Raw genomic sequence first — 288358 nt, 5'->3', positions numbered from 1 at the left:
TTCAAAATATATTCCATTCCTGCAAAAGAGAAAGATGAAAGTTAGTGTAAAAATACCCAAGTATAACTTCAATTTGTCAGCATCCGTCTGTCTCTGTTGTTTCAATTTGACTTGAAAACGCTACATCTCAAGGACTGCGCTATTTCAATTCAAAAAACAAATCAACAAAGCTACAAAATCCTGCTATTTCATAGCTTTATATAACAACAAAGACATTACATTTATATAAATGCAGTGTCTTATAATATCTTTTTGGTGCACAAAACTAACAATCTCCATCTTGCTAATTATAATAGCAGGTTAAGAAACCTAAGCATACACTTAAGATGTATTCTAAACCGATCAACATGCCCTTTATATACATCTGTTATGAAGTATAAAACACATAATAAAAAGGGTAATATTCAGGAAGTCTGGTTTACCTTTAGTGTGATAAATTACAGCAGCTTTTAGATCAAACGTCCCCCAGCTAGACCTCCTGTCAAAGCCCTTAGTAAGAACCTGGTCCTTGGCCAAAGCCACCTTAGGTGCAGCCGGTGAGGTGGGAGGCAGCTCGGCACAAACGTCCTTAGAGGAAGAACAAAACACTATTGCACCATGAACCCCCGTCTCATCTTTCAGGGCTTCCAGGTCGAGGACAGAGGTCTCGGGTACGGACCCGCTCGCCACAGCGGCACCTCTGCTCAGATTCTGAGCGTTAGTCCGTTTTTCCGGCTCGTGAGCCTTGGAGAAGGGCGGTTGATCCAGTCTCTGAGAGGTACCGGAGGTCTGAGCGGCCACGGCAGCTGGACAGTCTCCCTGAAAGCTCACCTCCACCATCACGTCCTTTCCGTTTGAACGACAAGCCACGGTCTCTGGACCAGCACTAGGCTCGTTGATAAAGGACAAGCCCCACTGATTCTGAAAAATGTCCCCCAGAGACTTCTGATTTGTCGGAGCAGCAGGGGGGTCGGCTTGGCGGCCGCTAGGGAGCGAAAGTTGCATATTGGGGTAAACAAACAGACTGGCCTTCCTGGGCTCAGTCAAAGAGGTGGTGGAACTTCCAACGGCGGTACTAGCACAGCCAGGGGGAGATGCTACATTCTCAGCGGGAACAGCTGGGGACACCAGAGGACCAGTGCTTGCCGTTGAGCTGAAATGGGGTCCGGGTAAGGGACAGCCATTCCCTTCCCCTGGCAGGGGACCGTTGGTAAAGCTAGCTGAAGTGATGGTTTTCACCGCAGACATGGGGACCTGTGGCGGTCTCCCAGGCACCTGGGGAGCAGGAGTGAGAGCCTCCCCCCCAGTTTGGGCAGTCTTGTTGAGGTTCTCCTTCACTTTGCTTGCATAACTGATCTTAGGCACAATCTTAGCGCTACTATTATCCACAGGAAAAACAGGCGGAGGCTTGAACAAGGTCCACGAGTCCTCTTTGGTGGACGTGGCCACCTTAGCTTTGCTGGACCGTTCTTCAAACTTCTTGCCAGTGGCTTTGCTGTCTGAGTTCTTGCGTTGAAGTTCGGCCGCTGGTGGAGGAGGTGGGGTGGCGGGTTGTTCCTTGGCTTTTACGTAGCAACCTTCTGCTTTTGAACCGGCTCTGCCGCTCTCCACCTGAGAGGCTCTGTCGGCTGACTCTGGTGCCGCAGACCCATGGTCTTGTTTGCTGCCCTGCTGCATGGCTTTTCCCTGGGTAGAAGCAGTCACATTGTCCCCAGCTTTGCCATTCCTTTGGGCCCGACGCTTTTTGGGAGTCGTGTATCCACTCTCTGAGCCACTTCCATCATTGTCAGCTCCAGGTTTGCCGGGGTAACCGTTGGTAAGTGGTACAGAGTTAAGCGACACCACACCGTTCAGCGAAGCCAAAACCTCTTTTTTGCCCTCGATTGTTTTTAGCTCTGAGGACTTGTCATTTTTGAAGTCCATACTGTTTCTGCAAGCGTTTCTACCTTTTCTGTCCCCTGTCGAGTAGCTGAGGAAGACCCGTCGAGTGGGCTTGGGTTTCACGTTGAATTCTAGCAGGTGTCTGTCGCCATTGCTGTTTGCAGGGAGCGGGGAGCTGTCTGGGTTAAAGGATGTGGGAGTCACCTCTCCCTCCTTCAGAGTTCCATTTATTTTGCCATTTTCTGCACATGGAAGAGAAAAAAAAGCAATAATTAAATGTAAAATCTGAATCAAGTGATCTGGTGGACCTACTTTTTTGGCGAATGTCCGAATCAAATCTCAAGTTCTAGGAAGGCAACAGTCAAGTCTAGTCGATGTTTGTACACGATCAACGAATATTTAGAATAAGTATGCTTACCGGAACCAAGCCAGGGTCATGTAGACGACTGGCTAACTCATGGAAGTTACAGTGAGAAACCATGTGGGGTATTCAGTGTACTTTTAATTAGAAGCAGTTTAAATAACTCAAGTGATGGAATGTCTGCTATTTGATAGCCACAGCCTTCCTGCATCTGAACAGAATTAGTCAAATAATGCCAATAGTCGTTATCTGAAATAAAGATGTTGAATTACATCCTACATTATCACTTAAATAGAAGAGTTAAAGATTATATTTAGAGCCAGTATTTTGCCATGTTATTCTTCTTTGTCACTTATGAAAGTATTAATAGCAGCTCAATAAAAATCCCCAATGTGAAATAAAACGTATTTTACACGGGTCTACACGACCTCTGTGCTTTAAAGCTGTAAATATGAGGCGTGAAAACCATCCTATGCAAGTGTGCTTTTATCGGCCACCGGCTCGAGTCTGACATCGCCCTATTTTTTACCGGAGGTATGACGTGTCAAAATGGAGCACTCAGTCATATTTGGGTAGTTCCCCGGCATTGGTGGAACCCATTTAAAATAGATGAAATGTATCAAAAGTCGCTTTTAGTTTAATGAATCGGTATACTTGAAAGCCCTTTAGCATTTCGTGCGTTGCATTTAGCTTTCGTTTGTGTGGAAATGTGAACTAGACATCTAGACCTAGCTGAACTCCGTAACAACAAGACGACAGCGGTTTAACATCTACGATTCATAAAATACTTGATTAACCTGATTATCAAATATAACTTACATGTCTAAATAAAACAAAGCGTACGTGTGTTTTATTCCGTCAACAAACCGGCCAAGTCATCAGCTAGCTAGCATGCTAAGCGAGTAACGTTAGCCTGCATGATTAGCCGCAGGCAGACGTGATTGTTTATACATTACAACTATTTTAACGTGGCGATGCAAAAGCATATTTCAAGACAGGACTGTAAAACGCGTTAGCAAGTCTATATGCATCGAAAGTGAACCGTTTTACGGTTGCAACCGCGTATTATTTAGGGGGTGATTGTCCATGTTACAATAGCTGCGGTAACGTTACCGCTGACACAACTCGGCACTAAATGGCCTCATACCTAAAGTTTACCCAGACTGAACTTGGGGTGCTTTCCAACATGACTCAAATGTATGGGTTAAAATACACATCAAACTGTTTATAATGACACTAACGTATAATTAGAATCTAACAGGAGTTTCACGAGTTGGCAGAAGCGCCTTGAGGAGTAAGTTATTAAAGCATGGGCGATTACTAAAAAAAGATGTGGTCAACAATATACTATTATTCAACCAAGCGTTACTATTTTGTCAACTGCTTCAATCGATTTACATTGGTGCTATGTGCATTTTGATAGCTAAAGACTTTTCCAGAGTTCCCATTCGTACACTTATAGAATTTTCCAACGCTTTCTATTCAGGCCACTTCAGTGTGCTGATAGTGAAACGGCGGTAAGCGCGAGCCCAGTCCCTGCCAGGCCCACTCACATGACTGTCAGATAGTGACACGAGAGCATTAGGCCCCGTTTCGAGCTAAACTGGCACACAGACACTCCTCAGAGTAACAACACCATTAACGTTAGCGACTTTGACAACAACGCTAACACATCCGACTGTTTAAGCCCCGCTTGGCAGAGCTATGCTACGAAGTTATTCTGTTAGTGAGACAAAACGGACTGCGGTGAAGTTTGTGAGCTTTGGCCGTCCATCATGGCGGACAGGAAATAACAGAACAAGCTTAAGCTACGAGCAGGAACATTCCACAGGAGCCGGGTCGTGTTGCTGTGGCAGCGACGGGGCAAAGCTAACAGGCTATTCTAGACCCCCACTGAACACAATCCTACTCTTAAAAGGGCATCAAACTAAAAGTTGCGTTTGCCGAAGAATTAAAAGTCAGGTAAATATGTGGTCGGCAAACTAGTCTGATGAGAGACCGGTGCACAAGGTCAATGTCCCTACACGCTAGCTAGCTTCGCGGCTAATACTTAAACTAACTATATAAAACACTAGACTCGATCAAACACGTTCGGCATTTGATGTGACTTGAGCTGCTTTCGCGTTAATAAACATACGGCGACGAGTATTTGCGGCTTGAACGAGCTTAGAGGAGAACGATAAAATATGCTTGTTACCAACCTGTTTTCTTCGTCTGCGTTTTCTCGTTCTGGAGCTGACAGTGGTTCTGATCATTGTTTATCGATATGTTCGATCGATCCGGTGCGTTTTCTGCTCCATGACTTATATATACTCCTGTTGCCCCTTCACAGGGACGTTCCTCCATTTAACAGTAACGCAAGTGACAGTATGTGCTCAACCGGTGCTCGGTGGACGAGGGGAGTTGATACATTTGCTCTGCCCAATCACCGCCTGCGTTTGGGGGTGCCAGCGAGAGGCGGGCGGTGTTTCGTGCGTCGCGACACAAGGCGTGGATGCTTCCCAGTCAAAGCCACAGGAAGCAGTCACGCAAACTCATGAAATCACCGCCATAGTTTGTTGTGAAGGTAGAGACGCTCTCCATCTGTGTTTTTACATTTTTGCCTTTAAATGAATATCAAAAGCAATTTTACTTGGATGTGCAGAGGCACCCCTCCATGTTCCACACCAATATTTAAAGCTTGCCCACTCATAATTTCCACCCAATAAAATATGGTCGATATTGGCATATATTGTTTTAGCGTATTTTAATGCTTGTTTTGCCTTACTGTAAATCATGTTTAGTCATCTTGAGGCCCCCTTGGAAGTTTGTTGAGGCCTGCTAGTGGGCCCCGGCCCCCCGGTAGAGGAACACTGCCGCAGGTGACCATGGTTATCCATCAAAGTTTGCACTTTGAACCACACTAAAGTGGGAGTGGATTATAGATCTGGGTCAGGTTCTGTTACAATCTCCCTAGTTATGCTGACAGTGGTAATAGAAATGAGGACATGATCAACTTCAAACAGTTTCCTTTTCTGACAGTGTCTGCATACACTCTTAAAAATGAAGGTGCTTCACGATACCATAGAAGAGCCTCTTTTTTGTCTAAACGATTCTTTGTGGCGAAAAATTCTATAATTCTTTAGAATATGAAAAGGTAAGAAAGAGATGGTTCTTTAGAGAACCTTTGATTGAATGGTTGTTTGTGGAACCAAAAATGGTTCATAAGGCATAGCTGCGAAGAACCTTTTAAAGGAGTAGTTCACCTTCAAAATGAAAATTCTGTCATCATTTACTCACCCACTTGTCATTTCAAACCTGTATGACTTTCTTTCTTCCACAGAACGCAAAAGGAGATTTGTTGAAAAATGTTTTTAGCAGCCCCCCATTCACTTGCATTGGTTACAATATATTCTAATTGAATACATTTTGTTATACCAACATTTTTCCAAATATCTTCTTTTGTGTTCTGCAGAAGAAAGAAAGTCATACAGGTTTGAAATGACAAGAGGGAGAGTAAATGATGACAGAACTTTCATTTTGAAAGTGAACTCCTTTAAGCACCCTTATATTTTTAGAGTGTAGATGTGGAAAGAGCTTGAAATTAAGTGTTTGAGTTTGCTTATACTTTAAATTCTACCATGCTGACATATTTAGCTAGTTTTGGTAGTTTAAATTCAATGCATTCACTCAAATTAACCAGAGGGGGGCAGACAAGTACTATCCATATCTTTAGTTTTGTCTTAAATCACAGATCAGGGCCAAATTCACCATAAGCAGATAAGTGATCAATAAAGGTGTGATTTCCAACATTTTGTCAGGTCAAGATTGTTTAATCAAATTAAAATGATCTTTATGTGAATACGTGTTATGGTATAGGATTATTTTTATTGGTAATAATTCTGGCAAACAGATTCCAGTCATTATTACAGAAAGGGAAAACTTATTTTCCCATTAGAATGTCCATCCTCAAACCTTTGAAAGGGGTCAGATTTCTCAGGATAGAGTGACATGGACAATAAACCCCTGTGAACTCCTGTGTGAACTCTTGAACTCCCACCCTGTGTGTTACTTCTTGTTGAAAGCAAAGGTTACTCAGTAAGTTCCTCATTTAGGTGGAACAAATCACACTGCCATTCAGAAGACACTTCAAAATCTCTGAAAACTGAATTCATAAGCGTTTGTAGATTATAATTTTCATCTTCAAAGCGTCCTTGGGTTCTTGAAAGGCACTATATAAATAAAATATATTATTATTATCTTGCGCTTCCGTGATTCGTGCAAAACCAGCATTGTGGAACAAACACTTAAAAGCATATAGCTAATGTTTGATCATAGTGTTTACCAGACTCATTGGTTTATTCAAAGTTTAATTTGAATCTTGCATCTTGTAAATGCTAGAATTATAGCCTTTTATGGCCCGTCCCTCAGCCCCTCAATGCGGTGAAGTCATCCTGTATACCCGTAGCAGAGAAAAAGCCTTAAAGCAGAATGTTTCCAACACTGTGCTTCTCTGTAGGGATGGTGTTCTTGGGCTCTCCCTCCAAAAACAGGAGTCAATTTTGGTCTCACAGCACTTTCTCCAAAGCCTTTCTGAATCATTTTGATGTTCATTGTCAAACTTCAGATGAGCCAGGCGGGCCTTCTTGTGCAGGAGGACGTTGCTTCAGGATTTCAATCTATTGTGGCATAGCATGTTACCAATGGTTTGCTTGCTAACTGTGGTCCCAACTGTCTTGAAATCATTAGCAAACTTCTTCCGTGTAGTTCTGGGCTGATCTTTAACCTTTCTCATGATCATCTTTACCCCATTGCGGAAATCTTGCAGGGAGCTCCAGACCAAGGGCATTTGATAGTTATTTAGTATTTCTTCTATTTACAAATAATCACGCCAACAGTTGTCTCCTCCTCACCAAGCTTCTGTCTGTAGCCTATTCAAGGTTTGTGCAGGTCTCCAATCTTGTCCCTAACATCCTTTGAAACCTATTTGTGACCCTGGATCACAAAACCAGTCTTAAGTAGCACGGGAACATTTTTAGTAAAAGACAAAAATACATTGTATGGGTCAAAATTATAGATTTTTCTTTTATGCCAAAAATCATTAGGATATTAAGTAAAGATCATGTTCCATGAAGATATTTTGTAAATTTCCTACCTTAAATATATAAAAACTTTATTTTTGTGAGTGGATGGTCTGCCACAGTGCCCCTGATTAACAACTTCAAAGGCAATTTTCTCAATATTTTGATTTTTTGTGCTCTCAGATTCCTGAGTTTTAAACGGTTGTATCTCAGCCAGATATTGTCCTATTGTCTAACAACTCATATATCTATAGACAGTTTATTTATTCAGCTTTCAGATTATGTAAAAATCTCAATTTCGAAAAATTGCCCCATAAGACTGGTTTTGTTGTCCAGGGTCACATTGTCTTGACAGGGCGCGTCGCACCCGTGGGGGATGTGGGTGTTTTAACACCCACACTTTTCCCGGTGAGAGGGTTCAACACCCACACTTTTTCTGCAGTTTTTCCGCAGTTTTGCACAAACGCCTTACAGCCGTCGCTCCTCCGTTTCTCTGGCCGCTCTGTGTCTGAGCTGGCTGCGACTGCCTGCTCTCCCCTCCCTCTCAAACATGACACTGGCTTTGAATGTGACCGGCTGATGATTGGCTGTTCTGCCTTAAGTCCCGCCTCTCTTGGTGTGTTAGATTTATCGGTCAGCTCGTGCTGAGGAGGCGGGAACTTATGGTTATCGTTATTTACATCTCCCTTTTCCAGGTACTTTGAATGAGTGTTTATGCTTTTGAGGTTTTTAAATAAGCTTGATATGTGTTTGGGAAGATGTTCTGTTTATGTTTTGTTGACATGTCGAGTGTTTTCTGTATTATATTTCGTTTTTTAGACTAATGCTAATTGCTAATTGGGATATTGTTCAGCAGCTAGCTAAATTCGGTTATGTATGTGGCATGCAATGTATAAAGTAACTGTGATGAAGAAGGCAGGGAATTGACGAGGAGGAGGGACAAATTGTCATTGTTAAGCAGTGTATTTATGGGTTTATTGCCAGTGCAATTGATTTTGATATTTTGAGCATTGTTTGTTGATTAGCTGAATACTTTTGTGGATACTTACCTGTTGTGTTTGATTGTACCTGTTGAGGAGAAAAAAGTGAGAAATGATGTCATTGTTTGCATACCTGTTGAAGAACAATGAAAGAAAAGTGTATATTATTTTAATGTTTAAAAACAGTAAATTGTTACATTACTTATACCACCACAGAAAAAGCTTTGTGTGGGCGTTTTTTTTTTTGTTTTTAGTGCTGTCAATCGATTAAAAAAATTAATCGGATTAATCACACATTTTTTCTGTGATTAATCAAGATTAATCGCACATAACTATTATATTTTAAAATATACTTTTGCATTTTAATAATTTCACATTTAATCTTCAAATTGATGTAGAAACAACATATTTCTTTAACAGCATCATTTTATGAAAGCTAGCATTTTGATATTAGTACTGTAACTGATGTCTCTATTAAATTGATTATTTTAACATGAATTGTAGCCATTCAACAGTATAATTGAGAGCTCATGTAGGAAACATACAGGAATTGAAGGACACTTTACAGTCTTTATTAATGCTAAATTATAAATTAAATGCAGAAGAATTCTCATTAAAGCTACAAAATCACATTGATTTCTTCTTTTATTTTGTTCTTTGATTAACATTAGTGACAGGAGTCAGAGCAGCACGTTTAAGAGCGCGGCCCCTTTAAGAGCTGTCTCAGTACGCAGATCTGACCGTCACCGCACTCCCATTTTCACAACACTTTGCATTCATTTAAGGTTTTATTTTACACTTTGAAGTCTGTGCTTAAGAAAATGCTAGACAAAACGGGCTTTCTGACATAATCTTGTGTGGTTTTATCCATTCAAGCACGAAAGAGAACTTAACACGGATGCTCTGTCTGACAGAGATTCACCGACGCAGCCTTCAGCCCGTGACTGTTTACACCAGACTGGACCTCGCGTTGCGTTTTGCCGCGTCCCACAGTTTAGAAGCTGTCTATCTCCATTGAACGCGTCAAAGCAACTGTTTCAAATCGCGCTTAAGTGGTTTAAAAGCCTGTACACGAATAAGAGCGTGATTACATAATGTAACGCTAGACAAAGGATGACACAACAAACGGATGCTGCGTTAATTGCGATAAATATTTTCTCACGCGTTCATTTGAAAAAGTTAATCGCATGCGTTAACGCGTTAACGTTGACAGCCCTAGTTTTTTTATATCTCCCCTTTTCAAGGTGCAAGTAAGCCAAATTTAGCAATCTCAGTCACTGTCCTCAGACCCATGTCACTATCAAGCCTACCACCGAGTGTGTTTTTATACTTTTCTAGTATCACTCATTTAAATGGGAAGCTTTTTATATCTTGTATGTTATACCTTTTGTATCCTTCTGTCATTGTATGTCATCGTTTTTTGTTGTTAACAAACAAACCACATCCATCCCCCGCACATTTGAAAAGCTTGCTACGCCCCTGGTCTGGACCATGGTGGTGGAGAGGTTGAAATGGAAGATACAGATTCTGTTGGCAGGCATCTTTTATATACATAACAAGCTGACTTAGGAGTACTTTCTTAAAGAGACAGGACTCATCTGTGGTCCATATAGGCACATAACCAATCTGTGGAGCCAGAATTCCTGCTGGTTGCTAGGGGATCAAATACTTATTTCATTGACTGAAATGCAAATCAATTTTTTAACCTTTATATACATTTTTCCCTGATTTTTTGGTTGATATTCGGTTTCTATCAGTTAAAATAAACCTACCATAAAAATGATAGACCCTTCATTTCTTTGTAAGCAGGCAAACGTACAAAATCTGCAGGGGATCAAATAATTATTTGCCTCACTGTAACTTTAAGGCTATACCTCAGGGCAGTCTGAACTATGTAAGGCCGGCTCCAAAAAAGAGGGTAGCTTACATTCCTAGGACATAACAAGTATTACCTACAGGCCATGTCATAGCATCTACAGTAATGTTCTGTCAAACACAGACTCCAGCCAAAGCATAAATCACATAACTGGGCTCTAGTAATGTAATAGTGAGTGAAAGACTGGCTCTTTTAATTGCAGAGAGCTGGCTGAAATAATGCTAGTCCTCCGTCTCTGTAATGCTGCTGTACAGGTAGTGGTCGGTCGACTAGCCTTGAGCCTTGAAAGGCCAGAAGTGATTTCATATCCCCTGTGTCTTGTCAACACGCTTTCGTCTGAACTCCAGCTTGTATCTTTAACAGCTCGTATTTCACTCTTCTGGAATGTTCTGTTAACGTCTCACAAACAAATGTTAATATTAACAGTAGCCGAAGGCCTTGATTATAAATCCATTCAAACGTGATTGTAATGTCTGTGGCATTTTATGTGACTTTTTGTGATCTAGTTTTTGTAATTGTGGTATTTGAACAACGGATACATTAGGGTTGTTTACTTGTTGTCAGACATGGAAAAAACGCGGTGCAGGCTGTAAAAAGTCAGTTTGACTCTGTCACCATGGAGACAAGACGATCACAAATATAGCAGTACGTCCCATAGTGAGACAACTTTCATCTTAATCCAGTGGTATTGTCTTCATGCATTCTCATCTTGATAAACAAAAGCAAAGCGTAAACTGTTGTCTGTCATAACCAATAATACAGTATATTGTTTTGTAATTGAATTGATCGAAGTCAATAAATTCTCTGCATTTTACAGATTTTACACAAACACAAATCAATTATTTCAATGTCTTCATTCACTTTGCATGAATGAAAGACACACATTGTTTCTTTAGCTCTGAGTGGCTCCCTTTTTAAACTCTGTCTTGGAATGACTCATTTTCTGGGACGCCTCTTTTCTCCACAGACAGAGCACAAGCAGCCAGAGAGGTGGATAGTGAGTCAGGGAATAAAAGTAGATCAGTCCCACCTCCCCTGACAAGAGATGACACCTACCTTTAACATAACATCATCAAACCTCAGCCAGGGGACCGGTGCACTCATGCCAACTAGCAAGGGCAACAGAGTGCAGATCACAGAGGCGTGTGTCAACAATACTGTTGTACTCTTTTACAAGGGCTTGAATGGGCAGAGGAGGTCCCAGACATTTCCATTACGCTGTTAAATGCGCCCAAAGCGATCATAGAGTAGTTTGGGAACCCCCTAGATGAACACACTAGAATATCTAAACAAAATGTACGGAACAGAATGATAGTGAAGTTTATGTATGCATTGAATGTAATGAGGTAAATGTTTTGTGTTTAAGGCACTCTAGAAATGTGGGGTTGTTCAATTCGTGGTTGAGTAAAATGTACACAAACCGTTGGGTTAAATAAACCTAGAAAATGTCCCTCTTTGACCCAACCATATGTTAATGTAAACCCAACGGTTGGGTTTGTCCATATTTTACTCAACCATGTGTTGAAAGAAACAACAAAGTATATTTCCACAAAAAAGAAATGAAAAATGATCCGATAGCAAGTGACCAAAAAAGAGAGCAAATAGCATACATACTAATGCATTAAGATTCCGTTAGTGGCGGTAACCTACAATAACACAAAAGGTGACTTTTTTCTAAGGAATGTTGTAACAAACCACTTAAAATTGTATTTTCCAAATGGACCTTTAATTTCCCTGCATACTTCTCAAGCCTCGCCACCCCTTTAAAAGCATGTATCTCAATAATTGTATCACTGTCTTCTAATAGCTGCCAAAAAACAGCTTCTCATTATCTAACCGTAGACTCAAGATTTACAAATCTCAGTTATGGCCAGCCCAGGCTATCTCTAGTTCTCCCAGCCGCTGCACGGCTATCTAAAAGGACCTTGATTTATACATGGCGACTGATAATTACTAGTGTCTTCCCATTCGTCAAAAAAGGCTGGGGTGGGTTTTAAGAACGTACTTGAAGTTCTCAGTACAAGACAATTAATCTGCCAACCCCTCTTGTAAATCATCAATGTTTATGTGTTGGTCTACAACTCTGGGTGGGACAGTTAGTGATTCAAACATGCAAATGTTTCCATTGCAGAATAATCACGCATTGCTGGTTGTGGGGTGCACGGACAGGGGTGTGAGGTGGAACAATTGAGGTAATACAAAATTAAAGGTAGGAGGAAAAAACATCTTTCAAAATTATGGCTAGCGAACTAGTGTAAGGAGTGCTTTGCTAACAATGCCATGGCAATTCATTCCTATGGGCTATTCAGGTTAAGTGTCCAGCTCAAGGGTGCTCCTTAACCTTTGACCAAGCCATTAACGGTTCAAAGACTTGACCATTATGAACCACTTTTGGCTGACAGTTTAGATATTAGGTGAAAAATTGGAGAGAAACACTTTATAGTGTAACCAAACTGAAAATACATGCTGAAAAAGTTTTAGATTCCAGTTGAAAGACCTTTTTTATTTCATTATTGAGTCTTCTTGTTGTTTTCAACCTGTAGAAGAAAAAAAATTCAATTATTACAAAGCACGTTAGGTTTCCAAACCTCTCCAACAAAACCCTCAATTACCAAGTACACCAGTCTCCACTTTCTGTGTTCATGACCCCTAATCTTTGCTCTCATGACCACTGAGAAAAAGCAGCAAAAAACAATTACGCTGACGTTCCCACGGTCTCGTCTGTCTGGCTGCGGTAGTTTTTGAGAAACACCGTCCATTACCTGCCCAGTGGTGCATTACCAACATATCAATAACATCTAGGGATTATTTTCTATATTAAGATGTGCCACTGCCAAAATGTCATGGATTTTATTCAAGTCTGAGTTTACCTGTGCAAAGGTTGTGGCGTTTTACAACTAATTTCAAATTATAGAGCAAACGCAGTATGACACAATCCACAGCCCTGTGTTTAAACAGACCTGCATTTTTGATTATAATTGCAGAACGAGAAAAGGAACAGGATGTTGTAATTCCTACTTAAGCAACTATTTTTTCCGCTAACAAAAACTAATTTGCCTTTCACTGCAGAACTGGAAAACACCCCGTGCCTATGAGCGACATGAAGTCAACACATCTATCGGTCAAAACAAGTTACAGTAAATGGCTTGCAGCTAAATGGCTTGACTAACCACTCTTAGCAAAAGTCATTCAATTGTGAACATGTACAAATATAGTCTATATTTTTAAATACTTTTATACGGTATGGTAATTAAGTACGTACTGAATATTGTTAAATAGGCCTAATCAATTGCGTATGTTCTGGCAGCTTAACTGGTATAGAGCATTATGTTAGTATCACAAATGTTGTGAGTTTGATTCCCAGGGAACACACATGATAAAAATATATACTCTGATTGTAACCAAACAATGGCGGTACCCATCAATTCAACTGTATAGACACAAAACCAATGCATGTCAATGGGTACTGCCGTTGTTCGTTACCAACATTCTTCAAAATATCTTTTGTGTTCTCCAGAAGAAAGAAAGTCATACAGATTTGAAATGACAAGAGGGTGAATAAATGATGACAGAATTCTCATTTTTGTGCAAACTAACCCATTTAGTACAACATTTGGGTCTTATACAGTATGTCCATCCATAATTGACTGCAGGGATGCTTGCAATGGCTGACACAGTATAAAATGACACTTAAGACACCTTAACATAGATGGTTGGAGTCATAAGTAGGCCCTTTCTGTTGAGCAGTTAAAAGTGGACAGGAAGGAAGCAATGTCTGAAATGGCTTCTCATTCCTTGTTTAAAGGTTATTGCACCACCACCCATTGCTGATATGATCTGAGCTGTTAGAAGCTGAGCTCTTGGGCCGCTGATTTGGCTGGAGGCTTCAGTGCTGTTTGTAAAATAGACACAAGTTAAGAAAAAGAAGTAAAACATTTGTCATTAAGAGCCCATAACAGGTCTAACCAGTGGTTTCCTCTAGAAACTGGAAGGATTGATTAGTACAGCGTTCTCCGGTGAGTGAGACTATGAATGAGGGTTCATTTGGTAGGGAGAATGGAGTAAATTGTGTCACTTTTATTGAAGTTGTCCTCTAGCCACAGAGATATTACTATACAACGAATGCTCTAATGATTTTATTTTCATAGACCATTGACTATTAAGATAAAGAATAGAACAACTATTTTATTATGTGTACTGAACAAAATAATGCATTATGAGAAGAGGATATTTTGAGAAATGCCTCAGTGGTTTTGTGTCCACACTGGAAGTCAACGGGCGCAATGTTGTTTGCTTACCAACGTTCTTCAAAATATCTTCTGTTGTGTTCTGCAGAATAAACGAAAGTCATACAGGTTTGGAATCAATTAAATGTTGTTTTCCACACTTTTGTGAGTCGCTTTGGATAAAAGCATCTGCTGAATGGCTCAATGTAAATGGTTTTTTTTTCATGGAAAGTTACTAGGAATATTAAGCCAATATACACTAACAAGCCACCGAGACGCATGATATATAATTGTAAACCTGCTTCAACATAAAGGTAACACACCACGTGTACAGTGTCCAAGATTAAAGGAAGGAAGTCATACAATTTGATGGTGAGTAAATGATGACAGAATATTCATTTTTGAGTGAACTATCACTTTGAGCTTACATCTAAGGGAATGTCTCTCAACCCTTACAGTGAAACTTTGATGGTTTGGGGGGTGGATACAAAAATAATTTTTATACAGCACGTATGATAGATAGATAGATAGATAGATAGATAGATAGATAGATAGATAGATAGATAGATAGATAGATAGATAGATAGATAGATAGATAGATAGATAGATAGATAGATAGATAGATAGATAGATAGATAGATAGACGTTCTCTGAGAGACTAACAATTCAACCAATGCAGAATAGAATAGAATATAGAATAATTCACAACGATCACAATAAACCTGACAGTTCAAATACACAGGGATGCAGAAGCTGCTTGCCAGGATAAAAAGCCAAAAGCACCTTAATTCACATCACAGGTAATAATTGTAAAATATCTGTTTTCCTTTTCCCCCACTTTGAAGTGAAGTGGCTACTGCCTGTTCTTGCCCCGTAGGAAACGCACATTAGATTTATGACTTTACAGACAACCAAATTACACTGTCCCTCGCTGCAGCCCAGGAAGGCCAGTAATCGCTTAATACACAACAGCTAATTGTGACCATACAGAGATCCAGAGTTTATGTGACACATGATAAGTGTTTTTCCATCCCTCTGGCACAGAAAAGGTGTAAAGGCAAATTGGTAAAAGAGGCTTATCTGATGAAGCCATAATTTGTCATGAATGTTCTCATTTTTCTCTCAACAACAGGGACAAGGCAAGACAATCCATCTGGATCAAGGTGGGGAAAAAACTTGGGAATGAAATATTTTTACACTGATGTAAATGTTGCGCATTATAGATGACCAATGGTTTATGGTTTTTAATTGAGATTTCGGCTTCTCAACACCTTCATAGCATGGAGGACGTTTCATTGTGTTTTGACTAGCAAAGCATGTTTAATTTAAAGGGATAGTTCACCCCAAAATGAATATTCTCTCATTATTTGTTCATCCTCTTGTCATTTCAAACCTGAGTGACATTCTTTGTTCTGGTAACCAAACAACTTCGGCCCCCATTGACTTGCATTGGTTTTGTGGCCATACAATAGAAGTGAACGGTGACCACCGTTGTTCGGTTAACAACATTCTTCAAAATATCTTCTTTTGTGTTCTTCTGCGGAAGAAAGAAAGTCATACAGGTTTGAAAAGACAAGAGGATGAACAAATAATGACATTTCTGGGTGAACTATCACTTTAAGTACAATTGCACAATGGTTCCAGTGTGTAAGTTTTGGATATGAAAGATCTGTGTGAATTCATTTTGATTCTGGCTTTATTCTCCATAAAATCATTTTATTTATTTGGAATAAAGATAAATAACCGTTAAAGTGTCAAAAACAAACATGCAGGCATTTTCACACACCTTGAAGTTACACACGCCTGTCAGCCTTGCAAATTCCATTCCTCATTTTCAGCACCGTACAGTTGGAAAGAGCAGATCCTGTGTGTTGAGGAGGTGTGTCAGAGTCTGTTGATTGATGTCTACGTTTGCCTGGAGGGCACTTGTAAACACAGAATACACCTTTGCTTATAGCAGCTGGCCCACGTGACACGTCAGGTTGTCTTTAAAAGCCCCGCTCACCTTTGCTGAAACTGTCAGATCTCATCTGGTAAGAACAGAGATTTTCAACATGTGGATGTTTTGCAAAGCTGTCTGTAGTTTGTAAAGAATCAAGCTTGCCACGCTACTTATATTAAAGCTAAAAGTTATATTTTAAAGCAGGACAAAGGTCATATCATCAGCGATGAGTTTGGGCGGCACCAGTACGGAATCTGAAGTTTCAGAGGATGAGTTGGAGGACTGTCCTGTTGGTCAGGATGATGACTGTCGAAATGAAGACCCCAAAGAACCTTCCGTCTCACCCTGTCCCAGTGACCCGGAGGACATTAAGGTGGTCAAGAGGCGTAACCGTCCCGTACGGTCCAAAGCACGAAGAGTCACCGCCAACATCAGGGAACGAAAGCGTATCCTGGACTACAATCAGGCCTTCAACGCTTTACGCACCATTCTCAAGCACGACCTCAGTGGGAAGCGCCTCTCCAAGATCTCAACCCTACGCCGTGCCATACACCATATTTCAGCACTGTCCTCGTACCTGCGGACGCATTCAACAACAGAACCCGATTCACCTCCCTGCACCCATATAGAGTGCTACAGGCAACCAGAAGTGAACACAGCAACTTTCCGGGAGCCCGTTGAGAACTATCTTCACCATCAGAGAGACATCTATGGGATGCATGACCAGACGGTCTCCCCAGAGATACCTTTGTATCAGGAAACATCAAACTCAGCACACCTCTGTTCACCATCTCCACATTACAGCCATTACAGTCCCAACAGCCAGATTCACATGAGCCATGGACGCTATGGTCACCAATGGGATGACCAAAGCAGTTATTACTACAACGGGGGTCCTGGATATCAACATGGAATGAGGGTGACCTGTCATCAGAACCACATGGAGACCTACTGTATGCAGAGTCTGCTAACTCAACATTGACTTGGCAAATGGGTTCCCTTCAATATCATGGATATCAACAATCACTAAGTATGCACTGAATAGCGTTTATCATTGTAAGCTTTAGCAGTTCATGAACATTGCAACATAAAATCCTGTGCATTGCATTTGTAGACACACGTGATTGGAGACTGTTATGGATGTGTGCTGATACTGTATATTTGTCTTTTTTAGGAGGATGGTTAATTTTTCAGGCTGGAAAATATACTGTATATTACAACAAATGTCTTGTAATGATGCCTAAATTATTGTGTCTGGACTGGTGTACCTACATAGTAAATATTGTAAGATATTTTTGACTATGCAGAAGTTGTCTGAAGATGAGCTTTTTCAAGATACGTTTGTCAAATGCACAAACCCCACATGAAGCAACTTGTGATAAAAATGTATACTCTTTTAAACCACCTTAGCTGTATTTAAATGAATACATCCATTCAATTTGATTACATTTACAGTACAGGTCAAACGTTTTAGGACACTTACTTACTTATTCATGTTTTTTCCACATTTTAGAAAAAATATTAAGCTCATCAAAAGCTGTGGAATAACAAAAAAGGGAACTATATGAGAATTATGTTGTGACAAAAAAAAAACACTTGGGCAAAATTATTAGAAAACAATTTTCACCAGTTCTTGGGGTCTCACCCTAAGGTGCTTTTTAAACAATATTGAAGGGGTTCCCATCTATTCTGTGCTCTTCCTGAGTGCTCTTTTTTATTATTCAAGGACATTTTATTGAGTAAAAGTTTAGTTTGTAAAAAAGGGTTAGTTTGAAATTTTATTTGGTAAAAAGGGTATATATTAGCACAATTTTATTTTTGTCTACAAAACTAATTTTAAACTTCTAAGCATACACCTTCAGATCAAAACCTTTTTAAGATAATGTGAAACATTTCACTTAAGTGTTCTAAAATGTTTGACTGGTACTGTATTTAATAACAAAAAGGTAAATAATCTGCCTGCATCTTTATAATACATATTGCCCATCAAACACCATCTCATTCTAACAAGATGTATTATTAGATTGAAGAATCTGCTGTTCAAATAATATACTATGATATTTTAATGTTTTACATTACACTCTAAAAAAAATGGTGCTATATAGCACTAAAAGTGGTTCTTTGCTCGAAGTCATATAGGGGAACCACACTGTAAAACTTTGATGTAGTTTTGCAGCAGGTTTGCCAGTAACTTACTGTAGATTTAATTACTTTCCTTTTAGTAGTGTTTTCAATTTGAGTTAAACTTTACTTTAACCAAAATTAAAACTCTTTGACTTTTGAGATGCAAAATGAACAAGAAGAGACTGGCATTAGCACAGCAACGCTGCAAAAAATGACATTCTACCTAAGCATTTTTGTCTTGTTTTTTAGTAAAAATAGTTGTAACTTCTTAAATTACGATACATTTACATAACAAGAAAACTGACCTAAGATATTAAGTCTCGTTTCATGAAAGAACATATAAGAAATAGGTAAGTTTATGTTTAAAACAAAATTGTAAATTAAATCTACAGTAAGTTATTGGCAAACCTGCTGCAAAACTACAGCAAAGCTTTACAGTGCACTTTTAGTGCTATACAGCGCCATATCTTGAGGCTTCGGTGGTTCTTTGGGGTGACCGAGGTGCTATATAGCACCGTTTCCGTATAAAGAACCTGCAACCCCTGTATGGTTCTTCAGCGGTTCTATATAGCTCAGTCATTCCAAAGAACCGCTGAAGAACCACCGAAGCACCAAAATATGGTTCTATATACAGTATCACTAAAAGTGGTTCCCATATGATTACGAGCCAAGAACCACTTTTAGTGCTATATAACACTAGTTTTTTTTTAGAATGTATGTATTACATATTCGTGTAGAATGTGTTGGCAGAAGGGGGCAGTGACGGACTTTTACTGAAGATCTCCCCCCCTCCCAGGATTGATAAAGGGAGGTGATTCCAGTAAGGTGGATAAAAGAGGCACAGGAAGGAACTGCTTTGAGTTCTCAACCCTCCCTCTCTCCCTCAAGGCAGCAATATGACTCAGTTTTGTCTCTTGATCAGGTGCAGTCTGAGACTAGAGAACAGATTCTGTTCCTCTTCACCCCCTCTGAACAGTAGGATGACATCACTTGTTATTGACCAGACTGAAAAACAAATATCTATTTACTAATTGCAAGGTAAATTCGTGGAGAAATAAGTATAAATTGTAAACTGTAGAACTTTAATGTCCATGTGTGGTAATGTCCAAGGTGACTATGTACAATACACAAGTGGGCCACTTGAGGGCAGCAACTGCATACAAGATTTGTTCACTATACACTCAGTCATAACTAATAACGTTTAACAGATGGGTTCAAACCTGCTAAAGACAAGAAGCTTGTGGTCTTGCAGTTGTGGAACACGACGTAACATGTAATATTAGAAATTGGTTTATAGATAGATTGTTCCTTTAGCTCAAGGTGTAGAGCATTGCAGAAGTCATGGGTTTGATCCCAAGGGAACACGTACTGAAAATGTATTTATTAAATGCACTTCAAATTGCATTCAAACCAAAATTCGAACAAAATCTGCAACCTTTAGATAAGCACTCAAGATCAGTCAGCAATTGTATGGGAATCTATACAGGGAGTTCAGGCCTATGTATGCAATTATATACTGTATATTCCTACCAAAATATACTCTGTTAACCACACTGTAAAATGGAAGTATTTTACACTCAAATCCTGTGAAACCATAAGCACAAAGTTCATGTTCATCTTTATTTATAAGTCAGACTGCCCACACTTCTCAGGCTAATTACCATTTCATGAAATGCCAGGGTGAGAAAAATGTCTCATCTGTGAATCCTTTTAAGGTCAGTTCTGTTTTATCCACTCACCACCTTTTAGACGTTTACACAACTAAAACAGCACGTCAATGTGAGCATAAACACAGTTTAAGGCTAGCAAAAGCCAGCTACACCATTGAAGACAGATGATTATAATGCCACATAAACAACCCTGGGTCTTCAGAGTCCGTTTGACATGATGAAACTGAACACGATGCCTGATGGATTGAGTAAAAATCTGTTAGCCAGATGAAAACATACTGTACATTGACAGTGGAGATTAATCTGAATCATTGCCTTGGACAGTGTAGATTGTTTCATGCCAGTTTATTTTAATGGGACAGTGATCATATTATAATGAGAGACCTGTGGCACATTTTAGCTTAAAAGGATAGTTCACCTTTAAAATGAAAATTCTACTCATCATTTACTCACCCTCATATAATTTCAAACCTGTCTGATTTTCTTTCATCTGCAGAACACGAAAGAAGATATTTTGAAAATGTTGCAGAAAACCGTTGGTCCCCTTTGACTTGCACTGGTTTTGTGTCCATACAATAGAAGTCAATAGGGACCAAAAATCCTGGGTCGTCATGTTCTGTCTTTCACACAGTTTATACTAAAGTAGATTTTTTTTATATTTTAAAACCCTGTGTTAGATCTAGTGACATCTTTTTGAATAGAGAACAAAGATCCGAATGCCTCGAACCAACATAAGCACCATTCTGATATATCTGGGTATCAGAATAGTTTTTAAACATGTCTCCGGCATTAATCTAATTCCTTTATGATTTCCTCTTGGTAAATGTCTGATTTCTACCTCAACCTTTTAAATGGATGAAAGATAAAGATAAATTACAAACATAATGGAAAATCAATTGGGAGATGAGGTCACCTAAAAAAAATCAAACGGTATTTTGAAGCCACTGCGGTTCAGACAGAAGATTGATTTAAACTTCATTTGCAATTTGCTCCCAAAATAATCCACGGATGAATACAGAGAGAAAACAAAACATGCGGCTCGTCCACAGAGAAATACAAGCCATCTTCATTTCTGTGTCTCAGCAACTGAACACTTTTGTTGTTATTTGACCATACATTTTGGAAACACCCATTATGCCCAGAATGTGAAAATGTGAAGCACATGGGAGAATTGGACAGCATAAATTGACTTTAAAGGGGTCACATGGTGCGAATACGTTTTTTTCTGTGTCTTTGGTGTGTTATAAGTTGCCCATGCATGTATTAGGCACGTAAAATTGCAAAAATGAAAGTGTCGGAACAAAATATGTATTCTATCTAAAAGCGAATGCTCACCCAGACCTGCCTGAAACGCCTCGTGTAACCACACCCCCACAAATCTACGTCAGTTCGTGGTATGATTTGACTAAGACCGCCCAAATGTATACGCAAGTAAGGTGGGCTTACCTGTCAGTACAACTGCTTTGGAACCTGATGTTCCAAATATGGTAAGAGGTGTTACATTTCCGTCACACGCTTGTAGTATTCGACCAATCACTACGCACTGGTGAACTCCTCGCTTTTCAGAGCGATGAGCTTTGTCAAAAATCATCGCGTTTCAGAGAGGCGGGGCAAAGAGGAGATACAAACATGCATGGTGTGTGGAAAATACAGCATTTTTTGAAACCTTAAATGGTGTATACACATTGCATTACATCTAAAACAAACGATAATATTCGTTTTAGCCGTGTCATATCACCCCTTTAAAAGCTGTTTTTGGCTTGTCAAAGTAAAATGTTTGCATATCAGCTGTAATGGCTGGTACATCAAAGCAAATGTATCCAGGTCTAAAAATATTTATGATGCATGTTGGTGATTTACCAACATATAAAACCATGCAAATAATTTGGTTAAATAGTAGCCTGAATGTGTAATCTAGATAGTTTTTTCCAAAGTGGCAGCTATGGGGCAAAGTGAGCCACATGCTGTGGGTTAAATTGAGCCAGTGTCGACACTTAAGTTAACTTCAATTTCTAATTTTTAAACCTGTATAATTTCAATGAAATATCACATAACTTTCTAGTTTATCATGTTTACTTTAGTATAGGCTACTGAGTTTATGGACAGTGTACACCAAAGTACACTTAATATTCTCTGAGTAAGAAAAGCATTTTACACCTGATTTTACTCATACAGTATATCTTCACTAATGGCCTAACTAACATGTTTGGCATTAAAAAGCACTGTATAATGCCAAGAATCTACAAAAACAGACATAGTGAGAGCAGAAATTCATTTATTTTTAATCAACAAACTCTCTGTTTAGTCAGTTTTTGGAAGGTTACACTTTGGTGTTTCACAAGACAAGCGAAACCGAAAGATATTGCAAATTAAAGGTATTGAAATGTAACGTTTATTTGGTTATTTTTTGTTTAAGTTAACTTACCCCTATCATGGGGCAAACTGAGCCACAGGAGCGCTTTTAAGTCATATTTTTAAAACCACATGTCATAGATGTGTTGTAATAATTTAGATTGATATGAAACACCCTGAAATTAGATTAAATACTTTTATTGCACTTATGCCTCATTTTGTTTCATCTTGAGGACTACATAAGTAAAAAATGCTTGATTTGAGATGCTTACCAGTTTTGCAATAATAAACACTGTAAAACAATTTTCTGTCAAGGCAATCACTACATTTTATTTGTTAGCCAAAAATGAGTAAAAAAATAAAACAACAACATGAGCAGATGAATGAGTGGGACATTTCTCAACCATTTTGTATGTATGCATTTATTTGGCAAGACTGATTTTGTTAAAAACGCATTTTTTTCTCACAGTCACGTGAAACACCGCGCACTGGCGACATCTACTGGTTAAACTGGTGTAAATGCAACGTTTTGCAAACTACAATGTAATTGGATAACATTTAAATAAAGTGTCTGTTTAACATACTTGATTCATTTGTAACGTTTGATTTTGTGGCATCTGAAACACTGACTATGGATCAGTGCAAACCAGTGAATCGCTTTATGCATCAACCTAAATTCAAGATCATTTACATGCATGAAAATTCTCTTTTCATTTAGCCTACTCACCCTCCAAACCCATATGACTTACTTTCTTGTGCGAAACATTATGTGCAACCTGCACCAATGAAAGTGAATGGTAACTCTGTTTTTTTACTTTTACAGTACAGTCATTATTTGAACTGAGCATGCTTAGCCCAACATAACAGGATTAGCCTGTAATAGGGTGTAACCGCAACATCCTTTATCTCTCTGATGGCTCGCTGAGAATTAAGTGAGCCTGTCAGCACGACAAAGCACGGTTTCTCTCCCATCACAATAAAGACAGTGTTTGTTAATCATTAAATAACAGTGGCATAAAACACATGGCTGATCCAGATAGATGCATGTGTCAGATCCGGACTGACAGACAGTATGAATTAGTTATGCTCTGTACTGGACAGCATGTTATTTCAGCATGACATGTTGTCCTGTGAGATTTAGAATGGGATTGTGGCACTGGCAGGAATATAGGAGGAGCATCTCCTAAAGTCTTTATTTATACATCAGTTAATACTTTCATAATTCACATGATCATTAATGATGCATTAACATTCCCGTGTTAGAAACACACTGTCTGGCTAATTCTTATTTTAAAGCGTTTCTGTACCTCTAGCATAACCAAATGGAATCTTTCCTCTAAACAATGATTTAAAAAATCATGACAAACAGTAAAGGTCAAAATATTGTGCTGTTCATAAGGAAAAACATCTTTGGCTCCTGCTGATGCAAAAACTCACACCATTGGTTGAGGCAGTGTTACCATGTTGGGTTGGCTGGGATGCCCAAATAAACAAGGCGATGTTTTGAAAGCTTCACAGTGTTTACACTTTTTGGGGAAATCAACCTAAGAAAGGCTTAGCTGTCTGTGCATACTCTGCATGCTTCCGAGATATTTCCAAAAATATTTGAAAAAGTCTTTAGAAAACACGGCACACATTTTGAAAGTAAATGGGCTGAAGGGACCTTGTGGTGTTAGCCTTGACTCAGTCACACAGGCGATCAGTGTCCTGCGGTCACACAGTGTCTGTTCTGAGCGGCACGGCATGACACCTGATCTAATATCAACCTGCCACCCCCTCACTTTCTTTTATCAGCTGCTTTCCTCTATTGTCTTTTATCTTTCTATAAGAGCATTAGTACGTTTTCATCAATCCCAAAAATAAACGCTCCCATCCATCTCACTTCTTCTTTCTCTCTTTTTAGACTTTTTTCTGATCTATTTTTGTGCTTTCCAGCCACACAGGCAGCATGAAAATATCATCTGCCACTCAGGTTGTGTGGTGCTCGGAGGAAGCAGGTGTAAAGGTGTCGAGCCCGGTGCTCCCGGGCTCTGCGTGTTGCCTCCTGCTGCCTCTCTTCAAGCCTTAATTTTTTCCCCTTTGTCTCCCCACGGGGGACATCCAGCTTTGTCTATCTGCCTGGCAGGCAACACCAAGGGGATGAACCCAGCTGCTTGGTGTTATTTGTTACTGCGATATGCCGAATGGGGCAGCATTTATAAACAGTGTGCAGCCTGCAGTCAAAGTACCCAGACTAAAAACAATATTGCAGAACTTTCAGTTGGTTCCATGTTATTGTGGTGCTTTTATAGAAAGCAATGTATGATGCATTCATTTTTTATTATCTGCATTCCCTGTTATTCAAATCATGACCTTGGTGTTGCTAGCGCTGTTGTTTTTTTAAATTGAGCTACAGAAAATACTATATTTCTTTTCTCGCCCTTACATGGTTATAAACCTTTCTTAGTTTTCTTTACAAAGAACACAATAGGAGCGGAGATGTTAGTTAGAACGACAGTCTCAGTCCTTAATCATTCACTCTTATTTTACAGAAAAAAATGTTAATGCCACTATTCTTTAAAATTCTCCTCGTGTCTGGCATGGAGGGGAAACAATCATTCCAGACATGAGAGTAAAAGATGACAAAAGGTTAATTTTGTGGGTGAATTAACACCTGGTCATGATGTATTTCAATAAAATTTTATTTTATCCACTGGAGCAGTTTTTGATATTCTTTTGCAAATCTATCATTCATTTATTTACTTGCATAAACAAAATATTTAATTTCAAATAAATCTATTTACACACGCACAAGCATGCTTTCTCCGTTTTGTGATTTCCTGATTCACATCCAGCTTTATAATATTTCAAATCCTTACGATAAAACGAAACAATTGGAGCTGTTTTCCTTACACACATGCATTAATATGCCTTCTGCTCTTTCTCTCTTCTAAACAATAGCAAAATGGTCCAAAATAAAAGTATGCAAATCCTTCTTCTACTGATGATCAGATCCATTTCAAGCAAAGAGACTTTTTGACAGTTTCGCTTCTTTAAAATCAAGTGACTCACTTTTCGAGTCGAAAAAACAAGACCCTGCGGTCTCTTCTCAATACCTGTTTACCACAGAGCTGCCAGTGGCCAGACACGCACCGATAACCTTCAAAGCTCCCCAATCCAATTTCCTGCAGTCTCTCATTTGCATGTGCTGTGCTCGGTCTGATATGTTACAGCACACATATATCCACTTGACTTTTATTGCATCCTTATGGAGTAAAGCACAACGCTCGGAAAGGGCTGGCTCATGCCTCATCTCTCCGTGAAATGACGCTGTTCTCCAGTGTTAGCATCTATCTACCGTGTGATATGTCTCTGTTAATTAAAAGCCAAGAGGCAAATACAACTTGTTAACACCCCCGGGGCAAGTGGAGGGGTTGTGGTCGTGGGCTTGACATCATGTGTAATTGTCGGCAAGGTTGAACCTTGAGATGCAGTCATGTAGAATTTATTTAATTGACCGTAAGCGGTGCAGACACGGTGTGGTTATTTTTATGTTCTCAGCTCCATTAATACACAACAGGAGCCCAGTAAATTGATCTGCAATCTGCTAGAACAAACAAGAATACAAACGGTACTCCAGAGACAAAACAGAGCTATATTAGCATCATTTCTAAAACAATAAATCTTATTCTTTGGACTCAAAGCAGCGCTACTAATAATCTATTCTCTAACAGGTAACAACACAATATACAGAGACTGCATTGCATTTGTGAAAGGAATACAAGCGAGACTATTTGGCTTTACTAGATTGGCCTGTTAAATTTAAAGCAGAAGGACTAGGGAGGCACAGAGGGAAAGACTCATACTGTAGATGGAGAAAGCATGCAGTGTATCTGTGATAAATGAGGGATTTTTTTAATACTTGACCCACCGTTCCGTTCGGATGCAAGAACCTATTTCCTAGAGTGTGCTTCTCATTAGGGAAAGCAATCAGGTCCTTCATTAGCCCACGGCCCAAGATGGAGGGTCTCGATCTACAGGGGAAAACGGCAGCAGAGATGCATTCTCGCCAAGCCTGTGACCCGTGCAGTTTGCTCGATCTGCACAGCTCCATTTATAATTAATTGCATTCGCATTTCCTTCTCCTTTCGCCATCCCACCTCGCTGTTCTCTATAAACTGTGAACTGTGAAGTCAGCCTCAGGCAAAACTATTGATTAGAAAGTAGGACTCTGGGGGGGAGCTCTCAATGTTTCAATTAAACACTCATATTGCATCTGTGAGGGGAAAGTTTCCCATGCAAGGAAATAATTTCCTGGTATTTTTATTACATCCCCCATTCACACGTTTCAATGTGATGTAAAAAACCTTCCAGCTCCCTGCGCTATTCTCACGTAGATTGTGTTCTTATTTGCCTCCCCCTGTGCTGCTTTGTACTGACGAACACAGAAAAAGATATTTAGAAGAATGCTTGTAACCCAACAGTTCTTGGCCACCATTGACTACCATAGTAGGAACATTTTCTTTTTAAATGTATTTGTTCTGTTGAACACAAAAGAAGATATTTTCAAGAATGTAGGACAGCAAACAGTTCTGGGGCACTTTTGACTACCATTGTCATTTTTCCTACTATGGTAGTCAATGGTGGCCCAGAACTCTTTGGTTACAAGCATTCTTCCAAATATCTTTCTCTGTGTTCATAAGAACAAAGACATTTATACAGATTTGGAATAACTCCAGGGTGAGTAAATGATAACAGGATTTTCAATTTTGGGTGAACTGTCCCTTTAAGGATACACTCTAAAAAACGTTGGGTTATTTTTTCTAACTCAATAGTTGGGTTAGAGATATTGGGTCAATTTGTTTATTTCTGACGTTTATTATTTATTCCCGTCTGATTGATGGCCATCAGCGGTGGAGTTGAAGACAACAGATCCCATCATTCCACGCTCCTTCACAGCGTCATCAAGCTACGGCATTGTTGTTGTTTTTGATCGATTTTTACAAACTGCACCTTTAAGCTGCGCGAGCGGTTATTTTAAATTTCAACGGTCGACCGTCGCCACTGTTGACATTCGAGAGGTAAGTTAAAGGAGTCATATGACACGGCTAAAACGAATACATGTTGTTTTAGATGTAATGCAATGTGTATACATGATTTAAGGTTTAAAACACTGTATTTTCCACATACCGTACATGTTTGTATCTCCTCTTTGCCCCGCCTCTCTGAAAGGCACGGATTTTTAACATCAACAAATCTCATCGCTCTGAAAAGCGAGGTGTGCTGTGATTGGCTAGTTAACCAGTGTGTAGTGATTGGTCGAATACTGCAAGCGTGTGACAGAAATGTAACGCCTCTTACCATATTTGGAACATCAGGTTCCAAAGCAATTGTACTGACAGGTACGCCCACCTTACTTGCGTATTCCTTTGGGCGGTGTTAGTCAAATCACACCCCGAACTGACTTAGATTTGTGGGGGTGTGGTTACACGAGGCGTCTCAGGCAGGTCTGGGTGAGCATTCGCTTTTAGATAGAATGCATCTCTTTTTCCGAAAATTTATTTTTTGCAATTTTAGGTGTCTAATACATTCATGGGCAACTTATAACACACCAAAGACACAGAAAAACACGCGTTCGTGCCATATGACCCCTTTAATATTAATAATACTTATTAAATGTGCGTGTGTGTACATATACATGTTTGTATGCTGTGTTTTTTCATAGACACAAGTGAACATCTCTGTCGATTTTTTTTCTAATCTGCATGACTGTCAACGCCAACACTTGCTTTTTATAACCAACCTATTTCAAACGTAGATAAAATAATTGTTTGGGACCTCCTCTCGCTTTGCTTTTCTTTGTCCGAAATTTTTAGTTAAGTCATAAACTTTAGTGGAAATCATATTTTAGTTATTTGGAGGAAAATTCGGGTTTTAGGACCCAGCGGAAGCGTCAGGTCTTCCAACCGCTTCAGCGTCACAAAAGCACCGGAATTCAAATGACGAGTGTGTTAATTTTATTTCGTTACATTTATTACTTTTATCATATTTTTAAAGCAAATAGCAGCAAATATATTTTTTTGGCGTTCATTGACAACAAATCACGAGGGGGCTTGCCTCAGACGCAAGATTTCGTTTTCTGGTATCAGACTTGCAGCAATGACCTTCATTGACAAGCTTTCAATATATTTATCTATCTTTTAGAGAGATTATATGCGAAGGAAATCTTAAGAAGTGGGAGCCTGAAGCCTTACCTGACAAATTAGCAGGTAAGAGATTAATGTCTGAAAACGTCCTGTTAGTACAGTCATGGGAAAAAGGACCTAAATTGTTTCATTTTTGACATTTAAACAAATATGTAATGAAACGTGTACATAATAATAAATTAATATAATCTATCATATGACACATGAAATTAACATTGTGTACTAATTTTCACAAAGTCAATAGGAAAAGTGTGACCCCTACAGGTCATCAGGGTAAGATGTAAAGACCTATGAATTCTTCATCACATTGAAGTGGGAAATAAAGAATTATAAAGGTATTTCTATGTTGTGCATTAATTGTTTACACAGCAATAAAATAATAATAAATAGGATGGCTAAAAATAATAAACAACAAACTATAACAATAATAATAAATAATATGTTGGCAAAAATAACCCCCCAAAAATAGTGATTTCATAACCCAACAGTTGGGTTAAACTTGTAACCCAATTTATTAGTTTAAAATAACCCAAAAATGGGTCGGTGCCATAGTAACCCAGCATTCGGTTATTTGTTGGGTCAATTTTAACCCAACTGTTCTAAGTGAGAACACTTGAAAAATGTTGGGTTATTTTCAACCCAGCGCCAGGTCAGAACATTTTTATATTTAAAAAAAGAAAAAAGCAACAGAAGCATAATTTAACGCTTCACTTTTTACATAAGAATACATTTCAAAATGACTATTAAGTGAATATAATTAAATTATCATTTTTGTGTGAACTGTTAAACTGTTGCTGGTAGTAGTTTGTCAGCTCTGGCTGCAGTTAGGATGGAGTTTTTGCTTTCTATTGATTTGTTATTAAAATGTGGTGCCCTCGGGCCTGTCAGATACTGACGGTGTGAAAATGAAAACCGTCATCACCTACTGATTTCACCACCGGTGCAGAGGCAGCGGGGGAGGAGGAGAGCGAGCCATCCTCTTCACTTCTAGTCTTCTTGACGAGAGGCTCTGTAAGACAACAAACATAAAAACAACACTGAAGCAAAAACATACTACATCAGAGATTTAGAAAACTTTAAGCTCAGCACGCCTAAGCATCCTGTGGTTTGTGAAAAAATATTAAAAAGTAGACATCTTTACAAAATGTAAAATTATATAATTTAATTACTATAAATGATTAAGAAAAAAGAAAAATTGTAAATATTTAGTGTTAACATGGTGCGACGCGTGTCAACAAATAAAAAAACCTACAGAAAGCATCAGCAAAATAAATGCTAACAAACACAAATTGGATGTTTATCAACTTGAATCAAAATGTTCTTTGTTATCTTGACCACAAGTTATAACGCATCGAGGTACAACTGCCAGTACAGAAATCTACGCCATACAGTTACATGAGAATTTGGTGTAACAAACCAGACTTGTTATAGAGATACAGCCACTTTCAGTCTGATATTGCTGTGTCCCTAATTGGTCTCTATAGAAACCTTTGTGGCTGTTTGGGCCACTGTCTTTTCTCTGGGGATCTCATTGTGAATACGCTTCTGTCCAGGCTGTACGCTGCCCAGGCTGTTTTCTCCACAAGGAGTCTTGGGTCTCCTCATTACCTAAGGAGACGCCATTCCTGATTGATTTGTCTCATTTGCTCGGTTTCAGTATAAACTAACCTGCAGTTCTGAGTTTGAGTTGTTGCATTGCGGATTAAAGGAGAGGTTGCAAGTATTGCATGTCATCCCAGAAGACTCTGTGACAAACAGTACCAGTCGCTCATAGTTTAGCTGGAAAACAACAAGAGCCAAACGGATTGGAAAGTGTTCCGTTTAGTTTCGCAAAGCTGTGATTTCAGCACTGCGGACAGCTCCTGCCCGGCGAGCGTTCACCGACAGGTGAAATGGAAGAAGAGGCAACTTCGCAGTAAATTGCAAAGAGTGCACAAAACTCAATAAGCTGTGAACTGAAGCTTTCGATCAGGGTTTGCATTTACAATAGGCTGAGAGCGCAAAAAAGATGGTCGATGCATTTATCTTCCTTCCTGCGTGTGCAAGCATGCACGTCTCTTCCAAAGTGTGTTCTTTTTTTAGCTAAACTTTAGAAAAAGCGATTCAAGCTGATTAGGGATGTTCCTGAAAGTCCTCGCATGACACTCCATAAAAGCCTGACCGGCTGCCTTGGCAAAGACCATGGGACATGGTACCACCAGGTGCCCTCATCCTCCAAAACCTTCTGAAAAAAAAACCTTGTAAGAGATGAGAGGATAAAACATCACAGCAGGAGAAGACCAAACCTGGCAGGGGAGAGCGAGGAAGGCGTAGGAATCGCTGCGGCGATGCTGCATGCTCGCCTCTGCAGTCTGAGTGATGAAGCTGGTAATTATTACTGACAAAGATGGATGGCCAACTTAAAGCAAGTTTTCTGGGAGCAAATTGATGACTTGTGTATCAATCCATCTGAGAAGAGGTTAATAAGGCTGGTACTCAGGAGCGATTATAGTTTATGCCCTCTATCAAACAAGAGCCAGATTAGAGCAGTACCCAGGGTTATTATACTTTAGAAATTTTCATTTAGTTCTTATTTCTTTTTTATCCTCAATTTGTTCTTTCAATTTAGTTTAGTTTTCATTAGTTCTTTTACTCTACACTCTATAATAAAGGTGATGGGTGGATACCTTGTTGCTTCACAGGTCTTTTTGTACAGTTTATGACAGGTTCAGTTAACTTTTCAGTATATTTAATATTAATTTATTTAAAACTTAAGAAGTTAACTTGTTGGCTGAAACAATTTAAATATGTTCAACTGTGTTAAATTTCTCAAATGTTGTAATGTCCAGTTTTAATCAATTTAAAGGCGTTTTTAGGTTTTCTGTTAGTTTCTTTTAGTTAAAGCTGCAATGCATTACTTTCCCTTTACATCATCATATTGGCTCGTAATTGCTGATCTTTACATGGTTTGAAATAAAATAACATTTATCAAGACATCGTACCCAATTGCTCAATTTATACTTAAATAAAATCATAATTATCAAGATAAGATTTTTGTTTAACATCTTTAATAAAAACAATGATGTTTTTCATATTTAAGCAAAGATCATGTTCATAATTTTGCTTTTCATTTGTATGCGCAATAACTAATGAATAATTATGTTTTCACATTTAATAAAAATGATGTTCATGTTTTATATTTGAATTTTTATGCTCAGTAGCTCAAGTTACAGAATGCAGCTTAAATAAAAACAATGATTTTTCATATTTAATAAAAATTATGTTCACATTTTGATGTTTTAATTTTTAAGCTAAATAACTAATTATTAATTATGTTTTCATATTTAATATAAATAATTTTAATATTTTCCTGTTATTATTTTAATGCTTAAAAACTATTTTTTATTTTTAAAAACTTACAGAATGCAGCTTTAATAAAAATACTTATATGTTTACATTTTCATGCTTAATAACTCGTGAATAATTCTGTTTTCATATTTAATACATTTCTAAAAATATTTTTATGTGTTCATTAATTACCTTTAGCACCAATTTAACGTCCACACCATGACACACAACATGAAGGAAAATACTGAAATACATGCAGTAGTTAATTATGTGGTTAAGATCTAGAGGAACATGTTTAATTTGTAAGCTTGGAGCTATTTGAAAGTCTCATTGCCCTACTCTTTTCTAACTCCAGTTCACTTCAACCGATCAGTGTTGCACTTGAAGCTAATCACATCGTTTATGAATTATGCACTGAAGCTCAAGGCTGGTACATGGACTTAGGGAGAGAGCAGCCTGACTCAGAGGCAATTCATCTGGCATGAATCAACAGACAAGCATCAGGAGAAGAAGAGACAAGGAACGGTGAATTTGACCAAGGCTTCTCAACCTATTCCATTACTTTAATGTCTTCTATGGCATATATACCACATGTGTGCTTGTCTTCTCATCTGCTTAGCCATCAGGACTGAGATAAAGGGTTATTTCAGTTCCCGGATAGCACCTGCCGCCATCACCCATCCTGTCTGACATCAATTTATTTCAGCCGAGAAGATATTCAAACAGCTGTAATAAAAATGTGCCCTGCGTAGGCAGCTGCTCCCTTAGCTTTGCTCGTTGATGCGGGCTACGTGATCTCGCAACGGAGAAACAGTCAGGCTTATAAAGGTTGATGACCTCTCTATGTGGTGTAAAAAATATCCCCTCTTAAAATGACAGCCATGAAATTTCAGGCCAAACAGCAGGGTTTAAGAAATCCCTGGTTGAACTTAATCAGACTGAGGTCATGGGGTCTGCATCCTTGTCATGGATCTAACTGACAGTGTGGCTCTTATGGAAGTCATTTTTGCTCTATAAGGGTCCTTCTAAGCCATTTGTAGTATACTGTACATATGTGCAAAAATGTCATCATTTATTCACCCTCATGTCATTCTCACCCTGTATGACTGTCTTTCTTCTGTAGAAAAATATTTTGAAGAATGTTGGTATCCAAACAACATTGGCGCCCATTGACTTCTGTTGTATGGACACAAAAAGAACTAAATATCTTTTCATAAGTTTTAAATGACATGATGGTGAATAAATAATGACAGAATTTTAATTTTGGGGGGAACTATGGAGCGATTTTAGTCTCATTAATTATTCACACATAAAACACGATGTACACTTGCGTAGCCAGTTTCACATGCATAAAACCTAATTCACGTGCACAAATTATTTATGTACATTCACAAAAAACAATTCACGTGCGTAAAGTAAAATTATATTCTCATAAAATATGTTTCACAAATGCTTAATACAATTCACAGAAGTACAACTGTGCACACATATTTCGAAAGTTTAAAATGTACACGTTTATCGTGTTATGTGAATGTGCAAATCGTCACTCACGTGTGAATCACCTTGGATGTGTGTGTGTGTTTTTTGAGACTCTCCTGGCAGCGCAACCCCTCCCACGTGGGTTGTCATCCTGTTTAGCCAATCAGATTCAACGATTTTAAACTTTTGAAATATTTGTGCATAGTCGTATGTTTGCGAAACGTACTCTATGAGAAAATAGTTTTGTTTTACGCACATGAATTGCTTTTTGTAAATGTATATTTATACTTTGTGCACGTAAATTAGTTTTTAGTCATGTGAAATTGTTTACATGTGTGTATCTTGTTTTACGCGTGAATAATTAATGAGACTAAAATATCTCCATAGGGAACTGTCCCTTTAAGAAAGCACGATGCAATTTAATAAAACGTCATTCATCTCATTTTAAAAGTATAACAATAACATTATAAAAACCACATCAAACCAAAAAAACACCTGTTTTATAGAACCATTAAATTTATGCATTTGGCAGAAAATACTCATAATCCCCTTTGACCTGTCAGGTTTTTACATGGCAATGTTTACGTTTGTGCTTATGACAAATCACAGCAGCACACGGAGAGAAACAGCTGAACACATTCATCAAGCCTTCCTTCTGCGTCTGTGACATAACTTTCACAATTTCCCCAGTGCTAAAAATAGGCATGACACACAAGCATATCACCATCAGTAAAATGGCAAAAAAAAGACCTCTACACGCAGACCACCATTACAGGAATAGGAAAGTGTATCTTTATCACTGTCTCGGCTTGTTGTGCCTGCCGGGTGCGAGCAGGTTTAGTTGTCACTCTGATGAGCTGTCTGAGTAATGTGTTGATCAAAAGAAATGGGACCGCACTGTCAGGCGCTGCTCCCCGTTTCCTTCATCCAACGGCTCTTTCTGATGGGTTCTGTGAAATGTGACTGTGTTTGGGTGGCAGTGAGGAGCTACTGGGCCAGGTTTATTTCCCGACTGGCATTCAGTGATGATAGGGGACCGTGCATTAGGATTATTAGGAGATGTCAAAAATGTTAGTAACATGCAGAGAGCAATGGTGAAAATGCTTCTATTTTGCATTTGTTTTATACACAATGTTACATTATGAATTTCAGATTAACAGTGTAACTATTTTTAGAAAAAAAAATCTTATATTTATTACATCTTTGCTTTAAAGGTCCAGTGTATAAAAATTTAGCGGCATCTAGTGGTGAGGTTGCATATTGCAACCAAAGGCTTACTCCACAGTTCACCCCTCCCTTTTGAAGCACTACGGTGGCTGACACAGGACTAAGATGTTGTCACATTTCGCTTCATCGCCGAAGGAGATAACGTATTTATGAAACGCTCTGTAGAGCAGTTTGTCCGTTTAGGGCTACTGTAGAAACAACATGGCGAATTCCATGCAAGGGGACCCGCGGTGTATGTTTATAGAAATAGCTCATACTAAGATAATCAAAACATAACGCTTCATTATGTAAGGTCTTTATACACCTCTGAAGACATTATTATTATGTATATTACATAGCATTTCTGTCAATAGATCGTTCTAAGTATCACACACAGCACCTTTAAAGGCCTTTATATTATTCTATTAAACTAATAGAGTTGTGTTAAATGACATTAAACTAAAATAAACAAATTTAAAATCACTACCCTTATAAACAGTTAATGAGGCATATACAGCGATGCCATAGAAAAACCATTTTTGGTTCCACAAGGAACCATTCAGCCAAGGGTTCTTTAAAGAACCACCTCTGTCTTATTTTTTTATAATCTAAAGAACTCTTTTTCACCACAAAGGTTCTTCAGATGTTAAAGGTTCTTTATGGAACCAAAAGGTTCTTCTATGGCATCGAAGAACCTTTTGAAGCACTTTTTTTTGAAGAGTGTATATAATACACCAATGTACTACCATAGTTTTACCATTGTATGTTTTGCCACTTTGTTGTGTAAACGCATACTGTATGGACCGGCACAGATAATGAAACTAAATCAATGAACCAAATATGCATGATTCAGATTCACTGCACCTCCACCTTCTGCTCCCCTTCAAAACACACCGCAATGCAGAGTCATCTCTGGCCTGGCACTGAAGAGTCACAGCCTCATCTAATGTACAAACCTTCCCAACTCTTAAGTTTGTTGTTTTGCTGAACAAGTCAAGCCCTTGGGGCTGGAGATCAATGGAGATGTAAAATACTGTATTTAAAAGCATTATTGGGCTCAAATACTGTTACTGTGGCTGACAGAAAATCCATGCATTAATTAATATCTGAAGCAAAGAGCATCAGCATGCCGCTCAGGTCCTGTCCTATCAAACACACAATCAAAGCCATCGATCAGACAGTTACATTTTAATTATTCTGTAAACAGATTCATTTATTTTGGGGGCATGCAGGTCTCGCACGGTCGCAGGTGTGGCTTCTGGCGGATTCGCTGCAAAAGCCATCTTAAAATGCGACGTGTTTGATGAAGCGCTGCCGGTTAAATCTTGTGTTAAAAAGAAGCACCTTGCAGTGGAAGAGGTCTTTTTTTTCCCTGTGTTTTATTTTTCCCAGGGGCCCTTAAGGTATCAAACTGCGTTTCATTTATGCAGTTCACTAAATATTGCAGAGTTTATGATGTGCCTCTATGGCAAACGATAAAAATCTGACAAAAACAGAGATGGATATCAAAGTCAAATGCTTGTATGCTCCAGAGATACATCAGTCCTGGAATATGCTAGAACAGAACATGATTTCAGTGCTGATTTTAAATAACATCTTACAACAGATATAGACTTGGGACTGGAAAGAGATGTTAAAGCTATTTTATACCGTGCTGTTGCTCATTTGTTTATCAGCTTCAAGGGAAGCTTTAAAGGGATAGTTGACCCAAAAATGAAAATTGTGTCACCATCTACTCACCATCTTGTAATTTCAAACCTAGGACTTTCTATCTTCTACAGAATTAAAAAAAGATTCAATTCAATTTGGATTTATTTATATAGTGCTTTTCACAATGTTTCATTGTTGCGAAGCAGCTTTACAGGAAGAAAGACAAAAATGAAACTGAAATTCAAATAACATTTATTTTCAAAATATTAACAATTTCAGTAATTTATTTTGTTGCACATTAACTGAGTTTAGAATTAAGATCAGTGTCAATTTTGACAGCAAATTTTGATTTAGTTTTAGTCGTAGTCTTTTGACTAAAATGCAATTTAGTTTTAGTCATCCCAATTTATAATAGTTTTAGTCTATTTTTAGTCGACGAAATCTACATTATACTGTATTAGTCTACTAAAATCTATCTGGATTAACTCATTTAATTGGTGTAATTAAATGTTCCATACAAAGATTTAACTGTTTCGACATAATTTACTTTACCTTGGAATTAAATTAAACCAGGTCATTACCTTTATTTTTCAGAAAAGTTGAGTAACTACTGGATATGCATTGTTGTAACACGTAGCACATGTTACACATGTAGCAGTTCATTCAGTCTCATTTTGACTCAATTGACTCGTTCGTTCAGCGAAGGGCGTGTTCATTCAGTACATTCAACCAATGAAACGCTCTGACAGAGCTCACACTCAAGCGCTATTGGCTCGTGTCTCTTTGAAGCTGCGCTGTCTTTGCTTAGAGAGTAATGAATGAGAAAAATCTTTCAAAAAGACATATTACATAAACTGTATTACATTTCTTCAATCATGCAGATCACATACTTGTTTTTTAGCATGTCATTCGATCTTTTAATATACAGTACGACTCACTTCATCGCTTCTCTGATCGGAACAGCGCTGGTTTCTTTTGCCTTGCATATCGTGTTATGCAGCAGCTCACGTTAGCGGATAAATGAACATTGGCATTTAAAAATGTCTCTGCTGCCTTTGTAATGAGTTTCGGGGTGACTCGCCTGCAGTCACGCTTCAAGTTTGCTGTGTTTTGACGGCGATTGTGAAGGAAAATATGACGCTTTGTAAACCCCTTGGAGACACAGATTGTGTCTTGTGCTTCTCTCTCTACCGCATGTGTGAGATAAGCACACGTGACGCGCTGGCGCAGAGTAGGTAGCGTCTTGACCGCTGAACAAATAGAATTAAACATATCGTAAAATATCCCCATCTCTCTACGATGCGCATCGTAACATTTTTGCATTGCGAAATATCGTAATACGAAGTATCGTTACACCCCTTCTTTACAGTCTATACGATACTTAATGGGTAGCCAGTGTAGGGATGATAAACTTGGTGTTATATCAAATTTTCTAGACCTTATAAGAACTCTAGCAGCTGCATTTTTAACTAACTGTAATTTTTTTAATGATGATGCAGGACAACCACTAAGTAGTGCATTACAATAATCAATTCTTTCATAACTAGTTTTACCTGCATCAGAAATACATAGAATATTCCTCAGTTTGGCAATGTTTCTAAGATGGAAGAAGGCTGTTTTGTGACGTTTGAGATGTGGTTTACAGAAGACAGGTTGCTGTCCAAGTTAACGCCAAGGTCTTTAATTATATTTGCTGAGGTAACAGTGCATCCTTCTATTTGCAAGTTGTAATCTGTAATATTCTGCTTACAGGTATTTGGTCTGATTAGTGATGTCTTATCTGAATTTAGCAGAAGAAAATTACTAGTCATCTGTTTTATGTCCTGAAATGTTTTATGTCCTGAATGTTTTATGTCCAGTTTTGTTAATTTTGAGGTTTCGTCCGGTCTAGATGATATGTATCTAGCAGTATGGCATGATCTATGGTATCGAATGCGGCACTAAGGTCAAGTAAAACTAGTAGTGAAAAACAGCCTTGGTCTGATGCTGGAGTAGGTCATTTGTCATTTTAACAAGTGTGATTTTCGTGCTATGATGTGGCCTAAAGCCCGACTGAAATTTTTTGTGTACTGTAGGTCATTTTTTGTAGGAAAGAGCACAAGTGCACAGATACTACTTTTTCCATTATTTTAGACAGATATGGAAGATTTGATATCGGCCTATAGTTTCCTAGTTCATTTGGGTCTAAGTGGGATTTCTTAATAAGAGGCTTAATAACGGCTAGCTTAAAGAGTTTTGGAACATGACCTAGAGTGAGTGAGGAGTTAATAATATTAAGAATGAGCTCTACTGCAACCGTTTATAACTCATTTAATAGTTTAGTGGGTATGGGGTCTAATAAACATGTTGTCGAATTAGATGCTGTGATAAGTTTGTTTAACTCTTCTACATAGATATTTTGAAGAATGTTGATAACCAATTTTTATAAAGGCTCACTCCACCCCTCCTTTTCGAAGCACTATGGTGGCTGACACAGGATTAAGATATTGTCACATTTTCGCTTCTTTGCCGAAGGAGATAACATATTTACGAAACATGCTCTGTAGAGCAGTTTGTCCATTCAATAGATCCTCCTAAAAATTACACATTTGGACCTTTAAATAGCTTTGGACGATGTGGAATATATGCACATAGTACCTTCTTCTGATTAATAATCAACCTTCAGACAAATCAGAAATCAATTTTAATGAATCTAATGTGTGTCTATTGAAGATCACTAATCAACTGTACCATTGTACATAATGAAGAAATCAATTATAACACTGCAATCAGAATGAAGAATCAACTCCATTTATCTGCAACCTGAAGATCACCAGATATTCATCAACGCTGTGCCTGGACTATGTGATGTGTTATTTTGGCAAACAAGCATAAAAGCTGTTCATTTTGGCTGGTATTGTGTGGTTAACAGATAACTGTAAAGGGGTAAACAACAGTCTTTCAAAACAATCGTTAAATCGCTCCTGTCAGGAGAACGGAAATGTTATACCTCACACAAATAACAAATGACTCTTGATAGATGAATTTTGTAATTGCATGGGTATTTGAGCAGCTAAATCTTAATCGTCTCGCAGGCACAAACAATAGCTACACGTGCTGTCGAGCTTTGTGATCTAAAGGATACTGAGTGTAACATGCATAAAAATATAATTTAAATGCATAACCACAAAGCACATCGCAGCCGAAGTTATAAGGAATATTTTTTAAACCTGAGTCTCACAGCAGCTGATGAAATATCTGTACAATCAAGCAACACCGAAGCAATAGCAAAAATCGAAACACAGAGAGAGAGAGAGACTAATGCTTTCATTCTGTGTAATTCATATGTTTAGAGGTGGGTGTGTTATGTTCTTCCAATGCAAGTTGCAGAGATGGATTGGCAGGGTGCTTGATTAAACCCATTTACTTTGCAGCAAGATAACGCCCGGTTTCTAAGAAGCAACAATTACACCCATCAAAGGGAGGGTGTAATTTCTTACAGTGTAAAATCTAAAGCCATTGTGCAGGGGGTCATCAAGATCTCATCAGCAATCTTTTAACCACTTTTGTGTCTGTCTGTCTGTGTCATTTCCAGAATGCATCCTCTGTGTTTAAGGGATAGTTCACCCAAAAATGAAAATTCTGTCATCATTGATTCACCCTCATGTTTTCCAAAATCTGTATGTGACTCTTTCTTCTGCGGATCACAAAAGAAGCTGTTTTGAGAAATGTCTTTTTGTGTATACCATGGAAGTCAATGGGGTGTGTTATTTGGTTACCAACATTCTTCAAAACACCTTGTATTTAGAAAGAAATGCTGATGAATTTGGAGGACCTTCATTTAATATTTTTACTTCTATTAAGACAAAGGACTATGTCTACAAAGGACAGATTGGAACACTAACTTTCTAACTGCAGAACACAAACAGCAATACTTGTTTAAATTCCTATATAAATAAAGGAGTGAAAGGCCACAAAGTAAGGCAATCTTGATTATTTCATAAAGAGATTATGGACACAGTCTTGCCAGCCTCTCATATTTTCATAGAGTTTAGTAATTAATTAGTCTACACTGCCATCAAATCCTGGGCTTTGAACAGCACCTGTCAATGAATGGATGAGATCATTGGCAAGCTGCTAACAGCTCAGCGGGCATCACGACAGACATTGTCTGAGCAAAGGAGGAATTCCCAATAAACCCTTATCATAATCTTTACATTGACTTTCTTATTCACTTGCGCATGGACAAAACTTCAAAAACTAGTAGATAAAAATGGTTCAAAAACAACCCAGCAACGTCCCATTAAACTCAGTCAAACCTTTCATGGGTGAAATAGTTTCACAGTAATAGCTGTGAAGTCACAGAGTGCCATTCTTCCCAAGATTCTTTGATCTGGGCATCTTATCAAAAACATCAAAGTTACTTAAACTGACACTAAAGGTGAGCAGCTCGATAAGTATTATACTGCAAATCAATATACAGGATTTTATAGAATGTGAGGAGTACAATGTCAAATTGTATTGTTAAGACTGCAAAAATAGCGAAGGATGATTTAAGAATAATTGCTTGTTCATTGCTCAGATTAACCAAATTCTCAAAAATGGTTCATATAAAGTTTCTTATTAAATTCATGAAACAAAATGAGATAATTCTTGTCATACAATATAACACAGGCAAGACATTTTTTTCATATTGATAAATCTTACTTTTGATTGTTGAGATCTATAATGAACCTGAAATTTGGACCTTAACCAACAGCCCTACCGTTGACGTCCATTATATGGAAAAGAACCCAGAAAAGCTTTCCACATAATCCTCAATTTGTTTTCGACAGAAGCAATACTAAACACACGGGCATCTTGTATGACATGTAAACGCTACTGTTTTCATGGGATTTATACAGGTATTAAGAATACTAATCTTAAAAGCTTTCTTGGAAGCGATCGCTCACATTGCACTGTTGTTTTGTATAGGCAGTGATATATTTGTCATGCAGAGATTCTGGAAGGTGGGAAAAGTGCTATCTGACACCCCAAGCATTTTTATCTACTTTGAGACATGGTTTATTCTGCAAAGGCTATTAGTTCAGTAGGAGTTGAGGGTTAGTGTTGTTGGTAATAAATCATTTCAGTGGAGGCGGTGGAGGATGGCTACACTTTAATCTGGCGCCCCCCTGAGTTTTCATTAATGCCCTCCCCAGGGGGCCGAGGGACAACACGACCCGATTGTCCCAGACAGAGCGGTGTGGAACTGGCAAACTGCTTGAAATTTTGCCAAAAAAAGTGATGACAAACAGCCTGGCCTCTTTCCTGATAGCCGGCAGAGAGCTGTGACTCATAATGACTAGAGGATAAATGCAGTGGGATGGCTGACACCCAAATATTTTAGCAAGCATTCCATCCGGCTCATCATTACTTCAGCCATAGCATTAAAAAACAATGAGCCATGACAAAATAAAGGTGACATGTTTTGGATCTGTCATCGTTGCTGGCCATAACAATATTTATTCACTGCTTACAAATCTTTTGACTTTCAACAACACACATTGAAACTGTATACCCTGATGCAAAAACAAACAGGTGTTGGTCTACAGTAAGCTGGCTTAAAGAGAAATTCTTTCATTATTTACTCACTCCCTTATCATTTCAAACCTATATGACTTTCTTTCTTCTGCCGAACACAAAGAAGATATTTTGAAGAACGTTGGCAACCAAACAACACTGGAGCCCATTGACTTCCATTGTATGGACACAAAACCAAAATTTCTCAAATATCTTCTTTTGTGTTCCACAGATAAAAGAGTCATGTTTGGAATGATATGAGGGTGAATAAATGATGATGCTGAGAAAAGTACTTTCTTCTAAACTTCCTGGTTTGGAAATAACAGGACGGGTGAAAATAACATTAAGGTTATATACAGAAAACATCACCTAAAGCGCTTCTAAAATCAGCAAAAAGAAAATAAATTAGTAGAGCGTCTTCCCACTGGGATACACATCATTATGATAAAGTAGATGCACAGCAGGGACGGCGTTGTTCTTGTGATAATCAGATCAGTACGGGCACACAACGCCTACTTCATCACACCCTTATACAGATACAGCAGGACATCGAAATGATCAGGAAAAAACGTCTTGTCCTCAGGCCTGAACTCTTACCGCATTTCCTCATGTGATACCCAAACGTGATTGACAAAGCCATCAGTCAGACAGATGATGGAGTTCATACATGCATAAATGTCCACTCATTTTCACAGAGACATCACTATTCCTAAGAGGTCTTCACTCAGACTCATAAATCTAGTGTCTTGTTTACATCAGCGATGAGGGTAGTTATTCTCGGTCCTACGGTAATGACAGCAGGCTCGTGTCCTCGCTCTCCAGACATTTATGACGATATGTACACACACGTCGCTTCCAGTTAAGAGCATATTATGTGAGTAATAGTTTGATAAATTGCTCGTCGCGCTCGCGCCGCGTCACGGGAACGCTGCTCGGTAGATTCTGGAGCTACATCAATTGTTAGGACCCCTGAGGAATATGGGAAATGATTCACAAGCCAAGACAAATTCTCCCTACAAAAGAAGATAATGGGATTAAATTTTAAATGTTACATAACTGTTTACAAGAGACAACTCAATATGAAATTAATCATATGAATATGGGAGGGAATTGTGAAAAACTGCCTCGCACCTTTTTGGTTTAGAGTAGATTGAGTGTTTTTACTGTGGTGCTGCACTATGGCTTTAGAGTAAGCATGTTAGACAGAGCTTGTCCACAGAATTGACCACAAACCTGTGAGGAAATGCCTTCTCATATTTGGAAGAAAAATGATCAAAGGAAGGGAGGAAATAACAGAAGGCAGGAGATTTGCAGGATGATTACTGTCTGCTCTGTGTTTTTGTACTACATAGACTTTCTTCTGGTTCATCTTTACTATTATTTGCAATAACTGGGGAAAATATTTTTAATGCAATTTAATCACTAAATGTTTTCCGGTCTGTAGTTATGTTAGCATATGCTACTATAAGCCATATACTGGATTAGTTCTCTAAACAATGTTTGATTGATTATTATTAAAGTGAATGTTCTGTCATCATTTACTCGCCCAAACCTGTGACTTTCTTTCTTCTGCAGAACACAAAAGAAGATCATTTAAATGTTGGTAACCAAACCATGGCGGTACCCGCTGACTTCAGTTTTGACTCCCACAATAGAAGTAAATGGGTCCCGCCATTGTTCGGCTGCATCTAAATTGGTTTGGGTTCATCTTTAGTGTACTTACCACTGATTGTTTAGCAATTTTTGTAATTTCGGGTAAACTATGATCACAGAATAATCTTCATATGACCACTTCCTCATTCTAAGAACAGCTGCAAAGCTTCATCTCATAATCTCTGCATTGTATGTTTCAGATCTTGGCAAGAAATGAAAGTTATTTCAGAGATGTTTATGGAAACGCAGCAGCTCAGAAACATACATTTTCAATGCAAATGAGCTGCTCCAGTATGAGCGTTGCGTAACTGCTTGATGGAAGATGCATAGATATGTTAAATGCATAGTAATGTTAAACAAACAAAAATCAAAATGCTTCCTTTAAAAGTTTAAATTTCAATGTCATGTTTCCATCTGGATAACAAAACAATTTCCTTTACTTTGTAAGCACATGAAAAATAAACTACTACAGAGCTTTTTTTAAATGAATAAGAGCATTGTATTTGATTTTGGTACATTTTAGTGATGTTCATTTAATTGGAGAAAATCTTTTAAAACATTGCTTTAAAAAATCTGCAACATAAAGGGTAAAAATATATGACAACATACTGTCATCACACTGTAACTGGACTTGAGGTGCAGCAACATTTAGACAGCTTTCATAGTGTCATGGCCACGGGGAGGTCAGAGAACCCAGACAGCAGGTAAAGGGTTAACAGAGGCTTTATTTAAACAAACAAAAACCCACAATGGGGAAATGCGATTAACAAAACAGAACCCAAACTAAACTTCCCACAAGGGGGCAAAAACAAACAAGGTCCAAAAATGGTAAATAATAAGTCCAAGACATGACTGGGCACATAAACCAGGAACAAGGTAATCCAAAAACATCGAGGAGGGTAACGCAGGGTACAACAATGAACAATGAGAACTGGGGCTACAAATAGGGAACACTAATGAGGGAAGTTAACAAGGGGCAGGTGAGAAGAATCAACAATAACGGGAAGACTGCATGGGGCAGGTGAGGGGAATGAAACACTAATGGGACAATGACGGGGAAACAAGGGGGCGGGGCCAAAGCACGAGACAAGACACCTGGCGCAATGTCATAACAAACAGCCACATGTCTCCACACAAGACATAACACACACACACACACACACACAAGACATGGTACTGTCATGACCCTGTCCACAAAACTAGGAAACTCTGGACAAGAGGGACAAGATCATGACACATAGCATCGCGGACATCAAGGGGCTTTTCTCTCCTAACAACTCAAGGACACACAGAAGTGCTTATTCCAGACGTGCCGTCACTTCAGTCAGACTGAGGCTCTCATCTTTCCGGTTGAAAGCAGCTGTAGCAGGAGATGTGAGGACAGGAACGCTTCTCTGTGTCGTCATCTTCACCGCGAGCCTCGGCAACATCCTCTTTACTATTTCACACACTCACCAATCCTCCTGTGGAGATCTACTCCTTCAAACTGACTTTATCCTTTACTAAAATGTTTTCCCTGCTTTTCTTGACATGCAGAAGAGTGCTCCTTTGAAGAGTGCAATTTGGTCATTTTATATGGTCATTTTTACATTTAGATGCATCATTCTTAAGTATCATGACCATCATGCTCATATGTTATTATTGTATATACAGACATGAATGAGAATTAATGAGTTATGTACTGTTCAAATGTACTAAAATGCAGCAAAAAAAAAGACAAAAAAGCATGTTTTAGTATTTCCCGAAAGCACAGCAGGAAAAACTGTCTGGACTGTTGGAAGCATCACACCCTTGAGCAAACGTAGATCATGGAGCTCATATCACAAAATTACATTCTATTCACAACACAAATCCCTGCCAATATCATGTTTTTCATGGTTTCTTTTATTTTTAGCCTTCATAGCCATGGTAACAAACTCTGTGCTTGTGCACATTTGAAATGTGAAAATGTTTGATATTCTTTCTTTCTTTCTTTCTTTCTTTCTTTCTTTCTTTCTTTCTTTCTCTCTTTCTCTCTCTCTCTCTCTCTCTCTCTCTCTCTCTCTCTCTCTCTCTCTCTCTCTCTCTCTCTCTCTCTCTCTCTCTCTCTCTCTCTCTTTCAAAGAAATGTACATAGATTTGGAACAACTTGGGGGTGAGTACATGAAGACAGACATTTCATTTTGGGGTGAAAAATTGTGACGGGTTCAAATAGAAAGATTTTTCACTGTATTAAAACTCCCTCATTTCAATCTCTCACCCACACCATCTTTCTCTCTCCTTTCTTCTTCTTTCTCTCCATCAACCTGTCTATGCCTTTATCTATATTTCTTCCTCTCAATCTCTTTCTCTTTGCTTGGCTATAAGGTGGTCCCAAGGCATGATGGATCCCCACTCGGCGGATCAATAAACGCCCGGGCATCAGACGGCTAAGAAGATAAGCCTCAGAGATGAGGTTACAGCACCCTGGCCAACTTTATCTTGCTTGTCTCCATCAGCAAACAGGCAGGTCAATGCTCACCGCTGGGCAGCTTTTACCTCACTACCCGCAATGGCCCTCAATTTTGTGCAAATTTCAAACATCACACACTGTGTGCCGCTATTGATCGGTGTGTGTATTCTAGCGACACGACAGATGCGAAATCGACAGTGGGATACGCCGCATCTGGTCCACACATGCGCTGTGTGTTCAATAGTCCCAATGAAGCGTAAAATGTAAAACTGACTAATTAGAAACATTAGCCCTCACAAGGGAAGCGATAATTACAGATATAGAGTTAAGTCTTTAAAGTAGACCGATTTCCACACCTCGCCAGTGCTACAGGCTACAAATGATTCACTCGAGTACGCTGGTAATTCTTTAAGTGTTGTGCTGCTATTTAGTTCGCCTCCTATGGACCCCAGAGTGTATGTTAACAATAGTGAGTACAACCTCACAGCTTCATATGAGAATATCACATCTCACAGTGTGTTCATCATTAAGTACATGGAAATAGTTGATGTATTGGATTTGAAAGTCTATAGTATGTATTACAGTAGATTTAATCAGTGGGTGGGTAACTAACACAAGACCCCTAAGTGTTAAAGGGAGAGTTCATCAAAAATTTGAAATTCTGTCATCATTTACAAACCCTCATGGTATTTCAACCTGTATGACTGACGTTCTTATGCAGACCAGAAAGAAGATATTTTGAAGAATGTTGGTAACCAAACAACACTGGACCCCATTGACTTTCATTGTATAGACACAAAACCACCAAGACATTTCTCAAAAAAAATCTTCTTTTGTGTTCCTCAGATGAAAGAGTCATGTATAGGTTTTGAATGACATGAGGGTGAATAAATGATGATAGAAGTTTTATTTTTGGCGCTACTGTCGGTGGGTAACCAATACAACATCACCAAGTGTTAAAACAGTCACACCTTACAAATACATTAAAGGTCCAATATGTAATTTTTGGGAGGATAACTGACATAAATGCAATATAATATACATAACTTTCTTCAGAGGTGTATAAGGACCTTACATAATGAAGTGTTATGTTTTTATTACCTTAGAATGAGCTATTTCTATCTACATACACTTACATGGAATTCTCTGTGTTGTTTCTAGAGTAGCCCTAAATGGACAAACTGCTCTACAGAACGTGTTTCGTAAATACGTTATGTCCTTCGGCAAAGAAGCGAAAACATCGACAACGACATCTTAGTTCTGTGTCAGCCACCATAGTGCTTCGAAAGGGAGGGGTGGAGTGAGCCGTTGGTTGCAATTCGCAACCTCACCGCTAGATGCCACTAAATTTATAACTGTATATTTTATAAAGTTATGCACTGCTATTTAGTTCGACTCCCACAGACCAGAGAGAGCACGCTAACGCTAACAATAATACGTACACTAACACTTCATACAAGAAAATCACCTCTCAGAGCATATTCATTATACTTGGAAATAGCTGATGTATTATATTGGAAAGTGTTGTTCAACTCAATTATATGCCAGACTGCCTTAGTATCGTAGAATCATTCGGGCATGCAAAATTGCTCTCTCGTTGTAATAATTTAATCGGTGGGTGGGTAACAAACACAATACAGCGAAGTGTTAAAACAGTCATGGCTTACCAATACAATAAGTTATACTTTATATAATTGCCTGACTGCGGCCCAACAGCCTGCAGAAGGACGACGAGAATGTGTAATTAAATTCTCTCCACAACATCATCAGTTTTTTGCGAATAATTACAGCACGGAGGAAGGGAATACATAGTAAAACGTGTCATCTCAGGACACAGGAGTTGTAAAACATTAATACTGGCAATTAAGTTGGATCTCTGTGGCATGCTAATCATCTGCGACTACACCCAGATTCAGAACACCACAGAGTATAACATCCAGCGCAAAACAAAATATGTCGTCAGCCAAGATGAATATTACAGCTCGGTTTGGATAGAATGTGGAACTCAATTACAATGCTGGACATCTCATCTGAATGCATATGGGGCTTTGGGGCTGTGCTTGAAATGTTAATGCGGTAGTTACGTGCAAAAAAGTGACCTCCTTTCATTCCCTCATCCATGACTTGTCAACTGTTCCAGAATCAGCTCTGATGTCTGCTACAGCACGTCCATATAAAGCCCCTTTCTCTCTCTATCACCTGTCTGTCTGGTACTGTTAAAAGGAACCTGTCTCACATTAATGAGAAGAGTTGAAATGATATATGTGTATCACTCAACCATCATTGTGGAGTTAATCGTGCCAGACGTTGAGTGTCTGTGAGAGAAACAAAAGGAGGTTGTTGAAGTGTTACTAGAATATCTATGAAGATTCACATGAAGGTAAATGACTTATGAGCATGCTGTGGTGGGGTCACAATCTGAGTGATTGCAGTAGACATTGGGCACTTTGCTTGATTTCTTTCAGCTCTGATTATTTGCAGAAACTGTCTAGAGTCTTGTGTCTAGAGTCAGCTAAACGCTGCTTCACATCAGTCTCATCATCTGCTCACCTGTCCTTCAGAGGTCGAACGGCTCTTGAGAAAAGCACACCCTGGCCTGCACCAGACATCAGAACAGGGAATGAAGATGACGGTCTAATCAATACTGATGTAGTTTCAAACCAAGTAATTCTATGATACCATGGTATTCCCCTACAAAAAATAAGTATACTGTAAGCTCATTTTATTTAGTATACTTAAGTTCAAGACAAGTATATTTCTATGTATACTTTATGTGGTAAGTATACTGATATCAACATACTTGTGTGTATACAGTAGCGGTGTTCACCACTACGCAGCCACGCAAATGCATAGGTCGGCAAGCTTGGGGGTCCCCTAGTGGCCACAAGCGGTTAAATCATTTGATGATTGCTTTTGACGCTTTTTTATAAGTGGAATATGAGTTCACCATAGTCTAGAAAGCAAGCACTGAAATCTTGAGGGTTCTTTAATCAAATTATTATTATTGATTTGTGTTCATGCTATTTAGTTTAAATAATTATTGATAACTAAAATCATATTTCATTTTAAATGATCAAAATTTGCCCCACATTTTTTCGGGTAGTGGTGCCGCCCCTGGCACAGATACACAGTAATGAAGCGCGCATATCAAATATTTGATTCCAAAACAAAGAATGTTTATTCTTATACCAAACTGTCAACAATTTTGTGTGCTTTCATGCGGTTCAAAGTAAAATAAATCCAGGTTATATATATCTCACTAATTACATGTACTCAATATTACTGTTGTGCAATTCAAAGAAAAAAATGTTAGTATGCATGTGTGGGGGGCCCCGGGTCTTGACTTTGCTTAGGGCCCCCAAAATGATAAACACACCCCTGTGTGTATACTATTTAGTATAAGTGTACTATTTCGATATTACTTGGGACTAAAATGGTTTTTTAATTGTGCATTAACTGTAACAGTAGTAAACTGAGTACACAACTAGTTTACAGCTACGTTTTTGTTTGTAATGCAACTATACTACAAGTGAACTTATAGGTATACAGTCTGAGAGTTGACTAGTTCAATAGTTTTAGCAAATCTTTTACTTAATGAAAGTACACTTTGAAGTATACTCTCAGTTAACTACTAGTGAAAGAAGAGAAAAGGTGTTTAATAGGCTGAATCGAAAGATTAGCCAAGTACAATTAATATTTCAATCGAAATATAGTTAAATGTATGATTGAGTATAAGTATATACTTATCTGTCATGATAAAACAAGTAAACTTAAGTGTATTTTAAGCATATTTCCAAGAAGTACATAAAGTATATTTTTGAGAAGTACATAAAAAGTAGATTGAAAGTATACTTTTAAAATTTCATGTTTAAAAGTAGTGTACTAAAAGCACACTTTAATAAAGAAAAATCATTGAACTGAAATTACAGATTTAATTAAAATCTGATTCTTAATCCCTAACATTTTGCCACAAATGCAGCGTACATGTATATGTATGGTCTCAAGCCCCGTAACATAGACTGTTCTGAGCTATACTGTATGAAATCACACACACACAAAAATAATGCCTGTTTGACAGCCTTCAAAGGAAATGGGGACTATAATATCTACAGTATTACAATGAATGCAAAAAAATCTATTTTGTCAGAATTCAGGGCTGTTTTCAATTGTCTATCCAAATCCAGCTAATTGGACCATGCTAACCAGCCAAACCTTGAGTCCCTGGTTTCAATTAAATTCACAGGTCGCCTGTGTTCAGTAGTTTATAATTCACATTTCCCACTTTCTGTCTTCTTTCATGTCAATAAGGAAATTTGGCAGTGAGCCATGCACCGTTGCAGGACTCCGAGCAGGTGCAGAATCACATTCATTTTTTTCAATCTCATTTATTTCTTTAGTGGTTCATTATTGGAGAGAGTTTGACAGCCTCTCGGCTCACATTATTGAGGCCAAAAAACGGCGGCCTTCAGCCAAAAAGGAAAATCTTGCCTGTCCCACAGAGAATGTCAAAATACTCTGTGGGTGGTTCGTACAGTAACTGTATATTAATGAGTACAGCTTTCATAACCCATAGAAATGCAGAACGTAATCTTTTCCTGCCTGCTTGAACTTGTACCTGTGAATAGAATTTTTATTATGACACAAAAACAAAAGAGACTTTTACGATTCTAGAAAAATGAAAATAATAATTCATTTTTAAAGGTGTACAATGTTGTGGGTTGACATCTCTGAGCTGGAACTCATGCTGTTAGGCATAAAGATAGCACATATGATATCACCACTAGGCTCATGACCAAGGCACCAAACTTCATATTGTGTAGCATTTCTAAACACAGATGAAGCGTCGTCTTGTTCTGTCTATGGAATATATTTGTCGTCATTATTAATCTGTGTCTGATCTATAAAATTAATGGTCAAATATTACTATCAGCATTAGTAGTTTTCTTATTCTCAAACAGCAAACAAAGTAAAAGTATACACCGAAACAAAACTTCTTAACATCACATATTTATCTTAGCAATGTGAAAAAAATCTAAACAGCAAATATAGATGAATTACGGATTCCTCTCCTCTGACATTTACATTCATGAATGAATCGGCCCCCTTACGGCAAGCATAAGCGATCCTGTATGCTAATGATAACTTTGAGGACATGATTTACAAAGATGCTGTTATAATTACAGCTGTTCCGTTGTTTTCTCAGTCTAGCTGCGTTAATTCATTACAATCCACATTTGCATTTATGCCTCATAAAAGATGCAAATGACAAATAATTCAAAACGCGATTCTTCATCCCTGCCTTCAAACAGATCTGCTGAGTTTTTGTCGTTGCTAGATCATTTTTATGTCTCATTATGAAGCAAGACACATTTTCGTCATTAAACTATAGCAGGAGTGAATCTCAATGGCACCTCACAATGGCAGACAAGCACGCTGCAGCGAACCTCAGAGGAACACTGTCTTAATGAGGCCTGTAATTAGCGCAAGTCATAATATGCAAATTGGCAGGCACGCAAAGCACACAGTGGTAAGGAAGGAGGCTGGAAGTTTGATGGAGTTGGATTTGCAAGAATCTGAATTGCTCACGCACCTCCTGTCATATATATGATATTTGCCTCATGCCTTTTCAAGCATTTATCAAAGTGTTGTATGGAGGTTGCTCTTTAATATCTTTAGGAGAGCTAAAAAAGACCCAAAAACATAAAAGACGTGAAATAAAAAAATGCATAACACAGATTTTTTTGTTTTTATTTTGGAATTCATATTGAAACAGAGTTTTGATGGCATACCTGTGCGAGCAAATCTGAGCAAAGTCTGAGACATTTTGAACCCTTTACATGAGCCGCATGAGATTACTAGGGTCTGTTCCTCAGGAAAAATTAGGAGAAGCAGGAGAATTCAGCAAAAGTATATTTTGCACATTCTGATATCACTGTGGTCTACGATAAACTATTTGTAATGCTAATATTTTACGTAAAATGTTATTTGAAACAACAGTGCAAACATTGAGCTGTGAGGAAACTAACTCTTATGTAACTTTATTAGGCTACATACTAAAAATAAACCTGCCATGAGGTGATGTTAATGAACGAATTCAATATAACTCTTACTACCCTGAGGATCTGCTTACACAAGTTGTGTTTGTGTGTGGGGGTGTATTGAAGAGGCATTCTACTTTTTGGTGAACATCAAAACAAACGTGCACATTGTGGGCAGATTCTTCTGTTGTATAATGTCCCCAAAATATCTGGATGCTGTTGCGCTTATCTCATTTAATAAAGCATTTAAAATGGGGTAGAAGATAAATTTTATTTTTTGGTTTGTTAATAATGCAGAAAATTCTACAATTAAAAAAAAAGGCAGCGGCTATTTGCACTAAGTGTAAATATAGCAATTGTTGCTATTTACACTATAGTTTAAATAGTAGTAAGTTCTGTTTACACTAAGTGAAAATAGCAGCATTTCTTAGCGATATGCTATTTACACTAACCATAGGGCCATTTTCTTTGGATTAAGTAGTCGTTAGATGCTTTATACTATATTATTATAAATAGTGGCAGATAACGTTACTATTTGTACCTCAGTATTGTTGTACATTAAACATTATGCAATAATAACAGACAGTAAATCATTATATTTATAAAAATGATTAAACTTATTGAGATATTAAAGCCCTATACTACCCCTAACCTTACCCTAAACCTAGTTTATGAAAAAAAGTGAAGTCTTTCAATTTTATTGAAAACAAATGCCTTTATGATCTGTAAAGTAATAAAAAAGATTAAAGAAGGTTTTCAGCAGGATTAGAACCCCGGTCTCCCATGCCGCGCTATACAGACTTTACACTAAATGTTCCTCCATTCATATTGTTATATAAATAGAACAGTTCTAATGTTGTTTCCTCTGATGTCAGATAGATCTCCATGACAACAGCAAGCTATAATAAAGCAGGTGTGATTAATTTTTTTCTAAGCAGAGGATGAATAATACAGCATAACAGTGTTATGTGCGCTAAATGCACTCAACGAATTGCGCGTTATTATGTGTGTATGGCTTGTAGGTTCTGTGTATGTTTCAGATTCCATTGGATTGGCAGCCTGTCACTCTCCACCCAAGTTGACGCCTCTGGTTCATTTTGCCCAATCATCTTCTGCTATCATCCAGTTCATGTTGTCCAATCACTTTCTATCATCTTCTTTAAATGCCCGTATTTTCCCCGTGCCGGGAGCTTTTTCGCTTATTCTGCTTTCTTTTGATTTACGTTGTTACTGAACCTTAGCAGGTAAGGAAGTCGCGCGACATACATTTTTGCACCACGTAGGAATGTTTAATGTATATGTAACGGAGGCCAGCTAGTGAAGAGCTGTGCAGTGTGTAAACCTCACTCCCCGACCAACAGAGACGCTCTAGCGACAGACGCTAGAGACGCCCGTCTCCCATTCGGACCGTCGCCGGTTCGAGGCCCGCGCAGAGCGGGGCGAGTAAGACCGGTTACATATACACTAGTTTAGGAGAGAGCGCTACCCCTTGTATGTTTTGTCAGCTCTTTGGATTAGGATAGTTAGGGCGCTACGGCACCTAAGACGGTTTATTTCTACCTCTTATTTTTGGTAGTAAGCTTAGAGGGATAAATAATAAGTTAGCCAAGTCTTGTTGTGTTTATTTCTTTGCTTTGGCCTCTCTCATCGCTCGGCTTCCTATCTTTTGTACGTGTGTTTTTTTTTCTGTTGACTGTAAATATTGTAGATATTAATTCTATTAACTTTTTACACATTGGCCACCTTGTGCACAGTGCAATAAATATTTCAAGTTGAGTTAATGCGTTTCCAATTCCCCTACTTTATTTCCCACATTCACTGTTTGAAAATACAGACGCTTCAAATGTTATCTGCCCTCGTACCCCCTAAACACCAGTTTACACCTGACGTAACAACAGCTTATATGTTAGCCTACAAGGTAGTAATGCATTAGCTAACATGATCTAACAATGAACAATACTTTTAAAGCATTTATTATTCTTAGTTCATGTGAATATCAGCATTATACATTTTTATACTTCAAAAGCTGTATTGTTAACATTACTCAGTGCACAGTGAACATGAACAAATGTATTGACATTAACAACATTACCAAAGGTTAATAAAAACTGAAAAACGATATTGCTCATTGATAGTTAATACATTTACTCAACTCAACTTTATTTATATAGCGCTTTTTACAATTTTCATTGTTACAATTGTTACAATGCATTTACTAATTTAAACTAAAAAAGTTAATTATATTCATATATTAAAATATATTTATATAAATGACCTCAGTAACATTGAAATAAAGTATTAGGTAAATTGAAATATTGCATGTTAAATGCAATTAAAAAGCCTTTTGGCCCTTGATGCTGATTGGTCAATACCTGTGGTGTAACTATACAATATGCTATACTAATATAAAACTTGTCCAAATGATTTTTCTGAGAGCATTTTAAGAGAAACAAAGAATATTTAAGGCATTGTACACACATGGAGCATGTGGCAACCAGCGGCGTTAGGCTACCTTGATGTTGAACTGGCAGCACATTTTTGTTTGGCAACTGCCCTCGGTGCTTAATAAAACTCCATTGCAAGTTCATTAATGCTGGTACATGTTTTGAGGGATGCGTCAAATTATTTTCTGAGCAGTTAATAGCATATCATAGATGCTGTCAAAACAACCCAGTTATATTTTACCCAGAATATTCCTTTAATTTCTCGCTAAAAAGAGATGGCCGTGTGCTTACAATTTTGCCAGAAACTGAATCACATCTATTCAACACCATGTTTGTGCAAGTTATGAAATCTGAACAATATTATTAATGACAAACATACTGAAGTTCTTTCTTTCTGATTTGAATCTAGGATTCAACAAGGGAAACAGAAATTCCTTCTGGCATGCCGATTTCTATATAAGAATTTGCCTTAAAATTCTTTATGTTAAAGAGTAAATATTTTGTGATTTTTAAGGTCCTACTTTGGTTTACGGAGTGTCTAACAACATGTTTATGTACATACACGGTGTAAAACACTTTCATTTTATAATATTAGAAAGTTATTGTTACCTCACTTCTTGACTGACTCGCAAATGATTCGTTCGATAATTCATCTGTCTAATCCCCTCCTTTCTGTCAGCCCACTCTGATCTGATTGGTCAGATGGTCTCGTCTGCTGTGATTGGTCTACCGCGTGCAGTGTCGCAAATGGAACGTAGGCGGGCATTACACGGAGTGACGCAAATCTGACCCGGAACTGAAATTAGAACGACAGATGCGTGATTCAGAGTCGACTCCTTTTTTCCAAGCCAATAACTTTGTTATTCGTTCACTTTCGCCTTTACAGCTTGGCAGACTGCTTACGTTCACACACAGCAACATTACACAGCGCATGAAATGTAATTTTAAGGACATTGTAATAGTTACTCTTTAATGTCAGACTGGGGGCTTAATGTGGTCAACCTGTCATTGTTACACTGTATATAATCTCATATTGAACATAGCAAATGTTTATATTAGGTTATGTGTATTAAAATACAAAATGCCATTTATTTGTACATAATACTACATAATTCATTGATCAAAAATATCCATAGGACAAGCATGTCATTGACTTGTTTTGAGCTACTTCATGGCATCACCATTTCATTACCTCTTTATCCTTCTGGAGTGGAGCTATTCTCTGTAATTCCGTCCTCAGTGGAGAGGTTTATCATCCTGAAATATGCACAGCCATATGGCTCCACATCTCTGCAAGTCTCTGCTTTTCTTCCCCTCTTTCCTCTTTTTCAGGCTTTCCCGCAGGACTGTCCAAATTCTTGACAACTGTTGACTGGGTTATTAATGGAGCTTGCGCTGTCCATAATGTGAAGGATTTGTTCTCAAGCAGAGAGGAGGGTATGTCACATCTTCTGCCTCCACACTGCAATTTTTCACTTTAATTACTCGGAGCATCCTACGTGACTCAAGGATACAGCATGCAAATTAACCAGTGCCCTTGTGACTGTATGCGAAAGAACAGAACGGTTTGGTACGGGCTTGGATGAGTTTGTTGATCGGAGATTTAACCAGAAGTCTCTAGTGAGAACTTAATAACAATTTTTCAATTTTAGGCAAACTAATATTTAACATTAAAATATCACGCAAAATACTTTCACAACAATTAAGCACTGCTTCCTTGAGGAAAACGGTCAAATGTCATACATTTTCACCTTTACATTGTTAGTGTCACACTAAGCCAAAACCTCTTAAAGGACTCAGTACTTCAAGAGCAGTGTTCACATTTGATGATCCCTTATTAGCATTCACTCTCTTCACCTCAAACCAGAGCACCAGCGTTCACAGGAAGGTGGTGACAGCAGAGAAGGAGAGGTTTCATTTTCTGCCTAGTGATCTGAGAAGAACATATCTGTGGCTCAGGAGAAAGTGTTGCATGTATGTATTATTCAGACGTTGTTCTCGTGGCCCGCTCAGAGAGAAAGGGCAGAGCTGAAAAGACGCCTCCGTGAATAACACGGAGAGCTGAGAGTGATGTCGTCTGTAATGGTACATTGTGGATCTCCACGGATACGGAACGAGGAAGCAGAGAAGACCGCGCTGCCCATTGTGCGGTCTTTGGCATATATGAGTCTAACGTAATTTATATTCCACTTTTTAAAAAGGAAAAGGAGAATACTGTTGGATCGACACAGCAAGAAGAATTTGTTGTGAGAGACAAAAGTGAAATCCAAAACTACAATGGTGCCAAAAAGTATTTTGAGGCTTAAGCTGCTTTTAAAATCATACAAAACAAAGACAAAATAATAGTGGCATCTAAAATCAAATGATGACAGCTGGAAAACCGTTTCTCTGCATTTTTTTTTAATCAAATGGACCCAAGGTCGTTTTTAGTGGAACTATGAAGTCAGTTTCTGTCACGTTTTTACAGGTGTCCTAGCAGAATAATAACAGGTGTCTAGTATATCATAATTTTATCTTAATTTTAACAGTATGTCTTAATTTCAAACAGTACATCTATTCAATTATGAGTTTTATTTAAATGATTTGCTTAAAGAGTGTGCTATTTAAAAAAATAAATGGCAATTGATTTTTTTTACTGTCTAATGCAATGACATTTACACAAGAGATGCTTAGTTGTCAAAATACCTTTTAAACGCACACACACACACACACACACACACGCACACACACACACACACACACACGCACACACACATATTCCATCTACAGCTTTTTTGAAATATATCAATAGAAATGTGTTAAAAAAAATATATTTGTTATGTTGCATAGTTACTTGGACTGTGAACTGAAGCTCAGCTTTAAGATGAACATAAGGAGAATAACATTTCTGTGTATTTTTATATTTATCTATTTTCAATTTTTTGTATATTTGAATCTTAATTCCTATTACCTGATATACTATAGCTTGCAATTTTGTCCAAAAGATATCTAAAAATTTTAGTGTTTTTTGTTTATTTTGTCCCATACAACTCATTTTTTGATGGTTTAATCCAACCTGAGGGACCACTAAAGGCAAATATTTTACAAACATGTCCTCCAGACATCACTGTTGGCCACTACTGTATACATAGTATACATATAGTACACCATATTCCTCCAAATGGACGCACTGTAGACATACAATGTATGTATGAAGGCAGCTGTGTAAATAGATACAAATCTAGGACAACAGAGACATGCCCTGAAGCCATCACAGAGATGAACACACACACTATAAACAGAGATGCAGATGCAATACTAAATGCATTTTGCTAGGGCAGTGCAGGGAGGAGAATTCAGTAATAAGCATTACAAATGATACCCTGAGGTGTGTGCTCAAGCTCGCATGCTGTAGCACAACCTTACTGCGAAGCTGTTGGCCATCCCTAACAAACAATAAAAGCATTTTAGTATGGTTCGTTGAAAAGTATCCGAATTGTGTAGATAGTGCTCTTGGTAGTCATTTTTAGTAGCTCGCCAAAGCAGAGAAATTCAAAATGTCTGAAACGTCTAAGCATATTGTGTTTGAGAGACATGTACGGCTCATTCAAAAGTGTTCTGCTGAAAATAGCCAGAATCTTTTTAAGTTGCTTCCTCGCTAAACTGAGCCGTTATGGGAATACGGAACATGAAAGACTTACTACAACTTCCACAAGTCTGGACTGAAAAAGTGGGCCAAGATGCGGAAAAATAGCTCCATATTGAAATCATATTGCACCTTCATGATTTATAAATGAAGGAGCTGCAGAATTGAGAGATCATTAAACAGTCGCTATTATGCAGACTGTGGACATATTAGATGAGCATTCAAAGCAATAAGAGCTTTAAATGCCATTTACCGCCCCTTTTGGAGAAATAGCATAACTGAGGAGGACACTGCGATATTTAATGGAAGGAGTCTTCAGATCACTATATGGTAATAAATGTAAAGCCCGGTTTACTATGGATTATGACTAAGAACAACAGAAGCAGATAATGGAACAGCTCTCGTAACAATGTCACGCTAATCCGTGTGTGACTGCTGCCAGTCTAAACACAATAGGTTTATGGATTAAATTAGTCAGCCCTTGACATGTTGTGCTGCTGGCAAGCTTTGGCTTTTTTGGGCTTGGATGCAGTTGTTGAAGGAGACGATTGCTGAGGGTATAATATTCTGCCGGATTTCTATGTGCTCTGAAGGAAATGTGTGTGGTGCTTGCCACCATGCTTGGTTGTTTTTTGGTGTCCAAGGTGTTTCTAAGTGGTTGCCATGGTGTTCTCAGTGGTTTCTGTCATTGTAAGTCTATGATTTTTTTATTTATTTTATTGTCCACAAATCAATTTCTGATGCTTAAAAAAGAATCCTCAAGAGCCTCAACAAGCCACAGTATTAGAGGTCAGGGTTGCCAGGTCCACGGTTTTCCTGTGCAATTTTTAACTCTTACCTCGGGTTCAAGTAAGATGAATGTGTGTTTATGATTACTACTACACAATGATTTTCTACTATACAGGAATTGTGTTTAATGCACAACAGTGACAGTAAAATATGTACTTTCAGGTATGGAAGTAAAATATTTTTGGTTTTGGTATTTGAGATGGAGCATTGGACTAGTTTTGATATGCCATTGGGCTGGTTTTGCTATGCAGATCTGGCATCCCTGTTTGAGGCGCCATTCATGCGATTTCTGTGCCACTGGCATTATACAAATGGATTGCTTTGGTCTCTCCAAAGTCGAGTCTGAAGAATGTATTTTAGCATATGAAAAATGTGCTTTAGAATTGTATTACAAAATACAATTTAAGAAAGACATTTCAGAACACATGAAAGATGTAGATGATACAGGTGTTTTGATATTTATCTGGTCCCAGATAAGCAGCGTTCATTTAAAAATATCAATTAAAAAGTTTGTTTCCTTCCACAACCAGTCTACAGTACATCTAAAATCTGTAAATTATAGTACCTACAGTGCATTAAAGATGCCGAGTTATTCCATCAGCAGGTCACAGATCTTTCAGATTGGAAGCACTGGGAGGAAACAGTTCTGTGAAAACGGTAGTTTGATGGGTGAGAAATCCTTCCTCTGAAATGGGATTACAGTGGAACCATGACATCTGCAGTACGAGGAGCGGGATGGTGCGACTACAATCTTGGTACATTGATCACAGATGGAAAACAAAGGCGCCAGCTTCACGGTCGCCTCCCCTTTATATCTCCCCTCTGCTTTATCTGCATGAAGAAAAACAGGAGGAACAGACACTCATCAATTGCATGACACATTATTGACCAACCCACAAATCTTATTTAAGTTGTTTTCTTTCTACTCCTGATGTTCTACTTCAGTGAGAAAAACATGACTACACTACTTTTAGTCATAAAATCCACTTGTATTAAAGATAATGCGTGTCATTTTTAGGAGGATCTATTGACAGAAAATGCAATATAATATACATATCTATTGTCTTCAAAGGTGTATGAAGACCTTACATAATGAAGCGTTATGTTTTGATTAACTTAGAATGAGCTATTTCTATCTACATACACCACCGATCCCCTTTCATGGAATTCGCCATGTTGTTTCTACAGTAGCCCTAAACGGACAAACTGCTCTACAGAACGTGTTTCGGTAATACGTTATCTCTTTCGTCAAAGAAGCGAAACATGATGACATCTTAGTCCTGTGTTAGCCACCGTAGTTCTTCGAAAGGTAGGGGTGGAGTTCGCAACCTCACCACTAGATGCAGCTAAATTTCATAAACCTGACCTTTAAAGTGGAGGTAACATGCTATGTCATGCATTCTGACTTATTTACACTGTTGAACGTGCTGGCTTCTCATGCGTAACATGGTCAACTTGTTAAAAAACGAGTTGGACGTATGACGTAGTATTTCTGCACTCCAACTTGTTTCGGAAAGTTTTGTTTTAAAAAGTCTATTTCTTTTATTGGGCAATTCTCCCAGAAAAGCATGGCAAGGTGATTGTCATTTATAATATCTCAACAATATATTTGCTTTTTCGCAACAGTTTTTAGACATGTTACCTGCAACAATTATATCAGGAATAAGTGGGTCTCCAAAATATTTGTATCTTTTTATTTGTGTGGGTACATATACTGTATATAATTGCTAAACAGAAATCATAATAGTTTTTGTTGTACTGCAAATAATTCACAACTCCATTTCTGAATGTTTTGCTCTGCAATATAACTCAAACAGGAATAGATTTATCTCTTGAATTCATTCTTAGCCAAGACGCATCATTGTGAAAGATGAGATTTCTTTCTTTTCCCAAATCTAAATAAACGTATCTAGACCTCTTTGGTAAACACAAAAATACAATTTGCAGTCCCTCGTATTACAATCAAAGATCTTGCTAGGTCTGTAAGGGAAAGCCCTTTCGACAGGATTCCAGTCCTTCACCGGATGCTCTTTCAAACACAAACTTCATTAACATTGCTAATGCAGCTTTTCATCCTCCCTAATTAAAGGCTCTGTGAAGTGTCTTGCTTTTTAGACGAGAGGAAAAATGAGACTGGCACCGGGGTCCCTGCTCTTGATCTCCTTTGCTGTGCGAGGCTCAGTATACCAATTAAAGCGACACCGTCAACTTGAATGACATTGAAGCGCCAATGTGCGCCATCTCTAGGGGTTCTGTTGCCTCAAATGAAGAGCAAGTTACTAGCAGAGCATGGTCAGATTTACACTGGTGGCGGAACGCAGCATGCACAGGAGTTTGTGTGTATTAATTTAACCTTGTTTAACAGTCACGGCCAAAATACAAAGTGGCCAATGCGACAATAGTGCGAGGGATTTTTAAGAGGGCAAACAAATTGGTGGGTGTCTTGCACTGAAAACCAACACAGCTGTTATATAGACGAATATTAAACGTGGTTTCAATGTGTGAATGAGAGTGGGAGTGAGAATGAGAATGGGAGTGAATGGGGGGCAATTTTTGAAGTTCCAAAAAGTGCATCCATCGATCAAAGAACGGCTCGACACAGCTCCGTGATCTTAACAAAGGTCTTCTGAAGCGAATCGATGCATTTCTTTAAGTAAAATATCTATATTGACAACGCTATTAACGATAATGTCTAACATCGTGATTCGTTCAGTCGCGCATGTGCATTGCGCAACATTCTATGGGTCCTGTACTGGAATTAGTAAATTAACTAATTTCTCTGTCCAAAGCTGTTACGTCACGTGACAAAAGAACGAACGACTCAAACCCGAAAACTCGGTAGGTGAACTAATCAATTCTCTTTCCGGCTCTGACTGCATTGGTTTAGTTTACGACGCTGTCACGTGATGAACGAAGGAGTCAAACCCGAAGACTCGAGAGGTGAACTAATCAATTCTCTTTCCGGCTCTGACTGCATTGGTTTAGTTTACGAAGCTGTCACGTGATGAACGAACGAGTCAAACCCGAAGACTTGTCAGATAAGAGGTGTGGTGAGCTAATCATAGACTAAAGACCCAGGTAAACAATGAATTAATCTTTTCTGTTTCTTAAAGCATTATAGTTTTGTATTGTTTGTAATGTGATCAACGTTTGCATAAGTAGTAGATGTGTTTGGAAATTAACGTAACATTTTAATTATATTTTGCTAAAATGAACGAAATGAACGAAATGAACGATATGACTCGAAAAAAGATTCGTTCATTTTGCTGAACGAGACTCAAAGGTCCGAGTCAGTAAAATGATCCGAACCTCCCATCACTAGTCGAAAGCTCCTGCCCAGAGGAGGTGGTGTTTCCTGTTGGCTGAAAATGAAAAATGCTAGTTCGTCACAGGAATTTACGACACATCTGCGTCATTTGCTGGAAAAACAAGCCTCTCGTTTGCCTGCAGTGGATTAATAGTAGCGGTTTTAGGACTAATAGCGGTTAATAGTGTTGTCAATATGGATATTTATCCTTTGTTAAGACCACAGAGCCGTGTCGAGTCATTCTTTGATCGATGGATGCACTTTTTGGAACTTCAAAAAAATTTCCCCCCATTCTACAGCTTGGAAGTAAAAGGATACGTGGGATTATAACTCCGACTGCATTATTCTTCAAGAAGAAAGTCACAATCACTTAGGATGCATTGAGGGTGAGTAAAACATGGTGAAATTCTGATTCAAGCCTGAAGTACCGCTTTAAGTGAACCATAAAGTCTGTTTTTATGCTTGAATTACACTAAAAATACGAGTCGCTCCCCATTTCATAGTAACAGAATTATGGAATCTTGATAATATCTTTGCTATGTTTGTTTATACTAAAAAAAGAACACAGAGAGTCAATTTTTAAATGTTTAATGAGTGTTTTCATTTTCTTGCAACAATTAAACCATGCAAATTACAGCTAAAATGGTTTATATTTGCCAGGCTATCAAAGCATTCCTTTAACGTATACATCCAGTTTGCATTGTTTTGAGTGCTCTCTCTGAACCTGTTCTTTAAAGCCATGCCAAAAGTTGTTGTTGTTGTTGTGTTTATCTTTCCACAGTATCTCTGTCTGACACGGTTTTCACTAGATCCGACATCCTCTGGACTGCGGGTTACCTTCCTGAATCACATTCCCTCCTCAAAAACTGAGGCTGAGGTCCATAGCAGCTGTATAACCCATAGCAGTCTCTCAGTCCAGCGTTGCATGTTTTATTCATCAAGAAGAGAATTCTGTTAAAGTGTTGTCTGTGTCGATTATAGGCAGTGCGCTGTCACAGTCAAAACACATGAATTATTCAGAACTTTTGGTACTCCTCTTAACAAATCTAAATGATGGCTAGAAACAGCATTTAGGTTTTATTTAAACCATTTTAGGACTTCTCACAGTTTCGGTGCTTAGATGTTCACAGACGGTGTAAAAAGTTGAAATAGTGAAACTACTTAAGTGGATCAAAAATTATATTGGATGAAGCTTTTGAAGAAAACCATAAAGATGACAATTCATTTGCTTGTCTATATGCTACTATTATACACTATTTATTACAAGCTATTTATGGTCTAGAACATCACATCAAAACTTTTCCATCCATCCATCCCCCTCTGTCCATCTGTTTATTAATATAATTTGCGTCTTGGTACTAAAAGAATGATGTAACATACCTGCAACACTGATGATACTTTGTTTACTTTGGCTCTCAAAGCAACCACTTTGAGAGGACACCCTGTAAAACAGAACCACCCTCAAGGAATTATAAGCCAAAGAAATTCTGTTTATACTGTATATATAATTCCTTGAGTTATCTGCTACCTGTCTGATGTATGAATAAAGGACGGTCTAAATAAACAGAAGACAAAATCCCACAATCCCCTAAAATCAACACCTGTCAGGGCGTTGTCAGGTGGGACTGCAATGGTTTTGTCACATGTGAAGGATGTGTTTGAAGTTACGGTAACTGCGGGTCAGCTGTACGAGGCAATTCCATGTGGCTCTTTTACTCATCTGGTCGCCCTGGGATGTTTTGAAGGAAATCTAGGCCATGTCATTCGTGAACACATATTCCCTGGCGCACTGCTTGATGATTGCCAAGTCAAATACACAACTGCATTGGCGTACAAACGCGTGCTGAATGTGCTCAAACACACAAAGGAGTGACAAAACATTGAGCAGATGTATTCGCCTCTTATTTGTCATCTGTATTTCATCATTGTTTCTTGGGTATTTCTTGACACGCAAGAGCGGCATCTGAAGCGCTCTAGACAAACATCAAAGATTAGTGAATGGATGACGATTCTTACACATTAAGACAATACATTTAGTATGCGAAAAGTCAAGATGGGGATAAATAATGACTAAGGACAAAACAACGAGTGAAACTATGCATTTAAATATGTATCTCTCTTTCCCCTGGGAAAACAGACAAAATTTATTGAAGATATTGCACTACAATTTTTTGTCCAATCAAATGCTCTCTAGAATAAGAACTGCTGTGACCAAACTAAAGCCTATTGGCTTATTAAAATGAAGTATTAAAATTGAAGTACCATATGGCCCGCCAAAACGTCCTGTATCAATAGAAATAACTCAATACAGAAATTTCATCCAGGCAGAAACTCACTTTTAACCTCACAGAGCGATATAAGCGATGACGCAATGAACTGACACCCAGAAAAATAAAGCTTGTAACTGAAATAGCAGGTGAATCAGAGATAATGCATAACACCGACAGTATATCGTTTCATGATGTCAGTAATGAAAGCAGCTTTACGGGTGAGCAGTGAGGGAGTGACGCAGTCTTTTCAAGAATCCACGGCTGCTGATGGATAGCTAAGAAAAAGCTTGTCGATACTTTGAGCACAAAGGCGCCTGCCACCATCTGAGCTCATTCAGCCTGTGTAGGTGTGCTCTTGAGCTGTGGGGTTTGTGGATAAAGGACATTAAGCAAGCGGGCTCTGACTTAGTCACTAAGTTATTGTTAATGCTCATTAAGAGACGCATCAATCAGCCCCGGGGTGCAGAAGCAGGCCGTGATCCTGAGCATTGGTTCGGGAGATCTGTAATCCACCTCATTCTGGATATACAGTATAATACCATAACCAAACAAATATGCCTTGTCTTTTACGTCCAAGCGTTTACAAGAAAACTAAATGCATTACAGTAAAATTAACTGATACATTTTACAGTAATAGAGTTTGACGAACATATGGAAGATGTTTAGTAATTCATTTTATGTGGATCTCTAATGCGCCTGTTCTCACTTACAGAAGCTGAACTGCACTTCCATGAATGCAAAACCCAGATAAATATAATTTCATCCAATTAACACATAATAAACTTTAATGCTTAGCCCACACAAAGAGGTTTCATGGCAACAGGGTTTTTCAATGTTATCTTTGAAAAAACATTATAGTATATAGAATAATACTAGTAAATAAAAGTATATTAGTAGTACCCTTTGTTAGTGACAGAAGTCCTTTTTAGGTTGGGGCTACATCTGTTTTTCTTACAGTACATTTTGTTTGGCCTGTTACTAGAAAATGAATTTGTATTGGTTACCCCATAAAGACTTGACAATAAACCACAGTTGTTGAAGGTTACAAGTAGTCAACAATACAGGAAAAACGTCCAGTCATGAAATGCTTGTCCTTTAAAACAAGAGAGCCAGTGGACCCACAGGTGCCGTTTCAACTTTATGAGAAAAATAGTGTCTATATCAAACCAAAATGTCGAGCAACAGCCACCACGCTCACAAACATGTTCAGCCTTTAGCTATAATCCAGCTCTGAAAACCGATTAACGCAAATTATTTTCCTGACATGGTCAGCAGCTCTTCAAAGTGTCTTTTTACTATTATCTGTATTACTGCAGTGTTTTTGGTTCTCGGGTGAGTTGTGCATATGGGATATCATTACTGATGATGTCATCATTACTGTCTGGAATTGGGTCGCACCTCTCATCACCCAATGTCCAATCTCATGCATATGCACGAGGCCTATTTTCCCATAGTCAAGACTGTTGGACTTGTACCATCATCAGCAGCACTCATCACCACCTTCAAGGGTCAATGGATGTCCTTACTTCACTCACATAACAAATAGGGCTGATGTTTATAAGTAATAAGAGAAAAGAAAATATGAGTGTAAAAACGGAGTAATCACATATGATATTGCAGCATGATATGGAGTAGAGAATAATAATCAAATGATATAGTAAATCATATATTTTTGTTTCTATTTATTTAAACAAATAAAGAAAAGAAAATAGTACAACATGACATTTTACAGAGTGCACTTGAGTTGTTTACTACAACATTGATATTTATTCATTTAGTAGACACTTCAATTTTAAGTGACTTACAAATAACCCTTACCAAAAAAGATGCTTATTCAAATATGCTATTAGTGCACTTTTAAACTAAAAATAAGAAAGGATGCTTTCAGTCTACTTTTCATGTGATTCTCAGAAACGTTTTACATACTGTTACACTTACTTGAATGTACAATTTATAAACTAAAAAGTGGGCCAATGTAGTCCCAAGTATATCACTATACGTACAATATAAAGCACACTTATATACTTGCACTTTTCTTAAGTATACTTGTATAATTACCAGTGATGTTAGGATTGACCAGTTGAATATCAACAGGTTTTATGAACCACTTTTACATCAGGACAGTTCCAGATCGGGGCGCCAGCTCCCTGTTTCAGTAAAAAGGACATAAATATCTCAGCGTAACAGCACTATTTTTAGTTACGTCCTACAAGATGTTCATGCATCTAGTCCACTAAGACAGGCTCAAGGTTTATTTTCACATTTAAAACTACCACACGCTTTGGCATGAGCTTATTAGCATCTCTTGAGGAGGTGGTTTCCATAACAACACCGCGACCCGCTATTCAAAGAAAGTCATTAATTTCTCGAGCAGAGTATGGATTCCTTGTCTCGTAAAACATTCTATCTGCAGACACTAACAAGGATAATGCTGGCAGTCTCAGCGGTGCTTTCATTCTTGCCTTGTTGGCACTCGTTTAAAATAACTCAAAAAGTATAAAGCGCTCTTTATATTTAAGGTCTTGTTTTATGTAAGCTGCGTCGGGCTATACAGAGCTTGATCAAGTATTGGCAAGTAACTTTATATTAACTTGAAAAAATAATCGATTGAGATTTTTGATGAAGTAATCTCTCCTGACTACAAACACACTTATTATTGCATTTATGTTGTCTTTCCATGTTTCTCTCGGGCCCTCTCAGGCAAACCAGCAGCTCTTTGGAAAATTACACAGTCAATATGCAGTTGATTCCCCATTCCCGGAGTCTGTGTGGCCATTTTACCTCCGTGTTCCAATTATTCCATCCAGGCATGGGGACGCAGGGGAGCGCTCCTTATCAGCAGAGCCTGTGGGGGCGCTGGGCAGCGAAATAATGAGGCGCAGTGGAAGTCAATCTTCCAACGCCTGCCCATGACCGAGCAATGCTCACAGTGTCGTTTTTGTTCCACCTGACTGGACTAATATGCTCTGACGTATACCCGAGGCAGAGGTGGTGCAAAGGCCAGAACTCTAATGGGAGAATAAGACATGATGGAATACTATTTGTGTAAGCTGTTTGTGTTGCTTTTTAAAGCACTCTAGACTAAAAAAAAGTGCATCAGAACTTCTACACACCAAAATGGCACGCAGAGAGTAGTTCAAGTTCTACTCTGTAGTTCACTTTTCATCATATACTGTATATGAGCACGTGTCTGTAAATAGCACCGATATTTCATCAGCGGTAGGTAGAGAGTCGAGTAAGAGCTGTCCATGATTGAGGGGATGGGAACCTACAGCTTACGGATGCTGAGAGAAACAGGATCTCAAGGAAAGTAATATTGATTTTCTCAGCCTGCGAGACTCCCACTGGTCGGATTTTCACACTTCATCGTCCATCTTCAGCCTCACGTATGCTCATCAGCAGATCTCCGTCTGCTCGGCTGAAATAGAGAAGAAATCAACACCCCCTGTTGACCCTCAAAGCAAACAGATATGCGGTGTGGTGAGCTCATTTCCGGTTAGTTAGCATGAAAATACATGAAAGTTACATTCAAATACATTCAGAACCTCAGCGAGAAGCAGGGGCGGACTGACCAGTAGGACATTCTGTCAAAGTCCAGAACGGCCATCCCACCGACGGCCTACGGCCGTGACCAGGGGCGGATCGGCCATCTGGAGTATCGGAACTTTTCCTGGTGGGCCGCTAATGTATGGGGCCTGAAGGGACGCTTGGGCAGGACAGACGGACGTTATTAACGTGAATGCACGCAAAGCGAAGGCATTAGCGAGACGGACACGTATGCATGTAACGCAAAGACACGTTACATACAACCCCTATTTTAACTTTAAATGTCGGGTAACATGCTATTTCATGCAGTCTTTACACTGTCAAATGTGCTGGCTTCTCATGCTTAACATGGTCAACTTGTAAAAAAATGAGTTTGATGTATGACGTTGATACACTCAAGGACAGAAATGTCTTTGATACACTCAAGCACTCCAACTTGTTTCGTAAAGGTTTTTAAAAGTCTGGATCCCTGTTTCATAACAGGGATCCTATTCCTTTTAATTGGCAATTCTCCCGGAAAAGCACACCCACGGCAAGGCGAAAGAAATAGCCCGCTTAGGCGCCAACCAACGAGCGATAGGAAGACCCGCTTATCGAGATTGGCTGCACTGCGTCAAGATTGGCTGCGCTGTGGGCCTGCAGCTGCAGCTCGTTACTCTTGCCATAGTGAGAGAAGATGTGTGTTTGTTTGTTCACGGCATTTCAGTGATGGATGTTATATAAACGGTGGATATAACGCTGGATTTGGAGATCGTTTGAAACTGATAGATGGCGCGGTCCCAGTGCTAAAAGATGCCAGACATGATCTGCACGCGGTAAGTCAAACTAAGTCATATGTCTGTGTTTTGTTGGCAATCGGCGTGTACGTGCATAATGTAAATAACACGAAGGGATTATTGCGATGATGCATTGTGTTCCATCCCCCTGCCCGCCTCCAGCAGCTCGTCTTTTTCCGGAAATAATGGTACGCTGTATCTCTCTTTTATAAATTTGTTTAAACTAAGGTACGCTGTATCTCTCTTTCATAAATTTGTTTAAACTAAGGCAGCGGCTATTTGGTATATAGCAATTGATGCTATTTACACTAAGTGAAAATAGTGACAGATGCTATTTACACTAAGTTTAAATAGTAGTAAGTTCTGTTTACACTAAGTGAAAATAGCAGTATTTCTTAACGATATGCTATTTACACTAACCAAAATAGCTGTAGGGCCTATTTTCTTTGGATTAAATAAAAATAGTAGTTAGATGCTTTTTACTTATAAATAGTGGCAGATAACGTTACTTTTTGCACCTCAGTATTGTTGTGCATTAAACATTATGCAATAATAACAGACAGTAAGTCATTATATTTATAAAAATTATTAAAATGATGTCAATTTAGTGAGATATTAAAGCCCTATACCTACCCCTAACCTTACCCTAAACCTAAAGTTTATGAATAAAAAAATAATTTTAAGTCTTAAATCAATTTTATTGAAACTATGCCTTTATGATCTGTAAAGTAATAAAAAAGGTTAAAGAAGGTTTTCTGCAGGATTAGAACCCCAGTCTCCTTTGCCGCGCTATACAGACTTCACACTCTATGCCACTCGAGTTGCTGTTTGAAATGACGTCAATCTTACACTTTCTCTATTCCAATCACATATTGGTGGGCGGAGCTTGTGTAAATAGTCTCTGCCAACAAGGCGGGCTATTTGTACTCAGTGTAAATAGACGCTACGTTAAATACTCTTCGAAGACACAACGTATGCAATACCACTGTATAGGTACTCAAGATTAATATGACATTGGCAGAAACTGCGTGTGTTATCCGATCTTTAACTAAAAAATAAGAAGCATTATTAAAGAAGAACAACAAAAAAAGTTTAAAATGAAACGCTATAATTTAACCTTAAAAAATTAAATGATTGTTTTTTCTGTCCGAAGGGACAGAAAAGTTCTCCCAAACTCAATAATCACCCATTTGTAAATGCAGACAGGCTTACAGCCCATCACTTAGAGTTCATTTAAAAGCAATTGCAGATTGCAATAAAATTCCAGCAATGCAATTTAATTTCCAGACAGGTAAATTTGATTTGCCGACCTGCTATTATATGAGCTTCATATTCACCAAATGTTATGGCCATTTGAGAAACTGGGTAATTCTGAGGGTGGACTAAAATAGACTGCTTTGACAGACCTATTTCACATGACAGAAGCATCTGTTCATGCAATGTAAGAAAAGTCCATTAAAAAAAGCCAAAAAAAATGCTACAGTAAAAAACAAGGTGCCAATAGGTATTTTATTATTATTATTTATTTATTATTTATAACCAATAGGATTTAATTTAACAGTGATCCTGATGCTGTATATCCCGTTAACCGAGAGTTTTCAATGACTGTTGTTCACAGCAGCATGCGTCACTCACACTTTCAGTCAACAGAGAAAGAAAGAACAGGTGTCAAAGTATCAAGATGGTAGAATACTGAGAATAATTACGTAAAGATGGCTCTTGATTCACTTCATATCTCTCTTTTGAATTCTTCTGAGATTTCTGAAAAGGTTTCTGTGTGGGTAGGGTTACAGGATAGATATTTTCAGCATAAAAAAACAGAAATTCACTCTAAGAAAAAAGATTCTGCAAAAACAACTCTGCTCGAGATCATAGTACACATTGCACGAAAACAAGGACAAACAAATACACACTTGAGAACCTCAAACCACTATGCACACATTATAATGAATTAAACAACCTGAATGAGCTTCAAACGTCCACTTCTGTTTTTTTAAACCACTTGTAGAAAACAGTCCTACTCAAAACAACAATGCAGTAACATCATCTTTGATGATATATTATGTAAGGGACAATGTCCAGTCAGACAGACACTCATTGCCACAAAATAAACCCCAAAAGCATATCAGAATCAAGAAATGAAGTAAATCAGAATAAATGTTTTTTATTGACATAAAAGAGTGCATCAAAACCTATGTTTACACAGACCTATACTGTCTACATTCTATATCATTTATATGATATTATAAAAAGAGAGTTTTTTATAATATGTAAATATATAATTCAGTCTTTTTCCAACTCGTTATTATTGATACAGTGTTTTATACCGACTGTAATTACATTTTGGAGTGGTTTCTGTGTTTTTCACCTACCCATGTGATAGATGGGAGTGGAGCACACATCCACACTTTTTCACAAGCTTATTCACACACGCAAGGAAGAGACTTGGACGTGGATACAGAAATCGGTATTTCATCCAGAAAAGCGCAAATGGTCTCATCTCCAGCCATGCTCACCCTCACACTCTCAGATTCGTGTTGTCTGCAGTAATCAAAGAGAGACAGAGTTCACAGCAGCCCAAAACAACAGGCTCTAAACATCCTCCTCACTGGACACTATTCATCCTCCATAGAAACTAGCTCCACAAAAAGAAAAACGTTTTATAAGATGCACTGGGTCCAGTCATGTAAAATGCATACTGAGTGCACCACCGCATAGTCAGCTCTAAGAGTTTTGAACCCTGATTTACTGAATTAATACTGAAGTTTGATAGCCAAAGTAGATGCAGAAAGCATGTGCCAATGTTTTTTATGGGTGGAGATTAAAAAGTGGGAGGGGTCTTAAGCCATAAACAGCAGACTCGGTTGATTCTTTGCATAGAGTTTATCCTTCCTTTCCCACAAATCTTGTAGTGTTTTAAAATACTTCTATTTCAAGCTTTACGTATGTCACTATACTGTAGTTATAGCATTTGCTGGTTGGCTTCCTAAATACTCTTTCTATCTGAAGACCCAAAGGAAAAGAGACATGGCAGCTGCTACATTCCTCCGTTATCCTTTATCATTTGACTAAACCCAGCTTGAGACAATAAAACTGACCACATTAACCCCCACTTTACTGAAAGATTTGCATTATACAACACATTATACACAAAAATTGCTTTATCATCCCAACTAACCCAACACAGCAGTGAGAAGGGCAGACCTCAAAGTTCGAAACCTTGACCTTAGATTATAGCCTTTCCAGAAGACATCTCACTAGCCTCAGTGTTCCTCACGGACACCATCAACCTCATGACCTTCTTCAGTCTACACAGGTCAAAAATATACCTGCAACATGAGCCGCTGAGCTCTTCATAAGCAATGAAGGTCATACAAACACAACTGAAATATTTATCACTGTAGTAAGCAGAGTGCAGACAGAAAAAAATAAAATCTTTTCATTCTCAATGACATTGCAAGATCTCAGCAAACTGCAACTTCTATGTCAAGTTTTGGCAAGCAAATAGTGCTGAGTTTTGTGAATAAGAAGCAATCTACACCAAGTAATTAGGAATCACATTTGCCTGAAAAGAATGACAGCGACACAGCACAGTTTAAAGTACGTTTCGTATTGAAAAACACATTAAAGTTTAGTAGCCTAAATGCAAAGCACACGACATCAGCTGTTATGAGGCAAAAAAGAGCTCATTTCCATCCTCTCAGCGGCTCTGTTCAAGGTGGCAATTTCATACAGAGGGTCCTGCAATGTGACATTTACAAATCTTTTCCAAAAAGGTCACCTTCTTATTAGAGACTTCTATTAACACTGGAGAAGAATGGCACAGGAAATGTCACACCTTTTATCTGTAATTTTATCTTATTCAAAGCCGCTTTTTGCTTCTAGCACTCAAACTGGATCAAAGGGTTGTGTATGTGGACAAAGTTTGAGGACAAGTCTGCCATTAAAAGCCAAATCTGGAACATTCTTATAAAAACTGCAAGTTTTCTATTAAAACAACAATAAAATTATGTCTTTGTACATATCACGATCCTAAAGTCTTGTAAAAGCCATTAATAGAAAACTTTATTAACATTACTTTTTTTTAAATGATGTCTATGCTGTGTTCATTTTAATAGCAATGCATGTATGTTGTAAAAAAACATATTTCTATTTCTTTAATAATAGCTTTGACAAGATTTTAGGACTGTGATCTGAACACTGTAAAAAACAGTAATTTTACAGAATTTTACTGTTGTTTTTACATATTTTTTTACATATTTTTGAAATACGGTCGAATTAAACAAAAAGATTAAAAAAATATTTTGCTCACCCTCAGCTGCCGGAAAATGTATGGGATTTTTTTTGCAGTGAAGCACATGTGTGAACTTTGTGACAAAACAGCAATCAAACCACATACAGATTGTCATCTCCAGACTTATAAAAAGCACTGACACACCCAATAATGCCCTTAATTGCATGCTGTCAATGTCATCGGGTGTTGGGAAATGTGTTGGGAGGGCAGTTTTAAACAAAGCTCTCCACCACCACATCTCAACATGCGCCTCTCCCATTAACATTTCATCTACATGCATTAAGCAATCAGTTACAGGTCCCCTGCCATGACTGTCAACCTCATTACGTCGGAATTTTCCAGAGGAGTTCTTCATCCCCGCTCCCAAGAGAGCCTCCGACATTGGCACGGTAATAGTGATTAAACTGCCATCAAATGCATGGCTGGACTCTCAAGCCCTACACCAGTAAAGCTCAAGTGTGTCAGGTGTACTCGTGGAAACAAGGAGAGCGTGAGCGGTTGGGAAAGATGAATTTAATTTATGTTTCTGTAATAAATGGGTATTTTATGGTTCAAGGAAGGCTTGCTAATGCTGAGACGGGTCTACGTGAAGGGTGACGTTATTTTAATTGCAGAAAAAATTTGCTCCGTGACGCGTTCGAGTGTGCAATGTAAGACAGGGAATGATACAAACACGGAGGTGAGTAAAGAGGCCAGTTGTGTTCGGTAATGAACGTTTTATGCAGAATTACTTTACAAAATATTTTATTGTGAGAAATATTTGTCCGTTGAGTTTGAAAGCGTAATCCTTGGCTTGTAAGATACTGGTAACTATACCAAGGATAAAAGACAATTAATTATTTTCAGCCCTGACAGAGAATACTGTACATCTTATCTTATATTTACAATTGAAATATACTCTTTGTTGACAAGAGCTTGAGGACAGCACTCTGTTCATTGATAAAAGGTCAAATTCACTGTATTTTCTTATGTATTATTAAGTAAAGATATCTAATATGACGAATGCGATATGGTGAGAAAGTAATAACTGCTGTTTTCTCAAATGTCTGCCTGCTTTATCTCTTGCTGCCAAGCCCTTGGCATAATCCCGTTTATCCAGCACACCAGAAATATTGGAATTGTTTTCCAACACCGGACATGGACATCAGTCATGCTGGAGAGATTGTTTGTGTAAGGGTTTGAGCAACTCCTTGTTATGATTGCCTCTGGGCCGACACAAGGTCCAGATCCCGGCACCTGTCATAGTGTGTCTCAGCAGAGCCAGCTGTTTGGAGGAAGTGGCCCGTCAACAATCTAAGATGAAACTAGACTGCAAAGCTCTACGAATTGCTCTTCTGTCAACATTATTGCGTTCATGGACACAGATTTGACTTTACACAGTGTAGAGCTCAAAGTTAAGAATGACTATGTAAATGTTCACTTGCCAGCAATAAAATGTGTGGTTAGGATAATATTTAAATAATATTTCATTCAAAGTCTATAAAAGTACAAGTTGTGAATGATTAAAGTTGCCTGCCAAGATTGATATTGGATGTTAGCCGCTTATTCGAATGTACACCACAAGGAAAAGCAATGTGTCATGATCCTGTGCTCCTTGTCAGGTGTTTTCTAGTTTTGTGGACAGGCTTGTGACAGTACCATGTCTTTTGTGCTTGTTGTGTTCTGTGTGGAAGCACATGGCCATTGGTTTGTTGCTTGGTTCCATGTGCTCTCCTGTCCATCTCTTGGCCCCGCTCCCTCGTTTCCCTGTCTATCTTCCCTTTAGTGTTTCATTCCCCACACCTGCCCATTATCATTATCCCTGGTTGGTTTTCCCTATTTAATGCCCTTGTGTTCGCTGTCCTGTGCTGGTTCGTTCTAGTTGTTACTCTGCGTCTAGTTTGTCCTGTTCCTGCCTTGCCAGTTTGTATAAGTGTACGTTTTTTCAAGTTGTTTTGTTTTTTTAAGTTTTGGGAAGTCTTTGTTTTGAGTTGTTCTGTTGGTTATTTGCTGTTTGCCCCCATCGTGGGTTTTTGTTTAATAAAGTATTTTATTTCAACTGCGGTCTGCATCTGGGTTCTCTGTCAGTTTCATGACAAAGCTGAAGTGTGTAATTCTGTTTAATATTAATATTCGTCACTTTAAAAAAAGTTCCCTGCATTTTACAGAAAATTACCCTTAAGAAACATTGCTTTTGTTGAAGCAGCCAAAATTACCAACATTTACTCACTATGACACGAGTTTAAAGTAAGAAAATCTGTTTGTCTGACCAATGATGGATAGAGGAAATATACACTTTATTTGATTATTCAATTTTATTGTAAAAATTGAATAAAATGGAAAAAATGAAAACAACTAGCTAGGTTAGCCGAGTACGTCAAAAATCTATAGATATCGCTGATATTTCATACTGCAATTATCACTTTCTCCGCACAAGTGGACGTAGCGAGACCTGTTTTCTGATTTAGTCTTCTGACATAAAGCCTATTTCCAGAAGATGATTAGAAAAAAGTTCTTGTTTGTTTCATTTTTGCCCGTTCTCTATAAACGAAAGACAGGAAACATCTGTGGCTGCCCAGAGGAAGATGGAACGAGTGTCTCTTAGCATTTATTAGCCAGTGATTTGACAGTAATTGGTCTAGAGTTTTGTCATACTTTCATCGTACAGGCCCAGCGTCATCAACCCATCACAAGGGCTGTTCTCAGCTCTCTGGTCCATAGACAGCTGATGAACGTGGCTGACCTGCTTCTCTCTGTAGTCTGTAAAATTACTAGATATTTCGGTTTTACAGCACAGGGAACCAATCTCCATGGGCAACAAGGTCCTAATCAGGCATAAATCTGTATCGCAGAGCTAGCTGGATAATTAGACTGTATATATTTAACTGCATGGGTTGTTAGCTGACAACAAGATGTATGATAGTATGCTGACATTACAAATGTATTGAAAATGAAATGTATAAAGGTTTGTATGGCTTTGTTTACAGGGCAAACAAAAATTTCCCTCACAATTTATGCGATGAAAAGTATGTGAGGAACCAATAAAATTTGAAATTGTACAGTAAATGTGCCACCATAAATGTATTTTGTGCTTGTATATGCTTTTTTACATTTCAGTTTTGCTAAAAACCTCAAAATACTATTTTTTCTCTCACAAATATGCCTATAATTTTGCTTCAGGAGACATTACTCACTGGAGTCATTTGAATTGGCATGACATATTTATTATGGAATATACGAAGACTACATGATGCATTATAATATATAAAATGATTTCTTTTGTGTTCAACTAAAGATAGAAACGTCGTATACAGTACATCTGGGATGGCAAGAGGAGGTGTAAATTATGAGAGAATTTTTTGGGGGGGGTAATTTACCCTTTAATGCCTAAAACTTACACATTCCATAAGCGCCATATGACCATTAAACTCAATGATGAACAGCACGACAGTGCACGTCTTGAATTGTAACACCGTGGTACAATCATTCCCATTTGACTGCTCGGAAACGGACGCCCCTGAAACTCACTAGTCAGTCATCAGCTTAATGATAGTAATGATGCTGTAAAAAGATGCTGAGACAGGCTTTGTTTTATTGTTCTTTGAGGCCTTCCACCCGATCCACTATTGTCAGTTTCCGGCCCACCTCTCTCTTATCCTATATCTGCTGACGTGTGTTTGATGTTCGTGTGTAGGAGTGGGTGTGTTTCTCTGACTTTATTGTTGCAGAAAACGTAGCTCTTTGTACATCAAAAGCCCTGTTCCACTGTTAGCCCACAATCCACAGACACTGAAGAGCACACAGGAGGAGATGAGAGGAAGAGGAGGAGAGGGGGGAGGGCAAGGAGATGTGAGGAGCGGAAGAAAAACAGCCGTCAGAACGGATGCGAGGAGCGGGAGCCGAGACGCACCTGAGGGAGGGCACGTGGCGAGCACATCATTTCAACTATTTACACTCAGCATCTGATTCAAAAGACAGACTTAAGTAAGGCGTGTTAAACCCGATATATTCTATAATGCAACGTGAATTGAGCTGGAATTTGGATCGGAAGTATAAAACAACATGATTGTTACTATAAAATGCACGGGTAATTTTTCAAGTTTGATGTATGTAAACTAGTTTGATATTAGAGTGAGGTTTCATACTGTACCACAAATTAAACTGGAAGTGGATTTGGATGGGACAAATGAGGATATGATGCCATGATATGAGTCTATGTATAACATCCACTCCTTTGAATCTGAATTTAAAGTGGCGCACATAAAATATTCCAGAATCTAAAATGTATTTTATTATAGAGAAAAAAATGCATGGGCATAAATAATATATGTAAGCCTAACTGTCATACACTGTAAAAAGTCAAACTGTGCTTTTTATCTTTATCTTCAGATTTTTTAATACTGATTCAGAGATCAGAGATCAAATAGCTGTGGAATAAATTAAGAGACCACTTCAAAATTATTATTTATAATAATTACGATTTATGATCATTATTGTTTAATTCTGTGAACTACTAACAATATTTCTCCTAAATGTCTAATAAAAATATTGTTTCTATTTGCATTTATTTGCAGAAAATAAAAACTGGAGAAACAGGTCAAAATAAAATCTCTGTATTTTTTCAGATCTCAAATCCTGCAAAGACAACAACTTTTAAGCAATACAACAGTAATATTTGTACATGTATTAGGAAAAGTTAAAAAAACGATTTTTTATGTTTAACCTCGATTTTTATCAGTTTGCATGTGTCTTGTCAGTCTTTCACATTGCTGTTGGATGACTTTATGTCACTGAAATTCAACAGACACTGGGGACTGGAATGACCACAAAACATCTTGAAATGTTGATTAAATAAAAAATTTGGTCTCTTTATTTTTTCCTCAGGTAGGTGTGCACCAGACATTAGCGTCACCAGCAGCATCTATTCTTTGTTGGTTTGAGCCACTGCCAAAGTAAATGATTGATGGAGAATTGACAACAGAAAATCCTAAAATACAATGATGACTTCCAAAATAGGACATTTACATTTACGCATTTGGCAGTTGCTTTTATCCAAAGCGACTTTCATTGCATTGTATTATACAGTTTTGTTTCTGACCATGTGCAATCCCCTGGGACCGAACCTATGACCTTGGCATTGCTAGTGCCATGCTCTAACCACTGAGCCACAAGAAAGCAATGGGGGAGTAATGCACGTTCTGCATGTTATTACGGTTGCTATGCCAATGCAAGTCCCCAAATCAATAACACAGACTACTGCCACTCCTCTCTCCTGTCACACTGCTGTCAGCCCCTGCGTGCATAATCTATCAAGCAAAAGCTATTAAAACACAACATAGTTCCTCTCAAAGCCAAAGGCTGGGAATTTCAGTTATGATGGGGTCTTGACTTATAAAGAGAGATGGGGATTTGACTCCGTGCTTTGTTCCACCTAATCCCAGATTAATTGCACTCCAACAATGTAAGAGATTTCGATGAATACATATATCATATCCATGGCAGCTTGGTTTGCTCTCCCTCGTGAGCGTTTCTTGCGGAGTAAAGCCTAGCGATTCACTGAAATGGCTTTGCTGAAATTGTGCCTGGTGGGACCGAGGTATTTCTGAAAAGGTTTGGGTCTGTTGTTTGGACCATGCTCTTTCTTTGCCTCCCAGGTCTATTGTGATTGGAAGGTGTTGAAGGGAGATAGGGGTCCATTGACAAATGGAACCTCGGTACCAAAAACCGGCCAAGCGGATATACAGCAAACCCAGGTGGAATTGAAGCAGCGCCGCTCCCTTTCAGTCATACATCACACAAGTCCATCAAAAGTCTATTTCTCTCAGTTCAGAACAAACATGCTGCCCACAGTACAATACTCAGTCCTTCAGAAATAAAGTGAATGATCTTTTAGTCTCTACCTGAATTCTTTCTTTGGGTGCCAATTTAGTAAACGCTCGTGTTTGTCATACTTGAGGAAAGGACAAACGACATACACAGTCGTATGGAATGGAGGACAGGTTAATTTAGGTGCACAAATTTTTTTTGCATATCATTTTGACCTACAATGCCTTACATGCGAAGCATATTATTCACAATTAGTGCTTAAAATAACGGCTTTATTTTCATGGCTGTCTGCAATTAACCTGTAAACCGAAAGGGAGGAATTAAACATTCATTTATGTCACCGCATTTGAAGATTGTACCTCCACAAATAGTGACATGAGGTGCAGGCCACTGGGAAATTTTCGAACAAATCCCTCGGTGGCAGAAGTGTGTGTTTGACAAGAATGTTATGAAGATGAAACTCTCTGTACCCAGGGGACGGTTTTTGTGCCAGTAATCACGTTTCACTCTGCTTTCACTTCAACACTGGGACTGAAGAACTGGCAGAACTAAATGGATTTGCGGAGACATTGATATTCAGAGGCCGCGTTAATGTTTGGCTTAGATTTGCCCGTGGACAATAACCTCATTGTTGAGATAGGAACTAAGATTCTGGAGTTCAATGCAAGAACAATACGGAAAGTTTGTGTCCTTGAAACATTCCAAACAGGCACTTTTACAAAAGTGGTTAACACAACGTCAGTCAGTGTCGATATCTTGGTCTCCTGTGCGAGTTGCCATTATGTCCAAATTGCTCCTTTTGATGAAAATATCAAAATTCATGTTATCTTTCAATGTTTTGAGTGATCTCCTCTGGGGGTTAGCGATCTAATTAATAAAAAATGTACCACCCATTGAGATCTCATCCTCTAATGCTAGTCTATTTAATTACGACCGCCCCAAACAAAAAAATGCATCCCCTGAGCGTGGTGTTTTACAAAGCTAATGAACAATAGCTCCTTTACAATGCGATGTTGTGCTAAACAAAAGCATTGAGAGAGGCATTATGGGTATGAAGAGATTTACGCCGATGTTTATCTTAACTTTAACGAAATTGTAAATGATAACTCAAGTAGGCGTCTGAATGCTAATATTCTTATTGTACAGTGTAAAACGGACTTCTGTATATAAGGTACAGCTCATTCGTCATAAACAGAGGGGAAAAAGGCTTAAATCCTCCACTAACCTCACTTTTCTATCCAATTACCTCGCAAGCATAATAAGATAATTGAAGTCTTGTTGTTGTACATTTGTCATGTTTATGTGAAATTTACATGAGGGAGTCTATGGATGATGGCAGAAGTAGTGACTTCAGGGACATTGTTCCACCGTAATGTGCGCTTTTACAAGCCTATTTAGCAAACAGGAGAACACAACACACTTCACATATACGGTGATGTTAGAAAAAAGTATGTGTATAGCTCAGTGAATTGGCAACCTGTCTCCACCTTTCATGCATTAGACTGCATTCATCAGCATCACAATCAATTTGCATACAATTTATCTTCCTACATCAAAGTCAAGTGCTGCCAGAACCAAATGGACGTGCGAGTAGGATCCAATGCAGCACTTTGGTTCTCATCCTCTCTCTTTCAGTGGACTTTAATTCAGGCCTCTAAATTGCTTTGCATGTGTGCTGGGGCCCTTGAAAGAGGCTGCCAGTGTAAACTAGTCATCTAGCCAGTCATCTGATCTCTTTTTCCATCTAAAATGTTGCCGGGGGAGCTTTCAGCATAAATGGCAGTCCCTCCGCTGCTGTCTCCAGACCTGGAGAAAATGGCGCCGATTCATTTTGTGCCTTGCATCTAAACATGGTCATTAAGCTACAACAACAGGGCGTATGTTTCATGCACATACATTTACATTTATGCATTTAGCAGATGCTTTTATCCACAGCAACTTGCAGTGCCCTTAAGGCATGCTGTATGTTTTACGTAACATACGGCGAGTTCCCTGGGAATGTTACCTATAGCGTTGTAAGCACTTTACCGTGCTCCCATTCGGCTTGTGCATGTGTGTGAGGCATTGCTCATAAACACACACACACGATTTTCATGATCATTAATTCAACATCAGATTCATGTCTATTCTTGCTTCTCTCAGCCACTGTTTCTTTATTAATTCATAAATTATTTATTTTGCGTCTGTGTGGGTTTAGGTGTGTGCGTGCATGCGAGTTACAAAGACTACACAGGCAGTAGGGTGTTTTTAGAGCTGATAAATATGTTGGTACATATATGGTACATATAGACATTGTTGACTGTGAATGTGACCAAACAGGTGAACTGGTTTTCTGCGCACACACACACACACAAACGAATACACATTTCCACTAAAAATATTATAATCTTTGAATAGCCCTGGTTCTCCCAATAATATCGTCAGATATTGATGAGCAGTTATGCTCGATTTATTCTCAGAAACACAGAAAAGTCATTTGTAAGTCACAGGTCAAAGACAACGTTATAGAAATTAGTAGTTTCTCTTTTTAAACCTTAAAGTGATAGTTCACCCCAAAATGAAAATTCTGTCATCATTTACTCTTGTCATTTCAAACTTGTATGAGTTTCTTTCTTCCACAGGACACAAAAGAATACATTTTGAAAAATGTTGTTGACCGAACAGCGATGGCAGCCATTCACTTGCATCGGTTTTGTGTCCATAAAGTCAATGGCTGCCACCGCTGTTCGGTTATCCACATTCTTCAAAATATCTTATTTTGTGTTCTGCAGAAGAAAGAAAGCCATACAAGTTTGAAATGACAAGAGGGCTGAGTAAATGATGACAGAATTTTCTTTTTTTGGGTGAACTATACCTTTAAGAGTTGAATGCAGAGTGCTCATGTAAGCAACAGTTTTCTCTCAAGTGATACGGATGATCTGATCGCAACTCTCTTCCCCTGGTGCGGTCTGGTCCCTTTGACTTCGGCGCATGCGCAGTGAAGCGGCACTGTCCGACTTAAAAACAGCTGGGCTCTTACGTGCGTTCACAGAGAAACGTGGGACCGCAACGCAAAGGGGATACGGCAAGGATTTAGATAAGGATTATCGCTGTTATAGCGGTTTCACGGCTATGCAAAATAAGAAAACGCAAGAGGATTAGTGACACACATGAAGTGGAGCAAAACACCGAAACAGAGTGAGAAAGCGAGATGCGGCTCGCCTCGGATGAAAGAGATGCTTGTTGCGACTGCTCATGCTCGTGAAGAATGTGTTAAAACACAAGATATCTGAAGCTTCGCGATACACGCGCATCGTTGGTTTAACAGGCTGTAATATTCCGTATTCGTCATTGCCGGGGGTTTAAGAAGGTAAGATAAATATTTTCTAATAGGCTAGCATTTTTTTTTCAAATGTTGTTTTAGTGTTTACTGAAAGAATTAACATGTTTTATAGCCTTAGATTTATTGGAAAGTTTGTATGCGTTATAGAAAACGTCATTCTTATGCACTGACAATGCCTAATATATATCGTGGGGAGTTTTGTTCAAATTAACGCAAGTATTTATAACGCGCAAGTTATTTATTTACTTTCTTTTTTGCAATGTTCAATTTTCTTGGCGCTGAAAAATGTTTAATTACATTACAATGTTATAGAATAGGACTATATATAAGTAGAAAAATGAACAATAGAAGCATGAACAGGAAAACATGTTTCAAATTTGATAGAATAACTACGAGATACTAAAGTGAATAACGTAAAGAAGAAAAGCACATTTTTATATTTAAATCAGATCTTTAAATAAACTTAAAGCATCAAAACCAAGCTAGTTTTTATCATTATTGTGTACAAACAAGAAATGAAATGACATATTTGAAGACAAGATTTTGACCATTTTTCATGCATGTTACTTAAATCAACATCAATCAAAGACATGGCTGTACTTTAAAGCAATAGGCTATACAATAATGTTCCTTACACTTGGAGTGGTAGATCCGAGCTGCTGTGTTGTAATACCTGTACATGGTCCCACCTGGAGTTATTTTTTAAAATGGTGTAATTTTCATAAGAGTAAATAAGACGATCTAATCTTACCAAGTGCACTACAGAGGGCATAGATTTCATTAAGACTTCCTCTCACATCCTACATCATTATGGTTCTTTGTTTCTCATAGCCACGGAAGTCAAATATATCCCAACTGACTCTTAATGATTGAGACTTGAGCATTCATGCCTCACATGGTTAATCTAGATCATTTTGTCACGGTTGACCTTTCAGCAGCATACATTTGCAGCCTATGTGGAAACCCACCTCACCTCCAGAGGCATGTATGGTAGTTGAATGAATGCATAATCCTTCATGATTGCATCGCATGAGGGGGTCTTTGTGTCACAGAACTCATTTTGAGCTATTTTTTCTCCCTGCTCTGCAAAAAAATAAGCTTTCTCTTAAAGGTGTACTTTTATCCAATGTTCATGCCTCCAGGCCGAATTTTTCTGGATATGTTTTTAAAATGCCGGCAAACCTTTAGTTTTAACAGAACAACCTCAAAGGTTTTCAGCATGTGATTAAATCTCTGGCAACAAGGTCAAGTCTCTGAACAGTAATTACAGCGAGACATATTTTAAGTTGAGGCTCAGCTAGCTAAAGCAGTGAGGGAACGTGATTTCTTCAGAATGATCTCACGGGAATTCGTAACTTTTTTTTAATGAGGTGGCGAATTCGTATCAGTTTGTACAATGTGAATCATACAAAAATGCGTGATTGTTTGAAAAACACTATACTGAAGCCCCTAAACCTAATGTCACTGGCAAAAGAACGCAAATCGTACTAAAATGTACGAATTCGTACAAATTAGCCACCTCGTAAAATAGTACATATTACTCTGAAATTAAGTTGGATTTTTTTCAGGCTTGAATCAGGTCCTAATGGATGTAAATGTGTTTTTGTCAGGATTATGATTAGCGCAGGCTGGCTTTTTTCCTTCCTTTAAATTTCCATGGTTTGACCAATCACAGGAGACTACAACAAGAGTCCCGCTAAAGCCTATTGTGAATAATGAATGTGTAGAGGGTGGTTGATTGTGGAAATTCTCTATGGAATTTACTGCACAGTTTGCCAGGGTCTTATATCCCCCGTGTTTCCCATGGTTCCACAAAAACGGCCACAGCATTCTGAATAGACTAGACTAGGGTTTTTTTTGCCAGAATAATATTTTTTCTTATTTTTATTTCTGCATGCTTTGGACAACAATTCAGGCATCAACTAAACAGAGAAATTTTATTTAGATTGTTACACTGAGTCTGCATAGATTCACAGAAAAATAAAGACATCATACTCTGGACTGCATTTCTTCGAACACAATGCCATTCACTAATGTTCAGCTAATGCAGCTGCATTCTTTGACAAAATGCAAGAAAACCGTGCTATAGTCTATAGTTTGTTCCACTGAGGCCTACATGTGTTGCGGTTTGCCAAGACTTGCTCAGATCCCTCCAAAGCGCCGCAGAACGATCACACTTCCTTGTCTGTGGTCTGTGGGTGTTAAAGTGCTCTGGTGTCGCTCAGTACCCCAGCTACACAGTTTCGTGCACATATCCGTTGTAGTTTAGTGGTCAATAAACAGTGTCCGGGGGCCAGCATTCGCCATCTTTTCAGCCAGCATTTATTGAGCGAATTTTAGTTATAGTGCCTTGTTTACAGCCAGGCTGTAAATCTGCAGATGTAAATGTGCCTCAAGCAACACAAAGCATAAATAATCAAAGACAGGCTATTCCTAACAAAATTTTAATGCACCGCCTAATTTATCTTCTTTCCTCTCTTGCTGCTGTAAGTGTTCAGTAAATACTGGACATGACCCAGCCAAAGTAGACTTGATTCACAATACTCTAGCAGTGTCTCTCACCTGGCAACTACGTATACTCAACAATCTTTACTGTACGTTACAACCAAGAGCTCAATCGTACAAAATCACCCGAATTAAGAACAAATAAACATTTGCAATTTATACGGAGCTCTTTGACACTGCAGTGAAATCAATCCCTGCAGTGGGCGATCAATAGGTTGAGAAGGCTGTAAGTAAAGTGATTGGCAATCACCTGCGGCTCAGCTCACAGCTAGAGATCCTTCATTCAGAGGATTTGGATTAGGCATTAAGAATGATTCCTAAATAATTGAAGTGTTGCAAATCAGGTAGACATGTTTCTTGTAGGAATATTGGCAGACTTATAATTTGGTTTGACAAAAGCTACTGAATAAGATGTTGCCTGTCATTTTTCTCTATAAATTGACGTAAAACTTAAAACTATTTAAAGATTTTACATCTTGAATAAATATGTCACCTAAAAACCATGTAATCACGTACAATATGCGTATGAAACACAAAAGTTGATTTTTTGCTTTTTAAACAGCTTTTGCTATTCCGTGACAGTATACACAGTCAGTTCCAACAAAATAAATCAAAACAATCAAATAAATCATCTTTAAAGTAGGATGTAAGTAAGTAGGAGTAAAAAAATTCTCACATGACTTTCATGACACATTTGTTATGTTCGTTGTGCCCGTGTATCTGTCCTTGACCAAAGCTGTGTAACAATTCTTCAGAAATGTCATCTTTTGTGTTCCAAGAAAAATATTACAGCCCACGGCTTTGGAAAGACACAGGGGCAAGTCAATGACACAAGTTCCATTTTTTTACTATTCCTTTAATCTGTCACGACCTCACTTGGAAAGCCTCTATGCACTATTTTACATTTACTGACAGACTCCCAATCTGAAACAACTCCCTATATATTTTCGATTATCTGTCTGCAGCCTGTGATTCAGACTAAGATTATTACCTAGAACATAATATATGAAACATACCAGTATAAACATTTTTGAGACTCTATTAGCACTGACATAAATATCTGGAGTGGTTAAAGTAAAAATAAATATAGACTTCTTGACTGCTTGTGGTTGAAATTCGTTTCAGTCCGATTGTGACAGATAGCATCACCTAAACTGTTTTTTCATTATTTTCTTGGACTTGGCCTTGAAAAATATTAAAGGAGAACAGATTGGGTTCACTGCAGGCCAAGGGAACAGCAGGCGATCTGTAAAATGTCTGCTGTCCTACTGTGACAATCTTCAGAATCAAGATTATTAAATTCAAACCCTTAAATACCTTCTTTGCTTTTTTAACTGCTCACGAAGCAACAAGAAACATTGTGTTCGGAAGTATAAAAAGTAACAGAGGACCTGTTAACAGCCAGATGGTCAGAGATGGTGGCGAGATGCTTAGACGAGAGAAAAGAGAGCTTTCGAGCATCTGAGCTCCAGGGTCAGTCCTATCAGCCTCTGAGATGGAAGTGTGGTTGCCCTGGTGTAAGTGAGATAATAACATGCTGGGAAAGCAGATGAAGACAAATGAGTGCACCAGTCTGGAGTGGACCCACAGCACCCGCTTGCTACTGTCCACTGATAGCCATGAAAACTCAACGGGATGAGGAATTTTGCATTGTATGCCATATTAACGGCAAAATAAATAATACAACATGATAACATTTGATTTACAACATTTGATTTACAACCAAATGCCCTCTGAAATGCACCGTGAAGCTAAGACAAGCCTGAAGGGAAATGGCACCTGTCCAAATGGAAATAACGATGGCTCTGTTACTATTTATAAATGAATTTGTTTCTGTGTGAAATGTAAAATCATTTACAGACAGACACACAATTGAGTTAGAGAAGGATGTTCAAATAGGTGCTCCACACATTTCATTGCAAAAGCATTTATTATCAAACTTTGTAATGCATCCTGTAATACCTCACCTCATATTAGTTAAATGACAGTGAATATTATAATAATATTACAAAAAAAATTCAGCCTCATGTCAGGCATATTTTCTGGTTAATCAAAACTAGATTTTCAGCTAAATACATCTATAATTCTAGCCGGTAAAGGCAAAGATGTATGTTAGAGCTTAGTACCCTAACACAAAACCACATAATGGCCCGGTTTCATAGACAAGGCTTAGCCTAAGCTAGGACTATGCCTTAGTTAATTTAGGCTAAGTCGCTTTTATTAAAAGGCCTTATAAGAAACCATTACTGATGTGAATCTTGAGACAAAATATTACAAAATATTATATTACTCTATTTTAGTAGCTTGATGTGAATCTGGCTTTTAGAAAAGTGACTAGCTATTTGATTGCTGTTTATTTAAGAAGAACAGAAATAACGATTCATGACACCATGCATCGACTTTTGCATTAAATCATGCTGTATACTGGTCATCTGGTCAGTTTTAAAAGGTAGCACTGAATGAGACGTACCCTTTACTGCCTACGATAACCCGGCCCTTGCATCTAGTGCGCCAGGTGGAAATGATAAAAACAGCTGATTTAAAGAATTAAAAGAATCAATAAATGCAAAAAAATATTTGTCTCGTCAAGGTAACTGTTATGACTCAATTACTACCCAGAAACTGTTGTCACCAAACATTTATGTCCTTTTGTCTCAAGCCACTTGAATAAAAGTACGATTGGAATCCAGCTTCCTTTCCTTTAACCTTCACACAACGCACCCTATGAAGTGATTGGCTTGAGAGTGAAGCAGCAACACACCTGCGGGTTCTGATGTTCCTCGCAGTGCTTCTTTCCTGTTTATTAGATATTTTCTTTGCACTGCTGCCTGTCATTTTGTAAACACACACATCTTAATCCACATGCACCGTTACGCGGTGTTAAGTTAAACACCGCCAGGCATAACGATAACGCCGCGGGCCGCCATGCGCTAACACCAAACGCAAAAGGTGTATTCAACTTCGTGGTTCGTGAGGCGCTGCGCAGACAAATCGGCAAATTACATTAAAGTCCCAGTGAAATTAAAAATGACAATGCCTATTTTTTCATGAAATATTGCAGCGTTTATTGTAAATAGTTTATCAATGTGGGTCATTCTCTTTTTAAAATGTTGTGTGCCCTCATATTCTTTAGTTAAAATCTGAAAATGCACTTCCTTCCTCTAATGACTATCCATCTTAAATGACGTATGTTAGACGGCTTGGGTGGAGCATCCGTTAACTCCCCTTCAACTGTCAGTCTGCTGCCAGTTCCATTTCAAAATGCAATGGCTGTTTTTACACATCCAATCAAATCGCAGAGAAAGACGAAAGCCACGCCCACTATTTTTCTCATTAGAAATTCCATTTCACTCGGAAATGCGTCAAAATACAGAAGTAAAACGATCGCAACTTCCGGTTCACGGGGACTTTAAAGCGATATTTCTGAGGCAAAACAAAGAAAGAGCCTTTCTTCTTTTAGAATAATGCAGTCGGAGTTATAATACCACGTATTATTTTTCTTTCAAGCGGTAGAATGAAAGTCAATGGTGGGCAATTTTTTGAAGCTCCAAAAAGTGCATCCATCGATCAAAGAACGGCTCGACACGGCTCCATGGTCTTAACAAAGGTCTTCTGAAGCGAATCGACGCGTTGGTTTAAGAGAAATATCCATATTGAAAGCGCTATTAACGTATATGTCTAGCTTCCGTTATCCATCTGCTACGTGTGAACCAGAGGCTTGTTTTTCTGGCAATTAGGGCTGTCACGATTATGAAATTTGATTGACGATTAATTGTCTAATAAATCATTGCGATTATGGTGATTAATTGTCTATTTTAGGGCTTTGGCGATTATGACGATTAATTGTCTGTTTTTGAGCTTTGACATTTAATTCTCATTCATTTTTGATTCAGCGATTGAAATGACCATATTGCTCTGAATACAAGACTATGTTTTTTTCTTGGAAATACATCAGAAAAAATTGGGTCATCATATATTTAAGGTTTAGGCTTTTACCTGTCAATAAGACAACTGCCAAATACTTGTAAATGAAGTAAATTGATCAGGTGTGAATTGAAGCCACCATTAAAATACTATCAGTCATAGAAAAGCTTCTAGTCTGTTTTTTTCTCACTTACAAGACTACAGTAAAATTTTACTTGTGTGTTAATGAAATTTTGGTAGACTGGTTTTCACACTGAGATTTGCTTAAATAATATTAAATTGTTTTTTTTTAAGTGATTGTGTTGTGGTGGTACATTTTACAATTATTACCATGCTTTAGTAACAATATATACACTAAAATATGCAATATGCAGATGCACTACAGCTCCCCCTAGTGTCTTCTATAGAGATGTGCGATAATTGCGATGATCCGAAATCATCGCGATGAGGTCAAACAATCGCGATGAGACGATTACTTAATAATCGTGACAGCCCTACTGGCAATTGATGGTGACGAAAGCTCCCGCACAGAGGAGGCGGTATCCTATTGGAACAAAACGAAAAATGCTGCGTTCGTCACCGGAACTTACTACACGCCTTTGTCATTTGCCGTAAAACACTGGACCACATAAACAAACCTTCATCCATGAATTTCAGTATCATGTAACGTTAAGGATGTATTATTCAAAAACACTGTGGAACCATGATGCAGCCTGTTACGAATAGTTCTATTCTGACCGTATATTGATCGATGCTGTATATTTCCATGCTTGTTTTTAATATCAATCTATTTGTGACAGTTGTAACGTTAGTAGGTTTTCTTTTTGTACAACTTGCAGTGCCTTGTGATTATGCAGAAGCACATTTCTACAACTGATTACATTTTGTATGGTGAAAACTTAAGTGTATGTCAGGTAGAGTTTGTTCTTTTGATCTCTGCCAACTATGCATGCCGTTGCTTAGGTTTGTTAGAAGTTTCTTCGTGTACAGGCAGCGTGAGAGAGAGAAATCTAGCAGACGGCAGTCACTCACTGTTCATAACTCGAAGAATAATGAGCCCTCAGGCTGATTGACATTCTCAGCCCACTCATAGTTATGATTTCGCCTAGTGTTGGCAGGAATATCCGCCTCTGAATCTCAAGTCTTTATGCAAATCTGGGCCTTTTGCCAGCTCTAGGCCTAAAAGGAAGGGGTAAGGGGTACGCTGACAAAAAACAAGGTTCATTTAGCAGAGCTGGCTGTCTTTGTGCAGAGAGCTGCAAAGGGCCCAGTTATCTGTAATAAAATAACTTTGTCTTAAAATAAGATTTTCTACCTCAACATATAAAGCAGCGAATTTATAGTGAAACGAATGAGTGAAAATAGAAATACTACAACCAGCATGAAGAATATGGCTATTCAAGCATTTCTCTTTGTCTGGCCTCACACATTAAACCACATCCACAGTTATATTCATATAGTTTAGTGGTTATATTTAATGTCTAATCAGTGTGTGCCTCAGACTGTGTTTTCTTTTGTGGGCCCAGCAGACATATTTTAGATGAAAAAGAATGGTAGAATATGTGGGGCACATAGCGGGTTCTGTCGACATTGGCAAGAATGAATGGAACCGAGGGACAGCCCACCCCTGAGTTTAGTTAGACTTGTAACAAGGCTTGTTTTTCAAGTTTTTGCCACACAAAAGGATTCTCAGTAGAGCTGAAATAATGAGCTGTAAGTTTCAAGAATCTCTAAATCAGTGGAAAGGAAAAAGTGCTTCAGGTTGCACAAAGCATTTAATTCAGCTAAAGAAATACGTTATTTACACGAAACAGCGTTTGAGAATAAACCTGTTTCAGACTCTGAATCCAATGAACCAAACTTGGAGATTCTTCTGGACCTGATCTTTTTCTTTATGGCTTGTAATTAGTGTCTTATCTGGAAATACCTAAACATATCTTTAGAGGGGATTTTAAATTGTTCTTGAAGCTGTGAAAATGATTTTAATTCTTTTCCATTAAATAACTGGTTTATTATTCTGAGACCTTTGTCGACCCAGGTTCTAAAGCCACTGTCCAACATAGATGGAGGAAACTCAGGATTACCTACTATGGGCATGGCCCTAGAAATAGATTTTGGTCCTCCAAACATTTTTAAAGTGTGTTTTGTCCATTCATTATCAAGTTCAATTTTGGAACTCGGTTCTATATTTATAAAAGGTAGAATGGACAAAGTTGTCCCTTTGATTGCACTTTGTTCTATTTTAACCCAACCTGATTCACTATCACTTTAACATACAGTATGCAGAAAGACGTGACAGTTGTATCCTGTGGAGTCGGTTTTGAAAAGATGTCGGTTTGCTCATTCAAATTGAGAAACGAAAATGCAGACTTCTCTGTACCCCCGTAACATACTTCACATTTGTTGTTGTGTACTCGTAATGAAAGACTAGAAGCACAAACTGGAAGTGCTTCTTCAGTCAGCGAGGTCTCTTCTTGTCTTAATGGAGATATACTACCAGAATAACTGCCACACACACGCTCTGTATTTCTTTCTTGTCCCCAACGCGCCGCTCTATACCCGAGAATAAAAAAGTGAAAGATGTGCTCTGACTTGAGTCTAACTGCTTTCTATTTTCCCATCAGGTTCCCTGAAGTCTTTGTGCCATAAGAGCTCAGAGTACATCCTAGCACAAGTGCTTCTGTCATCAAGGGATGTAGCACCACAGTCGAGTTTTCGCTTAATCCTCTCACAGGTAAACAGCAGGACGTTTTGCCGGAGGAATTTCGTGCTCAAAGAGTTTTTAAACAGAATGTGAATAAGAAATCAGCAGCAGAGCTTTCCAGAGAATAAAGCTCCAGGAGTTGGTCCTCGCCGTTCTAACTCTTGTGGAACAACGACAGCATGATACCATAAAACCGAGGCTTTGCTTTTATTAACCGTCCTGCGAGGAAGGCAACATGGCAAAACCCTTCTACAGGCTTCAGCGCTTCCTACAACGGACTCAACTGCTCTTCTTGTTCCTCGGTGTAGCCTACATCATGGCAGGAAGCGTCCTCCTCCTCCAGAGACATGGCTTGGTGGTGTCACAACGTGGGACGAGCAGTTACTTTCCATCGCCGTCTTTGCCGTCTCCTCCCAGGTCCCTAGAAGCCCCTGCCCTTCGAACGGGTTATGGAATAATGGGCAACCGGCTTACCGTGAAGAGGATGGGCTACCAAGGTGGTCTTTCGACAGACAACGCTGGACCACATTGGCTGATCTCACGAAACCAGGAGATCCGGCACTTGAGGCGCCGCAGGTTCCACAGCCTAATGTCTGAACAGGACATGTCCAGAGTGGAAAAAGTAACCCCAAAGAGAAAACTCAGACACAAAGGTGAGGTATTAAATGAGCTTAGTGCTTTTCAGGATGACTAATTGGTTGTTTATGATAATCCGTTTTATTCTCTCAATTATTCTGATTAGAAGCTGTGCTGCGGAATCTCACCATCTGTTTGCAAAGATAAAGGTCACGTTATTTCTTATGAGAGTTTTACTCTTTACTCAGGCACGTATATCGGCTGCTTTCTGGATGATGCTAAGGACCGGGCCCTCAGAGGAATGGTGTTCTATGACTTCAGGAAGATGACAAGCACCTTGTGTCAGGACACCTGCACAGAAAGGTATACGATTAGGATCCAACAATCTTAAAGGGATAGTTCCCCCAAAAATGAAAATTCTGTCATGAATTACTCAACCTCAAGTTCTTTCAAACCTGTATAGAACACAAAGAAAGATATTTGGAAAAATGTTAGCAACTGATATTTCTAGGACAACATTGACCACCATAGTAGGAACATTTTAAATGGTAGTCAAAGGTGCCCTAGAGCTGTTTGCTTATCTAAATTCTTCAAAATGTCTCATTTTGAAAAAAGATCCTACTGTGGAAGTCAATGGTGCCATAGAAATCTCAGTTGCTAACATTCTTCCAAATATATTTCTTTGTGTTCAACCAAACAAAGACATTTATACAGGTTTGGAACAACTAGAGGGTGAGTAATTCATGAGAGAATTTTCATTTTTTTTCAACTATCCCTTTAAAGTCCCCCGTGGTGAAAATCAAAATGGTAATGTTTTTTTTAGTGCTCATTGTTAGTTTGTTGTTAATGCATTCAGTAATGTTAACAAATACAATCAAATTCTAAAGTGTTACCATTTACATCATTGAGCCACGGAGACATGTTCTGCTCATCTTAAATCAAGACATAATAAAACAGTGGTTAGGGAAAAGAAAATACATACAGCGAGCATCCCTGTGGCAGCTGGTGGAGCTCATGCTGAGAACCGGATCAGTTCAAATTAATGTAACGCAGCTCTGAACCTTTGCCATGCAGATCTGGTTTCTGGTGGAGAAAGGTCTATCTTCAGTGACGGAGTGCACACTTTCTGTAGTTCCAAGACCGGTAGATAATTGACCACTAGAGAACAAGCGTGAGACAGGTTGACCTCATGTAATTACACCCAGCGTTTCAGAGCTTATTTAATTACTCGGATGACATTTGCGATGTTCAGGGGTAATCGACATAGTCTATTAGCAAACGTGAACTCTGTAGATGATCTTATTAGTTCATGCTGACATCAAGACTTCCTAGCAAAGATGTGATGTAATTAACAGTGTTGACAGCTTCCTGATGGTTTTAAATTATATTACATTTATGTTTACATCACAACATCGCTCCCCGACATTATGTTCTGGAATTGAGGCTGGACATGCAAATTTTTGCAGTTTCCCTTTAGTTTGACTGGGAGAGCATGGCGCTTGCAACAACTCCAGTGTCATGGGTTTGATCGCCAGGAAACAAACATGATAAAATGACACACCTGCCAAATGCATGAACGTAATGGTTGCTCGGGCGGACGTGTGTCCGAGATCTCATATCTCATTACAGTTCATCGAGAGGCAGCGGGGAGAAAATCTCCTTGTCTGTTTCTGCAGGTGTACGTCTGCTCAGACCGAGCGAATAATTCCGACCGCAGATTAGCGGGCGGGAACGTCCCTGGCTGGGTTGCCATGGCGCTGCCAATGCCACGTTTCAAGCAGAGGATCATGGAAACAATTTGCAGAGGAGCTCAGGCTAATACCTGTTGAGCCCTACACCAACACGTCTGAATAGAATCGTGCTGTGCCTTTTTGCAACCTCCACAAAAGTCAAGAGGGCCAGAGGACAAAAGCTTTGAGATAGAGGAAGATCTTTTGCCAACTTGTTGTTGAAATTGTAGAATGATGAATCAGTGCCTAACATGCCCAAAGCGAAATGGTTTGTGGTTAACAGAAGGTCTTGGTATTTTGGAAATTAGATGCTTGTAACGCACCTGTCTTTTAAGGGATAGTTCACCCCAAAACGTGTTAGGGTTGGCATCGGACGATGGCTACAGTGAAACATCGCGATGGACAATGACATCGCCCTGCAGCTTTATAAAGTAAGGCATGCCTGGCACGAGCTGCGAGTCTGTTTATGCTTATACAAAGAAACCATTACATTAGGGATGCACCGATACCGATACCGATACCAAGCTCATGTACTCATACGCGTAATGACACACCGATACCAAAGACCAATACATCATGTGACATACATAGCCCTACGATTTCCGCAATGCGGAAAACGCAGACGGAATCGAGGAATCCAGGCATAAAACAGAATTTGCTGTATAACACGGAATGGCACAGAATCTGGCAAATGTATTATTTCCTAACAAGAAATTAGCACTGAACAGCTAACGTTAAACGTAACATCTTACGAAATATTCAGATACTGTTTAAATATGTATTCTGGTTTTTTTGCATGTCTGTGTGTGAAAGAGTGGCGCGGTTGTGTGAACTGATCGCGTGGAGCTTTCAGCGCCAGCGTTTCACTGCACGAGGACACGAACACTTTAACAAACACCATTTGCGGCGATCCGTCAAAATAAAAGTCCGGTTAACTTTAACAAGTTATAACACACTCAGATTTTACCACACCACCCCCCTTGAATTTGTTATAATTCGACCACAGAGTATATTGTTTACTTTAGTAAACTGAAGTAAATGTGCTAGTAAAATTGTGCTACTACTATCATTAAAAAATAAAGAAATAGTATTAAATTTAAGTAGACCTAAAAACAAAAGAAAAAAAGAAAATGTACCAGTAAGATACTGAATTATTAACATAATTGTACTTTATACAGGCGTCGGTACAGGTATCAGTATCAGCGAGTACAAAAAAAATATCGGTACTCGTACTCGGTGTTTAAAAATGTGTTAACTTTTCCTGGATGACATACGTTTTCCCTTGTCATGTATTCATAAGAATAAGTTTACACACAATAATTGATGTTGTTTATCTGCGGTGACTGTCTTTTTTATGGAGTTTAATTAGTTTTCTAATATTTTGTTTTACACAGCGGGTACCAGTTTGCCGGCCTTGAATATGGGTCCGAGTGTTACTGTGGCAACCGCATCACAAGTGCTCGGATGAAAGAGGAGGAGTGTAATTTGGACTGCAAAGGCGAGAAGGGCTCCATCTGTGGAGGCGTGTCTCGTCTGACTGTTTACAAGGTGGAGGAGGTTCTTCCCGGCCAGAGGAGATGTGAGTGCCTGAAATAAGTTTACCTCACCGCAGGGCAGAACTTCCCTTCCCACTTCCAAGCGTCAGATGTCAATTATCTGCTTGTCAGATGTCAATTACCATGAATGTCACATAGATACTGGGACATATGTCTGAAGTGAAAGCTTTAGCAGCACATTGGAAAGTATACAAAATCGCTCATACGGTTCAGGAAGGGGAGACAGTTCTTAGACTCGACACAGATTGACACACACATATGTCAGTCTTAAAAAGTAATATGCTTGTGTCTGGCACAGATAAGTCAGCTTTGCAGTAGTGCTTGGCTGTGTATCCGATATTCACAATATACAGTATACGAGATAATTTGCTGGTGATTTTAAATGAAGCAATATCACAGTGACCTTAATAGTCTTTTATGTGATGAGTACACTTCCAGAAGGCCGCATCTGTAGACTACTTTTGTGATTGTGTTCATTCTTTGGACTTGCAGGCATAAGAACATTAAGACATAAGAGATGCTTTAAGGGATGTTTTAACAGCGTATATGATTTAAACCACATTAGTATTTTGATGCTAAACTGATTTCCACAAACCAGTTTAATATGTTCTTTCCAATCATTCGAGACATTTCATAACTCAGATTCAATGATTGTTGTGTCATCATTAAAGGAACAGTTCACCCAAAAATGAAAATTCTGTCATCATTTACTCACCCTCAAGTTGTTCCAAAGCTGTATAAGATATACAGACATATAGAAAGATATTTGGAAGAATGCTTGTTACAAAACAGTTCTGTGCCATCATTGACTACCATAGTAGGAAAATTGCTTTATAAAGTTCTTTGTTCTGTTTAACACAAAAGAAGATATTTTGTAGGAAATGTAGGAATGTAGGAAAGCAAACAGTTCTGGGGCATTTTTAATGACCATTTTTATTTATCCTACTATGCTAGTCAATGGTGGCTTGGTTACAAGCATTCTTCCAAATATCTTTCTCTGTGTTCATCAAAACAAAGAAATTTATTTAGATTTGGAAAAACTTGAGGGTGAGTAAATTATGACAGAATTTTCATTTTTGGTTGAACTGAACTGTGCCTTTAAAGCATGCGCATTAAAATCTTGGCATGACATATAAAATGTTTTAGTAAAAAATTAGCAGGCAAACGTGTTATGAACATGATTATTTTTCAGATTCATTTATTAAAAACAGTTATTACAAAACAGAATGAACATCTTTCAAGAACTAAAAGTAGAAATTAGAAATTATGATCCCTTTGATTATGAACTAAAATGAGATTTCAAAGTCGTTTCAGAGCAAATACAAAAATACTGAGCAAATATCAAGATATTATTTATATTGCCTTGCTGTAGCCTGCAGTCAAATATCATTCCAAATGTGTCGATCTGAAATATAAGAACACGCACACACATGAATGCACACACCTGCTACTTCTGCAGGTGATTCACAGTCTGGCAGTGACGCTTTGATGTGGCCATATGTTTGAAACTAGTTCATTCATCAATCGCCTCCACATGCTGTTGGATCTCGAAGTTCTGATTCAATGTCCCGCTGCAGTTTTAGGCCAACTGGAGTCCGCCCAGCTCAACACTCACAAACAGCTATTAAACCTTGACCATATGTTTTGTGGCCCAAATTGGAAATGCTATTCATTCTACTAGATAATAATGTCTTGTTAGAAGGGATTTGTGTATTGTTCGGGCTGTGGGTTTTAGGATCTTAACGCAATGTAATTAGACGCCCTAAAGATATCTCTAAAGAATCATTCGTTATGCTTATAAACATACACTTGTAAGAATTGTAAATGTGTACATTTATGAGCCGTTTGGATGCACAGTACATCATTAAATAATATAATTTAATGTCGATTTTTTTATATATAAATGCATGCAGTATATAGTTGCGTTACAGACAGTTTTAATATAGATTTGTTTAATGTTTTTATGCAGCTGTGTCTCATTTACGGCCTTTTCACCATATCATGTGGTCCCAACAAAAGCAAACAGCGTTCTGCATGGCCTCTTCATTTATTTGGAGATGAAAACAAAAGCCCTGGGGTTTCACAGAGTGCTGGTTTACTCTACAGAGGTGATGAAGGGCTTCATTGTGTGTCACGGACGCACACGTGAGCTAATGCAGCTGCAGCTGCTTTAATCACAGTGTCTATCTGATATGTTGATGAATCTGAGGTGAAGATGGTTTTTTTACTGTAGGTTGTGTATTTGCATCAGTTATATTAAGGTATACTGCAGGCCGTGTAATAGCTTGTGACATTTACACAGTTATATACCAACAAACATTTATTATGATTACAATTATGCAGACGTATATTGTGTGGGTTGCATGTACAGCGCTATAATGTTGAAAAATCAAATCAGTCAAAAAAATAGCATGAATTGTCGGGAAATTCAACTTGCTGAACTAAACGTGCAGCTGTGTTTAAAAGGGGTTTGGAAAAATGAAGCAACTACAGTAAATAAAAAAAATGACGATTTTATTCATACCTTTCCTATTCCTGCGGCTGCTTTACTTTTCGCTCATTATCCATATATGGCCCCAGAACTGAAGTTTCTTTGAAGGTCTGTAAGGTTTTTCACATCTTGTACCTATACTGATTCACTCCAGCATTTCCAACCTTAGAGCGATGAATTAAGCCCTGGCACGGAATCTGGTGTGTGTCTCTAACGTTCTTAAATTTCTCTGTGTGCCTATAGACAGAAACGTGCGCTATCGGGGGTGCTTCAGAAAACCTGATGAGGCGGGAGAGGCTTCTCTGGTCCATGTGGTTCAACTCAACCTCACCTCCCAGTGGTGCATTGAAACCTGCATGGATCAGGTCTGTCATGACTTTTGACCGTATCAGTGCCAGATAGATGTGGATTGGACATGGTTTTTTAGTTTGCTTTAGTTATTGCTCTGCTAGGTGGACATGCCATAATCGATAATTGAGGTTACGCAAAAACTTCAATTTGAAAAATTGACTCTGTAAACAATCTTCCTTGCTGCTCCAGTGCTTTGGTTGTGGATTTTGAGGCCTGATCGTTTGATCGTGCCGTTTTGCAACCTGTTTTTTTCTCGTCCTTAGCTGAGAAATGAATTGTGTTTTGCCTAAAACACTTTCGAGTAACGGGAAATCAAAATTGCTGTGATTTGAAGTGTGGAGGGAAATGGGAGATTAGTTTAGTGTGTTTAAAGACAAAACTTGCCGAAAAACAACATATGATTTTCTAAATTATTTTTATTCGTGTCTGCCACAATAATGTAACCTTTGAAAATATCAACATATAGGGCTTAACAAATATATTAGACCACCTTGTCATAATAAAGAGAAAACACAAATAGTTTAGGAATCTGTCAAAAACTTTTGTATTGTCATTTATTATAGGCAAACAACAAACTGAAAGAACTAAATGAAGAGTTTTTCTTGTTGCAAAAAAAGATAGCCTAACTAATGTTTTCATGTTATCATGTTTTTATTGTGTTATATTGTGTTACTTAGCTGTTTTTTTAGTTATTATTACTTAATCAAAACAACCCAACTGCAGTTTGATTGATATTATTTGGAATGCACCAGGGGTGCCTCGCACGTCCTGAAAAGTGAAGCTACAGGCTCTTTGATCGCCCCCTGGTGGCTGACTGCAGTACAGGTCATAAACCCCGCCCTCTCCATGTAAACAAATGAGACAGGAGCCAAACTGTCCAATTACACTTCAAATATTTTTTCCTAAGATGTTTTCTGTTATTTTAGTCAGTTTTTATCACGTTGATTTATGTCCAAGTATGTATGTCTTCGTTTACGATTAAGTCATAAGGGAATATGGGCAGGACCTTGATACCGCGCTCACTACTTCACAGACTCTTGCGCCACTGACGATTCCTTCTGCGCTTGCCCAGGCTCCAAACTGACATTTTTGCGAACCATGTCATGGATGTTTTACGATCAATTCATTATTACAATGGAAGGAAGCGGCGTCACGCTGTCCATCTTTTATACAGTCTAAATGCACAATTTAAAAAAACATGATTTTTGGAAATTAAAAAACTGAGTTATCTTTTTTTGCAAATAAACTCTTCAAATAATCTTTATTCACATTTTATACCCAAATTGAGACTAAAGAACTGTGACTAAAAAGCAAATACATACTGCTGGATTAACCATTACAGAAACATAAAAATGATTTTTTTAATCACCAATACTGTAAGTGGCACAAGCCTTACATTGGATGGTGGTGTAATAAATTTGTTAAGCACTGTATGTGTTTAAACTCCAGTATATGGACAAAAGCGGTCAATTTTCTTCGATTCTCCCTCATCAGGAGTTTCCTCTGGCTATGGTCAGTAAGCCAGACTGTTACTGCGGCTACACCACCCCTCGCTTCACCCTCCACGAGCCGGTGAGAGAGGAGCTCTGTGCCTCTGATAACAGCAGTACATCCACCCAGAGTTCCCATCAGCTCTTTCTCCAGGTCTATCAGACACCCGTTCAAGGTAAAGACATCAACTGTGCAGAAAACCGTCTCACTGGTCTTAATTATTGCCTCAGTGCTCACATTTCCCCACTCAGACAGCTCCTTCTTCTCATGTACAGCTTAGCCTTGAGGCGTAAATCGTTTATATGCCATTGTTTTAAACAGGCATTCTTTTGTTGTAGCGTTTTATAAATCTTATACCTTTGTCTTCATGAACAAATGTATGAAAGATGCTTGACTTGTTTGGCAACAATGACCTTTTCAACAATACACAGACGCTGAAGGGCACAAGTCTGTAAATGTCTTTTGAAACTGATACAGGCTTGAAAAGTTATCACAAATATTCTGAACATGCTGTTGGTGGATTAAAGAATATCTTGAATGGGCTTCTGTCATTGTTGGTGATTTGGTATCCGATTTATTAGTCAAAATCCTTCTGATACACGATAACTTGTTAAACAATGTAATATATAATTTGCAATGGGATAATGCTTTAATTTTATAACGCTTTAAATCAATTAATATTTATTCTATGATTTCTTCTGATATTTCTTCTTAATCTTAAAGGCGCAGTTTTTGATTAACTGCGACTAGCGTTATATTATAGATTTGCCACGAATCGCTCAGTCCAAACACGACGGTGGCCACCACAGTACAAAAAGATGTCGTTCTCATGTTGACGCATGGAAGAGATCATGCGGGCATTAGAAAGACTGTAGAAAGAGCGATGTCTTATGTATTACATAAAATAAAAGGTCTGTGGGTTTTAAGTTTAAAAAGAAGGATAAAAGTCAGGCAGGAGCTAGGACGTGCATTAATATTTTAAAGACTTTACAGAAGAGATGCGTTAGGACCCACGCTACTAAGGCTTTTAGCAGCGATACTCATAGATATCCATTCAATTAAATTTCAATTCAATTTTATTTATATAGCGCTTTTCACAATGTGCATTGTTCCAAAGCAGCTTTACAGGAGCAAATAAGAAAAACACAGAAAGGTAAAACACAGCACAGTGCATGGTGTTTATAGACCAAGCAAGATCATTATAATAAATAATATCTAATAAATAAATGAATAAATAAATGCAGTCTCCCGGTGAGCAAGCCAACACTGCACTGCTCTGCTGTGGCGAGGAACCCAAACTCCAATGCTGAATAATGGAGAAAAAAAAACCTCGGGAGAAACCAGGCTCAGCCGGGAGGGCCAGATCTCCTCTGACGTGTCATAGCTGCACTCAGTGACCCCGACCAAAGCCACCGAGCAACGTCCACGAAGAACAGGGAGAGCCCACGAGCCGCGACCCAGGAAGCCCCACCCGCCGAAACCGTGCAGGTCCAACCCGGTCCCATTCCGTGATCAACAACAGACAACAGAGGGACAACCAGGGAAAAGTAGTAATGGCATAATTAACTTTATTCCTCCGTTGTCCGACATCGACCACAAAACAAGACCAACCAGACCAGACCCACACAGTCCCAACAAATGAAACGCCCCGAACCACAACCAACAAGCCCCCCCACTCCCTACAACACCCACCCTGCTACCTCCAAAGTCACTGAGTGCAGCCATAACTTCAAACTGCTGTCGTGTGATGTAAGTTTAGCATTAAATACCAAGTATTGTAAATTTAGCATTTATGTGACAGGTAGTCCGTCTTTGCTCTCGGTTGGGGATGGAATTGTCTGAGCTATCTATGGAGATACTTTCCAGCAGAGACGTTGGAGAGAAAGATCGTCTAAAAATCACCCCCGAGGAGGTTACTTTGATTCGGATCAGTATGTGAGTAACATACTAACATACCAAGATATGTTGTTGTTGTAATGTTAGCTGTGTGACAGAGCAGTTTTGAGCGTCATTGTTTATCTGGAACCGCTTTAATATTGTACTCGTCCAGATACTTGAGAGAGAGAGAGAGAGAGAGTGCGCTGGAGCTGAAACTGGAGAGCGAGCGAGAGCGCATATTAATTAATCAATTAATCCGCGGGTCACATGCGTTCCGAACTGGAGAGCACGATCCGTACGGATCATGGATCATCCTGCGATCCGTTTTACCACGATACCACAGCGGAGAGGAAGAGGAAACGCGCGTTGTAGAGTTGTTTGTCCGTTTAGGGTTGCTGTACAAAACATGGCGGCGAATTCAATGTATGTAGGGCCGCTCTGTATGTAGATATAAACAGCTTATTCTAAGGTATTACAAACATAATGGTTCATTACGTAAGATCTTTATACACCTCTGAAGAAATAGTTTTGTATATTATATTGCATTTCCGTCAATAGATCCTCCTAAAAACCCTGTATTGTTCCTTTAAAAATGGACAAAAATAATATACAACAGGTTACAAATTCTACAGACTTTTGATGAAGTGAATAGCTATGTTTTACAGTTGCAGTACACAAAAACAAATCTGACATACATTTAGATATTTTAGACATAATATATTGTGCAACGCTACTAAACCCTACTGTGCACTACTTCATAAAGAATGAATTGGTACTCATACATTTTATGTATTAAAGGGTCAAATCATACATTATTATAATGCTTTAATGTGTTTTTGATATGCAGTGTCCCATTTTCTTAAGATTCTAGATGCACGGACAAGAAGTTTCTGCCGGAGAAGTCAAGCACGCTGGTGGCTTTATCCAGTTTTCCCGGGGCTGGGAATACCTGGGTCAGGCACCTGATCGAGCTCGCCACAGGCTACTATACAGGCAGTTACTACTTTGATGGCACCTTGTACAACAGAGGTAAAGTTACTGCCGTCTTGTCTGTGATCGTAAATCTTTTTAGAAGCTCGCTGATCTCTGCCACTCAGAAATATGTTAATGGATGAACGTGTTTATGATGGGACGTGTTTATCATCAAGGCTATCTGTTTGAGCTCTTCAGCTGTGACACACACCACACTATTCTCTGCCCTTCTGTATTTTTCAAATGACATGTAGGTGTTTATAAAAATGTTTAATGTGCCACCACAGTGTATGGTGGTATTTGTATTGCTAGGTAAAAAATCTATCCTGGATTTGGCTCAAGGTTGTGAGTTTGGGGCGGGGCTATCTGTTTACCGACCAATGGCGGATGCAGAAAGTGTTCGGGAAAACTGTTTAAAAACACAATATTTTTGTATTTGCATTTTGTGGTGCTTGCCCAGAATCGACACTCTCCAGCTTTCAGAGTTCTCGGGAAATGACTCTCATTTTTCATCCTTTCAAATCTGTAAACTTGCATGTCATTTATTTCTCTTGAGCTTTCACAATGGAGCTATTTGAGACTGCTCTGTGTGCGTTTAGTGGGCACGGCTGACCTTCTGTTCTCTTTCAAATGCCAAACTTTATTGAGCGTATTTTTCAATCATCAAGAACTCGACCTGCCTCAAAAGTCGCAGCGCCTTTTCAATCCATAGCAGAGCCCACGGGCGATCTCTGTCCCCGCGCCAGTCTCAGCACCATTTTTGATGCACGTGTTTGGATTTAGAGGCGACACGGAGCGACGCCGCATGCACTTGGCTGTATATTCTAATCCTTTTCTTCTTCCAACTGTGCAGGCTTCAAAGGTGAGAAAGATTACTGGAAGAGCGGACGTACCATCTGCGTGAAGACACACGAGAGCGGCCAGCGGGACGTGGAAATGTATGACTCAGCAATCGTGTTGATAAGAAACCCCTACCGCTCCCTCATGGCCGAGTTCAACCGCAAGTGTGCCGGGCATCTCGGTTACGCTTCTGATCAACACTGGAAGAGCAAAGGTATGATGAGCATATTTAAAGTTCAGTTCTGCTGCGTCAGTGACTCACGACTCACAAATACTCTGTATAAGCGCTGTTACAAACAGTTTTTTAAACAGAAATGCTTCAACAGAACTAACTAATGTAGTTTCAAAGACATACAAACCAAAACATTTCATAAGAAAGTTTTTTTGGTTTTGAATAATAAACAATACTTCTAAAGTAATGCGTGTAATACAAATTCTGTATGTAATTTTTCTCTTTCTAGAGTGGCCAGAATTCGTTGGTAGTTATGCGTCCTGGTGGGCGTCTCACGTTTTGGACTGGCTACATTATGGAAACAAACTTCTTGTGGTGCATTATGAGGACCTGCAGGAGTCATTGGTGCCCACGTTACGAACCATCACTTCATTTCTCAACATCAGCGTCAGTGACGAACGTCTACTTTGCGCTGAATGCAACAAGGACGGGCACTTTAAACGCTCGGGTGCGCGGCGACCCACTTTTGACCCCTTCACCCGGGATATGAAACGGTTGATTGATGGTTATATCACAGCTGTGGACCAGGCCCTCAGAGCCAGCAACTATACTGGATTACCACAAGAATACCTGCCAAGATGATTAAACTAGAACATAAACAATTTCACATTCAAGGCCTGACACTGATGTCTAGGAAAACATTTGGAGATATTTTACATCTTCAAATTGATTTCCTCCTAAATAATGCATCTGATGCTGTTCTTCAGTTTGTAAAGGTGCATAGGTTGGAAGTTTAATGATTATGAAAATTAGATCTAACAATGAAACGCTTTAACTTCAAGGCAGTAAGAAGTATTGCCTATAAACTAAAAAGACATTTATCCACAATAACAAAAAAATTATATTTGAACACAATAACACCATTACCATTTCACTACTGTAAACAGCGTCTAATATGTAGAAGCAGACTTTAACTCTATTATTGAATTCAAATCTAATCCGTTATTTCCAATGGTGATATAAACACCAAGATGTTGCAATTTAAAAACTTAGTGGATGACAAGGATGTCGGCACATATTGAGAATCGGTGTCGAATGTAATGATTTAAGAATCAATCACTGAAAAGCTATACCGTGGGACATGTCTCACCCAACGTGTAAGCTCCTAAAGGATGATAAACATTACACTCAGTATTAGAAAATGTCACAATGACTAAAACACATTTTATTTGCTAGTTTTCACCGAAGACCTATGAAGGGTAACGTAGTAAATGAACTTAGCATACATCAAAGTCAAACGGGTGGCAATCCCCCATCCTGCTTCCTTAAAACATGAAATAAAAGCTTTTAGTTGGACTAAACAAGACTTGCCTAGCGAAATGATGCTAGCCTGATGCTAATCCTGGCAGAGCTGATTAGCACGCCACCAGCCTGCTCCAGATGTGTCTGGATTAAGTGCTGGTATAATACCCAGTCACGCACTGCCAAACTGGGATGAGCTGTAAATTCAGACAATGTCGCTGTGGTGCTGGTGGCAGGGGCCCTACAGGGTTCTGCTTCTGCGGAGTGATTCAAGCAGACGCTAAAGATCTATCAGCTAACATCATATGATGTAAAGGTTACGAAATTCCACACGACTGTTGTTATTTAGAGCTCGAGCCACGGTCTAATACTATACCAGTCATGTTTACTTTCACGTTCTATTTTTTGCTTACTAAATAGCGTAAACTCACGTTCACACAAAGTTATCATTCTTGGTACAGTGTAATGGTAAAGGGCCAGTTCCCCCCAAAATAAAAAATGTCGTTATTTATTTACCGTCATGTCATTTTGTCATCTGTATGACTTTTTTTGTGGAACACAAAAGATGATGATATGAGAAATGTCTTTGTGGTTTTGTGTCCATACAATGCATTAATGGGGATCAGTTTGTTTGCTTACCAACCTTTTTCAAAATAACTTGATTTCTGCAGAAGAAAGAAAGTCATACAGGTTTTAAATGACATGAGGGATGAAAATGTTAGGGTGAACGATCCCTTTAATACATTTATTACATTTGTTTAAATCCAAAAGATCCCAAAAAGATGTTATATATACATATAAATTTGTGTATGTATATACAGCCGCAAAAAAAAATTAAGAGACCATTTCAAAGACCATTTTCAGTTTTTCTGAATTAACTATTCATAGGTATGCGTTTAGGTAAAATGATTATTTTTGTTTTATTCCGTGAACTACTGTAACCGGCACTGTTCCGTAGTATCCTGTGACCACTACGAACGATTTTTCTCCCTAATATCAAATAAAAATATAGTTTCTATATGCATTTAGAATTGGAGAAACAGGTCAAAATAACAGAAAAGATGCTCTGTATTTTTTAAGACCTCAAAGAAAATAAGTTCATACTGACATACTGACTATTTTTTATAAATGTAAATATATTTTTCTGGCTTTTTGCCTTTATTTAGACAGTACACTGAAGAAATGACAGGAAGTGAAGTGACTTCGGGAAATTACCACAAGCCGGGATTCGATTCGATCTCGGGTCGCCCTGAAACACAACCGAGCCATATGTCGGAACACTGCCCACTAGGCCATCGGACATTCATAGTGACTCTTAAGCAATACAACAGTAATATTTGTACATGTAGGAAAAGTTCAAAAATATTTCATGTTTTAACCTCGATTTTATCAGTTTTCATGTGTCTTGTCACGCTGTCAGTCTTTCACATTGCTGTTGGATGACCTTGTCACTCCTGAGGTTTGATTTTGTTGAAATTCAACGGACACTGGACTGGAATGACTCACAATACATCTAGAAATGCTGATTAAATGAAAATTTGGAATGGTTTCCGCTGCTGTATGTATATTAATCTAGGAAAGGACAGAAAATTGAGCATTTCAGCTGTAATTAAACATAACAGGTTTTGGGTTGATCTCGAGACAGTTTTTTCTTTTTGAATCATGAAAATGGGATGTTCTGTAAGCCTCGGCCATGAAGAACAGAATGATGTGAGCCCAGTATGAATTATAAATGAATTCTATTGTGCCCTCACTGTGATTTCCTGCAGGCTCGGTGCTGAGGTCATTGTGTCCCGCCTGGAGAACTGTGACAGATTAATGGCTAAATGAAAAGGATTTCGATTTCCACGCTCTTGTTGTAGTTCGCTGCAGTATACGGCACACGTATGAACTACATGAGTATGTGTAGGATACCGTGCAATTACCTGTGTCTTGTATGTGTGTGTGTTTGCACACACTTGTGTTTTGTTCTAGTGCCTCATTCTGTGGAGAAAAATGTATGAATTATGTTTGCTGATCTTTCCACAAGAGAAAATTGCTTCCTTTCTGCTGTTATATAGCAAAGGAATAAGAACAAGAGGAATGATGAGCTTTTTCATAACTCTGTCTGCAAGACTTGGCGAGTAATGTTCATTTGTGCGGAGCTCTTAAGAGGGGCCGGCCCCCAAGGTTTAACTGATGTTGTAAAGACACACTCAATAAAATTCAAGATGCAAGCGAGCGTCTACTTTTTTTGTTGGACACCATAAATGTTTTGGGTATTAAATGACTACACACGGAAAAATAAATGAGACACGGCTAGCTGACAAAAAATTCTACAAAATTCTTCTGTCGGTACTAATCTCAACACGGTGTTGTTGTCATTGACTTTCTTTGGCTGAACATAACACGAGTTATTTACAGCTAAACGTCCAAACTGTTCTGTTCCCAACAATTGATGTGAAGGTGAGATGTTCAGCATGCAGTGGCGTAGCTTTGTTTTGAAAAGTGATGGGGACAAAAACTATTAATTCTTTAATAAATAGTTTCTGTAATAACTCGTTGGGAATATTTATCATATATTGGGTGGTCCGTCCATTGCCTACTCCACTTTTTGACTCCAGCTTTCACAGTATGTGGTTCCCAACGTGTCATTTGGGGAAGGTCACTTGGCTGTTGCGGTGCATTGCACTTAAAAACAGTTTATTCCTATGACTAAAAATGTCACTTGTTCATTGGTTTATGCGTTTTGGTGCTTGGACACTGGATGCACAAGTAAGCGTGCGAACATGTTAATAGCCCCTACCTTCCGCAAGCATTTCTTCATTTTTGTCCAAAAAACAGTGGGGACACCTATCCCACCCGCAAATTACGCCTATGCCAGCATGCATTCCTCACGTAAAGCTTTGGATTCAGAAGACTTGAAACATAGCCCCCAAGTTTTATGGTCCTATGATGCTTTTAACTGATTATGTTTTTAGACCTTGGCAACCATCCACTTGTATTTCGCAGAAGAGTTCAACATGGACCTTTTTACAAAAATGGTCAATAAAATCAGAACATTTATCTATTGTGTTATACAGAAAAAAAGCCAAAAATGGTTTAATGATGACTTATAAGAACAAAATATAAAACTCAAGATTTTGAACACCGTTCACACAGTTCAGTTTCAACACTATGATCTAGTGCTTTTCATAGAACTCAGGTTGCCTGCATCTTTCTTGCATCAGAGCTTAATCATATCTTAATCATATGTTATTGCTTTGAGCCTCCTCTGAGCACAGCGTACAGTAAAATGCCTTGCTTTTCATTCCCTTGAGTCATCAGAAGCTGCTGGCAATCTGTCTTTTAAAAACGGCTACGTGCCTCTCTCATGGTATCTGAGGTTCAACCTAGCTGACGCCTGCCCTCGAAAGTGTCTGTGCATTTCAAACATGCTTGAGATGCAAAGAACTGTGAACTTACAGTAGAAAAGATGAATAATACAAAGATTTGTCTGAATTCTGAAGGCTGGTAGTGTTTGTACAACTACAAAGATCTCAAAATGTACTGCAACACATCCCATGTCCTATGTTTTTAATAACTCGGGTCATGATATCTACCCTCATGACCTCGCAGATCTTATCGTCCCAGGTCATACTCACCCAGACGACGTCACGTTACGTAAACTAATAGCTGCGGTTGAACAGATGGACCCGGCCTTGACATAAACACTTTCACCATTTCAACGAGGCCGGGACTGAGATGCATATTGATGGAGCCATACAGATGGCATTTTACCCCCAGTACCAGACTTTATGTCACATTACCATTATAATGGCTTTCATTTCCAAATCTTAAAAACATCAGGCTCAAATGCACATACACGCACTCAATTCGTATGCCTTTCTTTCATTACGTTAATGGAATATTCAAACCTCTCACCCTTAGCCGGCACATCTGTTTTTAATAACATCTACAGCAGATTTTATGAACGAGCACAAGGACATTTTCACAAAGGAAAATCATCTCTGGAGTGGAAGAAGAGTCTTAGGAAAAAACATTTTTTACTACAGTACATGCCCTTGGTGGTGTAACAGTGGGCTGTGAGTCGTGACTAACTCGTAATCTTCTCGGAGTGGTAATGGTCACAAAGCATCAATCACAGTTCAGCCGAAACCCACAGTCATGCAGACGTAGCCTTGAAATGATTTCACAATGAATTGATATTTTTACATTTCGGCTGTGATAAAGGGCATGGAGGGACAAAAAGTATATCCCAGTAAAACGCCTCGCAAAAAGAGCTCATTTCGGCTACACGCAAAGCGAGCTGTGATACACGTAATTACTGATGTCTCATGCCCCAGTGCATGCTGGGAAGAGGGCAAATTGCGTTGAACCACAAAATCAGACAGAACCCATGTCATCATCTCTATGCTAATGGGGTTTATTCCGTTATAATGTTCAACCACAAATTGTTCAGGCAAGCCTAGTGTACTAGACTACTAAACAAAAGCCTACACATGTTAAAGCAAATCTCAATGAATGACTTGATCTGATAATCAAGATGAATTCAGTACTCCGATGGTTTTATCAGGACAAGAAAATCTTTTTTTCGTTATGATCATTCCGTATAAAACAGAAACAACTATATCCTCTAAAACAAAATGTTTACTTGTGCGACTCTGTTTTGTTGTGACTTCAAATGGCAAAGACAAAATAACAGAGCGAGTCACAGATGGTCAAGAACCATGTCCCAGAGTTTATGATGTAATTATTGTTTTGTTAGGCAATCCTTCAATGTCATATGTGAACAAAACACTCTCCGAATAATGCACATGCATCTAAGTCTGACAGCGGTAAACAAAGCAGTTGATTTCTCAGAAGGAATATTTTGTTTTACCGAAAGCACCGCACAATCATCTCGCATCGTTGAAAGTGTTCCGACACGCCTAACCACAACACTGTGCACCGATTGCAAACTCACGACCACGATTTGTGAAATAACCCCAGCGCTGCATTCTCCCTTAACTTTATGCACATTTAAAAAGGTGTTTAAATGTCCTGCAGTCCAATGAATAATAATTGGCCGGAACTTCATTTAAATTCACAGAGCGGCTGAGCTGTGGTAACGTAACGTTAAACATAAGATAGGTTTGAATTGATAACCTCATGAAGATTTGCCCTTCAATTTTATTACAAGTTTCAAGGAATCCGAGAGAAGCGGTGGAACAAAGTGCAGTCATAAGTTCTCACTAAACCACTAAAAATCAAGCAGGCCAGCCCAAAGGCGCTGAAAAGCGTACAATCGCAATCGTCCCGTGGAAGGAAAAGCGAACGAGCGCCACGTGTTTCAGCTTCACAGTCGAGTCGATAACAGACGAAACTCGATTGGGACTGTTTTTGTATGCGGTGTTTGTGTGCTGGGTTGTTTACGCTTAAGGGGTCAAAGCCATCGTGGGTGATCGTGCAGATGGGAATCAAACCAAGATTACTGGATGACGTTACATTTCGAAAAAAATAATATAGCGGTTATGATGAAAACATGTGAATTAAAATTCAGTACACACCCATGCACATGTACAGCCACCGCAAGCATGCCTCAATAACACAGTGCTATTTTATAAAGGGTATATGGAGCGTTGCTGAGCTGAGATAATAAGAGACAGTGTGAGAGAGAGAGACTCAGAGTGCAGAAGCATCATTTAGCTTTGTCAGAGAAAACCATTAAATCTCCTGGGGACAAAGAAATTATCCCATTTTGTTCACACAAAAAGCACCATTTTTCAGAGGGTGGACACAACCAAGGACACAACTTTGAAAGAAAGGAAATGGCTGTGCAAAGGCTGATGGATGTGCAGAAAATATCTCTACTTACAGAGTACTCTATGGGTAGTGGTGTGGGGTAAATTGTGCCACCTTTTATTTACAGTGTCCTCTAGGCAAGGAGAAACGAGATGGACGTAAAACTAATAGGTCTTTTATTTTTCCGGATGAAAGTGTCTATAAATTGCACCACGGAAAAAGTGGACTAGTGACACAACTTGCACCGCATTAGGGGTCATGTCAGGGGGGTTTCATATTTGGGAAATAGATGAATGATTTAATTCTGAAATACAAATAAGACAATAAATGAGAAGCCTTGAATACAATATTAACATTTTTATTAACTTAAAGGAACAATACAGCGTTTTTAGGAGGATCTATTGACGAAAATGCAATATAATATACAAAACTATTTCTTCAGAGGTGTATAAAGAACTTACGTAATGAACCATTATGTTTGTAATACCTTAGAATAAGCTGTTTATATCTACATACAGAGCGGCCCTACATACATTGAATTCGCAGCCATGTTTTGTACAGCAGCCCTAAACGGACAAACAACTCTACAACGCGCTGCGGTATCGTGGTGAAACGGATCGAAGGATGATCCGTATGGATCGTGCTCTCGGGTTCAGAACGCATGTGACCCGCAGATTAACTGAAAGTTTATTCATCATTGAGTAAAAGAGTAATACGCGCTCTCGCTCGCTCTCCAGTTTCAGCTGCGCTCTCTCTCTCTCAAGTATCTGGACGAGTACAATATTAAAGCGGACAGTTCACCCAAAAATAAAAATTCTCTCATCAGTTACTCACCCAACCGAGTTGTTCCTAATCTGTAAATTTCTTAGTTCCGATGAACACAGAGAAAGATATTTGTAAGAATGCTTGTAACCAAACAGTTCTTGGCCACCATTGACTACCATAGTAGGAAAAATGACAATGGTAGTCAAAAGTGCCCCAGAACTGTTTGCTTTCCTACATTCTTCAAAATATCTTCTTTTGTGTTCAACAGAGCAAAGAAATTTATAAAGGAATTTTTCCTAGTCAGTGGTTACAAGCATTCTTCCACTTTCTCTCCCTATAATATTCTCGATCCGTATGAAATTGGCTAAGGATGAATGGATAAAATGGACAAACAGCTCTTAAATTCAAACAAGGTTAGCACATTCAGGTTGAATGCCAAGATTAACAGTCTAAGGCAGTTGTTATTATCGGGTCCCATATCCTTCTTACACAGAGGGCACCTGCTGTTACTCATTACAGACACTGCATTTGATTAACTTCACTTGGCTCTCTTAAAAGCTCTCTGCGGCACAAGAGCCATTTACAGGAGGACGTTTTATAAACAAATATTGCAAGCTCAGTATATGACAAGTATAGCCTATACCAAACTAACACCATATGTCATTATGGATACGTATTAATTATAGGCTTTTAAATTTACGCTTTATAGACGGTTTCAAAGCAACAACATAAACAAACGTTACAGTGCATGCGCGCGCTCGTGGACTGCCCTTAACTTCCGGTACACATACGCAAATAATACAGTGCCTGTAGATTATTTCTGATAACAAGCCAAAGAAACCGAGAAGAACCGTTACTTGGCTAAACTTGCCCCTACAATATTTTAAATGTAGATGTCAATGTCCCATACGGTTTCTTTAAATGCGACAAAACTATAGGATCCATTCAACAAATTGTTTATTTAATACAATCATTATAAAATTAAAATAATAATATACATTTATATTAACATAAATTAAATTAAATATAAATAGTTGTATATTATTATGTATATTATTAGACATTAGCCAGACCGGCAGTTAACTGCAGTCCAGGCGCACGCATCTGATGAAACGATCTATAGGTTGTGGGGGTTTAATAAAATCTATTTCCCACTTTATACAATAATATTGGAAGCTGGTTTATATGTTGCTTGCAAAAAAGGAAAAGAACCTGAAGAATTGAGCCATGTATAAAGAGCCGACATCAATGGAGAAAAATGCTTTTTGCAGCAGGGGCGAACTGTGCTGTACTAACCAGCCAAACCTTGACCCCTTTGGAACAGTCAGAGGACCACTTCAAAACATTTCTGAGAAGAGCTAGTGGGCAAGAAGTGCTGTGATGAGCACGTACAGCACTCAGAGGACCTCAGAGGAGAGCAGTACACTGAAAACTATGTTATTCTAAGGTCACACTGTTCCATTTTCGCTTTAGTCAACACACTTCACAAACACATGTTCGGTTCTTCTGCACAATAAAGAAGAATCATAGACGCGCTGTAACAGAGGAAACTTTTAAACACCTCGACAGTAGAAATCTACTGATATGATTCTGAGAAGTGTTTGGAAATGACTTGTCATTTTAGCACACATCTGAACTGCTCAGTAAATCCGACAGGTAATTTGCCTCACCATCTGTATATTGTGAGGTCTGTGATACTTAAGTTTATCATTGAATAAATAAGCATGCTTTTATTCATTCAGTCCAATCTGTGTAGTTGTTGGTTTTATAAGGAGCAAAGCTATTGTCTGAATGACTCTCTCCAACAAGATTTCAAGTTTTATCATTTCAGAATCACTGCAGCGCGACCCAATTAAACTGATCATTACTTGTTCATTGTCAAATTGTGTTTTTAATTGGAAAGATCTGGGTAGCCTTCATTTAAAACACAGCTGGTCCTGTCAGCAATGTAGTGAAAGAATTACATTTCTGTCACTTTTTAAGGTTTTGTTTATTACACGATTATCTCAAAGTCACCTAAGTGACGCTGCGAGGGACAAGGTACAAAGTTTCCAACGTTATTCACAGCCAGAACTCAGGTTGTAGGAATATTACATGCAATTTTCTATTCTGTCAGAGGCACTCAGAGCCTGCATGCTGAGCCCCCTTTTCTTTTCATCTGCTGGATTTCCAGAATGCAGTCCATTTTTTAACCTTGGGTTGCTCTATTCCCTCTGCCAGCTTAAAGGGGTTGTCAGGTGGTGCACTGATGCAGGTGGGGTGTAATTATGCCAGACATTTCTCTGTGAAGGGGGTCATTCTTTTTGAGTAGGTCAGGTAATCTTGACAATTTTCAGAACATTTCAGTTACCATTCATGAACATTATGAACATTCATCAGTATTAGGATGAAATTTGATATATAGCAGGCCAACTAAAGCTGTAACATTTTTATATAAACAAATTTAGAAACATACAAAAATCAGAGCAAGTACAAGTTCAAAATTGTCAACCTAACTTAAGGGATAGTTCACGTAAGAATACAAATTGGGCCATCATTTACTCACCCTCTTTTACTCCTCTTTTCACAATGGTAAACTTATAGTAATGATTCGAGTTGTTGATGTACAATCTTAGAAAATGACAGTTTAACTTAATTTGACATGAATCCACATAAAGATGAGCGATAGAGAGGCAAAAGTTATGAATTACAGTTTTAAATTGGCAATTAAATAAATGTTGCAATATAAGAAATTATATAATGAATAATATGTAATGAAAAAGACGTTTAAAAGTTAGTAAGACTTTTAAGAGAAGATTATTGTTAAAATGATAGTTCATAAAAACAAATCTGTTATTATTTACTCACCCTCTTGTCATTTCAAACCTGTATGACTTTCTTTCTTCTGCAGAACACAAAAGAGGATATTTTGAAGAATGCTGATAACCGAGTACTCATTCACTCCAATTGTATGTCCACAAAACCAATGCAAGTCAATAGGTATCACACTGTTCATTTACCAGCATTCTTACGATTCATACAGGTTTGAAATGACAAGAGGGTGAGTAAATGTTGACAGAATTTTCATTTTTGGGTGAACTATCCCTTTATTGACCTAATGATAGATTAATACATATTCAAAGATATGTGAGTTTTTTCTGAAGTGTGTAAACGGTCAATGCTTTACGTTTTTTTTACATTTAATTTAGGCCCTTTTATTTTTGCACAGTTTAGTGGTATAGAGGACAGGAAGCGAACTGGGAGAGAGAAGGGGGTTGGACCAGGAAAGGAAATCGAGCTGGGACTTGAACTCGGGTAGCCCGAAGCGATGTTGCGCTACATGTCATGGTGCACTGTCCACATGGCCACAGGCTCCGACTAATGCTTTAAGTATAAGTTTTATGTTGCACACTTAATGTACACTGAATGTATGGGATATTTGTTTAAAAATGTACATTTTAGCAAGGCTAGGGACTATATCATAATTACCTGCATGAAATATCAACAGACAGCTCCCACATGAGAGAAACAGCTGCCAAAATGTGCTGCAAACTGTTGACAGCTCTTTTGCACTCCTGACAGATTCAGACTGAAGACAGCCATGTGGGACTTACTGCCCGAGCTGTCTCTCACCTGAGAAACACTTAAGCATAACCAACTGGCAACGACCCAGAAAAAGGTTCTTCTATAATTCAAGTTGTTATTTTAAAATAGATCATGTCCTATCTATATACTCTACACTCTAAAAAAAATCGTAAATATGGGGCACAATATACTGTATTAATATGAAGGAATTTCCCGTATTCATTTTTACAGTCGTTTTACCTGTATTTTACATTTTGCACTGCATTAAATTGCATTTTAGCATTAACGGAAATGTCCGTAAAATAAAGGAAAATGTACTGGTAATTTTCTGCCAGTACTTTATCCGTTTTTTTACGGATTTTTTTTACAGCGCACATGTACACTAAACTGAATGTTGAATGATATATACAAACCTTGTTTTGTAACACTACAAAGCTTTTGGTCAAACATGTGTTTTTATTTTAGAGTGCAGATATTTACTTTTTTCTTTTTATAACCATTGAGTTAGAAATGGCAGTAAATTACTTTGATATATTACAGATAGCATCAACTATAGAAAGCGTAGCACAATCTCTACTGATATGATACATGAATATTTCATACATTAACCAGTCTGGCTTTATCCTGACATTGTCCAACAGGGTACATCCAGTTCTTAGTCAGCTATAAAAGAGTGTCTACACCCAGAGGAGCAGTCAATCACTCTCAGAACAAGCCTACTGACATCAGAGCCCCCATAACTCTCTTCAGAACAAGAGGCATTTGCTTCGGTCCCACGGTCACGCTTATCCAGGACTCGACTGAGTTTCAGAGCATGTTCTGCTTCTCGCCACACACACGCATGCACGCACACACCGATCACTCTCTTGGCTAATGAGTCGCGGCGATTGAAGACCCCAGCTATACCTCCATTCCGGTGCCACTCCGTAATGTCGACCTCTCCCATCTCCTGGTCTGAAAGACAGCCAAAGCTTTTCATTACAAAAAGTGGTTTGTGTCTCTGCTCTTAGACCAACTCGCTCACTCATTTCTGTCCGCGGCCGAGCCATTAACATGATTTGAGGTTAATTGTGTAAATATTTCAGGTGGCCTGGCGTAACGCATGTTGTTCCAGCACAAAAATAAAAATTCCACCACAGTGCTCGGTTTTTATTTCAGCAAAACAGAAGCTCATTGTCTGCGCATTAGTCTGAATTTTGCTTTGTTTCGACACACACCCCGCGTTTTCTGTATTTGTAAATGTCACGCGAAATGTATGTGCAACGCAAGCCGAATGCCGCGAACTGAATCATTTTCCAAGCTTGCAATATGTTGTTACTCGCTGGGACCAATTCCAGCCCGGGCTTCATCAGTGGAGCCGATTTATCACATTTCTGCTGTTCTCTTCAACAGAAACATAGATTACAACATACAGCCTGCATGTAAAGGAACCAGGTCAAGGACAAATGTTGACAGATGCGGTACATTTAAAACATAGTTTACAGCCTCCCACTTCCAAGCTTTTTCAATGACAAACAAATCTTGAAGTCCCCTGGCAAATATTCACTGGTGTTTAGTTGATTAGCTGTTTCTCTCACCCGAACACAGGGAGGCTAAATTAAAGAGCGCTTGTGTTTTCCTAAGTGACATCGTCGATTTGTCAGTGAGAGGTTATTGCCTTCTCTCTCTCTCTCTCTCTCTCTCTCTCCGCTTGTGACCTGCCAAATCTAACTTCTAATAATTCCTCTTTGGCAGATTTAAGCAGGATCAGTGGCTGAGGTGTGCGTGTGGGGCCGGCTGGGCGAGGCAACTCATTCAGATTCCGACCACATGCTGTTTTTACCTGCCCCTGAGCAAAGACGCAGATAACCGGAGCTTGTTTTTGCTGTCTGGCTAAATGGCAGAAAAGCATCTCCTGTCACATGCTTTTGGGAAATATAAATTCACATTTCAGGTATATGTTTGAACACTTTTATTGATGTCTATTTGTTACTGAACTTGGCTGGGGGTGAATTATAAGGATTGTTGCAATTTTGAAAGAATGTGGGCCAAGAAATTTGACCCGATTTACCTAATAATTAGATAGCTAGTTAAAATTATGGGAAATCTCTATGATTTTCTTTAGTGCTGTCAAATCGATTAATCGCGATTCATTTATTGTAAAATAAATGTTTGTGTTTATAAAATATATGTGTGTGGCATGTTTATTTATATGTATAAATACACAAACATACATGTATTTTTATGGAATATGAGTAATATTTTTATTTATACATACAGTAATATGTATACATTTTATACAAATATATACAGTATATACCTATCGTACTATATTATATACATATAATACATATACATATTTATTGTGTGTGTGTGTGTGTGTGTGTGTGTGTGTGTGTGTGTGTGTGTGTGTGTGTGTGTGCGCGTGTGCGCGTGTGTGCGGGAAGAGTAAACCCTACGGTATGGGGACAAAATGTCCCCACAAAGATGGCAATATCCAAAATCCTTGTCCTTGAGGGGACATTTTTTGGTCCCCATGAGGAAACAAGCTTATAAATCATACAGAATTAACTTTTTTGAAAATCTAAAAGAGCAGACAGTTGTGTGTGATTGTTAGGGAATATGATATACAGTTTGTACAGTATAAAAACCATTGCGTCTATGGAACGTCCCCATAAAACATGGAAACCCAACGTGTGTGTGTGTGCGTGTTTCTATCTACATATAAATATACACACACAAGTAGGGGTGTAACGATTCACCGTGAGCCAGTTGAAAATCGGTTATAATGAGTGACGATTCAAATCGGTTGAGGTGTGAACTGAATCGTAATACATTTTTTGAACAGCAGGGGCCGCTATTTTCACTGCAAATCTAAACGTGGACATGCTGATATTTCTTAAATGCAAAAAAATCCAAGAAAAGCTCAGACAGTATTAGTTTGTTTATATTAAAGAGACTTTTTCTATTATTAATTTGTTATAAAATTGCAGTTTAGTTTTGTTATTTCAAATAAAACATTTTATTATACAAAGAAACGTGAAGCATTTAAGAAATCATGCAAGGGAAGTTGTTCATTTCTAATTTGTTTCAACTCATTTTGTAAAAATAAATGGTGAATAAATCGCATCGTGAGATCAGAATCGTGACTCACATCGCATCGTGAGCTGAGTGAATTGTTACATCCCTACACACAAGACAAATATTATACAAAGAAACGTTTAATCGCGATTAATAAATTTGACAGCATGAATCATGTTACCTAAATCCCCATTTTTATAAGAATATATTGTATTTCAACATTATGCATTTAAATCTATTTTTTATTTTGTTTTTATTCAGATTTACCATGCAGTTTGTTTACTGTAATAACCAAATAAGAATTGACTGACTTAACTGATGAAAATGTAATTATATTACATAAGATATTTACACTTCACCAGTGCCCAATGTTTTTTAAGGGCTCTGAGAAGTGTGAAATAGGCTTATGTTCTATTTCTGCTGCAAAGAAGTGTAACAGTGTCATCGGTCACATGACACTCATGGCTCAGGTCATTAGCTCAAAAAAATGATCTTTGACTGAATGCTGTAAGGCAAATATGACAGTATACTTATGGGAGCTGCTTGCACCAGCAAAGCAATCTGTTGCCAACTAATTTACAAACAACAATACACATATGTATATGTAATATAACATTTACATTGAAATAAAAATATCATCATTTACTCATTTTCTTTTATACAGGTTTGGAATGAAATGAATGTAAGATATTTTGAAGAATGTTGGAATCCAAACAATGACCCACAATTTACTTCTATTGAACGGTTGCAAAATTACTGACATTTCATATGAAGTCATAAATAGGTTTAAAATGAGGGTGAATTAATGATGACCAAATTATGATTTTAGGTGATCGGTCCCTTTTAGAATTATCAGTGGAATTATAATTACCGTCTCTGGTGATGATCATGGCATACAATTCTGATAATAACATGGGCAGGTAGTGAAAAATTGGCCTAAAAATCTGATTAAAGCTAAATTTCATGATTCTAATAACATTGAACTTTGATTTCTGCTTGCATGCTGTTTTTATTGTCATCATCATAGTGGGGGACATTTAGCATGCAGCGCATGGCTAATCTTCTCTTATAAGATTTTTGCTAATCTGTTTTGATAGAAAAAACTGAAATAACCAGCATGTCTCAGTAAGGGGACACAGCTCAGATAGCAGAAGTGATGCACTGTAATGTTGCGGTTCTATATTCTCATTTATCCTTGTCAACAGAGATGTTTGCATTGATCCATCAATGGGAGCTATTTCACGTGCTTCATCTATCTTCTGACTGTCACACACAAACACATACACACACTTGTTTCATTATATAAGGACATCGCAATGTTCATACCAAGCTAATGATATTTTTATGATATCACTCAGTCCTATACAAACTAACACTCATGCACCTGATGACATTATTACATTTGAATAAAACATGACATACAACATCAGTCAGCCTCAATAAAATAATATGAAATCTTGACACTTGATATTTTGCATATATGAAAGAAACGTATGGTTTAAAAAACCTTTTTGATATTACATTTTTACACACGCCAAGTTCAACTACACATTTTCCTTTCCATTAGCTTGTGGACCAAAAAGTAGATTCCAGAGCTGCTGTTGTTGTTTCAGTGGTGTCGGCCTCAATCCTTATTCAATGGACTGCACTCATTGTGATTAAAACTAATTGACTTCAGTGCTTTAAGTGGAGCGTGAAAAAGAATTTGGAGGGAGAGGCATTCATCAGAAAACACTTATATGGGTTTTCTTCTCCTAAATGGCGGTTTTGTACTGACTTTATTAGACCATTAGCTCCATTGCAGCGTTTTAATTCCTTTCTCCTAGACTGTGGGGTGGTGACCATAACTTTGACCTACTTTACATGAATAACAGTCGTACAGGTGTATAAATAAGTTAACTAAACAGCCATTTCAACCCCTTGCATAATTACTTGCCTAAAATTGCTTTAGCATCTGAAGTCTTTAATATGAAAAGCTCCTATAATTGGCTTTCGCTTTCAGAATAAAGCGGTCTCAAAAAGTGTGCGATTCTGCTCCCAAAGGCAAAATTAGCCATTTCGGTTCATTTGAGATCTCATTTTCACTTTCTAGTGCTCAACGGAGTGCGCACTTAACACGAGGCTGGATACATTTTTCAGTGATGTGGGGTGTAAGCACCAGAAATCTCCTGTTATATTTGAATTAGCCTACGTTAATTATCACTGAATCACTGATGCCATATCTGGGATTATTAAAGAATTATTGCGTCTAGACTAAATCTGTGCTGATGTATCAACTCTTGAAGCCTAATTCAGAGATGAACATCTGAACAGTTTAGCTGCAGGAGAAGCTGTTGTTCAATACAAAATGGAGCCTCATTTGAAATACAGAACAGACAGCTTGATGCCACCCGGGTCCTGCGGTGTCACGGTGAGCAACAACAGCCATTTATTTAAAGGCTTATGGTGCTCGATCCTGCCTCCCAACTGCATTGATTCTAATATTATGTCAGAGAAATGGATGGGTTTGGAGGAATACATTTAAATGTAAATCTGATGTGGCCTTAGTCAGAGCGAGAGGTGTGGAATTTCCATCAAAGAATATACCTTCATAGATAAAATCAGAGATTTGCCAAAACAATAGTTTGTATTCTTGTTGTGATTTTGGATTCATCTACAACCTAATCTTTTGAAATAAAGTTTTGCATCTCCTCTATTTTTCTTATTTAAAGGCAGGGTGGGTGATCCTGTCCAGAAACATTTTTGTCATGTTGGTTGGAAATCTCTTTACATTCTGATAGCAATCAAGAAGTACAGTGGTCAAATAGTATTTGTATAATTATATATCGTCTGTGAAAGGCGTAGGACCAGAAAACATTCGCCCAATCAAAACGTTCTGGCCGAACGCTGTGACTGGTCATGTGTACATTTTCAGCCAACGTATTTTGCATACCACTGTGCACCCTGTTCACGCAGACATCATACGTCATCAGCGCGCTCACATCCGCTGTGTCAATGTAGGGAGAATGGCGGACAATCAGCAACAATCAAACTTTCCTGCGGAATCGACAACAAGTAAATCTACAAAACAAAAGTCAGTTTTTGAAAAAGCAGTGACTAAAAAACGCCTGGAACATGAAAGAGGAAAAACTTGAATTATCATCGGTTCAGCTTTTACAGGATGGAGACAGCTCCGGCAGGCAAAGGGTCTGAAAGACGATACCATGGTTGCTCTCTTTCTTTTGGACAGGTATGTACATGCTTCGAGAGGAATTTAATGGATTTAGTATGTAATTTGTTATGTGGATTTACGAAATACATTCATGTGTTTGGAGGAGGCGTGGCTTTGGACGGCGAATCGCATAGAGGGTGGGATTATAATTTCAGTGCTAGCACCTTTCCAAATCAACCACCCCACCTTTAACTCAAGACAAGTCACATGAGCAAGCACATCTTAAAGGTCCAGTGTATGATATTTAGCGGCATCTAGTGGTGAGGTCGCAAATTGCAACCAATGGCTCACTCCACTCCTCCCCCCTCCTTTTCGAAGCACTACGGAGGCTGACACAGAACTAAGATATTGTCACGTTTTCACTTCTTTGCCGAAAGAGATAACGGATTTACGAAACACGCACCGTAGAGGAGTTTGTCCGTTTGGGGCTACTGTAGAAACAACATGGCGAATTCCATGCAAGGGGACCCGCGGTGTATGTAGATAGAAATAGCTCATTCAATGCTTCATTATGTATTGTCTTTATACACCTCTGAAGACATATTTATGTATATTTCTGTCAATAGATCCTCCAAAAAATTTCCGGCTGGACCTTTAAGATATAGCGATCCATATTCTTTTACCTTTAATCTATTATGCAATAATTCTAGAAGGTTAAACTCATTTAAGACAAGAAAAAATGTGTATACTATACTGAACTGAACTCGAATAAGGTATATAACACAGCATTACAGTAAACACTGCAAAACAAAATATGATAATGTATATAGAACTATGTGTAACAATATATACAGACACAGAAAAAATTAACATACACAGTCTCCAAACACTCACATCTCAGAATACACGCGGTACAATCGCTCAGCAAGACATTGCAGTGCCATCAGCGCTTGTACAGCAATGAATGAAGCTCTTTTGTGGCTCTTGTGAAGTTTTTATGCTTTGAACAATTTCATGACTTCTACTGAGCGAAATGCATGGAGCCACTGCGTGAAGCTTTTCATGATAGAATCTGTCAGTTTCTTTCTTACTAACACTGGGAAAAGAAAATAATAATATAACAAAAAGAGATATTTAAAAAATAGTTTTACTTCATACTTTGACAGATCATAGTGACTGTTATGCTACAAAATAATAAAATAAATACAACCTGTCTTTTGCAGCCATACTATAGTCAGTCTCAAATCAGATAATTCACACAATTCCTATTGATCTATGAGTGAATAATGACATCAATTTTGGTCACATATAGCAATTGTATGGCTTAGAAAAGACAAAGAATATGGCGCAGAAATCATATGGACTTATTTTGTGGTGGATTTATGACGTTTTGAGAGACTGCTTATATACTGCCATCATATGGTGAATAAAGTTATTAAATGTAACAAATGTATTTCTGTGTCTTGGAATACATAAGGCTTGAATTTTTTATGTATATTGTGCATGCAATGCAGGCGTATCAGTCATTGTACTACAGTGTGGCACAATACGTTAATGCAAGGTTTTGGAATTTAAAATTTTCTCAAAGATGAAATTAAACAGTAAAGGAAAACATGTCTATTATTTCTAGCAATATATCTATTACTTGATATTTTATTTATGTAATTATTATTTTATTCCACTTTAAAATAACTATACCTTACCATAGAGTAGTTTCTTAAAAATGCAACTCAATAAGTGTTATTCTATTGGGGGAACCCTATATCAGTATATATCAATATTTCACAGCCACTCGATATATCAGCTTCACTTGCTTGTAGACAGTCGATTGTTGGCTACCCTCTGCATTCCCATCATTGCCCCCAGCTTTTCAACATTATGAATAATTCACAAATCATAGAAGTAAACAAAATGATAAAACAAGGGGAAAGGACCCTGGCTAGTGGCAGATGCATGGCGGGTTCAGTCTGTCTGCTGGCGGCTCTGTGTTATTTAAACATGCAAGCAAAAATATGCACTCATGAATATTAAACCACATGAATATGTCTCCCAGAGATAGGAAGTAATATCATCTTATTTTAGCGCTGCACTTTCCAACTTCAGTTTGTGGGGTATTGTTGTTTGCTTTCTGTAAGCAATGATGGGTAAATGATTGTAGAGCTAGATCTTCATTAGAAAAATGTAATGTGGGTATGGGTCTAAGATTTGTGTACCACATGGAATACCAAGGAGGAGGTTCCGTCCTTTTTATCATGCAAATATTGTAATGCAGCTCGAATATTGTAATGCAGTTCCATTTTTCACAAAAGACAATACAATATGCAACTTCTAGTAAAAAAAACGATCATATGCCAGTGAACAAAAACATATTTTCAAGCATGTTTTATATTTAATTTCAAGCAACTGAGCAAAATGTATCGCAATATTTATTTGTCAAATTATTCTTCCATACCGCTTGCTACACAGGTGTATTTTATATATTAAAAATAATTTATTTTCAAAGTTTTGTCATAATGCCTAAAATCTTATAGCATTCAGCAATTATTTCAGAACAAAAGGAAATTTACGAAATATATTACTTTTTTAGGGGGGTGAACTATTCCATCAATGACCATATTACAATGCCATTGCAAGAAATATTACTGTTGTATTGCTTAAAAGTGAAAATTAACTTGTTTTCTTGGCGTTTTTTGAGGTCTGAAAAAATACAGAACATCTTATTCCGTTATTTTGACCCGTTTCTCTAGTTTTCATTTTCTGCAAATAAATGCTAATAGAAACAATATTTTCATATGAAATTTGGAAGAAATATATAAAAATGTCATCACTGCAAGGCACTTGAAAGTGTTATAAAAGTTCAAATGCCTTTATTAACACATGGCTTTATCTAAAAACACATCACAGACGTGCACCAACGCATTGCGGCTTACAAGCCTTCATCAGGGTGTCAAACTACAAACACATGCCAAGTCCCTTAGTTTAAACGATCATCTAGTCACATGACATAGTCACCTGATCAAGTATCGAAGCAACTCAAAACAAATGATTTTTCATAAATATAATAACTAACATAATTTTAATTACAAACAATATAGATCAAGGAGAGACATTTTTTACAAAAAAGGTAAAAAATCTAATTCTCCATGTAAACCTGGAAATGTAATTGCTTTCAATGTATAGATCCAAAAGGACTCTCTGTTTTAACCCTTTTATCCTATATCCTCTTATCTCTAAACATGCTCTATACCAACAATTTTCAATGTACTAGCATAACACTTTCGAGTGCCTTGGAGAGATGTTTTTTTCTTTTAAGAAATCCTGTATCCAAAGAGCACCGATACATGCACTATACCCCAGGAGCATTCATAGGCATTTCTTTAAGTATTGGAAGAAATATTGTTAGTAGCTCACAGAATAAAACACAAATGATCATTTTACCTAAACACATACCTATAAATAGTACATTTTAAAATCAGAAAAACTGATTTTAAAATGGTCTCTTAATTTTTTCCGTGGCTGTAATATACTTAATTATGTAAAATGCCATAGATCATAATGTAAGGTATAGCAAATAAAATATGAAAAGCTGCGCTATAGTCATTGTTCTCGGCAGGATTGTCTGATACAGAATGAAAAGGTCACAGAGGTATTGTAAGCCCCGTGTATGCACATTACACAGTCGGTAGCAAATTCTCAGTTCTAATTCAAGATGTACTCTAAAAGGCGATTTCTTGACGGAAGCAGCCTTACAATCTTTATTCCCATTAATTGACCCACTTAAAAGCAGGCAAATTATTTTCATTTGGAAATTTCCACTTCAGGAGTTCTATAATTAACATTCCTTATAGGCCTAATAAAAAAATGTAAGTGCTAATTGCACTCCCGACTCTTGCAGTTCAACTCAAGATACCCCCTCTGGCACGAACACATTTGTAAAGAAATCCAAAAATGATGCCTAAAACAGCCTTTAAGTTGTAAAAAGCCTTTTCGTCAGTCACTTAAATCAAATTCTGCTCAAAGAGTCCCATTATAGTACAGTATATCAAGGATTTGACTCAAAATCCAGGACTGTTTGGTATCAAAAACAACAAAGAGCGCATTACGATCAATTATATTGATTGGTTTGGGCCTAGTTTATTCGCTATAAATAGCTATTTGTCTGGTACTGAATGGAATTGTGATCAATGCTCCACCTCAGACGTTCATAATAGGATTATCCTAACATTAGTTTTATAGTAGCATCAACCACAGTTGAGTTCTGAACTAGGGCATTTCATAAGAGACCGTTTGATTGCCATGCCATTCGAATGCTAAAACTCTTATAGCGGCTTAGTTTTATTTCCTCCCCCACTATATCAGAGAAATCCATTTTTTAATCTTCTGAAGGGTCCAGTGCTTTGACAAATTCTAGGCTTTTTTACTCAAAGAACTAAAAAGGCCAGTGTGTGCTAATCTATACGTTTTCAGGATAAAGGCACTTTCGAGTGCGCTATTCTTAGACGCATCTTTCTGAATGACCTCTTCATCACGAAATGCATAAACAGCTTGACAGTTTCAGAGAGGTTGCGTGAATACTTTCATTTTAAAAGTACTTTAGCATTGCTTCATATCCAAAGGTCATATTTTAATCATTCGTTTTTAGATGTCCTACATTCAAATACCTGTATACATTATTCCACAAACATGAATCACATTTTAAGTGCCTTCATCCTGCTGTAAATACGGGTAAACTTAAGTGCGGTGATTGCACTACTGTGTGTGTCCGAGTCATTTATAACAGCAGCGTTTATTGAGGCAATTCAAATCAAGTGCTGCACGCGAACGTTGTCATTTCATTTTTCATTTCAATTTACCTTTACATTTATTTATTTAGCAGGTGCTTTTATTCGAAGTGACCTGAAAATGATGAAACATCACGAGCAATTTGTCAGCCAACAATAACCATGGTACACAATGATAAATTTAGAGTACTGTATGTGTGAGATTAATACACAGAAGTCATCACGCATCAAGTGCTCTAAAATGCTTTTGATGAGGATGGTATTGGTCAGGCATCACTAAATGCAACATTACCACTCAAAAGGAACCATCAGTGTAATTTCACCCTAAAGTGTGACCAGCTCCGGTGACAAAGAAAGTAATTGGTATGCTAATAGCACCAAAATAATGTCCTCTCTTTCCTGATCATTGCCTCAGAAGTACACTATCCATTAGGGGTGTTGGGTAAAATCGATTCGCCTAACTATCGCAATTCTTTTTAAAACGATTTAAAAATCGATTGGTTTATCTCAGAATCGATGTATTTTTTTATTTTACTTTTCCTAAGAGGTGGTGGAGTTACCACTTTTATTCCTGTATTCTGTATTCGATGACGTCGTATCCATTTTAAAATGGCGCGAGGACGCAAAAATCATGGCCGAGTCAGCGGATCAAAGCTCAAAAATTAATTCGGCACATTCACGTTTCAAATCCCAAGTGTGGAAACACTTTGGATTTTACACTTTACCGGGAAAAGCAAAACGGTATGCAAACTCTGCCATACACTGAGTTCAGGGTTTTGGTCCTTGAAAGTTTAATGGTTCAAGGTACTTTAAAATATACACTGTGAATGTGTATGCTCCTGAAATAAAAGTTCAGAAAGATGCGATGCATTGTTTTTGTTATTATGACTCATAATATACTCTTCAATGGTATGATCAAGTATTTTCCTAGTTTTTAATAAGCAAGCAAAAATCTAAATAAATTGTAATATCGACTCGCAATAGTTATATAATCACAATCCTCAATAATCGCAATATATATTGAATCGGCACACAAGTATCGGGATAGTATTGAATCGGCAAATTAGTGTATCGTTACACCCCTACTATCCATGGCAGCGTAGTAAAGCAGCTCGGCATACCTAACCACAACACCGGAAAGGATGCAACGTGTGCTTGTAACGTTTGATTGGTTGCGTGAACAAGTCTATGACTATATGTTATTTAATTGTCTATTGACAATCTCAGATATGATCTGTCATGGATATGGTTTTACTGTGCATAAAACCTTGAATCAGACCATTGTCCTGACACTTTAAACCCAGGATACCTTCTAGTCTGATAACAAGTGAGACTTCAATCAACAGTATGAAATAACAGTAAATGACACAGTAAATGGGTTTCCATGACTTTGACTGGCAGTGTTGCCAATCCTGAGGCTCCTGAGAGGTGCTTTGTGCTATTTTCACCTAAAGCCCAGTAGATACGCATGTCGACATCGTCCTCCTGTTTTCTGTCAAGTAAGCAAGACTACTGCTATCGAGATGTTTTTAATGATATGGCTTCCAGCCCTCAGCCCTCTCTTCAATAGGCAGTCTAGATACAATTTAGCCAATTTTCACTGGAATTTGGGCAAACTTTGTCAAATTAGTCCTCCTTAAACATTTAGTTGTTTCTTGACTATACCATTACTATGCTACAGGTCATATAAAAGACACATCCAAGTCAACAAGGAATATATAGATACATGAATTTCACTATCTTGTAAAACCGAATATAAAGTGGTAATTTGACATGATCAAGTATCAATCATGCAGTTTTAATAAATGAATATCTTAAGGTATGACATACAACATCGCATAGCAAACATGACCAATATTGCTTATCTATAGAGATAGTGTTAAGTAAGGCTTTTTTGTATATAGACGTCATTATTTTGTAGTGTCAGGGAATTGAAAAACAAAACTCACAATTCAAAAAGCAATAACACTGAGAATCTCCTCTGGGCAACGTCAATTATTTACACTGTTCCCTGTCACTGTTGGGTGACAACACTAGCCAAGGCTTGAGGGGCACGAGGTAGATATTATGTCTTTAAACTGGCGCACAAAAAACATTTGATCTGTCTGCACTCCGGGGTAGATGGACGATTCAATGATAGTTTTTTTTAATGGTACAGTACATTGTGCCAAGTACCCGTTTGTTCATAAGCACTGTAGGATAAAAAAGGAAAAAAATTAATAAAAGATTTTGAAAAATGAATGGGGTTTTAGCAGTCTTCTGAGAGCCTATGATGACTTCCATATAACTGAGTATTGTTTATCCGTAAAGGGATAGTTCACCCAAAAAAATAATAATTATTCAGTTATTTCATCATTAACTCTCCGTCATGTCATTCCAAACCTGTATGACTTTCTTTATTCTGCAGAACACAGAAGCAGATAATTTGAAGAATGCTGGTAACCAAACAACATTGGCTCCCGTTGACTTCTATTGTATGGACACAAAACCACTGAGACATTTCACAAAATATCTTATTTTGTTCCTCAGAAGAAAGTCATTAAAAGTGTTGATACGAGCGATTAATATATAATGACATAAAGGCTCAATTCTTAATTCTAAGATATCACTCTTGTCGCTGTGAGAGCTTTGAGGCACGTACTGTCTGCCGTACACTATACATATATATAGGAAGGAGGAAGAAGAGAGCTCGGTACGCCATCTATCAACCCACAAATGGCTTAGCAAAAGTCTTCCCTAATTATTAGACTGAAAATACAAAAAAGGATATCTTAAAATATGCCTGCATCCATTGTCTGTACCCAGTATACCTACTGAGGTCACAGCGAGTTATCTAAAGCTACTCTAGACAGGTGGTCAGTCCATATCAGGGCTAACACAGAGAGACACAAGCATTCACACTCACATCTACCATTTTAAAATATATGTTAAATGTATTTATAAATATAATAAAATTGAATAAAAACCTCCAACACTACTAACAAGATTTTGAACCAGGATTTCAAACAAGAATGGTCTTTGAGATGAGACAAAAAAAGATTTGCTCGGAAGAAAAAAAAGCGAGGCTTTGAAGCATCAAAAACGAGGAACATCAAACACTGAAAAAGCTCTACAATAAGTCTGAAGTGGTGGCATACATGCCCAGTAAAGGCGTAAAGTGCTCAGCGTTCACCTGAGAAACTGCCACAATAGCATGCAAGTTATTTATAATACAAGGCTGTGGAGTGGGTAGACCTCTATGCCCGAATAACTACCAGAAGAATAACCAGGTAAAGCTTAAAAAGCCATTACTCTTCACAGTTTGCATTATTTTTTGTGAACAGGCTGGGGCGGTTGCTTTTGTCAGAGGCACACAGATGCAGACAGATAGAGATGGACAGATAGGAAAAGATACGGAGAGAAAGAAGGATATCACATTCAACATCACATAGATGGCAGTGGGGGAATAAAAGAGGCTGAAATCTACAAATGATCAGCTATCTACTGGTTTAAAATGAAGAGTAGCACTCGATGTGGTCAATATGGAAAAAAAACAAATGAAGAAAACATGTATGCACACAACCGGACAGCTGAAAGTGAAGACGGCTGGTCTCTTGTCAGTCACAGCACTATTCTGTTGGAGTGGCTCTATTCCCAAGAGTAAAAATGCTTTTGTATCAGCAGCTCTGTTTCTCCTGGTTCACTATGATTTTGGGGAAAAAAACGTAGCAATCTGTATGGTAGGAGCAGTATGTGCAGTTTTACTCCGAGGCTCTCTATTTGTAGCTGTACTTTGATCAAATCTGAAGGAGAGCAGAATATCGTGAGGTGTTTAAGGCGAAATTCTGAAGGGGTTTGACAGCACTGTGCCACAGTGTTACCCTGAATATTATTATAACACAGTTCAGCCTTACAGGAACATGGAGGTGTCAGTGTACAGACGCTATTTTACAGTGTTGCAGTAGATATATTACATCTTACATAAGGCAAAGAGGAAAGATTCAGAGTTCATTATACTAAAGCATGATATGCTTTTGTTAGATCACATGCTCAAAGTATTTTTGGTATCAAGTTGTTTTGCTTCCGTTGTCATTTGCCTCTATTAAAATAGAAGACTCCAGATATGCAAATTAGGATGAAGAAAAGTTATTGTGATTATCTTGCCAATGCTTTTGTAATGTAGGCCTAATTATAATTATTATTTAAGTTTATTTGAAAGGGACCATGTACAATTATAACATTAATGTTCCCATATCATGCATTGTACCGAATTTAGCCAACAGGCTCATTTCCATCCGCAGTCCCTTGGCAGGTAAACATCGATTTAAAACACACATATACATATACAAAACACTAGAGCGATATAATATAGTGACTTATACACATCGGGTCAGAGCAAGAGAGAAATAGATGTACACACCCTGGTTTCTCCAGGTAAAATATTCAAATTGGTAAGAGCTTTCGCAGAGAAAGAAGATAATCCGAAAGCAGAGCTACGAAGTGGAATCACACAGTCACTAGTAGAAGATGATCTGGTGTGTCTAACAGAGATTGTAGAACGAAGGTGGACAAAGTTGCGAAATATTGGGGGGACCAGACCATTTAAGCTTTTATAAACCATACACAGGTTTGAAAAAAGTTTAAAATTGTCAAAAGTTAATAGATTTGTGCCTGCACCACTGGACGGCATTTTGTACCAGTTTCTATTCCCGCCAAATACACAGCATTTACACGTACCTCCATTTGGACTTGAATCTTTGCGCAGAGATTAACGTTCGATGAAAACAAACATCAGGGTGCTTGTTGAAAGGGAGTACTAGCGCCATTGTTGCGTATTTCAAGCATACACTGCCCTCATGCGGGCAGCACAAAAACACCCCCCCCTCTCTCTCTCTCTCTCTCTCTCTCTCTCTCTCTCTCTCTCTCTCTCTCTCTCTATTTAAGTGTGCTTTATTGGCATAACAAAATGTACATTCGTGTTGCCAAAGCATTTGCAGCTGGGCTGCGTACAAATAGTGCAAGTATGNTGGTGGTTTGGGAAGGAAATCTGTCACATGATTCATCTTGATTGACTCTCTCTCTCTCTCTCTCTCTCTCTCTCTCTCTCTCTCTCTCTCTCCTCTGACCCCTGCTAATAGTTTAATATGCCAGCATTTATATATATATATTGCATTGAATATATATTGTATAAATTACTGTTTTGTTGTCATAAAACGTTAACGTCTGTCTGTCATTACTTCTCGCGATGTCAATCGCACCAGCAGCTCCGCCTCTTTACATAACGCGAAATATTAATTATCCATACAAGCAGCCATACAGAATCTCTCAAGAGGGAAGGTGAGCACCTATTAACACTTACTTGAAGGGTCTTCTGTAACACAACGTGACTATTTCCACTGGCAAAACGCAGGTGGGCCTATTAGAGAACATTGGTATTTACTAATTTAGATTTAGAATTAGGAATAATATTTAAGGTTTGTAAGCATTTGAACATATTAAAAATCATGGCTCATGCCGTAGCCTAAATTAACTATAGTGCGAGGTAATATAAGCCTTAAAGCATTGACAAACTTCACAAAACTGAACTGTTTTGAATAGGCTACATTTAACTGGATTTAACCTACCCTATAGTCACTATAAATATGTAGATCCTAAATATTATTCTAGTGCATCTCAGTTCTTTAAAAAGTTTAACAATCCTTAGATAGGGAGATGAAAGCCCAGTTCTGGAAGCCCAGCTATTTGGCTATTATATTCAAACAGCTTTCGTGAAGTGACCAAAAAAGCTTAAAGTTCAGTTTCACAAGTCACTTTGTATAGGCCAATCTATATTTAAGGGTATTTCTATATACATTTTGTTTAAAAGTTTTATAAAATGTCTCTTACCAGACAGAATTCATGTAATTCATGGTTTATATCACTAGATGGCAGACTTTATCTAGATATCTCTTAAAACTGAACATAGAATAGAATACTTTTCACTTGATATATTTAAATTTTGTGCATGGTCTATTTTAAAATCTATCGTATAGGAAAATATGACCTTTTTTTAAGTGCAGTGTGGTTCTATAGGCTAAAATAGCTGCTAGAGTCCTTGAACTGGTTTAACTTTATTTACCCACCTGTTTTGTACTGGTCGTTCATTACAGCGCCATCCTCAGGACTCATTCTGCCAGGAGTGAACTGGAGCTGCATAATCGTGAAAATAGTAACTAGGTGAGTAGTAGCCTAACCTTAGAACATCAGTTTATACCAGAATAAAAAGTAATAAGACCTAAGACACATGTTATGTGAATGACATATATTTAACATTTTGAGCAAGACTTTACAGCAATCATAAAGGTATATTGCCTTAATGCAGATTTTTTTCTTAAAAGCGTAGGCTGTTAGTAGTAGTACATCCAGAAATTAACACTAACTACCATTAATTCATTTTAGTTGGTCTTTCCTACCGTGTTAACTAATGTTAATGTATATCACCTTATTGTAAAGTGTTACCCGTTTTCAAAGACAAAAGAGGCAGGTAATTCATTTCAGACAGCTGTTATTTCTTCACAGAATCTCTCATGGTTTATTTGACATGCATACGCCTGCTCCTCCAAGGCTCTAAAAATAAATAGATGTGAACTTCAGAACATGTGTAAACACTTGAGCAATGAACAAAAACAACCTTGCATCAGCACTTACATTTCCTGTTGTATTTACACCAGAAACGCGTAAAATACTGAATGCTGGCAGGCAGCACCGGGCACATCATCAGCGCTTTTGGATGAAAGGTAGGAATGTTTGCAAATTGTTTGCTTTGCGTCCTACAAAGCCAAATGCTCTTATGGACCAGGTAAAGGGTTTGGACCTCTGCTTTGGGGTTTTGGCAAGTCACTTACAGCACTCAAAGGTGCTCATGCTCTGTGGTTTAAAATACATTATGATCACAGATACATATCATATAAGTGGTACTGTATATCATTTTCCTCTTATTTGGATCTTTCTGGGCTGACTTACAGTTGGATAAACATATGATTTTGTGCATGTAGGGAACAGGTCATATGAGTGGAGATCTCTCACTGGAATGTATAATTAGACAGGGGCCTGGTGAAGGGAGAGAGGTACAGTATGTCATCTCTCCACCCCTTTAAAACAGAACAGCTTCAAAACATGACTCCCTCCAATATGTATTAGCTACATTCTGCTTTGAAACGTACGTTTCAATTATTTGAAAAATAAGTGTCCTTACTGTTTTATGTTTCTTTAAAACAAGCACATTATATGGGGTTCATAATTTTCTCATGAGGTAGTAAGTAGCATAAATTGCAGTATCAATGTAATGTTGTTAAATGCATTTGTCAGAGTTTCCGTGAACATTTCTGATGCTTTGCAGAGTACAAAGACTTATGTTTATGTGGTAGATTGCTTAATATCTCTGTGTAACACTCAACTTCAAAGAATGTTTGACTTGGCTGTCTCAGGGCATTACATGCGTATAGGCTTAGGTCTCACAGTTGTGGGGTTTGTGCCTGACGCAAATCTGACGCATACAGAGCCGGCAGAAAAAAACTGGAGTGACTAATGAATTCACAATCGAGGCTCATGATAATATGTGTTGCAGGCCCGTGGCTGTGTCTGAGCCCGTCTGCCAAATATATACCATAAGAGAAACGCTGCTTTTTTTATAGTCTGCCTCATTAATGTTCAGTGGACATCATAATAAAGCTTTAACACTCGGGAAAACATCAAAAGAGCTATTCTTCGTGTGCCCCTGACAAGCAAACAATAGGGATTGTGCAGCAGGTATTTTCTGTGTCAGGTAAGCACGGGGCTTCTACGCCATTCCGAACTCCATGACCCGCCGTCCCTCTAATTCGTCCTTTTAGGATTCCGATCTCATTCTCTGCCTTTAGCTGGAAGAAACACGTTTCTGCATCCACGATCCAAAACAGATCAAGCGTACAATGTGTACTTTGTACATCTTCGACATTGTCATTCTTACAAAAGCAAGGGCCACTTTGACTACAAATATTCATTGCAGTGGATAAGTTTCAAATCAGCAGTACTTCAAAAAAGAAAAACAGAACAAGTTGATTGCTTTGTATACTTTATTTGACAAAAAAAGACATTTTGGATAGTAATGAAAGAATTTGTTTTACATTTGGATCATGCAATAGTGAGTGTGTGAGAAGGGAGAAACGGCGAGAGAGTTTCAACAGTTTTATTATGCATCTAATAGAGTGTGTCTGGCTGTACTTGGCAGTCGCTGTGGCAGCGAGGAACTCACTGACCTTTCAGCTCTTCTATGTCTGAGGAGCTTCGCTCAAACGCCGCAGGCTGCCTGCAAATGAAACACAGCACCGTTTCAGCTACAATCGCACATATACTGTACATCACAAAATGGCACTCAGTCTGCGTTCTTTCGGTTAGAGCTCAAACCGCACATTTACCATCTTATGACAGGTTTTAGAGTTTGGCTCTTGACTCATCTGTGGTAAACCAACGTTTTGTCCGTAACTGACTGCTCTGTTTCCATATAAGGTCCAAATAAATGCAGTTACTTAAAGCTTGGGGTGAGTGTATATGAGATATGCTGTGAGATTTTCCTTACACTTATCTAAGGATTATTTTGCCAGCTTTAAAGAAAACGTCAGCAAAATGTGTATAACCTCAAGATTAAATACACACATTTAAATCAGTATTGTCTGTGTACGTTGTGTCTGTTCAGTAGTTTATGCGAGAGAGTGACCTTGTGGTGCCGATACAATTAATGCCACAGAGTACACCTCACTGTCGCTTGCAAACTGAAATACATGTGCGCAGGGACCGGGTTGTCATGGCAACGCCTACAAAGCAGTGCGGTAGAGGGCGCCAGAGAGGTGCAATCGAGTGACAATGCGAGATTTGGACGCAGAATATCATTTGCATCCGTTGTGGTCAACAGTACATCCACATAGTGACCCTGAGGTAAATCTCACAGGGACTGATGGTTATTTAAACAGTATGTGTTCAAAATGTAAAATAAATGTCATGAAATATTCCTCTTTACAGGAAATATTTTGTGTAGGGTGTATGGAAATGAGAAATGAAAGGATAATTGGATATAAACACAACATGTTAATATCCAAAGAGTAAAAGTTCTGACGAACATGAACCCATGGATGGATTGTCTGGTTGCCTACTGCAGTGTCTGGAAAACCAGACATCAACTCTGATTACCCCCCCCCAACTGTGTGCCTGCAAATATGTGTGTGTGTGTGTCTGACAGAATAGAGATCTGCGACTAGAGAACAGTCGCGTCCTTATTTCACTGCACTCACAATTAATAAATGGAGACAATAGCTTTACCTTCACACTTCTCGCTTGTAATATCTGTCAAGATATTCTGTCACCGAGAGACCCACCTTGACATCCCCTTGATATGAGTGCGTATTTAATGCATCACTTAAATTGGGTAAAGATTGTGCCAGCTCTGCACTACAGAAATTACCCACAATTCCTGGTTCCTACTCTTGGGCTGCTGGTGGTGACAGTAATTGATAGTTATTTGCGTAAGAAGTTTCAACATTGTCTTTTGCTTAAACTTTAAAATGTTATATCGAATAGCTTAATTCGGATCACGATATGCTGTTGCAACGAGCATCACACTAAACTTCTTTCTTTCTCAGTAGCCCATCTATTGTGCATTCTGTGCAGTAAATGATAAAGAAAGCCCACCACTGATAAATAAATCACTATTACATTACTAGTATGTAATGTCGATGTCCTCATTGAACTCCTAACCACAAGTGGACAAGAAAGACAAAAGGACACAACTTTAAAGTAAAGGCCTCTGTCTGATGTCTGCTGATTTGGCCAGCAGACAGACACACTGTGGCTAGTTTTCAATGGGCATGCGCATTAAACGGAGTCTAGTGGCTTCAGGCGTACTGTGTCATGCCTGACTGTTTTGTATTCATGGTGGAGGACTATCTCGCTACTGTTGCTGGGGGCTCTGTGGTGCAACCACCTATTAGCTGGAAAACTGCCACAGCTCAGAATGAAGTTTAATAAATATATAAAGCCACACAATACTAATTGGACGGTTAACGTCAGAGGAAAATCAATTTTGTTGAGGCAGCATTTTAGATGTCCTTTTTTCTCATACTGTAGCGAGTCAGGAATTTAAAATAAGTAAATATGTAAATAATGAAATGAAATTGCTCAGTATATGGGTAGTTGATTAATAAATTGTACATGTGTCCTATAGTGTGACATAGCAAAATTGTTAATATTACATTGTTTTATATCATTATCAAATAAAATAGCACAAGAAAGATTTATCTCCACTGATAGTTTTTTTTCTAAATTTTTGCTGTCACACCATAGGACAAATTAGCATATTAGTCTTTCAACTATATATGTATATTATATATACAGCCACAGAAAAAAATTAGGAGACTTTTTCTCAATTATTATGTTTAGTTTTTCTGAATTTACTAGTTATAGGTATGTGGTTAGGTAAAATGATCATTTTTGTTTCATTTTGTGAACTACTTACAATATTTCTCCCAAATTTCAAATAAAAATATTGTTTCTATTTTCATTTATTTGCTGAAAATGAAAACTGGAGAAATTGGTCAAAGTAACAGAAATATACAGTAATATTTGTTTGTATTTATTGAATGTAAGAAAAGAAAAGAAAAAATGTGATAAGATGAATTGTTAGCATGTGTCTTGTCATGCTGCCTGTCAGTCTTTTACGATGCTGTTGGATGACTTTGTCACTCCTGAGGTTTGATTTTGTTGAAATCCAACAGACACTGCACTGTAATGGCCACAATACATCTAGAAATGTTGATTAAATTCATATTTGGAATGGTCTCTTAATTTTAAAAACCAGAATACACTGAATTATGCTATTAAACTGTGTCCAAATTCAGAAAACATGGCAAAAAAGGTTTTAATATACAAACCACTGTTGCGCCATGTTAAGACCTATAAGAACTATAATAATAAGAACTTTGTCATGTGTTGCGGCGTCACATCTAGTGACTATCTAGTTAACTATAAGGATGAAAATTATTTGGGACAATAAAGTTTTTAGTGCGGCATACAACAATTCTAGTTGATAAAAATACACAGTTGGTCCTCATTGTTCCCATGAACATCACATGGACAGTTGTAATGGAATATAGTGACCTTTTCCACCTTTTATTTCCACTGCACGTCTTGCCTCCACAATAATTCCATAATAAAGGAGCCGATCTGCTTTTAATTAATCTGCCAAAGAATGTCTTCAAAATATTAATGAAAACAACATTTAGCCTCCCTACACTCTCTACAAACCCTGCCTCTGCCAATATACTGTAATAGTAACCATATGCCCAGCAGGAAGCAAACCAAAGGCATTACTTTCATATTAAATTCCCAGCAAATTCTTCTTTTGATATACCTTTAAATGCATTAGCTGTGCTTGTCGAAGATCCACAAAATACATCTTGATTTACGGAAACTACATGTAAAGAACATGTCTAATTGATTGCATTTAAATAGAATTTTTACTGTATTATCTAAATAAATGTATGTATGTATGTAAGCCTGTATCTCTTTAAATTTACAAACCAGTTGTGCCTTAAAGTGATGTCAATGTGTTAAGCGTTTCAGGTTACGGCTGATTTCAACTCAGCACGTCTCGATATTTATAATACTGTCAAAGTTCTCGTTTCAAGATTTTGTTCAGAGGTGCTGAAGCCCTCCACCTGTCTCCCAAGGTCCTGACCCGTGATTTTAAAAGAACTCACGAGTTAGGGTCTCAGGGAACAGGAGGAGGGCAGCCATAACCAGCTGAGCCTATCGCTTTTCCCCAACCCGGCAGCTCCTACATTGTTCTGCCTCTGAGCTAAGCACATCTGCCCGGACCAAAGTTAGAGTCCGCGTCTGGCTGCACAGGTCATGAGCTGTCTGTCTTTGTGTCCTGCAGCGCCACTCGTCCTGTGTAAAGAGAAAAGATGGTCGGAGAGAAATCCTCTATCAAGATGAATCACTTTGCGTACACGTAAGCAATGCAGTGACATTTAAAAGTATGCATTTGTCGCAGATTAGTTACTAACAATCACTGATAATTGTTACACACACAAAACAGAAGACGAAATAAAGACTTGAACAACAGAAAACTGGAATAAGACATATTTCCTCTTTTTTGCCGATTGAACTTGGATAGACAAATGTCCTCTGCTCTGCAGTCTTTGTGTAAGCAGAGGAAACCCCCCCAGCCCTGAGCCAGACGGTCAGTCCTTCCTCTTTGTTGTCCTCAGTGATCCACAAGTCTTGACAGCACATCTCTCACCTTGCAATCCTGATGACACCCAACAGAGTCTCAAGGTGCCGCCCCGTGTCTGCACCCCTTTCACAGGTAGGACGAAGCGACCTTGCGCCACGCGAGACAATGGTACGGCAACAGACAAGAATCCTCAGCCGAAGTCTGACACTTTCAAACAGGCTGCATCAGACTATAAACCCCTCAGCCCAGACACCCACTTTTCTGGCATGCACCAAACAATCTCAAGACACTCAAGACAAGTCACTTTGCCATTCGTAGGTGTGATCAACATTCAACTACATACAGATGTGCCAAGCAGCCGTGCACCAAACCCCCCCTCCCCCTGTCGCCACCATTCGGTTAGCCTGATGAAATCTCTCCCATCTGTGGCGGCGACTCGCCCCAGCCAAAACACGAGTGATGTTATTCTCATCACCTTCACCGGCTCCTCCCCCACCTCCCGCCCCCACCGCGGTCACACGGCCCCTGTCCTCCCCCAAGGCGGACGGCAAAAAACTGACCGAGGTGATGCTCCCGGGAATGAGCAGATTATTATCGTTCCCAATTTACCTCTGGCTCTCCGAACAAACGAGTCGCCATCGCCGCCAGCCACCATCCATCCATCTTTGAGGTGGAAAAAAATCAGATTGGAGGTGAAGAGAGGAGCTGGGTGCTGAATCAGACGCAGACTGGTCTGAGGAGGGGGGCGGAGGCGAGTGGAAGGCGCAGGTTATTCCCGCCCCTGCGTTGGCTGCCATTGGCTCGTAGGAGACATCCGTCAAACTGTCCCGCAGTGGCAGGAGGGTGCGGCGCATTAGTTTCATGCGAATTGTGCGGTGTGTGCGAGTATCTCGTGCATCTTTTGCTTGGTGCGGTCCACCCGGACTCGATGTCTTTCTCCGTCTTGACAGCCGACCTCATCAACCCCGACTGGGCTCCGGGGACGCTAACCTTAATTGAGTGAGGAGAGCAATAAACCTTTAGCACGGGCTGTTCTGAGGTTGATCTAGGTCAAGCGCTGACATATTCTTTGAGAAATTAACCACCGAGCAATCATTTACACCTCAGCTGATTGCATGTTGTGAAAAAGTCTGTGTCTAATGACCAATTCATCACCAAGAATGTCTAACGTTATAGCGCAAGCATTGAGAAAGAGAAAGCGAGCGCACGTAATGATATAATGACTTGCAGAACGGCTTATCCCGTGGTTCAGTCCATTCCCCGTTTCATTAACACTCCTGCCCTATGCAGGCATCCTCGGCGGAGCACAGCACTCTAAATGTCAGTATATAATCTCCACTGCACCACAAGGAACACGCCGATTTCTACAGCAACGCATAATTCAAGTCCAAGTCCGTTTGGCCTCCAGACTGCAGACGCTGGAGACTACAGAACCAAGGGACCTTTAAAGCAAATGAAATCAATGCAGGCCCCAAACTCATGCCTGTAATCAATCAACTCTATTACAGCCTCTGCCTCTGTGTCTGGCCATCGCTGACCTCCACTCTCACCTTTGGACATTAAATATGCAACCGATATATTTCCAGCTTTACAGAGCTTGTTAGTTCTTGCGTTTGCGAGCGATTCCACAGCGGTCTCTTGGGGGCAAATACAAAAACGTTAATTGAACGTTTTCTCTTAAATGTATTTATATAAACAGTGTGCTATTATCTCAACTCAGCTCAAATCTATAACAAAATACAGACTTTTTTTAAGCTGAGATTGACTACACAGGGCGACGGTGCAAAGTGTGCAAACATTAACAACCATCATGTCTTGTCACATTAAATGACAGCCCACTCTATCGACGCTGCCCATGCCCCTCACGCTCAGTTCTATTGATTTCTCACAGGGGTCAAAGGGCAAGCCGCCATTGATCCCAGAGACGCTCTGACAGCAGCGAAAAGACCAGGTCCAGACAAATCGATGACACCTCGGTGCCCCACGTATACATTATGGTTATTTACTGGACATGAAGCAAAAGTAAGCTTTATCACTTGTCTGTCAGGTACGGCAGAGCAAAGCGAAAATTCATATGAGACCTTCAGAGAAAAATCAACTCGACACGTTATTTTGATAGATATTTTACAAATTATAAGTATTTTTACAACTTAATTGTCAAAGTGAACAGTCACCCAAAAATGAACATTCTCTCATCATTTACTCGCCCTCTTGTCATTTCAAACCTGTGTGACTTTCTTTCTTCTGCAGCACACAAAAGAAGATGTTGTGAAGAAAGTTGGTAACCGAACAGCAATGTCACCCATTGACTTGGATTTGTGTCCATACAATAGAAGCGAATGGGTGCCGCCGCTGTTCTGTTACCAACTTTCTTCAAAATATCTTCTTTTGTGTTCTGCTGTAGAAAGAAAGTCATACCGGTTTGAAATGACAAGAGGGTGAGTAACTGACGACAGAATTTTCATTTTTGGGTCAACCATCACTTCAACTACCACTCAGTAGAGTATTAGTAGACTTCCTCGCTAATCATCTTTACTATCTTTAGCTGACATGCAGTTGCAAAGTTACTTATAGTCAGTATAATGTCTAAAGTGGACTATCAAAATAAAGTGTAACCGTGCTCAATCGCTCGCTGGTGGTTTAGAAGACAAATGGACTGAGAAGTATCCAAATACAGATTCAACTCTGTTCACGCTGTAGTTGAAACATGAGCTTCATTTTAGTGCCACATTACTGATCTACAGTATACGCTTATTCTGAATGAATATTATGTTAGTTCATTTGCATTAAGATACTTCCAAAAGCAGAATAAAAGTGTTACTCTACATGTTCATTTTGGCATACTGTATGCTGTTCGATGACTTGTGAGCTCCAAGGAAAGCTAGAAGGTTGTACAGTTAACTCCCAGTACAAAATTCTAAACCATACAACCTACTACCTCAACCTGGATGCACACACTTTCAGATGTTGTCACCCCTGTTTATCTTCACTTTCGAAGTTTACAAAAATGTCAGGCGATAATAAATTACACCGTAAGACAAGACCTGGTGAGTAAGGAAACACATGCAATGTCATGTGCAAAAATGAGCTAAACTCTCAAGGCACGCTGGGATTACATGCTGGACGATTTTCCACCACAGAGACAGAGACCCATAGAAACGAGCTTGTGCCATTAAACTAATCACAAGATCGGATCTACGGGTTAATGACAAGTGGCTGCTCACTGATGAGATACTTGAAAAGTAAAACAACTGCAGTGATTGTGAACTATTTAGAGAGGTAATGAGGTTAATATATGTCGTGTAGGAATGTGGAACAAATATCTGGATTTTAAATGTAATTTTTAATTTGCCATCATGCAATTCAATGCACAGTAATATGCAAACTTTTCTTTTGGGATGTATTTAATTATCATCTAACCATGCAATGAGACTAGAAATGAAGTAGGCAGTATGCCTTTGAGAACATTCCGGATATAAGTTTTATCACCTGTATACCAAGAATTTTTACTGACACAATCACTTTACTACACAGGTTGCTGAAGTTTGCACTTTTTGCAGATAACGTGGGTTGGTTTGATTAGTAACAGAAAAATCAACACAAATTCTACTGCTAACTTTCTGTAACTGTTAAACAGCTACAATAGTCAGGGGAGGTCTTTGTGCAAAGCCTTCACCTCAACTCACAGAAAGGCTTCTTGGGAAAAAATAGCAGGTAGCTAAGAGATCGTGTTCCTCATTAAAATCTTTGACAAGTTCTCTGATTGATAGCTCACAACCTTTGCCTAGTCCAAAACCTCAACAGCTATTCCCACTTCAGTGCTTACGAGTCATTGAGGTAATCTTGCTTTTTCAAAAACCGTGCCAGACATTCAAACACCACCACGCCCTGGGCTGTCAACATGAGTTCTGTGAGGTAAAGAGCGAATTTGTGTGCTAGCATTACTAAATGGATGATAATAATACTGATATTTTAGGCTTTTTAGACACAGACAACATCTCATTATTAGTATTCTGTAGTAGGAGCGGGTCACAATGGTTGACTTGCTATCCAACAACAGAAAAGTCTATTAAAGCATTAGGGTTGATTTGTTTTTCAGATAGCTTGTTTAGCAATTCTTGTTTTTTACATTTACATTTTCATTTATGCATTTGGCAGACGCTTTTCGACTTACATTGCATTGTACTATACATTTGTTTCTGACCATGTGCAATCCCCTGGGATCGAACCCATGACCTTGGGGTTGCTAGCACCATGCTCTAACCACTGTGCCACAAGACAGCTTTTTATACTTGTTTATTATATAATATAAAGTATTACAGTTATAAATTACAAAGTATAACGTACTAAAAAAGTATTTTAAAGGATAACGCATTAATGGGTGTACTTTAGCTGATACACAGTTTGTGCATAAAATTCCCTTGAATTTTTCTATGTTGAATTAATGTTATGTTAAAACATTTTAAACTGTGAGACATTTGCATTCTGTTTGACTTTGTTTAGCTGTTTTTTAACACATGTCCTGAAAACCTATAAGAAACATGCATCAGACTTCAGACTACTTTTATGGCTTCATTAAGACCAATTTGTAACTCGTAGATGCCCACAAACTAGTCCATTTTCTAAAATATGTAGTTATCACATCATATTTTACAGATTTATTGCCTTCATTGCTATTACAAAACATAAAAGAATTAAAAGATTAAAATTACTCCAACACAACATTCAAGTTGGTTTTACGTGTTGTTGCTTATATCGTTTCTTTCAGATGTCAAACTAAGGACAGTCGGTTTTAGGCTTGCTGCTCTAACCCCTCTACCTCATTTAATGTATGTGATAAATGGCAATGTAAGGACAGTCTGAAGACTTGCTAAGTACAATATCAGTTTCATTACCTCTTGACCGCTATCTTTATTGACAGTTTTTGTAGTGCTGCAAAAATAGTTTGTAGTTTGAAAATGCTGCATGGCCTCTAAATGGATGTTTTACAACCACCATCTGAGAACTTTACTGTCGTCCATAAGACATATGAACCGAACATCCTTCTCCAAAACGGCCATGTAAGGTCAAACTCGGTTCTTTGATTTTCCAGTCACCTTCCAAGTTTAACTTCAGCCCATAAACTGGTTCACATTACCAGTGAATTTCAATGGAGCACAGTGAATAGGATCCAAGCTATGCTGCTTTGCAAATAAAGAATGTGGACATGTCAAATTATACCAGTCATGAAATAGCATTTCATGCATCTCCCCACACCAAAGTCAAATTCAAGCATCATTAACAGTCCACAGTACATGTGTAGAGCTCCAAGCAAAGATCGTTTTGCCCTTAAAAGTGAGCGTGCTTTGATAATAGTAAGGATTGAATACACTGTTTCAACCCATGGTTAGGGAAAAATGTTGACAAAGCAAGCCACTAAATTGGAATATGTCCAGTCTGATCTCACAAGAATTTGTAACTATTTTACAAGGTGGCTAATTCGTTTAACGTACGATTACTAGGAAAAAAGCATTACTGAAGCCCCACCCCTAACTCCTTCCCTAATCCTAACGTCATGGTGCGAAATCAAATCATACTAAAATGTACGAATGAGATTGTACGAATTCATACGAATTTGCCAAAATTATCCACCTCATAGAACCGTTACGGTTTTGCTGTGAGATATTTAAAGGAATAGTTTACTCCAAAAATGAAACCATTATTTACTCCTTATGGCATCTCATGTATCAACCCAGTATCACACCAAAGCGTGTAACAGACATGCCAGTCCACTCGAAAATGCGTGTCAGTGTCACATTTTGACTCCTCTAGGCGTGAACATGACACGCTCAGTTCTTTGCACTTGGAAAACTTAAACGATTTTAAAAATACGTATTAATTGTACTTTTATATAAAATAATAGATATTTTAGAGCACTTAACCCCACTCCTACCCTAAACCTACCCACCTCCCGACGATTAAAAAACACGCAACAAGCAAATAGATATGGGAGGCAAATCCTGCCAAATTTAAATAAATTAATTAAACGATGAAAATGAAAACCAGATTAGCAATTTCATTATACACAACTGCGAGCACAATATGTGCCAAAATGAAAAATAAAATGAAATTATTTTATTTTCATTTTCATTTTTACACTGACAATGCGTTGTCCCTGTCAAATTGAAAAAGAAAATGCAATTGGTGATTTGAAATTTCATTTTCACTAAAATCTCGAGGCAAGACTGCCAATATGAAAATGAAAAGGCAAATGTGAAAAAGAAATTGTAAAAACATTTTTTACAAAGGTTTTATTAATGTTCACGCAATAATACTGACACAATTCAAATTAAAATGTAAACTTTGATTTTCATTTTATTTTATTTCATTTTTGTTTTCATTTTCGTTTTCATTTTCTTTTTCTTGTTCACGGTCATGCAAATTACATGTTAATTAGTGGGTGTGGACGAGCGTCTGCATTACTGGGAACGCCCACAAAAACGTCATATCCGTTTATTCGAACGAACGTGTGTAGACCTTGTCAGGCGCTTGGCCTTAGCGTTTTGTAATGATGACGATGACTGTGCCTGGTGCAATACCGAAAAGTGTGGTGTGGTGTTCTGTATCTCTGATAAGTTAACAGACGAACAAACTAAAGCATTGGAGAGCCTGTATCTCTAGCGTGCCCTGAAACATGCCGGAGCGCGATTGTCCCCACTCCGCCGCTGACCTGCTCTTACACTGTACATTACCATCCGCACCCGAGCACGCTATCATCATTACACTGTGACTGATTTTAAGAAAACATAAACAAAGCGATCTTTCTCAGCACAATAGAATCCATGGTAATGTTCGGTTTGAGGTTGATAAGGTGTGTTTAACCTCACGCGCGCTGTGCGCAGACCAATTCGCTTATGGTATCACGAGAGCGGCTCATATGTGTTTAAATCAGCCCAGCGTACTTCATTCATTATGATTATGAGCCAATCGTTATACGAAGTGCTGCACTATGTTATGAATGCATGTTTTAAATGATGCGCCTGTTTAAATTCCTTGAAGTTCAGCTGTCATACCAAAAAACATCTTGCATGCAGAAAAGTGCCTAAATGTTATTATTGTTGTCATTGTTACTTTGACTATATACAGTGTGTTGTGAAATAAATGACCATGGAACATTAATTTGAGCTGAACTTGTTTTATTAGCTTATTAGTTTACTTCTAGAGAAAACAGTAATACATGACAGTGAAAAATGTGCCACTGTGCAGAACACCACACTTTTCGGTATTGCACCAGGCACAGTCATTGTGATCATTACAAAGCGCTAAGGCCAAGCGCCTGACAAGGTCTACACACGTTCGTTCAAATAAACAGATATGACGTTTTTGTGGGCGTTCCCAGTAATGCAGACGCTCGTCCACACCCACTAATTAACATGTAATTTGCATGACCGTGAACAAGAAAAATAAAATGAAATAAAAGAGAAGAGAAAATAAAATAAAATGAAAATCAAAGTTTACATTTTAATTTGAATTGTGTCAGTATTATTGCGTGAACATTAATAAAACCTTTGTAAAAAATGTTTTTACAATTTCTTTTTCACATTTGCCTTTTCATTTTCATATTGGCAGTCTTGCCTCGAGATTTTAGTGAAAATGAAATGTCAAATCACCAATTGTATTTTCTTTTTCAATTTGACAGGGACAACGCATTGTCAGTGTAAAAATGAAAATGAAATAAAATAATTTCATTTTATTTTTTTCATTTTGGCACATATTGTGCACGCAGTTGTGTATAATGAAATTGCTAATCTGGTTTTCATTTTCATCGTTTAATTTATTTATTTAAATTTGGCAGGATTTGCCTCCCATAAATAGAAATCAGCCACGGCATTTATTAAAACAAGCAGCAAAAAAAGTATAAAAACATTACGATCAGATCGCATTGCATTCCGAGTGTTTTGTAGCCATATGATTGTGTGAGCACAGCAGGTTTTAATCACCAACGACCGCGCTCCAGGAAGGAACGCATGCAGTGACGTATAGCTCAAGTTTAGCGTGTGACGTAATCGGAGCCGGACAGCCAATGGCGTTTCACAACGTAAGCGAACGTAATGACACAACCAGTCACGAGACACACGAGAGCCAATGCCATTTCACAATCGAAGCTGACGTTCCCTGGCGGAAATTTTTTAAATTGTACGACGCTTGGAATAATTGCAGTTTTTGAATAAATAGCATCTGTGGCCGTGTCTGACTGTTATGTGTTTATATTATAATATACAAACTGTTAGGTTTAGGTGTTGGGGTGGGGTCGGGTCACGTGCTAAAATGCATCTAAAGTGTGCGCACAAAGTAATAAATACCATGTACAACCAGTACACGTCATGAATGACAAAAACGTTAGAAAATTGCCCTGTTCTGCTAACGTTACTCCACCTGCGTGTCATGTTCACGCCTAGGAGTCAAAGCGTGATACTGACACACATTTTCGAGTGGACAGGCGTGTCTGTTACACGCTTTGGCGTGCAACTGGGTTGCATGTGTATGACACAATTTGAGTAATTGTATTTATATAAAGTATTGAAACTTTTCGTTTAACTCAACCATGAATTTTAACAACCCAGCATTTTGGATTGGAACAACCCAGCATAGACCTAATGGTTGGGTTTGTCCATTTACCCACCCATGGGTTAAAAAACAGTATAGTACAATTTTACCAAATAACAATATAAACATAAGTAAAAATAATAATATCTAGAGTCAAGCCTCTATGTGAAATAAAATCCTTAAGAAGCAAGTTACGGAAGTTCTTCAACCGTGGCCCTCATACCTAATTTCCTAAATAATGAAGTCTGTGCCTTTCCAAATATAGGTAAAAGTTTTTAGCCATAGAAGTTTATTTACAATAAATATTTCCTTCTAGCACAAGTTGATTCGTAAACCTTCACATGCCTGCTGTTCCACGTGATAATGAAAACCTAGAGAGATCGATTAGTCCAAAGCCAAGCATGAAGAAAAGTAATACAAGCAAGGAAAGATAGGGATTGCTTGGAACGGTTTATCTGGAAAAGCGAGATATTTTTGTCCGCAGGCAGACTGTTTGCACACACGTGAAGTGAACTCAATGGTGCCATAAGTATTAAACAAGCAAATGCAGGCAGCTTCTGAGTGGGCCCCTCACGTGCCATTTGGCTACAAGACAGTGTTACATGCATCGAAGAGTCATTCGGTTCATAGCAATTACTCAAACATATGACAGGACCCATGACTCACACCGCACTGTATTCTGCTGAGTGAAAACAAGACTACAGTCTGAATCTTATTAAAGTCAAAGAGAAAACTCGGATGCATAACACTCTTAAAAGCAGACCTGCACTCTTCAGCGTTCAGAGTGATCTTTAAGAGTTCGTAGAGGGGAATCGTTGCCAGAATTTGATTTCATCCAAAAATAAATGTGAAATGAAAACAGTCCGTTATTTCATTAATGCTTCATCACATTAATAGAGGTTATTAATGATCTGTGTGGTCAATATCTAGTTTGTATTTCACAAAGTGCTTTTAGTCTTCGCCTGTCACATCACAAGTTTTTATTGAATGCTCCTCGCTTTTATGCCAGCTTGTATTTCATCTAAAGACCGTAAAGATCAATTAATGAAATGAAATTTAAGACTGACAAAGTATAGCACAGATCCTAGTTTGAGATTTAGCCAACCACATAGTCAACCCACACTAACTGAAAAACAAATTGCAATACCGTCCTGGGCCCCTCCGCAATAACTCATAGGCAATTTTAACAGTGTTACTGTATGCACCTGCGTGTGCCCGTCCCGGAGAATGTTGTGGTGTTACACAGCACGCAAAGACCACCGAACCTGGAACACTTTTCCAGATGTACGGTAGTGTTGTAAGAAGGTAATTCTTCTTATGCTTGATGAATAGCCCAAAATGTACCCAACAGGGAGGTATTCATGAGGTCTATGAGGTGCTTATGTTCCATACTTCATCATTTAAAGCAATAGCTGTAAATTCTACCCTTCACTCATTTTCAGCCATTTGCGTCAGCTTTAAGCAATTATTATTTTGATGGATGGTGGGATGGGCAAAGGCTAAAAGGTGCAAGGAAACCTCTTTTGTCAGCCCGTGTGGAAAGGGACCTGATGGTTAGTTTATTGCAAGGAGAGCGTTGCTGGGAGAAGTGCCAAGAAAATGACTTTGTTTGACCCAGCTGCCAATCAAACTCCTCGATCAGTGCCAGAATAAACACGGTCAGTTTTAAGCAGGACGTGTTAGTCAATTGCCGGTTCCAAAGCTGCAGGCAGAACGACTGAGGGGAAAAGTGAGGGGTCCTTTTGGGGGAGCAACGGGGAACACGCTCAATACATTTGTTTCCGCAATAGAAGAAAGTCTCCAATAGTTGTATTTGGCCTGAGATGTATAAAAATGCTTTAATATCATCGCTGTCCTTCCGAATCCTCGGATGTCCAAATTTGCTGTTTTTCAGGAAATGGAAAAAACTGTACTTTTTAAAAGGATTAAATACTGTGTTGTCAAAGTTGACAAGCACTTTTTAATACTTTTTATTTGTTAGAAACCCAGTGACAAACATAAAGGATAAAAATCACAAAATATGGAGATACAGGGTTTCAGAAGGACACCAGCGATATCTTGTTTTGTCTGCGTATTACCATGTATAAAGTCTATAAATTGTACATTCTGACAATTAAACTCTATTACTCATTTAGCAGAATTGGTGATAACACAAAATTACTACAATAAACACCAAAAGGCCAAGTAGTTAATTTGTTATGGTATGTAACAAAGTGTTTTCATTTTTGAGCAAGATTAGTGATGTCTCAGATTGAATTTTTATGATAAATTAGATCTTGTAAAAGCTATTCTGAGTCCAGGAGAAATATGGATAGGAGAGTACAAATACTGTTCATGGATAATTTTTCGCTATATGAATCACTGCTCCCAAGTGCTACATATAGAGATGAAAAACATCCAATACTTTATGAATATCAAATGATCTTGACCTGAAAATAAACATTACCATCAATGTGTCTAAATAAAGCATTATTTCAGGATCAGTGCCATACACCATTTCTAAAGCTTGTGATAGCATTCATTAGAGTACCCTTACAAAAGATCAATGGCATTTCGGTTTAATTACTGTCTTTGTTAATTAATCTCCTCGTCTGTGGCTTAACTACGCTTAATGTTAATTGCTTACCAGTATGCCATCCATTAGAGTTTGAATCCTAGTTCAACAATGCAAATGAAAGGAACGTTTTTCATACCAGCTGCAATCCGCACTAACAATGTGGTTTAATCTCTCTTAATGTTTTGCAGATAATGACTCAGTTCTGGTCCTGATTTAATAATAGAAATTTCATATAGAAATTTCGCCTTGATTTGTACTTGTCTTAAAAAATAGCAAACGTCTGGAAGTTCCATCTGAGGTTGATTAGACTGTTGAACGATGCTTACAAATCAGTTTCAACAGTTGGCATGTCAGAATAACAATTCTCTTGGTTTCATTCTCTTTGGTTTCAATCCAAATACTGAGAGCTAAACTGTGTTGTGATCTAGACTAAAAATCAGAGAAGTCAGACAGCAATAGCCTTACTAGTCCTTTGTCGTTTAGATATTAGTTTTCTAATAAAGAAATAACATCAAAAACTATGCTGGTTTAAACTCAAAATGCTAGGTTGTTTCAACCCATGGTGAGGTTACAACAACCTAGCATTGGTGACTATAGATGGTTTTAGCGGCAGTAGCATTTGCCAACATTATGTGGCCCAAACTTAACTTCCTGACTGTAGACCTCCGCAAAGAATGAATAACCGTTGAGTAGTTTTATTTAATTTAATACTATTAATATACAATACAATATTTATATCAAATAAATTGTTATATTATAACACAGACTGGAAGTTAACTTTGGGCCAGCAACTTTGGTTTTGTCCAGATCTTATTCAACCATTGGTTAAAACCCTGTATCTTATTGGAGTGCGTGCATAATGGATCCTATGTATTTTCAAGTTTCCAATTCTTGTATGATTCACATGAACAACTACGCCCAGGCCTTTAGACTCATTCCAGATCACAGCAAAGGAAGACTACTGATACCGCTGCAGGCTGTAGTCGCACCTTAGTGTGAGACTGCAATAACGAAAAACCACCACATTACCAAATGTGCTGGTGGCACCATAGTAATAGCCCCAGAAATAAAATGTTGAACCCCATTTTCAAGAATTTCAAAACGTGAGTTCGGAAGAAAGTTACAATGAACACACACACACACACACACACAATCATATTTTAAACTTGCTTGGACCACAAACATCATATCCTGAAGTCTGCACAATAGCACTCAATTCTCTCACATCTCTGAAGAAATGTGGGTTGTGGAACAAATAAATAAAATCATTTACCACGGTACCACAAACAATGAGACAATAATGACTTGTGGCATCATGTAAATGCTAGTCAGAAGGTCATGGGAATTCAAAATTGAGTGGGTCTACACTGACTGCTTTCATAACTACCATTGTGAAACTGAGAATCTAAACCAACGAAGCATGTAGAAGACAGACTGACAGATCTCATGTGTTTCAGTCATCTTTTCACAGCATGAGCTGATTGTTTAATATTAAAGCATTCATGGCTGTCGGACTAATCCTAAACAGTTTTCTCATTTATAATATTAATTTTTCCTCCTTTCTGAAATCCATTTTCCTGGAATATACAAAATATAAAGTTGTTAATAAAATGCATTCTTATATTTAATATTTATGCGTATATTTCCTTTTAAAATTCAGTTGTCAAAAACAAAGCATTTTCATATTAAGGTCTATTTTTCTATTTTCCTGTCAGTATGGTGTAATTTAAAAACGTTTCCTATCACAAATCTAATCCAAATGCATGCAAATGACATTGTGGGCCGAATAAATTGCCTTTCGTGGAATGTATTGTATTGCAAATTACACTATATCCCTCATAATTTTGGTATCCAAACATCGTTGCTTTATCATTTATAAGCAAATTTATAGCTGAATTGCTTAGAATGTGGAATCTGTGCACACCGCAGTCTCTGTGGCAGGCTAAGGAAATGCAAAGTGGTCTCCCTCAACAGTACAGCTAATGGAAACAGAGTGGAAATGGATCACAATGAAAGCTGGGGTCAGATGAGGCGAACGATTCCTCAGGGGTGAAATCAAAGCAAGGAGCCGCATGAAATCGAGACTCGGATTTCACTGCTGCACGATTCGATTGTGTGATACCACTCAGTGCTACTATAATATTCATAATTACGGTAACATGCTGAGAAAAGATCACGTTTTTTCGGATGATATAATGTGAGCCCTTGTTACACACTAAGATTTTAAAATTACAATGCACTTGGCATGAACTACATGGGGAAGATCTCCTGCCAGGGCACCAAAATGCACTGTGTGGTCCAATACATGCATGTCTTACATTTGCTTTTAACATTAACATTTGAACCTTCTTTTGCACTAAAATCTTGATTTTTGCAGTTGATGCAAAACCTAAAATGAATAAATATAAATTTTTGGGGGTGGACATTTAATGTGTTAGTCTACTGCACAGACATTGGTATAAATATGCTCTTTTTATAAACTAATTCCAACAGTGACAAACATTTTAAAATGATGTCACTCCTCTACTTGAGCTTCATTTCTCCTGAATCAGACTCCAGGACTCAAATCACTTCAGGGAGAAAGGGAATACATGCTTATAATCTAGTTTTATTGAAAGCAAACCAAAGAAATTCACAATCAAAATCTGAGCCAGCAGAACAAAGAGCATGACTGCAATAATAAATATTTGGCATAACCTAACCAGGGTATGCAGTCATGTAAACTTTGTTTAAATCAACTACTCGAGCACTGTGAATCCTCAAAACAGTAAGGGCTTTTTTGTATAACTAAACAAATCATTTTTTAGCATTACCCACAAAGCCAAACTTGCAGCGTCCACATTTTGTGGGATAAAGAACCCCAAAAACGTATGGAAAATATGCAAAAGCCAAAGTTAAATGAAGGCCAACTGTTAGGGAAGTGAAGCATGTAGATTCCTGGTGTTTCCAATGTTCTACCCCTGCTGTGTTACATGGCCTCAACCCCTTTTGTGTAGGGTTAACCCATTAAATCCCACCAAAGTGGCTATTCAGTGGAGTGCCATCCACCCCAGGGGTATTGTGACTGCCCTTTGTTAAGAACAATAGACTTAAAGAGGATAAGATACCAATAGCACGTCCTAACTTCCCCTAACGCCGTCTCACGTTCTTCACCCTGGTGGGCAAAGTGCCCACAGTCATTGATCCCCCCCTTCTTGTATACTCAGATTTGACGTTTGTTTGAACCCAATTGACTTTATAGAAAAATGTCAAACAAAAATGATAGTCATTTAACAAATTAAAATAATAACTGCTTTTAGTCTGTGGATGAACCCAGGGATCAATGTTTTGCCTTTTCCTGGTCTGAGTTTATGATTGTAGTCAAAAATGCACAAAAAGGAGAAAAAGAAAAATGCCATATCTAATATATAACGGCAGAAACAAGTTTGATCGTAACAAATGCATGAAACCAGAGGAAGCTACAAACAACCACCGACAAAACTCACCCCAGAGTACAAATTCTGACAAATGATCATAAATCATGTAACCGTTTTATGTATTAATATGATTGCACATTTTTATTTTAATCGCAAATATTAAAATGCCGAGTAAAATCTGTATAAAATTGCAGAGTTCTGTACTCCAAAAAAATGTCCTTATCATGAAATCACAGATTACCAAATACGTTCACTGCTTTGAATTATACGACAATTTTAGCATTCCCGTTTCATGGGTCACTGGTTAGCAAACACACTCTCGCTCTTGCCTCCCTCGAAGCAGGTGAACCGAGCGCAAGACTTTCCCACGATCCCTCAGTAAATCTCTCAGTGCTCTGCCTCTTTCCTGCTTCAACCATCTGTCTAGTTTTCAGAGGGCTTCTAGTGAAACAAGTGTCAGCTGCTGGGACGGGTCCAGCATTCCCAAATAGATTTCAGCCAAATATTTGGCCAGCATTACAAATGTTTTGATAAAAAAAATGATGTCGAATTTCTATTGCTGAAAATGTACCACCAAATGATGCGTCACGCTTTAGGTCTGTGTGTCTTTGTTCATCATTCTCTTTTTAAAAAAAACAGCAAGGTTTTCTAAAAGACTACAATTGAATTGTACAAAAGTAAGCTTGAATTTCACCACAGCCTCTGGGTTTCTTTATAAAGCCTTTCAACATCTAGAATATTAATATCATAACAGGTGTTTAAAAAATGGTCAACTAAATAACTACATGGCAAATTAAAGTGACATAATTATACATTTGGGAACACAATCCAACACTGATAGCACCCTACCTGAACAAAAAGGACCAAATAAAATTAATAGGCGACAATATTTCTTTATCGGAAGCGAGCATCGTCGCGAAAATTCACAACACAATAACTGTCACGTATCTGTGTTTGACCTTCACGCTCCTCTTTTTGTTTCCGAGAACAATGGACGCTTTTCCAAATAAAATAACGCCCGCCGAAGCGACAGAAAAAATAACGTCCGGATTTCGAAAAAAAATGAAATAAATAATAACAGAGCCATGTTACGCAGTCATGTGACACAGAGTCGTCCTTCTATCCACCATTTATTCTCACTCTTGTGAGCAGCCCACGCATCATTTGAGTATTAAAAGAAGCGCGTCTGGTGCCGTGGCTCTCCTCCCTTCTAAATGTGTGACATTGGCTGGCCGAGAGCATGAGAACGGAGCCTATTCAATAGCAGAATCCTCATACTTGGCTAGTAACCATGGAAGCAGATGCCTACTCCTCTGCCCTTCTTACCTCCCTGCTCCCTCATTGAAAAGAGGGCTCGCCTCGCTTTCTTCTTCCTGACCGAACTTGCTTGGCCCTCAAAGGGAGCGATTCAGCAGGTCACTGGTCTAGACTTGTTTGCACGGTCCACGGATCAGCCTTGAGGTAACCCTTGGTCCGCCTGCGTAGCACCGCCGCAGTCTGCAGGGGGGGACATCGAAGATGTGAATTTGAAAAGGAGCTCCGTCCGATTTTGCCTTTGTGCCTTTTCCCCCATCGATCGGCTGAATATCGAACCCTCGTTCTGTGCATGTGTGAAACGGATAGCTTAGTAAGCATTTTTTCTAATCAAGCTTGCGTTGTGGGCCAACTCTCTCGTACTCTCTCTCTCTCTCTCTCTCTCTCATACTTAGCCACCACTTTCACTCTGTCTTTAACCCTCTCTCTCTTTCCCTCACATTGTCTTTGCTTTCTCTCTCGCTCTTCTCTTCATTCTGCTTGTTTTGATCATCTGGGACATCGGAATAAGCATGTTGTGATACGTCAGATCAGTGCAATTTTTAGCTGTTATTGATCCAGTTGTGAGTTCAGCAGCGTGGATTTTGCGTGCTGCATCGACGCCGTGCTTTTTTAACACTGACCAAAGAGGGACTTTTAAGATCACCAACTATCAAATGTGTTGCTGTTATTAGCTATGTTTTGATTCCACTTGTGAACGGTATCTGTATGATAATTGGAGCAATAGAAATAAAAAATAAGGCTTCATATAACAATTTTAGGGCGCCTGTTTTATGAAATACTGATCTCTCATAAGGTGAGTGTAATTGTGTTCTGACATCTTGAATTTTAACTGCATGCAGCTATTTTCATCAAAAAACATTAAATGTATTTTTTCCTGCTGTTTCATGTGTGCACTAAAACATTTATGTTGATATGGCTGGTATTAAATCTGTGTGTCTGAAAGCTTTATGACGTGTTGTAATTATTGTAGGTTTAGGGATTTATTATGTACACAATGAAATGACATTTCCAGAGAGCTGTATTCACACTGGTGTTTAGACATCATAGAATTTATGTAAGAAATGATGTATGCTTGATATGGGGACAGAAAAGGTTTTACACAAAACAATTTTGTTCATGCATTCATCATTCTTAATTTAAAATTCATTCTTCCATTGAAATGATTTACATCTTGAATGCATATTGTATGCAAAACTATACAGTAGCCTACCTGTGTATACAGTATCTGTACCACTTCAACATTTTATCATATTTCTACAAAAAAATTATGTTTCAAATATTAAAACCATCTCAACTAAAAATTTTGTTTCCTTGTATTACATTTCTTGACAGCTATCGCTTACCAAGAATTGTTAAATACAACAAATAGTAAAAATATGAAAAAGTTTGATTAATATGTTTTATTGAATTGTGTTATCATGAAAATGTAAAATGTTATTTAAACATTAATAAAACTAAAACTAAAAAGCCATTTTAATCAAAAGGTCTTAATTGTGAAATTTCTGATATATATCATTAGTGATATTATATTTTTGAAACACCTCATTTATTTACTCATATAATTTAGATAAGGGTTGTGTATGTTAATTTGTTGTAATAATTCAGATAGAAAATGAACAGCTCATCGCTCACCTTTGGACCACTAAAAAGAAATTAATATTCACAATAGATAACATGAGCTCTGGTTTCAAATAGAGAATGCCCCGATCTGGGTGGTTAAGGGGGCTGAAGAGGTGTGTCAGTGGAATTCGATTGGATGAAGCCCCTCACAATGTTCCACACACGCCATGTCAGTAGATGGTGGTGAGGTCACAGAAAATGGAAGTTCATTTTGGAAATTACTATCTAAATATTAAATATTAAAAAATATATGCCTATTTGTCCTTAAAAAAAAATAAAACGTAAATTGGTAAATAATTTACAGTGTTTGGAACAGTTGAAAGGCAAATTTTTAACACATGTTTTCATTATATAACTTTTTATAAATGTGAACATATTTATATTCATAAATGTCATGTTTTCTCTATTATTTTCTTGTTTTTACATAATATTTATACTATATACTATTATTTAGCTAGAAGAATTGTAGGAACATTAATGTACATAAGCCACATTCATAGGTGCTTCCTTTTATTTTTGCAGTAAAGATTTGCATAATATTTATTAGAAAATAAGATTATTAAGCGAAAAGAAAAAATAATACTATTACTTTTTAGTATTTATCCCTGTGCATTCTTAAAGCAATCTTAGGAAAAGGTCCAAACAGCATGAGATAAAACCTTACAATTTGAACAAATATTTACAGTATATAAATGTATATATTTTATATGTATATCAAATTATTTACAAATGTTATTAACTTTGTGTGTAGACAGGCTATATCACAACACCAAAATGCAGATGACACTAACTGATCAATTTCCCCCCAACAGACATTAAGAACCAGTCGATGATGTTCAACATGCAGTTATATTATAGTATGTGTGGTGTGCGTCAAACAGCCACGTCCAAAATTGTCATTTGTGATGCACGTCTTGTGTTTTGACTTTGAGACAGCAGCTCAATATGTTCTCCTTGCTCGAACGTGAGACTCACAATGTAGACAATGATGCCAAGACCAGCTGTGAGTTTCTCTTCAGCTCACTCTATGCATTATTTATAGTCACATCAGTAGATTAGGGTTAAAAGCTTGACCCTGCTGCATGACATTGTCTCCGGACCCTTGGCGTCCTGGTCACCGCAAACAAATGATAACCTGCTCTATCTGCCACCAAATCGTCTGCCTTGCTACCCTTATAATGAATTATTATAGAGGTGTTATTTTAGACTGCCTCTTTATTTGCTATTGCTCAGGCATACACACAGAATTTGCTTTTGCTATTATAGATACTTAGAAAATGTAACAAAATAAACAAGACATTTACACATGGTTCGATACGTTGGTTTTTCATGGTTTTACCTCAAGTGCCATTCTTAAAAAAATCAAACAGACAGTTCCCCCCAGTACACAAAAGACATCCCCCTATGCATTACCCAGGCTAACAAAACACCATTATCTGTTTAATTGCCTGAAAACTGTTAAATAGCCTCTATTTACATGACAAGATGCAGCTTGTTGTGAAGTGTGGCACAAACGAGTCATCACAAAAGATGTTGACGGACACAAACGCCCCCCCCCCCCCAAACGCAGGACACTCGCTCATGAATGACAGCAACCTAGCCATACACAAACACACACACACACCTAATTGGTTTTTAAACAGGTTAACACAGATTTAGAAAGAAACCCAGCACTTAAAAATACAGATAGGCTTCACTGTACAGATGTTTAATAAATATTTTTTGTAAGTAAATCTATATTATATATATATATATACTGTATATAATATGCATACAGTACTATGTGGTCCAAAAGTCTGAGACTGTCAGTAAAAAAAACCTTTTGTGCTACATTCTGTTTTAACAAATTATAAATATTTCATTACAAATCAGCACAACAACTTTTTCTACTGAAAATGTGAATTGAAAAATGTACACGTTTTTGTGTTCGGCATGACTTGTTTTGCATTCGCTCAAATTGGCTTGGATTTGATCATTTTTGTGCAAAAGCTGATGATCCATGTTAATCCTGTATGATTTGAGGTTGTTCCAAAGAACATTTCGCATGCTTTAATAGAGGCTAGCAAACCTTACCTGTGGTATAAATGAGTTTTAACATGCTTCAAATCACAGAATATTACAAACGAAAAGTGCAGAATATTAAATACGGCTTTCTCATTTTTTCATTTTTAAATCTTAAAATTGTATTCTATTTCCAGGTATAAATCCGATTTTCAGACTTTGAGACCAATCTGTATGATTATTGATCTTGGATGGATATGAAAAAGGAGCGAGAGTCTGAGCAGAGGAGCGATGACCTGAAGGCACGATGACTGGGAGAAAAGCTTGATATCACACTGGGAGAAAGACGAGAGAGAGGGAGAGAGAGAGATGGGGTTCCTTCTGTCTTCTCTCTCTCTCTCATTCTCCTGCTGCCTTTGTGTGCCCAGGAATGTGCTTGCTTTTCATTTCTCTTTGTGTCTGCCTCACGGGTTTTAGGAGGCAGTGTCTTATGCCACAGCGGGGTCAGAGAAAACACAGAGACACATTCATGGCCACATCAAGTTTATGTGAGAATCTGGTCCTTCCTTGACCCTAATTTCCATATGAATTGTTAATAAAATAGCAGTCCACTGAGGGGGGATCAGTCTAACAGGGGAAGTCAAGCAAAGCAACCTTGGTTTTAAAATGGCCCCGTCGCTTGTTGCCTAGGTGCTGAAGCGCTCGAGTTAAAGCCACCGCCAGCATGTCATTATTGTCAGCGATGTTTACTTTAACTGTGAACAAATCGAGAGCATATACAGTATTTAGAGGCTTTAGGAATGAATAAATCATGACAAATGCTTTTTACAATTTAGCAAAACGTAAAATTTTGGTACAGACTCATGTAAGCAATACTCTTTCACATATGCATGAAGTGTATCAAAATGGCAACCAGTATAATTGACTAAAGGGAAAAAAAGATCAACGTGTTTAGTTTTTGGACTGTTTAAGATCACTCAAGCCAATCACAGTTTGGGATTCTGGACATGGAGCAGGATACAGCTTGAGGGGCTGGCCAGCAGATTGACTTTTCTTTGGGTACAACACACGTGTCCAGTGACCCCGCCACACTTTCCCATGCCCCCGATTCCCCATCTATTCTAACAGGCATCCCCATAGACAGATCGGATTTGACAACGGCAATGTTTAAGACTTCCCTCTGTGATGTCATAGAGGTGTGACGTAAAATAACAAGACAACAAGGGTGGAAAAATAATTTGATGATTGGACAAAATAGAGGTCATTGAATCACCTGTCTCTATCTTTTAACACATCTTCATTTTTTTAATGTTTCAGAATTTTTTATTATTACATGTTATAATAGTATATCGAAATATTAATTAATATAAAAGATGAATGCAAATAATATACGTATTAATATAAAATATGAATACATTTATACCATTTACAAATATTAAATACAATACTAAAAAGAACAATATTTAATTACATTTTTAAATACTAAATATTTGCACATTTAAATAGTTCCAATAGTAAAATCTCTAATTGTTATTTTTTTAAATAAAAAACTTTTTAAGCAGTTACACTTCTTAAACATTATAAACGATGATTAATATTACCATCAAAATAAATAACTTTTTTTTTATAGATTTACAAATTGTTGCCAACAATTTATCTCTATACTTCAGATTACAAATTATAAAAAAGCATCCTTCTGACATGATATATCTCTAGTTCACAGGATCTCAAATCTCTTAATCTCCCTCATAATAACTCATATTATCATGTTCTATCTGAAGAGCTTTTTTTCTTCTCAGTCCTGCTTTGTGGCTGTACACATCTGTTATTCATACAGAGCTTTTCTTCTGATTAAGTTGTCTCTTTGCGGACATGGATGTCCTCACTCTTCAGAATTTTTGGACTTGTGGACAGATCTCGCTGTGAAGCGAGAGTATTTCTGCCAGCTTGACACATACAGAAGAGGAGCATGACATCAGGGCTTTGTCATTTGGAAGATCTTTTCAAGGATTACAGTGGGGAATAAGACCTTGCCTGGGGATGGCTTATTTAACTGAAACTCTAGCTGTTTTCACTACCATTTTTCTCTAAGTTCTGTAAATGTGTTGCTTAGGGGAGCGTAGTTGGCATTACATATACCTCCTGATTCATTATTGTGACATTTAAGCCTTGGGTGCTAATTTTGAATACAAAAGAAGCTGTGTGACCACATGACAATATCACATGACATCCCCACCCAAAGACTACACTGACAGAACTCAGAAAATTACATAATTAATTTTATGGTATGTCAAAACCTTTTTCAAAATATTGCTATTTTTTATTATCTTGGTATGAATTGTGGTTTGAAAGTTATTGCCTGTTATCAATGAAACACATTTTACAATTGTTTTAAAAACAATGAACTGTCTGTGGTATGTTCATAAGATTTTGTCCAATAGTCTAAATAATAGCTAATGACTATTTAATCCATACAAGTAAAATATTAAAACACACAACAGGCACATTACATAGCAATCTTTAAAGCAATGCTTTAATTTTTACCTAAGATTTTGTCTAAACAGTTGCATTTAAATTAATTTAACCTTTGTGTTTTACAATGTCCAAACAAATGAGATGTTTCTGAGATTACATGAAAGCCAGTTATTTTCCTCAAATATTTACAGTGAATCAGCTTGTTTTGACTGTTGAAATAAGTGTTTATTTTTGTTATCAGACAATCGCACATCAAATAATTGTTTAACTATTTAAAAAGGTTGTTTTCCTTTGCTAAAAAACATTTTGGCATGACACTACTTGTTATTTCTGTGTTCAACTGTACCTCCAACAATCTCTCAGAAACACAACAGAACATTTCCTGGGGATATCAGTGAGCCATTACACATAGTGCTTCTTTTGTCTTGTCATTTCCCTCAAACAAGAGTTCTGTGACATTGGAAAAATATTTTGGAAATGTTTTGCTTTCTTTATATCGAGCACAGGTGTTGAGATTAGAACTTGTTCTGACAATGCTGCCATATCACAAGTCAGAGTTGAATTTCATTGGGATATCAGCCAGCAGGATGTACATAAAATAATTTTTACAGATCTGATCTTACTCAGATCTTCAAATATTTATGGAGTGTTGAAACCTTTTTTTCTCTATCATGCAATGAATAACGGATTACTAATGTAGGGGCTTTTTAAAATAAGGAAAAGTCTCTTGTTTCTAAAAGCCATCAGTGCTGCTTTATGTACATTTCCTCTACACATTAATCTACAACCCAAGTATTGATTTAAGTGGAAATGAGAGTAAATAGCCGTACAGATATGTTAAAAAAGTAATGTAACGAAAACAATAAAATCAACAAAAATTCACTTTTAAAATTCATTACAGTTTAAAATACCCAAAAGTGACTTATTTATTGCATTTGCTGGAATGCCTCGAGTAAATAGAAAAACGAATATTTTCATTCATTTAAATCAATCACAGCCATAAAACAAACATTAATATAATTAATTTTCCTCATTTTTTTCTTCAAATAACTCCCAGAAGGAATGCATACAATTGCATTAAGCAACATGTGAACGATTCAATAAGTTCCATAATCAAACAATTGAAGAAGACGGTTTGAATCTGTCTTCATTCCCTGTGAACTTTACCCTGATCAACACTTGACTTACTACCTCAGACTAAGAACCTCAAACGGATCTAACTGGGCCATCTTCCATTCTCACTAAACCTAAAACTGCATTCTCAGTAGTGTTATTTTAGTGAAACCTCCTAAGAACAACCCGATATAAACCCTGTAACAATATAAACCCGATTTGATACAATTATTTCTCGTTCGACTGGCTGACCAGGAAATTGGATGTCTAGGTAGATTACACAATTATACAACATAAGTTGCTCTGTAAGACCATGCAGTGCGAACAGCCCATCCAGGAAAATATCGAGAGCTACAGTATGCACAGAAAGTGCTTAAAGTGATAGTTCACCCAAAAATGAAAATTCTGTCATCATTTGCTCACCCTCATGTCATTTCATACCTGTATAAAATACTTTGTTCTGATGAACACAGAGAAAGATATTTGGAAGAATGTTAGCAGTTTTCAATTCTGTGACATCATTGACTGCCATAGTAGGAAAAATTTAATGGTAGTCAAAGGTGCCCCAGAACTGTTTGTGTTCCTAAATTCTTCAAAATATCTCACTTTGTGTTCAACAGAACAACAAAATATATATTTTTAAATTTCCTACTATGGTAGTGGATGATGTCACAGAACTGAAAATTGCTAACATTCTTACAAATATCTTTCTTTGTGTTTAACAGACCAAAGAAATGTATATAGGTTTGAAACAACCTGAGGGCGTGTAAATGATGACAGAATGTTTTTGGGGTGAACTATCCCCTTTAAAAGTGCCAAAGCTTTGCTGTCGGGAAAAAACTCTTCGATACAAGATAATCAGTCAGCGTGCATTCACTTGTTTCATAAAACCATATAAATTCAACACCTATAGGAATCTACCAAAAATAGTTTCAATAAATGAAAACAATACTATTATTCAACTATAATCACTTATCGTAACAACACTGACAGTGCGATACAATGTAACACAATAAGGAACCAGGAACTGTTGAAAATAACTTTAAATCTCCTGTTTTCACTTCATGCAAACAGTAAAAGACTGAAATTCCAGACAGGACCATGAACTTAATGAATTTAAGAACAAAGCTGCCTTTTCACCTCATTTTCAGCCTCAGCTGATAAGGCACACAGATATTGTTTGAATAGTCAATGCAAGCACTGAGAATTCCCATTATTAGGGAAAAAATCCCTATACAATTGCCAACATGCATATATTGACACACGTACACTTTACTCTCCCTAAATCGAGTACAGAAGCAAGTATACACTTACCATATAGCCCGTGAGCAACATGAAAGAGAATAAAGCATCCTAAGTCTATTCCATTTAAGGTTTTCAAATAACTGCTGTCTAGACCATGCAGAAACTTGGAACTACAGAAGTGAAACGACCTTCCCCCTTCCTGCGAGCGATCCGTTACCCCCCACCCGGCACCCCCCTACCTCATCCATGAGTGGAATCGCTTTAAGTGCCTGTCAGGCAGAAAACCGGCTTCGGCATTGTGCAGCTGTAATGTTTCTCCCGGTCCGTCCTCCAATGGGGTTGGCCTTTTCCTCACCACATGACTTAGAAAGGCTGAAAGTGAAATGCAGGGAGATAGCACAGAAGTGCAGAGAGTACAATCCTGTCTGCAGGGCCATGTTCCCGAGGAGCAGGTTTGAGTTTACAGTGCTTTTCCGACATACTTCATGGAGGGTGGGAGGGGGAGGAGGCGAGCGAGGAAACTGCGCATAATCCTTTCCCCGCAGAAACTTCCTCTCGCTCAGAAGAGCCGCTGGCTCTTGTCGAAGCACTGGAATGCGAAGGCCATGCTTCAAGAGGCCCAGTCATGCTAACCCCTAAGTCACTTTTCTATGACCTCGGGCTTAACATTAACACGTGTGTATTTGTGTGCGAGTGTGTGTGTGTGTGTTATGACAAGGCTGAGATTGAATATGCAACATTTTTAGAAAACGGAGAAAGTGGTGTTCTGAAAGATGGATATAGTCATATTTTTTGTTTTGATTCATAGTACATTATTTTAAATAATATAAATGTTGTCAATCATATTTATTCAAACATTTTACAGTTTATTTATTACTGAATATCCTCTTTTGGAAACATTGCTAAAGTCATATGATGTACAAACGGCTTTTCCACAATTAAAGGGATAGTTCATCCAAAAATAAGAATTGTGTCATCCTTTACTTACCCGATGTATGACTTTCTTTCTTCTGCAGAACACAAAAGAAGATATTTTAAAGAATGTCGGTAACCAAACGACATGGTGACCATAGGGTGACCATATGAGCCATTTCTCCCGGACGCGTCCTTGCCAGGATTTGGGTGCGTCTTCCAGGAGTAGCATTTGTCGACCGCATACGTCATCGAGGTTCTCACATTTCAGTAAAAAAAGAATCATAAAATTAACATTTAACATCGCTTAAGACATATAATCATTGTAGTCTTTATTACCTTGAAATATAACGGCTGCCTTTATAAAATAAAACCTGAAATAATAAACCTCGATGACGTATGTGGTCGACAAATGCGACTCCCGGAAGACACATCCGAATCCTGGCAAGGACGCGTCCGGGAGAAATGGCTCATATGGTCACCCTAGTATAGACACAAAAGCAATGGAAGTCAATGGGTATCACATATTGTATTGGTTACCAACATCCTTCAAACTATCTTTTTTGTATTCTGCAGATGAAAGAAAGGCATACAGGTTTGAAAAATATATATATATATATATATGACGGTGAGGGGACATTTTTTAATTCCAAGTGTCAGTTGCTCTCTTTCTGCATCATTCTGTATGGACCTGAATGTAACCAAAGAAGATTACAAAGAAGTACACACTGTAACAGCAAAGCATGCTAACAATTCCTCCACCGTTGTATCATCGCAAGTGCGCACGAGGATCGAATGATATCGGTCATGTTACTAAATGATGTAAACCTGGAGTTTTTCCAGAGTTCGACTCGTATCACATGGCTCCTCTCCACTCCCCAGTATTCAACCGTTCTAGATGTCAAATCAAACAAGGGTCATTTTCCACGAACCACCGTATCGGTGAAAATAAGTTACCAGGCCTGAAGGTGGGTTGCGAACTCAGGCAGACTTTTCCATCTACTTTCACACTCCCTCGATGCACAGAACATCAGTGTTTGACCATAAACACGAACTTCATGCTCATATGATCAGGAAACGCTTCCTCTGACCTCTGCCTCCTTCAGACCGACTCAAGGCAATCACATGAGTATTGTCTCTCACAAAAATAACAGAAGCACAACACTTTCACTTACAGCTCCAGATATGCACAAGTGGGTTGTAGAGCACAAGCGACCGCTCGCATCTGTTCTGGACCACACACTCGCTCCGGTGCCACTCAGCACTTAAATTAGAATGCACCTTGTCTTTGCCGTGCCCTTTTCGAGAATTATTCTCGAGACTAATCAGACCCCGGGGATCTGGACCACAGTGCCGAGGGCCTAGAATAGGGTCTATTAGACGTCCATTTGGACTCGAGCCAGGAGTGCTTGCTCCACCCGTGAGGCCCTTATGAAAAAGGTGGTTTGTCAGTGTAACCACGCAGAATATTTGTGTGTGCTGTATTTTTCCTACTTCGGGTCTTTTTTAAATCTTGTTTTTGAAAAGTACAACATTATAGAGTTAGCAGACCTGTAAACAGTTAATAAACACCTTATTTGCTCAGCTGTGCACCAATTAGAGGCTTTCAACAAACATTATATAAACTATATTCTGGAAAAATGTACGTTTTATTCCACAAGCTAGAAGGTTTACACCTTAAAACACATTTTACAGGGTTTTATAATTGTCCCAGCTTATGTTTCCTCAGCCTTGAGATGTTTATATAAGGAGGGTGAGATGCAGAAATATAAATCTTGAAGTGCTTTACCCTCATAATGACACATACTTCTTTCATGTACAGTAATTCAAGAGGAACCAGTGATGAATTTTCATATACCAGGTGCACATGGAAAGCAAACATGGCTTTTGGTGCAGGCATTTACCATTCCAACACACTGACTCTTTGAGAATATAAGATTGTACACCAGTTTGTAAGCCGTTGGCTTTTTTATGCATTTCCCTGATGGCCCGATTCCCATTTGCATACGCTGTAGTATTGTGTCAGGATAATATTTCATAAAGTTCAGTTCGCATCATACGGTATACATGGAGCATTTTCTAGACCACTGCAAAATTGCACACGTTGGCATATGTGTTAAGAAGCAGAATTACAGAAAAAAAGTGTTTATGCTTTTTTAGTTTCTTACTTTTAGTCAAGAAAAGTTTCTGTTCAGAGGGAAAATAAAGTTTTTTTGTGTGTGTGCTTTTAATTAATTTACATTGTGTATTGATGTAAAAAAGCCAATAACAAAAGCACTTCTTGAATGATTAAAAACTTCAAAGATCATGCGTTAATCTTAAAATTAATACATTTAGTAAAATACAGCATATGAAACCAACATTGCGCTATACTTGATATTTTTGAGTACTAATATATGTATGTTTACATAGTCATACATTTTTTGCTTGGTTGAGCTAAAGAAGGACTACAACGTGACATTTCAAAAGGTCGAATTAGTGCTTTTGTCGGATATAAATCGAACTTTTAAAGTGCATGTAAACACACTTATTGTCAAAGAACACTGTGCCAGGAGACACATTCAGACTGAACAATAAGGACAACTGAAAAGCATTATTAACTCTTGAGTGTAATAAATCTGTCATGTTATTCAAACGAGCGCATTATCCTTTCATACAAAGACTATAAACCAAACAAAGGTAGTCAGGGCACCACACATTTATGAGCATCTCAACAATAACATCCCATCGGCTTGCAGACCAATCATACCGGCGAGGCAATCAAACTGACTGAATGTCGTGACGGTAAACAGCCTGTCTGTGTGAGAGAATGAAGTGTGGGTTAATTGCCACGTCTCCATGGAGGTGCGGTTTTCAGATAAAGTGTCCCGCCACAATGTTCCTGGAACCTTGCGCTGCAGTGACCCCTCAGGGTGAACCTTATGATAGGACGAGATTTTACAGGGTGGCTTAATATTTACAAAAACATAAACATCCTGCCAATTAAAAATGGTACACAAATGTGACCCTGGACCACATAACCAGTCATAAGTAGCACAGGAAGTTTTTTAGCAATAGCCAAAAAAAAACATTGCATGGGTCAAAATGATAAATGTTTCTTTTATGCCAAATCATTAGGATATTAAGTTCCATGAAGATATTTTGTAAATGTCCTGCCATAAATATATCAGAGATTTATTTTTGTGAGTAATATGCTATGCTAAGGACTTCATTTGGACAATGTTAAAGACGATTTTCTTTAGTATTTTGATTTTTGCACCCTCAGATTCCAGAGTTTTAAATAGTATCTCGGCCAAATATTGTCTGATCCTAACTATTCATATCAATGGAAAGATTATTTATTCAGCTTGTATAAATCTCAGTTTTTAAAAATTGACCCATAAGACTGGTTTTGTTGTCCAGTGTCACAAATATACATTAGGTCTAAAAGTCCAAGATGACTAGTAAATTTGTATTTTCTATTTTGATACTTTTTAAAATAAGACTTATTTTTTTACATGAACTTCATTCAAATTGTGTGTTGTTGTTTTTATTTCTATTATTTTTCTTATTTGGAAATATTTTATTGTCATAGATTTCAGACTTTTGAACCCACTGTACATTAAAGTGATCACCAAAAAAATGAAAATGTTGTCATCATTTACTCACTCCCTTGTCATTTCAAACCTTTATGGCTTTCTTTCTTCTGCAAAACCGAACAACGGCGATACTCATTGACGTACATCGGTTTTGTGTGTATGGGTATTTTTGAACATTCTTCATAATATCTTCTTTCGTGTTCTACAGAAGAAAGTCATACAGGTTTGAAATGACATGAGGGTGAAAATAATAGAATTTTCATTTTTGGGTGAACTATTCTTTAAGTTTTCATCATTCATTTATCCCCAATTCTTTGTTTATAAGCAGATGATGAAATATTGACTACATCATTGCGAATGTAAAATCGATGAAACTCAAGACATTATCTTGCAATTACAGAACGTCTAGACATTGGAACAATAAAAGATTATTAGCTGATTTAACCGTTATGGTTTTTGGAAGCAGTCGTGTTTAACCAAGATGTTCTGTCTGCGGTGTCCTTGACCATCAAAAGAAAACAACCTTACAATGAGAAAAGGAAAACCCCTGTTTTTCCACTTGCCGTTGTCTACCAAACCTGGGATTTCCCATATTAATCGATACGTTGAAACCTTACATTAATATGAAATGAAAAACACTGCAAAAAATCTAGATACTATCTGACCAGTCCAAAACGCTCGCGATCAAATGGGAATGATTAAATCCTTCAAGCCAAACTATTGTTGTTCCTTCATTCTTTTTTTTGGTTGAAAGATCAAAGGGAGGGGTTTTAGCATTCCTTTGAATAAGCTTTTAGCTTAACAACACAAGGCAATTTAGATCTTTCCCCAGCCTAGACAAAGGCTTCCCTGGATCTGCTAGCTGATATTCTAGGGCCTATTGTTGCCCTTGAACCTGATAAATTTGACAGGGCCCAAGAGTATGGACATTGTGATTTCACAAAGCTCTCCCTCAATAACCGTCGGGCTAATCTCCTCGCCTGATACCGTATTAATAACCTTTTAATTAAAACAGAAAGCGACATTGAACAAGGACTAAGCTGCACCATGCTGGGAAGTAGAACTACAATCAATACGTATACTCGCCGTAGCCCGACTAGACGAAAAGCTGGTGAAGAAAAAGAGGCCTCTGTAAAGTGAACAATGCAGTGAAGGACAAAACTATTTGCTTATCAAAAGATCCAAAGAGATCAAAGGGAATAATCAATGGATAAAACTCATTTAATTCTAAAGGTTTTTATAATGTCTTTAGCAGGGAAATTACATGCGAATGTCAACCTTAAAATGAAAAAAGGTTTTCACCATGTCAGTATTTGGTGGTTTAAAAACCCATGTTAAGTCTCTCACAAAGTTTTTATATGTGCCTTTAAATGTGACAAGTGTATTTTTAACTTAAATACTACAAAGTATGTTATCTCTCAAATATGTGCGTTCTTTTTTGTCACATCCATAACGCATTAAATTTTCTCTTAAAATACAAAACTCATGCATGGCTTGATATTTTTCTGATTCCTAGAATGATTCATCAGGGGTTTAGTGAAAAAGAAAATGGCTAAAATGTACACATTCTATAAGTTCGTCACAATAGTTTTCACTAAAAACATGATAAAATTTGATCTAGATTTGCATTTGTGTTTTAGATATTACTGTCAATTTGTCTGTTATTCTAAAATAAAAGTTTGTCTTCATAATTCTTCTTTAAAATGGTCTAAAAAAAAATGGAGGCCAAGCCCTCCCAATTTTAACCCCTTCCCTCCTTTTCAATAAAATCACCTCCAACCCAACCTTTTTGTTCCAAACCTTTATAAATTACTGTTCTGTTGAACACAAAGAAAGATATTTAGAAGAATGTTAGCAACTGAGATGTCTGGGGATGGTGTCAAAGGTGCCCCAGAACTGTTTGTTTTCCTAAATTCTTCAAAATATCTTCTTTTGTGTTCTACAGAAGAAAGAAAAATATACAAGATTTTTCCTATGGTGCCCCAGAAATGTCAGTTGCTAACATTTTTACAAATATCGGACTTGAGGGCGAGTAAATCATGACAGAATTTTCCTTTTTGGGTGGACTATCTCTTGGATGGCACATTACTCAAGTAAAATGTGTTGCAAACGCTGTTACGTGTTGACGTTGAACGGTGAGATTCAAATGCCACAAAAAGGAAAAGCAGATGAGTGAAAAGGAAAACCGCATAATTTATAGCCAGGAAATGTGGAAACCCTGATAAAGATCTGGTTTAGTCTGAGTCTGCAAAACCAGCTAGTCTGTCCTTAGCCAGCGCATGGCATGCTGAGGTCATGACCCGGTCATGAATCGCTTCAATCAGCTCCTGGCTGCGACAGGAGGGAGGAGAGCCGTGAGCGCTTTTGATCTCGGTTGGCTAGTCAAGCAGCATGGGTAAAAGATCCTTCTGCTTCTCCTTCAGGTCAGGCACTGTGGGAGCAGGGCCGAGGGCAGGTCAAGAGCACTGTGCTATTTTTCCTCCTCACCGAGTCCCCGCACCCTTCTCTGACCTTGTAGAGCTCCCAGAGCTCGGAACGTTACCTTCCTCGTGTTGGGTTGGAACTAGGGCTGTGCAAAAATATCGATACATGTAACTATCGCAATAATCTTTTTTTCAATAGTGCATCAATAGTGATACCTCTACTGTCGATATATATTTTTAAAATCATGTCATATACATACGGCCAAAAGTAAGTGGAAGCGAGCATGGCGAAAAATATAAGAACGCTTGAAGCTCTCAGAGCTGATGTGTGGGTGTGCTTTGGTTTTCAAAATAAGTCATGGGAGTAATGAGTTAAAATAAAATAATGCTGTTTGTAGGCTTCACAAGTCATGACACAAGTCACTTGGCTACTGCAGTGCATTAGACAAAAAGTTTATTAAGAAAAGTAACAATGACTTTTATTGTGCTTTCACAGATGTGACACCAGCACATTTACAGCATGGATGAACCAGAGGTTTTATTCTGCCCATGTTCATTGTTTTAACTGTAATGCACCACAACAGCCAAGTGACTTGCGTGAGCCACCTTATTCCCCTGTGCTACCCACTTGAGGGGCGCAATCCACAGATTGAGAACCCAAACCTCTGATCTAAAGGTCCATGCATCGCACATCATGGCCACTCTGCAGAGGTAAGGGATGTTTTTACACTTATCCTTACAGAAAACCCTCGGTGGTGCACAGCACGTTGTATTTATAGCTCTACTTTTTACATTTTCTATTTAATCGTATCTATGTATCGTATCGAAACACATAGCAATATATTGTATCGTGACCCATCTATCATGATATGTATGGGCAACCCGTTCTCACTCCCGACTCGTCACATATTTACGCTCGGTCAGCGCCCCACGGCGTCACATATGAACGCGCAGAGTACCCCTTTGGCGTTGTTTTTCGACGAACAGGGAACTGCGTTGCTGTTTTCTAAATGCTCCAGACCGAGATGCGTGCAATTCGTAGCATTTCATAATTATTTATGGTTTTAATATTTTGTAGCACCTAACCTCACCCTAAACCTAACCCTAACCACTTCTCAGCCATATAAAACACAACACGCGAATAAAAGTACAATCACACGTATTTATTACACAAACTGACCAAAAGCATTACAAAATAAAACAAGCAAGTCGTTTCGCATACATTTCTGCACCAAAGCCTCACGATAACATTACAATGGAGATGCCGTGCGTGTCCGTGAATACATGAACTCGGCTGAGGCTCCCATTCAAAAGATAAACCGGAACAGCTAGATGCAGTCGGTTGCGGGAGCCAATACCGTTTCACGTTCAAAGCCAACGAAATGACGCGATCGGACACGAGACACGGGAAAGCCAATGGCATCGAAGCTGACGTAACTTCCTCTGGCGGCAAATTTTGAACGTCGTTCTTCTCTGGATTTGAGATTTACGGCGGACGGTGATCGCTTTCGCATATGTTCCTCATACAAATCAATCGTTTCGCGTTGGTACCCTTGGAATATCTGTATTTTTGAACGACATTGTGACTGCTTGTATTATGTGTTTTATATTACGATAAATAAACTGTTTTAAACATTCAATAAACATTACTTGCTCAAACTGTCTGAATAGTGTCATGTAAATGCAATTATCCTGGCCATTAAACTTAAATTAAACCCCGAAACATCATGATTGCAAATTATATCTAATATACATTTTCATAATGACGTGAAATTCGCGTGCCCTTCACGTCGAAAAACAACGTCAAAGGAGTACCCTGCGCGTTCAAAACTGACGCCGAAGGGCGCTGACCGAGCATAAATATGTGACGAGTCGGGAGTGAGAATGTGTTGTATCGGGAGGCACTTGCCAATACACAGCCCTAGTTGGAACAGGGGTCGGCAACCTTTGCGACCAAAAGAGCCATTTTGGGTGTTCTCCCACCAAATAAAATTTGTCTGGAGCCGCAAAATATATGAAACCTTTAAATTACTATAATACAGGTTGTTATGCATGTAAGGTAGTAGTTACCCAGTTGCACCACTAGGTGGCAATATAGTATGATTTTTATTGTATTTAGATGTTAGCAATTTATACATTTTTGTCCCTGGCAAGAAGTGAGAGTGTTGTCTGGCAATAGGAGAGTAGCGTCGCGGTGTTGCACGCGCTGCTTCAGTTAGATTCATACGGACATCATGCGTAAACATTATGAGAAGCGCGCTAGCCAGACAGGATTTAAACTATGTAAACGTACCAATTAGAATGTTTTCTTACCATTCCATTTCTAACACACGCATACAGTGTTTGGCACTGTCTCACATCTGTCAAAGCAGAAATAACACAGCTGCTCTCTGTATCCGTTTTTTCTGTCATCTCCAGTCGCGCTCATATGTACATTGCATGCGCTTATTTTGTCTATTCGAATGAAATATCTGAAAAAGGAAATACATTTACCCAGCCAGAGTGTATGGCTTGGTAAATGTGTACGCTTTTTCAAGATATTTATTGAAGAAATCAGAACAGAAGTGGTCTAAAATGGACAAAATAGACGGATTACAGCACCAGGTGTAAACAGGTATGTGCCTCTTTCGTCCACTTGGGATCCGATCGACCAAAACGCATTTAATACCAGGCATAAACAGGGCCACATGCTGCTCGAGAGCCACGGGTTGCCGACCCTTGGTTGGAAGAATGGCCTGACTTGATATTGGCAGGTGTCCTTAAATGGGTGTTTTCTCTGACTTTATAGGCATAGTTCACCCAAATAAAACACAGCACTTAAAAGGGATAATTCACCTAAAAATGAAAATTCTGTCATCATTTACTCACCCTCTTGACATTTTAAACCTGTATGACGCTCTTTCTTCTGCAGAACACAAAAGAAGATATCCGGTCCCCATTGACTTCTATTGTATGGACATAAAACCAATGTAGGTCAATGGGGACCAATGGTTTTCATTTGCCAACATTCTTCAAAACATCTTCTTTTGTGTTCCGTAGAAGAAAGAAAGTCATGCAGGGTTGAAATGACAAGAGGGTAAGTGAATGATGACAGAATTTTCATTTTTAGGTGAACTATCCCTTTAAGTGCTGTGCTGGACTAACCTGTAGTACGAACATTGAGAATGAAACATGGGTAGGGCTATTTCACTTGGACTCGAAGCATTGATTAAATGTCAGGCGTACATATCAGTGCTTATATTGGACAACCCAATACTGTCAAAGTCAATTTGCTTTGACAGAGTGTTTTACAGGACGAAGATTTGGCAATGGACACGCCCCTGAGTGCAGGATAAGTCATCGATATTCTTGTTTTGTTTCCCAAAAGAGAAAACCTGTTCATTTTAAATGAGTTTATCTGCTCTTATGAGAACACTAGCATACAGATAGCATGAAAGCTAGACATAAAAGCCACAAACCAATGTTGAATTCATGACACACATTACTGGCACAGTTCCCGTTTATCGATACGCCGGTACAACTCACAAGCTTAGGTCATTGTAATCCAATACACAAACAAGCTTAAAAACGCATGTCGTGCTAAAATCTGTGTGTGGTCTTCTGCACCGAATTGTACTCTTCCATTCACAGTGTCTCTTGACAGTAGAGGCTTTTTAGCTCTGGATATCATCAAGCATTAAGTGGCTGAGAGTAATGGGATACATTCTGGGCACGCAGTTGAAGGCCAGCACATCATGATAGGTGAAATGAGGACAATGAGCATCGTTTCTTTGCACGGTGTTTACATTTACACCCCACCTGCTTCCTCCACACACACTCTGAATATCACAGCTCAACCTTTGAAGAGTTTAGGGAGGACCATCTGCCAATTTCTGATGGACAGGTAGTCCAATATAAGCACGCATGCTTCGAATCCAAATGAAACAAATGTGCAAACGTACCATTTGAAGCGTGCGGCCTGTTTTATAATGCACATCCAAAACAAAGAATCTGCATCATTAACATCATTTTTCATTTCTGATCTTGGCGTTACGTTACGTTGTTGATACATAATATGGAGTAAATACTGTAAATGGTATTCAAAAATGCTTGTTCTGTTAGGATGAGTTAATTTGGCACCTTGAATAGGTGAATGTGAGTCATTTTGAATGTTTTATGCCGTAATAACTTAGTCTTAGTTAGTTCTGCACTGCAAGATGGAGAAGCATAAAATTGCAATTCAATTGTAAACACAGACAGCAGAGATAGTGTAAGAACACTGAGGACTTTGCTGCCACCTAGTGTCTAAATGTTAATCATGTTAAACCAAGTGAAAATCCTCTAATTCAATAAAATGAGGCACAATTTTGGAATATTGAGCAAGATTACTGAGTTTATACATACTGTGTCTAATAGATTGTTTCATTAAATGGTGTCTCATGTGATGAAACTGATGTTACTGGAAAAGGAGCCTTTCACAAGAGACCTACTTGGAAATCTCGAGGTCACCATTGCTCTGCTGTGTACTAATAAAAGGAAGCACGTGATTTTTACGAATCAAATCAAAAAGGAAAGTAAACCCTTTCACCTCCAAGAAAACATCAATGTCACATCTAAATAAAAGTATAAATAAATCAAAACCTGTTGAAATTCCTTAAAAAATCTTCAGAAGAAGAGTGTCTTAAACTTGAACACTTATAAGAAACAGTAGACTTGGGGGAACTTCTTTATATTTTCACTATGTCTCACTTTCCATTCCTCTGCACAATCTTTGTATCACATACTTTGTATTACAACACTTTTAACGTCACTGTTGTATTCCTTATTAGTAAGTTGTTTTGGTAAAAGATTCCGCAAAATCATCAGTATCAAATGTTCCACTTATGGAATGGAAGAAAAAGACTTTTAAACCATGTACTACAAATAAAGTATTACAAAATATATAACTGCTTTTTTTAAGACCACAAGTTTAGTATGTCTATTATATAAACCACCATTTATATATTTGAGCATTTAATTCATAAGTTTGACTTGATTAAAAACATAACCATTATACCATAAAATAATAGAATGATTAGACCTGTAAACAAGCACATGGGAAACTAAACAGGAATGAATCTTAACTGAAGCTTCTAAAAGTTTAATTTAGCATTGTGATCCTAGTATCATTATCCAATACCCTCTTTAACCTAAATGTAATCAAAACATCCATGATCATCCGCTTGACATGGAAACATGGCAAGGAGCCTGCTGACCATAACATACTGCGTATCATGTGATAAGGAAGGTCAACTATGTATTATGTCAGACAGAATTATAAAACAAGTAATATTTGCGTTTGTATAAATTTGAGTTAGTCTTCCATCACACCAGTAACATACAACTGAACGATACAATTTGTATCAGAATCGTTTTGACAGATACAGCACATAAAATATAAAAATTAGTGTAATTTCTATACTCTCACTGCCAAAGAAGTTACACTTTCCACTGGAGTCTCCAGAATTACCTCAGTGTCCTGTCTTTGAGCACTGCTTCACTGATAAACCCAGTCTATCTGCCAGGAGGAAGGGGCTGAGGTGGCAATACTGGAAACGGCAAATAATTATAAGTGTAAGAAACCTCTCTCGCATTCTATGAAATGTACAGACCAGAGTCAAAAATAAAAATATAAAGACTTATAAACAGATATCTGAAAGATACAGGTTACTGTGATGTCTGCAGACTAACCTCACATTTAGACAGAATATTTTGAAATATATCACAAATAAAATGTACAAGTAAACAAAAATAGTAAACAAATTTAAAAAGATGCATTCATTATGTGGCATTTTGTTCATAACAAAACTTAATTGATGGAAACTGATGGACTGCATTACCTGTGGGTTGCCACTCAAGTTTGGGTCAGGGATGTCTAACATCATGATACTGAAGTCTGTAGAGAAACGTGTGTGCTGGAGGATCGCGGCCATCTCTGCACCCACCTGCACGGGAACATTTGTCTGCACAAAACAAAAATCACAGGAACTATCCACTGGTAGGTCACACTAAGGATCTGGAAAGTGATGCCCAGCAACAAGCACAAAAAAAACCCACGTAAAGATACTAAAAGATAAAACTCTAGAGACGCATATATTGTTGAGCTTTATTCTGCAGTACCTTGAAAGAATGAGATGCATCAAACTCAAAACAGTCCGCGCAGTCAGGCACGGTGCCTTTATATGTGACAAGTGCTTTGGTTGTGATGGAAAGTTGAGGCAATTTAAAGATCCGGTAAGTTCCAGACGAATATTTAACATCACCTGAAGTCAAAGCAGAAATGTTTAAATGTTGCATCTGCTGGCACCAAAATTACTTAAATCAATTTTGTAAGAAACTTATAAGAAAAACATAAGATAAGCTCTAATCTCTGAACGTGTCTTATTAATAGGTCTTTAAGAGAGAAACAAATAGGTTACCAGTCTTTTGTTGAAGTTCTGGGTTGTGAACCACAATGTGACTACCTGCGACCAGGTGGGGAGTGCTAAAACCTGTCTCTTTCATCAGAGTGATGAGGTCCTGCCAGTAGAGGGCGCCAGCCATTCCTTCACCTGATATAATAAAGTAAATGCATTGGTATACAACTTCGTAAAGCATCCCTAGGCCTAGGGACACACATACTGCATGCTTGCCTGAACGTGACATGTTTAATTACACACGTGTAAAAAAAAAAAATTATGACAACATTTTGCAAAACCATGACAAGATGTAAAAGATAAAGCAAAAGAAAAATCCAAAAGAAAAAATCTATACTTACCCCACAGAACTGGATCTTCCTTGAAAGAATCTGGAACGACTTTGCTTGCATACATGTCACTGTAATACAACTCTCCACCCTCCTGTGAGATGCATCCATGAAATGCATGATATTCGTAGCATACGATACAAAAGAATATGGCATAAAATGTATCAGTAGCCATGTGGTGAAAATAACTCACCTTAAGAACTTTGTACGCTTCTTTAATCACAATTTTCTTATCTGGGCACAGACATATTACACAATTTGACCTGCAAAACAAGAAAACGTTGGCATTTTTACTTCACCAAAGGTTGCATGAGAAACATGCAAAATGTAATAAATACAAATGTATAACAATAAATCTGCAGAATTGCATACACAACTACATCCAAAGAGTTGCTCTGTATCCCCGCCTCACTGAGCTTCTCCATGTATCCTTTCACAAACACGGTGTTTGCTTTAGAGTAGCCAAATTTCTCCTGATGGTACTGGGCGTATTGTTGTGAGGCAACTATCTGATAATAAAACAAACACAGAGGTTGCTGACATGTGATGTAGGTTCAAGCTGCAAGTGATTTTTTTTCTTTTTTTACTCAACACAAACAAATATGTTTACAGAAAGTGGGTTAAAATGTTAGACCTGTGACGTACCATCTCATCCGTCATATCCAGTCCAGCGACTTGACCCCTCTCTCCCACCAGTTTGCTGAGGACATAGCAGTCTCTACCTGATCCACTGCCCAGATCAAGAACTTTACATCCTTCCAGCTTCTCTGGAATCACCAAACCACAACCAAAATACCTGCACAACAGATTTTACGCTATATTAAATGAATTAAACGTTTAATGTAAATGAGATGGTTTTGTACAGGGGCGTCGCTAGACCTCTTTTACTGGGGCACGTGCCCCAGTATAAATCTGCTGTGGCCCAGTATACATTTCAAGTTTCAATTTTAACAATCTGGTTTATTTGTGAGTGTTATAGTGGTTTAAGCAAGGGCAGTTTGTATAGTGCATTGTGCAAACTTCCAGACAGCAGGGTTTTTTTTTTAAAGTGATAGAAAAAGTAATGGGGGCCCTGTGCCCCATAGAGCTTTAGGTCTAGCAACGCCCCTGGTTTTGTACCTCTTGCAGACATCTGGATGAACTTGTCTTAAGGCTTCACATGCGCTTTTGGCCAGCGGTCTGGAGGGCATGACACACGCAGCATTGGTCTGCAAGTCTTCTGACGTCTCCAGGCGAGAGCCATAATAATTCTAAAAAAAAATTGGCATAGAAATATCGTGGTGCAAGGGGTCCGACGTTTACCTGTCACATAAAGTCGGTGGGGACGGCATAGGCATATGACATAAAAAAACGCGAGAGCAGTGCTTATAGGAATAGGTTTTCGCGGTACTTTGACGTCACAAGCCGATAAGGATGCGCAGCGCCGCACGAAGTCGCACACAGCTAATCAAAGTTCAGTTTGGATCCTTACCTTCACATTTTCATGCACAGCAGAAGACATGTTTAGAGTTTGTAGTTTTCGCAGTTGAACAGCCAAGGTCCGGACACACTTGCTTGCGTAGTTCATATATTCAAACCAAACGGTGAAATGACTAAGCTTTTTTAGCTATCAAACGAAAAGGGTAAAGTCGCGTTCAAAAGACATGCTCATTGACAATTATGCGAAACAAAAAGACATTCTTTTTACAATCTAATGCAGCCATTTAACTTAATTTCTTGTCACCTGTTAACATAGCTTTGCACTGTTAGGTGTAAAATGATTTCCTTGCCGAGCTTCCTCCAAAGTGCAAACTGCTACAATGATTATCAAGTAGGGGTCTGCAGGTCGGAGAAATGGGCGTGCCAAACGGTAGGGGGCGTGCCGAAAGGTTTCTCGTTGGTCAGAGGCGCTCTTCCTTGGCAGCTGTCGTTATGTTTTATGAGTATTTCAGTCTTTCTGCATGTTTTTGTTTACATGTAGACTACTATTAAAAGGTAGTTGTACTAGAACGGTAGAAATGCCTTTTACTGTATTACAGCTATGTTGTTGCTATTCTATCAAGGAAAGCAAATTATTTCGAACTTTAAAAAGCTAGTGCAGTTGTAAGTGTTATTTGCACCACCCTTTAAATAATAGTGTTTCTCAATCGCTTGAAACATTTCTCGAATCATTCTTAAAATTAGCTAAATAATATGTGCATTTCTCAGAACAATTTGTACAAACTGCACAACATCATGGATTTCCTGCAAAAGCGTGTAACTTGTTCAAAATCCTTAGTTCATCCCTCAAAACTACATTTTTACATCAGTGAACATGTCAGTCCCATGAAAATGGCAAGTCCTTGTGTCATTGTTCGTGAACAAGTCAAAATGTTTAGCCATGTTGTCAATATAATGGGTGCTTTATTTTTTTATTTTTTTTTAGTATTTTCGGATTCGGATAAACTATGGCTTCAGTTTGTAATGACACTCATTGATAATGCACAAGACTGACTTATTTACTTTCAATAGTGCAAAGTTATACTTAACTGTATACACACTGATATCAAAAGATTGAACAGGATTCACTTTACACTTGTTCTGTTGGTCTGTCAACAAATTACACATCAAGTTTGAAAAAATAACTGTGATGAAGAAAATGCAACATTATTTTACAGCACAATGGGAAAAATTGCAAAGAAAAGATAAACATAGGAGAGACCCCTCAGGCAGAACTGTATGCAGTGCTGTATGAGGAATCAAACTACATATTTTCTACTCCCTCTTTGGCTTTGGGATGTCTTACTCTTGCAACGCAACAGTAAAATGCAAGGATATCCGAAATGACCACATGCTTTTGTAAACCATCTTGAAACAGAGCCCTCTCCTCATCAGAGACGAGATCCTTGTGGAAAATCTCTGTACAGTGTGTGTGCGTAACGTGTGTTGTGTGAATGAAGGATCTGAGTTTCTAACAGTGAAAGCAACCTGTGAGCAAAGTAAATCTAGTCACAGTTTGGATCAATAACCCTGCAAGTGTAAGAAAACTGAATATGCCTGACAGATTATGACAACTGGTCTAACCATTTTGCATTGAATGACTAATACGATGATCAAATGACTAGATGTTTAGAGGGGTAAGACAATTGCACAGAGAGAACTATATGATACATTTTGAGCAACATGACAATAGCAACTGATAATGTAGGAAACAACAGACAATTGTACATAATCAATTGCATGAATGCACTAAACCAATTGCAACTTGTTCAAAATAATGAGAAACTACTTTTCTGATGTGCACAAGTGACAAGATGATGTGAAGGTTGAATAACTGTTTTGAGAATTTCATTTCTGATCTGAGAAATGCTCCAAAGCGACTGAGAAAAACTAATTGTAATTTGCTTTTGATTGTGACACTTATCAGCTGTTCCTTAAATATCAGTTATTTCTAAATAGTTAAACTCCACTGTATGCAATTCCCTGTACCTTCATTTTACATTTACAATAAAACGCAATATGATATTAACACAAACCTATCCTGCTTCTTTTCGTTTTCATTTGAAATATATGTGTGTGGTTTAGGTAATCTGATGTGATTATTTTCATTTTTAATCAAATGAAATATGATTCAAAACACAATATTTTATTGTAAAGTATAAGACGTTTGTTCAATAGGGTAAAACAATACACAGGCAGTGCTCCAAGACTAAGTTTAACTAATAAAGACATACAGCTAGGCTGTGTATAGTTATGAAACTCTGACCTCAGTCAAAATGATTAGTCTGGGAACAAATACATTCAACAGACCAACGATTGCCCCATTATGAAATGTAACCAAAACTAATATCCCGTGTTAGCACTAAAGTGAAGGCCAATAGCGTTTAAGCTGATGTAAAACAGGCAGCTTTCGCGACCAATCGAAAAGACCTTTCGACACTCCCCTACCTTTCGGAACGCCTCCACCATTCGGCACGCCCAATTCTCCGCCCTGCAGATATCCGTCTCATGGTTATTGCTGAAATGACCAGTGTTACACAATTATCAACCAGCAGAGGGCGCACGGCGTCCATGTGTTAGTAGACCTTTCCGCAATAGTCACCAATGGCGTGAATTTATGAGAAGTGCAGACCTTTTTGCTATTATTTAATACATTGTAGTAAAAAAAGAGCAAAATGTGTTGTCATAAGGGCAAAGTTTATTATAAAACAAAAATAAATTAATGTGTTAGACACACACACAAAAACTAACACACACAAACAATCAGTCGCCTACATTAGGCTATACTTCATTTCCAAGCATTATGTCATTTGACTGAAATTTATCACAAGTTTGACCAGAAGATACATTCAAGCATCAAGTTTCCCGTCAATATAGATGCCAATTCACACACTAAATTTAGGGTTCTGAACTTAATACACTTATAGATTTCCATTTCGTTGTTTACTACTGTTATTTGAGACTACTTCTTTTTGCAAAGCATTTAAGCCCATTGCACATTGACTCCGAAATTTGCGTCCGAAATTTCCGCGCGTTAAAAAAGAAATACGACCTCACGTTGTGTCAATCACATTTACACACTGCCTCCGATATTTTCGTCCGTCATAAAAAAAAAATCGGACTGGGTTCTATTTTCTGCGTATTTCGCAACCGTAGCAACTTAGCAAGCATTTTGAGAGGCCTTTTTTAACAATTCAGAGACACCGTACAAACGAGCGCCAAATAAGAAAAAACGCATACGAAAATTTCGGACTGTATGTGCAACAACCTTTACACTTTGCGTTTTGAGTAAAGTTCAAAGTTCTTAAGCAGCGGTCACACTTGATTTTTCCTTCCATTGACTTCCATTCATACGCATGCGAATGCGACAGACCGGAAACGCAAGGCCGTCCAACGATATTTCGCATTTCGCTGCGTAGCAAAGTTCAAGTTTGGTGAACTCTGACCTGCGAATTCGCGTCACGTGAGTGCGTGAGACCAATAGAAGATCAAAACGTCACAGCTTGACCTCTCCGTACAGAAATAAAAAAAAATGTAGGAATCGCGCCCGCCCATTTTCGTACCGGCACTCACTTAATCCTTCGTGTTTCGAGTCAGATCTGTGGGCGTGGCTTGTTGGTTTTGACTAAATCTTTGGTGTTTCAAGTCTTAGGAAACCTTTACCCTAACCCACACCCTAACCCTAACCTTACTCTAACCATCTAAACTACCTATGATTGTTAAAATTGACGAAAAAACACGTTTGGGTGATCACGTCTGACTCGAAACACCAAGGATTTAGTGAGTGCCTTTTCGTACCACTGTCCGAACGATCTTCGCATGCTCAAAGTCAAGTCTGACCGCAGCTTTATGGAATCAAATCCCACAATCCATCTTGAAAGTGTGGTGCTGGATTTATATGCTCTCCGTGGCCACACGCACATATCACGGCTTGAAGCATATTTCACATAAAAAATATTTCTTGATCTAGTAAACTCTGTTTGGATTTACTTACTGTATGCTAATTAACCATGTTTTTTTGTGGTACAAGTGTAGTAACCATGGTTTTTTGGTGCATTGATTACTTAGGGCAAAACCATGGTTTTACTACAGTAACCATCGTTTACTATGGTTTTTACAAAAAAACATGGTTTTCAAAACCATGGTTATTTTGTGATAACCATTGTTTTACTACAGTATCCATGTTTTTTTGGTTTTAACTGTAGTAAAACCATGGTCAATTTTCGTAAGGGAATCTTTGCAAGTAAGGGCACAACGGTTTTAATGTAGTCTAAATGTAGTCTACCATGTTGTCTGTTAAATAGTTTGAGTCTGATGGCAAACAGTATCCATATATCATCTCTAACCTTGGCATATATTGTCTCTAAACTGTGAAAAAGCAATACAAATTGTGATTGATCGCATTACATGTCAGTTACACAGCTCTCTCTTTCAATGGGAGCTGTACTTGGTCAACACAAAACACCAAACCTTTCCTGCAGTCAAAGTGGGGAACTTTGGTCACTGATGATAAGGTCAAAAGCAATCCAGCCTGAATCACTTTCCAGGAAATCTATGTAAAGTACTGTTATTTTGATGGGGGTGGAAGAATGAGTATGTCTTGGCACGGTTAAGAGACAGTAGTATGAAGAGACCCAGTGTGATGAATACGGACATTGTTACACTCCTGTGTATGTGGAACTGGAAAACTCTTCACACAGTGTCCTGCTTGACATTAAGCAGAATCAGTCAGCTGTGACCTTACACTGCCCTCAAAGTCCTGAGTTCTTTTACTAAACAACAGCCTGTACGCAGATTAAAGGGTGGTCTGAATATGTCTGGCTTCAGATATCCCCCCCTTGAAAGTTAATATCTGTGGGATGAGTCTTTTAATGTCAAAGGCAAAACAGTGTCTATCAAACAGAAAATATTTTTTAATGTTTGTGATTGAAAAGATCTAATACAGGTTTCTGTAGTATTGTGACGTAAAAAGCAATTATGTCTCTTACTGTAATGTGAAGAGTAATATATACGCTAATACAGGCCTATTAAAGCAATAGTTCCCCCCCAAAAGAAGATTCCTTCATTATTTATTCACCCTCATGTCATTCCAAACCTTCTTTCATCTGCAGAACACAAAAGAAGGTATTTTGCAGAATGTTGCTATAACCAAACAACCTTGACCCCACTGACTGCCATTGTATGGCCACAAAACCACTGAGACATTTCTCAAAATATCTTCTTTGTGTTCCACAGAAGAAAGAGTCATATACAGAGTTTAAATGGCACGAGGGTGAATAAAAGATAACAAAATATCTATTTTTGGGAAAACCCTCCCTTTAAGGCAATAGTGTGTTGTTGGCTTACATTTACAAGCATCCGATATGATTTCTAAGTTACAAAACCATACCTGGCTGACTGTTTATCAAACCTCTGCTTTTTAAATCCCCAACCCTTTGTACCCTTTGTAAGTCCATGAGCACTTTACCGCAGACCAAGAGATCAAAGCCAGCCATCTCCGCTGCGGCATTTCCACCCCCTCTGCATCCTCTGACAAACGAATAGTTGTCAAGCTCCACAACTTGCCCTCGGTCTTGCTCCCAGACTTATTTGTTTAATTTCGGTTCCTTTTTTTGTAGTCAAGGCAAGCAAAAGGTTATAGTCAGTTCAAGCCTGACAAACATCTACGCTGGGAAGAGTTCACTGCCAGACTAAAGGTTATGAGAAGTTGAAGGAAAGGGTAATCTTTGCAAGATCAAATAAAGCTGAATTCAGTGGAGGGGAATGTGTACAGTGTCACACAAGCGGCCCTTTCCTCCGCAAACAAAACCCCACTGTTCCACTTTCTGTCCGGCGCGCAAGCACGCATACGGTCTCAGAGGTCTCATTTAACCTCTGCTGGCCCTTTGAACCCCTCAGACCATCTAGTTAAAGCAATCTATTGCAACACGTTCAAGGTTAGTTATTTTCTGTTCACCGCAAGAACAATGTATGCTGGGGGTGTATCAGATCTTGCTGTGTTGACTCACTGCGGACGTTCAGATGGATTGTACAATGTGGCGTGAAGTGAATATAAACTTGAAAAAAATCTTAAGATAAAGCTTACATATAAAACAAATGATGTATACAAAGCAGCTCTTTCATGCACACAGTCTCTCTCTGTGGTAATCTGGCATATCTAATGTGATATATGTATGTTGGTCACATATATTTGTGTTTGATCTGGCAATGTGATACAAATGATGGTTTAATGTAAAGCATTATGTTTAAGGTTACAGTGACTTTTAGCTGAAGGCTCGCTTGGGCTGTAAGTCAGCCGGGATGCTGTATTCCAAGTGTGCATCTCAGAGAGTCATAAATCACAGGTATGATTTAGAATTTCCAGTTTAAGCACAAGGGTCATTAGCTATCATCAGCCAAGCAGAGCACACTTTATATGTATTGTTCCACATCGGCGAATTCATGCCAACTGTGCAACTTTCTTTGATCCATCAAAAATGCACACAAGCTCTTGTCCAATTACGAGGGAGAGGGTCTGTAAAAGAAACTCAGCAGGAATGCAAAGTGTGTCCTCGGCATTATCAGCGTCACCGCTGTTTTACACGCTTTCCTGACATTATCTCTCAGCTGTTCAGACTGGGGTAAAATGTGTCGCCCGCTTAATCTAGTGCGTTATTTTTGTTACACATACTATATACTGTACTAGAAAGGGCACATGAGGTTTATAGAAGTGCATTGTTTTATGCTGAAAACTGTTGTTTTCTATAATGAGAGTAAGCATTGGTTTCAAATTCAGAATATGATATAAACAGATAACTCAATTTTTTAAAATCAGTTTTTATTGTGTATTCCAAGTAATATTAATTAAACTGCTGCTGGTTGTTTTGATTAAGTAATAATAACTAAAAAAATGCAACTAACTAACACAATAAAAACATAAAAATCATGATTTTTTATTTCTGTTTTTGCAAATGAACTCTTCTGTTTCTAATACAAAATGAAAAAGGAGAGTTTCACGAAATATTCTGAAGATTAAACCTTTCTTTGGTTGGATTGTGAAAATGATGCGAGACAAAATAAGACTTTTAAAGTAAAAAGTGTCACAGCTAACCTCACTTTCTATCTTTATCAGCTTTTCTTTTACAAGTAAAGTGGTGACTGGCATGCATTGTGCTTTTTAAAGGGATACTTCACCCAAAAATGAAAATTCTGACATCATTTACTCACCTTCGAGATGTTACAAATCTGTATACATTTCTTTGTTCTGATGAACACAGAGAAAGATATTTGGAAGAATGCTTATAACCAAACAGTTCTTGCCCCCCATTCTTTTTTTTCTTTTTTACAATATTTTGTTCTGTTGAATACAAAAGAAGACATTTAGAATAATGTAGGACAACAAACAGTTCTGGGGCACTTTTGACCACCATTGTATTTTTTCCTACTATGGTAGTCAATGGGGGGCAAAATCTGTCTGGTTATCAGCATTCTTCCAAATATCTTTCTCTGTGTTCATCAGAACAAAGACATTTATACAGATTTGGAAGTGAGTAAATGATGACAGAATTTTCATTTTTGGGTGAAGTATCCCTTTAACATTCAAAGCAACATAAAAAAAGATTCAAACCCGAAAAGCATTTTGGATTCTCGGTCATGTACGACTCTAGTTAATCCCATCAATTTGCACTACCGCCAGCCCCCCTACCCCCTCACTTTGACACATAAAAGGAGGTGCAGGCCTATATTGTATGACCTAGTTTTGGGGGAAATCATGAAAGAACGATCATATTCAAAAGCAGGCTCGCACGCTTTCCTCAGCTTTGAGCGTTAAAACCCCTCATGCTTGGCTGTCTATCACTGAAACGTGTAATTTTTGAGCTTTCAAAAACGTAGACGCTAAGAGTATAAATATAGAAGCGAGCAGAAGTTGAAATAGGATTTATCTTCTCCGTTTCCTGAGAACAAGCACCAACGTTGGCCTGAGGCGGGTTGCTCTGTGTTGCAACGTGTCCCTTTTCTTCTGGCGTACCTTTTTACAGGCCGCTGATCTGTCTTGATGTTGGCCTCGGTGATGCACGAGGTCATCTCTACCCTATCACTTCCTCTCACATCTATGTCACTGCAACCAGCAGGAATTAAGGTCATGACTCAGGGCCCAACAAATAAAAATTAGGTCAGCAGCAAGGTTTAGTCAGCCAGAGACAAAGTTTTCATGTACATCAGACATGCTTTAACAGATCTTCCGAACACGTCTTTCTACTTCCTTTTGGGGCTTGTAAAATTACTTAGCTGGGGGTTAAGTCCAGGTCGCGGCCTACTTTAGACATTATTCTATAAACATAAATCAGTTGAAGTGTAAAACAATGTGTTAAGGAAAACAACTTTACAGCTTCCTACTGGCCCTTCAAGCGAGACAAAAAACAAATGCTTTATTCTGATTGTGCATTTCAAAACTTTATTCGAAATCTGTGCAAGTAAACACTCAAATGAAATGTATTTTTAGAAATAATGATACACAGTAACACTCAATATATGAGATATCGAAACAATATTTCAAAACCAACGACAATTCAATGTAATCCTTCTCTGTACGGTAAGTACAGAACATGATTGTTTACCTGTTGTAAAAAATAAAACTGAGTAAAAACAAAATATCTTCATATGCACATTTGTTTCAAATGTTCAAACGTTTCTGTCCAGCGGCCTATTTCTCATGACAAACATACAAATCACATTTTATGTATTGGCTCCATGACAATATATATATATATATACATATATATATATATATATATATATATATTTATTTATTTTAAGACTTTGAATTTCCCCATGTCCAGGAATACATAGGAACCTTCTCATGCATCTTCATGCAACAGGCAGCAGTGTACTCTTAAATATCTGACATAACACAAGATATTGCAGAACAGATTATCGTAGTTTTCATCAGGAGACACATGCAAAAGAAGGAACAAAATCATCCTCTACAGTATGTACATATTCACATGGCATTTACTTTGAAGTCTCTTTAAGAAATTTCAAAACTAAAATGCTTTTCACTCATACAAAATAGCTGTCTTTCATAAAGATTATGCTATGTACATAAATATAGTTTATAACGAGTCTTTAAGATTGATGAAAAATAACATGTCAGTATGTCAAACATAAGACTGGAAAACATCACATCAGCAAACATGTTTTGTGGGAACCAATGCGTTGTGATTGGCTTGATTTGTCTCGAGTCGATGCAACAATCTCTTGCATAATACAACAAACATCTTATGACACATGCTAATACCAAGACCTGTTCATAAATACACTTATACAAAACAGATGAGCAAAAAGCAGTCATTTGTAGTAACTTTTTTGTTATATTCATTCGTCATATTCTTCTAGTGTACTGTTAAAATCAACTGCTGTCTTGAAAGAGGTAAATGCTAAGAAAGAATAAAAGCACATTACAACAATGGGAAAGGGAGAGAGATAAATTAAAGAATACACACTTCACATACCATACACACTGTATATCAAGATGTTTTAATACTGATGGATTCATTATTCAAATATCTTTTTTATGTTTATCTGAAGAATACAGAAGCCACACCTCTCTTTCAGAAAAGGCGACAGATCTTGTTTCTTTGAATGTTTGTATAAATACTGTGACATTTCAAACCATCCTGGCACATGTAACAATATACGTTTCTTTCTCCCATCGCCTTGTAAATTAAAGAATATTTACTTGCATATGCTGAGGCACAATCTGTTTACACATCATGTGCATCAGTGCATCATAATTTACCGCCTGAGGCCAAACGTCCACCCATGTGTGGAAAATGGAGTGGGAACTGATACTGTTAGAAATACACGAGGGCATATCTGTCACACACCTTTCATATAAAACTTTCTTTTCTGTTGTAGGGCAAAACTTGAGAAAGAAGAGACAGAAACTGGTGCTTTTAAGTATTCAAATGAACTTTGGTTTCATGTTCTTTGCAAACTAAATGAAATGTAATTAAAGTGGAAATGCAAGATGACTCAATTGAAACACAAAGTATCAATCATGGATTAAAAAAAGCACATTTCTAGTCCAAGCAAAGCTCGAAACGTTTCTTCAATGACCCGTTTAGCCGTGGTGAGTCACAACTTATAAGTTTTTCATTGTAATTCTATGAAGTTTAAGTTTCAAAGTTCAAAGGCCCCAGTATCACCCAAGGACCCGTTTTTGACCTTTGTCTGAATTTGTCTTGTGTCGGCATCCAGCTCCTTTCCCTCTTTGACCAGATGTGCATTACTCCTCTGGAGCATATAGTACAAAATAGGGTTAGTCTTGGTAAACCTAGGCATGTCTCCATCATACTTTTGTGTTTGATCATCTCCATTAACCATCTTTGCTGGGACCTTCAAGTCCTTTATCGAGGCATAATCGATTTTTGACCTTGATGTCTCCTGCAGTGTAACAGGGGAAGATTCAGGTATGTGGTTGCTTGCCCTTTTAAAAATCACATTGCTGGGGCTCAGGCTCCGGTGAAAGTTCTGAAGCTCACCTTCACTACACGGCTGCTTGAATGTATTCCCATACAGCACATTATGTGATGGTGAACTGAATGTACCCCTTGGCTGAGACAATTCCTTTAAGCAGTTGTCTGAAAGTAGCAGCTGCTTTAGGACATTGAATCCTCGGTTTTCAGTAGACTCACATGGTGGAAAACTAGCTGGTGGACTGTCTGCCTCTGGGGGACTGGATGGGTCACTGGCCTCTCGATCTCCAGTGATGGAAAAAACACTGTTGTCCTTTATCCTACTTGAACGTTCTAAGTACCCATCTTGTTGACTTGTAGAGTAGTCTTCCAGTTCTTTTGAAAGTTTTCGCTTCTTTGGGATTGTTGGACCCTGGATTTCAAGTGATTCTTCTTTGATACAACCCTTGTTTAGGTCGTCTACCTTGTTTGCCTGAAGGGTTTTGTTAGGCCGCTTTTTTAAGAGATTACACAGAATGCCATCTCTGGGGGTAGCCTCTGGGGACAGTGGTTCCTGCTTGAAGCTTCCTGGAGAAAGATAACTGGTGCTTTTTTTAGGCTCTACTACAAAGTTCTGGCATTGCCTTGACATTTTGTTATTGTCAAAATATCCTTCTTCTGCTTGATCATACTCCACAGGTTCAGTTTTAATAGGATTGTCTAAAGAAGGTCCATTTGTCGTATATTGGCCTAATGCCTGATTTGTCTGTTTATCTATAGAATTGTTCCTACCATGATCTCTTTTTCGTTTACTGCCTAACTTTTCTTTCTGAGGCGCGTTCCCTAAAAGAAGCTGTAGAACTGTACGCCTTTCTAACAGATTCTCGATCTCCGAGACATGCTGAGCTGAAGTTTTTGCATTGGCCTCATCCCATAATGGGTGCTGTGGGCTCTGAATTGGTGCGGTGAGTCGCTCCAGTAAAGTTATAGGGTGGTTAACTTTCAGTTCTTGGTTCACGAGTTTGATAGGGGGTAAAGGTGCCTGTACTGGAGGAGAAATGGTTGGGTTCTGTTTTCCACACTGAGCTAAATTCTGTAACAATTTACTAGCACTAAAGGCAGGTTCTTTTATTTCACTTGAATGTTGTTTGGTTTTACAAAGATCCAAGGGGACAGACTGGGAATGAGGAGATCCATAAACGGTATACGGAGATACACTGCTGTTAGAGTCTCTGCTTTGGGCAAACGTTGGCAAGAGTTTGGGACTCCTACAATTCAATCCACAGTGTGAGTTAAATTCACTAGTATCCTTACAACTAGTTGTACTGAAGACACTTTGGCTACTTGTTGATGGACTGGTGACATTTGGGATTACAGATTGCAACAAATCTGGATTATCCAGACCTTTATTTACTCTCTCGTTATTTTTGTGATCCAACAGCAACTGTAAGAGAGTGACCTTATGATGAGGTTTCATCTCTGCACAAGCATCCACCTCTCTGTGATCCATGGCTACTTTAAAAGGTAGACTATCAGGCTTCCATCTATTTAATGAACATTCTGGGACCCTTTCCAGTGCAGGTGAGGAGGAAGTAGATACAGGTGTTTGTACATGTGTTTTGGTCTTCAGAGACAGGTCAATCGGAGAGCAACTGGAGTAAGTGCTCTCAGCATCACTGCTGTCTTTTGTGAAACTGCTGTCAGGGTTTGAGTGCTCGCTGTCTGAAAAAAGAGGAGAGCTCCGAGTTCCAAAGGTGCTGAGGTCATCTTTCAAGTGTCCCTGGCCATTAATTCGTTGTGATGTGTTGTGACTGTTGAGAAGTTGAAGGAGGAGACTGCTGCAGTTCTGTGATGGTCTGCCTGGTTTCTCAAAAGGTCGACGCTCTCTTAAGCGATGACCTGTCCTCATGGATCCTTCTGCCCTTCTTTGCCCCAATCCTAGGTTTGGACTCTGTCTGCTTGAGCTTGTTGACATTTGTGATGCTATTCCATTCTGAGTGTGTAAGAGGCTTAGACCATGAGCCTGGCTGGAAGTGGTTAGTTGCTTTTTATCGTGATTTTGCTGTGTGGCCATGGCTGAAAGTCTTTCACTGGCTAGTCGTCCAGAGAGTTGGGCTTTTAGGGCATGCTCTCTTGAGTACTGCTGCAGGTGAGCTTCACTAGAGAGCAAAAGAGCAAGCTGACTGCAGGCCACACTTGGTTTGGGCGATGGAGCAGGACTTGATCTGATATTTACCAGGTTTGCCACAGCTTTGAGGCGTTCAGTACAAGAAAGAGATTCTGGGGATGGGGAAGGTGTACTACTCTTTAGAGCTTTCGGAGATTCTGAAAAACTTTCTTGGCTAGACCGTCTACGTTGATAAGGCACACTGTTGCTGTGATTCGTCATTTTGCTTTTGTTTACTAACCCTTTGAGGTGGCTTGAAGCAGGTCTGTGGCAAGCCCTCTGCTCTTGCGGAGCCTTGCTTATCTGACAAGAGGTGTCTTGTGGCCTCAAGCCTTGGATAATCTGCTGTGGCAGAGTCACGTTTTGAAGTCGAGAACTGAAAGATTGCAGCAAACTGGCTAGCAGTGTACTTTCTCCTTTATCCTGAGAGGATCCATTTTGACCACTGTGACGGTCTTCATTTTGCCCATTGAGTGCAGCAGGAGGTGCTGACCTCCTTAGACTCTCGCTGTCAGTCCAGGCCTCTGAGTTGAGTAGACGAGCCTTTCTGAGGTGCTGCGAGGCTCCACAGTGGGAATTTGTCCGGTTCGGTTCCTGTTGAGTGCTATGATTGGACTGGGCATGCCCTCTTCCCTCCTTATTCCTCTGCTCCTGGTTGCCACTCTGTGTTGCTGTGGCACCCTGTCCTCCTGCTACCTGATGCATGAGTAAGCCTTCCAGATATGTTAATACAGCAGAATCCTGGTGTGTTTCAGGGCCAGGCTCTTCCCCATGAGTCATGTTCAATACTATAGTCTCTTGTATGGTTGGCCACCACAATAGAGGGGAAAATTGTTCAGTTACTTTCTGCCAAAAGACTTCACAGTTTTTAGCTTTCAAACCTTGTTTTTTAGGAAAAGAAAGGGCCTCATTTATTTTCACAAGCCATTCCCCCTTTCAGGAGGCGAAAGCTAAGCAAGACTGTTGGTAAAAATCATATCTGCCACTGTTAAGAAGTATACAGGATCATTATGGAGTCAGTCTTGTGGGATTCCATGGGACGGGATGTGTGATCCAAAGCTCCTGGACTGAGTTAAATCACAGTTTGCATCCAGTAATTCTATCCACAGGGTCCTTTGGTGGTAGCCCTGCAGAAAAGAGAGAAAGGTGGCATTAAAACAATGAAGTCACATTCTCATACAACAATGCAGAGTTGTAAAATCTTTGGCATTAAAGGTTTTATATGTTGATGCATTTTAAACATAAAAAATACTGTCCACAGAACTGCCAGTTCGGAATGAAATTCATTTTTAGTCAACCAAAGATGGCAAACATGGTTAGGCTACGTTGATATTGATTTGATTTCAGCATTAAAATCCATTAGTGAATTCTCATTTATTTAATTAAACCTTTATATTTAATAGTAATATATTCATATTAATTAAATATTATAAATATGTGATTTTACATTCATAAAGGAAACATAAATACATTTACGTTGTTTTTAAAGAAAAGCTATTGAGACACCTGTGCTTTCTCTCTCTCTCTCTCTCTCTCTCTCTCTCTCTCTCTCTCCAGTCTGTGTCAGCACCTCGAGACAGAACACCCACATGCTGCACCCAAAGTCCTTCACTTCTATGTTACCACTGTTGCTCTTACTACATTATCTCAAAATATACCACCTCTGGATCACACAGTGCCATTGGCTTTGTGGAATGACACATTTAATCGTGTATGCGTCAGCCTGCTAAACGCTGCACTCACCACAAGTGTTTTCCTCACTGAGACACAATAAAAGTCACATACGAGTTTCTCAATACAGTAGTACCAGCACAGTCCAGTGTTCACACTTTACCAGAAAACTGCACATTATTTTAAATGGAATTGCAAGTACTTAATAATAGACTACACACACACAGCTGACCTTGTCCGTGCTCTGGTGTCAAAGTGAAGGTCAGTGGCTACGGTTGATTTATTCTGCTTATAATTGGCACCTCTGGTCGTTCTACTTTGCTGGGACTGACAATGGGTGGATGCTAGAAATGACCTTATAAAGATATTGGTCATGGCCGTGTTAGTGACAGACTTCTACAACACTACATGATTAAGACAGCGTTGATCTGAATGTTATCTTTTAGCAGCATTGTTAAAGAACAGATTCAACATACATACTTGTACAAACTGTAACATTTGGGTATAAAATCATGTTATGCATTTCTTTATCCTGTAATGATTTTCTGTCGTATTTTGCATCAGGGCTCTAGACTAACTTTTTGCACTGGTGCACCTTTTATGATTTTCGGACGGATCAGGCCTTAACTTAACATTCTTAACAAAAAAGTTGTCAATCGTTCTTTTCATCTTCTCTCATCATCCGCGGCTACATCCACTCTGTTTATCTGACGGGCCTATAGGCTCCTCACCTCTCTGTCTGACTGCAACACAGCATTTTCAAACGTACACACATGTACAGGTATACCTGGACCACGGCCAATCAGAGGGGGGGTCCGCCCTTCACTATCTCTGATTGGTTTAGACCACGATATGGGCCTAATGTGTCTGTTGTTGAACCACAGGGAGACTTTCGCAGAGACTTTTTTTTTTACCTCGAACGGCTGGTCGCACCTCATTTTTTTAGTCGCACCATTAAGAAATGAGGTCGCACTCTAGAGCCCTGTGCATGTAGGTGAAATTAGTGAAATTGCAAATAGTCCGTAAATAGATAACTCGAGTGCTACTAGTAAAGATGTAGACCACTCTTATGTTAGCTCATTGACAAAATGTTAAACGCTCTATTATTTGTAAGTTTACAGTGGATAAAAGCTTTTGAATAATGAATACATTAAATGCAAATGTATAATTGTACATTATTGTACACATTATCAATGGTAGAACTGACAGCAAAGGTTATGGGGGTAAATTACGGTATCAGAGGCAGATTTCCCAGGCCACGTCTCAGACAATGTTATGCATTTACATTTAATCGTTTAAAAGATGTTTTTATCCAAAGCAACTGACAAATGAATGTTATGTTTAAGCATATTTAATGCATATTCATATACACTTAGCTAGTTATACTAGCTATCTTATTGGCCCAATCCAAGAGGAAACACAATACTGACACTCCTCCAACCTGTTAAATGAATAAACAATTACTTTAACACATATATCTTTTCTTCAAGAGCATATCCGCTATCTCATGTTAACTATAGAAAACATAAGAAAGCAATAAAGCCTGCACAAAATGTATTTATTAAAGTATTTTTGTCTAAAAATACCTAAGCATTAAGAAAAAATTTGTAAGAAAGACAAAATTAGGCTCAAATTAAGATTTTATAATCTATTTAAAGTGATAGTTCACCCAAAAATATTTACACACACCAAACAATGACGGTAACCAATCAATTCTATAGTATAGACACAAAGCCATTGCAAGTCAATGGGTACCGCTGTTGTTCGGTTCCCAAAATTCTTCAAAATATCATCTTTTGTGTTCGACAGAAGAAAGTCATACAGGTTTGAAATGACAAGAGGGTGAGTAAATGATGACAGAATTCTCTTTTTTGGGTGAACTATCACTTTAATACATTTAGTATCTTTTTACTCTAAACCTTGTAATAATAAAAATAGCCAATATATGGCAGCATGCATGTGTCTGAACAACAGCGTTAGCAGCGATTATAGTATCTTAATATCTACTTAAACACGGTCTGTCTTCTTCTCAGGGTTTTGTCGTCACAAGATTATCACCATCACTGCAGACTGAAGACACTCCTGAATAAGTAACTCCAGGAGAAAAAAGACTGGCCTGATATAAATGGAGAGACTTTGATATCTGGAGTGGATCCTTCATTTCTCAACTGCGAGGTAGAAGATTAATTGACCCCACAAAAAAATACCAGATCATAAATTACATCCACAGTCCAGAAACTGTAATCCATTTAGGCTATTTAAAATGCATGATGAGGCAAAAGGAGCGAAACCTGCTGCATGCCCCGTTCAAAGTCAAGGTCAAACTCACTCCGCCGAGGCCATTTGAGTTGATTCAACAGCTGGCGTCCATACAAAGCATTAGGTCTTAATAAAAAGCGACAAACCTGCCCTTGCAATGTACGTTCAAACTCAGCGTCTGGCATGCTGCTTCGGTGATGGTCTCAGTGTAAAAGAAACCTTGGAGATGGTTGGGCTACAGTTCCACACAATCACTGCTGTGTTATTGTTATCCGCTAGTCACACACAATGGCACACAAATACGTGGAACTGCAACAATAACACATTCCAAAGATAGAGTTGGGTAACTCAGTCAATCAGGGCCACGCACCACTCCAACTAGGTCACTGTGACCTACTTCCAAACAAGCATTATGGACATCACACATTGACGTTTCTCAGCTGGGGCACACCCCTTAGTTAGGGCATTGCCAAGCAGAATCACCGAATCCTAGTAAAAGCACGAGGTTGACCTACATTAGGATGGGCTGCCCTTTCACATGAGCAAGCACAGGGAGATGCCAGTATGTTTTAAGCAGGCCAAGGAACCCCAAGCGGACAGAAATATATGGCGATCTCTGCGTCCAACATCACAAGTCTCATAACATAATTCCAGAGTACTTCCACCAGCAATGGTCATGACCTTAGGCTTGTAGATTTATGACGTTGACATAATGTTAACAGGAACGCTTAGAGAAGACAAGGAAGGTTAATCTTCAACTCTGGAATAGCATGTATCTTTGTCTACGGTCGGCAAAACAAATGACATACCGAGTGTGCTAAAAGGCTGCCAAGGAAAAATGTAATTACTGCTCAAGACAAGGAAACGGGAACAAACTAAATATTTGTACTCTTAATTGACTTGTAAATGGCCCAGTTTCCGGGATTGAAAATTACTTTGGGAACATCAGCATGGGAATCGGTCCACACCCATAAAGCAGACCAAGATAATAGCTGAAAATAGTACATAAGGGGAATATTTAAGCAAAAATGAAAATTGTGTTTACTTTACTTAAATTTCAGTCAAATTTGTTCGTCACATAAAGCTTTCATATGGCTTTAAAATGCGAAAGGTTTTTCAATTTTGGGTGAACTGTTTCTTTAAATAGAGGCTCAGGTAAATTCTTTAACTAAAAGAAGAAGTTGTGAAATGTTTCTAGGTTTATATACAAAAATCGATTTGCATTGAAAAAATTCAGTGACAACACAGCAAAAGTCAATTACCCTAACTCTACAGATCATGTTTATCAGAGTTTATGCCAGCCACTATTTAAACAACATGGTCCAAGTACAGCACATGACCAGTATTACAACTATACTTTGGCAAACCAAGTCAAATACAAGAAGGGCACATGACAACTTCAAAACAAACAGAAGTAGCCACATGGTGAAGACTAGAGTAGAATATCAGAATCAGAATCAGAATCAGAAGAGCTTTATTGCCAAGTGTGCTTGCACACACAAGGAATTTTCTTTGGTGTTGGAAGCTTCTAGTACAGACATTTAACACAATGACAATACAATATAATACGATTTACAGTCTAAAAGATTCTAAATTGTGCATATATAAAATAAAGACTATTTTACAGAAAATGGGGGATAATAACATATAAGAGACATTGTACCGGGTAGTATATAGTAGAATAAACATATTAACAGATTGTATGTACACTTGTGCAAATGGATAATTTAGTAAGTAGAGGTAGTGTTATATACATGTATACATAAGATGTAGATATAATAAGGCACAGTAGTGCACACTATAGGAGTAGTGGAAGTGGAATATTGCTCTTAAGGAGCAGTTATCTGTTTAGGAGGGAGATTGCCTGGGGGAAGAAGCTGCTTCTGTGTCTGGAAGTCCTGGTGTTTGGTGCTCTAAAGCGCCGGCCAGAGGGCAGCAGATCAAAGAGTTTGTGTGCTGGGTGTGTGGAGTCAATGATGATTTTTCTTGCCCTGTTTTTCACTCTGGAATCGTACAGGTCCTGAAGTGTGGGCAGAGGAGCACCAATAATTTTCTCAGCACTACGAACTGTCCGTTGTAGTCTTCGTAGGTCTGATTTGGTGGCCGAGCCATACCAAACAGTAATTGAAGTGCACAGAACAGATTCGATGACCACTGAGTAGAACTGGGTCAGTAGCTCCTGTGGTAGGTTGAACTTCCTCAATTGACGGAGGAAGTATAACCTCTGCTGGGCCTTCTTTACAATGGAGTCTATGTGGGACTCCCACTTCAGGTCCTGAGAGATGGTGGAGCCCAGGAACCTGAATGACTCCACAGTATCCACAGTGCTGTCCAGGATGGTGAGGGGAGGAAGTGATGGAGGGTTCCTTCTGAAATCCACTATCATCTCCACTGTCTTGAATGCATTCAGCTCTAGGTTGTTTTGACTACACCAGGCAGCCAGCTGAGCAACCTCCTTTCTGTAGGCAGATTCATCACCGTCTTGAATAAGGCCAATGACTGTGGTGTCATCTGCAAACTTCAGGAGTTTGACAGAAGGGTCTGTAGAGGTGCATTCGTTTGTGTAGAGTGAATATAGCAGTGGAGAAAGAACACATCCTTGAGGAGCTCCGGTGCTGATGGTACATGTGCTGGATTTAAATTTTCCCAACCTCACTAGCTGCTGCCTGTTCGACAGGAAGTTAATAATCCACTGACAGGTAGAGGTTGGCACAGAGAGCTGGGTAAGCTTGGGCAGGAGGAGGTCTGGGATTATGGTGTTGAAGGCCGAGCTGAAGTCTACAAACAGGATCCTGACGTAAGTCCCTGGTCTGTCTAGGTGTTGTAGGATGTAATGCAGTCCCATGTTTACTGCATCGTCCACAGACCTGTTTGCTCGGTAAGCAAACTGGAGGGGATCAAGAAGTGGTCTGGTGATGTCCTTCAGGTGGGCCAGTACAAGTCTCTCAAATGACTTCATGACCACAGATGTTAAAGCAACAGGCCTGTAGTCATTAAGTCCAGATATTTTGGGTTTCTTCTGTACAGGGATGATGGTGGAGCGTTTGAAGCATGAAGGGACTTCACACTGCTCCAAAGATCTGTTAAAAATATTAGTGAAGATGGGCGACAGCTGCTCCGCACAGACTTTCAGGCAGGAGGGTGAGACATTGTCTGGGCCTGGTGCTTTTCTGATCTTTTGTTTGCGGAAAAGCTGGCAAACATCCTCTTCGCAGATCTTAAGTGCAGGTTGAATGTCAAGAGGAGGTGTTAATGGTATAGCAGAGATAGGGTCAGGGCGGGTGTGAAGGGTGAGACTCTGCATTTCAAAACGACAATAGAAGTCGTTCAGGTCGTCAGCCAGTCGTTGATTACCCATAGACTGAGGTGATGATGGCTTGTAGTTGGTAATGTCTTTCAGGCCTTTCCACACTGATGCAGGGTCGTTGGTTGAAAACTGGTATCAACGATCGAGTCATGGCAATGTCCAAATGAGGGGAAACCAAGTATCATGGAAGTCCGAGTGACTTAGGGGTCAAATGAAGTGTCAGCATGTGTGTCATGACCCTCACATTATACTGCTTGTGTCATCAGAGATAGCCAAGCAATGTCCTCAACCAAAACAGACAGCTTCCACTTTTTCCAGGATGTGATGTCATTTAAAGTTACTGGCAATACATTGTATATTTTAGGCCCTGTGTGTTTATGCCAATGTTTATCTTACACAACTATAAAAACTAAAAGAGGTGTTGACTTTGGTAGGGTTAATATTATTTCAACATCAAACAAGTTTTATATTCGAAATTAAGTTTTATAACGCAATCAATAATTAATGTTTGTCTGTGTGATTTTATCATCGTGATTGATTTTTTTATCATAAAAACCTTTTTGAGGGATACATCTTTTAGAGGGATAGTTCACCCCAAAACATAAATTCTGTCATCATTTACTAACCCTCTTGTCATTTCAAACCCTTACGACTTTCTTTCTCAAAAGAAGATATTTTGAAAAAAGTCGGTAACCGAACAACAGCGGTATCAATTGACTTGCAAGTCAATGGGTACAGGTTAACAACTTCGTTTGTGTTCTGCAGAAGAAAGAAAGTCATACAGGTTTGAAATGACAACCGGGTGAGTAAATAATGACATTTTTGGATCACTTTAACATCAAGATAAAGTGACAAGTATTCAGCTGGTCATGTGATCTCTCTGGTAAAAGTGATGTCAGCCCCCGTAAGGCAACTACTGTATCTCCCGATAAAATAAATGTTTTTATATTATATTACTGACGTTACACCTAAGATTTCACACAATTAAAAACATATTTTTAATACTATTTAGTACTATTTAAGTGTTTTGCTTTACATTAGTGCACATTTAAAGTCTAATAATATAAAGCTACTTCAAAATGTAGCATTTCAAACCATTTAAAAGAATGTCCATCATATAAGTATAATATACAAAGTAAATACAAAGGCAATACAACTTTACAGCAAAAAAGCCCACAATTTCTGCCACGCTCATGCTGATATACAGTATACGATCTTACCTTCTTATGAAGCTGTGACACCAAGAACAGGTACAATGTAGTAATCAATTTGCTCTGCAGGCTGTAAGGCTCTGACTGAATACTAATACACCTCAATAGCATCCTGCCCCTTTTCTCCCTTACTCTCTCTCTCTCTCTCTCTGTCCGAGTGTCTCTCTATCGCTCTTCTTTTTCTTCGGGGTTAACACCCTTCAGTGCCCTAGTCTGACCAGCAAAGGAGGGGGCAGCGCCTTGTCCTCTAGCCAGATAACCAAGGCCACTAATCAAGCGTGCGCGCACCAGGTTGGAGGATTAGAGGCTCGCTCGGAGCGACTCAGCTAAGTGCGCAAGCAACAAGGTCGCCATTAAACGTGTAGTAACCCTGTGGCTGGTCTCTCTCGCTCTCTTTATTTCCCGCCCACACACTCACCCCCTCTCATGTGCGCCGCAGCCACGCCGCTAGCACTCCCTCACAAAAAACAGACACACACGCTCAAGCGTAGCCTCTTTATACACCCTCACGTACTCTCACGTACACACGCCCACAGACGGGCCCACTCTCTGCCGTACGGGGATAATTCATCATATTTTACAACGACGTCTTTCTAACTCAGCTGAGTGATATTGCATCTTGGCAGCGTGACAAGAACGAGGCACGGCCCCTCCGACAGCCTGTGTTTTCTGGCATACACAGCCACACACTCGCTTTTATAGTATGAATGTGTGTGGTTGTTTGTGTGCGAATTGGAGCAGAGACCGGTTGTGGGTCTGTGACGGCTGAAAGAGCAAAGCCAAGCTGAGATGCATCAGCAGGCGAGACCTTATAGAATTTCTGCTCTTTTTCTTAACAGTGGAAAGTCTAACCGACGGCTGGCCGGTGTGTGCAGCAAATGATCTGGAGAGAAAGGGCTCATTTGGATCATTAGTTTCGCTGCACATACGCCATGAGATTTTAAGGTGCTGACATGAAGAAACATACAGTCATTAGCCTAGTGCCTTTAAATCCCAGCTTTTGTTTTAGTACGTATACAACATATACTGTACGTGTACGATCATGTTTCACTTGTACTTCATCCGATGGGCATAAAAATGAACCTGGACGGAGCGTTTAAATCGAAAGCTCATCGATGCTGATGTGGTCTCAGACATATTGTGCACCCCATCATGCAGTCAAAGGTGAAGTTTCGAAGTGCTATTTGAACAGGTGTCTTAAACGCACCCCCTTCTTTAACTGGTCATCGAATGGATAGCCCCGCCCCCAAACTCGGTTGAGTCAATATATACAGCACGCAAGGTAAATAGAGGTGAAAAACATAAATCAGACAGAACAGCATTAGACGGAAATATAGCAAATGCAATGTCTGCTGTATATAATTATATACCTCACCCAGGACACCATTATGTCTATAATGAGCATCATTAGGAGCTCAGCAGAAGAAATATGACATGTAAATGAGAACCCAAATAAAAGCTAGACAACCCACAGGAAATCACTGCCTCACATTTTGATGTTTTCGACAGGCCGGGGATTAACGCAACGTGCGCGTCTGTGTGTTTGCGAGGATGCGGTGCCATTAGTCTACCCTTGACACACTGACATCAAGCCGCTGTCATGTGAAACTCTGTCATTGGCCACCTGGCAGATCCTCCACCTTCTCACGACCTCATCCTCTAGTGACCCGAGGCTCTGGGCCCGGCCCGTCAAGCCCCTCCCTCCGCTTCCCCCGCCGCGGGAAGGTCGAACGGGTCACAGTGTCCTCATCTGTAATCCGCTGCCATTCGTCAGCAGTTGAGGCCGGAGGAGGCAGCCTCGCTACGAGGGGAGAATACCCAATTAGGCAGCTGTCACACAAAGCAGAGGCTGCAGAAAGAGAGAGAGAGAGAGAAGGCCGGGGGAAAAATCATCCCCTCCTGTTTGTGGAGAGGACAAGCAGCTGCGGGTGCCAATTACAGTGATATGTTAACCATTTCCACCCTAGAGCAAAGGGAGAAGGGAACCAGGCACTCTCAACCCTTACTTTGTCTCCCGGTGGAATTCCACTGGTGGGGTCTGTGTTTACAACCGCTGTCACATTTGGCTGAGAAACTTGACTCAAATTATAGCACTTCCACTGGTAATAGTGTCGAGATGGAAATCGCAACCTCATATTTCTTTCAGCTGTGTACGTTTGCGTTCCTCACTGTTAATAATATATCAATGCATTCTGTAACACTTTCAAGTAAGGATGTATACAAGCAACGAAATATTCAAGTACAGACATGTAACAGCAAGGGAAAATCAGGAAAATACAGTAATTGCATTTAGTACATTTTGCACTAGACAGAAATGGGTCTCTGCTCTGTACAAAATTCAAAATAAAAGTCATACAACTTTAATAAACATAGTCAATATTAATTGAATCAATAATATATTATAATTGGATCAAATATTTTAATGTAATCCATTTTTTTTTACAATGTACCATCCAATAATGATGGTAATGGAAAGCACTTCTGCAGCCTGTTGCTATGGTTACCTCCTTAGGCGAACACTGCTTCTGTTTGTAAACATCCATTTAGCAGCAGGTGACAATACATTAGAGCCCTGTAAAATGGTGCTTATATAATATGTGAAAACAAAACTGCTTCCTATGTTTAACTTTAAAACATTTGAAAGTTTTTCTTGTGAATTTCTTTGGGGGGGTTTAAGGCTTAAAAGGATACTCCACCCAAAAATGAAAATTCTGTGATCATTTACTCACCCTCAAGTTGTTCCAAACCGGTATAAACTTCTTTGTTCTGAAAATATATTTGGAAAAATGTCAGCAACTGACATTTCTGGGACATCATTGACTACCATAGTAGAAAAAATTATTGTATAGCTTTTGTTTGTTTGTTTTGTTTTTAAACAAAATGAGATAATTTGAAGAATTTAGGAAAGCAAACAGTTCTGACTACCATTTTAATTTTTCCTACTATGGTAGTCAATGATGTCCCAGAAATGTCAGTTGCTGACATTTTTCCAAATATCTTTGTGTTCAACAGAACAAAAAAAAAACTGGTGGGGGGGCTGGGGGATTAATTCATGACAGAATTTTCATTTTTGGGTGGAGTATCCTTTTAATTAGACGGGTCAGACCCTCTCCGTAAAAGTCTATCCCATGCGCCAAAACCACCACACCGGGTTATCTCCTAAGTTAAAACCAAAAAGAGATAACCCAGCTGTGAGTCTTCATCAACCCAAAGAGACCCAAGGGGATCATTGTCTCGTACCTCAGAGACCTCGGGTTGCTCTTTTTTTACATGTCACAATCTCCTCTTGTTTCTCATGCCCTAGAAAGAGCAGGCAAGCACAGTTACCGAACGCTACAAGTTTAATCAGAGATGAATGAGGCACTGGAAGGCAGCAGGAGCTGACTCCAGGCTGAATAATCACTCCTTTTCTTAATTAAATGATTGAAGAAAAGCCAGCACATTAAAGGGAAGACAGTGCCTGGGTCTCCTGCCTTTTCCCAAGATGAGAGAGAAGTTATTAACACAGTAAAGTCTTTGCAGTTATCAGAGCCAAATGCATGAATCCAGGGGAAGAGGGCGAGAGATTTCAAGAATGTGACAGACTATGATAGAGTTGAATGCTTAAAGGCAAAGTACACAAAGCTCCAACTCATAATACTGAAGAATAAATTGGCCAAATTATGAAGCTTTGAAATATAAATATATAGACATTAGGCAACAGCCAGCCTGCTCTTTATACATTCGTACTGGCCATTTAAGAACCCATAACATTTGACCACTAATACTAATGTGAAAGCAACTCTAAACTACCAAACTAAGCCATTCCATTTTAAAACTATATGTGACCATATGTTTCATATAAAAGCATGTCAACACACCATAATAAACCCTATTGTAGGCACATCTTAGTCATTTTTTATTTGCATAAGCATAAATACACAAATCCCTGTCTGCTATTTCAAGAGATTGTGGTCATATTTCTAAAGAACCAGCAATTTAGCATATATACACCCTTGTGGTGTTTTCATAAGTTCAACCGGAATGAAAGTTAAAACCTGCTTAGTGAAACTGACTGATGACATCCTGACATATGACATTAGTACGCTTCTCTCCTTTTTGTGTTATAGGTGCCACAGTTAAAACCTGTTTTCCAGGGAAATCGAAGACATCTTCTTCATGCATAAACAGTTTTATTTTGTGAAAGTCTCCCTTGAGCTGCTTATGTAAGTCAAATCCAAAACTACTTGATGTATTTTAAAATCCATAGACTACAATGAAACAGTAATAATATCATAAGTCTGACTAGTGGACACTTACAAAATACCTTTCTTTGAAGTACCATGAAGTAAATAAAACAGTCTATGAATAAACATAGTCATGCAGTACCAAGGTACGCTAAATAGTGACCCACTTAATTCCTCAAGTTATAAAATTGTAAGATTTTCCCCAATAACCATGTTTTATATTTTAACCAAACTGCTTTAACCAAATTGACTTACGGTGCATTTAAGCTATAAGGATTTCTTCAGTACGTGTGCTTCCTGGGAGTCGAACCCACAACCTTTGCACTGCTAATGCAACACTCTACTAACTGAACTACGGGAACACCAAACCATTTTTTTCCTGATCGCCATAGTAACCAGTTATATAAAATATGCAGCGAACTCCCCCTGAGCATTTGGTTGTAGGTCTCCACAGCACATGAGCTCTTTATGTTCCTCCAACCGTCCCTTCTGTGTTCCTGGCCTGCTCTCTGTTACTGTGGTCCGTTCCAAAAAGAGCTGACAGTACACTTTCCATCGGTTTGACTTAAATAATAATAAGCACTTTTGAAGGACTTGAAAAAGACAAAAGTAATGAACGCAACTCAGGGGGAGGTAATAGTTGTCCTGACACAGACGGATGGACATGGCCAAGCCTGTCAGTCCTGCAATCGCTAATGAGCAGAAATGAAGTGGGATTAAAAAATTAATGGCGAGGTGATAACAGTGCGAGTCGCACAGCTACACGAGTCAGCAAACTTTTGACAGGACTGTCTCTTTAAAAGCAACGTTTACATAGGCGCTCTATCGCCTTGGCCTCATTTCTGATTTGTCATTTATTTCTTTATTTATTGAGTTTCAAACAGTATCAGAAATATTATCGAACTATAGCATTTACTTTGTCATGTCAATCTATCAACAATTCTTTGTTGTTAAAGGAGCAGTAAGTAAGGAAAAAGTAAGAAAGCCTTTAAGTAAGTGGGCGAGTAAATAAAAAGGGTTTCATTTTTAAAAACCTATTCCTGCTTCTGTACGTCGGAAAACGTAATGGTATGCCATCTCAATATTCTGAGTGCTTCGTACGCATCAAATAAAAGCTGTTTAAAGGCCCGAAACAGGGCAGAATTTAAAGGCGCATTAATTTTGGAGCCCGGTTCGAGATAACTCCTACTTAAGTCAAATAAAACCCCCTGACGTGACAAACGGCCCTACCGAGAGTCAGCCAAAGAACAGCATGTCTCGAGTTGTCGGCAAATGGAAGAGATGAGTGAAAACGCTTGAGCAAATGAGGCCCTGGCTGTACTCACACAGAGCAAAGTGAACTGTTTACTCAGAGCACACAAGGGAAGATGACTTTTACTGAAACCCCATCTTCCTTCCCATCCCCCACACTCTCTCTCTCTCTTTCTGTAACACACACTCTTTTTCCCTCTCTCTCTCTGTAGTGAGTGAATGTCAGAGGGTGAGCTCGCGTGACCTTGAGGGTCGTGCTGCCTGCAGCGTCCTTGAACTGCATCTGCAAGACAAAAATCCCTTCACGCTACAGTGATAGATATCTCAAATATCCTGCCTTTCTCCGACGGCTGCCTGCGTTATCAGTTCCTTTGATGAAAAATTTCATAGAGGCTGTGTACCTCTAACCTCACGCCAGAGCCGAATTGCGCGGTTATCTGCTCGTCTGGCCAGAGATACGATTTGCAATATGAAGGCAGTGCTTCAACTAAGACACTGATTCTCGACCTGGGGTACATCTAACCCAGAGGGGACATTTGGTTTTGCTTTGTTAAATGTATAAAACAAATAGTATGACATAAATATTATGGCTGTCGAATAAAATACGTTTTATATAAAGTAAACAAGGTAACACTTTTAAAATGAGGTTGTATTTGGTAACATTAGTTACTACATTAGTTTACAAACTAACAATGAAGAATATTTGTACAGCATTTATTCATCGAGTTAATGTTAACTTTAGCATTAAAATAAATGCTGAAAAAATGTATTGCTCACTATTAGTTCATGTTTGCTAATGTATTAACTATTGTTAACATATACAACCTTATTGTAAAGTGTTAAGGTCTTTGCACATACAGTCCGAAATTTTCGCATGCGTTTTTTCGTATTTGGCTCTCGTTTGTACGGTGTCTCTGAATTGTTATAAAAGGCCACTCAAAATGCTTGCTACAGATGCAAAAACGCAGAAAATCGAACCCGGTCCGAATTTTTTTATGACGGACGAAAATATCGGAGGTAGTGTGTGTAAATGGGATTGACACAACGTGAGGTCGTATTTATTTTTTAACGTGGGGAAATTTCGGATGCAAATTTCGGACTCAATGTGCAATGGGCTTTACCGTCAACAGACCAGTATGTGAATATAAAGATTTATCATTTTGTGTGGATGACACTCACAGCGAGTTTTTTAATCGACAGTATATTGTTATTGGTTTAAAAAATGACAGAAATGCAATGTAATATACATAACTATGTTTTCAGAAGTGTATAAAGACCTTACATAATGAAGCGTTATGTTTTTATTACCTTAGAATGAGCTTTTTCTATCTTCATACACCGCGGGTCAACCTCACCACTAGATGTCGCTAAATTTTATACACTGGACCTTTGAGTAATATTCAAATATTAAAAATGTCAAATAAACACACATTGAGCTTTACGATGATGCTACAAAAAATATTGGGGACACCTATTTAATAGATGAAATAGGCAACCGTATAAGGAGGTCAGATTGCTGATGCCCACTGCTATAGTGTTACACTAACTGAAACATCATGCCATGCTATGCATTGCAATCACGTAAAATGTACACCATTTTACGTAACTACACACCCCCTGGCATGGCACGAACGCTACTGTATTAACACTTCGTAGACGTGCACCTAAAATAGGGGCCCTTTTTCTGGGAGGTCAAAAACAGGGTTGATACAAGCAGAATTTTTACGACTTGAACGATGACAGCTTCTCAGAGACCCGGGCCCCCTTCCGAGGAAGTAGAGTTGACCACCTCGGCAGATGAAACCCTACACCCTGCCAACCGCGGCCACACTGGTGCCCAGCTGTTCTTGTCGTGCACTTGGGAGTGCTTTACCCCGCATGGAGCGGTTTTTAGTTTAACCTCGAGAGGGTGATCAGGAGGGGACGGAATCCAGTGTTGATCTTCATCCCGGTCCGGTATGGCTAAAAACATGTTGGCAGATATCTTATCTGAAAATACAACGCATTCAGGTTGGCTTGCGTAGGCTCTGCTTACTAAACTCTTTCATAATTATGCATTTGAAAGACGCTTCTCTCCGACGCTGGATGGAAGGGATACGTTATCACTTCATGCACTTACTGGGAATCTAACCCACAACCTTGGCGTCACGTTCTACGCATTTGAGCTATAAGAATGCCAGAACTCAGCGTGGTGCTCGCACACATTAAACTTTGACAACACTTAAGTGCAGGTACACTGTGAAAGATGTGAAAAATGTAGCTTGTTAATGTAAAAATTGGCCAATGCATTAAAACGAATCATTGTTCTTAAAGTGATAGTTCCCCAAAAAATAAAAATTCTGTCATCATTTACTCCCCCCTTGTCATTTCAAACATGTATAACTTTCTTTCTTTCACAGAACACAAAAGAAGATACTTCGAAGGATGTGGTTAACCGGCACCCATTCACTTGCATTGGTTTTGTGTCCACACAATAGAAGTGAATGGGTGCCGGCGCTGTTCGGTTACCAACTTTCTTTAAAATATCTTCTTCTGTGTTCTGCAGAAGAAAGAAAGTCATTCAGGTTTGAAATGACAGGGTGAGGAGTAAATGTTGACAAAATTTTCATTTCAGAGTGAACTATCCCTTTAAGACGAGAATACGTCATGCGGCTTTTAGAGTACTGTACAGAGCAGTGGTATTCATTTCTCATGTGGCAATGTGCTGAAGAAATGCCAGGGGGCTGATAAGGACCGAGACGAGGTGACCCTGAGATCAGAGGTTATGTTCATGGATAAAAAGGAAGGCCGATTGGCTAGTCTGTCTACTCCTGTAAGCCTAAGCACAACACGGGCCATAAGAAGTGAGCAGAGAGAGATCGTTTTTTACGATATAAGCAAACATGAAAGATTCATGAAATGGCATGCTCTTTAGAAATCTTAATAGTCAAATAAAAAGTGCATAAAAATTGCTCCAATATTGAATTTTTCATATAAGCTAGAGCAGTGGTTCTCAAACTGGGGGCCGTGGTCTCCTCGGGGGCCCCAAGATGGTTTCAGGGGACCACAGAATTTTTTGGCATTTTAGAAATATAGATATTTATCATAAATTTTGTGCAATCAAACATCAGAAAAACAATGCCACCAACCAAAAGAATTGATGTTTTAGCATTGTTTAACTGAATATTTTCTTGGTTTAATTAAAATAAATTTTAAGTTTAAGATTATAAGTCTTTATTTGCTGGGCCGCAAAGCAATGCACTCTACACAAAGTAGGCCTTACAACAAAAAAGTTTGAGAACCACTGAACTAGAGATCTATTCACACTGTAGAAATTCATGATTTACAGCAATATTTATATTTCTAATAAGCATAACCTTCCTGATTTCCACAAGAACATATTCCACTCCAAGCGCTGGAAACTTAGTTTATAGGACCTTGTTTTCCACAGGTGAAAATAGGTCACACAGTCTTCCACTTTCTTAACTGGACAAAAGAAAAGTTCAACACAGTTTTATCACATAACTCAGCAGAGACCACCTTCATTAACCCCAGCGCAGAGAGATCAAGCTCTCATATTGCCAGATGTGCTTTCGAGCTCTTATCAGGAGGCATGTACAGTATGTGAGACAGGCTGATCTTAATTAAATACTGCTCCTACCCAAAGGCTATGCAGCACATTCGTTTTTACTCACTTCACGGCTGCCTTCTCTATTCATGGAGGAGATTATTTCAGCGGCTAATGGCGAAGGACTTTGAAAATCCCTTGCCTTATTAAGTAACATATTGTGCCTCATGCTATCTTAAGCAAATGGTTTCGCTGGAACAAGCTAGAATTCGAGGCGGAGACCTAACACCACAGCGCTGGCCGTGACAGGTTACCCCGAATCGGTTCTATATGTTGATTTACTTGTTAGGTAGCAAATGGTGCTTGTTGCATTTCTCAATTCGCAGTCGACAACATTAGCATCTCTTGACCATAAATTAAACTTATGTTATTATTTACTCACTCTTGTTCCACATCTGTGTGAATTTCCGTGAAAAGTAAAACACAAAAGAATTTCTGAATTATGCTTTTTAACCATAAAAAAACGTGGATGGGAAAACTGATTTTGTTGTTTATGCATGCGAGAAAGTCATAGGTTTAGCATGACAAGAGTGAGTAAATAATGAGAGAAAAATGAAAAATAAAAAACATTTTTGGGCAACTATGTTTTGTGTAAACACTAGTTTATTAGCTTATTCCTTACTGTTGTTAGGCCAACTATCATTTTTACTGAAGTACCATAGCTAAACGGTTACATTTGCTAACTTGCCAATAGTTGCATTTGCTAACACTGTCATCAAAAGCCTGAGGTTACTAGTGTACCAATAACTGCAGAAACTATGGTACTTTGGAGGAAAGGGAAAGAGCCACACTGGCTCCATGTAACAAGCTAGTGTAAAAATAGACATTTGTGCGCTGGAAAATGTTCTTGTGCTGGCCTGAGTGTGCTTTGTGCCTTTCACATACCTTCCAGCCTGCGAACCGCCTGCCGAACCCTCGCTCGACCTTCAGCCGAGAGAGAGGCAAACACAGTTGACCTGCCACTAAACTTTCCCGGCTGGATGATAAGCGCTTGTTTAATTATATTCATCTACATGGATCTGACATTGTTCCAGGATGATGTCAGAGCTCAGCAAGGTTAGCAGAGCTGAAAGTGGATGGGAATGTTTTAAAGCCACCCACTGCAGCACTTTGCAGGCAGCAACTTTATTTTCTGCTTTGCTCCACGAGCACAGAGGGCAGCTTCACTATCCGCTGTTATCAAGGGCATCTGCCGAACGCAAGCAAAGTGGCTGAGATAGTTCCGAGCGATTTCTTTAAAGAGACATAAATGTCACTCAGACGTGAAATATGACTAGCTGTGTTTGCTAATAACGTCACAATATCATCTGTGAAAATTTTATATCTGTTGAAAGTTTGAAATGTAAGTAAAAAAATCACAATATCGATAAAGTGAAACGTCAGATGTCTTTTGGGTATCTACATGAAGGACATATGCATGTTTTCATGACAACAGCGGGCACTGTGAAGTGATCACTCAAAGGCAGGTCAATTCCCTGTGATAGATAGGTTTACATGTGCGTGCACCTCAGGGGGAAGAGTGCGCACGGGCGCTATAAAACATCTTTAATGGCTGAACCGGGTGCTGGCCCAGTCTTCATCTCATTTACAGGCAAGTTGGATGTTTTATCACCTTCAGCTCTCCTTGCTAGCCTCGCCGCCCACACCAAGCGAGCGGACGGATGAGCAGACCCGAGCGCGAATTATATCATTGCCCTTATTTACGCCATTCAAACGTTTTCAGGTCATCTGTAATCTCCTTATAATCAGCGAGGTCAAACCACAAAAAGTGCACATCGTTTCAAAGAGCAGGCCGGCTGAATCAGACACGTCTAGCTATGAGTATCAGGCGCTAGCTGAGGTTACATAAGCAAAAAATTGGCACATAAAAGCTCAAAATTGTCACGACTGCTGTGCATAATGAGGGTTAACTGAACCGTGTCTGAAATTGGGTCACCGCAGTAGACCCAAGTCGTGGTCTGGTTTGCACGGGTCACGTCGACGCTTATCAAAAGGGTATTAAGGTCGTAACTGTCATTTTGGATTAACACAAATATCCCTAGATTCGCTTTGAAAAGAGACTGATTTGCCTGCAAGTGCACTCTCAGAGCAAGTTAACCCAACACACGTTGTTTGTGAGATCACACTGGACTAAGATTTTGTGTCTTACCGTCGAAATCTAGATGAAAAAAAGTGTATAGACAGATTGAATAATAAGGTTGTGCTATCAGCAAGATTTAACTATGCAACAAGTAGCCTCTATTTCATGCACTTTGGCCCAAATAATTCCACCATAGCTTAGCAGTTCTGATATTGTGTTCCAGTTCCTTTCTGCTGATGCCACAAATGAACGCAGCACTCTGCAAAAAAAGTTACCATGAGGTCTGAGATACAAACAACAGCCATTAAAGTTTTCAGTGGCAGGGTTTAAAAAAACCTTTCTTATAATGACGCTGTGGGTTAAGTGTTTGGTGGTGGGATACGTCATCATTTTTCTGCCTTAGGCTCAAGGCATTCTGACATCTAGCCTCTCATCATGCAACCCTGTGTGATATACCTTAAGAAAACAGGATAGAAACCACTAGAGCTGGGCAATATATCAAATGTTGGATATTAGCATGATAATTGTGCTGCTGAATATATAAAATTACAGAATACAATATAGTTGAAAATGAAGATTAATGTGCCAAAGATGGCACTAGTAGACCCTCCCCCTTTAGGTCTCTCAAGCGGCGCAAAACATAGAGTAACAAAACATACAGAATCATGTTTTTAGGGGAAAAAGGAAATTCCAGAATCCCTTCCAATTATTCTAGAGCAAAAGCAAAAATATATATCAAGGATCGTCAAAATTTAAAAAGATATTAAGATATCAAATTGTACGTATAGACCATTTTGGAAAACTTAAACAATGCTGGTCCAATGCTGGTCCAGAAGAACGTCCTGTTTCAGTTTTTAACACTGCACAAATGTTTGAAAAACTACAACCAACAGAACATTTATAACCAAATCAAAATGTAAGATATGTATGTAAGATTTACTAAATAAAATTAAAATGAATCTAGAAGTGCTTCTTGACCGGTGTTTACATCCTGCGATGTGGTCAATATCGCCCAGCCTCGTAACCACCATAAAAACAAAAGAATACCCTCCTAACCTCACAAAACTCAGATTTGGTCTGCCCAACTTTGAATGTTATTTAAATCTTTGTAAAAATGGCAGACATGAATAAATCTGCTAAAAATAAGATTTAGGCACAAAATCTAATGCTTAAGACGTAAGACACAAAACCCCCACAAAAAATAATGATCATGATTTTCATCCCAATTATCTTATAAAAGGAAATTGTGTGTGCTTTGACAGTCTAACACAAAGCTTTCTTCCCAAAGCCTTGTTTTTCCCTCGGCTTCAGTTCATAATTAACCCAAATCACTGGCCAGGGAAAGATCATGTGTCCTGACCTGACAAAACAGCTTATTAAACCGTGCTTGACCTTGGTGTGACTCTTAAAGTGGATGTCAACCTTGAACTGCAGATGACACACCACCGTCAAACGCCCTTAATTCACTCAACACAGCCGGCAGGATCAGGTTTCGGGCCTCATTATTGGAGATGCCCACTAAAAATACACAAATGAACAGTAAAGTGCTGTTCAAAATCAGCCTGCATGATAATTATCTCAGCCTCTTTTCTACACACAACAGCAAAAAGTCGTGCGTCGAAGGCCGGGACAAAGTGCGCAATTCAGCTTCTGTTTCTGATTGCCGCTGAGCACAATGTGACACGTTTGATTCCACGGAATCAGCAATTGATATAATAATTGATGGCGAAGCAAGAACATTTCGCAAAATGCTAATTGCTTCGGTTGAAGCACGATCCCTGTCCATTGCCATTGCCAACCTCGTTGAGTCGCCAGGTTACTTCCGTTTACACTGAAATGCCTTCCGTTTACACTGAAAAGTTCACGCACATCCACATATGAAATCACTATGCATGCAAACTAAAGCGTGTCATTTTATTTAAAAGTGTGCATTATATTTAGTATATGTGCGAGAGTTTTATAGATGTGTATGTACGCAGAGTTTGTATGTATGTGCAAGTGTTTTATACATGTGTATGTACGCAGAGTTTGTATGCATGCGCGAGTGTTTCATAGATGTGTATGTACGCAGAGTTTGTATGTATGCGTGAGTATTGTATAGGTGTGTTTGCGCGCATCGAGTTTATACAGTATGTATGCGCGAAAAAGTGTACATGCATGCATTACTAACATAAGATGTATTAGTATGGATTTCACATTAGTGCGCACATGTTTTTCTTATGTGTTTGCTTGAACATCCAATAGTATACATGTATATGTGAGCAATGTATATGTGTGTATGCACGCTTTTATATATGTATTCATAAGCGCAGTTTGATTTAAACCCTATACGGCGCCTCATAGTTTGACCAGGACACGATTGCCGCTTCCAAGGTCTCGCCGAGCCTCTTTCTTTAATATGCACCGCTTGGGGGAAGGGTAACGGATGTTCAGATTTACCGATGATGACTATCAAATGAAAAAAACATCTGCTCCTCTGTGATGGATGAGGTGACACTTTTTGTTCAAAGAGCGAGGGTGGCAATAAAACCTTTAACAAAACAAAACGAAAAGCACAAATGACCAAAACAAAAAGACTACACCTCTATAGCAAAGCAAGAATTAACATATCAAGGTGGCACAGTACTGTAATGTTTACCCAGCTGTCCCTGGTCTTTCCAACACCGCGGATTCCTTCCACAGTCCAAACACGGAGGGCAACCAGACTACGGCAAAAAAAACGTACAAGCTGAACTCAACAAAAACGCATCCCCCGGGTAACAGCATTAACTGCACACCCACTACGTGTTATGGAGTGGTGAATGCTGTTGCCCGGTAACAGATTAGCCTAGTTTATGCTTTAGTACTGTGGATCCTCTGGCCACTGCCACTTGCTCTCGGCCAAAGGTCTTTCCAACGCTAAATAGGCCTTGACCATGAACTGACTGGCTCTTAAAATATTCACAAAAACATGTCTGTGGTGTACATAACACCATATCAGAACCATATAAACACATTAGTTCTGTAATCCATGTTTGAAAAGGCATTAAGAACTACAGGGCAGGTTTCCTCGGAACACAAGCCCTTTTTGTAGATCTACATATTTTTTTTATTGCAGCTTGCTAATGAAAACAACACCATCTCTGTTGCTGATAGGGTTGGGCGATGTCTACCAAATTGGCATCGGACGATGCCTACAGTGAAACATCACAATGGACGATGACATCGGGGGGGGCAGGGCGAGGCGGGGGTTGGGTTGGGGTATATCAGTTTGCTAAATGGCCATCTGCCAAAACATTAAAAACAATTATATCAATGCTCCAGACTGCGACCAAAACACATTTTGTGACCAGTTTTCAAGACAGCATGATTTTTTTTCACAAGTACTTGCACATGTGCAACCTGCAAATTTGGAATTTCGTCCGGTTGTTATTTCATGTGGAAAGACGAGTAGATTGTGAGCCCACCAGTGTAGGCTGTGTGTGTGTGTGTGTGATAAGTCAACTGCGCGGGTCACGTGGTACTGATGTTTCCCGCTGCCATTGCGGACGCACACAGTTCAAGTCGTCATTGACAAGTTTACACACACACAACGTGAGCGCATTAATACGATTCACTGTTTGCGTTCACTTTCTACGTCCGTCTCCGTCTCGCACACACATGCGTCGCGCAGCTTCCAAATCATAGTCAACTGCGGATAAGCATGAATGGACGAGCTTGACACATGCGCAGAATGTGGACTCGGCTGTCAACATTTGTCTTGGGAATGTGCTGTACGCGTATGCGGACGGGATGTGCGGATGACCGCGGACCCTCCTGATGACGAAAATTGCATCATGCAGGGGAATCACAATGCCAGCCCAACATTGTGATGGCTGCCAGCCATCGGCGATGGACGATGCCATCGTTTATCGTCCCAACCCTAGTTGCTGATACTTTTTACTTTATTTAAGCATTTTAGCCCTTACATCAGTGCTATGGACATGTATGATACCTCATCTCATGAGGTTTTTTGAGATGTATTACCTTCCAAACACTTTCAGACTTAAAGGGATAGCTCACCCAAAATCAACCTCATGTCATGACAAACTTGCATAACATTCTTTCTTCCGCAGAACACAAATATTTTGAAGAACGCTGGTAACCGAACAACACTGGATGCCACTGACTTTCACTGTATGGACAAAAAGACACTGAGACCATTCTCAAAATATCTTCTTTTGTGTTCCACAGATGACAGAAAGTCGTGAGGGTGACTACACAATCTTCATTTTTGAGTGAACTATCCTTTTTAAATCAAGACCTCTTGAACTAAAGGAGAGACCTGAACTATATCTAGGGTCCAGAAAAAGACTTTGAGATAAGCTGTTTTGACTTGGGCTAACAAGCAATCGACTTAGGAGAACACCCTTGGAATCACAAAGCAACATGTTATAAACTTCTCTGAACACCTGGCAAATACCCAGAATGTCCATGCACAATAATAGGGAGTTTTGCACAGACAAATACCACTTACAGTTTATTTGGAAACTGTAAAGACCTAGTTTTTCTTACCATCTCGTCTACTGCAATCTGTGTCAATTTTGTGATTTTGGTACACCTAATATGGTTCACTCGCTTTTAGCAACAACAGCCATGGTACTTGACACTAAAATGAGTGCGTAATACTAGAATATATTGAATTGTCTTGTCTTGACTGATCGAACACAGTGTTCCCTTGGCCATAATAGGTTCATTCGCTAGCTGTGGAGTCCCATTTTGTAAAACAGAGAGTGTCCGTTAGGAAATAAATCCAAACTTGTCTCTGATGATTCAACATCTACAAAGGCCAATACTCTGTAATACAAGCACACAGGATTTACATTTTAAAACCATGACACCATAATGTTTTTTCACTGTGTGATATAGATTAGCAGCTAATGAATTCTTTTTAATTAACTCCTAAGAAACACATTTAAGGTCTAAGTTCACGCTGTGCATCATTGTCCTGATGTGCGCATCATCAAGCTGTCTTTGTCTCTTAGAGCAAATTGTTCTAACTTCAGATCTTATCGAACTTGGCACACATAATGCAGACTGAAAAATCACCAGTGGTACCACACGGCTCCTTCGAAACCTCACCGCGCCTGACAGAAACTGTTAGACACCGGTCTCGACCACAAAGACACTGGGATGGAGACCGAACAGTGTGCTCGCTTGCCATGATCCTAAAATGTGGTTACAGTGATTCTTGCACCTAACCTCGTTTCACGTTCCTCTCAGCATGGCGATAAATCCATTACCTCTGCCTCACGTCCACTGCACAAACTGCTGTCCCCTCTCGCCATATATCAATCTCCTCAGTCATTCATAAATTCTAAAAATCCCCTTTTAGTTAATTGCAGGACCAATTTAATTTCTAAAAAAGCCCCCGAACACCAAGTTTAATGAAGTAGGAATACGTCTGCCACCGACTACGCCGTTCTGCCGCGGTGGCTGGTGTGAGTGGATGAACAGTGAAGGATGCTTGCATTAGAGGCATATAATTATGTGAGGGTGAGGCACTTCACAGCCTCGGCTTATTGTAGCAGACACAATGCCCTTGCCTGAGCTCTGTAGGCTCCAGAAAGGACAAGCAACTAAGAAGTTGTGAAGGACAATTCCTCCTAATAGGGTATCACTGCGGCGGCCTTGGACTCCGAATTCTCTGCTCGACAGGGTACATGCATCAATCCGTCAACCCAGCCACAGACAGCCCTGTAACCTTCAAAAGTCTCGGGATCGGTGAGGAATGATTGGCATTCGAGTGAGCCACTTTTCTCAGTGGACTTTGCTTCGTCTAACCAAAGGTAGTTAAATTAAGACACCATTGAATAACAGTCTTAAGTCCAATTTAACCATCGCCCCTACTGTGTCCTCTCAAGCCTCCAATTATGCTGATCCTACCACATGGTGACCTGCAAGAACCTTTATCCCTACAGCCATTAAAGCTGTCTAGAGACGTGCTGATCGGCTGGTATGATCGGACTGGCTGATATATATTTGAAATGATCAGCTGAACTATTCCATTTCAAAATTGATCTGAAAACGAAGGGGAAGGGGTAAGGGGTGGAGTGAGCTGTTGGTTGCAATATGCAACCTCACCGCTAGAAAATCTTTTTCAATTCTTTATTACAAATTCAGACAGTAATCAAAATACAGATTTTTCCTACACAGTAACCGAACCAAATTTGATCCATTTTTGATCCAAAATGGCTAAAAAACCTCCAATTTTATTGGCATGTTTTGTAGGCATGTAGTGTTTACTAGAAAACCTGGTGAAGACACATTTAAGGGAAAACTGACAGTCAACAGTTCTGCTCTAAAACTAAAAGAAATTAGTTGCTTTTCATATCTAATTCAGCCGTTTCCTTCTCTAATTTGACCATTCTTAGCCAACAAAAGCGGCAAAGTACACCAAACTATATGTGTATGCCAATATGGCAATGCTATGAACAACTAAGTGTTAACACAAAGTTAAGAATAGCAGGCACATGTGCCATAAATCGCATACCTAATATTGGTCTACTCTATAAAAACATCACTGATACACATCGCTCGCCTCGGTCTGACATTTCTATTCTACAGATGGAAAAATCATTTCTGTGGTGCACTGCTGACAGATGAGCTGGCACACCGAGACATGATTTAAGATGCTTCTTTTCCTCTTGCCCTCCACTTTTGCTTACGCAATTAGTTTAATACAAGACTCTTTGCTTGCATTTGTCTTTTTTTTACCACCCCCCTCCACGGACCAAAACACGAGCCAATTTAAGAGGCACTGTAAATGTCTTCTTAAAAGCTGCTGCAGTGCTGAGATCTCTGCTAGCGTGCTATCATTGATCCCTGATGTTTACAAGATCACGTTCAGCCGGTCATCTCCTCAACAAGCCGTTGCTTGCGTGTGCACCTCTCCTCCTGATTTATCTGACCCCAATCTGAGAGTGCACGGGCTGTAATTTTTTTGCAAACTATGAATAATGTACTTCAATCTCCATTATGGCCAATCAATTATAGGTTATGATTGAGGGGTGTGGTGACCTCCTGTCCAGTAGATGAACCTGTCATTATCCTATGAACAATGAACCCCTTCGATCCGCAGACACACACACCACATTTTTACTCCATCCTTCCATTTCCTCATCCTGCATTTTTTTCTAAATGGCCTTTACCGTTCTGCCCTGTGCAAAACGACAGGAGTATTACTGTCTCCCTCTGTCAACTGCCTACTCCGAAATGGTCAAAGTCCAGTTACCAGAGATTCGTAATTCAATTTGTAATATGATAAACTGGGAGGGTAATAATATTACAGAACAAAGGCAACAGAGCAGGAGTTTGCAAACCTCTATGGGGGACTATGTGAACATTTGGGCTGTTGACTAAATACAGAAAAGACCTTCAAACCCTCAATTTGACTTCTTCAGATGAACACTATCTGAAGTGTTTCTTCAACTGGTATATTGATAACTAACAGCAATGTTAACAATAAGGAATGTTAAGGAATAAGGAATGAAGAACTCACTTTCAAATACAGAAAACATGACTCAAAATTGATTCAACACACAAATAATATCATTAAATAGTCGAGATATCCATTTTTTTTACTACTTCTCTGACATTATTGTTTACAAAAGCTTTTTTCACAGCTATTTAAGACATATTTTATAAAACAAACCACACAAGTTTGGAAAGAACACATTAAAGTAATGGCTGTGGGTAGTAAGCTTTGCAATTTACATGTCAACGTGATCTTAAGCAAGCCGTTCAAATACAAACATTTGAAACTTTTCAGAGCAGAAGAAACAAAGACCTGATGTAGAGAGATAATACTTTTGATTCAGTTACTCTTTACAAGAACATCAACATGTACACAGCGGACCGTATTCATATCCTAATAAAGTCAAATATAGTGTTCTTGCAGATTATAATGTACAGTATATTTCATTCAATACTCCATACTGTCCAAGCAAATAAGATATATATTCTAACATACTCATGAGTCACCCGAGCACTACAAAGTAAGGATCCTGTTGTTAAACACGTAAAATGTTAAAAGGTAACAACGGCCCAAAGTATTCGTGTTCGATCATCATGAAGAAATGCTCAATAAATGAATCTGACCATATAATAATGCTTTGCATGTGAGCTGAACAAAATATTACTTATAAAACTCACAGTTGAATTTATAGCTGGTGAGATGCTTGTTTCTTGAAACAATATTTCAGAGCACTTTAAAGACCTCACACAAGCATTTGAAGAGTCTCTGTTTGACTAAACATAAACTATGAGGTAAGCAAGGTATCACAGTCATTCTGTATTCACAGTCACGTTTGTAATGTCTCCACAGTGCTTTGCTGTACTAAACGCAGACACAAATGCACTGTTTTATCATTTATTATTATGCATGTTATGTTCTTATGTAGGATAATTGTAAAAATTGTGTTTGCCATTACTATTGTGATTTTGTTGTCATGTTGTATGATCGCATGCATTAGATAGAACAACCCACATATTTGTGCAAACCTGCTTGTAAACACTCAACGGATAAAAATCACGAAGACACAAAATGGAAACGTCAGCTCCCACCACCCCATCACCAACGTGTGACATATATAACCCTGTCACCCTGCCTATTTTATATACGCACAAGCCGCTACACAATAAAATGCATTGCGGATTCAGCCTTCATTGCCGGAGCGTTCATACGATAAACCATAAATGACAACTGAAATCTTATTTTGAGATACAGATTTACCTGTTCAGACGCTGAAACAAGAGATTCCCGTTGAAAATGATGCTGCATTCAGGAACTACTCGGAAACATGCACGCGATATTCTCTTAACGATCAATTCAGTTCAATTCACGGAAGAGAGAATGGGGCTGGCGATGTCTATCACATATGCCGTTCCTACTGCTTCTGAGTCATGCAGTCAGTCGATTGACTGAATTGTTTATTCAAGGTATCCCCGGCACTCTGCATTGCCATGTTCACTCCTCCTACCCTCAGCATGGACGCTCGACCGATTCCTCGAACGAATCGTTCTGGAGTGATTCAATCCAACCGGCTCATAAAGCGTTTCTAAATAACCCGACGGTACAAAAATACACAACGGTATGATGCTCGTCAAATTTAAACACTAGATGATAACAAACATTGCAACCAACGTTGTAATAATATAGCATTGATTCTCCTTCAAAGACAAAATTGAATGCGGATCTGCTTGGTAAGAATGTTTTACCTTTTTCATTTTGTTTGTTTGATTATAGTTGACAAGTCACGTTTTATTGTGGTAGGTAGCAATAATTTGGTGTAGGCTAATTATAATCACCATACGGCAAAATAATGTGAATGGTTAGGCTATAGCTAGCTAGAAACGTGATCATAAACAGCACAGCAGTGTTTAAATAAAAACGGAACGTTTTTTTCACACAAAAAAACATATAAGCTGCCTCGCGGAGACTTCTGCGAAGAGTTTTGAGTAACGACTCGAATGAATTGGTGAAACAATCGGCCGAGTGAACAACTCGTCCGAAAGAACCGATTCGCTAAGATGAATCGGACTTTCCAATAATGGCACCACCCTTAAAGCCACAGCTTAACTATTTGTACTCTCTTATCCTGTTCTTTAAATCAGATGACTTGTATGATCACATGAACAGCACAGGGGAGGTAGCGTAGACACATGACTCTTTGTGATTTTAGTGACCCGTGTGTGTGAGAGAGCTAGAGTTTATGTAAATGTGTTTCCGTTAGGCAAAAGTGTACATAAAAAGCAAATTAAAATACTTTTAAATCAAGCATGATGCATAAGCAGATACTGTACATGAGAAAATGTGACTTAAGTGCTATTTTAATTGTAACATTTTTTAACACTTTCAAGTGAATCTTTACGCATAACATGTTGCTGATGTTGTTTTAATAAAACATGATCAAAATCTGATTCGTCTAGCCCTAGTTGTAGACATAAATGCTCATCCTAAAGGATATAAAAAGGTTTGTCACATCATGCATCAGATTCTCTATGCCTTGAGAAGTCACAGTTTTTACACCGAGTTCACACCTCCCGAGACCCCATATGACCAACCAAGAGTTCTGGCTGGAGTAAACAAGCCCCACTGAGGTTACAGATGGGCTATATCCTGATGGGACATAGTATCAGCCATCATGTTTTTCACAGCTTTTCCTTGCATACAAAGAGATGTTAACATCCCAGCTGCTGCCCCTTTAGATACTCAATCATCTCCTCCCAAAACAGTCACTACTGTGTGAGATGCGAGGAAAACCTTTTGCTCGTGTGTGATGTTTCACATTTTGACGGATTGAAGATATATGGATATAAAGTAAAACATAATCCTTGCATACTGCATAGTAGTCATTTTAAGAAACACCTCAATTTACATTTAGAAAGTACTTTTAGCCAAAGTAACTTACAAATGAAGAGCATGCAGACCTAACAATATCTAGTACGACACTGCCAATTTCTAAGTGTAACCAGTACAGAAGCCAGAGCAGGATGCTTCCTTTAAAGCATAATCTTGAGGTTAAATAACACATCCAATTCCTCCTCATAATTCGCGAAAGTTCAAACGCTGCTACCAGACCAGGCAGCACAGTCAAAAACAAAGAGACTTTGGCCCCAGCATGTGACGGTCAACATAAGGTCTGCCAGGAGACAATGACCTTTGATTCCACTGATTTCCCTTGAACTTTCAATGACCAGGAAGAGCAAAGGCTCCCTGGGCAGGCAGGTGCAAACAAGGATATGGGGTGAGAAGCACAAACTGCCGTCTCCCCTTTGGACTCAAATACAAAGGTTGCTGGTCTTGCCAAAGAGAACACCATAGAGAGAAAAATTACTGTTTAACACAATATTGACACAGTCGCTGAAAATAGAGGCCGCGAAATGAATGCCGCCTAAGAACGCGGAAAAGAGCTATATAAAAACAACAACGTGACAGTTTAATGTTGATTGTAGCAGCTGACAAAATAAAAGTGTCTGGAAGCGTTAATCGTGTGTGATTAACACGGCACAACAATGCTATGTGATAACTTGCGCTAACCGATGCTCAGACGTGTTGAAATCTGATGATGAGGTTTTGTCATGTCATTGTTATAAAAACAGTGTTTGGGATTATGTTCATATGACAATTTATGTCTTCAGGCAATATGTTCAAAGGTCTTGCCACATCAAAACAATTTAGTAAAGGTGTCAAAATGTTACTCGGCAGTCCAACATGTTTACTTTAAAATGTATTTGAACAGAGGTTCAAACATCTAGCCCCCGGTCTTTATAAAACTTTACAATAAGGTTTAATTTGTTAACATTAGTTAATGTATTAGCTAACATTAAGTAACAATGAACAATATTTTTTTATTTCGTGTTAATTTCAGCATTTACTAATCCATAATTTAAATCAAACTTTTTTTACTGTTAACATTAGTTAATGCCCAATGAAAGGGCTGAAACGATTCCTCGAGTTACTCGAGTAACTCGAATACAAAAAATCATCGAGGCAATTTTTGTTGCCTCAAAGCTTTGTTTAATCCATTTAACTACAGTACACACGGAGCACTGCGTTTCCCCACGGACCGTTATTACTGACGCACAGCCCGCTAAACTCTATTGGCCCTGTCCCGAATGGCGCACTCCGGTCTTGTGGACCTCCTCCGAGTCCACACTTGGTGACGTCAGGAAGTGCAGACCTATAGGGCACTAGGCACGAGTCCACAAGGGTACACGGGAGTGCATTTTGGGACAGACTTGAGGTCATCACGCCGGAAAGAGCAAGCGGTGCTTTCTAATCACTCTCGCGGTACTTTATTGTCATACACTGATCAGTCTGCGCAGCGCCACGTGAAGTTGACCACACTTGCCCCATTGTTGTTATTTGGGAGAATTGGGACAGGAGCTGCCTGTTTTTATAGTTCTGTATTTCATATGTTGACATGCCACCCGAGCATTATGCAATAGATACTTATGTTTGTAATGCAACTGCTTATGTATATTTGTTTATTTGTATACACAATACTTAATGTGCATAATGTGCTCTTAATATGCATATATGTTGTTAATATTTCTCTATACTACAGAAGCTGTGTTGTTCAGCTTTACAGAGCCCAGAGACAACTAGATATAAATCTACAATAAAACATGGCTTATTACCTTAAGTAAGAAAATGCACTGCATTCAAAGTTTTTATTCTTGAACAGCTGGCTTAATAGAAAATAAATAAGCAATAATGTGAATAAGAAAGTAATTAATTCATTAATTTTGAATTCGATCAAAACGTATATTTAAAAATGTATCCGTCATTTTTACGTATATGTCTGACATCCACGACACTCCTCCATCCGTTCTGTGATTGGGCGTTCGCAAGGATTCCGGGGTAGGGGACTTCAGTAGAGTCTGCATCAATGCGGGCACAAAGGAGGCGCTCGCGAGCAGACTTCTGAGCACTAAAAAGACAAATGGGACACACTACGGACTTGTAGACTTGGCGAGCACGCGCAATTTAAGTCCACGAGACCGCAAGTCCACATGAAGTGCGCCATTTGGGATAGGGCCATTCATGTTACAGGGCTATCAAGTCTCACGCATATTAACCGTGAGACACACGCACTTTAGTCTGTTCACACGCTCACACGTTTTTCTCATGCTGATAAATAAGTGATAGCTTATTGAAACGGTGAACTGCTATTTTACTTAGTTTTAGTCTATTTTGCGAGTGAAACTTGTTTTCCGGCTGCATTGAGTCCATAAAACTAGATGCGGACTAGTGGATGCAGAATCCTGTTATTTACACATGTCATCTGTCTGTTCTGCGTGTCTGAGTGAATGAACTGCACAGAAACAAATTAGTTGTTCATTTTAAGAGACCTGTCTTATTTTCTCTTGTATATTTAGTATTGCTCCTTAATAAAGAAAAAGTATTTATTAACCGAATACCCGATTAATCGATGGAAAAAACAGTAGAATACTCGATTACTAAAATAATCGATAGCTGCAGCCCTAGTCAACAAACAAGAACACTTCTATTGTCAAATAATACAAAAAGATACTGAAAGTAACTGTAAAACTGCTCATTGTAAGTTCATGTCAGCTAACGCATTTACTAATGTTAACAAATACAACCTTACTTTAAAGTCTTACCATTAATTTTGCTTGTTTTGGCCTTTGATGGCCATGCATAATTTCTTATCTTTTAAAGCATGGTATATACAGGAATAATGGAGCTAAATGTAATGCTTATTAAGACTCTTTTCATACATTTTAAGACACCATCGCCAATTAAGGTTCTAACCCAATGCAAGGTTTATTAGAAAGAGAAACCAGCTTTGTGGCTAGCATTTGCATGTGGGACCGGACAGTGTTGATCCCCATCGAGGCAACGCTAATCGCGTTCCGATACACAGAGCAGTACACCTCACGGTTATTCCCAGAGACGGCCCTCGGCCATGCGATGTTGTTTAACAACCAGGTGTAAATGGACCTCCCACTATTCGCCTATGCAATGATTAAATTCAGGCAAACTTTAGTATATGACCTCTTTGGACGAATATGAAAAGATGATACACAATTTAATACCTTGGAAAATGGCATTTAACTTTTTAACTTTTTAAGAGCCTTAATTTTCTATCAATTGATTTATCAACTTTTAATACTTTTTAAGACCCCGCGGACACCCTGTCAAGGGATAATTCACCCAAAAAATTAAGATAGGAACACAAAAGAAGATATTTTGAAGAATGTTGGTAAGCAAACAATAGCGGTACCCATTGACTTACAGTACATTGGTTTTGTGTCCATACAATAGAAGTCAATGGGTACCGCCATTGTTCGGTTACCAACATTCTTCATATGATTTTTGTTCTGCCGAAGAAAGAAAGTCATACAGGCTTAAAATAACAGAATGAACAGAATAAAAAATGGCATAATTAAAATTTTTGGGTGAACTATCACTTTAATGCATCAATGCAAATATTGTTTACTTTATGTCATTATCTCAACTTTTCGGTCCTTCTAGGCATCGGCCGGGGGGAAGCACTGTGGTTTTTGGATGCATGCTTATTCGAGGTGAGACACTGTGGATTTAGGCCTTGTATCATAATGTAACCCTGGTTATTTCCCTGAGCAATGCAGATCAATAAGTGCTGTTTATGCATGCAGCCCACATACACTGCACTACATTTCAGAGAACGTAAGGTTGCTATTATTGTTGCTTAAGACCTGGCATAGTTTCAGTGTCTAAAGAAGAGCACCGAGAATAATAGACAAACATTTTATCAAAGAGATTTCAATCAGTAGAAGCATTATGATCTTTCATTTTGTGCAAAAGAGAACTTGTCAAATAATAGTTTGTGCGAACCATTTGTTATTCATAAGAGAGAGTCATAATCAGTTGTTTACCTGAATTTGCAGGATGTCACTGATGCATGACAAGAAAGCTGCTATAGCGGGGATTGCTGCTTTCAGGGGCCACTGCAGTTGTGCTAGCGGTGTGGTCGAAGATTTTAGGGGGTTCAAGAAAGCAAGTTATATTGGGAAGTGGAAGAGAGAGAGGCCCTTGAATGGGGTTTGAGTGATCAGTTCACAAAGCAGTGATCAGAACGGCCGAAACTGATCATCACACCAGATGTAAAGATGTCTCTGAGAAAAAGGAAGCTCATACTTGTAATATGTGCAGGGTGGTGACACATTGTGTCTCTCTGCGCTTGTGTGACCGAACGGAGAGTGGGGGCGGAAGACTTGGCTTTTTTTTGTGGAATGGCCTTGCGGTGTGCACATTGTGCAGCCATGTGTAGATCCACCACAGTTCACATTTTACCCTTCTACATTCTCCCAAAATTTCCCAAAGGGATTTCCAATTCTCATTGGCCTTGTTCTCCTTTGATTTTAACATTTGAGCATGGAAAATCACTGACCTAGCTTCAGGGAATCTGAAGGTTTAGGGATGCATGAGCTCTGCATGACCTGATTTAAGGTTTAGGAACCTTGTGATATTATCAATATTTGGGTCATTTGGTCTTTTTTTATTTCTTTTCATTACTTAGTTCATTGTGTCTCTTCAGAGCTTGGATTTTGGTTGAATAAAAATAATTGGGCGAAAGTTGGTTGCAGAAATGAAATTTCTCACAATTTTTTCCTCACATACTTGGCCTAAATGATGGGTCAATTTCTTTTCATTTTTACAAATATTTAAATACAAATTTAGCTATAAATAGCACATTTTGGCGGTAAAGTCAGTACAATACAGTATTGTGAGGGAAATCTCACCAATTCTGTCATCTTTTACGTCATTTACTCATCATTTCAAACCTTTATGACTTTCTTCCGCAGAACACAAATGAAGACATTTTGAAGAACTTTGGTAACCAAATAACGGCGGTACCCATTGACTTGCATTGGTTTCGTGTCCATACAATAGATGTGATTGGTACCACCGTTGTTTGGTCGCCAACATTCTTCAAAATATCTTTTTTTTGTGTGTTCTGCAGAAGTAAGTAAGTCATCCTGGTTTGAAATGACAAGAGGTTGAGTAAATGATGACAGAATTTTCATTTTTGGGTGAGCTATCCCTTTAAATGCCTTTTTTAAGGTATTAATCATTATTTTATTCTGCTTCCAAAAACTGCATGGACTCCTCCCAGCGATAAAATGCCATTTGAGTAAATCTCCCTTAAATCCCGAGGGCATAAAATGGTTAATATTTCTTCTTTGTACCGAACAAGGCATGTGATAATCCTACATTCTAATGGGGACCCTATCAAAAGCTGAACTTTCCAGTGACAAATTACTTATGTTAATCTTTACATGAGCATACCTCTTATCAATGTGCTGAGATCCCACATTTATTTCGCCTTAGGCGACTGTCTCCTCCATGTGAAAGATCTCACATTATAATCCACAGATCACATTGAATGAAGCGAGTATCTCATTTCTCATTGTGTGCTCGCTCCATGGTGGAGTAAAGCCAAGCGAAAGAGGCTTTGAGTTGAATAGGACCGCAGGGTGAGGTGACAGCGCCAGGGCTGCTAAGTCATCAGGTGGTGGGTCATCTTGCTCATTTGTGTGATTTAACGTTGGGTAAATGTCACCGGAGAATATCCCAGATCTTTCACCCATTTAGTGAGACTCATAATAATGTTGAAGGCATATTTCTGATCATCTAAACATTCAATATTTTAGATGTCCTAATATCAGTGTATTTTAAGTTTAGACATTTGGCTACTCAACAATACGAAACGCAAACCAGGCTTTGTGTTCTGGAGATTACCAGCACGGTTGGCTCATTTTTTTGTTATTATTTTTTAATGAGTTTCTTTTTCGGGCATGTCCTATATTCTTTCAAAGACACATCAGAAATGTCCGTCTTTTGCTCGCTCTCGCAGACAGGGAGCTGAGAAGCAGGTCAGGCGCTGATCCACATGTGTCGCAGTGGATGTGCGCTGAGGGGGAGTGGAGCCCCGCCAAAGCGTTGCGGCGACGTTATAGACCTGCGCGTTCTTTTGTGGCGTGCCATTCATTTTCCTCGCATGCTTTGTCTTCACGTCTTGTTGACCTACTTTGCGCTCTTGGATTAATCCTGCTGGCTGGATCCACGGGTGGTTGGGGTGGAGCACTTTTCTGTGCCTGTCCTTCATTAGAATATCAGATAGCAGAGAAGAAGGCCTCTCAAAAAAAAAAGAGAAACAAAAAAACAGGAAAATCATCAAGGGCTGTCTGGAAGTGGAGCACAAGGCTGTAACGTGCATTGTCTCAAGGGCTCGGGCTTGAACTCATTTACAGGGGCCCTGGCCTGTAATCGCAGCGACTATTCTGAGTCAACGCATTGTGCTTTTGAGTAAGGCTATCTATTCTTAGAGAAAAGACTTCGGTTGGTCCCCTGTGTCAAAGGGTTCAGTGAAATATAACCTTGTTGGAAGCTGGACTGGTTCTATTCATTATTTAGGGCTCTTTTGTAGATCGTGAAATAGTACTCTCTAAAAATGAAAAAGTGACATTCACTTACACGCATGTTTCAAATCTGAATATTGTTATTTTTTCTGTGGAACAGAAAATCAGAGACCTCGGACAAAAGGTTAGAAAAACTTAAATATTGCAGTTATTATATGGAGGCTTGATTGCATTTCACATTTGTGTATTTGGCAGACACTTTTAATTCAGAGCAACTTCTAGTAAATTTAAGCTACAAAATATACATTTTCATCAGTATGTGTGTTCCTGGGAAGTCAAACCCACAATGTATTGGACCACAAACTGAACTATACACTTTTTAAAGACAACTTAGATTGAATAAATTAAAGAAAATTATTAAAACAATTTGAAGAAAAAGTATATAATTGTAGACATTTCATAAATATAAAGAAAAGTATATTTAATTATATACAATGATAAGTAATATAACTAATAATAATAATAACTATTAGTATTATTATTCTAACCCACAACATAATGCACCACAAACGGAACTACGCTTTTTACAGCCATTGAATAAATTAAAGAAAACTATAAAAAGATTTTGAAGAAAAATTATATAATTGTAGACATTTCCTAAATATACAGAAAAGTATATTTAATTTTATACATTGATAATTAATATAAACTGTATTATCAATAATAATAATAATAATAATAATAATGGAAAACTAAAAATGATAGATTTAAAGAGAATTCAATTTTCATTAAGTTATCATTTTAATTCATTTTAGTTTTCCACTTCCAGTTTGATTTCATGTCTGTTTAAGTAATATGAAATTCATCTTTTAACATCAATTGTGAAGGCATGCAAACTCTACATGAATGCGTCTTATGTAAAACTTGCTAACAGATCAGAGCAAGTTCTTGATTTTGTACCACAGAAGTTTCATCGCTGTGATTTTTGTGATCCCTCTCAGATTGCAGAGTCCCTGGTTAATAAACTGGATCTCGCCCAGGCCCTTCCCACTCCAAAGCAACCAGCATAATTACAGAAAGGATCTTTAATTAGGGCAAAGAGAAGAATTATCCAGCTGTGGCCAATGCGGTCTTCTCCTACATAATTTTCTCTTTCAGTGAGCCAAAAAATCAAACAAGGAGGAGAAGGGAGAGGACTAGAACAGAGCACAGAGGAGGCACCTTGGTGAAATTTACCCAGCAATCCTGTTTTTGCTTCCTCACACTGTTGTCTAGGACGTAACCTTGTGTTCTTCAACACAGACTGGATCTGACTTTCTTTCATGTCATTTTAGCTATGTCAACCACAATATAATGCTGACCGCATTTCAGTGTGGTTATATAGGGCTCAACAATAAGGAATTTTCTTGAAAAACATTTTTCCAAAACTGTATTAAGGCTCTTTTAGCTTTTTTAAATAAGAAGGGTCCAGTTAGGTGCAAGATGAGCTGTAAAAGATAAATATACAGAACGAGGAGCAAGAGAGACCCAAGTTAGGGGGAGGGTCACTGAAACGCAGGCAGGGTCGGTCCAGTTCACACCAAGCTATTGAAATGCTGTTGTCCTCATTACCAGAACAGCAGGAGATAGTCTGGGGCGACAGAGCACTCCCGGGCCCTGGCATACCGGACAGGCCCCACCATTCAGAACAAAATTCCCATTACTCTCTATTACAAGAGCAAAGGTTAATGACCTCTGACCCTCTGCCCACTGCTAGCAAGGCTGTGGCGATACAGGCACTGTACACAGTAGAACAGAGGACTGAATATTTGTCTGTCTGTGAATCTCAATGTTAAGGTCAACACTGTTGTTGCTGGCTCAAAGTACGAAGAATATGTTTTGTAGGCTTATTGTGAGCAGCTGGAAATTTGTGCCTGAATGTGAGCATATTAGCGCAAAAATGGCCCACAGTGCCATGGACAAGCTTCATAACGTTGCTTTATGAGCAGGAAATAATGGAAGTAGATGTCTTGAGTCCAACTGATTCCAATTATGAAACTATAAAATTGGATTAGAAATCCTGAAGGCAATAGTGATGAAATTAGAAGGCACCCAGCTATCATTTCAAAACCGGTTCATGCAGTTTGGGCCTAATGTTTATTTGTTTCTGAATATTGTTTTGTATTAATGTTTGTTGTATTGAGTAAAATCATTCAAAAAAAGAAATGAATTGGTAGTTTTTTTCTGTAGTTGTTTTATCCAATGCACAATTTGCAAGTGTACATTTAGCATGTGCACTTGTAAAAAAATTGAATTCAGTGACGGCTCATAATGAAAAATGTTTAAAATATATTGTTCATTGCAACAATTTATGCAAGTGGGTTTTGAACTTGGAATTATGTTCATCACAATCAAGAAACAGAACTAGACAAACACATGGCATAGGAATTAGTGCTATTTGTATGTATTTATATGCACGTATATTATGTTTTATTCTGTGTTGCTGTTTTTTTTCTCAAATACATATAATGTATAATCTTGTTCTTTTATCGTACTTTAGGATTCATTTTTAAGGAAACTCACATAATTGCATCAAAAAGACTTTTTTAAGCATCATTTACATTTTTCAGGTTTTTCCAAAAAATGATTGAGACTACTTTTCTTATTTTTATTTTATTATTATTACTGTTTTATTCTACCACTCTTTTTTATCATATACTGTATATAATGTATAATCTCGGTTTAACCCCCTGTAAAATCACAATCCTATATCCATACATGCCATAAAACATGCCATAATCTCACTAATAGGTTTTCTGTTGCACTGCACATCACTGCTTTGTCACTGAGAAACGAAACGATGACATTTGGGACGGATGCTCTGTGATGTCTATTTAAGGGTATCTCCGAATTTGTTTGTGATACTAAATAAAACACAGATGATGAAACCACAGTGGTAAACTAAGGAGGCTGACCTTGTACTGCCTCTGTAACACAACCCCTAAAATGATCTGCAGGTCAGCAACCTTCTCCTGCCCTCCATTATCAGGCCTCGCTCTTTCTCTCTCTCTCTCTCTCTCTCTCTCTCTCTCTCTCTCTCTCTCTCTCTCTCTCTCTCATGCTTCACTCCCACACTTTTCTCTCTCTTTCTCACTTTGTCTCTGTCTCTCTTTCCCCCTCATTTAGTCTTCTATCTCCTTATCTCCAGCTATGCAAAATTTACACTACTCAGCTATTATATTCACACAGCGACTTTTTTTAAGCTGTCATCAGTTTCCACACTATTACAATATGCAGTAATACAACATTATAATGTCAACAGAGGTCATGTAGTATTATGTTCCACATCTCCGTATTGATCAATACGCAGCAAAACTGCATAAAAATCTTCATTTCCTATCATCTTGTGCTGTGCGGTGAGGGATGTGCGTTTTCAGGTGACTGAATGATTGTGACACCGAGCGATATGGAAAGCGGTATGTTATTGCTGAAAAACGAGAGCGCGTCAGCAGCTTCTTGATGTCACCCATTCAATGAGTAATTACAGCAAATCGCAAAGGCAAGCGAGAGAGAGTCTGAAGACGCCTCATCCATTGCGACGCTCATCTTTGCAATTTAAACCACCGGTGATCTCTCAAAAGGGCCCCTGCAATTGCTGCGCATTTGCACGCCGTTGATTTTCACTTGTCCTTGTACGGCGAGCTCCTTATCTACAACGCCCTTCGTTATTATTCTCTGAAAATAACTTCGCGTTCAAGGTGAAAGAAGCCTTGCTCACTTTTTCCATATTTTAATTCTCTTCACAAGTTTGCAGTTGTGGGTTTCAGATATTCGGAGAGGAAGGAAAGTTCTTTAAAGGCACAGTTCACCCCCCGCCCTCCAGAAATGTAAATTCTTTCATTGGTTACTCATCTTAAAGGGATAGTTCCCCCCAAAATGAAAGTTCTGTCATCATTTGCTCAACCTCTTGTCATTTCAAGCCTTTATGACTTTCTTTCTTCTCTGACCTTAAAGAATGTTGGTATTCGAACAACGGCGGTACCCATTGACTTGCACTGGTTTCGTGTCCGTCCAATAGCAGTCAATGGGTACCGCCGTTGTTTGGTTACCAACATTCTCCAAAATATCTTCTTTTGTGTTCTGCAGAAGAAAGATCATACAGGTCCAAAATGACAAGAGGGCGAATAAATGAAGAATTTTCAGAGGAAAAAAAACGTCATTTCCATCATCAAGTTGTTAAAAGCATATCTGTTGAACATTAGTGAGCATTTATATGAATCCATCAGTAATCTGCCTTCTTTGAATCCATGTTGCCTCAACAATACCGAACACCATTTGCCCAGATATGTATTCTTGGCTCACAATTCTCTGTCAATCACAGATGCCATTTACTTGCTAAAACAGGGACTGTGGCAATCTTGTGCCAACGAGGACATTTATCTGCCAAAAACAATTTGGTGCTTTGAAAATCATTTAATAGATAGGCTTATTTAAAATATGGAGAAAGCGGTCAATTTGCGGCTTTTGACAGAAATGACAATTCGTTTGGTTTACAACCTATGTTGACTTGTATTGCTTATTGCACAGAACCGTAAATGTTGTTTTTGGTGTATTGCAAAATAATAAGATACTTTGAAGCTCACAAATGACAGCTTAAGCATGAGAACAATAACTTTAAATGGCAACTTGGGAGATGCGCATACACTAGCCTCAGGTCACGGGAGACTTGAGGATTGACCCATTGATAGATAAAGACCAAGGTCTCAGTGGTCAAGCTTGTTATCCAAAGCCACTCTGTTAGGGCCCTTATTTGCAACAAGACAGAAGATTGGAAAACCAAATACAACACTATTGATTTTGCAATTGATAGTTGCATGCCTGCCATTGATCAGGATCAAGCATCTGCCATTTGCAGAGGTGTGCATTTTCCATCGGCAGTGGGTTTGCAATTAAGACCCGATTAGCATTCAAAGCCAATCTGTAATTTGTTGTAATGGGTGTTCATTAACCTGCTACCTTGCTTTTGGAGGTCAGGAGGAGGATCCCTAGGGGTTTACCCTTCGCGCCTACTTCATGACAGTCGTTTTATTTGCACAAAATCATTTTGCCGTTATTATGAGTAACGTGTATTGATGTAGCACATGCATAAATATAAACAAGAGTCTTTTTGAATGTCGACTCTACCCGACTGAATTGCAGGACGTATGAACTCAAGGCCAGCCGTACCTCCACCCCCACTTCCATCTCTTGCTGCGAAATCAATGGAGTGATGTAGGTATCTGGAGGAGGACACGAGGACAGGCTTAAGCAGACTGCTTGTCTGAGTTCCATTTCATGCATCAGCGACTACAAGTCCAGACACCATGATCAGTCCTCACTGTTCAACACTGCCTCATACTAGTATGCACTGTATGCCCACACACACATATAACAATGCAGACACAAGACACATTCACAAGGTAACACAACATGTTCTCAGATGGCACATTGATCTGCTGAGTTTCAAGTCTTGCTGCACCAGCGCTTCAGTGGAAATTGCAGTATTTCTTTCTGGAAGTATAACTACGCTTGCGTCAGTTCAGACTGAAACACAGGAGGAGACGACAGAGCTATAGAATAGGACACACATAAGTAATTGTATATGTATATGTAAGTAAATATACAGCCCTGGACAAAACTGAGAGCCCTTTATCAGCCATTACATGTGCAGTGTTTGTTAAATTACAACAAAAACAAACCTCAGGAGTGACGTGAAATTACCCAACAGCAATGTAAAGGCTGGAAGCATGCAAAGATGCAAGAAAAAATTCACCAAATATGACATTTTGAACTCTACTTAAATATATGTAAAAATACAGTATTGTGTTATTTGAAAATGAACTTTTTTCGCAGTACAACCAAAACATTGCATAATTATTGTAAATTAACTATAATTAACTAGTTTTGTTTTCTACAAAATATAAATAAAATAAAATATATAATGAAAATATAAATATTTTATATAGAATATTTAATAAAAATATTTTCATTTTGACTTTGAGAGAAATGTAGCCAGTAGTTCACAAATGAAACAAAAATAACCATTTTACTTAAAGGGGTCATATGGTGGGAATACGTGTTTTTCTGTGTCTTTGGTGTGTTATAAGTTGCCCATGCATGTATTAGACACGTAAAATTGCAAAAATGATAGTGTCGGAACAAAAGATGCATTCTATCTAAAAGCGAATGCTCACCCAGACCTGCCTGAAACGCCTCGTGTAACCACAAACCCCCAGAAATCTATGTCAGTTCGTGGTATGATTTGACTAAGACCGCCCAAATGTATACGCAAGTAAGGTGGGCGTACCTGTCAGCACAATTGCTTTGGAACCTGATCTTCCAAATATGGTAAGAGGTGTTACATTTCTGTCACACGCTTGCAGTATTCGACCAATCACTGCACACTGGTTAACTGGCCAATCATAGCACACCTCGCTTTTCAGAGCGATGAGCTTTGTAAAAAATTTGCGCGTTTCAGAGAGGCGGGGCAAAGAGGAGACACAAACATGCACGTTATGTGGAAAATACAGCGTTTTTGAACCTTAAATCGTGTATACACATTGCATTACATCGAAAACAAATGATACTATTCGTTTTAGTCATGTCATATGACCCATTTAAACCTACCAGGCTACCTATAAATAGTAAACAAAAAAGCTAAGTAACTTATTGTTCCAAACGCTGTGTGTTTTGTGTGATGATTTCATTGCTGTCTATGGTAAAACTGATAGTGTAAATGTATGATTTAAAATGCATTTTGTCTTTAGCTTTATATGATGAACGATGTAAGTACTGTGCTGGGTCATCATCTGATGCCCGGTTGTCAAATGTTCCAGAGTCAAAATTAGTGGAGTAGCACTGAAATTTTGCAGGTTTGGATTTAAGTGGGTCTAACACAAAAACTGTAAAATCAATGTTCTCCATTGTACCCTTGAGCAAGATGTTGACCTCTGGCTGATTCACACTGTCCAAAGCAAACTTAAAGACTGGATAACACAACATCACCCATCTTAATCAGAAAACAAACAAAATATCCCAATCCTGACTGTTTCTGACAGCACAGATCCAAACAAGAGATTGTGTCCAAGTTCTAGCTCGATTCTCCATTTGTAGATAGTGAAGCTCCTTCTCTTTGCTGTAGCCATAACAAATAAAGGACCTCCCGACCTGTAGGTGTATTATAAGAAAGCCAGCTGCCTATAGTTGACCTGATTCATCATGACATGGTCAATGAGGATCACACTGGTATGCCCTGCAGGGAAACTCCCATTTGTTGCTGTCTACTGCACCACAACATGTCTCAGTCAGAGGATGGGATGGACTTCAGAGAAACAGATCCGTAAATAAAATGGACATCCAGCCGTGGAAAAATCAGTTTGAATGATTTTAAAATGAACTATTTACTGTGTTTAGGTAAAATGATCATTTTGTGATCTACTAACAACATTTCTCCCAAATTTCAAATAAAAATATTGGGTTTTTTTGTTGCAGAAAATGAAAACTGGAGAAACAGGTCAAAATAACAGAAAGGATGCTCTGTATTTGTTTTTTCAAATACATCAAAGAAAACAAGTTCATACAGTATTTACTTTTAAGCAATACAACAGTAATTTTTGTAAGAAACGTTCAAAATTATTTTTTTACGTGATAACCTCAGTTTTATCACAGTTTCCATGTGTCTTGTCATGCTGTCAGTATTCCACGTTGCTGTTGGATGACTTTGTCACTCCTGAGGTTTGATTTTGTCCAAATTTAACAGGACACTGGACTGCAATGGCCACACTACTGATCTCTTAAATTTTTCCACGGCGGTATGTAAAGGTTTAACTTACAGATTTAGGGTGAAAAATCAGAATGGACTTATAATGCTATACAGTACGTTTCAACTTTTCAAAGACTTGCTCTCAATAGTGGTCTGATCTTTCCCCCCCAAAAGTAAAGACTGATTTAAAAAATGTATATCTTGATTGATTCTTGGGAGAGAATGATACCGTATCATGGGGTCAAATATTGCAATCCTTTCACTTACAGATTCTTTCCCCATCAATATATTAGCCAATAATATGCAGCAGGGATCATTTCCAAGAGGCTTCATTTAAGTTTGCTAGGAAGAGGTATCCTTCATTGCTCGAAATACCCAATTAACACTAGGAAGGATCTGGCGGAGCAGTATTTGGGGAAATCAAATTCCTTTTCAACAGGCTCCTTGCTGGAAAGCCAGCAGTAAGACCCTTTATCTAATATATGCCAAGAATAATTAGGTTATTGCAGCACTGCCTGTTGTTGCTCAGTAATTAGACGAGTCTCTTATGGATTTACTCCAGGTCACAATGACCTTGAGGAAGAAAAGAAAATTGCCAACTATTGACATCTAAACGAAGGATAGCGGGTCAATTCCCACAGACGGCAAGTGCACCCTGATCACGTACCGTGCGTTCCAGCGGCGGCGATGCGGAAAACCGTTGCAAGTTGAGGACGTGGAGATGAAAAGGAATGATGAAGTGCACCAAGGTCCTCAAGGAGACAAAGAAGGCTTTTGCCCCTCCCATGTCACTTTCTGCATCTCTCGTCGATGCTTTTGGCCTTGCTTTTGAAGTGGATAGTTCACCTAAAAATGAAAATTCTGTCATCCTCTTGTCATTTCAAATCTGTATGATTTCCTTTTTTCTGCAGAACACAAAAGAAGATATTTTTAAGAATGTTGATAACCGAACAACGGTGAATGGGTACCACCATCATTCTTCAAAATATCTTTTGTTGTGTTCTGCTGAAGAAAGACAGTCATTTTAAAAAATGCCGAGGTGAGGGTGGCCAAACCAGTCTTCGCGAAACAACATTTTGTTCAATTCTAACTGGGACATATAGGACATGTATAGTGGTGCGAGAGATGCTGTATTCACACCAATTGAATAAGTGTTTGTAGCCTTCTTCCATGATATGCCCTGATACACATTATAAATGATACATTGTAGGGTCACCTTGTAAATTGTAGCACGTTGTTATTATGATGTCATCTGCAATCTCTTTAGCAAGACAACGCGTTCTGTCAGGTAATCCATGCTTTTAAATTCCTTTTTGTGGTGATAGATAGATGCATGCTGCATTTTAATATGGAGTCAACACATTTTTGTTCATTCGTGCTGTTAGGCAATGTACACGCCATTACAGATCTTCTGTCATCTGCATTGTGCTAACATGGCTTGTTACAGTGTGATAATTGGTCATATTGGACCCTTAATCAAAAGCTTATTGTTTCTGCTGTCTAAAAAGAAGCGATTACGGCTCCATGTGCTGAGATGAAAAGAAACAATTATGGGTGATGGAAACCAAAAATCTTTACCAGCAAATCGCTAATTCTATTCAAGACCCATAATGGGACTAATTCATATTTTACTTTTCCTTATTTTTATTAATTTGTTCTTATGTATTTATGTAAAGGAAATCAATTTATGATTTTAAATATACGTGTACTACACAAACAATATCCTATTCCGTCACGGTGACACATTCATGAGTTTCTAGGATTGTTGACAAGACGTATTGAGACATAAACTGGATGTGTTAAAACCAGATAAAAATCAACGCCGGGTCATCCTCACAGGTCATCCAGTCATCAGCAGGAAGCAGAAGAGGTCGCGAAAGGTCTCGCTGATAAACACCTTCATTGATGGCTGTGCAAGTCACCAGCAGGGCAGGAAATGAAGAACTCCACCCCACAGGGGTCACAAAAAGTTAAAGGTCCCTCCGAGGACACGGTTCTATGACGCAGGACAACACAAGCTGCTCTGGAAAAGAGCAGGCACATTGATGCTATAAAAGTTTTTAATCGCCCCCTTCTTGCCAGGACGGGCTAAGCTGTTAGTATAATGTGAAATGGGGTCTATTGAAGGGTTGCCATATTTTACAAGTTTTAAAAGTGTGCATACATTAATAAATGAATGAATATATAAATATGCATACGTGAATGAAATGAATAATTGAACCACTTGAATAAATTGAACTTTCATCCATCTCATGTAAATGCAGCTTTCATCAACATCTGAAATGAATCGATCAATAAAGGGAGTCATTTACATGAGGATGGAGTATAAATGGAAGTCTTTTTATTATTTTGCACATCAAACTGACCAGGCTGGGCCCTTACACCAATAGTTAAATTCCTTCCTAACCTTTAATATATGGCTTTGGGAAGCATTTATCATAACTAAAGTAAGATTATAAAATCGCAGACATTGCTGCCATGTTTCAAATATAACAGTTATGACCATGAGATGTATTTAAACACCACAACACGATCTCCACAGAACAAACAGGAGCACAAACGCGCACACACACATATTAAGATGTACACAGTGAGTTCTCTGTTCCAAGTAGACTTTAAATAAACTGGCACATAGTGACCAAGAGGATGCAGCTGGACCATCTATCACTCCCAACACTGGAGCTGAATAGGCAGGGGGTGAAGAGAGATAGTGAGTGAATGAAAGAAAGAGAAGCGGATGTAGGCAGAAAAGAGTGTCAGACACCGCAGCACAATGTGTGCACCTGGATAAAGCTTCCCCACATTTCTCAGCTCTCGTCCGGCGAGTCTGGATGCCCTCAAAGAGGCTTCATCAAAGACCCCTGCTGTCTAAACCCCCACCCCTCCTGCGCAACTTTCCCTTCCATTTAACAACTCCTCTTCCTGCTCTTTAATTATTTTTTTATGGCATCACGTCTGAGCTTTAAATGCTTCCTGGGACTGTGAGAAGGTCTTGGAATAGTTTTAAGGGGCTATTAGTGAGGACATGGTGTTGTGCTTAAACTTTACCAAAAGCTATTGTTGCAAAGTTAGAGCAGTGTAATGTTTTAAGAGAGATCCTTTCAGAGACCACGTTTACACTAAACATGGGTTTCAGATGTTGTCTGACGTCAGCGTGTAATGATGCATTTCATGTGAAAAATGACATGTTCATTTATACAGGAACAATGAGTATTTAGCTAACAATGTTTTGTTTGCAATAAAATAAAAATATGGCAGTAAATTTGAAAACAAGCTTGTGCTGACTGTGGTTTATAAAAAAATCTGTAAAAAAATCTCAACAAAGGCTCGACAAAATACAGCAAAACATGATCTAATTGTCCAATATCAGTAATGTATTTCACTGCAAAAAAAACTTTCTTAGTTAGTATCTTGTTTTCCAGTATGAATATAAAAATTCTTAAATAAAGATACATTCTCTTGAGAAATAGATGAAAATGTAATTTATGATTAAAACAAGCAAAAATATCTGCCAATGGGGTATATAACTAAATAACTATTATAATAATTAAAATTAAATAAATTTTACTGAATTACTTTACGTTGAAACTTGAATTAAGTTTATTTTTAGTAACCTTTTGGCTTAAATTTTTGCTTGTTTTAAGCATAAAATGACTTAATTTTTTAAAATGATTTATTAATAAGAAAACAAGACTAAACATTTTTTGCTTCTCAAGTAAACTTATTTTGATTTAAAAATCTTTAGTAAAAATACTACGTGAAAAAATCATTTGAAGAGTTCAAGATGCAAAACCCTCTAAATCCATCAGACGACTTTTTGCCTAAATGAGCATTTTTCATCAGACTCCTACATTTACTTTCAGCAATACAGATATTTTAGACCGGGCAGAGTATTGTATTTAGCGGGTTTTGAAGCAAGTAACGTAGTAACGTATACTAGAGCATCGTACATCACACTGCAAAAAATGACTTTCTTACTAAGTCTTTTTTTCTTATTTTCCAGTAAAAATGTCTAAACATTCTTGAATCAAGAAGCATTTTCTTGATGAGCAAAATGACCTAAGAAAATAAGTCTTGTTTTTAGTAAAAAAAAAAACATGAAATTTCAGTGAATTTGTCCTTAAAACAAGCAAAAAAATCTGCCAATGGGGTAAGAAAAACAATCTTGAATTGAGTGACTAAGAAAAAGGTAAACCTTAATTCAAGATTATTTCTCGTACCCCAATGGCAGATTTTTTTATTTTATAAATAAAAATATAATTTTATATAAAAATATAAAAGCATAATCTTATTTTTGATGGAGGGTTTTGCATCTGAACTATTCATTTTTTCTGCAGTATTGACCTGGTAAATGGTCTATGTTTCCCAGTCTATTTAAGTCATTCATTAGATATTTTTTTTCCCATACTTGATGTAACTCTTCTAAGGAAAAAAAACAAGCCCATTTGTCTGCCCTGTTTGTCTCCCAGCATGCTTCTGGGCTGGCTGCTCTATAAAAGGCAACTTTAACACTGAGGCAGAGAGGCCAACGGCCCCACATAGCTCTGAGGGACAGGAGTGCAGAAGGTCATCTACAGCATGGCTGATGAGTCTCTGTCTGTAACCCAACTCACTGAGGGAACAAAAGGCCACAAAGGTTACGGCCTCTTATAGTCCCTCAGCCGAGCAGACAGACAGGAGCTCAGAGAGAAAGAGTGGGATGTGGATATGATGAGTCATTATCTGCTATAAAGAAATGTCAAATAACTCGAAATGGTGTGTGAATATTACAGAATTACTATAGTCTTTACAATGGTGTCTGAGGACTACAGTTCTATATTACATTCTTTTCTCATTTAAAGGTCCAGTGTTTGAAATATAGAGGCATCTAGAGGTGAGGTCGAGAATTGCAACCAACGGCTTACGTCACATCTCCCTTTTGAAATACTACGGCAGCTGACACAGGGCTAAGATGTCGTCACATTTTCAAGGGAGATAACGTATTTACAAAATAAAAGTCGAGGAAAATCTACAAGTGGAATTAATGAAGGCTTTGTTATTAAAAAAAATAGATGAGTACCTTTATGGATATTTCACCCCCATTCTTAGAGTATGGTACCACCCACAATCTCAGTAATACCTCTCACCTAATCGCTGTAGCACAAGGCTCTCAGTAAGACTCTGACTCCATCACTTAATCCTGTGTCCTGTTTGATTCTGCGAGACACTCATCGTAGGGCTACGTGAACGGAGTGGAATATGGTTTCAAGCCTGGCTGGTTATTTGATTAGCTATACCGAAGGTTTATGTGATAAAGCGCCAGCCAGGTCTCGCTGTAGTAAGCTCTGTTCCAATTCAGAGGCAAGGACAAGAGGAACACATGTACTGTATGGGACAGGCAAAGAGTTTAATGTCATCTTGCTGCAGTGTTCTTCACACACGCCTCCCTGAGACGCTAAATTGTGATTCATTTTAGCATAACGTTTATAGGAAGTTTCTGTTCTTATGAAACAGAGAAACTTGTAAAGTAAAACAGCATGCGGAAATGGACGCTTTGCTCAGCGTCCAAAACAGGTTACGAAGGGCGACAAGAACACAAATAGCACTTTTTGTTCAGTAAAAACAAAATCCATTTAAGCCGTTTATATGTTCTTCATATTTTATTTGACTGTAAATATGATGTTTTTTCCACATGCAAATTAGATTTAATGCTTTAATCAGCTTTGTATCAATATCTGATCGCAATTTTTTAATTTAATGTATTGTATAACAAGACTTTTATTGTATAATATAAAATATATAATGTAATAAAAGTATTTCTTCCACGTGTAAATTAGATTTAATGACAATCAGCTTTGTATCAATATCTGATCTCAATTTTTTAATTTAATGTATTGTATAACAAGACTTTTATTGTATAATATAAAACATATAATGTAATAAAAGTATTTCTTCCACGTGTGAATTAGATTTAATGACAATCAGCTTTGTATCAATATCTGATCTCAATTTTTTAATTTAATGTATTGTATAACAAGACTTTTATTGTATAATATAAAACATATAATGTAATAAAAGTATTTCTTCCACGTGTAAATTAGATTTAATGACAATCAGCTTTGTATCAATATCTGATCTCAATTTTTTAATTTAATGTATTGTATAACAAGACTTTTATTGTATAATATAAAATATATTATGTAATAAAAGTATTTCTTCCACGTGTAAATTAGATTTAATGACAATCGGGCTTGTATTTATTCCCAATAAGCTTTTTTATTTAATTTATTTCCAATTTTACTTATGACATGACTTTTATTATATAAAATATGTAATGTAATAAAAACATGGATCTTCTTTATGGAGTATCATTGTTAAATTAGATCTCAGACCTCAGGATGAGTGAAAAATGATGGCTTGCTTTGCGTATCGAACGTATTGAGCTTGTGGATAAACAGTATCATTAACGCGTCTCCTTTAATTAAACTTTTCTCGTACCGTATTATTGATTTCTGTAAACGCTACCAACTTTCAACATCATTTGTAGCAAAGCACGTTTATCAATATTGACATACAGCCATCTTGCTGTTTCACTGTTCTCTGGGTATAACCAATGTGGGTTTAGTTTTGGTGGTAATCTGTTAACTTTCTGTTAACCACATTCATTCTTGTATTTGGCCGGCACGGTGTGCGGCGTGATGCCGGGGACCGCGGGCAGGCCGCTTAGAAAGCTGCTTCATTACCCTTTGTCACATCAGCTCAGATTTATGGGGCCTAATGGAACACACTCTGTTTCGCCAATTTACCAGGGAAGATGGGAAATCGGAAGCGTTTTGCTATCCAGTCACCACATTGTTCTGTGAAAGAGAGACTGATTTTTTTGAGCTGTAGGACATCGACTACAGACTTGCAGTGTCAGGCTATGTTAACATCCAAATGGTATCATCTATCTGAAAGGTGCACTGGAAATCATTGGTTTGTTGAAAGTGTGTTTGTAGATTATTTTTAACAACATCAAGCTGAAAAGATATTGGTTATTTAGCTTGATGAGTTTACAAAGGAAACAAACTGGCTCAAGTGCACCATCTGCTGGTTACCAGACTGCTAATGTTAATGGTAAAACCTCACGCACAAGAGAAAACCAATGCTCTGTTCGGACTGCTATCAGATTTACTAACACATCTAGTATTATGTTCCTACTTTAAGACCATAGCACACAATAGCATTGGATCCTAGTAAATAAGCAGAAATACATTCATGTAAAAATGAGAGATATAATCATAGGTCTCTTGAACCGGTGAGTTCATTCTGAAATTGCTATTTATGTTCTTTGTGTGTTCTTTCTGCACTTACACACATTTACACACATCATAAAGTTCTTTGACACAGCACAGACTGTTCTGTTCTCACAGGTGGTGACATGGTTAGATAACTGTAGGTTTACCTTCAGAAGGTCAAATGGTCAACACCATATAGCCGAATTTGTCTTTTCAGGTTCAACTATCCAGCTATGTGAGATGGGACGACATTCTTTATACAGAGGCAATCACAAATGTTACTGATGAGCACTGTTACCTGTATTCATCGAGGCTAAATTAACTTCAAAATGTTTTATTGAAGTGATTATTTAGACAGAAATCCAATTGCTTAGAAATTCCAACTGCTTTCAGCAATTCATTTAATGCATCGAAAAATTACATTAGGAGCCCAAGATTTCATTTTGTTGAGTGGTATACCAAAGGACTGTAAGCTTTCCAATAAATTGCTTTTATTTAAAGATGAATTAATGGATCGATAGATGTAGTATGGTCGGGTGATTTATGAATAAATCACTAATGAGATGGATAGGTTCTGTTTCTCCTCATAGAGAACATTGTTGTCTAAATTGGATCTTCTATGCTACTATTACATACTTGTGTTTCGGTGAAGTGTTACTTTATTTCTTAGCTAGCCTGCTAGCATCACTGTGTGGGCTGATAATGTTTACAAAGTTATTATTCGCCTTGATGTAATCGCCATTATTATTGTTTGTATTAATTATATTTGTTGTATTTTTGCCATATAATTTATGTTTCCATACCTTATCATTTGCATTGCACTATGCAACCTGTTATTATTGCAGATTGATGATCTTTGGCTGATATTTATATACATATCAACATATATCTTGTTTATTATTGAGTGTGTATTTAAGTATGTGAAAGTATGTGATCATATTTAGACTAAGTATTTCTGTTGTTGTTTATTATTTCCGAAACGACCTACCTCGCATGCACTCCTATGTGTATATGGTCACTTGTTCAATAAACGGATAAACTCAGAATGATGACTCCTACTCTCTGACCAGAGTACTGTTATAATTATTGGGTGTTTAATTACTTGATCTCTGTTGCCCCCTGCTGCCTGTGCTAGTTCTGTCATTACATCTCTTGTGTAATGATCACCATTTTGCCTTACATCTTTTTTCACACTATTTTTGTTTTTTGTTTTTATTATAACATAACTATGGTAAATGAAAGATTATCCTCTTGTGGCAATTCATAAATCCAGAATGTTCATTATCACTTACTCTCGCTTTAATAATTTACTCATTATAATATTAAGCATTAGTGTCAGCTGCTACAGATAACTTTGTTATCTGATCCACTAGTTTCTGCTCTTTTGGCAACTTGAGCGTTCCTTACTATCAATAGCAGAACTTTGGCGATTGCACCGGCCCCTCCAACCCCAAATATCTCTCCTTAGAGCAAAAAGTGATTACAGACCATTGTGAACATGCCAGTGGATCAAAAACAATACAATACCAATTGTTATACAGATTACATTACCCATTAGACCTCTCTGACCCAGTTCTAATTCACTTGGCTTCATGGGCCTGGGGTACTTTCCTTTTGAGTTCTTGTTGCCAGCTGGCATGTAATTTGTACTCTGAGATCAAATTTGCATTTTTAATAAGAGCTAAGAAGCCATGAGAGGTTATGAAATAACTGAGTGATTTAGTATAAGAGAAGAACAGAAGTGGTCAAAGTACAGATCCCTGTAAAACATCAGTGAATTGTTGGACTAGAGATTCATTTGATGTTTTCAACTATACATAATCAGTATATTTTATTGTTATGCAGACTAATGTTATTATAGATTAATTAGATGAATGACGAGATGAATATTTGGTGTGAAATGCTAGTGAGAGATTACAGTTAAATTAAGATGAGTTGTTTTGTAGTTCTGGCATTTAAATGAGTAAAGATAGGAATATATTTGCAGTAAATGTAAAGATGGGGTATGAAAATAACTAGAGATGATGGGATAGGGTTGGGCTGGCATGTTGAGTGGGTAGATGTGTGTCATGATCCCTATCTGTGTTTCCCCTTCATTTTACGGACTTTTTTTACTTCCGGTTTCCTGTTCTTGTTGTAGTTCTTTTGTTCATTGGTTCTGTGTCATGATCTGTTTCATGTGTGTCTTGTTAACCCTCTCCTTACCCTGTGTATTTACACTTACATTTATGTATTTGGCAGACGCTTTCATCCAAAGCGACTTACATTGCATTGAATTATACATTTTGTTTCTGACTATGTGCAATCCCTTGGGATCGAACCCATGACCTTGGCATTGCTAGTGCCATGCTATAACCACTGAGCCACAAGCTTTTTTAAAGCCGTTGTGTTTCCTTTGTCTCTGTCTGTCGTAGTTAAAGATTTTGGTCTGATGTCTTTTGTTTTCAGTTGGTTTTCGTGTTTCTTGGCTCTTTGGTTATTTTGTTACTTTGTTTACAATTATTAAAATCTTAGTGCACGTGAATCCGCTTTCCTGCCTGATTACTCCTTGTTACAGAACGACATACCAAATAATGGATCCAGCAGTTGTGCTAGTTTGTATGCGTCAGGGCACTCGTGCCCTCGTGGACCACATTAAGGACTTTTTGAACATTTCTAACACCACCAACCTCCCTGACTTTATGTTGATTGACTTTTTTTGTTATGGACTTAACCAGCCACTTCAAATTCAACTCACCCGTGATAGTCCTCGAGGGTAATTTCTGCAGTTTCTGGACTATGCCCTGGCACTAATCAGTGGGTGAGGTTACGGAGGAGGCTCCCCCTAATATTCTTTTGGGAGGGGGCAGTAGGCCTCAGGCTCCGTTGGCCAAGGAGCCTCTCTGCAAGATGGCCACCAGTCCATAGCTCGCTCGCAAGATGGCCGCCAGTCCATAGCTCGCTCGCAAGATGGCCACCAGTCCAGAGCTCGCTCGTAAGATGGCCGCCAGTCCAGTGTCCGTTCGCAAGACAGCCGCCAACCCAGAGTCCGTTCGCAAGATGGCCGCCAACCCAGAGCCTGCTTGCAAGATGGTTGCCAGTCCAGAGCCCGCTCGCAAGACGGCCGCAAGTCCAGAGCCCGCTCGCAAGACAGCCGCCTGTCCAGAGCCCGCTCGCAAGATGGCCGCCAGCTCAAAGCCTCCAGCCATCATGGCCGCCTCGCCAGAGGTCCCCGGTCGGGTGGTCCCAAAGTCTGGTGGTCCCCGAGGTGTTCGTTCCTGAGGTTCTGACCTTGGAGTCCGCTCTGACGGTGGTGGTTGCTGCCCTGCTGTGTGTTTGGGCTGTGCACTGTTCCTCCTCACCAGAGGCTGTTTCTGAACCAACTGAGTTCCCTACCTCATCCAAGATGGCTGCATCCGAGTTCCCTGCCTCATCTAAGATGGCCGCTTCTGAGCTCCCTGCCTTGTCCAAGATGGCCGCCTCTGAATTCCCTACCTCGTCCAAAATGGCCGCATCTGCGCTCGCTGCTTCGGCCAAGTTGGCCGCTTCTCGTATCCCCGCCTCGTCCAAGATGGTTGCATCTGAGTTCCCTGCCTCATCCAAGATGGCCGCATCTGAGTTCCCTGCCTCATCCAAGATGGCCGCATCTGAGTTCCCTGCCTCGTCCAAGATGTCCACCACTGGCCTTCCAGCCATGCCTGCGCCTCCCTGGCCTAAAGCCCAAGCCCGCCTCTGCTCCACGGCCCAGGCCTACCTCTGCTCCACGGCCCAGGCCTACCTCTGCTCCACGGCCCAGGTCCGCCTCTGCTCTATGACCCTAGCCTGCCTCTGCTCTACAGCACTAGCCTGTTCCCTTTCATGGGCCTGGCCCTCCATCCCGCCCCCTGTTCCGCCTTTGCTTCACCACCCTCCTGAACTTTTGTTTTTGTGTTAAGGGGGGGCTCTGTCAAGGACGTTTGTAACTTCCTGTTTCCTGTTCCGTTATGTTTTTATTAGCTTAGAATGAGCTATTACTATCTACATACATCGCAGGTCCCCTTACAACTTACATGTTGTTTCTACAGTAGCCCTAAACGGACAAACTGCTCTAGAGAGTAGGGTTGCACGGTGTACCGGTGCTACGGTAGCATCGCGATGCTAAATCTTCAAAATACCCGCGATGCCTCTCTATTTTTGAAACGGTAGTATCGTAGTACCGTAGTTAATGTTGCATATGCGCATTAATATTCATTTGAACACTTACATCTGCCTTTTTGCGGTGTTTATCTCCAAAATGAATGTGTGTTTTGAATGACTCGGACGAATGATTCTAATTAGTGTTTTGAACGAGTTGGTTAAATGATTCACTAACTCAGTGGGAAATTGACGCCACCTACTGGCCGTCTTAGTTCTGCATTTAAAGTAAGCCTAATATTTCCCTTTATAAAGACTGCTGTATCAATTAAATTTGTTACACATTTGAATTAGTTCCCACGTGAAAAATTATCTAGTGTACTTTAGTATTTACTACAGTAAACTACTATAACTCATAGATACTAGTGTTTTTGAGTCTTACCATAGTAAACATAAGTAAACTACAGTATTTGCTACAATTTAACCAATTAGTACAATTAATACAACAAAATATTATAGTGCAAAGTATAATACAGTTTACTATAGTAAATACAAAATGTTTCATCTAAATCTGTTTTTTTTTTGTATAGATTTGAATTATATGGCACAGCATCGTGATACTACTTGGTATCGAGATACTTCAGCTGGTATAGTATCGTAAGACATGTTTATGGTACCGTGACAACCCTACTAGAGAGTAGGTTGCGTAAATACGTTATCTCCTTCTGCAAAGAAGCAAAAACATGACAACATCTTAGTACTGTGTCAGCCGCCATAGTGCTTCGAAAAGGAGGGGTGGAATCAGGCGTTGGTTGCAATTTGCAACCTCACCACTAGATGTCGCTAAATATCATACACTGGACCTTTTTATAAGTTACAGCAACTTATAACTAGCCGAAATATAAATTGTAAATTGTGTACAGACCATTTGTGTAACAGAACCACTAAGACGGCGAGAGCTTCAACAATGTTTATTAAACACACAGGAGAACAACAGGTAAGTACTGAGCATTAGATATTGACTAATGCAGGGATACTTGTATAATACTGTCCTTGTATTGCAGGAGATCATGGATGGCGGGCAATTGGATCCGGTGGAGTGCAGGTGAGGAAGTGCAGCGTGGTGAAGACGTGGAGAACTTGGAAGGTTTGGAATGCGTGGAGGACTTTGAACACTAGGAGAACTCAGAGAACTTGGAAGGCTTGAGAATCCACTCGGGATAACAGGTAAGTCACACAGGTAGGTATATGCATTTGAGTCCATGTCAAATTGAGACCAGACGCTGACTGAGTGAAGTGAAGTCTTTTGTAGTGACGCTGATGAAGGGGATGATTGATTGCTGGTGATCAGAACTCTGGGAGAGCGTGAGCAGGGTGTGGGAGTGGTGAGAGAGCCTGGTGTTTCCGTGACAATTTGATTACACTTAAAAATTTGGGGAAGCTACATTTTTATAGTGATATAACATTGATGTTACATTTATTAAACTATGCATAATTGTGCTCATTATGATGATGAGATTGTTTTCTTCATTTTTTATTCTTGGGATAAAACATGCTCTTAACCCAGTATTTTTAAAACTAACCTCCCCCATAAACAGATCATTTGTTCTGCTTCTAATAATCTTAATTCAAAGAGGAAAATATGGGTCAGGCATGAATCAATCCCCATCTTTATTTCCTTTTCCATAGCCACAGGGACGGTTATTAAAGAGATTGAGGATTTTCTTTCAAAATAACCAGCTGCACACCTTAGCACACACGCACATTCCCTGGCGCATTAATTTATCTTGTCATGTTGGCTAACAACAAATTCTAATGGACAGCAGAAGATTAAGAGCCTAAAACCTCGATATGTTGAATTGACATGGCATTTCTTTCAATTTACAAGTTCTAAGAAATGAGCAAGTGAATGAACTGTCCTTTCTGAGAATCCGAGCTCTTTCGCTGATTAAGAGATCCAAGATTAGCCATGAACAGTAAAAGTAAAGGATTTAGGAGAGACAGCACACAATGATGGAGTGAAATTCAATGAAATTGGAACATACAGTACCGCACTTCTGACCAAGGCTTTGCAATATTATTTTGATATTAAAACGGACGCCAGAACAATGCTTTTATGTCACAATAATACTTTTCAGATTAAAAAAAATGAAATGCAGATTGAATAACCATTACATTTCACCGAATTTAAATGAACTATTTAAGTGCATTAGTTGTACTTTCTGTGCCAGTGTTATTAATCACACGAAATTGCCCTTTTCATAGCATCGTATAGGAAATGAACAGATTGGATAATTTGGCACACCTCCAAAAATCAAACCAAGCCGATTATCACTCAGGCAAAACAAATGTCTGATGACCTTCATTCTGTCCCCAGCACAGCCGGAGACAAACCATCAACACCTCACTTTCATTCTAACCCACTTCCTCCACCAGTTCACAGATTCTTGAGACAGATTCACTTCCTGTCCTGAGGCCTGCACTGCCACAAGACAATCCACGTATAAAACATTAAAGTTCTAGACAAGACATCACATGCACTCTGGCTAAGAAACACTCGCTGAGCTAGCAGGTACTGTCATATGGCAAAATGGTGTGGGTAAATTTCTTCTTACCTAAAATTCCATTTTGGGCATTTTGAAAGAACATGAATGATGAATTCTGGCAGGAATCGTGCTTTAAAACCATCTTCTGGACATAGCTAAACATGGCTTTTGTTTAATAAAACATTTCTCACTGCAGTATTTACATATTTCTTTGTCAGTAAGTTTTTCTGTGCAGAGAGCTTATGAGTTTACCCATAATTCCAGTGTTCTTTTGATATATGTGCTATTTGTCTTTTTGGCTTGTAAAGTGAAACAAGGACAAGAAAACTTTGTAAGAACAGACTTCTCATAATCCTCAATGAAACAAAATATTTTGAACATTTTATGCATTTGACATACTGAAGGCTTTCATATAAAGTGAACATTTGGTTAAATTAGTTGTGATGACTATTATAACCCAAACAACAAAAGCACTCAAGCTAGTTCACTTGTCAGCAGAAGTATTATTAACATGCTCAGGGTTTGATTGAGGGGCTGTCTGGAGTGGTAATGGTCCTCCACATCTATTGGATTAGAGAAAGGATGTCGTTCACTATTAATCTGTAAAGCAGTAGGCAGCCTGGATCACTAAACGCTCTGCTTTCTGTCTGCCTGGGACTTGTCCCATTGTTCATCCTTTGCTGTGGGCACTGGAAACAAGCCACACTTTCCAGAATGAATCTCTTCTGCTTCTCTCTGGTAAGATGTGATTCACCTTCTCCGCTCTGTGGTTGATCGTGTGCGAGTGAAACTTGAACCGTCAGTGTATATGGACGTAATGAGAGCAGGCATGACGTTTAGCGTGCTTTACCTGTTGTTTTCTGACCGCCTGTTGATTGTTTATATTTTCTCATTGGTTAGGAGGCATGTAGAAATTGGGAACATGGGCTGTGGTCCATATTTGCAAGAGTTTAATATTTTAACTATTTTCTCAAGGGGTTATGCATTAAACGAAAGAGGAAACGTTTCTTTCTGTTTTAGTCAACACATACATTTTTTTGTTAAACAAAGTAAAACACAACTGTAAATGTGTTCTGACCTCACTGAGTATCTCTGACAGATGCTGGGTTGTTTTGCGCAATTCAGGATTAATGATGATCTTACTTCACTGAACTCATGCTGTTCCCATTTTCCATAAGCGAACAAATGCGACGTAGTTGCTTTGCTACTTTTGTGCTAATGTATTTCACTTAGGTTTTCAAGTAAATCAAAAACATTTTCAAGAAATCATAAAAACATGCATTTTTATTGGTTTAAAGCTAAAAAAAAACATGTGATGTCAATTCAAAAGGTCTTAAGGGGTTAATGCTCCTAAAATACCTTTTATTACACTTCATGCCAAATGTGCATAAAACTACTTCTACATAATAAGGTTTCATCAAAAAATCGAGCAAGCATCTATCTGCTTAGACATTCCTAGTAGAATATAGAAAAATAGTTTTCAGTAAAATGAATTTCCATTTAATAGATTATTGTCAAAATTCAGTAACAAATTCTAACTGTTATAGGAGGGCTCAATGGACAGTCTATACGAGGCGGTACAGGAGTCATGTGACGCCCAGGTTTACACCATCCCCTGCAGATCCTGCAGTCCAGCTGTTCCTTTAGACGACCACAACAAATGGAGGAGTGCAGGGCGTTGCATCTCCATGGTAACCAGAAGTATACAATATCAGACTTGATACTGTACTATAATGTCATGGAAAATGCATTGGGCATCCGTACATCAGCGTTGCAATAATAATATTTCATAAATGAACAAATGCTTAGATGTTTTCATGATAATAAAATAATAATAATGACTTTGAAAGTTTCTGCCATGACATGTCTTAATACTGTATTTATTATCAGGACATTTCACAAATCAACACAGACAACACAAAAAAGGCGAAAAGAAGGTAAGTGCTATTGGTGTTGGTAATGAAATGAGAGAAATCTTTGCTTATCTCTGAAATTGTACAGACTGCATCTTTTGCAGATGTCCCTTTAACAACACCTGTTAAAATTCAAAGTCAATGCTCTAAAACACTTTCCATCGTGTCATTTTTCAGCTCACTACAAAAGTCTGTCTCTGAAACTGAAGCTCTCGGTATGTCACATATTTTGAGAAACTCCCTGAACATCTTTCCTTCCTGTAAGACTTAACCCTACATTTCCTCATCTTCAAACAACGAGAAAAATCAAATAAAAGCAAAAACATTGCCGAGCCCTATATGAATAAACCTTTAATGGTCTTGCTTTGCTTCTGCAGATTGTACCGTCTGTACTAATTCCCTCTGGCAGGCCACCAGAAAGCAGGAAGATTTAGTCCTCTTGAGGAACAATCAGAATGAAGGTAAAACCGGTCTGAGGATTTGTGTTAAGCCTGACTAGATTTCATTTACCAGACACACAGCTAAGCAACATCCACTTACCATCAGCCAGTCAGGTCCTCAATGAGTTTCTGACTGTGTCGAATCCCATCTACAGTCAATGGAGAGTGAGACCAACACGAGCACAGTGTTGTAAGACATCAGCTTACACACAACACTTGCATGTTATTTGTTAGATTAAGACACAGCAGGATCTCTATTGACTTTATCTTCTCAGTACTGTGGAGGACTTTCACAGAAAATGTACAGTAGTGGGTGGTTGAATCATAATGTATGAATGTGTAAAAAACCTACGAACCACCTTCAGAGGTGTATAAAGACCTTACATAAGTGTTATGTTTTTATTACCTTAGAATGAGCTATTTTACATTGCGGGTCCCATTTTATGTAATTCGCCATGTTGTTTCTACAGTAGCCCTAAACGTACAAACTGCTCTACAGACCGCGTTTCATAAATGCGTTATCTCATTGGGCAAAGAAGCGAAAATTTGACGACATCTTAGTCCTGTGTCAGCCTCCAGCGCTTTAAAAGAGAGAGGAGAGGGGTGGAGTGAGGCATTGGTTGCAATTCGCAACCTCACCACTAGATGCCGCTAAATCTCATACACTGGACCTTTAAGATACAGCACATTACACAACTTTCACATGTATTTCATTTCAACTACCCATATGATATATATATATATATATATATATATTATAAATGTGTTTATTTTTCATTAGTGTTTTTTATTGTTGGGGGACATTTGCTGTAAAAACAGTAATGCGGGAGTCACACGGTACACGGCAGTCGCGTTTGTCCAGTTCATTTTCAAAGGGAAACATTTGGTAAGCGGCAAAACGCGGGCCACTTCGTTGACGGAGCGGAGGCGGTGCTCGTGCATCCAAAATCCTTCAACTTCCACGGGCACGGCTCTTTGCGGCAGGCGCAGCTGAAGATAAAAATATTTTATCTTTTTGTGAACGGCAGCCACATAGGCTTAAAGGTGAATGCCGCGCGGCAATTTCACAATACCGCGTGAATCCACCATAATGCTGTAAAAGTAACATACAGCAGTTATGCTGTCTTCATACTTGATTTCCTTGATTAAGCAGATTAAAATCACCACATGATATTTCCCCTTGTCAAATTATGCAGAGAAACAAAACAGGAAACAACGTGCTGAACCACAAAACTTTTCTCATACGGAATGTACTATTTAAAGCTCTGCACTAGTTAACCCCTTTTTGTTTGTATTACCAACGTTTCTATAGTGTCATGGTGTGATGTTATAAAGTCCTAGTGAAATTAATTTCTGAGTAAAAAACAAATAAGGTTAGAGTTTACTGTATAGTGACTTGATTTCTTGGTACTATTGTGTACTAGTTACATGAATTTATTTGTACGTTTCAGATTTGGTGAGAGCTCTAAGGAAGGCCGAATATTCTCAGACTCAGAGACACAGCTCTAGAAACACACAGCAAGATCTGTCTGTCCAGGTCAGGAAATTGTGACATTTGTGTCTGGCTGGAGTTACATTGCGGTTTTGACCTAGAAAAATAAAAAAAAGTGTTTAGATCCTTTTGTCACTTTACACGTAAAAAGACATCACATTTTATTGTTATTTTTTTTCTTTTATGGATATAATATTCATTCTGAAGAATGTAATTTAAGTCAATATCGGCCCCACATCAGAAAGAATAACATGTTAAGTTCAAACCCTCCATGCCAAGATGTCTCATGCCAGCTGCATGTGTTCTAATTGATCATTATGTATTACACATTGTACGTCAAAACGGGAACAAAAATGATAGCCGAATAAGGAAATACACACGTGTTTGATTGTATTGTTTGTTGTACAGATGGTTGGGTGATGTACAACATTTTGCCCAAATTAGGGATGCACCGAATCTAACATTCTTGGCCGAAGCCGAAGCCGAACATGATGTGAAACACTTGGCCGAAGGCCGAATAATACCGAACACCGAATATGGTTTTTGCATTTCTTCTATTTATTAAGCTATTTTTTCACTATTGCACAAACTGAATAGTCAAAATTTGCTTTTAAAAATTTGTCTTGCTTTTCAATAAAATACAATACAACTTAATATAAAATTGAGCAAAACAAAATACATTAAAACAAAAAATTTAATAGCCTATATTAATTAGGCCTATAACTGACTGGTAAAACTTAAAAGAATGTAATGTAAGTTACTCTGTACCCCTACAACAAAACAGTTCATTAAAAAGTGTCATTCCACATTAGGCCTATAAACTAAAAATACGAATAAACTAAAACTGTTGGATTATTATAGGCTACGATGCAAAATGATTGTAAGAAAAAAAAACATCGAACGCAAGCTATTCTGACTGATGCTGACTGACAACCATATCAGTTCACGTCTCTCCTGCAAACTCCGCCCACAAAAGCTGACTGTTCTCTGGTGCACTCGTGGCCGGGATGCACAGAACATACTTTGACAAGTTGTTTAGTACAGGGAACTGTGTGCGCGCGACCACTGTATGATGTCAAAGGATGTCGCGAGCGGCGGGGCTACTGTCAGACAGCCCGCTCCCGTCTGAAATAGCCACAAGTTACCGACCGGTAAAGACGCTTTCATTCGGAAATTTACTTCCGTGCGGCAAGTCCCGTGCTTTGTCTTTCTCTGACACCTTAAAATGCTCCACACACACACTGCCAAAATGTTTGCGGCATTAATAAAGCGCACGTCTCTCTCTCTCTCTCTCTCTCTCTCTCTGCGCTGGTTGCTAGTTGATCGTATCTCGAGTCATGTTCGGTAAAATTTATTCGGCCATTTCACATATTCGGCCGAATACCGAACATGCGTTTTTTGCTATTTTCGGCCGAATATATTCGGTGGCCGAACATTCGGTGCATCCCTAGCCCAAATGGCATTATATTCCCCCAATGCTGCAAAAAATTTTAAGCATAGTCAGAGGACCATGATAGAATTATATAGTTACATATAGCGATATTGTTAGCATAATAAAACAGTGGTATCACAACAAAACACAATACTTAGTAGACCTACATCTATTATGTCTGTCAACAGACTGAGACAGCAAACAGAGAAATGATGCCGCTCAATGGCACAAGATTTAAAAACGTTGATCGGAAGGTGAATCAAAGAGGGACCCCAACACACGACACAGCAGGTAAATGTGAATTAATATGATAATTGTATACTCAAAACAATTTCTGCCACACTAGAGTTTGCGCAGTGAAAAAGTGCCAATGTCATTCAAAGCTATTGATTTTTTATCTCTGTCTTTCAAAGGTGCCAAAGGAATGGTGCCTTTATTATTAGATGTAGGAGCACAGGTACATACACAAGAGAATTCTGTGGGGTCAAGGGTCATGGAGACAGCATCGTTCAGAAAACGCTGGAGCAACCCCGCTGAAACACCCCTGACCTGGGTACAAGCACATCCTTCCGGTCATTCCGTTGAATATCGAATCCACAGTTCTAACCGCTCAACATCCAAAAGCCCAAATCAAGGACATCAAATCAGTGTTCAGACCATAAAGAGAGACCCCTCCCCAAAAGGAGTTGTGCGATCGACAACCAATGTGGATTTCTGTGCGTCTAATGTAAGTCTTTTATATACAGTTTAAAACTGGGTATATACTGTATACACATAAATTGCTTTTTACTTAAAAAACGGTAACCGTTTTCAAATATATACGGCTAGATTACATTCAAATTACAAGACAGGTTGTTTAGTATGCTATTGAAGCATCATATTTGTGCAAAATTGGTCCTATACAAACTTATATAGAAATAATGCAATATAAGACTCACAAAGACCATCCTGGCATGCCATCCAGCTTTGGGGATTGAGAGGTTTTCGCACACATTAAACGGTTAAGACTTCATGTGGTGGTATAGAAACAGGAAAAACACAACACATTTGCTACAAATCCTAATCTTCAGTCATTATTTCCTGTTGTACACTGTAACTGGATCATCATTCAGGTTTTCTAGCATTGGATAATGGTAAACTGGCACAATATACTATATCTCTCTCATAAAATGAAACTAAGAGGTTAGTGAGGGTTGTTTGTTTCTGTGGGCTTGTGGTGCTTGAGGAAATAGATTATAATTGTATAATCCTGGATTTATATTGGCGGATTGAACACAGCTGGATTAGAGTGTTATTGTCCATAGACTTTATCGCTATTGGTCAGGTTTTATTCTCTGTTTCCAACAGCGGTATATATTGAAACAGTCCTTGTTCATTTGAAACACAGCTTAAACTTGAGAATTTAAGATATGTTGGATACGTTTCGTAAAAATTCCAAACGTAAATTGCAAAACGTTGCAAAAGTAGACAGGAAGTGTTTCGAGAGCATACGTCCTATTGCTTTGCATGCAGATGAACTTACTTCTCCAATATAGAGAGCCGATTTTGCAATTTGGGCAAAGGAAATAAAGGAATTTGGAAAAAAGATGCTTTCATATGTTTATATTTATATGTTTCTTTTTTTGTTTTTATTCGAAGTTTGCAATCTTAAAGGTCCAAGTAGAAGCACACAGAGTTTTACATTTATCCGAAGATCTGAGGACCCAGATCTTAAATTATGTTAACGGAACCTCCATGGAAATTTTGCCACAATGGTCCCACTTACAAAACGTGTGCTACTCGAAATGACTGTGAAGTGGTGAACCACAAAATGCATAGTCAAGCGCTCAGTGTTTTCCCCTGTAAAACTGATGCCACGATAATAGGCAGAACACGCATTGGCTCACATCCTGTGTGATTTAAGGAAGTTCTTATGCTACACCGTTCTGCTGAGACATTGCATTTTTACACTTTTGGAGACGTGAGGCAAAACCGCTAGTTTCAGATTATCATCCTGAGCTCAACATAAATCATTGAAGCAATGCTACAAAGAGCTGCCTCCAATGCTTCAGACAAACCAAAAAGTCTTAAACCTAAGGTAGGTTTTGTAATTGTGTCTTGTTGGAGACAAATGTGGAGTCAAATGTGAGTGACGTAATTGTACTATACAGTCATATTCCGGTAGAACTAATATATATGCAATTGAAAATTTGGACCTTGGTTTAAATTTAACATTATTTTGGTTTTGATTATTCATTATTTTGGATTCATTTAGATACTTATTTGTCATTTTCTTGTGGGAGTTTTTTTTTAATGCATTAGAAATCATTGAGATTTTTAGCTGATTAGACAATATTAAATTACAATGTTGACAACTGACATTTAATGTATTCAAAGTGCTGTAAAAATTCATAACCACTAAAACTGCACTGATAACCCTAGATTCTCAACTCATTAGTATTCATTAGACCATTGTGCTTTTTAAAAAATGTATTTTATGTGCGATGATGTTAAACAATTTATTTTTCTGTATATTAAATGTGGTCTGTTTTGATTCACACAGCGATCTACTAGTTTTGGAAGATTTGACACGTTCAGAAATCAACACTCTCCTTCAAAGCTTGAAGAAAATGGAACAACCGAGGTAGACATAGTTTACATTAGACAAAATATTTCAACTTGCAAATGTAGTTCTCAAAATGCTTTGAGCTGTGTCCTCAAAGACAAAACAATAAAACCCATTTCTATTGTAGTCAACAAGTCTTCTCATAACTAAAAGACAAAGAAGCTTTACCAACAGTACGCAGATGGAGTAACTTAAAACTTTTGTATGAAACAGGCAGAGAGTGAATCAACAGCAGAGAATTGCGAGAAACCGGGAAGTCTGGGCAAAAAGATGAAGGCTATCTCGATGACTATGCGTAAAAAGATGGGCAAGAAACACGTCAAATCTGGCTCAGAAGACATAGTGAGTCACACTCCGAGTTCCTCATATGATTACCAGCAGTGATTAAGCAACTCTAAATCTTTGACATCAGCGGTTCAGTGGACCGTGTATCATTATATCTGCAGAATAGTTGATAAAAAAACGGATATTTTAATTGACACAGGTAGATGACACGGAAGGAGAAGCAGAGAATGGGTCTCCAGTGGAGAAGAGCTCAGATCAGACCAGGAACTCATCAGAAAGTCTATGCAGTGGACGAAGCTCCTCCAGTAAGTATCTGTACACAATAATGCATGGCATTTTCTTGGGAATCACATTAAAATGTATTATACCCATTTATAAAAAAATAGCTTTGTTAATTTAAAGTGCCTAATCTTGAAAGCAACTTTCTACATTGGAATTAGGTGGTGTGGCTAGCAATTCAGACGTATCCAGTAACAGAGACAGTCTTAAACTGGAGGAGGATGTGACCTACACTGGGCAGTTTTGCGGACGAGCCAGAGTACATACAGACTTTGTCCCCAGTCCATATGACACAGACTCCCTCAAACTCAAGGTGAGATAAACACTGTGTTCTTGGTTCATTCTCTCATGTCATCTTAAAAAAGAACATATCAATTGCTAGGAAGAAGTTGTCGTTGATTATAGCAAGAGAACTGCATCTTTGTATCAATGAAATGTGTGTATTTTTATAGGTGGGAGACATTATCAACATCATTAGTAAGCCACCGATGGGCATATGGACCGGCTTGCTCACTAATAAAGTGGGAAATTTCAAGTTTATTTACGTGGATGTTCTACCAGAAAAAGAGAAGGAAGAAGAAGAGGCCCCAAAAATAAGACCTGTGAAAGTTTGCAAGAAACCACGACCCAATACACTGCTGGAGCTATTAGAGCGGCTTCATTTAGAGGTAAAACCAGACCGGAAATGATGCAATCAGATATTTGTATCTTTAATGATTAAATCCATGACGGCACACATACATGTGTGCAAATCAAAATAAATAAATAATAATCACTTTGACTAGAGAAACACTTGTTGCATGTTTTGTCATAGGAATATGCATCCTCGCTACTTCTGAATGGCTACCAGACAGTAGATGACCTCAAACATCTAAAGGAAAGACATTTGATCGAGCTGAATGTGACGGATCCAGATCACAGACACAGGTTGCTTGCTGCATCAGACTGTCTCTATGTCACAAGCAGTAAGTGTCATTACAGCAAGTTTGATTGACAGCTATCATTGAAATATTTCCATTTTAGGAAACACGATGAATACAATTTATGAAATAAACTGATTTTGTTCTCATCATGTTTGCATTTGTGAAATACCAGAAGTAGGTTACGAGGGCCTGTAGTTCTGAATGTCACAACATTTCTGTTTTAATTTAATCCGTAACGTTCTGTGCGGCGAAGAACGGCCGTTCCTGTAAATGCAGGTCGGGATTAATTGCTGTTTGGATGTGGGCTCGCTGTGTGAGCAGGTGGCACATGGCTGGGCTGCTCTGGCTTATATGAGTCTGGGATAATAACAAGGAAGACACACTGTCATTTAATTAACATTAATTTCATTTGGGTTTTCGGGCAAATGCAAACCTGATTTGTTAGGCAGAGATGAAATTAACCAGCAGGAGTTTATATGAGAGATTTAACCTTTCTTTGCTTCGCCCTACAGGAGACGAACAGGAAGAGATGAAGGGCGAGGAGGAAGACGAGGCTAATGACTGTCTCAGAGACTCGGGTTGTTTTATTCCTGCAGAATGTTCTGACAGCTGAGAGACACTCATGGAATAATGTGTCTTTCCTAACATGTATCACATTCATAAAGCTACACACACAGTCACAAAACTTTGTTAGGATGTGTTCTGTTGTCACTATATGCGTTTAAGAATTTTAATTTAGATGTACTTTGTATTTTCTGCTTCGTGTTAATGTAGCTTTTTGCTTTTTGTAGCTTTTAACATTTTTACAAGTGTGTATGTTTGTTTTGCTACATGAATTGTATATAACACAAATATTAATAAACTATTTATTCTGGAGCCATGATTTAATCATTTAATTATTCAAATGAATTCATTCATTTAGCTGTTTTTTTATGGACACAGCTTCCTCAGACCTTGAAGAAATTTGCCATTTGTTTTACAAAACTGTTTGGCTTTGGCACTTGGTAGGATTTGTTAGTCCTGTGCTTTAAGGCTGGTTAATATTTTCACAACAATCCTCTGATCAAAATGCTAACGTCTATTACTGCTAACTGGAAATAATATTGATGTCAATTTTTTTTGTCAGATGTCAAAGTTTTGAGGGGACTAACAAATGTCACCTGATAATTTAAACCAACCAAAGATAAATCTAAAGCAATTCATAGACACAATAAATGATATTATGTTTGTACTCTGAAAAGAGTTTTAATGTGTCCACGCAAGAAACACTCTTACTTTGGCAGGTTGTCACGTAACGTTCATAGACGCTGTTTCTGCCGGTGAGTGCTCAACCCTGCACGCGGCCACGCTGCCAAATATGGTAAAAATAGTAACGTTAATAATTGAGTAAGGTGCTTGCACTAACACATAAAGATATGCAATAAATAAAAAAAAGCGTGTTTGTCTCGCGAAGAGAAAACCACTGACGTACCTCGTGCATTTCCGTGCGTGCTCGGCCATTTCCGCAAGTGGTACTGTGGGTCGGCGCCTACGCTCCATGCCCTGGAAAAATGCACTGTAGATCAAAATAATTTTAATAGATTAATTTAATGATTAATAATGTTTTTAGTTGATTGATCATTTAGTGATTCATAATGCTAAACTTTCATAATTCGCAAATGAAAGAATAGCATCAAACGTCACTTTTTTGCAAACACACAAATATATATATTTTTCATATTCTATTTTACTACAAGATTTATATTTTCTATACATTTAGCATTAGTTGTCGTTTAATAAAAATAAACATAACAGGAAAACGTGCAAAAGTCCTCAAAGACCCCTTTGCATTATGGGACATGTATTTCGCGCAGTCACGCCTCAGCTTACGTTGCTTTCATGGCATTGTTGAGAACAACTACAACCTCCATCAGCACACAGCAGTCAGCGTTAAGTTGACGTGTATATGTACGCATATATGACTCTGCCGGCTAGTAGGTAAAGTCGGCACAGATACTAAAAGAACATCTGTTATTAAGCTTTTCGTAACATATCGGATTGAAGACATGGCTGGGGAAATGTCCATTATAGGTGAGTGTTAAATCAAAACTCAGACAACCGGCTAGCGTTATGTTAAAATGTACAAAATAACTGTACTTTTCTGTAGCTATCAGCTAGAAACCAAACTGACGCAGTTGGTGTCCCGAGTAACAGTAACGTTATATGAGAATGAATGACGATTGAAATTAAACGTGTTAAAATCGTAGTATTCAAATATAGACATTATTCGGTAAAACGATCTAATATTATGTATGATACACTTAAAATCTGCAAGACTAATCTCACAAGCTTTCTTTCTGTTCCTGTTTTTACCCCCACAGGTTCTGTCATCCTTGCATTATTTCTAGCGGGGTATTTGGGGCAACAGTACCTGCCTCCTCCAACGCCCAGGGTCATTGGGTTGGATCTTGGAACTACATTTTGCTCCGTGGGAGTGTTTCATCCTGGCACAGGGGAGGTTGAAGTTATAGGGGATGAGAAGGGTCACAGAAGCATCCCTAGCGTGGTTACGTTCACCCCCACTGGTGTGTTTTCTGGGCACGAGGGACTGGAATTATCCGACATACCTCCTCAAAACACAATCTACGATGCCAAGAGATTCATAGGGAAGATTTTTGACCGCAAGAATTTAGAGCAAGAGAGCGCACGATATCCGTTCAAGGTAAAAGTGTTACCTGCAGAGAGCCCTTGATTGCTACTTATATGAAGTAAGGTGTATTTAAAATCTATTGTCTTTCTGGTTCCAGGTAGTATTTAACAACGGGAGTGCTGAATTTTTGGTTTCTACAAATAGCACCTTCACAGTTACTCCCGAATTCATCGCATCCCGACTCCTGCTGAAAATGAAACAGACGGCAGAGAAACAACTGGGAATTCCAATTGAAAAAGCAGTTATATCCGTGCCGGCAGAGTTTGATGAGAGGCAAAGAAACTACACCATAAGAGCTGCCAACCTCGCTGGTCAGCTTACTGTTTTCAAGACAAATGTTTTTTACAGATACTCACTTTTTGAACCAAATGCTGTAGTCTTTCTCATCATGCAGGGCTGGATATTCTGCGGGTGATCAATGAACCCACTGCAGCAGCAATGGCTTATGGACTTCATAAAGCAGAAGTGTTTAATGTGCTGGTGGTGGACCTGGGAGGTGGAACACTGGATGTGTCTCTGCTCAATAAACAGGGTGGCATGTTCCTCACCAGAGCAATGGCTGGTCAGTATAAATTACACACTGTGGTGTGCCATATATGTTTGAGCCAAATGAATATTCACGATTTCATTTAAGCATATGGTGACCATAAAGTCTCTCCATAGGTAATAACAAGCTCGGCGGGCAGGACTTCACCCAGCGTTTGTTGCAGTATGCAACAGATCGAGTGCGACAGCAATACGGTGTTCCCCCCACGCTCAAAGACGACATCCACCTTCTCCGGCAGGCCGTGGAGGTGGCCAAGCTCAACCTCACCCAGGAATCTCATGTGCTACTCAAAGTTCCTCTTCGCCTGCAGACAACGGGTGTGAAGGGAGAGCAGGAGGAGAAAGTCCTGTTTCAAGAGGAGCTGACTCGTGAACTCTTTGAGGATCTAAACGCAGATCTCTTCCAGAAGATTCTGGCACCCATTCGGACTGTGCTTTTAGAGGGCCATTTAGAGAAAGAGGAGGTGGATGAGATCGTTCTGGTTGGAGGGTCTACGAGGATCCCCCGCATAAAACAGATTATTAAGGAGTACTTTGGGAAGGAGCCAAACACATCTGTGGACCCTGACCTTGCTGTAGTGACTGGCGTGGCTATTCAGGCAGGCATTATGGGCGGCTCTTGGCCCCTGCAGGTCAGCGCTATTGAAATTCCAAACAGGCACCTTCGCAAGACCAACTTCAGCTGATGGAGAGACTAGAATTTCTGCTTTGTCATATGACTGTTGTTTGCCAGAAAACCAAAACCTGGTTAAATGACATATGTCTTTGTCTTTTTAAATGCCTTCGCTTTGCAATTCTTGTCATCGAGCAAAAAATAACGCTTACTGAAGTATTTGTACTTTTTGCACTCATTGGCCCAACTTTATCATCAGCACAGAGTCTGGGTATTTATTTAGTTCAGTCCATTATATAAAGTTTTTCTCCTGTTATCCTGAGGGAGTGTCTGCTTGGGATTTTATTCACAATGACTGTTGGTCAGTTTATTGGCATCTGTGTGCCTGTTAACTGGTACTAACTGTGCAATAAACCTTTTTTCAACTGGACTGTTTTCAGGGAATAGCTCTTTGTATGTTACTGTGACTAATCATTCCAGTCTCTATTTATTTATTTATTTGCCAAAGTTAGCCGTTTATTTCAGCTAGCTGTTTACTGAAGCTGTGCTTGTGCCTTTTTAGCATTGCCATAGTCTGTTCAATGTAAACAGCAGATTAAGCATTGTTTTTATGTATGTCCAGTTTTTATCACCAGAAACATTAAATAAAGTTAAGAGTTTAAAAGATAGTTAACCTAAAATAAATATTCTATCATCATTTATTCACCTTCATGTCATTCAAAAATTGTACGAATCTTCTGTGGAATACAAAAGGAGATATTTTTGGAAACATCTAGTATTGTTTGGTTATAAATGTTCTTCAAAATATGTTTTGTGTTCTGGAGAAGAAAGTCATACGGGTTTGGAATGACAAGAACTTTAATTTTGGGGTGAACTGTCCCCTTTAAAAACCATTCAGTTATCTGAAATGTACAAACATTGCTATTTGTTTACATGAAAGCAAGCTAACGCTTTTTATAAGAATGTTGTTTTAAATATATGTGTATATATACATAAATGTATATTGTATAATTTAAGATTTAAATGTTTTGTTAATGGACCAACTTGGGAAAAATCTAGAGACTTGAAGTTTTTTGGTATATAGTTTGTATAATATCTAAAGCTGAAATCAACCCGAAACATGGTCGAACGTGATCACAGATTATGCGCTTTACAGAGAAGTTTAGTTTAATATGGGTATAAGGCACATATGAGGGGGGTGAAAATGTGATATTTGTCAGTATCAATGTGTTTGCACTTGGAATGCATGAGGGATAGAAAACATTCTACATGTCTATTTTTGTACAATCCTATTGCATTTCAATTGTTGCACTGTTGTATTGCCTTTGCATTATTAAAAACCTGAGTCCTTTTATTTTCTATTCTTTCTGTGACTCGTAGAAAAACAAAGACTGTAAAACCAGCAGTTTTTTATTGATTGACCCCTGAAACACATCAATACAAAATAAAAACAGCACAATCATTCAAACCTCTGTCCTCTGTGACGACAATCCACTGTAAACAATGTCACATCTTACATTTACCATAGTAATGAAGGGGTCATGACCTCACTCAATAGGAAGCCCTGTACAAAGTATTTATTACATGAAATGCCATTTTAATAATCAAGAGGCTTGAAAGAAGACAAAATGACAATGTAACAAAATTCACTGAACAATATTTAGACGCATATATAATCTAAGACGGTGTTATCTTAAATATTGCACTGCATTAAAATTCCAAGCCAGTTTCCATATAAACAGTGTTAAACTACATCTAAAGTTTTAATTACCATTTTACGCCTAGTCTGGCTTTTTATCTTTGTTTAAAGTTTGTTCATAACAAACCACAGAGATTAAAAATCTAAATATATGCAAAGTCTTCTTGTTGTCTAACATGGTATATAAAATAATACGATTGTAAGGCTGGGTGATTTCCTCCCAAAATGACACAACTCAACCACATGCAAAATGTTAACTTTGCTAAATAGGTTTACATCATCAGAAGGATAAAGGCAGGCACAGTGTAAACACCTGTTTGCTCATTCTTTCAATTCACAACAATTTGAACAGAAGGCATCATTAGACTTTGAATACCACATCAAATTGGAACACAAAAAAAACTGGCATAAGTTATATTCCACATCAGCTGTCTATGGAAGATTAGACAAAATAAAATCCTCAATAACCGACAGATAAAATCCACAAGGTTATTACAGGCATGCTTGCAATACGAAGCAAGTAATGAGCATCCCAGCGTTTACTTAAGCATTTAGTGGGGACAGAGGCCACAAATTTTGGTAAAACTCGTAAGAACTGCACTCTAGAACAGAACACTACTGTTTCTGGCCCACAATTTAGAACAAGCAATGTAACGGCAGAAGAAAAATAAAAGAACGTTTTTTCTGTACATGGGTCCATCATAAACGGCAGACTGTTCAGTAGTTCAGAGGAGATGCCACAACAAACTGGATCAGACCGCAATGTAGTTTTTCCAAAAAGAAATCAGAACACTGGCTGACCAATGTGACCCGTGTCTTTTGGTCCACTAGTCAATGAGCAATGATTTAATTGGTGTAGAAGTTATACCCATTTTCCATATACGGCTCATCGCTGTTGACTCCATTGCTCACCTCTGTGAAATGATAGGAGAATGAGAAGACAAGGCAATATGTTAATAAAATGTATAACTGATGTTATACATATATGCAAAAAAAACCCCGGAGAAACTTTAATCACACACCATAGACTCTGCGTAGACATTACTTTTAGGCTTCATAGGTGTGTTCCCAACACCGTTTACCAACAGTAGACAAATATTTGCTACCCAATACGGTTTTACCTTTTAGATGACCTTTTAGTCTTGTGTTAAAAACAAGGTAATCGAGTTTCTACGTAGATCATTTTAGTTCAGTTATTTATGAGATTCCATAATTTTAGGACGGTGCCTTAAAGGGTAGCTACCTACAGTAGTGAGCAGGGCAGTTTTCAAGCCTTAACTCTTCTGTGTAATTTGAACCCATCTGAATGATCAGGCAGTTCTAAACACCCCCATACTCACCACATGCAGTCCACAGTCACCAAGTCATTGATGCTACAGCCCTGCATGAGCTAGTAGAGGTGTGGGATGTCAGCGGAGTATGGAATGACGCACTGATGGATGAATGGATGCAGGAGGATGGGGGACGGTAAAATACAGGAGGGAGAAAGGTGGGAATGAGATTGAAGGATGGAAGGATGCGGCCACAGATGGGATGATAGAGGACTCAAGCCCGGGGATAGACAGCTACCGTGGCTGATCTTAGAGACGAGGTTTAAAAGAAACACACACAGAGAGGCATGCAAATACAACTTGGGACACATGCACCAACCACACCAACCATTAGACAAAACATTGTATGAGAGATCTCACCAGAGAAGATGAGCTTCTCCTTCATGATGTTGACGTCTCGGCTGGATCTTCTGACGGCTGCACTCAGCATGATCTGCTCTGGGTTGTAGCTACGCATCCCGCTCATTCTCCACCTGTGATCACATGTGCACACAAGCACACGCAGGTTAAACCCATAACCAGAATCATCAGTAGAAGTGTTTTTTTTTTTGTGGACAATCTAACTCCTGAATCTCAGCGATTTATGAATTTGATAGATGGACTATATTTATAAACTCTGAGATTTAAAGTACAGTGTACTTCACCGTACTGTACTTAGAGATCATTTACTGAACTCTGTATGACTTGGTGTTTTTATTTGTAGTGACCATCTGTTCAAAATTGTTCAAAGTATATTTTTAATCTGATAACACCATTTAATCTGATGCCATCTGTCAAAACGGACATTTCGAAGTTCTGTCAATTCACAACAAGACCGCTAATTTATAAATCATGTCATTCATGTACAACGTAAATTTATTTTAGTTACCATGTTATAAATCAATCCACCACAACTAAAATAAAAGCAAGCTACAATGCATTTTTAAAAGAGTGTCACCCTCTAGTGGATCAGAACAGAAATAGACGCATACTTCCTGTTAGCCAGCGCTCCCAAAATCCCTCAATTATATCTTGATGAAAATAGTTTTAAGTGAAAATACTCCACGTGTGGGCTGTGGTTTAGTGAAACAAGTTAGTGGTAGCATTGACAACAAAATATGGTAGAGAGAAAGACAGATAGAAACAAGGTTATATAGAGAAAATGGGGCAAGAAAAGGAAATACACAGTGGCAGCGTGGGCCAACAGTAGTGACCCAATTACCTGATCATGTGATAGCTGAGAGATGCCAGAATGCAGCAGAGAAGAGAAGCATGCACATCAGGCAGAGAGCGAGGAAGAGGAGGAGAGGTTCAAGAGAAGCAAAATATTAAAAAGACAGGGAGAGAATCAAGACGTCAGTTCAGAAAAAAGCAGATGCACGTGTCACTATGGCAAGCGCAGCAAACGCAGAGAATCCACAGAGCCTCATTGTATTTGACACAATAATTCACAATTAGGAGAAAACATTTACCAGTGATGCTGTAAATTATCAAATAAATATATTTGATTAATTATACATTGTATATTTTATTTGAAAGATAGACAGAAAGTGCACACTGCACATATAGGTGCAGCATTATAGTTGTATTGTATTAAATCAATAAACAAAAGAAAACAAGACCAATCAAACTAGCGCACACTTACTTCTGGAATATAAATATTCCCATAACTACAGCAAAAGAGATGAGATCAGTGGAGATCCATATCAAACGGTACTCTTCTGGACTCTGAAACGAAACAAATACTAATGACGCAAACGCACCACTAGATGGCACTATGTATAAAGCAAATGAATGTAACACCAACTAATATTTACACAATCAAGAAAAATTATTCCTTTTCAATACAAGACAGCAAAGAGCATTGTCCTGTAAAAACGTAAAATATACCATATTTATTTATGGTTTAGGGTCTATAGTAGATTTAGAAATGGTCTTAAAGGGGTCATATGGCGCGAAAACTAGTTTTTCTGTGTCTTTGGTGTGTCGGCCATGCATGTATTGCAAAAATGAAAGTGTCGGAACAAAAGATGCATTCTATCTAAAAGCGAATGCTCACCCAGACCTGCCTGAAACGCCTCGTGTAACCACACCCCCAAAAATCTATGTCAGTTCGGGGTGTGATTTGACTAAGACCGCCCAAATGTATAAGCAAGTAAGGTGGGCGTACCTGTCAGCACAATTGCTTTGGAAACTGATGTTCAAATATGGTAAGATGCGTTACATTTCCGTCACAAGCTTGCAGTATTCGACCAATCACTTAATGCACTGGTTAACTGGCCAATCATAGCACACCTCACTTTTTACAGCGATGAGCTTTGTTAAAAATCTGCGCGTTTCAGAGAGGCGGGGCAAAGAGGAGATACAAACATGCACGGTATGTGGAAATACAGCGTTTTTTAACCTTAAATCGTGTATACACATTGCATTACATCTAAAACAAATGATAACATTCGTTTTAGCCGTGTCATATGACACCTTTAAAACATGCAAATCATACATAACATCTTAAATTTTATAAAAGAATCACATAATATCCCAAAATATCACAAGGTATAGTGTATATTTAAATTTATGACAAAAGCACAAATGCAGCAGATGCACAACGATGAGATATCAGGCCAAGTGACAGCTTGGTGTCATTGGACAGTATTTTCACTGCCTAATGAAGTAGCAGATCTGGGCTTTATACCATGAGCCAGAGTGGAGAGTGCAGCTTCCTCAACACCTGCGGAGCTTCCGAGGAGACGGTCGGCACCCCGCCGCACCACAGCAGAGAATAGAGCCACGGCTCATTCACCGAATACAGGATCAGACTGATGTTGTGTTCATTATAGAGCCTATACAAACAAACACATGTACAGAGACAGATGAACACACTTAACTGGGGAACAAAGGCCTATTCACACCACGTGCATCACACATTTTCAGTTTATTTTCTTTCTTTGCTTGTGTTCCCAAACTGTTCTCTATATATGAGAACAGGTGGTGTGAAAGTAGGGCAGGAGTGTACCGGACGTCATGCCCAGACGCTTGATTGTAGCGCAGCAGGAGACCACCGATGCCTTTATGATGAAGTGTGTTGAGGGGCAGCATCTGCAAGGAGGTCTGCTGTAAACCTGGAGCCACCCGCCTCACCATCTCTCTGTCACTGTCCACGGTCCACATCACCTACACATACACACACAAAACTAGATGTAAACGAAAGAAGCTCAATTTGTGCAAATTTCTACATTTTATTTACTTACAATGAACAGCAAAATAACAAAATAGAAAAGTTTGTCATTGTAAAGCAATGAAATTAAAACACAAAGTAACAACGTGGTTTTCTTCTTAATTTTCTTTTGCACGGCTAGGGGGCGCTACATCCCAACACATTTAAAGGTATAGACATTTAAATTGCGCTTAAATATATTTGTTTTACCCCAGGCCAAAAACAACGAACGTTTCAGTAGTAAATGTGAGCATCACTGCCTCAACACACTAACCTGCCGCTGTGGTATGCCTGACCTCAGAACAGTGTCCAGGGTGAGGTTGACCCAGTCGTGGTAGTGGGGATGGCCGGGCGGCGGTCTGCGTAGCGTGAATATAGCCAAGCTCCGCGACCGAGCCGCTAGTTTGAGCATCTGTTCAAGGCTGCACACTGTCTGGTTCCCCACTAACCAGCGTTCAGATGGTGACATGTATTTCACGGCCCAGAAGGGATCATCCTGTGTTATATAAAATCAGTAATAGTTTAGAGTAACAGCTCTAAACAAAGACAAAATATATAGTCTGTGTCTGATATATAGTCTTTATTATGAATATTATGAATGAATGAATGGAAATCAAAATCATTCATTAATGCAGTATTAGGCAGAAAACTATTTAGGGCGGGGCTTGATTTTATCCATCAGGGTGAAAACAAATGCTGATAGACAGTTCTGAATAATATAACATAAAAACATAGTACTCTTTCAGACACCATTTCGAGCCAAAATGGCACACACCTTCAGAAACCACTCGCCAGCGTTCAGCGAGCGCAGATCAGTCCAGTTAAAGAATGAGGCGTCGTCGTACTGTCTCTCTGGAAACACTCTTTTCACATCGGTGGTTCTCCTGAACGTCCGGTCTCTCATGAGGAAGGGCACACCATCTAGACTGCAGCCAGAGACAGTTACACAGCGGTGTATGTGATTAGACAGCACTTATATGCAACTGAGAAAGCTCTTCCATTAGGGCTCAACCTGCCACTACTGCTAGGTAATATTCAATGATAAGAGAGAATAAAAGTTGGGCGTGGCCTTGTGGCGTGATTGGCAGAAAAACATCCAAATGCAAACACTTAAATGTCCTTAACCAAGAAAAAAAAAAATCGCAAACAACAGATGGACAACTTCTGCTCCATTATCTAAAGATATGTGTTAAGCAGGCAGGGTAGATTATAGCTTAAGGGACTTTTCAATTACCATGTACTCTGGTGGGCAAGAGACATCACGCCACCCTCTCATTACAGCAGTCTCACAATGTCACAAGGATTCACACACTCAGATAAACATCGTGGCCTTGTGCCTTTAGATCTGACACACGCGCGCACACACACAGCTGTGTACTTTGTTGAATTAACTGTACCAAGAGGAGAAGAATAAGACTAAATGAAAAAACGAATACCTGATGGTCACATCCGCCTCCAGGCCGCTGACGTTCCTCTGTAGAGCTCTGTGAAAGGACAGGAGAGTGTTCTCTGGAGCTATCTGTAAACAAATAAAGATGACCTATAAGTAAAGACAAAAAATCAATATTTTTATGCATTATGAATTTAGAGACCTGCAAAAATACGGTCTCATCAAGGATTAATATAATTTGGTTTTTAGTTTTATTGCGGTTTTATTAATATCTTAAAGGTGCAGTTTGTAACAATTTTGCAGTAAAATTTTGCACCAAAAACCACTAAGCTAGTGTTATAGTACAGCTGAGTACTTACAATATCTCAAATGTTTCCAACTACTTGTAAATCGTGAGAAAATCGCCATTCTAAACAGTGACACGGGGCTGTGCAGTCGCCTGTCAATGGCGTCATATCCGCGTTACCCTTTGTTACCGCCATTACTGACGTAGAAACCGCATGACAACAGTATCGTGGACAAATGCGGAAGTAGTGTCCAGCATCTAACAAGCCACTAACTTGTTTCGAGCATTTATGGACCACAATTATTCGCAACAAATATAAAACTTTACCTCATCTGCTAACATGATTTCTCGTTCCCGTCTGATTGATGGCCATCAGCGGTGGAGTTGAAGACAACAGATCCCATCTTGCCACGCTCCTTCACAGCGTCTTCAAGCTACGCCATTGTTGTGCGCCCTCTAGAGGCAGTTTTTACAAACTGCACCTTTAAAGCTAAATTTTTTTAAGCTTAATTTTTAAATGTAGTTTTATTTGTAGCCATTTTGTTACGTGCTTTTGTCATTTTATTATTTATTTTCAGTTAATAATTTTAGTGCCTGAACTTATTTTAGTTAATTGCTAAGGAAACATTTAGAATTTTCATTCATTTCAAATATTTTTTATTTCCATTAACAGAAATGTTTTGTGTTTAGTTAACTGTAGACCGTTTCATCGGACACGCGTGCCTGACCCCCAGTTAACTTCCAGTTTGTGTTTGGCTAGTTAATATTAATTTGTATTATTATTTTATTGTATAATAATTGTGTTCAATAAACGATTTGTTGAATTTTGTTGTATGTTCATTTTATTAAATAAATAATTTGCTGAATGGGTCCTGCATTTAAACATACTGTATGGTACATTGACATCTAGCGGTTGAGCTTGGTATCGGAGTCTACATTCAAAATACTGGAGAGTTAAGTTTAGCAAACGGTCATTCTCCGTTTCTTTTGATTGTTATCAGAAATAATCTACATTCACTCTATTGTTTGTGAATGTGTACCGGAAGTTAAGTTGGAGTCACAAAAGTGCGCAAGCGCAGTAACGTTTGTTTATGTTGTTAAGATGAAACCATCTATAATGACCTTGGTCTCATCTAATCCTTACAAAAAAGCCCCAACTTAGATTCCATCTGAGGTCGGTGGGTTATTTAAATGCACTGGGTCACATGACTGAACACAACTGGTACCAAGGGTAGAAACAGAAGAATAAAATGTATAAATAAGCAAAAATAAAAAGTCGAAGCATCAAGATCCCTCTACTCTAGAGATACGCAGTTGCTAAAGCTCCCCTGTTATATTGTTATTAATCAATAACCCATCTCATGCAGGTTTCACTGAGTGCTCGAGGGCTCAACCAGATGCACGATCTACGACTCCTCAGTGATGCGCTCTTCATGTGCTGGCATGCAAGCAGCAACTTGAGATCATCTACACACAGCAGGTCTTGTTATACTAGCGCACGTGACGTTAATGCAGCATGAGGTCGAGATGCGCGTTAGAAGATGAGAAGAACACAATAGATCAACCGGTGCAGTGTGCTGTGTGTCTTTTGAGAGCACTTACGGTTATGGCCCTCGTCATCAATACTACACTTTGGTGTTGCGTGGGCTTGTTTTGGACCTGAACTTGGCTGTTTACAGCTGTAGCTAGGAGTGGCACTCTCTTTGTTCTTCCAAAAAAAAAACGATGATCACACATCGTTCATTAAATGGCCAGCTGAAATGTCGTGTAACAACGTGGGTTAAACCAAACGGAGTTGCGGCTTGCCACCGATGAGAATGCTGGGATGTTGTTCATTTTCTCCAATCGAAATTGAACAGTGCGAAACATATTAACCAATAGAAACCTGGGTTAATGTTTCATGTTTAACATGATTTATCCTTTACTCTGGAAAATATTAAAACCCGTCTACACTTGATTTAATACCAACTCAATGTACTTTAAAAACCCAGAGTTAAAGGGATAGTTCACCCCAAAATAAAAAGTCTCATCATTTACTCACCCTGAAGTTGAAGAATGTGGGAAACCAGTCAGTTCTGGGGCACAACTGACTCCCATAGTAGGAAGAAAAACAATGGTAGTCGATGGTGCCCCAAAACTTGTGATTACAAACATTCTTCCAAACATATTTCGTTGCGTTTAGCACAACAAGAAAATGTATGTAGGTTAGAAACAACTTCTAGGTTGGTAAATTCATTTTTATTTTTGGGTGAACTATTCCTTTAACATTCTTATTCACCATTTCTTATGGCCAATAAAACAGTAACTGCACGTTCACATCATGTGCTGCTTCAGAGCAAAATACACACGGGTGTACAAGTATATGAAAAATTCTTTATAAAGACGCCTACACAGAGAACCTCAGTGGCTCTTTCCCCGAGTTATTTATAGCCACGAGAAGCAAGGGAGAGAAATATGAGAAAGATAAATGGAGGCAGAGAAGGCAAGAGAGAGAAAAAGAGCAAGGGATGGAAAGACAGAGAAAGGATGGAAAAGATGGGGAGGCAGAGGTAAGGAGGAACTACAGAGCCTCCGCCGACGTCCAATGCCACACTTAGCGAAGGATCTGGCAGCTCACCATCGGAGCTCCTTGATGGCCGATGATGCCGGGGGCTGCTTTGAGACTCCCACGGTCCATGATGCAGGGTGAAGTGATCGACAGAGGAATAAAGTAGAGTGTGAGGAGAACACACAGGTAGATGAGGAGAACCATCACCTGGAACCCTGTGAAAAACAACAGCTTAGTGGCATACACCATATACTGTCAAAAAATGGCACTTCATCTGTTCTGTTATCACCTGAAGTAGCTGAGAGACTCACGTTAATGGAGTGGCGTGTAATGGAGCTTTAAGGCTTTAACATGTTTTATAGGAGTATGCAAAGCAGACGAATGCACTGTTATTCCAGCAACCAGCTTTAAACATGTCAACAGTTAAAGGGTGTGGCTGCTGATACAGCAAGATTGTCTTTAAACTGTTGCTCTCATAACAGCAGCCGAACTGAAAGAGAAAACTCACTGTAGAGCTAATGCACTATAACATCCCTTGAGGCAACACTGAGAATGCACCGTTCTTCCGCTGCATTGCAAATTTTGTTTTGACACATTCGCAGCGACACGTGAAATAGCTTGTGTAGCTAGAAGCTCTTGTGTCCACACTCCACATGTTTTGAGCCTTCGGATATAACGAAACATGTTCCTATTTAAATGAATGTAGCGACTACTTCGCGAACTTCAGAGATCATTAAGACAAAATATGTCCCTGAGGAACTCTTAATTTTCAACAATGGAGACTAAAGCGTCTGGTCACTTAAATTAGAGGAGCCAGTTAAATGTGTGCTTGATAGAATCAGATGAGCTTGGTTAAACTGAAATGAGGAATCGATAGCAGTGTATTAATGTCACTTAACGTTGTAACATGAAACAAGCAGCTCATTGAGTTAGTGGAGATAACGCTGTCTCATGATGTGACGATTGGACAGAAGAATGTATCGATAGGTACAAAACATTTTTCTCACGACTCCTTTTAATTATTAACATCTGGTCAATAGTGATTCGTAACTGATTGTGAATCTTAAGGTGGATGCGGGCTTACTGGTTTTCTCTGCTCTTGCCACCTGTCCAGCTATCAGCCAGGCCAAAGCTGTGACCGCAGCTAAAGCACCGATGTGCAAGAATGGACCTGTAGCCTGAAGAATAGACAATCATCTCTTACGATTTTAAAGATAACTTTCCAGATATGGAATAAAAACCTCATAATATCTGCAGAAATTGGATGAAGATTTGACGCTAAATACGGTTAAAGCTGCAATCTGTAACATTTTTGGTTAAACAAACAAAAAACCTTGTTTATGTATGTGCTCAATAAGTGTTAAACACACTTACTGTTCCACGATTCACAACTGTAGTGATTTATACTATGATTTACAGACATGGAAAGTAGGGGTGTGATGAGATCTTGTGGCACGAGATCTCGCGAGGAGAACACAATATCCTCACGCAATTGGCGTGATGGTGTGCTGGGCTCGAAATTGCGACCATTTTGGTCGCATATGCTCCCTAAATTTAACCTGTGCGACCTCAAAATATATTTGGGAGCATTTGTGTGAGTGCACATTTTGTTGTGGTGCGACCTGTTTACATTACTGTACAGAACACGCTAATAACTGCACAAAGTATGTGCATGCTGTGAGCTACAGTGACCAGCCCGGCCATTCATAGACGACATGATTTTCCATACCGCGACGCAACTTTCCCACTGTTTTTCTATGTAAACACACGCTACACGGATGGGTTTCAATGTTCGCGTGCGTCTGCAGCACCTCGCACACAAGCACTAGTGTTTACGGAGGTTCGTGCTGCCAATAACGCTTTGGGAGCATGCGGTTGAACAGCAGCAGACTGTACCACAAGTACCGTATAGCAATTGCAAGTTCACATTACGTTATTTTAAATACATTCACAGGCAAACCTCTTCAAAAATGGATCATGTGTCTCTGTGCAATGTTAGCATAAAACATGATGTGTTTATGTAGTTTGAACTGTTTCTCTGAAGGCTGTGAGGGTTCAGTCAGTGGAGGAAGGAGGATTGACAGTGTGATAAGATCGCACCTCTGCTAACACCAGCACTATGCAAAAAGCATATAGAGAAAACAACCAAAGCTCTTTACTAAAAGCTGCGCCTGTTAAGAAAATCGAACGCATCATTTTTGTGCAATTACTGCCTGTCAGTTGAGTTTGTGACAAAACATTCTGCAGTGTTTACATATTGTTTATTACTGCATAATATAATTAATTAAAATAGAAGTTTATTTTGTTTCATAAAGTACAAGTTGATTTTATAATGGCTACATTTTTTGCATTTTGTGTTTTTAAGGTGATTAAAATACTTTTTCCCCTATATATTTCATCATTGAGGATTTCTTTAAAAAAAGTCTAAAAATCTCGTCTCGTGAACCGAGTCTCGTCTCATCTCGTGGAAAAAGTGTCTCGTCACACCCCTAATGGAAAGCTTTTCTGGTTTTAAAATTGACCATTTATAGGTATGCGTTTAGGTGAAATGTGAACTACTAACAATATTATTTACCAAATTTCAAATAAAAATATTGTTTCTATTTGCAGAAATTGAAAACAAGAGAAATAGGCCAAAATAACAGAAAAGATGCTCTGTATTTTTTCAGACCTCAATTACTGCAAAGAAAACAAGTTCATATTCACTTTTAAGCAATACAACAGTAATATTGTATATATGTATTTAGGAAAAGTTCATAAATCGTTTTTAATGTGATAACCTCAATAACCTCATTGGATGACTTCATGTCACTCCTGAGGTTTGATTTTGTTGAAATTCAACAGACACTAGACTGAAATGGCCACAATACATCTGAAAATGCTAATTAAATGAAAATTTCACAAACAACTTTTTTCTGTGGCTGTATATCATGAGTGCTTGGGTCAGATTCTGCGAGAATCAGTCAGTTGTTGTAAACACACATTGTACATAAAGTGCAATTTTATGTTCTGAACCAAAATTACAGTAGACGGATAAAAGTTATGGATTGCAGCTTTAATAACCAAGAGTGTGAATTTTACATTATGTATTATAAATATTATATAAATATTTAAATAAACATACCTGAAGAGAAATCCAAATGACATCCCATTCCTCCCCCCACATCTGTGTGACCGATATCACACCGATTATTGTAGTGAGCAACGCAACCGTCACACCAATCTAGCAAGACAAAAACATCCTTTTAGAATACCCCTACAAATATTCTACACATTCCACATCCAAACTGTCTGTTCATAACTAAACAAGAAAGACTACTTCACAGTGCCAATAGACAGAAATCCTCAGGGCATAACAAGATGCATGTGACACTGTCGAGGTTCATTTGGCCCGTCTTGCACAAGCAGACAGATCTCTCTTTTTCTATTCTGGGTATAAGAGCAGTTAAAAGGTTGACAGATACCTTGTGGAGCCAGTGTAAGTTCAACTGCTGCCCGACACCGACATGACACAGAGCTAAAATCTGCAACAAGGATAAATATTACTCCGAGTAAAGTGGACATCGAAAACAACAGACAGCATTTGCTTAGATAAACTGAGAACTGTGGAGTTAAAACACTGCAGAATAGTGAACTAGTCAACATGTACACATGTATGTGAGAGATAGTTGGTGGTTGTGGAGAGGTTTTGGTGTGTAAAGCCACAGTGCAGCAGTATTGGTGGTAACTTACCATTAAAAATGCAATATAGGTGAATCCAGCTGCTGTGGTGGCCAGTATGGGAACGGTTCCATCGCTCCACTCCCCTGAACGGTTGTATAAAAACCTGCATGACATACAGTGTATTTAAGGGATAGTTTCACATATCACTTGTGTTCACTTTGATGAGCTAAACCAGAACATAATGTCTTCATATCTGTTCCTGTCTGTTATGGACTAATACCAAATAATTCCACCCTTGAGAAATACAGGGAATTAAGCTTTTTACAGATACCATTTCTCGGGTTCACTTTCATAAGAGCTGGGGATTGTATAACAACACTTTTGCAAAAGAGGAGGATGAGAGAGACATCTGTTTTGCAAAAAGCATCCGATTCCTAGTGGGTATCTTTGAAACAAACAAACAACAACAAAAAAACGGTAGGACGCAGTATCAGAATCAGGATTGTCTTTCTTAGCATCTAAACAAAATGTTCAGGATGGAATACTCGCTTTTGACTAGCTTTTCAGTAAGGTATTATTTCAAAGCAAATGTTTCAAATAGAGTGTCGCGGGGAGGATGTATTTTTGTATGAATAACCCATAGTTAGCATTTTAGCACTTCTGGTTCCATCGTCCCAAAGTCAATGTTCTTTTGGTAAATGCCTGAAATAAGATTTATGCTTAACAAAGCTTTAAACATTTTCATGTCTTATTCTACAGCAAAACAGACCTTAATAACTCAATCGTGATTTTTTAAAAGCTTTTACATGTCTTTAAAACAGGGGTTGCTTAGAGTGCCTACAGACGTGGTGGAGGGATGCTAAACATCACCCCGCATAAAAATCTAAAATAATTCTACATGGGCACAAATCGAATCTCATAAAAGTGGATGGAGATTCATTCACGTAGTAGTTTTGAAAGAGGGAACATGTTTGTAATAAAGCAGGTTTGGAGGTGATGTTGATGTCGAGCGACCATGGTGGTCTAAAATATAGTATGTCATTCAGGTATTTTATGCATACATTATGTGTGAAATATGCATGGAACTGAATTTTAGTATGTTAGTCTAAACACAGTTTAGAACCATAATCCAAAGGGGGCAGTCTGCCCTAATTCCTTTGCTATTGATTGACCAAACAGCAGCTTGGTGGGTGAGGCCATATCAATGATTTGCCAGCTAGATGCATCTCCTGTCTTATCACCGATTCTACTGACACAGTCCCACGAGACATTAGTGGAGGTTGTTATGAATCAAGCCTCTTGTCCTCTACAGTGGCCTCAATGACTCATGTACTACTCCTGAGAGTATGCAGGGGGTGATGGGGGCGGGAGTGTGGAGCCACATAAGGAAGAGAGGTGACATTGAAACTGAAGAGAAAACAGGAGATGAACGAAACAAAAAACGACCTTGAGGGACAAAGCAAACAACGTCCTTTATTGTGACCGAGTATGTGGTTCCTGGAACATCTGCTGACGACATGGTTACTGTGAAAATGTCATTGTTTAGTAGCTAAACTAAGAATGAATAGAAATGTGAGTTTTTTTCGGTGTGTGTGAATGTTAGACAGCATTATTCAGACAGTATGCAAATTTCCTGTATGCATAAAATACATGAATAACCGACATTTCTGGAAAAATTCGCGATATACTGCAGAGCGCAAATGCAGTGGGAACTGTATCCCACAATGCAATGCGCCCAATTTTCCTTTATCATGTGTGACACATCAAAAGTAATATCAACTGTGTTTTTTAACGTCAGATGGCCAAAAGTTTTAAAAGCAAACTTGGTTTTCTGGGATTATAATTTGCCCCCACTTGCTATATGTGTATGCAATGTCAACATTATACATGTTGTTGTTAAGTAATACAGCAAAATACATACAGTATATGTATTAAATGATAAAGTCTATTCAGCAGTATTCAAGTAAGAGAGAATTCTAACTGACCATAAATCAGTCAGTCTGTTAAAGTTTCATGCGATCTGTTTTAGCAGAAAACTCTGAACTCATGACCTGCGGATTACATTAAGAGCGGGATTATCCCAAATTTGTTTCGGGAAAGCTCATGAGGTTCTTGTATGTGCTTCTTCGGTGAATTAAAGATTTAGGATTTTGATTTTTTTTAAAGTATAATGTTATAAAGCTTACTCACCAGTTAAACTCACTGTAGTCATTGTGGGCTTCCCACCAGAAGTAAAACCACACCAGTAACAAGGAGAAAGTGCAGAAGAGTATGAAGGACCACAAACACTCCCACTAAAACAGAAAAACACAATATACAAAAAAAACTGATGAAGCGCATATTAGATGAATCTGGTTCCACATGATCTGTCGATCAGCTTCAGTAATAAATGAGATTGTCATAATCTAACACAAGCGGAGTGCCAAAGGATAAATCTTCGTAATTAGATGGGAAACAATTTTTCGAAAACTGTCATCAAATCAATTTTACTATCCACTTTAAAAAATTTCAAAGAAATGTAATATACAAGTGCCTCAGGATATGACTGCACCCATATGAAACTCTATTAGGTTTAATAGAGCTGCTTCAAGAGTGAGATTTGCCTTCATTATCGTTTCATTAGTAAAAAATGACTTCTGTTCTCTGCAGGGCATGGGAGACTTTGTTCCTCGAGCCTGATCCGCTATATGCTCTCACTTTCTTAAAAAACACACCAAGAATGATATAAAGGCAATCCATTCATCCATGCAACCTTCATGTGTTTATCAAGCACTATCATTATTCACACGAAAACAAAGAATAACTTCTCTGAAATGGACATTAATTTTATTGCTAGCACTTCCCACACATATTCTTTTTACACTCACCCCTGGCTCAGCCTAACGCTAAACAATACCCAACAAACCACAAATACAAACACCTTCATATGAGAATAACACTATTTATATGCATCCCAGACGATTAAGTGTTTGTGTTTTCAAAAGCACAAAATGAAATTACAAAACGTGGCTTTGTGGATTAATCAAATAAATCACAAAAATAAATCAAATCACAGTCATTTCTCTTAATGGTTGTCTTCTTTAATCAATTGTGATGGTTCAGTGCTAAAGACACGGCAACCACACTGGGAAACAAATGTCAGGTCCAGTTATTCCTGCATAATACTTGGATGGGCGTTCCTTGAAAAAGTAGACAAATTACATAATCAGTCAAACTTGTGCATTTGTCTTTATTTTCATGCAACACACTTCAGGAAGTCAACCTGCAATGACAAGAGTAATTCAATAAAATCCAGCTTTGATGGAAAGAACTCACAACGTCAAAATCATTTTCTTCACCCAGAAAGAAGACACGGGCTGCGTCCGAAATCGCCTACTTCCATACTATATAGTAGGCGAAAATGAGTATGAGTCATGAATAGTATGTCCGAAACGTCAGTATGCAAAAAACAGTAAGCGAGAAATACCCGGATGGTCTACTACTTCCGCCGAGATTCGTGACTTCTCTATCCCATGATGCCACGGGAGCTGAGCAACGGTCAAATTTCAAAAGTAAATCAAATAAATATAGCGGAAAACTTTAAGGCGGACGTCCGTTTTTAACGTAAGTGCCAATAAATTAATTTCTCGTCACTAAATTATGTTTTTATCAACGCTCACGTGTAGGTTGTTGTTAATACGTCATAGGTCAAAGAGCATACGGGTCACATGACCATAAAACATGGCGGACGCAGTATGTCCGAAATGTATTCATACTACTCCCACTCATACTATATAGAACATACTGTTTTGATGGCCAATAGGTAGGTACTTATTCAAATTCAGTACGTACTGTCACAGTATGCGATTTCGGACGCAGCCACAGTCTGTCATAAGGAGTACAGGGCAATACACACGGTTGGAAATGAATGTTCCACTTAGCACACAAAAAGCAGTTAGAAGCATGTAATAATTCCTAAACCCCATCATCCAAAAACACCTAAATATAGAAATAAAGAGGATTATGGGTAATTTTAAGAGAACAAAAGCATAAATAAATAAATACTGCTAAACCGAGAATCTCCCACCAGCACCACAGGCTGCCTGATTACATCAAATCAATAACATCAAAAACAGGTCAAATGTTGAAAATGTGCTATTGTGATTCCAAATGATTTCCCAACAATGTCATAAAATATCAACAGCGGTATTGTTTAGTACTGACATACCAAAAAAAATGAAACTGACACATGATAAAAATGCCATTGTGTCATAGGTGTTCAGTAAATCTTTAAAAATCACCCCTTTATAAACCATCTTCATTCCCCCCGGAAGGGGTGGAAGTAGCGTAAAGACTGTGATAAACCCAACTGTGTTTTCATACCAACATCATTATGGACATATACCGTACAGTAAATCAGCATAGTTTTATCTAAACAAGAAGTCATTAAATCTAAAAGTCTTATTTACAAGCTTATTCGTGCCAAGGTGATCTGAAATGACATCGCCACTCAGCCACTTAGTATCAAGATCAATTCAGGGCAGATTTCCTGAAAGGAGGGGAGAATTCTGCGAGACCGAAGAACTGCCTTCACCTAAATCAGGGCCATAACCATCAAAGTCATTGTGGACATGTTTTTATAAAGATGTATGTAATAAGATAAAAATACAGTAGAATGAGTCACTTAAGCAATCCCAGCAAAGCTCCACAGCACATTTGTTTTACAGCTATAATTAAAGTAAATGCGGTGGACTTTCACTAATAAGCACAAGTGGGGTAATATGCAACGGTTACAGTGGCTGAGTTTAATGATTCTCATTAAGTTAAAGAGGCATATCTGAAACTGAAATATAGAGCGTAATTACAATATCTCAGACTAAAATCTGCCATACATCGGGGGCAATTATGAAAATTAGCCATCAGTTTCCATGTTTGCATTTCCTAGACAAACATGGAAACCAAGCTGAACCAACACATTCAGTTTTAAGGCATTAAATTTTCATCTATGCAACCTGGCTTTCATGCCCCCATCATATGATTTATTCATACAGTAAGTTTTTACCTTCACACATCTGTTCCCTAGTGGCACAAATGGTAGTGAATCCCACTGGACTGCTAAATACCCAGTCAGAAAAGGGCAAAGAACACAGGAGGCCGGCTGCCTAATTTGAGAAAGGAGAGATGCTGTCATACTGTAACAGTATCATTCAGTGGTAATCCCATCTGTAACTAAATTTAGATGCAAAAAAATCAAGTTATTTTTACACGGTGGAGCTAAAACGAGCAATTACATTGCAAAAAATAATTTTCCTAATGGGGTATGCATACGGGTCGATGACGTACTTTCGCTAAAATCTTAGCCAAGCTGTTAAATCCTGCGCCGTAGGGAGCAATGGCGCTTCGCTTCAAGACGCACATAGGATTACGATCAACAACGTGAGTCTAATTATTCAAACACTTCGCCACACGTCGACAACCAAAAAGGAGAAGCACTTCAGGCGATCCGTTTCAAGGTACATCAACAAATAGAAAAAAAGCGAAGTGAACTTTTGCACTTACTAGAGGCATGATCACAGAGGCACTTAACAATGCTCACCCGTAGTGCTGTCGGTTCGACGAAATTTGAAAGTTTTCTTAGTAAACGCATCGTTATCACTTGGTGAAAAATCCCCTTAGTGCTATGAGAGCAGAAGTGACCTAGCTGGCTGAGATTTTAGCGGAAGTACGTCATCGTCCCCGTGTGCATATACCCCATTAGTTTCTGAACAGGACAAAATCCCTTGAGAAGCAAAACTGTAATCGAAATCTACTGTAAAATAATCATCTTCATGCTGACAGACAGGGAGAGTTTAAACATGACAAAAACCTTCCTGGCATTAGGAAATGTGCTGGCATTAGAATTCACCAACAGATACCTTTGACAGGGCTGTTTAAATGCTGACGTGCTTTCATCCGTAATCATAATCCTAAAACACAGTGTGACAAAGGAGAGTGGAGAGACTCGTGGAGAGGGGAAACTAAACCGTCCTATTACATCTGAATCCACATTAATGCAGGACATCCCATCAAAGAGGATTGGATGTGCAAAACGTTGTCTGGGCAGCAGAAAGTAAATCACAGGCCGAATCGTGTTTTTTGAGGGATGACATGACTTTAAGAGCCACATTGCTGGCGTTTTTGAAGACGCATGTAACACAACCGTGTCTGCAGGTTGTCTCCGGGGGCATCATGTATGTACTTGTTTTTGAAGTGACACTGGCAGTTGTGTCTCGCGTGCTGCTCTGGGCAAGATCAGAGCCCTTGAGAGAGACAGTAGCATCAATTCACTTTAAAGAACCGCGTTTTCACAGCAATGGCGTTTCATGGAGCCCCTCAATAGTTCCCGTAAATTACGAGCGACACATGGAGCTGCAACAATACAGGACGACTGAGATGAGCTTTTATCATTTAAATAATAAACTACTAATGTAATTAAAACATTACGATTCATTATAAGGTCTTTATACACCTCTGAAGACATATTTATGTAAATTATATTGCATTTCTGTCAATAGATCCTCCAAAAATTACACACTGGACCGTATAGTTATATTATGAGCTGTATTGCTTTTACAGAGCTGGAGCCCATGGGAGATGAGTACACTCCTATTCACAGGCCCTTTGTGTTGGAAGTAAAGGGATGAGCAAACGGAAAAACTCAATTATTACTGAGGAGGATCTCTTTTCAGTGGAGCACACGCTAGCCTAAACATCTTAAACAGTAGACGGTCAACGTATACTCTCACACTCACCAGACACAAGACTGCAGGTAAACTCAACAGAACTAAATATCTGTTGTATTAATAATACACATAATTAATACAGATAATACTGAAAGTTCTGAATGGCGTTTAACACCAATACTGGAATCATAAAATATGTATCTTTGCATCATCGATGGCCATCTGGGGAAGAGCAAGAGTTTAGGGACGAAGGTCAAATTCTGATGAATGAGTGAAGCGTATCCTGTATCTCTTTTAAAAGTGACAGGAAACTACACTGACTGTATTCATTGACAGGACTCGCTATGATGCATGGAGCGCTCTGGTATCGGTCTCTCTCTCTCTCTCGCTCATTCGCTCGCTCGCTCAGACAGCTGAACTGGCTCTTTCTGTGGACAGTGTAAGGCCTCCTGGTGCGGATAGACAAGACTAAGCCAAAAAATGCTGACGGCACTGTATGAGCAGCTGAGAGTCAGAGAACAACAGGAAACCGGGGCAATGTGGAATGGAAATGGAAATCTATATCTGCACCTTTTTGGCTGTTTTATTGTATTAGGCATCGATCCAAAGGCCCAGTGATTGTAGATATGCATCCAAGCACATGCACCTGGTCAAACCACATTCTGAATCTTTAAAAGGCTTGAAAAGCAAACTCATGCCCTTACAAACACAGTGATCAGATGCATACCATGGTATTTTGACATAGTACATACTACTGAATAGTTGTATTATCAAAGTATTTACATTTCAAGGTATTCCAGTATTTGTACAATTACAGACTGTAATGTGAGATGATCATGCTTTAGATATCGGCACACATCTCTACAAGCTTTATCTTGGTTTTTTTGACAACCGTGTCTCCTGCTCTGCAAGCTAGGCAACCAGTTTAACACAAAGTCTCCTACTTTCGCTTTCATCTCATCTTACACAGTATGGATCTCTGACACGCAATTGTGCCCCAACGATCTTCTCCCACAGGGACCTTTACAAAGTACACATGTGAAAACAGTAATGCTCCAAGGCAAAACACTCATTTAATAATTGTACCTTCGGGGAGTTTTATCTGTTTGATTCAAATATTTTTTTTTGAAGTACAGTACGGGTTAATCAAAAGTTTATCAATGTACAGGTTATTGGATGCATGCAAAAAATGTCCACATGTGTTTTCATATAGTGACACAAATTTCCTTATATACAGTACTACATGTACTGTATGTACCTTTAATACATAATAAAATTTGTATTAACAAAAAATATTTTAATGTATATATTTTAGAACTGAAACAGTAATGTTAAATAGACCGGTCATGTTTTGATTAGAAGTAGTGCTAAAGGCAGAACATCCCTCCTCCAGGACTCTTGGCCTCTTTCGTTGCATTAGGCAATGAGGATAATACCATTTGTGGACAGTCTGCAGGCAGCGCTTTCAACACACATAAATAATGTCCCAATTGCACTGATGCGAAGCGCTTGTTCTTTAATCAACTGCACAGAAACGGTATCCTAGAAAAAAGGTCTAATACATAAAAGACCATTCGTTTCCTGAGTCTATTGAAGAAGCAGACGTAAGCGTTTCAAAAGAAAACCAACTAAAAGGAAAAAGACGATTCCTTATATAATGTTCAGCCACTATCAGCTAATGTTAAGCATTATGTAACGTAAAAACAGTAATATCTCAAAACTGGACCAACTAGCTTTAATAATTAAGCTCTCTTTCATTTGAAACAGCCTTTGCATCAGGAACAACTCAAATCTGACCTTCCCATAACTTAGAGTTTCATAATAAACTTGTGGTTTCATACACAGACACACACATCATGTCTATGTAAAAACAAAGATGAAAATGGATACTCCTCACTGGTCTGATTGAGAACAGAGCTTTTGATTCGCTTGCAAGTTCTTTCTTGACCCCGTACTGCACCGTGACCCTTGACTACTCTGAACTTTGATTTCGTGAAAAGTGTTCTTGGAAACTCTGACTAATCCTATGACCCTTACAACATGATCTACCCACCATAGCTGTAGGTTGTTCTGGGAAATGTTATGCTATTTAAACTGTGCCTACTCATTATTCTTTTTCTAAAAAATTATTTTCCATCCAATGATAAAAAAAGGTAATGACTTTTAAAATATGGATAACTTGAATCAAATGAATCAAGACCACTACTCAATGTGTGCTGAACGTCAGCATGAAATCTGAAAGCTTAACTAAAGTCTTTGAACATCACAGACACTTGCCTTTAGTGATGACGGGGTAACTCACCTTGGTGGTATCATCATGTGACCGCTGGTAGCGTTTCCAGCGGCAACCGTAGATCCCGGTCAGACATGACAAACACAACTGTCTCTCATAGACCTGTAGAGGTTGGTGCTTCACCATGCTCCTTCAATCCAGTCTCCAGCCCACCTCACTATCATCCCAGTGACGGCCAAAGACCCTGCAGAGACACAGCAACACAAACAACACTGCATAAACAAACAGCACATTAGCATTACTGCCATGTGATGCTAAAATAGCTGACACACCCATAAATCATATAAGGGGAGGTGAGGAGGACTAAGAGTCTTTTGAATCTGTTTAATAATTTATAATTATAGACGGTTTCAAAGCAACAACATAAACAAACGTTACTGCACATGCACGCTTTTGTAGCCCAAACTTAACTCCCGGTACACATCTGCAAAGAATAGAGTCCCCGCTAGTTATTTCTGATAACAAGCGAAAGAAAAAACAAGTAAACTACATTAGCTAGCAAGTTAAAAGTATGTCTAGTCAGTTTTATTTTGGGAAGAATCGTTATTTGGCTAAACTTAAATACGTTTACACGACCCATTCAAGAACTTGTTTATTTAATACAGTAAATAAACAATAATAATCAACTAATTGTTTCTTTAATACAATTATTATTCAATAAAATAGGAATACAAATTAATATTAATTAAATAAATATATAAATAGTTACATTATTAGGCACTAGCCAGACTGATCAGCAAACACAGACAGGAAGTTAACTTCGGGCCAGGCGTGTACATCCGATGAAACCGTCTACAGCGACTTCTAAACCTGACAGCCACACAATTTTGTTTGTCTGTCTGCTTGACAGTCATCTGCCAGTAAAACTCTACTGTCCCCTTCAACACTCATGTCTGTCTGATGCCAAATTTGCAGAATCCCTCTAGTAATCATTACTGAATTTCTCAAGAGTCAATTCACATTCCTGCTGTCTCAGCTCAGACATTTTCTACTGCTTATCAGTCACTGCGGGAGAGGGACTAAACCTCTTATCTTGCAAACCAGGGCGTCTACGGAATCAGCCAAAACATTGTCATGTAATTACAGAGCTCTTTCCTTAACATAAATAAGAAATGAGGAAATACAAAAATACAGGAAATGCAAGCGCAAAAACCTTTTCACATATTTTTTGTCGAAGTAAAAAATGAGTAGGAAAAAAAACACACCAGGCTTGCCTCACAGGAGGGTCACCAAATTCATGGTACATAATATCTCCTTATAGCTCATCTGCCTATCTGCTAAATGAAGCATTGCTGTGTGGGCCCAAATGGTAATGAGGGACATCAGGCAGAGAACAGAGACCCCCAGCAGCCTTTGCAGTGCACTGGTGAGAGGCGTATCCGGTTATTAATCTACCCAGCAGGGCAATGGGTGTTAGTTCCGTCATCAGGGCTTCATGTAAATGTCACAGAACCCTCCTACATGTTAAGAAAACACTATTGCTGCGTTCACACCAAATCGCGTTCCTATTACTATATTACTCGTGGGAATAGTTCGTTATTTTCACGCGAGTGATGCGTAAAACATTGCGCGACAAGGAGTGTCTTCACACGTCCGGACGTGTTAAACAGTAGGAATTTCTCGCTCAAGTTGAAATTTTTCAACTTGCAAAGAAAATGCCACTGATGCGAGTTCACATCTATTCACGTCTTTGCATTGACTTTGTATGCAAGCCGCTTTGGATAAAAGCATCTGCTAAATGAATGTATGTAATTTACTTGCGCAAAACACTGCGTAAAAGAGTAAATAATTTGTTATTTTTAAGGTCCTACTTTGGTTTATGGAGTGTCCAACAACAAGTTTACGTACATACACGGTGTAAAAACACTTTAATTTTATAATAATAGGCAGTTATTTACCTTACTTCTTGACTGACTCTCAAATGATTCGTTCGGCGATTCATCTGTCTAATACCCTCCTTTCTGTCAGCCTACTCTGATCTGATTGGTCAGATGGTCTACTCTGCTGTGATTGGTCTACCGCGTGCAGTGTCGCATATGGAACGTAGGCGGGCATTACACGTAGTGACGCAAATCCGACCCGGAACTGAAATTAGAACGACAGACGACTTGTTTCCGTGATTCAGAGTCGGCTCCTTTTTTCACAAGCCAATAACTTTGTTATTCATTCACTTTCGGCTTTACAGCTTGGCAGACTGCTTACATTCACACACAGCAACATTACACACAGCATGAAATGTAATTTTAAGGACATTGTAATATTTACTCTTTAATCAGTCTACACCGGACGTGGCGCTGCGCGACATGACACGATAAAAGACAATAGAACCAATTATAATTTTACATTTTGTCCACACTGGATGGGGCGCGACCGGTTGCATCTGGTGTAGACACGGTGTAAGACATCTGAAGGGAATAAAACTTACATTCACACAGAGGTTGTGAAACGTCTCCATTTTCTTTCATTTCAAAAAGAACAAACCTGCAATGACCTACAATGAAGGTCAGGGGAGACACTGTTGTGTAAGCATCGGCTAATCTGTTTTAGCAAAAACAAGGCCACATGTCCTTCCAAGGTAATTGTGTAAACAAAAAGATATGAAAAAGCTCAAAATGCATTTTCAAGGTTGTACTAATTATGACCAAATGACAAAATGTGTGCTTTAAATGTGTTTTGTGTTAATAAAACGTAAATTGGCTGTAAATTCTTGCTAACTGAGGACAAGCAGATGTTACTGCACGCCCATGCTGAGGACAGAATCCATTTAGAAGAACTGCTGAATAATTCAGCACCTCCTACTGTAGATTTACTGCTGGGTTTGTGGCACATCTAAAAGTAACAGTAATCTGAAGAGCCGGTGGGATCATTTCAGGGCTAATTTGATCTGGCCGCACACTAAAACACAGGTGAAAGGATAGATTACAGCACAGTCTCAACAGAATGTAGAAAGAATCAGAGCAATGAGCATTCATTGTGGGAAGTTCACACATTTATACTGTTATAAAGCACACATGCAAAACACTCTGTGTACACAAAATAAAAATAAATCATTGTGCATTGTGTATATTTAATAAACCCGTCCAAACATTAGATGGCTCAGGTTTATAAAGTCAATAATGCTGGAGGTCACAATAATTATGATTAGTCACTGTTATTATGAACCGGTGATGAAATACAGTCGTCAGCTGTTCTTCGTCTCAACTGATCCTTCAGAAAATGAAAACATGCTAACATTTTTAATAGACAGACACTGGTGAAAGTCTACACAACCTTGTACTTTTACCAGCTCTCTTAGTAATCATCAGGTTCTTCAGAAGGAACTAAGATTCACTTTTAGACATTGCAAATGAAATTGTGGGTTTAAAATTTACATCTACTGATCCGAGCAACAGTAAACGATGAACAAAATTGTCTGAATGTCTTTCATCAAGAGACACAAAGTCACAGCATTTCCCATAATCCTAATTTTAATGCGAGCTAGTTCACTCAGAAATGGGCAAGTTTAGGAACATTATTCTCCTTTCTGCTGCCTCATTTCCTATTTCCTGAAAACAGTGTCAAGCAGTCTCCATTAGGGGAAACAATTCAGCAATTTAAGTCTTAAGCAACTTAAAGCAGAAGAGACAGGAGGTCTCTTTCCTTAGCCTACGGCAAAAACACAGTATCAATGAAACATTCAGTGATCTTAAAGGCGAAGTTCTTGAAAATCAACAGCCACTAGCGTTGTATTATAGTTTTGCAACGAATCTCCCTTTCGAAGTACGACAGTGGCCGCAACAGTAAAAAAAGATGTCGTCTACTGAGACAGCGGATAGCAGTGATACAAGCAACGATGTTTCTTTACAAAGGT

The 288358-nt window shown here is 38.6% G+C and overlaps 8 protein-coding genes across 20 annotated transcripts in view; 4 read left to right on the top strand and 4 right to left on the bottom strand.

Moving 5' to 3' along the window:
* The window catches only part of nufip2 (nuclear FMR1 interacting protein 2), an 8628-nt gene extending 3991 nt beyond the window's left edge, over positions 1-4637 (bottom strand). Inside the window, exons 1-3 of the mRNA XM_057351630.1 lie at positions 4423-4637; positions 423-2102; positions 1-19 (exon numbers count right to left, since the gene is read on the bottom strand). The exon at positions 1-19 is cut by the window's left edge and continues 14 nt beyond it. Coding sequence (XP_057207613.1) covers positions 1-19; positions 423-2102; positions 4423-4567 — 1844 coding nt within the window. The 5' untranslated portion in view covers positions 4568-4637. The remainder of the gene's footprint in view (positions 20-422; positions 2103-4422) is intronic.
* Positions 4638-7643: 3006 nt separating this feature from the next.
* On the top strand, positions 7644-17609 carry LOC130564339 (class A basic helix-loop-helix protein 9). 3 transcript variants are annotated; one of them, XM_057350312.1, is made up of 3 exons: positions 13330-16396; positions 16507-17335; positions 17480-17609. In XM_057350312.1, exon 2 carries the CDS (start codon positions 16532-16534, stop codon positions 17285-17287), a length of 756 nt encoding a protein of 251 aa, XP_057206295.1. In that variant the 5' UTR covers positions 13330-16396; positions 16507-16531; the 3' UTR covers positions 17288-17335; positions 17480-17609. The 3 variants fall into 3 exon arrangements, with proteins under 3 accessions (XP_057206293.1, XP_057206295.1, XP_057206292.1); XM_057350310.1 differs by lacking the exon at positions 13330-16396 and adding an exon at positions 7644-7976 and having other exon boundaries at positions 16507-17609; XM_057350309.1 differs by having other exon boundaries at positions 13331-16396; positions 16507-17609.
* A 64204-nt stretch (positions 17610-81813) lies between these two features.
* On the top strand, positions 81814-105118 carry LOC130564528 (sialate:O-sulfotransferase 1). Its single transcript, XM_057350637.1, has 9 exons — positions 81814-82166; positions 91193-91925; positions 92097-92211; positions 94973-95157; positions 97869-97990; positions 99471-99642; positions 102210-102374; positions 103171-103371; positions 103619-105118. Exons 2-9 carry the CDS (start codon positions 91508-91510, stop codon positions 103969-103971), a joined length of 1731 nt encoding a protein of 576 aa, XP_057206620.1. The 5' UTR covers positions 81814-82166; positions 91193-91507; the 3' UTR covers positions 103972-105118.
* zgc:153372 (uncharacterized protein LOC767695 homolog) lies at positions 92221-177752 on the bottom strand. Of its 6 annotated transcripts, none has more exons than XR_008964276.1 (13): positions 177419-177729; positions 177067-177197; positions 176593-176743; positions 176320-176456; positions 176141-176210; positions 175960-176041; positions 175622-175753; positions 175323-175465; positions 175043-175165; positions 174673-174751; positions 132193-134020; positions 131817-131883; positions 92221-93006 (listed from the first exon to the last, which is right to left on the bottom strand). XR_008964276.1 is itself a non-coding variant. In XM_057350639.1 (12 exons), exons 2-11 carry the CDS (start codon positions 177512-177514, stop codon positions 174674-174676), a joined length of 1143 nt encoding a protein of 380 aa, XP_057206622.1. In that variant the 5' UTR covers positions 177515-177553; positions 177671-177752; the 3' UTR covers positions 164821-166101; position 174673. The 6 variants fall into 6 exon arrangements, 2 of the variants coding, with proteins under 2 accessions (XP_057206622.1, XP_057206621.1); XR_008964277.1 differs by lacking the exon at positions 92221-93006 and adding an exon at positions 115206-115677; XR_008964274.1 differs by having other exon boundaries at positions 131817-134020.
* An 8452-nt stretch (positions 177753-186204) lies between these two features.
* nrip1a (nuclear receptor interacting protein 1a) lies at positions 186205-218618 on the bottom strand. Of its 2 annotated transcripts, none has more exons than XM_057351576.1 (2): positions 218373-218618; positions 186205-191135 (listed from the first exon to the last, which is right to left on the bottom strand). In XM_057351576.1, exon 2 carries the CDS (start codon positions 190786-190788, stop codon positions 187567-187569), a length of 3222 nt encoding a protein of 1073 aa, XP_057207559.1. In that variant the 5' UTR covers positions 190789-191135; positions 218373-218618; the 3' UTR covers positions 186205-187566. The 2 variants fall into 2 exon arrangements, with proteins under 2 accessions (XP_057207559.1, XP_057207561.1); XM_057351578.1 differs by lacking the exon at positions 218373-218618 and adding an exon at positions 198466-199170.
* Positions 218619-248798: 30180 nt separating this feature from the next.
* samsn1a (SAM domain, SH3 domain and nuclear localisation signals 1a) lies at positions 248799-258432 on the top strand. 2 transcript variants are annotated; one of them, XM_057350275.1, is made up of 15 exons: positions 248799-248925; positions 249735-249878; positions 250078-250124; positions 250278-250315; positions 250478-250561; positions 251992-252077; positions 253653-253755; positions 253878-254191; positions 256007-256087; positions 256283-256411; positions 256554-256659; positions 256795-256946; positions 257086-257301; positions 257448-257598; positions 258069-258432. In XM_057350275.1, exons 1-15 carry the CDS (start codon positions 248902-248904, stop codon positions 258167-258169), a joined length of 1776 nt encoding a protein of 591 aa, XP_057206258.1. In that variant the 5' UTR covers positions 248799-248901; the 3' UTR covers positions 258170-258432. The 2 variants fall into 2 exon arrangements, with proteins under 2 accessions (XP_057206258.1, XP_057206257.1); XM_057350274.1 differs by having other exon boundaries at positions 250278-250360.
* A 1063-nt stretch (positions 258433-259495) lies between these two features.
* hspa13 (heat shock protein 70 family, member 13) lies at positions 259496-262777 on the top strand. Its single transcript, XM_057350866.1, has 5 exons — positions 259496-259626; positions 259917-260257; positions 260343-260556; positions 260640-260807; positions 260909-262777. The coding sequence occupies exons 1-5, from the start codon at positions 259602-259604 to the stop codon at positions 261475-261477; spliced, it is 1317 nt and encodes a 438-aa protein (XP_057206849.1). The 5' UTR covers positions 259496-259601; the 3' UTR covers positions 261478-262777.
* Positions 262778-262796: 19 nt separating this feature from the next.
* Positions 262797-288358, bottom strand: part of gdpd5b (glycerophosphodiester phosphodiesterase domain containing 5b) — a 40813-nt gene continuing 15251 nt past the window's right edge. Inside the window, exons 2-18 of one of the 4 annotated variants that reach the window (XR_008964291.1) lie at positions 284518-284692; positions 277705-277808; positions 275584-275677; positions 275316-275375; positions 274976-275074; positions 272936-273029; positions 271921-272066; positions 269064-269146; positions 268403-268553; positions 267902-268123; positions 267427-267584; positions 267106-267253; positions 266059-266141; positions 265636-265650; positions 264795-264907; positions 264444-264682; positions 262797-264017 (exon numbers count right to left, since the gene is read on the bottom strand). Coding sequence is in view for 2 of the 4 variants with exons in the window: in XM_057350864.1 (XP_057206847.1) it covers positions 263950-264017; positions 264795-264907; positions 265636-265650; positions 266059-266141; positions 267106-267253; positions 267427-267584; positions 267902-268123; positions 268403-268553; positions 269064-269146; positions 271921-272066; positions 272936-273029; positions 274976-275074; positions 275316-275375; positions 275584-275677; positions 277705-277808; positions 284518-284634 (1755 nt within the window). In the remaining 2 variants the exon portion in view is untranslated. The remainder of the gene's footprint in view (positions 264018-264443; positions 264683-264794; positions 264908-265635; positions 265651-266058; positions 266142-267105; positions 267254-267426; positions 267585-267901; positions 268124-268402; positions 268554-269063; positions 269147-271920; positions 272067-272935; positions 273030-274975; positions 275075-275315; positions 275376-275583; positions 275678-277704; positions 277809-284517; positions 284693-288358) is intronic. The other 3 variants (XR_008964290.1, XM_057350864.1, XM_057350865.1) reach the window with 3 other exon arrangements.

This window comes from Triplophysa rosa, linkage group LG14 (assembly GCF_024868665.1).
Source record: "Triplophysa rosa linkage group LG14, Trosa_1v2, whole genome shotgun sequence".
NCBI classification, from domain to species: Eukaryota; Metazoa; Chordata; class Actinopteri; order Cypriniformes; family Nemacheilidae; genus Triplophysa; species Triplophysa rosa.
The sequence above is the reverse complement of the archived record's forward strand: the minus strand, read 5'-3'. Positions and strand labels throughout refer to the sequence as shown.

What these genes read in the sequence shown, in the direction of transcription:
- LOC130564339 (XM_057350310.1), top strand. Translation starts at nt 16,532, where the DNA reads ATGAGTTTGGGCGGCACCAGTACGGAATCTGAAGTTTCAGAGGATGAG.
- LOC130564528 (XM_057350637.1), top strand. Translation starts at nt 91,508, where the DNA reads ATGGCAAAACCCTTCTACAGGCTTCAGCGCTTCCTACAACGGACTCAA. An exon ending in CAGGACACCTGCACAGAAAG is followed by an intron (nt 92,212 to 94,972) that starts GTATACGATTAG and finishes TGTTTTACACAG; the next exon opens with CGGGTACCAGTTTGCCGGCC. An exon ending in TCAACACTGGAAGAGCAAAG is followed by an intron (nt 103,372 to 103,618) that starts GTATGATGAGCA and finishes TTCTCTTTCTAG; the next exon opens with AGTGGCCAGAATTCGTTGGT.
- hspa13 (XM_057350866.1), top strand. Translation starts at nt 259,602, where the DNA reads ATGGCTGGGGAAATGTCCATTATAG. An exon ending in GCGCACGATATCCGTTCAAG is followed by an intron (nt 260,258 to 260,342) that starts GTAAAAGTGTTA and finishes TTCTGGTTCCAG; the next exon opens with GTAGTATTTAACAACGGGAG. An exon ending in AAGAGCTGCCAACCTCGCTG is followed by an intron (nt 260,557 to 260,639) that starts GTCAGCTTACTG and finishes CTCATCATGCAG; the next exon opens with GGCTGGATATTCTGCGGGTG.
- samsn1a (XM_057350274.1), top strand. Translation starts at nt 248,902, where the DNA reads ATGAATCTCTTCTGCTTCTCTCTG. An exon ending in ATCTCTTCTGCTTCTCTCTG is followed by an intron (nt 248,926 to 249,734) that starts GTAAGATGTGAT and finishes TAACTGTTATAG; the next exon opens with GAGGGCTCAATGGACAGTCT. An exon ending in AATCTGGCTCAGAAGACATA is followed by an intron (nt 256,412 to 256,553) that starts GTGAGTCACACT and finishes TAATTGACACAG; the next exon opens with GTAGATGACACGGAAGGAGA.
- nrip1a (XM_057351576.1), bottom strand. Translation starts at nt 190,788, where the DNA reads ATGACTCATGGGGAAGAGCCTGGCCCTGAAACACACCAGGATTCTGCT.
- zgc:153372 (XM_057350639.1), bottom strand. Translation starts at nt 177,514, where the DNA reads ATGAACTACGCAAGCAAGTGTGTCCGGACCTTGGCTGTTCAACTGCGA. An exon ending in TGGATATGACGGATGAGATG is followed by an intron (nt 176,457 to 176,592) that starts GTACGTCACAGG and finishes TTTTATTATCAG; the next exon opens with ATAGTTGCCTCACAACAATA. An exon ending in GGAAGATCCAGTTCTGTGGG is followed by an intron (nt 175,754 to 175,959) that starts GTAAGTATAGAT and finishes TTATTATATCAG; the next exon opens with GTGAAGGAATGGCTGGCGCC.